The sequence below is a fragment of the Molothrus aeneus genome, chromosome 3 (genome assembly GCF_037042795.1).
Source record: "Molothrus aeneus isolate 106 chromosome 3, BPBGC_Maene_1.0, whole genome shotgun sequence".
NCBI lineage: Eukaryota > Metazoa > Chordata > Aves > Passeriformes > Icteridae > Molothrus > Molothrus aeneus.
In genome coordinates this window covers 58,489,906-58,778,263 of record NC_089648.1, presented here as the reverse complement: position 1 = coordinate 58,778,263, position 288,358 = coordinate 58,489,906, and the positions used below count along the sequence as shown (strand labels likewise).

The 288,358-nt window shown below is 38.1% G+C and overlaps 3 protein-coding genes across 18 annotated transcripts; 1 reads left to right on the top strand and 2 right to left on the bottom strand.

Annotated features, from left to right (window-relative positions):
- Window positions 1-69,344: 69,344 nt before the first annotated feature.
- EPB41L2 (erythrocyte membrane protein band 4.1 like 2) lies at window positions 69,345-178,307 on the bottom strand. 16 transcript variants are annotated; one of them, XM_066547007.1, is made up of 25 exons: window positions 178,250-178,307; window positions 174,509-174,590; window positions 130,332-130,807; window positions 129,105-129,317; window positions 116,053-116,157; window positions 111,565-111,607; window positions 105,645-105,720; window positions 103,967-104,185; window positions 103,438-103,525; window positions 102,037-102,189; window positions 101,548-101,645; window positions 96,949-97,121; window positions 95,293-95,474; window positions 93,109-93,756; window positions 91,152-91,184; window positions 87,978-88,124; window positions 86,555-86,659; window positions 83,691-83,834; window positions 82,670-82,723; window positions 81,900-82,460; window positions 79,944-80,066; window positions 79,362-79,460; window positions 77,212-77,292; window positions 74,573-74,711; window positions 69,345-70,581 (listed from the first exon to the last, which is right to left on the bottom strand). In XM_066547007.1, the coding sequence occupies exons 3-24, from the start codon at window positions 130,791-130,793 to the stop codon at window positions 74,604-74,606; spliced, it is 3,915 nt and encodes a 1,304-aa protein (XP_066403104.1). In that variant the 5' UTR covers window positions 130,794-130,807; window positions 174,509-174,590; window positions 178,250-178,307; the 3' UTR covers window positions 69,345-70,581; window positions 74,573-74,603. The 16 variants fall into 16 exon arrangements, with proteins under 16 accessions (XP_066403104.1, XP_066403105.1, XP_066403110.1 ...); XM_066547008.1 differs by having other exon boundaries at window positions 95,293-95,456; XM_066547013.1 differs by lacking the exon at window positions 81,900-82,460.
- Window positions 178,308-206,199: 27,892 nt separating this feature from the next.
- Window positions 206,200-287,589, top strand: AKAP7 (A-kinase anchoring protein 7). Its single transcript, XM_066547006.1, has 8 exons — window positions 206,200-206,365; window positions 211,800-211,949; window positions 213,006-213,151; window positions 217,782-217,918; window positions 222,107-222,267; window positions 228,842-228,954; window positions 239,095-239,239; window positions 286,514-287,589. The coding sequence occupies exons 1-8, from the start codon at window positions 206,215-206,217 to the stop codon at window positions 286,714-286,716; spliced, it is 1,206 nt and encodes a 401-aa protein (XP_066403103.1). The 5' UTR covers window positions 206,200-206,214; the 3' UTR covers window positions 286,717-287,589.
- Window positions 233,310-235,745, bottom strand: MSH5 (mutS homolog 5). Its single transcript, XM_066545756.1, has one exon. It carries the CDS (start codon window positions 235,743-235,745, stop codon window positions 233,310-233,312), a length of 2,436 nt encoding a protein of 811 aa, XP_066401853.1.
- Window positions 287,590-288,358: the final 769 nt, after the last annotated feature.

The following is a 288,358-nucleotide window of genomic DNA, read 5'->3' as shown; positions in this document are numbered from 1 at the left end:
GAATCCCTAGCTTGTGAATTTTGTTCTTAAGTTCACTTGGGATTCTGTACTTAAGAAATTGTAGAAGTCTGGTTGGAAGGAAATTATGCTTTTTCTCTCCCTTGAAAGAATTAGAGAATCTATCTTGTCAGGAGAGAATCCAACACTACAGCAATCATCTCTTGAAAGCTTCAAATGCTAATCTTGTTTTCATTAACAGTACTTCAGTGATATGAGAATTCAACCAAAATTATATGTGATGTGATGGTTTCATGTTAATAGGTATTTAAGTGAAAGGTAAATCTTTAATCAAAGATTAGAGAAATGTATGCTAAATTATTGTGATACATGTATAATTGAAAAGATGTGTTGAAAGGGCAAGAGACTTCCCATTTGAAAGAACAAAAATTAAAACATAGAACAAGGTGGAGTCAAGGTAAAATATTTTGAAGATTCGCTGAATGACTGCTTTTATTTTCTCTCTCTGCATTTTTTTTTCCCTGTGGGAAAGAAGCAATTTGTCTGGAACAAGTGCTTGGAATTCATAACTTGATTCTATAAATGGAGGATCCAAAGGAAAGTTAGTCAGGGTTGTCTTGGTAGCTGCTAGGGCAAAAATTATCATCCAGGTTAGAACTAGTTACCAGTCCTTCATAATAAGGTCCCAAACACAGCAAATGTAGCTGTGATGGACAGTAACATTGAAACCTGAAGTTCAGTTTATATAGAAGTGGGGTTTTTTAGGAGCTGTGAATAAAGAAATCAGCTGATGCAACTTAAGGAGTAATTTTGGACATATCCTGTTGTGCCTTCGGCTGTTTTTGTACTGGGAGAACTCTGAATTAAATTATTATTCTGTGGAGTCAAGTCCTTTTGCTGAAAAGGAGATGAGTGGCACCCACAGCCCCGTGTCCCATTAATCCCTGCAGAGCAGTGTGGGCTACTGAGGGCTGCAAAAGTACCCCAAAGGAAAACAGAACAGCTTGAAACTTGTTCTCTCTTGTATAAGACAAAGATTTTCTTTGGATCGCAGAGCTTTAAAAATAGTTTCAACCCACTTCTGCCTTTCTTAGCTCTCTGGTCTTATGACACAAGCTGCTGTGACCCAGAGCTATGTTGCTCTGGAAAGGAAAGACTCTTGTCTGAAAGTTCCCTGTAGGCTGGGAAGTGCTGGGCCTTAAGAAAGGGGATGAGCTGGACAGAGGCAAAGCAAAAGCCCTTGTCTTGCAGCCAGCCCATGTTCCCCAGTACCAGCACCTAAAGCAACCTCCCTTTTCAAAACTGGTGTTTTCCTTGAAAACACATGGTCCATCCCCAGTTCTCCATCAGGTTCTTTCCTAACAAAACTGTTGCCTGAGTAGAAACCATCTGGTCACCTGCTTATCCCTGTGAGGGAACTGTCTGAGTCTGAAGCCACCTTAGCAAGCTCACTGCTAAAACTGAGTCCCTACTTCCACATCCAGGAAATACCTCAAAACCCTGAAGATTCAGTGTCACTGCTAAATGCGTGAGGTATTTTGAATGCTTTCTAAATTGCATTGTTAAATTCATGAATCCACTTCAAGCAAATGCGTAGCTGCTATTCTGTTTACCAGGCTTGGGAGGACTGAGAGCCTGCAGTGACACACTGGGTTATGTCGATCTCATTAGCATTTCATTAGTCCTCTACTTCTTCTCATTAAAATCTCAACCTCATGTAATTTCTCTCCTCTCTCCACAGATACAAAAGAAGGCTCAGATGCAGAGAGTTAATGGTGTCAGGCTTTTCCCCTGTTTCTGAAGTACACTTGCTGAGCCCTGTCAAGCTGATATTTTTAATAATACAGTATGTTCTATTAGTCCTCATGCCTGTGCATCGCATTGAGCTGAAAGAAATTTCCAGCAGTTGTAGGCTCCATGCACAGCATGGTGTAACTTCCCTAGCAACAGGGATCTGATGTGGCATGGCTTTGTGCAAAATGTAAGCCTTAAAAACCTTCACTGACCTTTTGAAACTTTTGTGTCTTGTGGGATGACAACTATAAGGCTGTGTTGGCTCTTAAGGGTCCTGTCCTGCTCATGCACATCAAGGGGAGGTCTGGCCTCTGATTCAGCTGGCAGGGAGGTCAGGCACTGCCTACCAGGAGATGACTCTTGTTCTGATTTCTGGAAGGATACAAGAATCCCTCATTCTCCTGGTGCCCATCACATCCCCAGAGAAAGATATTCAAATGTGAAACACCAGTCTCAGAGAGGCAATGCAATTCATCTGCTGGCTGTCGCAGTGTGAGAAATAACTACAGCCCCCCTTAAAAAAAGGCGCTTCAAAAAAGGGAAGAATAACTTTTCCAGAAAGAGAAGGGTGCCATAAGGAAAATAATATTCTTGTCTTCTGTACGATGCTTTCTGAATATCTGGAAGTTCCAGGCAAAATTTGTGAAAGCAAGAAAATTTTAGATTCCTTTGGGAGAAATGCATAACATATGCTAAGACTAGTCTTAGATTTGTGGGAGAAAATTAAAAGGATTTTGCTGGGCCTGGTTAGGAGATAATAAATTTTCTTCATAGTAGCTCATATACTGCACTTAAGATTTTTCACCAAGACAGTGCTGATAACACACTAATGTTACAGCTTTTGTTGAACAGTGTTTGCACAGCGTCAAGGCCCTCTCTGCCCCCTCAGTGAACAGGTGAGGGGTGTGCAATGAGGCAAGAGGCGACCCAAACTAACAGACATGAGCTAACTAAAGAATATTCCAGTCCTGAGTCCTGATTTCAATGTCATGCACAGCAATAATAGAAGGAAAAAAGAGGAGTGTTTTAGCAGTGTTACTCACCTTTTATTTGGGGACTGGCTGAGCATCAGTCTGCCCACAGGAGGCGGTGATTGATTCCCTCTGCATGACTTGCTTTGGGTTTTTTTTGTCTCTTCTTCCACTTATTCTTCACTTGCTAAACTTTTGTTTCCTTGGTTTTTTTTTTATCTTGACACCCAAATTTTCTTGCTTTTCTTCTTCTTTTTCTCTTCCCCTCTTTCACTGAGGAAGGGGGGAAATGAGCTGAGGGCTCTGTGGTGTTTAGCTGACCACTAAAGTTAACCAACAACAAAGACTCAGGAGCACTTTGCAGGTTTTCTACTGTTGGTAAACATTTCTTAGGGCTTAGAACCTGCCTGACATCTTTACTGTTTTTTCTGTAAGGAAGGATGCTAGGCTATTTTCTGAGCATTTTAACACACTGCAGTTTTGTTAGTACTGAACAGCAGGTTTTGTGAAGAAAGATGCCTTCAGACTTGTTCTCTGTGTAAGAGTCTATATATTCCACACCAGGAATAATTTGTGGCGTTAGAAGAACACAATTTCCTGTTGAAGCTCTCAGAGGTATATACTTTTTAGCCTTTGAGAAGCCATTTACAAATAACCAGTGAATGCTTGATTACAAATTATTTGTCTTACCTCTTATTTTGATGATCACATGCTTGCAACCTCCACAGTGAATATTTCAAATGGGAATTATCTGGAATAGAAACTGCTTACGTGTTGTGAGGACAGATTTTGGTACAAAAAGTTACTGATCTTTAATAAGGCCTTAAAGTGCTTCCAGAATAACATTAAAGGGGCAAAAAAAGGGCAATTTCCCCTGCTTATGATTGTAAATAATTGTAAAAAGGTAGTTATTTATATTACTCGGTAGGGAGTCATATCATAAATGTGTACAATTTTAACAGACAGGAAATTACAAGAGAATAATGACAACATCAAACAATTAAACATCTATCTCCACTTGTGTTTGTTTCTTTGGTCTGCTACAAATGAGTTGGAGGTTGATGAGGAATACAGAAGGATCAAAATTGGTTCAATATGTTATCATTTAGAAAGTGGTAAACATAATTTCTCTAAGTTTCTGGTGGTTGTTCCATTAATCTTTATTAGAAGGTCATTCTCCCCCTAGTGAGTAATATTTTAGTTTGCAGACTGCTGCTGATTACATATTCCTCTATAAATAAAAGGCACTTTGCACTAAGAGGCAGAGGTGAAAATACCCACATGACAGCATCTGACAAAGGAGTATGAGAAGCCATGAGCATAACAAATTTCTATTTGCTGATTGTGGTAATTGAAGGGTAGTTGGAACTTTTCTATATAAATATTTCAGTGTATGTATGTGTAAGTATAGACATTTAAAATACGAGCTCTTTGTGGACTCCTAATTATACAAAAGCAGTCCTGTGACCTCAAGTACAACAGTGCAGACATTGATAAACTGCTATTCTCTAGAGCTAACCACACTGCCATTTCTTTTGTTAAAAAATAGCTTGTCAAAATAATGTTGGCTGATTTTTAATTCCATAATATGTACAACATTAATAACTATTATGGCTCTTTCTATTTGTTGGATGACACAGTCAAATGCCTTCTTGTGCAAGATGCTAGTTCCTTACATGGACTTCTCTCATCTGCTCCTCTCAATCTATCTGCCTAGTCCCAAACCCACTGAAGTAATTGAAAAGAATCCTTTTAACTTCAGTGGGATTCAAAACAAGCCTTGAGCAAGTAATTGTCTGCAAATGGTTTATCATCTGATCCACAAAATTTGTTCAGTATTCAGCTTAATGGAGTATTTAATTTAAAAAACCCACACTATTAAGATGCAAAATAAGGAATATTTATTGTTAACTGACTTTCATCTGAAAAAAAAAGCAAAATCAAGATTTAAAAAGTGTTGTCTCTTCTGGTTGATAATGAAGCTTAAAAATCATTTCCTTCTCAGATCTATGCCAAAAGTATAGTAAGCTTCATCAGAAAATCCAGAAATACTCATTGACATAAATCTTTTAATGTGGTATAATTTTCATGACTCTCTTCAATGATCTATTAAGGTGCATTGCCTAAAGAACTTATGTGCTAGAAAAAGCCTGAAATATGATGCTTAGACACCTTCTATTCCATTTGCAAGGTTTCTGTATTAGGTTTCCTATCAACAGAAGCAAGTTTGCTCCATGTGCAGGGCACATCAGGCTGTAGGTCCTGGTGCCCTGTGCTCCCAGGCGCATTCCAGGCCAGAAGCACCCCTATGGGGTTGTCATCTGCTTTCTGCTAGCCACAAGCCTTTGATAAATGAAGCATTTGATGTAGATATCATTCTTGCTGGCTAAAAATGTAGGAAGTTCTGTCTCCAGAGGCAATTCTGGGCAGCATTCTGAAGCTCTGGGCACTTGCAAGGCTTAGTGGGGAGGCATGAGTTATGGGCACTGTGTGCCTCTGTGCTGTTTTCCAGCCTCTGCCTGCATCCCACTTGTAGCAGTAATATCCAAATTAGTCCCTAAAGTTGAAGAATGAGTCCTGATTTCAAATAACTGGACTTTGCTATGTTTGATGCTATTCTTTCTCTCTGTCTGCTCTGTTTGATAAGTGTAATTGTTCTTTAGTGAAGCTGCTGCAAATCACAAAAGGCAGAAAACTGTGTCTAAGCCTGACCATTAATGAAACCAGCTCATTGATTTCTGGTGGTACACAGCGTTCCTGAATGCAATTAATTTACATGAACATTACAAGGGATTTTGTTCTTTAATTTTATTCTGTTGTGTTTTATGAAAAGCTAATGTGATAAAATAGATGAGACTAGTTCTAGCTCAAGGAAGAATACTTCAATTTCTGAGTATTTTACTTACAGGTCATCTGCACAGACATGATGTAGGTTTTAATAAATGGAAGAAGCTGGGGTCCATTTAAAATGCTTTGTCAGTTCCCACATCTAAAATAGTTGCTCAATTTAAAACTAGCTGCTTGCTTCTGTTAGGATATAGGAGTTAATAATACTCACCAATGCTCATGTTCTAGCCATATTGAACAGGAAAGATTGTTCATTTCACTGGAGCTCACATACTTAACTGGGGCTGCTCCTGGGAATTGTTTTCCATCTAAGTGCAGCAACATGAAAGTGATAATTAAGATGTAGCACAGAGTACACTTAAGTACACTTAAGCAGAGTATCTACTCAGATAGTGTTACCACCACAACTGATGTTTCACCATGTGTGAACACTAAGCTTCAGTCTAGGCTGTCCAGTAAGGTTTTGCATTTGCCCAGAATAATAAGAATTTGCTAAACAAAGGATGATTTAATTTTTTCCCCTGATTTTAATTTTTTTTAAGTCCTCATTTTTGCTATATTAAGCCTTTACAGATTCTAGTTAAACAATCTCCTTCTTAGGAGATTTGGCACAATTACAGGTTTTAGAACAATAAAGCTTTGGCTAAAATGGCAACAGTGCAACGTTTATATCATTATAGTAAATTAAGGCAGCTGATTTTGGTGTTAAGGGCAGGACAGAGAACTCTGTAAATTGGAATAAAAAAAGAGATTTTATAACCTTTGAAAGAGGGGGCAGACAATTCGGGAGAAGCGCAAGGATGTCGTGAGGCTATTAATGAAGAGAATTGTAAGGGCCTAAGCCCAACTAGAACTTAATCTGGACACTGCTGTGTAGATAAAGTGCTGAGAGATAAGGTTCAGTGCTGGAACCAGCAGTGCTAACAGCAGGGCTCAGTGATCTTGAAGGTCATTTCCAACCTAAACAATTTTATGAATCTATGATTTCACTGCAATTGAGGATGAAGGACACTTGCTTGTGTGAGATTTGTTTTTGTTTTGTTAATGTTCTTCACATGAACACATCTAAGGAAACTACAGCAAATGCTGCTGTGAGGCATTGCACACTTCACTGCACAGGGAATGCAGCTGCCTTGTTGCCACTGCAGGAACTTCTACTCTGTGAACAGAATTGCTCTGTAGTGCTCCCTCCAAGCAGGCACTGACAGATGTCTCATTAAAATGGGAGGGGTTTTTTCTGCCACTTCACTTGGGCATGCCCACACAATCCCTGTAGCTCTGGGGTCTAGATGGAGGCTTTTTTCTCATCTGCTCAGTACCATCATGGCTGGCATGGGAATCTTCCTGCTGGGAGCCCTGCTCCAAATTGTGCAAGTCCACCTGCAGGCACAGGTGGACTGCTCCTGTGGGGGCTGAACCTGCATGAAAAATACCTCATCAAAAGCAACCTCTGTGAAAACCTCCTTGGGCCTGAAAAAGAGGGATGAAATAATTTTCCTGCATCTCTTCCCTGTGGAAGTCTCCAGCATGACCCCAGACCAACAGAGATTTCAGAAAAGCATTGCAGCAAATGTAGCTGCCTTCTACTTTCCCTCAATACTCATAAATCCCAGGCTGCAAACTCACCTGGACAGCTTTCAGTGCAATAAATATTTTACTTGGAGAATTCATGTAGGGAGTTCTTCTTTTCTTGACATATTTATTTCACAACAGACTAAAATAATTCTGTAGAAAATTCCAATTTTTTTTTCTTTCTTCAGGCATTTCTTCAGAGATTTGAAGTCTAACAAGCTTCATTTCATTGAGCAATTTTTCAGCTAAGGTGGGCAAAAGAGTGGAAAGCAACAAAAGGTGAACTATGCTGACTTATAATGTGCCTACCAGATAATTTCAACTAGAATTTAGAAGATAATGCTGATTCTTGACTTTTCTGACAGATAGAGTGAGTGAACTAATTTAAAAGGCATAGAAAAACAAATATATGCCCAAAAGAAAGAGCGACTGTAAGGGAGATGGAAGGTTCATAAAACAGATGGAATTATCTTTTATGTTGGTGGTTTTCAAAAGTTTTTCTTACTACATTTTCTTACTAATGGAATACAAAATTCTTCACTAAACAACTTAAGGATGAAAAATTATTATAAAAATAACACCTACATGTTTATATAGCAAAACCTCTATTTTATTATTGTTAAAGAATACAATGTACATGTGGCAAAAAGACATTTGACAGCTTCTCTCTCTCTTAAATATATTGCAGAATTGCAAATTTCTCAACTCCCAATACTATATTTGTTCAAAAATTTATTTATTCTAAGATTTATTCCTATTTAATCAATATTCATTTGCCCATGAGCTTCAACATGAGAAGATGAGATCCTAGGAAGAGCATATCAAGTGAAAGCATTGAGCATATCAAGTTAAATAGTCAGGTAAATTTCTGTTAGGTGGGAGGATAAAATCTATTGGCGTTGCACAATCATCTTTGCAAGCCTTATGTGTATCTTCTACCTCCTGTTTTTCTCAGGATGATCACAGGGCTTTAATTCGCAGCGGGAGACTGCCATCTCAAAAATCAAATCATGAGTACCACACAGTCTAAGAGACATTGTCAGCAGAGTCTTTACTCAAAATGAACCACTTTAGGACATTTAAGAGAGTCCCTCTTTGGGATTAACAACTTTGGATTCTAGTGCTTATCTGTGATGAAATAAATTGCAATTTGAAAATAAAAGTGGTAGAGAAGCCTTGGCAGAAGAAGGGGAGTTAGAGCAGTACCCATGCACAGCTCAGACAGAAGGCAGCATCAGTGCCAGGGGCAGTATGAAGAGAGTAGGCAGAGGAGATGTAAAACCAGCTATGAAGAACTTCATATATTTTTAAAACTTGGATGAAAAAAATTTTTTTCTTAGAATAAAATGTCTTTGGAAAAAAGGTTATTAGGAATGGGAAATAGTTACTGAAGTAGCTCCAGTTAGAGCCGTAAAGTACTAAGAGAAAAAGAGCATCCTTCCTGTCCTGCTCAGCCCAACACTTCCCTGGGCACCAAGGTTTACCAGTGGGGTCCCCTCTCCTCACCATTTGATATTTTTACCTATATTTTTACCACTGAGTTTTAGCAATAATTTTCATCTTTTTTTTTTTTCCAGTGACAGCACAGTCACACCTCTTTTAAGCCTTCAGAAAAATGAGGAATGAAAATTCCAGTAATGTAGCTGCACTTATTACTTAATAAGTGTTTTTGCCCTTCTTAATTTATGGTACTTACCATTAAGGACTTTTTAATAGCCACTATTATCTTTATGTACACAGTTAATGTTATTAGCTACAGAGAATCACTTTGCAGGCAAAAATAAGCAACGAATAAATGATGGCATTTTCATTACAAGCACTGCATTGTTTTGGAGATTATAAAGTGTGGATCCTGATGGATTTTTTTCTAAAAGAATATCACCTTTTTTTGCCTTTCCCATTCTGCAAACCATTCTGTCTCTGTAGATTATCTAGGAGCCAGAAGCATACTGTTAAATACATTGCTTTCCTTAACAAGGAAAACAGGCTGCTTTGATTTTTTTTTACCAGCTTTAGAAAGAAAAAGCAGAAAAAACTTATCCACTATATTCCATCTACAATACAATTTTCATGCATTTACTCATATAGGAGATGGCTACAAAGACAGTTTGGTGCTCTTCTGCAGGTATCTTGCTCTGCCAGAGATCCGTGGGTTGTAGCATGTGCCAAAGGGAACAATGAGGAGAGGATTCTCCACCTCTCTCTGACACCTGTGCATGCTTACAGGTGGGAAGGGGTGAGTCAGCAGTAAGGAAACATCAAGGAGGAGCCCAGGAGCAGTGCCTCTGGCACATGGTGGCATCCTGTCAGTCATTTCGCCTGATTTCACATGGGAACATTTTCTTATGATTTTCCTCTGTTGAAAGCTATGTATAAATTAACCTAAAAATGGGTGACATGATTACTGAAGAAAATGGGTCTTGTAATAAGTGCTGGATTTAAATTATTTTATATCTCTAAAGAGCTAAGCTTGAGTCAGCAACACCAGCTGTGATACAAGTCACAAGAAGCAATGAGAATTCTAAAATGGATCATTTGGTATAGTCAAGGGCATAGGCTGAGTGTAGATATTACCCTCCTCCCATTCCTTGGCCCACCCTTTGTTAGAATATCTGGTGTCTGGTTTTGAGAGGCTTGACTAAATATGATGAAGAATGAAAAATCAATATTAGAATAGCAGATACTATTTATTTCCTGGGGAACACTGATCATAAGCTCTTGGAGAACATTGCCATTCTGCTGCAGACTGCTCAAGCATACTTTTCATTTTATTTTGTAATATTTGCAGGCTTAAATTAATGTTTGACATCTTTGTCTCTTGGCACATATATGAGAAACAGATCACCTACCTGAATGAGGTCAGTTGGTTCTTCCACTCAAATATGTAAAATATAGAAGAACTGCAGATGCAGAGCAGACAGAATACCTATAAATCAGTGTGAACTCACTAGCACAGTGCCCTTATATTAACTGATAAAAATTATCTTCACTCAGCAGATGTCACTCCTTGGCCCCATTTAATATTTTCCCAGTCTGCCAGTACTCCAGCTTCCATGCTGGGGAAAGCTCTGCTGGTTGCTACTTTTCCATGCTGGCTCCTCTGAGCTGGGGAACACAGACTCAAATGGAGGCAAGCACACTGTACTTGTTACCACACACAGTTGCCTGATTAAATGGGTTACTGAAATGGCTACAAGCACAGACTCTTTGCACTTGTTTAGACTGGAAGAGCTTTTTTGCCTTTGCACGTTGGAGGCCTACAGCAATCCCATGTGCTCAGCCAGAGAAGCCATACTGAAGTGCAGCTCAGGGAGGCTGCTGATTTCCCTGGAGTTCTGATCCCTGCCCAGTGCTCCCATGGAGACTTGCCAATCTGGTGACCCAAGTGGGCAGTCTTATCAAAGTCAGAAGAAAGAAAATTGGACCAGGCACAATAAGAATCCAAATAAAGCTGGAATAAAACCATTGAGGACAGTATAGTTTACAAACAAATATTTAGATGGAAAGCAACATTCTGTGTTGTGTGATTCTACTATAAAAGAGGATTGAGATGTGACAGTGACTCTAGAGGGTTAAGGAAACATGATTAGATGCTATGGAAAATGTGTTGTCACAGGATCATGAGCCTCAATTCCTGACATGATACTTATTAGGCTAAATGTACCAATCTGAGTCCATAACCCCAGTTAAAACTTCACCACAGAACAAAGCCTGTGGACATCTAGAGCAGCGTAAATATTGAGATTGCTTCAATATAAACTTTCTAATGCTGTTGTTCTTGACACCCCTAGAGTAGCACCAGACAAGGATGACACCAACAGTGACAGGGCCCACAGCATCCTCTGTCCTTGGTGACACCGTGACTATTATAGGTTCTCTGGTATGTGGCATGGCACAGTAGCCTGCATGCATATAGCTGTGGATCTATTTGAAGGAAATCATGATCCTGTCACTGATACAACAGACAAGGAGAATAAATGTTGCAAATAATTTGTCCACCATTATTGTAGAGCCACAAAACAGCAATGAATTTTTTTTGCTGACGTAAACCCCTTATACTTTGCCTCAGCAATTCTCACAGTATTATTTAAGACAAGAAGGTATTTCCTTTATTTCAAGCATGTAATATGGTGGCCATATTTTCATTTTTAAATGAAAATTTGTCATCCCTGAGACAAATATCTCCTTGTGTCATCCCCTAAGAAAAATTCCTGACTGGATGGCCTATACACCCCAGTAAGCCAAGCATTCTACACAGTATTTTAGCTATGCATGTCTCCTTCTGGTCTAGCTGTATGTGTTATCAGCTAAATTGAAACCTTTGGCAACATGCCCATTTAATCATAATGGCCGGTGCTCTACGGAAAGGTATGTGCAACTCAAAAGCAGCCCAAAATTTAGGTGAGGAAATGCCTGAACCTGCTTCTTCCAAAACATTTTACAGTGTAAGTATGCTCACCAGCACTGCAAAGTTAAAATCAGAAGCCAGAGCTACAAAAGAAACATATAGTCTAAAGGGCTATCATTTTGATCTTGCTCTCAAAAAAATTATAGACCAAAATAACTTCTCATAGGTATGCTCATTTTGTGCTCTATTACACTTCCCTCTTCATTCTGATTTGTTTTAATAATTATGCTTTGTTTTGACATTTTGAATCATTTCCATGACATTCAGCATATTATCTCATCCGTGTTACAAGCTGTCACTGAAAATGTGCTGTGCAGTGAAGTTGGATCTGAGGTGACAAGCAAATGAGCTTTTTTTTTTTTACCTATAAACTTCAGTTTCACGAAAACCTAATTTCTCACTGCATAAAGCTCTTGACAACAGATTGCTGCAGTGAATATCTGGCAAATCTTTGAATTTTCCCATGACCTGTAATGGTTACATAAGAATGTGTTAGTCAGACCCAGTTTTTACTTTCCACTAAATATCCAAGATCACCACTGGTTTTTCCTATCAGTTTTCAATTTGGAAATGTAAAGTGCAGAAGTGTTTGCCCATCTTTTTCTCATGTAATGAGCACCCAGATGCCTTCCTGGGGTTTTAGCATTAACAGTGTATATACTTTTTCTCTCGAGATACAAGGCTTGATGGAAGGCTTGTTCAAATGAATGGAGACTCACTACTTCCAAAGGGCTTTAGATCAGACTGTGGAAAAGCATTTCGGTAGCTGTGAGACAGCTATCATGACAGCTCTTTGATCCTGAATCTGTCACTTAAGGGGTTTTATTTTCATATTTGGCTAGCACATATAATTGCTACAAGATAGTGTATTCACTTTTACTGTTCTTTTGGGATTTCTTGGAGGGATCTATTGTCCATACTGCATTGTGTGGATGTTGTACAGAAAGAAATCCTGAAAGCCACCAGCACATGGGCTTTATTCCATGCCCCTCATCACTTTTATCTCAGGTACCTTCTTGAAAGGTCAGTTTAAATTTGAAATGGTGAAGCTTAATAGAAAAAGAATATGGATGGAGAGGAGTTTTCACAGCTGTAAAATTTGCATTTACAGCCTGTCAGTTTGATTATTCCTATCTCATTTTTATAACTCTCATCTGTTCTGTTAACAATATAATGTGTCTCTGTCTGGGAGTTCTGCATCTTGTTGACATATCCTTTTTCACTTACCAAAAAAAAAAACAAAAACAAAACCTCAATGTTTCCTTGAATCAATTCATTAAATTTATTCATTTACCTTTATGATTGAGCAAACAAAATGGGGTCCATTTTCTATGTAATTACTGTCGCTGAAGTCTATTCCTTCTCAATTTTCCTGTTGAGATTCCAAGATGAGCCTTTCCCAGTACAGCTGTCTTTCCTTCAGACTAAGAGATTTGACTATCCAAATTTTTTATCACATGTGTCATTCTTCTATCAACCTGTCAACTTGTCATTCTTCAATCTACCTGTCATTTTATAAAAGCAGACACAAGGTTTTGGGCAGCTTATAATGAAAGAGCTGATTAAAAAAATACAATGACCTCAGACAGAAAACTCTTCTTCTGCTCTTTTCAAGATTAAAGCAGAAGAGGGAAAACCTGTCATGAATCCAAAAGAAAGCAAGGCCAAATAAAATCCTAGGGAAAAGAGTTTGTTTGATATCCAACGGACTTTGGAGGAATGTGAGTGACCTATATTGATGCATCTGTCTCTCAGATAAAGGCTTTCTTAAGTAATTTCCACAAACCCAGACTGCCAGTGTTTTGTCAGAATTTTATTAATTAAAAAAAAAAATCAGATACATTTTTGTAAAACATCTTGATCCTTTAGTACTAAAATATGAGCAATAACAAGAGATGTAGAATGCCTATAATGTTAATTTTCAGGTTATTTCTCTGAAATGTCTACGGATCTAATTCAAACAAAGATGATTAAAAGAAAAGAAATGATAACTTGCAATGAAATTCCTTTTTGTAAAACACAACATCTGCCCTCATTTCCCAATTTGCAAGAGATTTAAGATGCTAGAAGGGTCAGCATGCCTTGTTTTGTTGCAGTGCTGCAGACAAGATGAAATTCAGCTGTACAGAAGCAGATTTTACTAACAAGCTCAAAGCACCATATTTTGGCTCCTAGAGCTCAACAGCTGGCTGCATCTGGCATGAGGGAGCTGGAGGGTTGCAGACAGGATGTCCTCCCTCCTCTTTTCCCCTGTTCCTGCCACAAGCAGCAGGAGCAGCTCCGCAGTCGGTGTCAGAAGGGCACAGTCAGTGAGGTCTGGGCTGCCACAGGGGTGAACACATTCCCCACATCCAGCTAATGCTGACGCTGAGCCAAACAGTTGGACCTTAGGGTTTTGTGTACAGGTTTCTGCAATGAAGTGAATATCACCATTTATAGATTCTGATAAGATTTTTCTTTTCAGTGTCCAGATCCCTGCATCTGTTTCCTTTTTGATCTGTTCTTCATAGGATAAGGAGACTTCTTAGTGGAAGTGTTTGCAGATCAAATTGTTCTCCTACTGAAGACATACAATCTCACAGTGATTTGGTGAAGAAAAGCACTTATTATAACAAAAGTCTCTTGACTGAGTCTTTTATTTCATGACAGTTAAATTAAAAATCCAAAATGTCAATCTGGCAGGAGCAAAATCACAGGAGGGAAATATGAGAGACCTTTATAAAGAGACTGTGGAGCATCACACCACCCTGCAGAGGTAACTCATGAAACACAAGCAGCATAGTTACCCAAGCAATGCCATAATTTTGGTCTTTCCTAAATGGGAAAAAGATTTGCCCATTGTTCATCAGGCATTCTCCTGAAATTGATACAGCCAAGCATCTCACTAGCAATGCCTACTAGAGGTACAGCAGGTGGGTGGTAAAGGAGACCACATCCATCACCCATAGGATAGCTGGAAGCTGGGGGGCTCCTATGCTCATTATAATCCCTGTTGTCCTCACTTTGCCCCTCCTATATGTCAGTTGCTTCCTCTCATGGCCTTTGACTCTAAGTGTAAGAATATGTGCAAGTATTATATGAAACCTCTCTCCTTATATTTTTTTAAACCAGCACAACCAGCTTGGTATGATACTTGGATAAATGTGGTATGTGAATGTCACCCTTGTGAAATAAAAAGGAAAAAATAAATGAGTAATTTCCATAAAATATATACCCAAAAGATTATCATGGAAACTGAGTTTATTTTAAGAACAGAACTTGCTTGTGATCTTCCTGAGTTATTATTAGGTCTAGCCACAGAGAGAAAATGCAGTTCAGAAGTGGTGTAATTGGGTACATATGAGTAGTTACACAGTCAATAGCTGCAAACCTACATCAGTTTTCTTAGTAAGCCAAAGTAATTAGGGCAATTAAGTATGAAATTTATTTATGAAAATGGGACCCAAATGGTTTTTCCTAGCAGATATTGAGAGAGAGAGATTGTAAATGAGAAGGAAAAGTCTCAGGCTAGATTCACATCTTATTGTAATGTGGTATGTTAATTTTTTTTTTTTTAATTTCTTTTACCTGGGAAAAGTTATTTTGGGCATGAAAGAGATAGCTAATGCTTTCCATAATCAAAAGAAATGCAATCAATCTAAAGAATATATTAATCATTCAGAAAAAATCACAAAATCTGGTCCTAGTCTTTCACACAGTTTACTTTATATCCCCAAGTTTATGTCAAGGCTGGACAAAAGCTGTACGCTGGAAAGTTTTCAGTCAGGAAACTCGTATTGATATTCAATTAATACAACACATGATACAGCTCTTTCTGGTGCACAGTACTGACTCATTACAAATGTTCTTCTTTTTTCTATGTCTTGAAGAATTTTAATTTCCATTCAATAATCTCTTTCATAATTGGCAAGATCTGAGATTTCCACAGATTTTCTCTCAGTACATCCATTTGCCCCACACTAGGAGAACAAACATAATTATGAGAGTAAGCTTCCAAGAAAAAATATTCTTATGAGCACAGGAGGACAAAGTAAAAATGAATAAAGCATTCTTCTTCTAACACATTATGGCCAGTAGATTGCATTAATTAGATTTTGAGAAGTCAGTATACATGGTAGACACATCAGTCTCTGAGGCTCTTACAGGCTCCTTTTCTCTAGATGTAAAATTAATTAGATAATAGAAAAAATAGAAAATTTTAAATGTTTATCTGTCTGTAGCAATATTGTGCAACTTCAGAAATAGTCATCAACAGTGGATGATTGATCATTCCTGGTCACTGAGGATTGTTTTTACTGCTGGTGAACCATCCCTCAGTCTATCATCTCCAAGGTTTCCATGAGCCTTTTGTAGTTTGTTTCTTTGGTCACCAGCAAGGTCCAGTCCAGTCTCCCTAAGGAGGCCTGTAAGTTTCTTTCTCACACATCCATTGGCAGGGTTGAAATCAGTTGAATTAAAATGTTTGCATTTTTTGGTTTTGAATCTGCTTCTTGCCTGGATTTGCATGATATCACCAAATTCTACCGGAAAAGACAAGGAATTTGTCATTTCCCGTCATTCTTGTTCATGGCACTCATAACTTCACTTCTGTCATGTCATCCTCAAATTCGTACTCCTTTGTTTCCCAAAGAACTCAAACATTTCTCACGTGGAAAATGTTTATTTCCTGACTGTGCCTGTGGCCTTTCTTCAAAACTCATCTTGTTCTTCCATATCTTTTCAGGGGTAAGGTGACCAGAACTGAAAATTTTACCTATGATGTGAGAGAACCATTGATCTGTGCAAGGACAGAATTCTTCTTCATTCTCTACTTCCTTCCCAGTACTTCCTAATACTTGGGTAATTTTCCAGGTGGCTGCTGGGCACCAACCCAATGTCTGCAGTGATCAGCTGATCCTGATTACCAGGGTTTTCAGTTCAGAGTCCTTTTGATCCCCTATGAAGTTAGACCCAGGTGTACAAGGCTGTTCTAACTGCTTCTTTCCTCTCTGGTACAGGCTACCTGAACTCTGTTGCACTGGAGCAAGAGACATGGAGATTTTGCAGTCATGTCAATGTGAGTGGAAGCTTTTGTATGGAATGGACAGTTCTGCCAGAAACATTTATCTTCACTCTAATACAGAGAAGGAAATTCCATGGCTTTTTCACTATTCTTTGTAATATTTTTTCTTTTTTCTTACCCCCTACAGAATCAGTTTTAATTATGCAACTTCTATTCTCATTCCACTTTTACCTGCAATTTAAAGAAATGCCAAAGGAGCTGAGGAAATATCTTATCATTTGTCTTGTACTACTAAGCCATCAGGACATGGAGACCCAAATTCCTTTAAAAATGTCAGTTTTCCCTCTAAGATATACAAGTCCTCATGAATACATCAATACATCCTAGAGCAGAATGAGCTCAAAGTATCTATATTGCCAGTTGTAGAAAGGGGAGGTAGTGCTCTACTTGGCAGTCAATTTTAGTTTCACCTTCCAAGCTACTTTGAGGCATCTCTTCACTTTGAAGAAATTTCATATTATTTAATGCAACTAAAAAGTCTATTCCTCAGCTGTAGTTGTTAATAAATATATGGAAGCTGATTCAGTGATGGCATTTCTACTTCATAAGTTCTGTAAAATTCCCTTGCAGCACTTCATGTGAATAGTTCCCTTTTAGAAAGATGCAATGATCACTTTTATTCCTTAAAGAAATAAGGCAAGATTAAACCCTCTCAATTTAAATGACTATTTTATACTAAAATAATGTCCTGGCATGTTTCTCAGAAAAAGAAAAAGAACTGATCTATGTGGGTGGTGTTTTCTAAACAGAATGCAATAAGGATATTTCAAATTATGCAAAGCTAAAGATCTTTAACCCAAATCTTCACTGTTCATGGAAGCTAGTTATGATAGTTAAAACCAAAGGAAGATCCAGAAAGTTTAAAACATCCTCTACCGGCTGTGGCTACTTCAGATGTCCACCTTCAGGTGAAACATGAAGCAGGTGGTGTACTTGTTTTTGTTCCTATAGTGAGATCCATTCAAAACAAGCATTACCTCCTGTATCTCTTCAGGCCAACAAATTACAGCTATTGGTCAAAAGAAAAAAGTAAATCAAGCTCTAAGGAGCTTTAGAGGTCAACAGAAATGCCCTGAAATTGAATTCCTCCTTTCAAATGAAACTCAGTGCATTGTTGTGGGCAAACTGGGTCATTTAGTACCAAAGCTCTCACTTAGTCTAATCCTCTCAGCCTGTTTGAAGCCCTGTGAGGAGATGAACTGCCAGAATCCTGGTTCTGGTATTTTCACTGTCAGTGGAGCCCTACAGCTTCATTGTATCAAATATAAACAGCATGATCTTTCAGATTACCCAAAATTAAGCAATGATTCATATGAAGGAACAGTACATCTAAGCAAAGCTTTAAACAGGCAAAATAGGAGAAATTCTGATAAGAAGGAAAACCTGTATAAAAATTTGCCTCTTTCATTATATCCCTTGCTATCAAAACTGTCTGCCTGCACAGACAAAACCTGTTTCAAAATTATCAAAGTTTATATCTTTGATCAATTTCTATGAGTTATATAATGAATAATTTAAATAAAAATCTCACTGACTTTGTTAGTATTTTGAGATTTAGTCCTTCAGAAAGAAAAAACTGGTTATCTCAGTTATCTGGTTATCTGTGCAAGTTAAAAGAAATAAACAATATTTTGCAACAAGGCTTACAAATCTTCAGCTGCCAGATGCTGACACGCTGTTGCAAATGGCCAAAGCTACAGGAGATTAGAATGCAAATTTTCACAGAGCCTAGGAAACCAGAGGAAACCATTGTGTCATCCACTCTGGACACCTCAGCATCAGGAGGAAACCATTGTGTCATCCACTCTGGACACCTCAGCATCAGATCTCATTCCATTGCACATGGCCATTATTTTCCCAAGCCTCATAATCAGTGTTTATCTCAGACTCTCTGCCTGAGAGGCACTGAAACACCAATGTAACTTCAGCTTCAGACAAGAGGTTCTTATTAAGCTTCTCAACATTAAATAATGTAAACCTCTGGCACCCACAATGCTCTCATGAGGGTAAACACTGCTTTATCCTACTTGAAATACTGGAGCTCTGTGCATTTAATATTTCAATTCTTTTTCTCAAGATAGCCTTGCACACCATTATAGGATCCTGTAGCATGCTCGCTATGTCCTTAAATTTCCTGTCCTACAGCTAATACAAAGCCAAGAGCTAAAAGTATGTCCTACAGCAACCAGTCCATCCTGGGCCTTTTCCCATGCATTATATAACTTTGCCATCTCAGCCAGTGAAGGCAAAGGGACTGATCCATGTGGGTGCTTGTCCTGTATCCATAGAGTCAGTGGAGCCACGGGTGAAGCTCAGGGGAAGAAACCCTGCCACAGTGTTGTACACAGAAGCTTGTAAATCACATAAAGTCATGTTTTCCACTGCAGCTAACTTGTTATAAAACAGAATGGCAACTTTTCTTTGCAGTGAGGCTCCCTCTCTGCCCGTGTCACAGACAATGTCACCTTCTAGCAAGAGAACTGTCTCCAACAATAAGATTCAGGAAAAAAAAACAGCTTTCAAGCACATTCCAGAATTAATGTGAGGCAAAAATGTCCCCTTCCACATGGGTTTTCAGAGTGATATGCTGATTAGCTGAGCATGGATTTCTTTTAAGTTAGTAAGCCTGATGTTTCCCTCATTCCCAGAATTTGCATTAAATAGATGTGTCCAACAGGAGATAAAAAGGGGGGAAACAGTCAGCTTAAGACATCTTCAAATTATGAAATAAATACTTCACAGACCCATTTGAAGGACAAAGACTGAAAAAGCAACTTTAAAGATAAATTTCTTTGGGTGTTATTTTTAAATGGTATAGAAGGAAATACTATCATCAGTAATTTATATCATTTCATTATGAAATATTTCTGACTGCATAATAAGTATCTGTCAGGCATAAATATGCTCTGGGTGTCACTCCACAGTCCTCCCACACATACCATTTCAATTCAAGGCAATAGCTTGGCAAAATTCCTATCAGCTCCATTAGGAAAGTAGCTTGCATAAAGATACAGGATTCAATCACTGGAGTATATTGTGGAAACTCAAATAGTCTCTCTCATATTCCTGAACAGTGAAAGTAGACTGTAAGGACAAATTCCTATTATTTGCACCAAGTCCATTATGAAAGTGAACAAAGAAAATGCTAGAGATTATTTTATCCCATGAGTTTCATTTTTAATTTAGACACTGACATGAATTTTATTACAAGAGTCTAGTTTTGAACTCTTTTGTCTATTTTGCAGAAGGGCCTAATATTTTGATGGGATACAGGATTTTTTTTTTTTTGTCTCCTTCTGTCAACACATACTGCAGGGAAGGGCCTATACACAAATTATTGTGTAGAAAATGCACTCTTTAGGCACCACTGGAGATGGTAAACAAAAGGAAGATGAGGGAAAACAGGAGATGAGAGATATAAAAATGAGCCTATTTTTTCCCAAAGTAGGGTTGACAGAAAATCAATATCATGACTTTGATTTTTTTTTCCTTGTTTCTTCATCTGCAGAGACTGGGGAAATCATAGAATCATGGAACCATTAAGATTGGAAGAGACCTTTGAAATCAGATAAAAGAAGGAAAAGGAAAATCCAGGCTTCAGACCTCTTTGCTTGTTTTTGCATAATTTGAGATTATTTGGATTAAATAATTTAATCTGTTCTGCCACCAGGTAAATTAAAAATAGCCAGAAAGTCAGTACTTGTAGCACTGCTGGTTTGGGTTTTGTTCCTATCCAACAGACACACTGAACACTAAAAATCAGAGAGTTAAATTATTGGTTTTGGCAATGTCCAGAGATAAAGTTCTGCATGTCAGCTGTAATGATTCATCAGTATGATACACACATACACACAGATAAGTGTGTCTCATGCTAATAATTACCCTCAAACAACATATTTAGCATAATACAAGGCACAAGTAAATAGTTTGATATAAACAGTCTGAAAAATAATATACAATGTGAATGTTATACATAGTTAGAGGGGAAAACCCTTACATAAATGGGGGGCAAATACTAAATTATCCAGTTGTCTAAAACACATGCTCCTTTAAGTATCTTAATCTCAATGCTGAAATCAACCATGCCCTGTCTCTTCAGCGACAGATACACTAGTTACAATGTAGTAGTAGTATAGTAGTAGTAGTAGTAGTTGCCACTACAAAAAGTGGCAAAGAATAAAAATTTGAACAGGTTTAGCCCCATTCTAAAACAACAGCAAGATTGTCTTGGGCACTGTAAAAGAGATATGTAACTCTCAACTGGAATTTCAAGGTTTTAACAGCAGAAAGTATTGAAGACCACAGTAAATAAAATGTTTTTACAAATATATTAATGCAAAAGGAAGGGTAAGACCAGCCTTTGTTCTCTACTGGATGTGGGAGGGAACTGCAGGTGAGGAGGAGGCAGAAGGGATTAATGCCTTCTTTGCCTCAGTCTTTAGTGGGAATATGGAATATGGGAAAGACAGCTGTCCTTCTGGGCTGGTAGATGGTGTCAGGGAGCAGAATGGTCCCCCTGTTATCCAGGAAGAGGCAGTCAGAGCTGCTGAGCTGCTGGGATGTTCATAAAGCTATGGGACCAGATAGGATCCATCCCAGGGTGATGAGGGAGCTGGCAGATGAGCTTGCAAAGCCACTCTCCATCATTTACCAACAGAAATTCACTGAGTAGTTTCTGGATGGCTGGAAGCTGGCCAATGTGACACCCATTCACAAAAAGGGTGGGAAAGAGGATCCTGATAATTACAGACCAGTTAGCTTGACCTGAGTACCTGGTAAGGTTATGGAGCAGTATATACTGACTGTCATCATACAGCACTTACAGGATGGCCATGGTATCAGACCCAGCCAGCAGGGGTTTAGGAAGGGTAGGTTGTATTTGACCAGCCTGGTTTCCTTCTATGACCAGGTGACCTTCCTGGTGGATGCAGGAAAGGCTGTGGATGCTGTCTGTTTGGACTTCAGCAATGCCTTTGACACTGTCTCCCACAGCACACCCCTGGAAGAGCTGACAGCCGTGGCTTGGACAGGAGCACTCTGTGCTGGGTTAGGAGCTGGCTGGATGGCTGGGCCCAGAGAGTGGTGGTGAATGGTGCTGCATCCAGCTGGGGCAGTCACCAGTGGTGTCCTCAGGGGTCTGTGCTGGGGCCAGTTCTGTTCAATATTTTTATTGTTGACATGGATGAAGGGACTGAGTCTTTCATCAGTAAATTTGCACATGACACCAAGCTGGGAGCGTGTGTCAATCTGATGGAAGGTAGGAGGGCTCTGTGGAGAGACCTGGAATGGTTGGATGGATGGGTAAGTAAGATGTCCAGTAAGATGAAGTTTAATAAATACAAATGCCGAGTCCTGCATTTTGGCCACAATAACCCCCTCCAGCGTTATAGGCTGGGGATGGTGTGGCTGGACAGTGCCCAGGCAGAAAGGGACCTGGGGGTGCTGGTGACAGCCAGCTGAACATGACCCAGCAGTGTGCCCTGAGGGCCAAGAAGGCCAAGGGCATCCTGGCCTGTGTCAGGAACAGTGTGGCCAGCAGGAGCAGGGAGGTCATTCTTCCCCTGTACTCAGCACTGGTGCGGCCACACCTTGAGTGCTGTGTCCAGTTCTGGCCCCTCAGTTTGGGAAGGATGTTGAGATGCTTGAGCGCGTCCAGAGGAGGGCAACGAGGCTGGTGAGGGGCTTGGAACACAAACCCTGTGAGGAACACTGAGGGAGCTGGGGGTGTTTAGCCTGGAGAAAAGGAGACTCAGGGTTACCTTATCACTCTCTACAACTCCCTGAAAGGTGGCTGTGGTCAAATGGGGTTGGTCTCTTTCACCAGGCAACAACTGACAGAATGAGAGGACACAGCCTTAAACTGTGCCAAGGGAAATATAGGTTGGATATCAGGAAAAAGTTTTTTATGGAAAGAGTGATAAAATACTGGAATGGTCTGCCTGGGGAGGTGGTGGAGTCATCATCCAAGGATGTCTTTAAAAAAAAGATTGGATGCAGCACTCAGTGCCATGGTTTAGTTGAGGTGTCAGGGAACAGGTTGGACTTGATGATCTTAGAGGTCTCTTCCAACCTAGTGATTCTGTGATTCTACTGGAAATGGCAGATATCTGAGGACTAAGGTGATAATTACATTCCATGGGGTACATTCCATTCCTGAAAACCCTAGGTGAAAGGCATCCTATTTAACACAGATTGCCATTAAAGGAGATATAAACAAATAAGGCTGTTTGTTTTACTAACTAGATGCATAAAATTATTTACACCAACCTAACAAAATGAAAAGAAATGCAAATCCACTGAGAAATACCAACACAAATTTTGTTATCAGCTACTCACCCTCCAGTGAGTGGAAATGACCTCAGTGGTCAGGACTCTTGGCTACTTTCAGCTCTTCAAAAAATTGGCATGTTCTTGGCTAAAATATGGATTCAGGACCCTGTGAGTGTTCATTTAAGGGTCTGTCTACAGCCTGTTGCCAAAGGGAGGTTACTGAAGGAAGCAGCATATGATTAGACAGATGACAAGTAGAGGCTGACAACACAGTAATGTATCCACTTCTAGCCCCTTGCTAGCCCCTGCTCAGAGGCTTCTGGACAGGGAGCAGAACTCCAGTCCTTGTTGTGGCTGAGTTTAACAGCCTTTGACAAACTTCCTTCCATCACTTCATCTAATCACTTTTCTGAGCCCATTTAATCTCTTGGTCTCCAAAATCTCCTGCACCAATGGATTATTTCATCAATTCACTAACAAGGTATGAAAATATTTCCTCCTCTTTTTTTCAAATTTGCTTCCAAACTATTTTGCTTAGTATCTCTCTAACTTTGTATTGTGATGAAATGTGCATAGTTTCTTTATCACATTTTTCATACTAATCTCATATAGTAAGTCTCTGAGTCTCTCAGAGAGAATCTTTCTAAGATGAAGAGACTAAACCTTTGCATCCACAGAAGAAATTCCTTACCTCTAATCACCATTATACCCCTTATATTTTTTCTCTATCTGCTCAGGAATGGAAACAATAGAAATGTGTACAATACTGAAGGTGTGAGAAATACTTGAGACTTCTGTACTTGCATTGAGGTATTTTCTATTTCTGCCTCTCTTCCTAACAATTAATTGGACAGTGTTTGTCATTTTGGCTACTGCTAAGTGATGATCTGATGCTTTCAGAAACTTCTACAATGACGACAAGATCTCTTTCCTGACTGATAACAGCTAATGAAGTCTGTTATCACAAATGCATCATCTTCCCTTCCATCTGTATCACTTTATGTTTCAAATAGATTTTTTTTTTCCTATCCAGTCATTCAGTATTGCATGACTTTTCTGAGGCAATTTCAGTCATTTTCAGCTGGGATTACTCCAATTTTTGCATAGTAAAAAATGTCATTGTGTCTCTATTTGCATTCTTTTTAAGAACATTTGGAACACTGGTTGCAACATATTTCCACAGTGAACTCTTGAAGTTATTATATTATTTTCTCTGTCCCTGCAAAAATCTTTGTATTATTATGGTTTAATGAAGATTTGCTAGTATGAAAGTCATACTTAATGATCTCTGCTTTGGAACAGTGGTTAGTTTAAAGTTTTGTCATACTTGTCACCCTCCATTCCTTTCATATTGAAGCTTCTGGTACCTTGGAATCAGTGACATTGTGATACAGTTTTAGGTATGAGCAGGATGAGGATGTTACTCTCCTAATCTTTCATCTGTTAATTGGATGCTCTGTAGAGAACGATGTGAGATGTAATTAACGTTTTCAACTTCACAGCAATTACCTATAGCTTTTGCTGAGAGTTGATTTTAGCATTAACCTTTACATGGTTGTCAATTAGCTGGAAAAAATGTATCTTATCTTACTGGGTTTCCTATAACAATTCTGTCTGGAGACTGCTCCATCATTTCTGGTGGCCATTATAAAGATGGGCTGTGCTTATTCCCACCTCCTCTTCAAACAGCTGTGATGGAGCAAGGATGACAATCCATAGTTTCTGGTGCTGATGTAATCCATAATTTGGTGCTGATATTTGTTGAGGTTAATGATGGGTCTGAGTTACAGCAGAGTGACTGTAACCTTGCTATCTTTTAGTAATTCTTTTAGTTTTTAGGAGGCAGTTTCCATTAACAAAAAGGAGGAAGTTTGTACAGCAAGCATTTTTTTTCTGGTGGTCTACTTGCTATTTTTGTATGATCACACAGTAACATGAACCCTTCCAACACATAAAACTGCCTGTTTTGAAGTTTACACAAAGGCAGTTCACACATTTGATTTCCCATGTAAATGAGATGTAAATCAAATGTAAACAAGAAGCAAGTCACTGGAGAAAGTCACGGCCCAAGTATGTCAGATGAAATTTCATGCTCAGTAAACATCAAATGTTAGAAAGTTTTATAATTTTTTTAAAGATAACTGCCAAATAACTATTGCCTTGGATGGCTGTTGGCTTTAAAGAGGAATGTGCCATTTTAATGAGAGCCCTCCTGCTGTTTCACTGCTTTTGTCTATTAAAGACAGTTTGCCCCATTGACAGGTTGCTTAGAAAGTGATTGCCTTAACCTTTGTTTATGAGCAAGTACACCTGCTACTGCATGAGTGTTGTACAGGAATACCTTTCAGCAATTTTGATTTTGCTGAGTGAATAATCCAAATGGATATTTTTGCCCGCATTTTGTTTTTAAAGCATTATTTTTACAATATGCTGGTTATTTTTCATAGTGTCAGCGGTATGCAGTAAACTTAACCTCTGAAAGGACTTTTTATAAAGGTAATTTTTTCTTAGCTGAGCTTTGCTGCTGACTGAGATATAGCCCATTGTGGTAAAACTCAAAAACTGAGGGTCTGATAACATTTAGGAGCCAAACACTGACACACCAGAAATGCACCCAGGAGTCATAATTTCATGGCTTTATTTCAGACTGTCTTTCTGACATGATATTTTTTATTGGTATTGTCAGTCATAGTGGCCTATGTAAAAGCCACAGGAGAATAAATTAATAAAGTGAATAACTACACTAAATCTTATCTTGAAAGAATGTTTTTCACTCATACATTTCTGAGATTTGGACCTCTACTTGGAGAGCTTCAATCTCTTTGGATCACCTCTATTTTGAGCTTAAGCGGTTCTGTGCAGATACAGCTTTTCCTGATCATGCATTTGTCTATCAGGGTACAGGTTCCCTCAGTTTACAAGCTGAGGGTGAAAGAAAATCCCAGATTTCTCTGGTTTAACTTCCCATACAGCTTCTCAGCATCTCCTTAGCTCTTTTTACCCATCACTGTGGTATCTGTCCCTGCCGCTCCTTGAGTCTATCAAGTCTATAGTTGTGGGGGATAGAATATAAGAAAATAAAGATAGAATAGAAAGTAATCTTACCCCTAAGGAGTTGCAGCTGGGCCAATTATCAAAGATTAGGAACAGGCCTGACTTTAAGAGGCCACAGCTGTAACCAATGAGAAGAAGAGTGCTATAAAAGAGTGGGGTGGCTGGTTGAGATGGGGACTGGAGTCAGTTGCCTGCTTTGTGAAGAAGAGTCAGTGCTCTGAGGAGATGCCCACAAGAGACACCAAGAAGGTATGGAACTTTTGTGATAAGGAGACAACAGTATGGAACCCCGGCAATAAGATGACAACATATAGTTTCATCTTTGGCTCTTCCAATTTCCAAATAATTTTCCAGGACACTTGAAATAATAACCTGCTCCCTAGCATGGGCTGGGTCACTGCCAGCAGCACTTGGTATGCATTATATGGGCATCATTCTCCTGGACTGGTTATGGTAACCCAGCAAGACACTCAGATGCTGGTAATAACTTCTAATTATCCATGTTTAAATCATTAATGAAGAATATTTTTTTCAGTAATATACTTGCATGGCAGCCTATTTCATTTTCCTTGCTGATATATTGGGATAACAGTAATTTAGGATTCTATTGCATCTCCTACAGCCTGGGAATTTGGCTCTTGTCTCAGAAAAGAGAAGCAGTTTTGTTCTGCTTGGGAGGCCACATCTGTAGTGAGTGTCCCAGGGATGTTCATGTGCCAGCCTCCGTTCACACTGCTGAGCAACACAGGAGGGCAGGCAATAGATGATTCCACCTGTGAGGTGTGGTCCTTCCATGGGCAGTCCCAAGCCTGAGCGAACACCCTCCATAAAGCTGTGTGGAGTGCACAGCAAATCCTCAGTACCAGCTCCTTTGCTCTGTAAAAGTAATCCTATTTGACCATAGTATTTAATAGTGTAGACATAGCTGTGACTCTAGAAATACAGGGAAATTAAATAACGGCACTGCTTTTCAGATGGCTGTTTCCTTTCTGTCCCAAGAGTCTTTTCATTCTGAAAACTTCTCCCAGTTGAGAAGGCTGGGAATAATGATTACAATTTGACTTTCTTTAATAGGAACTTTAATAGGACTCCATTGTGGTTTAACCTCAGTCAACTACCAAGCACCACACAGCTGCTTGCTCACTTCCTGCTGGCGGTTTGAGGGAGAGAATCAGAAGAGTAAAAATGAGAAAATTCCTAGGCTGAGATAAAGACAGTTTAATTAGTAAAGCAAAAGCCATGCAAAGCAAGCAAAGAAAAACAAGTAATTCATTCACCACTTCCCATAGGCTGGGAGGTGTTCAGCCATCTCCAGAAAAGCAGGGCTTCACCACGAATAAGTGACTTGGGAAGACAAACAGCATCATTCTGAATTCCTTCCCTCCCTCCCCAGCTCTACACACGACACCAGATATTATGGAATATCCCTGTGGTCAGTAGGAGTCAGCCTGTCATGGATGTGTCCCCTCACAACTGCTTGCTGAAGGGGTGAGCTGAGAAGCAGAAAAGGCCTCGGCTCTGTGCTAGTGCTGCTCAGCAACAGATAGAACACCCCAGTGGTGTCAGCATTGTTTTCAGCACAATCCGAACCACAGCCTCATAACAGCTACTATGGGAAAAAATGCACTCTATTCCAGTCCAAATGAGCACAGACTCAAACGTGCATACAAGGAGTAATGACAGAAGAAGAAAAGATCAGACAGAAAAACAGCTCTTAGTTCATAGAATCACAGAATTGTTTATGTTGGAAGGGACTTTAAAGATCATTTAGTTCCAACCCCCTCACCATGGGCAGGACACCTTCCCTTTGGTCAGGTTGCTCAAAGTCTCATCCAACTTGGCCTGGAACACTTTCAGGGATGGGGAAACCGCTACTTCTGTGGGCAGCCTGTTTTAGTGCTTCACCACCATCACAGTGAAGAGTCTCTTTGTAATACATAATCTAAATCTACCCTCTTTCAGTTTAAAGCCCTTCCCCCTTTTCCTATCCCTACACGTTCTTGTAAAAATTTCTGGATAAATAGCACCAGCAAGAAAAACTTTATACAGGAGGAAAGAGAAAAAATAAATCTTTAGTTCTCATCTGAAAAAAGAGCTGCACAAGGGAGATGGAAGGCAACCACAAATGAAATCAGTTTCTAGGGCACTTGACCTTTACTGGGTTTTATCAACCAAGATGAGAAAAAACCTGAATAAATTCTGGGTCCAGTTCTTTTATTTTCTTTACTAGAAGTGGTGGTAAGTCAGTCAAATCCTACACACTCACACACACAAACCCCCACATCCATACACACACTCTGGATTGAGTTTATTCCTTACATGGCTTTGCTGTCTCTTCTAACCAAGCGGGCAATAATATTTACATTGGAGGGGGGGGCTCCCCAGGGCGATCCAGGCAAATCTCCTGGTCCAAGAGAAACTCTCTGACACCGCCTGAACTAAGGCACTGGAAATTAAGGCTTTGCAACTTCTCAACTACCAGCAAAACCCCTCCTAGGTAGGTAGAGCTGATTCTAAAGTAGCAAATGTAAGAGGTGTACAGAACATCTGCCAGCAGAGCGAAGGCACTGGCTGTGCATGCCCGGGTGCAGAAGCAGCATTCCCGCGGCCACGGGCTGTGCTGGAAACCGGCTGACATCTACAGCCAGCAAAACGGCCCTGGGATTTCTGCCGGCACAAATCCTTTCCTGATGTCTTCCTTTCCCAGGGCCACTGGGCCCGGTTACCACCGGCGCTTGGCCATGTTTTACAGCAGCATTTGTAAGGGCAGTTGTGTTATTTCTTAGTGCCACCAAGTGGCAGAATTTAATTTTACCATTTTCGATTGTTGCTTCTGACCAGTGAAGAAACCAGAATAGATATCTCGTTGCCAGTAGGAGAACAAAAAAAAAGCCCCCCAACAACGTAAGGCAACAAGATTTTGGGAGCGAAAATGATAACGGGTGTTTTCTGTTTCAAATGTTAAGTAATCCAAGTTGGGTAGAAGTTCACAACTGGTTCAAAACTTTAAATGTATGTAAAATCCGTAAGGGTCTATTCAGTGTAATGCTAAAAATGGAGGAGAAATATGGCTTAAGCATATATTTAATTTTAAGATCATTTGCTGGCCTATCTTGCTCAACAGGTGTGACTTGCAGAGATGGAATCAATGATAGTGATAATGAACTCAGAGTGGGTTCCACCCCCTCGGTGGGTGGAAGGTGAAGTCTCCAGTAGGCTGAAGCAACATTCCATTATAACTTAATGGGAGCAAAAATATTCACCTCTTCCCAGTACAATATAATCATAAACATTTAAAAATCAAAACAAAGACAAAAAGTCTTAAACCATACTAAACTGTGTCTGGAGTTTCATAAAACACTGAATAATTTCTGTAAGCATATGAACTTTACCAGGAGGTCACCATGGCAAGCATCAGCATGATGGAACCATTTGAAACAAGTATTTTCCCAACTTTTTTCAGGTTTCTTTTGAATTTACCTGTAAATAAAGGGAAAGTGGTACAGATCTCAGTGCTACATACAATAATATCTGGGCTGATTTTCTGGACGGATTTTCCTTATGTTTTCCTCTAGAACTATGGAGAAATAAACACAGATACATTTCTGGAACATGAATTTATATTTGGAACATTCTCCAGATGGAATTATGTATAGTATAAAATAGCTGTTTGCAATTAAAAAAAAAAATATTGCTAGTGTTTTAGTGCAAATGCGTCCATCAAGCTAACTGCAAATGTTGGTAATATCAGAGAAGGAATCTCCTAGTATAAATATTGCAGTGAAGTTTTTATTCATTGGAAGTGCCTAAGCAACCTTTGGGAACAGAAGGGCTTCCATGCAATCTGTTTTGGGAAAAAAGAGCAATACAGCTAGGTGATCTGTAGCTGCAGTAAGGGCTGGGAATGTGGGTGCAAACAGATAGTCTGTTCTCTAGAGGAGAAAAGCTTTTTGCTCATTTCATAAGGCTCTGACTAATACATTTTTTTCTCAAAAGCTATTATTTATGTGAAAGCATTGGAAAACTGCACACTCAGTCCACCTGTTTATTCAGAGAGCTTGGGGGCAGCTCACTTGTTATAAAGGGCAGCTTGTTGTAAAATGAAAGCTGAATATAGTGTAACTATTTTCCTGTTTACAAACATAACAATAAAATATATCACCATAAGTACCATGTAAGGACAGGTCGCTGCTGAGAGCAGCTCAAGCACTTGCATCACATGGCTCCTGATGCTACTCAACATCTCAGGCTCTGAGTGGGATGCCTGTGGCTAATGGGTCCAGCGAGAGGGCACAGTCACCCCATCCTCTTCAAAGGTCAGCAGCAAACACTTTGGCCTTCCTCTGCCTCCCCAAGCTGCTTTCCTTCTCCCATTCCTGAAACACTACACCAATGTGTTCCAAGTGGATACCCCAGCTGCACTGCCTAGCTGGGGCGTGGATGCCATGGGACAGAGAGAGAGAAACTGCAAGCGTTTCTCACAGCGGCTTGTGAGAAGTTTTAGGGAGTTGGAAAGATGTGATGACTTGTTGAGTATAAACAATTTGCAGGGGGTGTTTTTCTACTTTATTTTTCTGTTCGTCTCTAGGACAGTGCGTGAGAAAGATGTTTCTGTTAGTTAGCCAATAGAATAGAGCCTATCATACCACTCTATAAAAACCGCGCAGATCTTTTGAATAAAGCCTTCTTTGCCTTTGCTACGATCCTGCCTCTTGCCTGGTCCTGCCTCAATCTCGGCACAAGAGCGACGCTGGGGCACTGCACAGGCAGTGACAGATCCCTGTGCTAGATACAGCCTGTATCCCATCGGAGATCAGTGACAGCTGACACTTCTCAGACTGAAGGTTTGCACCAATGCCACCAGTTTTACAAGGTTAGGCTTGAAAAGTGTTTAGATACCTGCTACTAAAAGGTTTAACCATATGGCTATTTGGAAAACATGCTAAAGACATGTTTTGGAGGACAAGTTTGAGTTTAATTTAAATAAGGGCCTATTAGCATTCGGAGCTGTTCATTATCTTTTCTGGGAATTTCATCAAGAGTTGAAATACTTACCCTGTGTTTACACACTCAGTCTAACATTAGATATTCTTTCAGTAAGTTGATGGTAGAAACAAGCCTTCCCAGCTCTGCAGCCACAGCAGCGAGACACAACAGGTGGAGAATGTGTCATCTCTTGTCTGTCATGCCTTTGTTACTTCAGTGGGGACACAAGAAATGAACCAGCTCCCTTATCTAGAGTGCAGAGGGGCTAAAGAGGATCTGAAATAAGATGAAAATGAAACTGTGAAAGCCTCAGTAACCTTCAGGGAACTCATCTATTTAGTATTTTATCCATTCTAGATTAAAAGGCCCATTACAATTACTTAGCAACCTCACATATTTCCCAAACAGGTATCTTCCTACCCTCTTCCTAATGCATCCATAACAAGCCCTCAGAAATGGTGGGAAATGATCCTGAGGAAAATTTTCAACTGAAGTGCAAGATATCCAACTAAATCTCTGTTAACCTGACAGCTTCTTCTAATTAGTCTTTCTCATTTAAGCACATGCCCTCTCAGCAACTGCAGACACATTCAATTAAGATGAAGAAAAAAGTGTAGTAGACAAGCTTGACATTAATATAAATAAATTAGTGTCTTTTCTTCATGCACAAAGAGATCACAGTTCAGCCTTCTGTTGTGCTATCACCTCAAGGGGATTTAAATACAGATAAACTGCATCACTACAATATCTGCTTGCAGTAACTAGAAGAAAGGTGACATTAACAAAAAAGCCAAAATGTCTTTGAACATCACATACCTTTACATGGATCTCTGGATAATAAAATTAAGAGTGATTTCAGCGTCTTCTAATGGCAGTGATTTTTTTAATACTGACAACATTGGAAAAAGTGACAGGCAATTTGATAACAAGTATGGATTTCCTTCTTGCTCAGGGAAACACAAATCTGTCATGAGCTTGGTCTTTTGCAAGATCAGAGAGGTGCAGCTTGTTCTCCTTCCTGCCAAGAAAGCACCATGCACCATCAGTCAGGCTGTGTGTAAAACAATAAAACCAGTTTTATACATAAAATTCTATTAGGATACATTCTTCTCAGCCATCTACCATGAGCACCTCTGCCATTTATTTCTCTCCATGCCAACCTCTCACTCTGGTCCATAGTATTAACTGGTTTTTGTTTCAGGTAGCCCAAGGGACAATGTACTCAAGCTGAACCTGCAGCAGTTTGTCCTCAAATAATATTTAAGAAACCACCACCTTAATTTCTCATCTGTGAAAGGACTTCTCTCACTAGCAACTTTTCTAGTCTTTTCATTGCTGAAATGATGGGATAAAAAATCCAAATTTTTCTCTCACAATGATGTCTGAAATATGAGAGGCTATTAGAGTAGACTATCTTTGAAAATATTACAATGATTTGTGTGTAGAAAAGCATGGATTTCCTAATTTAAAGGAGTGCTGCCCAGTGTGAAGCATTTGCTAAATGTCAAAATCCTTGGCTGAATAGCGTAGAGTTCAGCTGAGGGGCCATCCCCTTCAGGAACAGTAATTATAACCATTTCTAAGAAGGCTAATTATGATCCCTATTAATCAGGATCTAATCAGTGAGACATGTTCATAGGTGTTCCTCAAGGATGAGACACATAACATGAAGCATTTTTATGGTTTCAACAGGTGTCTGCTAGATTGTTAGAAGTGTGGTTGTTCAGACCTCAGTTGAGGAAAGTATTTTTACCTGAGCATTCAGAATATTAAAAGCTGGCCATGTACTTCCATGCTTCACCATACCTGAACAAGACAGGAAAATATTTGCTTTACACAAGCAAAAAAAAGCCTCCAACTTTCTTTCCATCTTACAACATACCAAACCCTGGAAAAAATTGAAGACACATGTAAGAGGCATTATGAGACTTATAAATATAGGAGCCAAAGTCAGTTAGTTGGGAGTGTCCAAAAAAGTAATTTAATAGTTTCAGAGCAAATCATGTATGTTCTGATTTAAATCAAGCATTGACCTGCTTTTACAAACGTTCATATCAGCTATGCTTTTTGCCATATGCTTACTTAGCTAATTACATCAAAATCTATTTCTCCATGTATAAGGATATGGACTGTGGACTGTTCCACAATAACACAGATGACATGTGGTAAATCCTCTTCTGTTTGTCCACAATAATAATATAAAACATCTTGAAAATGACAAAGCCAGAATAAAATTTATTGGAGCAAGAGAAAAAGTCCGGAAAACCAAGGACACAGAAAGGCTTACAAGCTACCATGGCTTGAAATACACTAACTTGTGGTTTGGAAGAATTTCCACCACACTGAAGAAGAAAAAGATATGTGAGAAACAACTGCTTGGATGTTTGAGAGCAGAGAAGGGAGAACTGCATTCATGCCTGCAAGTCATGTTTTGAGTAATTTGCCCTGATGTCAGAAATAATGGGAATTCAGCCAAGAACCTTTGTTTGATCTCACTGCTAAGCACGTAAACAATCTGATTATCACCAGGATTGTGTCTTAAAAGGTCTCAAGCACACTTTGAGCATTAGTGGTGCCTGAAACAGCACTGCCTATATGAACAGCAGTGGTCCCTGCAACAACCAGGCCAGAAGATGGATAGCTAGAGCTAAGCATGCCTCCCTGCTTTATCAAACTTTCATCATCTGGTGCCTCTCTTCACTCTGAGATGCCTCGGAATTTCAGAGATAAACCTGACCACTTTGAAAGCTTCCTGAAAAAAACAAACACCACACCAACAACTACAATTGCCATCTCTTGATATCTTGGTATCCAGTAATCTGGTTTTGTTCAGAAGTTTAGTACAGACCAACTGTATTGGACTTCTTAAAAGGAGAGATCGTGCTAAAATCCAAGAAAATTTGCTAGATTGTCATCTCAACATTTTTCTTTGCTCTCTAGGTAAACATAGTCTGAAGTGCATCAAGGGAGGCATGGTTTTAAAATAGAATAAATACATTAACAATTTGAATTATTTTTTTGGGAGGAAACTGTTGAGCATCTCTTGGTTTGTGCAATGTTTGCTTTAAAATTTGAGGCTTATTCAAAACCGACGCACTGTGGGTGTGATTCACATCTTGACAGAAAAGCCAGTGCCTTAGGTGATTTCAGCTGACCCATTTCATGGCTGAAGCATACACAGTTTGATATTACAGCTCAGCTGATATTGTGGAGGCAATTTTAACTCAGATGTTAATGACTCTGAGAAAGCACTTGCCTCTTGCAATGGCTCAGGCACAGTGACATCTGGACCTAAGCACAGTCTGAGCTGTGCTGCAGGTCCCCTGGGGGCAGAAGGCCACAAATCACTGCAGATCTAATTCAAAGCATAATGCTAATCTCTGGAAAGGAAAGTAGTCAGGTTGTCTTCTTGGGAAGCTGCATGATTTCTAGTTGAATCACAGCCTGGACATTTTAACTACCATGAAAATCTGAGCTTAGGAGGGTTTGGTCTGAGCATTTACAACCTGTAGCTGGTTTCATGTGTGGATCAGGGCTGAAATTGGGGGGACATGTCACATTGCCTCACCCGCCATGCAGGGTTTTAAGTAGGGTAATAATTGGAGGAGTTAAAACTTTTTTGCGTGGCTGTGCTTGCTTAGCTGCCTTCCCACCATGGCCACCATGTTCATCAGCATAAAGACCCAAAACTTGAGGTTGCCCTGGGACCATTTTAGGCAGTTCTAAAAATGGATTGGAAAATACAAATTTTCTTGTATGTCTTTTTCTCTGGCTGAGCTCCTGTCCTGACACCTGCCAGCACAGGGGTGGCTTAAATTGCATTTTTCCTCAGGTCATTTAAATAATTTAGAAATGCTGAGCAGAGGGAGTGAATATTTTGTATTTTAAAGGTCTGTCAAAGGTCCCTGAGAGAGAATTAAGGGATACTGCTTGCAGTCAAGTGGAGATGGCATTATCTTTTCTCAAAACTCAGAACAGGTAGCACTTGAGACCAAATGTTCCAGTAACAAAATATTTAAAATAACTTCATGCTTCACTGAAAATGTATTTCCCATTTTCCAGAAGCACAAAAAGAAAGACCATGTGTTCTTGATCTTTTATAACAAAATGTTTTCCTGCATTTCTTCATGTATACCATTCACATATAAGACACTCCATGCCATAGAGGTTTCCATAGCAACAGAACAGAATCTTTAACAATAGTAGCTGTTCTTTCCCCAGGTATAATTATCAGCTGGTCATAGCTTAGCCTTTGAAATTAATCTTCTTGTCTTTATGGAGCTGCACATCTAGAGTGAGCAACTATTTCCCACTCAGCTTGCATGAGTGATGCCTTAAGTCCAATTAGCTCATTTAGAAATAAGTACAGGAATTTTAGCAGCAGAGAATACATTACTGTGTCTGAGTTCTTCAGAAGCTTTGAAGCTTGTATCCACATCTTCCTTTCCTACTCTTAAGAATTTATTAGCTTTGCCACAGGAAACAGGGAGAAGGCAGAAGCATGTAGAGAATGAGAATCTTTCCAGAATCATACAAAAGTGCTCTGGCAGAGCAGACACTGAGATGAAGGTTTACATTTAGAGGCTTTTGCCCTGTCTGGCACACCATCTTGTGGAGCACCAATGAGATGCAAATGATTGTTCCTGCTCAGTTTAATCTCCCATCCAAACTATGGTAAAGTCAAAATTTATTTTGTTTCCTCCTCCTTCATTTGACGGCTACTTGGGTATTTTTTCTGAAGGTCAAACCTTTCCTTGTATCCACTGTAAAGAATCTGTCATTCCATCCTCGCTGCTGTTAGCACCGCAGTTGGTTTCTGAGTCCTTTGACTTTGTACTTTCTTGGACTCATTTCTTTGCCCTCTGCAGGAAGGACAGTGCTATCCATGCTGTGACCAATTTCCATCTTCCAAAGTCTTTTTCAAGCAGTTACTTTGGCCTAAGATTCTACTCATCAACAAAGCGTCTTTCTTATCTTTTGTCTCAAGCTATTCTTTTGTCCTGATTCACGTAGCATTTATTCAGGATGTAGAGTATTTCATATTGCATTTCTTAACTGCAGTGTACATTTATGCTTCTGAAATAGTAAAAAAGGCATAAAGGATACAGATGTCATTCTTGCTTTGGAAAATGAATGCAAAAAGACAGATGGATGTTGGTTTTCCAAGGTCTGGAAGGAGTGCAGACAGGCTCCACAATCTGGCACACATCAAGCAGAGATGGTCCAAGAGGAGGGAGATCTTCCTCCCTCCAGAGAGCTGTGGCACTCTGTTTCCCCAGTAGACTATCCTAAAGAAGGCACTGCTAAGACCTACCCAGCCGGACCCAAATAATTTAAACCAACATTTTGTTCCACTCTTAACTGCCTTCTCTGCTTGAAAGTACCTAGTCCAAAGTTGCTGAGGTAACACTGAGAGGAGGAGGTTTCAAATCAGCCCACTCTGTGCCAGTGCCCTGCAACATATTGGATCTCTGAGCTGTCCAGGTCAGAGTTTCCCAGTCTCAGCCAGTGGCTGAGCTGCAGCCTTTGTTTTCTGGAAAACCACAGCAAAATCAACCACAGACCCAGGAGGGACGTGATGAATCTGAAAGTATATTGATTTTATTTTATGGGCTATCACAGCAGATGCTTTCAAGTTAACATTTTCACCACAGATATTCATTTTAATGTAACTCAGTTGCTCTTTGGTAATTCAAAAGATGATCTGTCATTTGACAGGACAAGGCACTGAAGCAGCAAGTAAATAAAGGAGACAGGTTCTGCTGCTGCCATGTTACCTCTGTTTTGTCACACTGCATGTGTCACCAGGGAGTGAGGATTACTTTAATTACCAACTGCTTTAATGTCAAATAGTTATTATGGAAAATAGCGGGTTGTGCTCATTTATTTTGTCAGCATGACAAGGGGATCACTTTTAATACTTGGTAGTGGCTTGGGGAGGCTGATGGAGAGGGAGGCAGGAGTGGAAGGAAAGCATATCCACACATCTCAGTTTCAGAGGGGTTGTTGTCATTCAAAAGAAAGTATGAGATGGCTTTCAAATTGCTGGGTCCCCTCACTTAGTCTATCAGAATTTCTACACTGATAATGACCTGCCCTGAAATGCAGCTGGAAAAGTTTATTCCTTTGACTTCTGTTTTTCCAAAAGCTCCTGTAAACTTTCAAATATCTCTGATAAATTAACATGGAAAGCAAATGCTCTCCTAGCCTTGGAAGTACCATGGAGAGATATAACTAAACATATTTAGTGATTAAAATATTTTTGAAACTTCTGAGTTTGATAGCCCTGGTGGACAAGATATTGAGCTTAGTTTAAAAGGGGAGAGTCAGCACTGTGGTACTATGCTGTGTTGTGTGCCTCTCTGCCCCTCCACCCCAGTGTCTCTCCTTAAGGGCCAAGGGAAGGTCTAAATTCAGTACTAAATTTATGTACTTTTGCTCTGCCTGTGAAACTTCCTGCCTTCTCTCTGGTCCCTGCTGTCAAAGCTAAACATGATTTGTTCCATCTCCACCATACAGAAAAACAAAATAAAACTTGTTTTGACTTATTTGTCGGTTTGTTTGTTTTGTGTGTTTTTTTTTAAACTCAGATGATCTCAGCAATTCACTTTCCAGTTCAGTCTCATAGAGGGCTGATTCAGCCCAAGTGAGGAAACTCTGAATAAATGATTAGGACACAGATTTAACTGTGCTCCTATGATATACAGAGAGCTGTACAATAGCCTATAAATCGCAAACTAATATCTCATGAGATTACAGAGAATTCAATGCCTTTCTTGATTCAGACAAGAGCATCTTTCCAGGCTAAAAAAAAATCTCAAACAAGAGATGCAGCTAATTAGGATTTTTCTTATCTTTGTACCTTAAAGAAATAAGGAAAGTCCTAAGTTCATCCCCTTTAACTACTCTGAGTTAATGGATACTTACCACTAAATCAAATATAGAGTGAAACTGCTGGAAAAGGGGGGAAGGTCAGACACTAATGCTCTCTCTATCTTTTTTATTCCTGACTGGAAATGAGAATACATGAGGGCACACGTTCATGGCTGTTCCAGGACATGGTTGTCACAATCTCTTGTTAAAGCTTGAAAATTTTCTGGTCTTTTTGGAACTTTCACAGCACTGGGAGACCCTGGCAATCACAATGCAAAGCACTGCCAACCCCTCCTAGGCCTCCTAGGAATCCAATGCCTTCAAGACAATTACATCAGCAATATGTACTGCTGCCTTCTTAGCCCTCAGCAGGTATCTTCACTCCAGTACTTCAGCACGGCAAAGCTCCCAGTCTCAGACTCTCTCAGTCTCCTGTCTCCCTGGCTGGAATTTGCAGGCACTTCACAGGATGGTGCCATGGTAGCGTGATAAAGACTAGGCAGGGGCTACTGGCTTTGGAGATCCAGTGTGTTCCTGAAAAGGAGGTGCAGTGCTGGTGTGCTGATCTGGCCCACACACCCAGTCCCTGTCAGCTGGCCCTATTTCTGACATGGTTTTACAGCATATTTCAAACCCATCCATCTCTCTTAAAGGCCTCCAAAATTTGTCATTTCTCAAAAGCTACTATGACAACTACTTCAACTCCAAAGTCATAAAAAGGTTTCTTGATTGGCTGGTTTCTTTCTTTCCTCAACTGTCACTGTAAGGGCAATGAATGTGTTTGTTTTCTGTAGGTTTTTTGGTTTTGCAAAGGAGAAATTAAAAAAAAGATCAAAAGTATTTCAGAAACAATAACAAAATGCATTTCAGAAAACACATTTACATTTTGGGGCACACTTTGCAGAGTAAATGTTCCCCTGAGACTTCAAAATCAGGGGTAATGTAAGCTTGATAATGACAAACTACACAAGTGCAAGCCACAAGTATGCTTAACATTTTCTGTGTCATTTCTGAGACAGCTTTGAAGGCTAGCTATACTTTTATTTGGATTTCTCAAAATAGCCTCAGGCAGTCATAAATGTAAATTGAACTCTGTCTTCCAAGAAAACTAGTTGGAATCAGTAATTTAAACTATTGCTTCAAGCAAGGGCGGACTACAAGGAGATGTTGTGCCACATCAGTTGTCTTTGTTCTTCACACCTATTGTCTTCTGAAGACTCTTCAAGATTATATTAACCAGAAATACATCCCTGGAAAGCATTTATCTTTTAATAAGGACTGCAATGTCTGAGTTATGTTTGTTTTCCCTTTTTTTTTTTAAGTTCCAAGTATCCAGATGCTTTTGTGTATGAAAGTCCTAGAAAAAAAAATAATTTTAAGAATGCCTTTTATGCTCTGACTGCCAGATACCTCAGAGAAAACTGGATTACAAACAGGCTAAGCAGCTGTGTATATTTAATCCCAGAGCAGCTTTTTTTTAGCTCTGAGATTTATGCTAATTTAATAATTTATTTTTCAAAACATGTTTATGAGGTTGACATCTTAGGTTTGCTGATTTGCTGTGGTTGCACTTTGATATCTTGAAAACAAGTCTTGAGAAGAAGAAAAATGGTTTCATACAGAGTTGTTCTGTGATTCTACCTGGCATTGTTCCACTAGGGATAAGTTCAGGGGGCTGGGCAGGTGTCTTAGACCCTTTAATGGCTACAGGAGATTCTCTCTCCCCTGGGACTGAGCTTTGACTCAAATTTAGGGACCATCATTAGGGATTGTACATTCAAACACACATTTCGTCCTCGTTGAATCAACACATGAGACTACAGGTACGTGTCTGCTTCACAGTAGTTTTTGTAACAAAGAATAGAGCCAGAGAGGCCCTCTGTGGAAAAGCTCTCTTACAGATATTGTCACTATCACTCCCTGGATCCAAGAATAGTTTTGTATTACTCCAGGACCTCATTTGATTGCGTATCACATGGTAAATTTCCTAAATCAACTTGAACCAAGATGTCAATGTACTAATGTTGCTCTGAGAATTTATTTAAAGCAAAAGAGCAACTATTACAGCTTTCTAAATTTATTTAGACATTATGACCTGTTTGCCCAGAAGTACTAAAAGAAAATTTGCAATATGATCATTGCAAGGAAATTATAACAGCATTTAATCCCCTTAGTATTTTCTATACTACTTAACGATGACAAATCACATATTCCCTTGAAGTCACCGTGCCCAACAGCATGCCTGGAAGACACACCAGGCACTCTTACGCATGGCAGAACTTGGCAAGTCAGAGCAGAAACACACTGGAAATACACAGCAGTCTTTTCAGGGACAGACAGAGCCCTCAATTCTCGGTAGAAAAAGTTATTGTCACCAGTTCATGCATCCATTGCTATTTTTGGCACTTAGCAGTGACAGCAGCAGAATGAATTCCCCTCCCTCAGTTGCCAGACCACAGCGTGACACTCATCTCCTCACTAAACCTGATGGATTTGTGAGGTCACTTGGACTCCTCCTGGGGTCTGATCCTTCTGAGCAGGAGTTTTTGAAAGAGAGCAGAGTTATTGCTCCTGTATTGCCCCACATACACCTTGTGCCATGCAGCATCTCTGGTTCATCAAGAGATCGCAGAGACTGCAGAGACGAGCTATCCCATTTTTGGGGCAGTAAACACATCAGGATCTCCTGTCCCCACGCACAGAGCACAGCTGGGAGCTGCTGGGTGAGCTAAAGTGAAACAAATGGGTAAATTAGGAGCAGCTTTTCCCCCAGGCAATTGAGATACCAAGAAGAGGAGAGCCAAAGAAGGGGACTTGAGAGAATGCCCAGGACTGCTGCTGCTGTTGATGTGGCAAGGGTTCATTTGCATGGAGCTGTGTTGGATATGTTGACTTTTGCTTTCAGTTTTCAGCTTGAGCCTAGAAACAGCCAAGGAAACATCGTCTCAGGGATCTCCCTGTGAGGTGAGCAAGTATGAAGTTAGGGCAGAGTGAAAGGAAAATTTTGCCATAAGAGTCAGGGACTCAGAGCAGGGTCAAGCATGGGCAGTGGAGGACCAGAGCTCTCTTTGCATCCAGCTTCCAGGCACTTCCTTCTCAGGCTGAAAGTATTTCCTCTGGCTGCTCTCAAGGGCTGATTTTCCAGACCCTATAGCACATTTTCCCTGTACACTGTCACATTAAGATGCAGACTGGGTGGGCATAGGCACAAAGAGGGGTACACAAATCAAGCAAGGTCTTGGGCAATAGTGAGAAAGATAGAATTAATGGCTGGTAATCATATTTCCTGCACAAAAAACCCTCCTTGCTTCAGTGCTCTATTTCTCAGTACATATAGGAGGATAAGTAAGAACATTCAAGACCATTTTGAGTTTTGGTAGATACCCAAAACACATTCAGAGACAACATCAACATACTTCACTACTGTGATCTAAATATAAAATTTTGTGCAGCATTCCCAGGTTGTAACTTGTTAAGGGACCTCCATGATAGTATTTCAACGTTTTGTTAAGTTGAAATTTCACATAATTATGCTGCCTTTTTGTTAGCCTACCTTTCTATTACCAATGTAAATCCCCCAAAAAATAACTAGAAGCTGGAGCAACATTTAATAAGCAATTATTGCTGCTGATAAAGACATAATAAACTCCTCGACAGCAATAAAAATAGTCTCATAGTTCATACAGGACATGTGATTCATAGTTCGTGCCAAGACATGATTTCAAAGACCAGCCTTCTGTGTCATCTGACAACTCTTAGATCAGAGGCCAGAGGAAGGAGCTTCTTCTTAGGATAACACATAACTGTGGGCAGAGCTGCTCTTAGGAAGCTCACACTATAGTTGCAGACTTTTTAGTAGAGCAGATCTCTGTGGGTCTACAATTTATTAAGGGATGATGAGCTTCAGCTTTCACTGCAGTCATGAAAAAATCAAAGGGATTATTCACTGATTCAGGAAGCATCTGTCTAACAGCAACTTATTAAGCAAAATAAATATCTTTTTTAAGTCAAACTTTAGTCCTAGACTGCTTAATTGTCTGTGAATAACCTTGCTTGCTCTTCAGGATATACATCAGAAGAATGAGATATGCTAATTGCTAACACCTGTCTGAAGCAAAGGATATTATTTAGACACAGAAATGCTATGGATTTTTTTAAATGTAAAAAATGGAAAGGTGATAGAGGGGAGAGAGGTTCTGCTGCTGTTACGTCATTGCCAAAGAGTGTTGTTATTTCCCTTAAAACATTCACCAGAAGGTGAGGGTAACTCAGGCTCTGGTTAATAGAGCCCTTGGGGCAGATTAGAGTGAAAGGACTCTAAATGATTTGTGGGTTTTCTAAAAAAAATCTTTAAAAATAATATATATATATCTGTAAGGCTTATTTTAGAATAATTTGGTTGCAATGGAAAGCAAGTATGTAACCATTTTGGTTATTATTATGTATAGCAATATTGCAATATGAAAGCATAAAAATATCCCTTAAGAAAATGTATAAGAGGGGAGGAAGGAAGGAAGGAAGGAAGGAAGGAAGGAAGGAAGGAAGGAAGGAAGGAAGGAAGGAAGGAAGGAAGGAAGGAAGGAAGGAAGGAAGGAAGGAAGGAAGGAAGGAAGGAAGGAAGGAAGGAAGGAAGGAAGGAAGGAAGGAAGGAAGGAAGGAAGGATCCCATCTTGCAGAATCTGCCTCTTATCAGCTTCAAAGCCCAATTGCAGAGCCCCATCTGTCTTACGCAAGTGCAAACCTGGCCTCAGCAAAGCACCCTGGAGCCTTCACACAAATAGGTGATTGGTTTGAACCATTAACCATTACCAGACCAGTCTCTCACAACCTGTAAACAGCATTTATACAGTGTCGTGGCATGAAATTTATGGTTTTATTCATTTAAATGTCCTTGTGTTACAATAAACCATGGGGCCTTGATCACAGAGAAGGAGCATTTAACATCCTGTAAGTCTGTACCCAGAAATACAACTATCAAGTAAATAAGATATTTCAGAGATAATCAAAGGAGATCTTGGCATTCAAATGACAGAAAAGGCAAGGAAGCATTTTAAGGTTATTTTTAAGGCCAGTGCTCAGTAAGGGTAGTAAAGAAAAAGCAATCATTAGAGCACATCTCAGTTCAATATCCCCAAAGGCTTTGTGGAGGAAGATTCTTTTTCTGCACGTATAGAAACCATACCTGACCAAAACATTTCCCCTAAGAGAGATTTGCAGACAAAAAATCCCTCAGAGTCCCATCCCTACCCAAGAAAACTCACAGCCTTCCACTAGCTATCACTAAATATGAGGCAAATGGTAATGAGCGGGTGAGGAGGAAGAGGTCTATAAGAACTGGACAACTGGACTGAGCTAATGTTACCCAAAAATCAGAGAGTGATTCCCAGTTCTTCCTGTAGTTTAACTCGGAGAGAAGTAATGCAGTGCAGTCATGCTACATCCCTTAGGGATGTCCTGCCAGGAGCAGTTCAGCTGAAAATGAACAACAGCAATGGAAAATGAATGGCTCATGTTGGACAGCCTCTTTCAGCAGATGCTGCACTCAAACACACCAACTCATCTCTGCATCTCTCTCATAAGTGTTTTTTTGTCTTGTCTCTCCATAGCAGTCTGCCTTAGAACTATGTTCCAGACCTTGTTATGGCATTTCTGATGCCTAACAAGAGGGCTGAGGGGTTTTTGAGACAAGGTAAGAAAGTTAAGTTTAAACTCACCAATGAGCAGGATGTGAGCTTTTGCTTTTTGCTGGAACAGCACAGAACAGTTCAGCACATCACAGTTTCTGGTTGCTGCATCCTGCAGTAGGATCTGATCCCTAGTGCATGCTGGCCTTTATTGGGTGAAAGAACCTTTCCTCCCACATTCCATCAAGATACCTTGGACAGTACTTTATAAGCCAAGGAGGATACAGCTCACCAAAGAGGGGCAGGGGAAGGGCTCAATTTCTTTCCAGTGTAAGGGGGGAAGTAAAGAAAATGAAACCACAGTGACTTTCATCAAAATATGACAGATCAAATCATATTGGGATTTGAAATTTAGTTTATCCACTTCACATTATCTTTAATTTTCATCCCTGTTAGCTTGCTCTCTCATTTGCTTCCAACTGGACTTTAAAATACAGAAACATATTTTTTAAAAAGTTCTTGCAAGACACCCCCTTTGCAGGCTCAGAGGAGTCAAAGAGTTTGAGTTAGGCTGAGATAAGCTCTCAGAGGAATGAATTCTTATCTGAACCAACTTTTCTGAGGTTTCTCATGTAACAAACAAGCACCTTAGCTGCAATCAGGGTTGTAAGGGAACACAGATGGCCTTGAGACTTGATGGTCTAGCCATCATGCTTCTATTTCTGGCTCTGAATAAAGTCCACCCATCTGACCTTTGGCCAGCCATGTAGCCTCTCTCCCCCAGCCCATTGCACTTAAAAGGAGATAGCAGTGCTTCCTTTTCCTTCAGAGATTGGTGTCTGCTCTCTGTCCTTCATGCAGCTGGAATGGGACGGCTGTTAACTGCTTAATATGGAGAATTCCCCAACTCTGTTGGACCCTCCCCAAGACATTTTTGTAATATTAAAACCACAGTTAATTAGCAGTGTGGAAAATTGCAAAACCATTCCCTTCCTTGGGGAGTTCCTTAATTTCCTTCACAAGTTTGTTTACAAAATGCCTTTTTTTTTTTTTTAAGTGACAAAGCTTGCTTGATAAGGCCATTCAGCAGAGACTTTAGAATTATATATTTAATTAGAAATATATTCTTGAGAGTTTTGGGCACTGATTTTTTCAAAGGAAAACATCAAACATGCTCAGGAAAGTGGTACTAAATAGTGTAGTGCTTTTCATGGCATCTGATCATTTCATATATGCAAGCTCATGTCTCAAAGTGGTGGTTTCCAGAAATTTAGAAAAGTCCAAAGATATGTTTGAATGCCTGACTTGTGAGAGCATCAGTTAGAAGAGACATGTGCTGAATTTCCCTCTGTTGAATTCCTACCAAGTTTTACTGTTTTTTCTTTTTTCTTTTTTTTTTTTTTGTTCCTGTTCCAAACATTTTAAGTGCTTTGGAAACCTATGCAAAGTAACTAGTGGTTGAAGCTAAACTGAGCTTAACATTAGGCTTTCATACTGCCTCTTGATTTGACACATGTTCTGATAGTCATAGGAAGACTGACTGATGTGACAATGATGGGAGTAATTTTTGTTCCAATACATATAGTCAAAATTTTGGCATAGGGATACCATGAAGTAAAGTCTTAACTTTCAGCTTCTCACACCTGTTTTATATTTTATCCAGGTCAATAATCTGAGACAGGACATGTATCCATTCAAAAATGCATCACTGGAAATATTAGGTCAATGCAGATTTTCAGACAGGTGTTTGTTTTAAAGCTAAGACCTTAGAAGAGCATAAAAGCTGCAAAAGCAGCTTTTTTTTTACCAGTTGTATGTATGAATATGAAATTCTCTATTAACTGTGGTGCATTTTTGACTTTAGAGGTAGTAAAGTAGGTTGGTGCCACTGGGATAAAGAAAAAAAAGCACATTGTCAGAGTTCTATAAATTACTGCCAACTTCTTTGCATGGCAATGAAAAGCTCTGCTGGTGGCTGAAAGCAATATGCACATCATGTGGGAGCTGACAAAATTACCCAAATAAAAGCATGAAAACAGGATTTTAATCAGAAATTGTACTTAATAGCAAACTTTCTTTCATTCTTGGTTTTTTATTCCCAAAGCTTTTTTTTTTTTTTTTTCACAGATTGTGCAGCTTCAAAGAGCGGACAGAGGGAGGGATCTTTTCCTTCCTACCATACGTGCTGCCTTTCAGCACAGCAGTTGGTGAACTTTTATGGGGAAAGTGCAATGTGAAATTAGCTCCTCTCATTCTAGGGGAGCCCCCAAATCCACTTTGTTACTAGTACTTAGTTCAGAAAAAATTGTATCTTCTGGGGAAAACAAAGTATATAATACAGAAAGCTAGCATAAACTTTGCAATTTGCTTTGCAGAAGAATGTAGATATTGAGCATAATTTACATTTTTCAAGAGATATTTTCTTTGTGAATCTCTTAAGGGTAAAGTCCAAAATATCCCACTATGCAATCTCAACTTGTTTATGATTTAACAGTAAAGTGTGAATCCAACATTGTGAGCTCGTCTTGGCGTTAATTGCCTCTCTGGTGACAGTGGTTTAATCCATGAAAGATTACTGACACAGCTGAAGTCTGCACCTTAAGCCATGAAAATCTAACTGGGCATTTGTAAGTGTGTGTTCAGGACTGGAGGGAGAGGTTTTCATTTCCATGCCTCTGTTTCTGCAACTTCCTCCTCCCTGGCTCAGAGAGGCACAGCCATGCCCTCTTCTCCATCTGCTCGTGTCCATGCAGAGCACACCTGCAAAATCTGCTTTTCTAGGCCATCAGTTTGGAATCTCATCTTTCAATCTATCCATGCCGCTGCTTCTGTATGCTATAGAGCATCCAGTCTTGACTACTTCTTTTCTCTTCCAGGACTTCCCATATTCTGACCCACCTGACTGGCCTATTTTTCTGAACAGCACCAAGAGACTGAGAGGCTCACACTGCCAGTTTGTATCACGTACCCACTGAGTTTCAAATTACTGCACTTTTATGTCTGGGAGGTGACCAGAAAGTAGCAACTTAAAACGGCCTCAATGACTGAGTCCAGATTACTTCTGAAAACTTTCCTTGATACAACTACCTTGATACAACAACTACCACAAGCCATGGTCTCTGAGCTAAGTTTGTTGATTATTACATTAACTGTTGTGGTCTACTCGAGTTTTTTTCCTCTTGCTGGGTTATGCAGTCCCCAAGGCTGCTTTTTTATTGAGCTCTATTTAAAGCTTCCAGAGCTATGTATATATAGCCTATGATGGGCAGTATATTAATGCAATGCAGTAGAATGTTTTTAACTAACATTGGGAGCTGTGTTATTTGTGTTGGTGTAAAAAGGCAAGATGATCCACCTATGAAGATTTTTAAAAGTAAAGCTCTGCTATTTTTGAGTAAGAACATTTTTCTTTACAATATTGGAGAGCAAAACTAAAACACTCAATTTCCCATAGCACATATTTCAAGAAGAGATGAAAATAAGAATTGAAAAGGGGATCGCTATGAAACTAAGAACTGAGAAGGGAATCAATCCATGCATAGAAAACAACCCAAAAAAGAAAATTAAGCAATAAAATATTCCTACATTACTGCTCACTATTTTACCAGATGTTGGATATCATGGCAATGTTTCAGCTCACAATTGTCTCATGCTTGGCTTTTAAGAGAAGGTGACCATCTGCCTATATGGAAATACCTAATCAATTTTTTTTTTTTTAGGGGAAGGCACATTTCCATTCCAAGTTTGAAATTCACTGAACTTTGCAAGCTACATCACATATTTCTATTATTATACTTTCAAGTTCTTTTTTTTATTATTCCTAGTGTATTACGAAAAAACCTTCCAGTTTTCCGATGAAGGGATGAATAAAGGGAGACAATGGGGATAGCTGGAGGCCTAGAAACTAGAGTACACTCTATGTTCTTGCAAATACTAACACTTAATTTAAGTGATTTATAGCTGTGAAATATGTTGTTGGCAGGCCAATGTCCCTCCTAACAACTGTGATTGCAGACAAAGGGTAAATATTATGCAGGACAGCATAACAGTAACACAACCCATTGGGAAAGGAGAAACAAGAGGCACTACAAGCAGCAGTGTGCTCTTTGGCAGCAATATAGGCTTGCTCTGCAATTCAGCCTTGCCTAGAAAAGTTCACAAGCTACCTGAGCTTCACCCCTTAGGCCTATCTTGAAAATAGACATTGTTGCCTTCCAAAGCACACACACTGCAGATTTAATATTTCACCTCAAAGTGAGGTTGAATGGATGTGCAATTAACTTTCAGTGCTAATGACCTATACCATATAATTCCAGTCCATTCACACCCCCTGGAAGCACAGATAGTGACCAGATGGTACCTACACCCGTGAGTGATGAGAAAGCCCTGAAAGCCCCTGAGAAGCCAAAAGTCAACTCCTGCACCAGAAGGCCAGAAGAAGTTGCAGCATGAACTCACCAGCTTTTGAGAGCAGTCCACACCCCAACATGCACTAGAACATTTGGGCTCTTCCACCCTCCACTGGCTGTAGGATAAACCCTGAAACCTTACTGCCAGCTGAGCCATTCCTCCAGCTCCTGGTACTTCCTTTCCTGCCACCGTGCCAGACCAGGAGCAGACCACAGCCAATGCACTTAATTGAAAAACAAGAGGATGAGAAGACAGTAGAAGGGAAAAGAAAAGAAATCAAAGCAACCCCTAAACAACAACAATGAAAAGGTGAATGGAAAATATATGAGAAAGTTTTTTATATTTAAAAACTGCCTGGGCTTTGATGTTGCATCCTGCCATACAAACTGGACAGCCAATGCTATCACATGGGCAAATGGAGAACAGGAAAAGCATGTAAAGTTACTTTAATTCTTTGCTTACTTGCTTTTATTGCTAGAATATCTCTAATATAAAAATATTAATTTTCAGCTCATCTGTATTATTTATATGGTTTAATATCAAGGCCAAATAGCCTTAAAGCCACCTTAGTTACCTCAAGATAAAATAACTATTAACTGGACCCATATAGGCTAAAATAGAGTTGAGCTACAGGGTTCAGCTGCAGCTGCCAGGATGTAATATTTGCTGAGTGCAATTATTGTTTGTGCTGGCATGGAAACTGCTTTCAGCTGTAGCCAGCTAGGCCTCTGGCCAATTATGGCAACAGAAAATCCCCTGTTAATGTCAACGGGCTAGCTAACTTATTCACAAAATGGTTGTAGTTCAGCTAGCATATGTGTTTGACAAGAAATTAAATGGAAAGAGCATGTCAAAACTGCATCTGTCTAAAGATATGAGTGAAGAAAAAAACCCACTATCTTTTTATCAAGGGAGCTGATGCTCTACAATTTTGACTGATGTCACTGCAGAGTTTCCAACCCCGAAAGCAGGTCCTTCCTCAACAGCACTGCATTTGTCAGGAACAAGCTGTAAGAAACCTTTTCATCTTTTTCTCTAAAAAAAAGAGAACATGGTCTCATGTAGGGAAAGAGACTATTGATGCAGTATGTCTTGATGTTAGCATGCCTTTGATGCAGTCCCTTTCTGTTCTCAGAAAAGAGCTTGAAATAAAGCCTATAAATTAAATGCACATTTATATGTTAGACTATCTGCTTTAAATGAGAGGGTCATTCAAGTCAGGTCACACAGTCTGTCCCAAGACAAATCTATTTCATACCTTTATCAATGACTTGGGTGATGAGTTGGCATGTAGGTCATGCTAAGATGAAAAGATTAGGATGATTTAAAACATTTAAAATGAATGTGAGCAATTGGAGCAATAGTCTGAAAATTATAAAATTCAAAGTACAAAGGACCATGCCACAAGTAAAACTGAATGATACACAGGTACCATGGAAAATAGCCAAGATATGTTCCAGTCCTGGTGGCTTTTGTGACTCAAAACCTGAAAGTAAAGAGACACAGTTGGAAAAAAATGAACAGTTCTGTCCTGGGTAAGACCTATATGAGAAAAAAACTTTGCCAGACAGAAGAAAAGCATTACAGTCTGGAGGATACTTGGGACCTCCACCTGGAGTTTGAGTGAGTTATTCTCAAAAGGTTGGGCATAATTTAGAGAAAAACAGACACAACTATAAATCTTTCAAAAACAAGGTAGGGAAATAACAACAAAAAATGGTGGGGGGGGCGGGGGGGGGATGGAGAATGGCTTTTCCCATAAATGGAATGAAAGAACACATAAACTGGAGGACAAAGTTACAGAAGGTGTCAAAAAAGGGGATAGGAGCAGACTGCTGTTGAAAGATAGAACAATAAATCACTTAATTTGCAGTAAGGGCCACTTAGGCTAGACAGCAGTCTAGAAGTCTCAGCACAGCACTCATTACATGGTGCCCCAGAGAAGCAGCATCTCAGGGGGTTACTGGAACCTCGGCCTCAAGGGGTTTTAAGCATTTAAGGATAGGTTATTTTGACATTTTCAAGAGACACAACTGCTCCTGACCCTGTCTCAGAGGAGGGGTATTGGCTAGACAGCTTCCTGAAAAACTTTTCCAGTTATATTTCTTTGATTTCTTGTCTTACTTTCAAATGCTGGAAAATACTTACAGCGAGAATTATAGCTGTCCAGAGATTGTTATCTATGTGATCATAGCAGAGGGACAGTGAATGACAAAGACCATCTAGGCTGTTTGTGAAGGAGTTAAAAGAAGAAATATTCTTAGGCAGCACAAAATAATTCAGCAAGTAAAAAGAGCAGATTTCCAAATGGTTACTAGAAAAACTGAATGTCCATCTCAGCCTCCCTTCAGCAGTTACCTCCATAAAACTGTTAATGCAATAGGGGGAAGAGTATTTGATCTTTATTTCAGCACCATCAGTAAATTTATAAGGAGAGAAGAGTATTTCATACAAGCCAGTGAGAAGGTAACAATACCACCTTTTAAGAGTGTTTTCAAAATAAGCCTAATGTTTCTGAGTAAATTTTTTCTCTAAGATACTCTTGTAGCCTGCAAATGTTTCAATACTCTGTGAACTTTTCTAATGGTACAGAAAATTACTTCAATTATATATATATATATAATTATATATCATTCAATTATATATATATTTTATATATATATATATATATATATATATATATATATATATAATATATTCAATTATTCAAAGTCTTTTTTTAGCCTGACGATGCTAACTTAGTTTTGTTAAACACAATCAACAGTCACAGTAGACTTGGCATTTAGGTGAACTTCCCTAAGTTATACTGGAATATTGCTAATATCTGGAAGAGAGTAATCCCCCCACATTTTTGGTATTAGTTCTCCCAGTAACTCCAAATAATGGCTAGAGCAGTAAACTGAGTGATTTGCTTTCACTTTTTCTGCTTTTTTTCCCTTGTTATTTTGGCTATTAGGGTTTAAACTCTGTTTTCTTACTCCCAGCAAGCAGAGTTAACAGGAGCAGCATATGAGCTCCTTATCCTCTTTTACCAAATAGGTTATAGGAGACATTGTCCCTGTCTCTTTACACTTCAGCTGGTAGTGAACACTTCCAAGCTACATTATTATTTAGAGAAGTGAAGTAGGGATAGAAATGTTTGTTTATTTATTTTTGAGAAATATGACTCTTTTTAGTAATCAAAAGATAAGTGGGCTTTGCTTTTCCAAATTCTTGGTAGCCAACAGTGCCATTAACACAGTTTCTCTCAGGCTTAAGACACCAAAATTTGTTCTAATTCATCTCCCTAGTTTGCCTACTGCCTTTTGCTTTTGTTCTTCCTTGCTCAGGCAGAGGAAGAACAAAACTGCCCAAGACAGAACATTCACAATAATTATTTAAAATCATCAAACCCAGTAAGCTGCAGCCATAACCTTCCCTTGTGTTCAGAGCCCAGAGAAAGTCACAGCTCTTTGCTGTCAGTGTGCCATCCCACCTTTTCCCCACGGAATTGTGATACGGAAGATGTTTCTTAGTTCTTTGGGTATGACTAAAGGTACACTAAATTACTCTGCTACTGATTAAATGAGATGATTCTCTGCCTCCATCCAGCTCAGGGAAATCTGCCAAATACAGCTGCCCTGTGCATCTTCCATCAAGGCGAACTCAGGAAATGCTTAGAAGATAAAGCAATTGCTTTCTTACTAAAAATTTGTGAAGATGGGGTAAAAATCTTAACTTCTGTTGCTGCAAAATTAGAATTGTGAGTTCCAGCAACCCCAGGAGGTGCTGAAGTCCCAGCACATTTAAGGGAGTGAATCCATCAGTGCTTTGCACAATGCCTGGGGACCCTTAGATAGAAAGCCCTATTAGAACTTCAAATGTCGGTATCATGGCTCTGCCCTACGTGCAAATAAGCACTACAGAAAGACAGGAGAACGCAGCTCTCTAACGCTGTTTGATTGTAACCCATTATCTGAGTATCCCTGAGTGCACTGTACTTCTGCAATCCACTGATTGAAGAAGAGTGCTAGATAATAAGTGCTGTTGGAAGCCATTGAAAAATCAGCAGGTCGCTGTCACACGACTGTAAGTGAAAACAGATAATGCCACCAAGATAAAAACAGCATGAATGGAAGAAACAGTGTGTGGGTGATTGGAAAAGAAAATTAATCAAATTTTTTTTTTAAAAAGTGTATATTCACTAATTTCTCTCCAGCCTTTCAACCTACCAAAGAAGAAGCATGCTGCAAAAATAATTACAGATGATTGCAGCTCTGCAGATGCCATGTTGTTTCTGTTTTTGTAAACAATAAAACTGCCCAGATATTCAAGACTGATAAATCATAGCCTTCAGATGCAGGCATGCACACACCATAACACAAAAATATATCACCAGGCAGAGTAGGCTATGAGTTCACAGCTACTCCCTGGTTACTGCCCAGGCAGGAACAAGCTCACAAACTCTTCTGTTATTAGCCACCACATGTTGGCAGGGCAGGTAAAAATCTGCTTGGGGACACATACCCACTGAGTAGTCAAAGTGCTACTCTGTGTTCATACAGTTTTCAGTCCATACAAACTAAAGTTTTCTTGATAGCACACTGCAAGGTAGAGTCCTCACTGTGTTTAATACATTAAACATATCTGCAGCTCTTCCTGCCCATCTGTTTTATTTGATTCTCTTGACATTTGTGACTTCTATTTTTTCAAGGAGTCAAAGTACTAAATGTATTTTTTGAATAAGGATCAGAAATCTGTACAAGGGCAACCCCTGGCAAAGCCATTGAAAGGAAGCTAAAGGAATTCCTTTAGTAAATCTTCACTTTGGAATAAACTGGGGAGATTCCCATGCTGGAATTTCTGGGTGGAGAATTAGGGGGAGCAAATATCTGAAATTTTAAGTGGCTGTAAACAAAGTTACTGAACTAACTGTGAAAATGCACAGTAATGTATTCCTATTATTTCCTGAGGACTTCTAAGAGAAATCAAGGATGAAGTAGGTGAGGTATCAACAGTAGTGGATAACTGTTTAAAACTGTCTTGCTATCTCAGGGTTTGAGGATGTAAAAAACACAGTGAGTTTTACAAGAAACATTGGGAACCCCAGTGTAAAAGGCAAATTAGTAAAATTGCTATTTTAAGCAAAAGATATTTCATTTTCTCTCACTTCAGGATCAATTATGCAATCAATGTCTTGAGGTACCTGTACAAAATCAGCTTAAGAGTCTTACAGACATACTGGCCATCATATCAGTCAAATCTTACAGGGTCTATCAGCATTGTCAATACAATGTGAAAAGTCAGAAAGTTGGGGCAGCAGATGCTCAGAGCAGCCATACCTTTTTCAAACAGGAATTATTGTCTCTCCCCTTCTTTCTGTTTTACTGGTTTGAAGCTCCATTTTTCTGCTTCCATGGCTCTGCATGGTTTAACATTCATGACAGAGAAGCTGCTGCCTATGGAGCAGTTTTCTGATGAGGATGGATTATCTTTGCCTTATCATTTTCATAAGTAAAAGACCTTAGAATGCATTCCTCATTCAGGGAAAAAACACAGTTGCTGCTCTCTTAAAACACTACATAAAATTCCCCAAGACAGAACATCCACAATAATTATTTTAAATCATCAAACAAGGCAGGATTAAAAGCTCTTCCCTTGGTTTTACATGGTTCCATGTGTAAATTAGCATTTGTTGATGCCAATGTCAGTATTAAGCATAAGGTTTTCTGGATATGTTAGAATATAAGGAAAAACATGAAAGGTGGTCTGTCTATCTCCTTTCTGGGTAGAGGAGGAAAAAAAAAGATCATTTCATGCCAGCAGATGGCTACAACTCATTACTGTGTAAATGTACAGTGTGGAAAGTGGAATGACAATTAGCACTCACCAGAAATACATAACAGAGAATGATATGTGCTCATGCCATTTCATTTCATGTCACATTAATTGAGTACTAGATAGCTGACAAAATGTGTTAAACTAACCATAGCTTTCGCTGGCAGCAGCTGAAAATTTGTCTCACACAGAGATTTCATTTCCTCCCAGATGCTGTGACAGAGGAGGCAGCTTTGCACACACACTCACTTCCCCAGCGCTGCTGATGAACTCGCTGCTCTGCTCATTTCACTGTCAGGTATTTTCACCCAGGTTACATCAGGCCTTACCCCAGCAAGTTTTTGATTGTCCCTATCCAACCAGCAGCTCAGATCCCTCCATGGAGGAACCCTTTTTCTCCAGAGAAGGAGCCTGTGCTACAGGAGGCAGTCCCAGCTCAGTTTCCTGTGAGGGAATCTCGCAGGGAAAACCCACATAAAATGTCTGCCAAACCTGTAATGAGCAACTTGAAACAACTTGACTTACTGGCAACAGTGGTACAGACACTTTTAACGTGGATCTTGAGTTGTCTACAGCTCTATCTACTCTATGAAACTTGGGCTGTTTCTTAAGTATGTCTAATAAGGTCACACAGAGATACTGTAAAATCCTCAGGTGTCCTGCAAAGTAGCTGAAGTGCTGTGGCTCAAGTGACTAAGGGCACACAAGTAGGCACAAATAAGCCAAGATGCCCTAGAAATCACTCTGATCTGGAAGACACCACTTTTATACTCTGCAGAGCCGTGCTTCAAATTCAATACAGCTACACATCTGTGCATGTTTAGCTACCAAATAAAATGCTTCTGCATTAGCCTCAGTCCATAGCTTGCTCAACAGGGTTCAAAACCTATCTGTGGTGCTAAGCAGGCTCCTTCACTATCCACACTGCAGCTGCCCCAGCCCTATGCTGGGTCATGGAACCATAGAATATCCTGAGCTCCTAGCCCTGCATAGGACAACCCCAAAAATCAGCTGGGGCTGGGCTCAGGCTGCCCAAGAAGCAGAATCTGGGGCATTTCCAATTCAGCCTCTTGAGCTGGCTGGGCACATCTGTAAATCTTGCCACTGTAGCCTGCAATCCATCATCATTTCCTATGGGGAAGTGGGAAAAAAACCAGTGCATTACTCCACAGCTACATGGTGACTCAAAACTCCCTGAGGTATGGTAGGGTAGCAACACTAGGGCAGCAGACACGTTGGAAAGTAATATCACGAGGTATTAGGTAACCAAGAGGCAACAAATGGCATAATTCAATTGAAACGTAACAAACAGCATATCACATTGGAAATCAAGCCAGCTAAAAAAAAGTCAGCTTAGATTTTACAACTGCTGTGATAAGTTTTCTAGACCTTTACCTAGTGGTTTCAGGATCAGTTACACATCAGGACACCAAATGAAAGTTGAGACTCTTCTAGTTTCTTGCTTTGTTCCTGCGTGAAAAGCAAGCTGGCACTGAGCAGTCATACAGCAAAATGCCATCACAGCTGGGGCCATGGGATATGGGTAAGACAAAAAGACAGCTGTGGTACCACTGTACAACCATTCCCAGGTCAGCCTGGCTCTGTCTTTCCAGCATATCAGAGCAGCACCATTTTTCATCACTCACTCACTCACTCACTCACTCACTCACTCACTCACTCACTCACTCACTCACTCAATCTACGCTGCCTAAAGGTTACATTGATTTTATCTTTACTAGTCAAGGAGAAAAGCACACTGACAGGCAGCCATGAGCTGTCTGAGAGATGAGACAGAAAGAGATTCAATTTCTTTTGCAGTGTTTAATTAAAAAGAAAAAGATACCCCTCAATTAAATACACTACTTGAAGTCTCACGCAGAGACCATTCATCATATGGCTCCTAAAGATCCATGGTCTTCCAACAGAAAGGGATTCAGCTGTCAGGAGGGGTGCTGCAGGACTAGGTTATGCCAGGTACAGCTGAAATAGTCCCTGTGCTGGAACTGGTGAGGAGCAGCTGGTTACAGAGAGTCATTGGGAACCAGACTCCTTAGATACAGGTGATCAGTGGGCAGCTCGGACAAGAAACTGTACACACACACACACACTCTAAAGTGGGTAATAGAAATCAACTCATTTCCAAAATTTTTAGAAAATTGTTCAATGAAGAGAGTAAATATTTATTAACTTACAATATCCAACACACTTTAAAATTTGTATTTAACAGAAACACAAATAATTCCAAAAGAGAAATTTACTGGCTCTCTGCCAAGTCATATTTTAAGTCAAGGACAAGCATGACAAGCCTTGGTCAAATGAAATGCCATGGTCAGAGGATTAGGAACAATCAGATTTTTATTCTTTCAGAATTGTGCAGGAAGCAAGAGAGATGTTGACAGCAGCTCATATCAGGGTGGTTTAAGAAATTGTATGGGATATATCACTCTCAATAAATATTTTGGTTTGTACTCAAAGAAAAGGCTCATCCATTTGTACCACTGCCAGATGTTTGGGCACAGGTAGATTACTATTCACCTGTACAGGTGATTAACTACAAAGCTGAAATTTAAATAACCTGTACTGAACTTTGAAAATCAAGAAGCCTGAAAGAGACCTGGAAGTTGGCCAAGAAGGTTTTGGCATTTTTTCCACTTCAGCTAATTTTTCATAAATCTTAATCATAATATTGAGAAGCCTAGAAAGCCATTATTTTCGTGCCAATGCTAAAATGATCTGGCCTAGTTATAGGTAAAAAAAAAATAAATGCAAGCCATGAAGAATGCAAAGTTTGTTCAAAGAGATAGAAAATCAGAATATAAATAAGCTCCTTAGCATAGTTTATGCAAAATAGATGTTACTTTGTTAATGAGATTACAAATCTCTTTGATAAAGTCAACCACAGCTTCAATACACCTAGAAGTCCTAAGGCACTTCAATCAATAGCACAATATGTGCTCATTAAAAAGTAATCACTTTTCTATATGAATAGAGCACACAAGTAATGAATTAGGAATTGCTGCAGGGATCTTAAAAGTCATATCCACAGGGTAGCTACTGCAGTGCTTCTGGTGGGGCGGTGGTTACACATCTGGCAGCACAGCCATCTCCAAACTCAACCAGAAAATGGATCTAGTTTCACAATTATCTCATTAACCCTTTCCCTCAAAGTCCAGAAACAGCTTATGCAGCTTTTCAGCTGGATCAATAACTTGAAGCAGTTGACACCATTCAGACACAAATACTTGTATTAGAAAAGCAACAAAGTAGAAAATCAGCAAAGTAAGAGAGGGGAAAAAAATCTCTCAGGTAGAAATTTGTATAGAATCAGCACTTCTAAAAGGTGCAGATAATCAAAGGCTTGATGCTAAGCAGTAAGGAGAAGTGACAAACAGTGAGGCTGTGTGATCTGGATCCTTTGTTTGGTTTATCATGACACAAGCCATTATAACATTTCCAAACAAAAATTTTCCATTTAGAAACAAGCTTAAAAGGTCATCTCTAAAACTTGCCCTGGGCAACAACAATCCTGAAGAGGAGTGAGACAGCAAGCAGGTATGTAATTCAAGTGCCTCCAAATGCTCTACTAATCAGGGCCTCACAAGCCCACCCAATGAGTGAAAAACTGATTAGCAAATGGGAATAGAGACATAAATTTACCTCTACGACTGTCTCAGGTGACACTGTTATGAGATTGCAACTGTCAGGATGCCCACATTTCAAAAGATACCTTTAAAAATTAGACAAAGCACAGAAAACATGCAAGAAAGTGTCAAGGATGGGCAAAACCCTCATATTTCCTGCTGTAAGGAATTAAGATACCAGAATGGGTAGCTTAACAGAAAAGAGATTGAGACATGACATTTCCAGGCATAAGTGCTTCCACAGGGGAAAAAGAACAGATCTCCCAAAACTCCCTGATGCCCTGATGAAGGTGCAGGCAGAATAAGTGGCTGAAAGCAGAACTACATCAAGCTCTAAACCAGACGTGAAGTGGGTGTTTTTACATCATGAACAAGGCAAGGAAAGGGACAGATGATTCTCTGTCTCCTGATGTTTTCAAACAAAGGCTAAGTGCTTTTTGGGAAAACAAGCCTCAATCAATTTATTGGATTCTGCAAAGGACATGGAAGGAAATGAAATTGCCTGTAATAATAAAGATATCAAACTACCCGATCTAATAACCTTTATTGAATTTATGTTGGAAAGGAGACAGACAGTTTTGGTGTTCTAGCAGAACACCCAGGATAAAGATAGCTCTAAATGCTCATGTAGCATTTAAATTTAATAATCTTAATATACATTTCAGGAAACCTTGTGCCTTGATAGCCCCAGGAACTAAAGCCTTTTTCATCCAAAATGTGTTTTCTGAGCAGTGTAAACTTACTAATTTACCAATAGCCTTATCCAGCTTACCAACACTCATCCTGGGCTAGGGACACTTCTGGGAATATCCAGTCCTCTGGGGCCAGTTCCAGCCCTGGCTCAGGGAGGAATAAGAGTTTTGACCCACTGGTGTGTGCTGGAAGGCTCTGTCCTTACTGAGCCAGGACCGAACTCCTGCTTCCTCTTTCCACCATTATGACAGAAATATTGATTGACAAAAAGTTTCAGTCTTACAGCAAATTTTTCAGTGTCTTCTCTAAGAAAGAGCAACCTCAGTTCTGCCAGATCATCTGCTGTGCACGTTGGCAATTTGCCTGTACAAAACTTGAGCACCTTGGCTTCTGCCACAGCTCTTGAGCACTTGCAATAACCAGGTTTTCTTTATTTATTGTAGTTCAGTCTTCACAGGCACATCTTCCTCTTTCCCCTCAGCACCAATAGGTACTTCTTTGCCTTTTTATATCCCCTACTAAAGCCATATAGAAATTTTAAGAGAACATTTTCCTTTGGAAACTGTGATTGAAACAAAATATTCAACAAGAATGTGTGTGAAAATATGTGTCCTTAACACACACACACGCACACAGAGATCAGGAGTAAAAGTAATTCCTTCCAACAAGGCAGGTGTGATGTTCATAATTTCTGGTGTTAGTTGGCAAGTTTGGAAAATAGAAAGTCATTTGAAGTTTGAATTAATTCATTCGTGTTCACATTTCTTGCAAATAATCAAAATGACACAGCTGAAGTAATTTGAGTTTTATTGGCTGTAAAATTAATGTTCCTGAAATTCCTTCTCACAGGAAATTAGGTTTCTGATTCAAGCCAAAATGAAAACTTTGAAATGGCTGAAATCGCTGTTAACCATAAAGCAAACTTTGGGCAGGCCCACCCTGCAGTGCCTTAGGGGTAACAAGCAATCAGTTCTGTTTTTCCAGTGGGTGAACAGTCAGTGACAAGTTCACAAAGCCTGTGAATCCATCTATTTCCCAAACACACCCAAGCTCCACAGATCAGCCAGCAAACCATATGTTCCTGTGTCAGTAATCCACGCCTGGCCCACATTTCCCAGTTTTCCTCTGGCTGTGGCAGACGACATGCGAGGCATTGCTGCTGCAAACAACCCTGCCTGCCTAGCAGCAGAGCTCCCCTTGGCTTCACACACACCATCCCAGCCAGCCCAGCTGGGAAATCAACTGCCTTCATGGCAAAAATGCGTTTGACCTCGTTTCCACTGCATTTATCCTGCTTCAATACAGAAATTTTTATTACATATCTGCCACCCTGAGCAGCCACAAGCCAAGTTTTGTTCCTCACTGCTGAGACCAGAGCTGGCAGCTGCCATTTCACAAGGAGGTTGTACAAATGTGGAGAGTTGAGAATTTTCTTATTCTTCCCCAGCAAAAATTAACCACTTTGAATCCATCAGGTGCCTGAAACCACCAGAGGCAGGTGTGACAAGCAAGTCAAGCTACTTACTTCACCTCACTGGACTCACATTTGACAGAAATAAATTGTATCACAGGCACACAGAGTAACCCAATTTTAAAAATCCAAGTATTTTGCCCTTGTATGCCGGTATTTAGTGCCCATAAATGTCATTATGGTCCATATCAGGCGTATCAAAGAGAAGTATCCCTGGGCTCATTTTGTAATGTCACAGTGCTCAGAATTCAGTCACAGACTTCACTCTCAAAGACCAAGCTCTCTAACTACTCATGGTATTTTCATATAAGAACATCAGTTAGGAAGGAATTTAAAAAAATGTGCCAGTAGAGTGTTCATCAAACACTGCAACTGTTTTGCAAACCTGAACAGCAACAATCACAATCATCTAAAAAAAAGGGAATTAACTTTTCATGCACAAAGAAAAAAAGTCTAAGGAATTTATTGATCAGAGCTGACAGGTATCTGTTCAAGGAAGGAATTATCTGGCAACAGATGGGCCTATAATAATATTAATATCTTCACCATCTGGCTTTTAATCCATGCTTTTCATCAGTAGTTCATAAAGCACTTTACGAATGAGGTCAAACATCTTGTAGAAAAAGGCAGAATAAAATACAACAAAGCTGAAGCTGAACAAGGATAAGCAAGAAATAAGACACACTCCATTTGCTCTTTTATCAGTTACAACAGCAGGTAATTCACAAAACAAGGAATTCGCCTATAAACATTATATTGTCCATACCTTGTTAAAAAGACAGGACCTCAAATATCTTACAGTTCAAAAAACTTCAAAAGTTTTTAGCTGAGGTTTTTTGCCTCTTGAAAACAATAGGTGAAGAAAACAAGGTGAACACAGAAATACCTCTTTCTCTTGAAAGTCTAAAAATTTACTGCATTTCCCCTTGGTTCCAGCCTACCCACCTACCCAATAAGTGAACCTTGTACAGTCTTTCTGGATGCTTGGATAGAACTGCTTACAATATGGTTGCAAATCTGAAGGTGTAGAGGGCTATAAAATGACCAATCATCTTTAAAAAAATTGATTAAGAAGATCAATGCATGTAAGGCACAGTTTTGCCAGAGGCTGGTGACCAGATGGGAAAAATGGAACTACTTGAACATATAAAAGGTTCTTTAACTCTCTGGCACATCTGCCCTCCCAAAATCATACATTTTCAGCTTCACTAAGAAAGAAACCTTCCTGAGTTTCATTGTTCCACAGCTGCTCTTTGGAAAGAATGCTGTTGGTACCACATAACCACAGCTTCTTGCCTCAGTGGTTTGGTCTGAAAACTCTTCAGAGCTGAGACCACATGTGCCTGTGTGGAATGTACAATAGGGTCCTCACCCTAAGTGAGAATTTGAGATCTACTGTAAAATTAATAATATATCTAGGAAGAAGGAGCTTATTATTCAGAATGGCCTGTACAGTGTTAGCTGATGACAGAACCCACACTGCTCAAAAAGCAGGAGCAGCCTCACATATTAAGCCCTGCCCAGCCCAACATCCAAAGGTTTCAAAGCCCTGCATTACTTCAGCACACAGTTTTAAACTTTGTTGTTGAGTAACTTTGTGAGTGAACTCCAGTACTTCTGGGATCACAGACCTAGACAAACAAACCAAAGTCCAAAAATAGATAATGGCCTGAGCAAAGGGCAGAATGTCCATCAGGGGAAAAAGGAAGAAAGCAGAATAAATAAGGTCCAGACTTGGACACCTTAAGGATCTGGCTTGGCACAGTTTCCAGAGAGGAAAATGAGCGTAGGTTACGTACTGTCAGTGTTTGTGAGGGAGCTGCCTGGTTCTGTTCTCTTTGCTGGGATCTTTATGCCTGTGACTTTACTCCTGCTGCTGCTAATTGTCTACTTCAGGATCAAACTAAGAGAAGGTGAGTCAGGACTTGGGGACAAAGACTGGGAGGGAGACAAACCTTCTCATTCAACAGGCAACTTAGGCTTGTACCATTAACTAAACTGAAGACAGCTATGATCAGAAATAATTTTATAAAGTTGTACTGTATTTTAGACCATTTCCTTCTTGAAAAACACAAAGTATTTGTTTACACGTATTTGTTTACAACTTGAATTGACCCTCATTTAAAATGGCATAGTTTAATATACTATACTAGAGGAGATTTTACTGTTTTACACTATAGAAGGGGCAACCAGAACAACAAAAAAAGGCAGTTGAAGTACAGATCATTTTCTTCTGTGCTTACACTGTGCAAGTCTTCAGTGAGACAGGGGGCAGCAGTTACACCCTATAAGCAATTGGGCTTTGAGAATGTGTCTATGTTCTTTTAAAAGTATGAATTTGCTCTTACTTTGTACCTAAGTGCGCATTTGCCACGTTGCCTTTTCTATTTTTAAATCAGCTTAAACTCACTTCAAAAATCCATCTTCTGAGTAAAACAAAACCAAACCCTGATCCCAATGCAAATGTGCAGTGATTGTAACACATCTGTGTACTGAGAATTAAGGCTGCTCACCGGGCCCAACTGGGCTACGCTTGTAGCAGGCAGGGAGTTTCTTTTAGACAGGAACACCCTGTACCTCAGACCATCCAGTCTTGATGGGATGATCTTCATGCCCTCCAGATTCGGGTCGCAGCTGCAGCAGCAGATCCACACATGCTCTTGCTCTAGCTGCCAAAGCCAGCCTTGGGGCACATTCAAATCCGAGGCCTCAACCATTCTTTCCTGCAGCTCTTTGAAAGCACTCCTGCTGACACTGGCCTAAGCTTGTTCCTCAGATTCTCTGTCTTTTGATCATTTTATCCATACAAAGTGTCAGGAGAGCTAAGAGGACAGCCCAGGTTTTCTCTGTAAACTGCAGATGCTTCTTGATACAGCTTGGTGAGAACCCTGCCTGGGACAAAAAGTTTCACAATATTTCTCCCTCTACAGGTTTCAGCTCTAGCAGAGCAGGCTGGGGCAGACAGGCCAGTCCTGTCCACAGGGCTCTGCAGATCAGCTGAGGCCTCACACTGAGCTGGCCTGGGGTGCACCAGCCCAGCAGGAGAAGGATTTACCCATCAGTGCAAGGCCAGGAAAGAAATCTCACTTAAAAATCTCACAAGCCAAACACTGTAATATGTGCACTCAGATTTTACTCTATCATGAAAATTTGGCCACTTAATATAAGACAGGTCATATACAGCCAGAAATGTAAAATAAACAAACTTCCTGTTTTGTGTAATGTCTCCAGGCATTTAGATGCAAGGCTTTAACAGAGGAAAGGTGTTTGCATATGAGCACAGACCTCAAGTTACCTTCAGGCTGCTAAAACTCAAACATTTCCTGTTCAAGATGTGCTTTCAGATGCTGAATTAATCTGCAAGGGAAGCCTGCTCCACATGCCTAACCCAGCCCTGCCTTGGGTTATAGATTATTCTTAGAGCAAGGTGCTGGTGGTTTTTCACACGTTAATAAAACAACAACAATAAACAGTGCAATGCCAAAACATTGTGCAATTCAGTATCTGTGAGGAAATAGGATGGCTAAGTAACAGGAGCTTAGTTTTCTTACTTGAAAGTGGTTGAAATGAAAGGTAGTGACATTATTGCATTTGACTTCAGATAAAAGCAGATAAAATATTTTCCCTTTCAGTAAATTATCAGTAAATTATATGAGCTCTGTGCTCATATAAAGTCAGACATTAGTTATTATGAAATAATACTGAGTGGCAACTGAACTCCCTGTTACCTGGTGATGCTCTCACTTTTCTATTCCAGCTAGGATGAAGCAAGCCAGGAAAAGCAGGTGGGCTACTGATCCCATCACTTCAGGTATTTTGCTGGAGCTCAGACAACACTTTCATTAAGCCAGATGAACCCATCTAAAAAAACCCACAGACATTTGCATTCGTGATGCATGATCAACTGCTGAAACAGACTGTCCTGCCTTTTTCCACAGCACTCATATCCTCCTTAGACACACTTTCTGCAGGTCTGTAAATAATCTACAGCACCAGATGTTAAATTCTGCTTCTCTTACAGCACAGAAAATTTAGCCTTGGATTTGTAATGGGTTTAAGCAAGCAATGGTTTTGTAAATTTTCTGAGATTAGTAATCAAGGGTATAAGAGAGAGGTGAATGAGGTAGCTGGCAGACTAATTTGCCAAAGGAATATTGCTGCTGTGCTTCTCTCTTTCAAAACCCAGAAGGATGCTTGAAGGGAATCATCTGGCTTTTCAATGCCTCAGGAAAGGAGACACTTTAGTTTGCAGATCACAGGTGTTCTGGCTGGGATTCTCAAGAGGATGTGAGATGAATTCCTGTCTATGTAATACTTCAGGCATTGCATTCCCAGCTCTGTCTCCAAGATCTTCTTTTTCTTGAGCTGAGACTGTCAGAACCAACCTACTGTTTTGGCCTCCAGCCAACTTACACAAAAAATCCTGAGCAGCTCTCCCTGTACAAGCAAGTGGAGCCAGCTTTAGCTTAAGACCATCAGGTGAGAAAAATAGATAAGCCTGAGAACAGATTCCTTCAAATGCTATCTCTCCTACAAAACAACAGAAATTCTGCAGGTTTCAGCTGCCCATTTTCCTAGATCTCTTCTATTGAAAAAAAAATAAAAAGGAAAAAAAAGAAAAAATGAGAGAATTTTTTATTACTAAAATCAAGGCTGCCTTGCTTCATTATTAAATAAGCATTTAATTTTTCTCTGTGCAGCGAGAAGTTCTGCATAAATATATCAATATATAAATACCTTATAAATAAAACCAAATCATCTAACAAAAACAGCCTACATTTCTTCTGAACAATTAGCAATGACAAGTATTTTATGTGGTTTTATTTTTTTTATTTTCTGTTTCTCCATCCTTCTTCAAATAATCTCCAAACCTCCAACAGCACAGTCATGTTCTGAAGATGTCCAGTTATGTGGGCAGCAAGCATTTTTCTGCTCTGTCTGTACCACAGGCAGCATCAGGAGGATCAGGCCAGATCAAGGTTCCCACAGCACAGTTCTGTAAAGCAGAACATGAATTGCCAGTGTAAACTAACTATGCTCTTTGCTCTTGTTTAAGGGTTTTATCCTGATTGAAAGCTGTGGAGGCAAATGAAAACAGAGCATTTCTGCTGATCACAATAGTTCCTGCTAGTGCTTCACTGGGCATAGTAACAGCCCCAGACTCACACTCAGATTTTCCTCTGGGATCATGGACCAACTAATAACAGTGTGCACTTTAGACACCTTCACCTTAGCAAGATTAGTTCTTATTAATATAAGCCAGCTCTTTTTCTTTATAAAAACTCACCATAAGAAATCAGCATATTCTTATGGAATTTTTGTGTTGTTTGGATTATTTTTCAGTTGAGGAGGAAATTGTCATGGCACAAGATTCTAGGAATGCCTTCATGAATCACCGTGGCCAGTGGAAGAAACCCAGGAGATCCGGACAAAAAGAGAACAGATACAAGAACTCAAGGACATTTAAGGGAGCTTCACGTCTCAGGAAGCAAGCTTAAACCCAGTATTCAGCCCTGCAGGCTTAACAATGACCAGCTGTAAATGAATACCACACATGAAAACAAAACTGGAGAGGAGAAGCCAGTGCTGTGCCATCCTAATGAAAAAGCTGCTGCCATTCAGAGTTCTTGCAAGCAGCACTTTGAGCAGCCCAGCAAAGAGCAGAGGCCTCCTGCAATGAACTGCCTTGGTTCCCTTGTGTGACCTGGGATTTGGGGGAAGGGACAGTGTCCTCCCCACCAGCCCCTCCCTGGCCTACCAAGGAGAAAGGACATAACGAGCTCCTGAGAGAGCTGAGCTGGCACATCCAAGGCAGGCAGCCTTATGAAATCAAGATGCTTAAGTAACAAGCTGATATCAAGCACTGACATCTGGGAAATTGAAAAGGGTTTTGAAGGGGAACTGACATTTATTAGCTTGTACACTTCAGGAAAGATTGTAGGTTTTGTAAAATATTCTTTCCACAGAATTTGGAAGCAAAATGTAACAGCAGCGGGAAACAAAAGGGTTTCTCTCTGCTGACCAAAACTGCTGAATTTTGAAACCATGGAAAGATTTAGTTAGCATTCTGTAAAACAGCTATTACTCTCCTTTAAGGACAAATCAAATGGATGACTTTTGCAAATAAACTGCAGAACCATGGAGTTATGTTTCTTGTGTGTAAAATTGACACGCATTTAAAAAAAAAAAAAATCTTCCTTCCTGCTCCCCTGTAGCTGTACAGTTTTAAGTGCATCTCAGATTGCCTGTTGCAGATGGCCCACAGCAATGCAAGTCAAATAGTTTGCAAGTACTACTGGCTGTTAGCTTCTCTGATTCTGACTCTCAAGTTTAAACCCAAACTGGCAAGGAATGAGAAGTGACTATCATTACTGTCCTCAGTGTTTACTGTCTCTGTCTTCTAATGATTGCTGTCTGCAATTACCTTTCAATAAAGCTATTTATCATTACTCATCCTGTGAGAGTGGATAATGCCTTTTCTGAGATTATATGTGGTTTGCACAGTTTCAGTTCTCATAGACTTTTAAGAACTCCTTGGAATAATTTTATAGACATACTTAATAGGACCATGACCACAGGTTTAAAAAAACACTGGAATTTATCAAAGTCTGTGGAGAAAAAAGGAATTTAAACAGCAGGTACCTTTACACACTCTCCCCCATTTTAATACTACCCAAATTAAAAAAGACATAATTCATCACACTGGTTTATATCTGTGCAAATAACACAGAATACAGGTGAAGAGGGAATTGATTGGAAATGGAAACAATCTTTTGCAAGGAACTTGAGACAGCTGCTGCAAAGAATTTACTTTCTACACTTAAGAAGGACACTGCCTTCTTAAAGCAGTGACCTGGGATATTGATCAGATGCTAAAGGAATTCTAACACACAGAATCCCAAATACTCACTCTCTCACTGCCCAAGAAAAGATTGGACAGGACCACATGTAAAAAATACAGAATGAAATTGATTTTGTTAATTCCACAGTGTGCCTGAGAATGGGGAGATTTGAAATGTCAAGAAGTGGTAACACTCTTAAATGGCACTTCATTGTAAAATAGTGGTATGGATACCAAAAATAATACTATATACATAGACTCTGTGCCTCTGACAGAACTGCTTAGTGAGCTGTAACTGCTAACATGTAGGAGGATCTGACATTCACAATTTAGTAACATGCAATGAAAATTCTCAGGCCTTGTTGTTTTCAGTTCCATTACTGAAAAGCGTCAAGAAATATGTTTTCATGCTACCAGCATAAAACACACCATACAACTCCTTCAAAAAGGGAAAATACATATTTAAGCAACACCACAGAACAACATCTTTGTGTAGATAAACTGTACAAGCACTCTCTAAACATATATGGAGAGTAATTGCAAGGAAATAACTTATCTTCAATTACTGCTGTCACTGAAGAGTCCTCTCTCCTCCTGTCTCTAGCAATAATGTGAAGTTAGACTCTACTCCACCTACAACCAGTAAGCATGTTTAAAACCTTCCTGCCTGTGACTGCTCCCCTTTCACTTCCCAGAACAGAATTTCAGGTCTCAACATTTAAGCTGGAAAGGTACTGAGAGAGATGGTAAAGTGACAAAGAACTGAGAAAGCACTTTTGGCTGGGGAATGACTGAAGAGAGTGATTGATAGGTGTCTGTTCCAAAGTCTGCAGTGATGCTGTCCAAGGATGCTAGAGCAGGGGCGGGTTGAAAAGACACAAAAAGTGCTTTTGGTTCTTTTTTTCCTTAAGACACACAGAAGGGTTAAAATGCCTGCCAGAGGAAATTTTTTAAAAGTAATTAGGTAAAAATCCAGAGGCAGAGAAATACTGATAAAGACTGAAACACCAGCACATATTTGAAAATCGCTCAAGGCTGGAAGAATATTTTGGAAAGTGCTACTTTCTAATATAGCAATCATAGTTACACATACCCCAAGGCAAATACCAGTAGCCTCAGAGACAGAGATCTGGGACAGCTAGTCACTTAGCCTGGCCCAGCAGAGACATTCATATAGACTTACCTTCAAAAACTCTGGTAGGATTTGCCTCAAACCAAACAGAATATTTTAACACTACAGGAATTATCACAACATTTCCAATGCTTGTAATTTGTATTAATATTACTGCTCTATCTTTTTCCAAATGCAGTATGAAAGCCCCAAACAACTGAGCAGCCTGAAAATCAAAAGTTTCAAATCTTCCAGAGGTGTAGTCAATATTTTATTCCATCTGTTTAATGTCTTCTGTGGCCCAATTAAAAGTTACTATTCAGCTGGACTGTCAAATAGAAGAATACTTCAAGAAACACTTTGTACTATAGTTCCTCATTGCTTTGAGCAATAAACCTTTTTTTAAAGTTTTTCATTGGAGTTGCATATCTGCCATTTACAAAAGCTTTATCTGAGAAATGATCTGTAGAACGAGTCCAACATTTATTATGAACCCTGAGGTTATCATTATTAAAAATGAAGATGCATTAAGTGTTTTTTTTGTAAGACCCATATGACTCAATTTTCAAAGTATTTAAGCAGAATTAATTGCTGTAATTGTATTTGAAATTGCCCATGTATTATAAAGCTGGTTTGTGAAGTGCCTTGAGAACAATTTCTTTTTTTGCATGTTGTAATTTTTGCTGTAGGTATATTATATATAAAAAGGTAACAATGAGACTTCAGAATTGCACAATATTCTAGATAATTTGAATAATTACATACAACCGAATCTGTAAACCTTGACTATTTTTGTGACACTTAGGGCTTAGATTTTTCTGTATGACAATGGCTGTTTAATTAGTACATATTTAATCAATGCAAGTGACAGCTATGCTGACCTGAAAATACTACTAATTTTTCACTGACAAAAGGTTCTATTAGTATTTGAAGAAAGACATATCTCAGTGAAAATAATATTGTTGCAAGAATATTATATTTGCAGTTTTAAGGATTAAATACAAGTGCAATTAAACGAATATTGATCTACTGTCTAACTAATCAGACCAATCCAAAATCAATGAATTCAAGCAACGTGCTGTCCACCCACCAAATGAGATCGGCAACTAATACTACACCATATCAAAAATACCTTAAAGATTTTTACACAGCTTTTTCTTACACTTTTGTAGGAAAAATCCACTGAGAAATCCTTCTAAGTGCATGTGTATTCATGTTGACCTACATTTACATATCCCAAACTTGCCACTTCTTTGACAACCACCCTACTCACGCAGCGTTGTGGCAGTGTTATCAAGCTGGATGGGGTTCTCCTCCCCTTTTTGAAAAGCAGAATATCTCTGGTTTTGAAGGAAAGCAGGTAAGACTGTTACCTGCAAATTCCCCAGGTAATGTGAACGCAGTTTAGAATGACTACATACGTACAGAAATTAACATCTCTGTTACTGTTGTCATACGTTATCCAAACGACGCGGAGCCAAAGCCAAGGAGAACTTCTGCTACACAAGTGTGCTGACAGATGGCAGCCGTCTAAACTGAGAATAGCACCAAAAATACACTGCTCAGAAGTGAAGGAGAATGCAGTGAGAAGTTTTATGATTTGTTTTGTTATCTGAAAACCACAGTAGACCCTATCTCAATGAACTCAGCAGAACCACTTGTGGACTCGGAGGCATTTCAACTTCCAGTGTGATGTTCAAATCTCCTCTGTTTTGGCAGCAGAGGATTTCTTCTTTTAATACAGAAATCAGGAGTTTATGGGAAGATGTTAAAAAAACACTGGTACTTACCAGGTAATTGTGCCACCCTTCTGGCAGCCCTGCAGACCACTTGCACTAATCCCTGTTTTTTAAGGTTCTGTGACCTCTAGAATTGCAGTTCTCAGAAGTAATCTGCTCACTTCAAATATCCTCCAAGCTTATGTCTGAGACCCAAAAGTCATACAGAGAATAAACAACTTTATTTTATAACAGAATTACAGAAAGCAAAATATCACTTAATACAACTTTAAGCTACTATAAATCTAATTTGGCATTTTAACTATACACAGAGTCAACAGCAAAAAAAACCCCAAACAAACAACCCCCAGCAAGAACAAATTAAAAATAAACTCCCATATAATTAACAGGTTTTTGCCATGGCAGTCTCAACTGATGGTACTCTCGTACTACTTTATGAGTGGAGTTCATCTTACATCTTTTATTCAGTAGCCTAAAAACCTGCATTAACCATTAGAGGAAGCATGTGAAACATATACCTTCTCTGTAACAGAAATGTCAGTTCTAACATGGAGACACAGTGAGGTTTAATAGCAAGCGAGCATTCTACACATGTATCCAAACAATGGAAGTACTGAAATTGGGACACAGTAAGAAAAGAAAGCACTACGGTTTTAAGCTGCCTAGATCATCTCTTGTTGGAAAAAGAGAAAGATATTTTGTTCTTCCTTCTTTCCTTATCTGGAATGCTGCAGACAGCAAAAAGTCTGCAAAAAAGTTGAGCATTGGCACCAAAGTGCAAAAAGAACACAGTGCTCAGTCAGAAGAAATCTGTCTGCAACTCCTTCTCCTCTACAGACTGCCACACCATCTCTGCTCCGCAGAGAGGAGAACCTTGGAAAAGAAAGAGTTACAGAGATACCAGTATAAAATTTATCCAAAGAAATATATTTTTTCAAATTTTAGCAAATGTTTTATTTTTATAAAAAACTTCATTATGTGATATCATATATTTACCTGAATAATCTGAAAAAAATTCTGTAAATTACTCCAGTAAGAGATTTCACTTGAGATATCTGAAAAAAACTATATCTAAATTAGTAAAGATCCTCCTTCCTGCACAATTATCACCTACTCCAGTGAACAATGATTTCCAGACTTCTTTTGTTCACTTTCATATAATTAAGAATCCGTTTCAAAAATACAAGTATTTGTGCAAAAGAAGATCATACCCTCTAGAACTTCATTAAAAAAACCCAAAACTCTAAGATTGTTAAGAAGTGGTTATAAAAATAAACAAGAAAGACTGTAAGGGAATATAGACCAAAGATGTTAAAAGGAGTTTGGTATTGGCATTAAGTCGTGAACATCTGGTCATTGTTGCTAGGCCTGGTGGATTCAGTGGAGTCATGATGACTTGGAATGACTACAGTTCTTCGTGGTCAGTGACATTTATATTTCTGGAAGAAAAAATGATATGGAAGGTTACATAAGCAGTTCTAACAGATATTATGTCAGTGTCACATCAGAATCAGAAAGTAACTTTCTCAATGCAGGGTTCTTTGGTTTTTTTTTACAAGAAGGGAAGGTTATTTAATTTAAAAAATGTTGCATTGACCAAAACCCCCTTCAGTCATTAGGCATACAGTACTACACTTTTTCAAAGTACTCATCCTGCTTTAGAGCATTTCTTCTCTTCCCAAAATTCTCATGTTATTTTAATTGCAACCCCTTTTCAGTTTACTGAAAATTTTAATCCACAACCTGAACATAAAAAAAAAGGAAGGTACTTGTTCAATTCAGTAATCCTTCAGAATCAGAATGCAGTATCTTTTATTAGAGAAAACAAGTCTACACAAAGAATACTGCTGTAGTCGTCAGAGCTTTCATTGCCTCAGAAACAACTATGCAAAATTCATTGCATGACTCCACTGCCTTAGCACAGGAGAGCAAAAGGCTCTTGACAGATAGTCAAGGCACTTCAGGTGGCTTTCTTTTGTTTAGATGACTAAATTTTCCCCCTAAAGTTTAACTGAAAGGCATCAGTCAAACAAGTCTCCAGGTCTGACACAAAAGTAGCATGGAGAAATGTCCTCTTTTATTCTCTCACAAGCATTGAAGACCAGGAACCTGTAAAGCAATTGACAAACTCAGACAAGAACAACTGACACACTCCAGTCCTTTGCAAACAACCATTCCACAATGTCTATATTTCTCAAAAATGAAAAAAAAAAAAAAAAGCCCCTCAGACAATGGAAGGAATTAATTCTTTGGATGCTTTTTTCCCCGAATAAAATTTTTACAAAGTAGTTAAATATTTGATGAAGGAACAGAATCAACTTTGCAGCTGGTCACTAATGTAGAAACGTGGTGCAAACCTGCCAAAATAATTTTTTCCTCCCATGATCCAGTCCCCTCTAAAAAGATGCAATTACTTCTATGGGATATATTGTGTTGAACACTGATTCAAGATTAAGGTAGCATGAAGAACCTGGCACATTCTACACACATGTAAGAGAAGAGGCAATCCCTGCCTGCAAGACCTTTAAATTCACACTGATTAATAATGAATTCAAAATGTGATGGTAGCACACACAGACTAGTAAAACCCTGCAAATCCAAACCATCTGTTCTGCTGTCTCAGTGTATCTTTCTACCTTAGATCCTGCGATGGAAGTGCTGAAAATATGCAAGGGCTGGTTTGAGTGTGCATGTTTAATGTTGCTGTGTACCAAGGGACCAATGAAATCACCCAAAGCACAGGCATTCTCCTTACTGCAAACAGCTCTCACAAAACTGATGTGCATTTTTCCAAGCCTTCTAGAACATTTAGGTGATGTGGGGACTCATCAACACCCCCCTATCTCACAGTTCAGTACAGTTCCCTGTCCTCCCCTCTGCTTTTAAACCCAAACTGGAGCATACTTGTTATACTAATTTTCAGTGTCACTAAGCAACAAAGGCATGAAACAAACCCAACTGAATGCTGAAATAAAGGTACAATGAAAAAACAGACATTTGTGCAGTGTTTCTTATTTTTGGTGCTTTTCCCCAACTCTCCCTCACAAGCAACCCCACCTCCAGTGTTATTTTTAGTTTCTAGCATTATTTAATGTGAAAATAATTTTTAAAAGTATTAATGCTACAACATGAATATCCAGTGAGTCCTCATCTAGCACTTCAGAACGTGACCCATGTTTTCTCCTGGTTTGTACATTTATGAAAAAAAATATTAATTTCTTTTTCTAACACAGAATAATCTGACCAAATGTGAAGAAATTTTCTGGAGGCAGCCCAAACTCAGTTCTACTGTGTTTTACATCCTGAAAAGTTATGTAAATTTACATGCTGAGAAGCTCAGAGGAAAAACTAGCCAGAAAATACTGTCTGAACACACATGACCAAAACAAACATTGCAGTTCTAGCACAACGTGTATGAGGTCAGGAAGGGAATTGGAACCATTTTGACAGAGAAGCTGGATAAACTTCCTGTCTGCAGGCAGAGGGCAGGCCATCCTACTCATCCTCATGTTCTCAACATTGCTGCTCTCTACTGCACACAGCAGGAGTTCAGGACAAACTCTCAGGACGGTTATGTGTACAGTGATGAGACCCAAGAGTTCTGCAAGCAGATGTGAAAAGCTCTTGCCCCAACACTCCCCCCACCACGGGCAGTCTCTTAACTGACCATATCCCTGTCAACATCTGGCAATGGATATTAGTTCTCCCCTTCCTCATCCACACACAGGCACTCTCACTACCACCCAGTTGTTAAGAAAAGAGACACTTGTAGGTAGATTAAATAAACTAAAGCTTTAGTCTATGTCTTTCAGCTGAAAATACGCATCTGTGATCAGACTAGCTCAGGAAGAGTCCAATTCCTTGATAACAGCCATGCTCCATGGAACAGCATTCAATAGATGCACTTCATATCCTCTCAACTGATACTTGAATCTTTTCTCTTCTGGATCCCAGAAGTGATACTCAACAGTTATATCGTCAGCTTTTAGGAAATTCAGGCACAGCAATAAATTTGATCTTTTTAACATGACAGATTATCAGGATTATGTGAAAAACACCCTCCCCTCTAGTAGCTTACACCAAATTTGGAATCAAGTCAGTGTCTCATTTTTCATATATTCCTGGCACTTCCTGGCTCCAAGTCTGCTACAGCTGCAGGCTGAAATTTATAATGGCTACTTTCCTTGGGTAAAGAATTTTGTTCAATACTAAGGGAATGCCTGCCTGCATAGGACATAGAAGTCTCTTGTCCATGGGCCACAACCACCATTGTATAAAATACTGAACCAGGGAAATAAGAATCATGATTACTCTCATTTCTTTAAAATATATAAAATGTATTTCTTTTACCTTGTCTGCCCCTACATCAACATTGATCAAAGTGCATATTAAAAGCTTGAAGTTGTACTAAGACAATTTTCCTTGAGATGCTCCAATAACACCATTGCTCTTCTAGCCAAATACAGAGGCTGGTCAGTAAAAAATCAGAGGTCTCCTAATGAAGGTTTAAACCACTGGTTTTTACATTTCTTTATAAATCTCTCCCACTGATATACCCATTTATCCATTAACAAAATCTTTTTCTTGAATCTGAATCTACCATTAACAAAATCATCAATTTTGAAAACACCTGAAGCTCTAGTCTCATACCAACAGCGTGACAAGCACAGGAAACCTGAAGCTTTACACCCCCAAATGGTTACAGAGCTTTAAGACTTTAGTCTATAATAAGTGCAAGAGCAGATTTATTCAGTGTTCATCCTGCTCTTTCTATTGAATACATGAAGGAGAACCATATTGTGGTTATTTTCCTTCTTTTTTTCTCAACCTAGAAAGGAGAGCCTAACAAACTAACATGACTTCAAACAGCTTTTTCAACTGATAAAAGGCTTTAAAACTTGAGCTTCCAATACATTTACCTTCTTGCCTGGGAAAATGATAAAAGGCCAAAAATTTCAGTGTGTTTAGGATTAAGGATTATCTGACTAAACTGAAACGTCCAAGTGTGTCCTTTCACTACTGAAATCTACACAGAGTTCCCACTTAACAAGCAAGATGTTAGGCAAGAACTATAACTGTGCAGGTAAACAGAAAAGTGTGACACATCCTTCATATTTTGCATAAATAGCCCAAACCCACTTCAATATAAACTGTAACAACTTGACCAGACAACGCAGAAAATGCTGTGAGAGTATGGTTACAAAACTGGGAGACATGTATAGAAACATTTGCAACTGAAATTAATGCCATAGTAGACCTGATAAAGATAAAAATTCTTATACTAATAGTCTTCTATTAGCACCTGTTTCAACTCACCCTTCTGGGAATCCCTATCTTAAAATGCCCCATATTTTTCAGCTGAAAAGACACGAATGGAACAGCAAACTGATGCCACATTTTCCTGTGTTAATTGTCTACATTAAAGCTTACCTGAAGTATTTGCTCAAGAGCATTTTTGATTTTAGTCTTCATCTTCCTCAGCAAGTTCAGTTTCTTTGTGCACCACCACTCTCGTCACAGACATGTCAGGGTGCTGTTCTTTGGCTTCTTTGATTGCCTGTGCCAGGGCCTGCAAATGTATTTGAAACATGGAACTTAACAAAATCAAGAGGACATGCACGTGGGGCCAGAGAATGGGAGAGTACCTTTGGAAAATCTGGTTATAATTTCTCAGAACTGTAAATCCCTGAACTTGAGATCAAAGGTAAAAAAACCAACCCCCAAACCAAACCAATTCCCAAAACAGAAAACCCAAAATAAAGAAAAAAACACCCCACCATATTAAAAATTTACCAAGATTTCCAGGAAGTAACAAGTAACCAAGTAACCATAAAGTTATAAGATAATTTTCTAGCTCATCTTATGTAAAAAAAAAGTATTTCTATATCCCAGAACTTTTTGAATTTCTGCAAAGGATCTAAAAAATACCCCTTAACAAGAGTTTAAGATAGTAAAGAAAAACAAGAGTGCCCTTCGGTTTCCTGAACAAAACAGAAAGATACTTTGAAATGTACACTAAGTGTGGTACTGAAATTCCAGAATAAGATCATAACAAATGATCTCAGCACAAGAATCCCATTTTTCTCCTTGTATTAGTTTAAGAGAAATTTCTCTAGCTTAATTCAGGGAAGTGTAAATGCAAATATCATTCAGTTGCTTAAATTCCCTCCCCATTTTAAAAAATTTTATCACTTAAGAGATGTACCAATATACCCAGTTGGATCAGATGGCCATCATAAGTCCCTTCCAACTGAAACGTAATATTTCATTCTACATCATAGTCAACCACATAAGAGCACGCTCTGAATCATCACAGGTGAAATAGCACCTGGGGCTTTCTCTTTCTTGCCCACATCTTACTACACATCTTATTTCAGTGAGCTGTACTACTGATGGAACCTAACACAAGAAAAAAACCAGACGACACGGGAAGGTATTCAGAAGCAACAGTTCACCTGTTCACCTTAGTACCAAATGCAACTAAACCCCCTCAAAATACTAGAAGGAGCAAGAAAAATATAATGCAACAAAAAGGTTTATCATAATTTAGAAAAGTGACTATTATTTCCTGAGCTAGCTACATGTATTAAGTGAGAGAAGACATAACTAACTCTGAAGAGAGATTGAAAATACCAGCATTAGGCACCCTAACTATTATGTGACACTGAATTTGAAATCCTTCTAAGGGAATATGTACAGGACACATGATGTGTATTGGTACAATATTGATGTTTGCTCAACACTGAAATATTGTTTTCCTATTGAAAACTATTATAGTAATATAGGGAGCTAATAGACAAAATAAAACACATCCAGCATGTCATTTGGGCATTTAAGAAGCTTCATATTCACTTAAGAAAAGTGGTAGCTATTTCTTAAATCTCTTAAAAGCTGCTCACTGCTGTTTTAAACTTCAGTAATTAAAATTGAATTTTGTACTTCCTTTTTTTATAATTTCATTTTTTACTTCATTATTCACTTCTCACAAATTAAAGAAGGGCTTTGAGAATTGTCTGGTATATTAAAGCTGTTTTGTGACCTTTCCAGACATTTGAAGTGCACTGAATGGGTGTCAAGGCAAACAAGCTCCATTCTTGCTCGATGCTAAGCAGCCCTGTCATTTAATTATGAGTTTCAAGAAGAGATTCAACTTGCCAAAAGACACTTCCTGGACACAAATAAAAATATGAAAATAAATTCCTTGAAAATTCTCACTATATTACAATTCAAAAGTTAAACTGTTACGTTGATTTGAGAAGCCTTCATGAAGTTAGAAATATATTCACTGCAAGGTAGGCTTTTCCATTTGCATTAACCAATGACTGTTGGTTGCCTTTGTTACTATAGTTTCTTAGATTAAAAAAAACCCTGTGTAATCATCACTACAAAGACTAGATAATTGACTTTTCTCAATTATTTTCCTGTGTAGTGCTCAAATTCAGCCTTATTAATTTGGCATGTAGAAGGTGATCTTAACCTTAGTTACTAAGATATTGTAAAATATTGCTTTAGTACTGATGGAGATAAACGGTACAGACAAAACAGCAGATCAACAATTACTTTTGTTACACATAATTGTACAAATATTGGCCAAACCTTAATATTTAAATTCAAGCCGTTAATGTTCTAATGTATTTCAAAGCTTTCAATCAAAATGAGTGCTGCATTCAGATGTTGCTGAAACAATGCAGTAGATACTCCCCTCTATCCAGATCAGCGTATCAAAATAAGATTATTTCAGTAATGTTTTTCCTCCCAGTACAAAAGCTGCACTAAATAAACTGGGTCTTTGCCAAAAAAAGTAATCCCTCTAAAAATAGCAAAAACCCATTCACATGATCTATGATACAAATTTACAAATGCTGTTTTTCTTTCACATATATTTAAAAGGTTTCTTAATAGCAAAACATAACTATTTAATAACTATACCACAATGAACAGTCTCAGGGTCTTTCTCTATAGTTTTGTTCAATTTTTCTACCTTTCTCTTACTTCAGATTTCTGAAACATCATCTAGATCTCACCAGACTACAAAACCCACATTTTAAGTGTTAAGTTTGCATACTCACCTCATCATGGTCAATATCTGCATCTCCAGTAATGACAATGCGCTTCTCAATTCTTGTTTCTGATACACCACCTTTTACCATCTACAGATGTCGGAAAAATAAAATAAAAAAAAAAACAAACAGAAAAACACCCCTGTAATTATTCTGTATTTTCACAAAGCACAGCCTTCTTTTCCATTGAAGCAAATAGATTTCTGTGTCTGAGTTGCAATTAATAGTAAATGTGTTCAGTGCTAAATCATCCTCTCCTTTTTCAGCTATGCAGTTGGTCACCTTCTAGTAATTGTTAACTTGATAAAAATCAAGCAATGAGAATTACTCCTGTTACTAGAGCCCATGTTTGGCAAATTGTAATTTCAGCTTCTTCTGCCATATAAATCTGGCAACATGGAAATTCCAAAAATCTTCTTTTATTTCAACCCATCTATCATGGGCCTTTCCACAGTCATAATCCTATACCATTAAATACAAAGATGATCTGGTTTTCAGTTCTGTCATTCAAGGACCTTCATCAGATATTTTCAACATATTTCACACTACTGAGTTTTGTGCTTTTATTCTTCACTTCTTATTCTGAAGAAGTGATTATATGATTCAAACACCTCAGCTTATAAAAACATTCTCATAGAAATAACATTATTTGCCTTTTAAATCAGCCTGAGTATGAGAAAAGAATAAACTACATTGACCAGGGAAGAGCCAAGATGACTCTGTTAGGAACACCATTAGAATATTAAAACTATTTTGGAAGGTCCCTTTGTCAATAATGCACAGTTTGCAATATAAAATAAAGTCAGCTTAGAAAATTCAAACAATCTTGTTACTGACTGTTTATCATCAATTCAAAAAACATAAGGATCTGCTGCATCATGGTAATTCCAGTAATTTTTCAGTAGAAGACAAGACAGAAACCATTTTCTTTAATTGTTCCTTCCAAGAAGCAAGACTATTTGACAACTGAACTTGACAAGAAAATGTACACTTCCAGTCAAAACTGTGATTCAATTCATTGAAGAAAGATTTTTTCCTAAAATGGTAATGCCTTAATGATTCCCAAAAGGAGCAGGAGTCTGAAAAGGATCTTTTGGCTAGTCTTTATACCAATGTATTTTTAACATATGTATTTTTAATTCCAAGCTTACTTTATTTCATGTGACTCACTTTCCAACATTATTCTTCACTATCATTTTGTGCATATGACTTTCAATCTTCAGAATATTTAAATCTTTAGAAAATATATCCAGTGAGAAGTGAATTATTATTCAATTCTGTCATGTTGTAAAACTTCTGTATCTTGGGGGGGGGGGGGGGGAGAGAATCCTGAATTCACACTTTGTTTCCCTCTTCCATTTTTCTTTACCCTAAATAATGCTTTCTATAATTTCCTTAGTAAATATGCTAAGAGTTCAAATAGGAGTTGAAAAATGTGTTATTTAGGCATGCCTAAAATTTGACAAATATTTACATAAATTAGCAATAACAACAATCATCATCATGCTTTGGTAGTTCTAACACGCTCTGGCACGAAACAATCCATGTTTCATGTTTTCATGAAAGAGATGGGATGTCCTGTTAAGACTGAGTTTTCCCTTCCTTTTCAAGCATGGAATGCAGAGGAAATAATTCAGCATCCAAACAGGCTTGCAAAGTAATCTGACAGAACAATCTGTTTTTAAGTATACCCTAAACCTAGAAGCACAAGGATGATTAACACAAAGTCTGCGAAACATTGTTTCAGTTCATCACAGTGCCATTACCAGGTCTCCTGTGGACTCAGACAAGTTAGTTACACTAGCAAAGACTCTGTAGGATATCAGTGGGTGAGGACAGGGCTGAACCTGTAAAACTTTTGTTACATACTCATTTGTCCAATACTAAAATAAAGCCTATATGAACTACTGAAAAGCCACTAATCATATTTTTCCCCCTCTACATGTCCTATTCCCAGCAATATCCTGCTTATTGATTAGGACTTCTGTCTTCAAAACCTGTAGAGAAAGACTTAATTCTCACACATGCCTGGAATGAATCCCTTCCATTTCAGGTCAGTTCTCCTCAATTAATTAGCAGATATACAAGAAACTTCATGCAAAATTGTATTTTGAGGGTCTGGTGTCTTTTTTTTAATTAAGACATGAAATATAATTTACCTTTGTGATGTGTGTAGTTGTGGTAGTAGAAATGGACTCTGATGTAATTGTCTGGGCACTCACGAGCACACCACTGTCACCAGCAGCATTTCCATCAAGCTATACAAAAAAAAATGTATAATTGTATATTGGCATTTAAAAAACTTTGTTTTCACAGGAAAAAAGACCAGTTTTCCCACTAAACACATTCTTTAATTCAGCTAGAACTGAAATCTAAATAGAAGCCAGCCAAGTTCACAGAGTCGGGTAAGGCTATTATTATGGCCATTCCTGTGGAGAATTCATGCTCACAGTTATGTGTTCCTTTCAGGAGAAATGAGATATTTTAATCAAATTTCCAAAACTGGATTAAAGTGAGTTATACTTTTGTAGTCAGCAACTAACTCTTTATACAGAAAAAGGAAATTAAAACTTCTTAAGTAATATGGTTTTGTAACATTGCACTTATCTAATTCATAGCCAAAGTATAATCTTATCTGCTAGGAAAAACTATACGTTTTTGAAAAGCATTTCTGGACATTATCTATGTTGATCTACATAACCATAATAAAAAGAGGATTGCAAACAAACCCATCACCATACCTGTGAAGATTCATATGTGATAGTTTTAGTTTCTGTTTGAACAATTGGAATTTCTTTAGTGGAGATTTCAGTTCTCTGCGTGGCATCTGAAATGGTTACCATCTCTGTTTTCACTACTGGAGGCTGTGATGCAAGAAATAAACAATCAATTCAAAAGACAGAAGAAGATTTGTAAAGTGGACCAAGAAAACACAAAAAGCTCAAGAAAAGCATAACAGAAAGATAAATATTTGACTGACTTCCCATACAAAAGCATGCAATAAATAAGCAAAATGAAATGAAGATTAATACATCAGCCCTCTGGGATATCCATAACATTCTAGGAAAATCTAATCTTCTAATAACCTTGTCAAAGTTCAGTGTTTCAGCCAACAGTAAGTACCAAAGAGCAATTGCTAAAACAAAGCTGCAACACATGTACTAAAAATGTGTAAAAGCATCACTAAGAAAAAAATAAAAATCTTAGTTTGCATAAAGAAATTGACAGCTAGATCAGACAGATAAACTTTGTATTAGAACTAATCTGGGAAAATACCTATCACTCCTCAGTCTGCAAATCAGGACTAGAAATTCCATAAAAGTTTAACTTTTTAACATGTATTACTTCTGGAAAAGAAAAGCTTTTGCAAACTGGATTTTAAGCAGTCTAAGTTTTTCTCTAAGTCAATGACTTTTTTTGACAAAGATTCTAAAATGCTACTTCAACAATTTAAACTAGTGGTGTTCTCTGCAATATCACAAACAAAGCAATTAACTGGGGTCTGTAAGCTAGTGAACTCATTACTTATCTTATTGAAGCAGATTTTCATTAGATTTAAGAACTAAAGCCTTTTGATATTTTTCTAGATGCATCAGCAGCTTCTATCTTATATTGATTTTGAACACACATAGGGTAAAATCCCAGGAAAAAAACCCAAACACCCTTTCATGCTTGCATACACAGCAGCCCTTCCTCCCCTTTCTCCAAACTATCTATGCTTTTAGGAAGTGTGGGAATTTGTAAATTTTAAAAGTCTGATAAACTAATTCTTTCACATCATTAATCAGAACAGCTATGTATGCAAAAGACAACAAAAGAAAGAATGTGAGTTGTTTCAATTAAAAAAGTGAAGAAAAAAAAATTTGCCACCATTACAAGAACAAGCAGGTAGAGAACTACAAAAAAACTCACCGAACTGGTGAAAAACTCAGCAGAAGATCATGACAAATTTGTAAAGACATACATGCCTGACTTTCATTTTTTCCCTTTCTGCTTCTTTATCACTTGCCCAGTAATGAACTCTTCAACCTTGTTTGGCTTAAAACAAGTGGTTGTGACAGGAACTCATGCATGCTTCCTAAGTATCTACTGCACTAGAAGACTTCACAGAAACATTGTGATACAAGCCTCCTCACTTAAAAGTGGAGTGCTCTCACCTCTGCAATTTCTAGCCATACACATTCTAACCTACAAATCCATACTCTTTTATTGAAGGAGGGGAAAAAAAGGCAAGAAAAGTAGTCAGAGAATACGCGGAAAAAAGAAACAAAAATTTCTGACAGGTGCTTTCTAATTTCAATTTGCAATAGTTTTCCAATCACAATTATATGTCATGGACTTTTCAAAAACAGTTGACAAATAGACAAGACAAGACTTAAAACACTGGAAACACATAAATAATAAATACACATTATGTATGTGCATATAAAATACGGAGGAGATTAAAAAAAGAGATCTCAGTCTTCGGAAGGTTTGCCTTTACTGGTGATTTTCACTCAGTTCTAGCAAAAAGTCAGAAACCATAACTGAGGGAGACAGAATTTCACTGCTCATCAATGGTTTCCCCTTCCAAATGATCTGAATCTTGTTGGATGCCAGAAGACGTGGAGGAATAGGAGAAGAAGAAAGGCAGGTATATTTTCACCCCAAGAAATATCTCTGCTTAAATCTAGTTGTCATACTGTTCTACCATTTACCTCAGAACAACAAATTAATTGTGGTGCAACATCAATGTCAACATGAGACACATCTCCATTGAGTTTCAGCTGTTCCTCCTCTTTTTCTTCACCTACATCTTGCTTAATTTGCTCTGACAAATTCTTCTCTTCTGTAGCTACAGTAACTGTATTTTCCTGGACCAAATCTTCAGCTGTAACTTGTGTGTGCTCAACTGGTACATTTAGTTTACTGCCTTCTGGTATGGCTTCCACATGCTGCGTATTTTCTTCGTGTTCTTTCCTTTTCATGTCTTCTTCTTCTTCCTGTTCTTCCCTGATGACTTCCTCAATTGCCCTATGATGTGGATGGTATTCTCCCACCTCTTCATCCTCACTCTCACTACTACTGCTGCTGCTGCTACTATCTGATGGCAATGATGAAGAGTCCTTTTTTGACACGTGCTCCACCTTACATGTCTCCCCAGCATCAGAGGCAACTTGCATTTTCCCTTTGTTGGTTTCGTCTACGACTAGTGTTTCTTCTATCCCAAACTCTGCCTGCTTCTTCTCCTCCACTATGTCCAGAGTCTCATGTGAACTCTGCACAAAAAACATGGATGAGGATAAACAAAAGAAGAGTATATGAATAAATTAAAACGATGAAAATAAAATTAGCCAATAGCTGGTTCATGTCATATGGAAGACAAAAGATGATTGTGATGGTTAACTGAAAAAAAGAAGGAAGGAAAGAATGAAGATGGATTGGAAGAGTTAGAGCCAAATTTAGTCATGGAAAAAACCTGCAGAACCTTATCAGCATCGCTGACTCCAGTACAAGGCCCTTCTGCTCTGGAAGCATGTCTCTGTGAAACAAAAAGCAATCAGAGGACAAGAATCAATGCATAACCCTTTTCAACAGTGCAACATCCTCCAAGCAAGCTTTTAAGAATGCGTACACGTGATACTAGAGAGATGCTACATATTCACTGCAAGATGCTAGTTGCCCACTTCATCTAAATATTCAATCAAAAGTAGGTAAGAATTATGGAAATTATTATGGGTGTAAGAATTGAATTATGAAAGCCTGAAAATAAAAAGCATGAATGTACTAGCCAGTGATGCTACCGAGGCAGTTATTTCTCAGTTAAATCAGGAATTAAGAATAAATAATATTAAACAAAAGTAATCAGAAAAAATAATGCTCTACTACCAGTTTGCCATAATTTAAAAAACAGTAAAAGGGCATTACTGCGAGGTTTTATTAGTTGTTTGTCTTTGGTCTATTACTTTATGCAACTTAATAGATAATGAGAGGAAGACTGTTTAGGTTAATATGTTGTCAGAATAGCAAGATATGATTACAAAAGAAGGTCCTATAAGAATTCAGTTTGGAGCCAAAAGGATGATATTAAAGCAGCTTTACTTATTTGTTCCATAACAAAATAATGACAGCTATCTGAAAGCCCGCATTAAATGATGTATTAGAGTGTCAGGTTTTTTTAATTGAACATACATTTAGCGAACAGTCTGCAGCAAAATTAAGAGCTCAAATGAAAGGAATACAAAAATCAACACACCATCTGTGACTTAATGCCAGCTTTTATGGCTGTTTACCTAGCGCAGCACCTACGGAGCGTAAGCTTAGCCAAGCACTGATTCCTCCCTGCTTCTGGCGCGCTGCAGATGCAGAGCTACGCTCTGAGGCAGGCACGCCGCTCTAAGGCAGGCCGGGACGGTCGGGAGCAGCCCGGACCTGTCCCTGTGCCTGTCCCTGTCCCGGCGGGATCCGTCCCGTCCCCGGCGGGCCCCGGCCCCGCGCCCGAGCAGCACCTGGGGCCCCGGCGCGGCGGCGCCCGTCTGCTCCCCCGCAGCGCCCTCTGCTGGCCCCGGGCTGGCGGCGGCGAAGGGCCCGCTGGTGCCGGCGCCGAAGCGCTCCTTACTAAACAAAATGGAGGTTATCTCCTCTTCCAGGCTCTAGACGGGTCAGAGAAGGGAAAGGAAAGAATTAGACAGCGGCGGACGGAGCGGCAGCCACCTACAGAGGGAGAGGGTTTGGCAAGAGAGAGACGTGACACAGGCACGGCAGGAGCAGGGGCACGGACAGCGGGGACACAGCGCAGCTGGGGCTGCGCCTCCAGCGCGCACAACACACCGTGCGAACGGAACACATCGACATTTACATACCGACACTTACACGGACTTCCCAAACAGCGCAGTTTACTTAGCTGGTAACTCCGTATTTACTACTGGGAGTTTTTTCCCTTTTAAAATCCATTTCTGATACCTTCTAAAGCCCAGCTGGATCAGAGCTCTAGGGCTGTCAGACATATTTGCTTAGAATACATACCCACAGCGCTGAAATGTTAAAATATTTCTTACTTCATTATAATAAATTATATATATATATATTTTAAAAATACTTAAATATCCTAAGCGAATTCATGTTGATTAAAAATCTGTTTTCAAAAAGCCTTTCCCATTTCAGTGGGAAAACTTGTATGTCTCAAACATACATGAAAGGTGACACATTGCTTTAAAGCATATGTTCATAATCTGGTCTATTTTCTGTAGGGCTAGAAATCTGTATCGTTAAGCAGACTTTCAAAGTTCATGTGGGTACATGAGTCTGAAAAAGCTACAATTCTTTATTCCAGATTTCATTCCACAAGCTCTGGTAAGAAGTTAGAAGTAAAAGTGGTTAAAATAAAAAGCCAACAACGTACAAATACATAACACGGACATAACACACATGTTGACAACATTTCATGAGATACATTTCAGCGTTCCCGAAGGGCACTGCAGAGAATCATGCCAGAAGCAGGCGCCAGAGGAAAGCCGAGGTGCCACGCACACAACCTGGGGACTCCCCGTGCGAGCAGCGATGGGGAGCGCGAACTGACAGAGGTTACACCGTGCTACTCTACGGACACCACAACGTGAATGGCATGCAGAAGAGCAGAGAAAGGAAAAGAAAAAGAACCCCTAACTCGGTTTTTAATTTTCCTACACTAAAATTCAAAGTTTATTTCAATGGTGGCTAAGAAGAGTTAAAAGGAATGCAAGTTTTTAAATCTGCCTTCATGCAACATTGAATATCCAATAGGGGGATGTATTCCTTATTCCTACTTTCTTTCCCTAGATTACTCCACCCAAGAAACATTCGTCTATTAACAGATTGCATCAAAAAGCAAAAATGTTCATGATCCTCTTTTCATTGCACTCTGGTACCTTGTTTTTTGATTCCTCAAAGCAGTAAAAAATACCAAAAAAACCAAAAAACCCGCAGGGGAAAACCAAAATCTTTGTGTGGTAGGTGGTCTGTGTGCATCTCTCTCTCTGCTCCCCCTTACATATATATATATATATATAAATAAAAAATTAAAGACAGGCACATATCACCATCCATCTTTTAGCATTTTCCCACCTTCAACTTTTTGGGTCTTCCAGTCTTTTAAAACAAAAATCGTAGTCACACAATTTGTTTGATAATGTAACCCCTGTTCCCTGGAGCATTTAATAAAAAGGATTAAATTTATAGATAGAATTCATCAGTTTTGTATCAGCCTGTGTTTAAATTCCTGGCAAATTCTTCTTGTAAACAGTCATACAGTCTAACATGAAATACTGTTTACAAGCTGTGGGGGATGGATTAAAGAAAAAAAATATTCTGGGTATCCATAAAATAGAAATATTTCTTCTATTTGCAATACATATCAATGTGTCAGTTTTTGTTTAATTAAGTCACAGATGCTGTGCACTTGCATGAGTATGGTGGATCTAGAAGTATAGTCACACAAATGAGATGTACCCAAAATAACATTTCTAGGACACAGACAATTACTTGTAAGCATTTTCGCTGAAGCAAAAGAAGAAAAAGAATATTAGCAGTGGTATCCCTGCATAATTCTCATCTATTATTCAGCTATCCTAAAGGACAGGCAAGGATTAACAGGCATCCATCAACAAATAATTCAGGATGGAAACACGGTTCCCCAAATGTCATATTTATACATGTTAGTGAAATATGTGCCAGCTTCACATTAACCTAATAGACCAAAAGTGATGTAAAAAAGTAACATCACAATTGCTACTCATCATCACTATCACACTGCTACTAGTCCCACTGGTTAGAGAGCTTTTCATTGCATAGATGTTATCAGGGACAAAGCCTTCCTCTTTTCCTAAATGAAAAGAGAGGTACAGAAGTGCAGACGTTTTCAGAACAGGTTGCTTTTGAAATGAAGCTGCTTATACAGCATTACTGATTTGAATAATCATTACACAGTGAACATACAAAGCAAAAGTTCTTGTGTGAAGTGTCAAATAACTGCAAGCAATTATTTCCATATAGAATGAAAATACATGTTTTGCTGTCATCCTAGACACATCAAATACAGCAATTTTCCAGTATTGAACAGTAGTGAAACACTGGGTTTCTTTTTCAGTGGCCATTCAGAACTTCGTGATTAGTTTGATGTTTAAGTAAAACATTGCTGGCATTCATATATATGTGTATCTATGCACATATGCAGAGAGATCCTGGTTTACAACTCAACATTCTCCTTTCAGTATTGGCTTTAAAAATTATTTCCTTCAAGGGGAAAAAAAAAAAAGAAGAAAAAGAAAGAATGCCCAAGCCACCAAGCTAGCCCACAGCAGATACAGTGAAAAGCAGCAGGTTTCAGGGCAGCCACCTTATGGGTTTCCTCTGGTTTTGCTCCAGCAGTCCATGGCATTGTAATCCATTGTTTTTCCTTCCCAGGCAGTGTTTTCACTTGGAAAATGTGGTCTCCTTTTTTCTATTTGGTTTTCATTTTATAAAGCCAGTGTAAATCAACAAGCAATGAGACAGACATACACTATACATAAACATAAAATCAAATCATCTGGAAGTGACAGAACATACTAGATGAGCAAAAAAAAAAAACCAACCAAACCACCAGATATAAAGTAACTTGCCGGGGCCTCAACTTCAAGAAAAAGAAATCATCACAGAAAATACACACAACCATATAATAAAAGTTAATTTAAACACTTTTATATAAATGCCTGTTTCAACCTATGACCAACATTTGTACCTGTGCATATACCACTATAGGTAGAAACATTAAGGTACTACTCAGCAATTTGAGGAATTTCTTGTCAGTAACCACAAATTAACGAACTAAAGAAGTGATGCATAGTTAGTTTTTGTTGTTCTCTGTATGCACATACTCACAGTTCAGATAGCTTATAGATCTTACTGAAATAATGACATATTATCAAAAATTTTGTAGCATCAGGCCTGCTTAATTGAAAGCTCACCTTTCTGTGGACTAAAAGAAAGCTGAAGAATTTAAGGGGATAGGACAACAATACATTTAAGGAAGGAAAGGTGGGAATCATGGTGATAGACAAGGACAACAGCACAACAAACTGATTTCTTTGAAAGACTGATGTACTCATCTACTGTATGAAAGAAACAGTTAATAACCCAACAGAACTAAAAGTTTCACAACAGCATAAGAATTTTGGCTAGGTTTCTTGCTACAGGCATTGAGAGCGATATTTGTAGAAAACTGTATTCCATACTGCTGTTTCAAGGTTCAGTCAGAAAGGAGAGGTAGAGAGAAGTAGATAAATTCATTTTACAGACTTTTAAAGACTAAGATAGGTAAATATTAACAACTACATTAAATGTGTCCTGAAGTCAACACTGTAAACTAACTGATCACATCAAGTCCTTCTGAAACAAAACACTAACTGTGTGTGCATTTATTGCCAAGATGTCTATGAAGAGATAAAGATACAGAAAAGGAAGGAAAAGTTCTACTGTCACTGAAAAATTATTTCTATCAATCTGTGCAAATCAGCATGAATTTTAAAATATCCTTAACATACAGGAAAATGCTGCCATCACTACTGTTTTCTTCTAATTCAGTTGTTCATGTAGAAGAATAAAATTCCACCCACTCTTTAAAGTCAGGTCCAACAGTAATGGTAAAAAAGTTAATGTATACTTAGTATAAACAAATATTACATCAGACAAAGTGTTAACCTGAAGGACAAACTGCATTTGCTGTATGACACAGAGGGTTGTATGGGAAGGCATGCAGACAGGTGTGTGCAGTGACATACCCCTTGTGTCTGTAGGGACAGAGGTGTGATACGCCGCTTTTCCCACTCATTTGGGCGTGGTTCAGGTGTGGATTCCATGAAATTGCGCTTGAGCTCACTAATGCTAGCCTGGTGTTTCAGTAAGTCGTCCTGGGTCTTATCCAGGTCCTAGCAACCCGCAACATAAAACAAAGTAGGACAAAACACGACAACAAAAGCAAACTTAACTGGAAAAAAAAAAGAAATAGAAGCAGCCAAACCAAGAAAAGTGCCTTGTGTCTGAAATGGTGATCTCCTTTGTAGTGCCTCAAAATAAAAATGTTTAAGACTATAAGGGACCAAGTTTTACTGGTTTTGTTTTTGTAGTGAAGGTCTTACTCATGCACTGTTTCTTCCATATTTTAAAGCAAAGGAAAATAATGCTGTACATGGTTTTAGCAAAGATCTACTTTCATCCAAAACATGACACTACTAATTATTGAAACAATTTCCAGGAGCTGTTTGTTTTCACCTAAAATTTGTAAGACCAGACGCAAACATTTCAGGGTACTGCACAGCTCTAAGAATCCTTTAACCCAAGGAGCACAAAAATGCATCTTTTTTGATATTACAAGCTCCATGAAAAATACTTACATCTGTGAACACAATACTACAAGGCCAAATATGCAAGCAGCTAACACCTGCTTAGCTTCAGAGAGACAACATCATCATGCCTCTCATGCAGGCTTAAACTTACTGGAAGAATCAGATTTAAAGACTTAAAACCTGTTACCTGCCACTTCTACTTTTAAGAACCTGACAGTAGACAGACAAGTAGGAATAGTTCTTGTGCATGCCAGTACCAAGAAAATTATCTAAATGGCACCTCCATTGACCAGTGCCAAAGGGGACACCACAGTGGGAACTGGATTTTCTCATGACCATTGAGGCCAAACTGCAGCACCTTGGATCAAATAACTACAAGGTATTCTTTTACTTTGTACCAGCTACAGGGCAGAAGTAAAGTTCAAGAGCTATGCCAAAATGTAACTGCTCTAGTAACCAGACAAAAATATATATGCTTAGCTTTCTTATGAATTCATTGTCTTCTAAATACAATGGCTGGGATTTGGTGAGAGAAGCAGATTTCACCCTGCTTTCACATTTGTCCTCCTCCTAGCATTCCAGGTCTCAAGAAAAGCCTATGTTGCTTATGCTCACTAACACAAGAATATTTTTTCAGTAGTATTCTATAGTTATATTCCAGTTTAAGTCTCAGATCCATTTTTAGTAAAGAACTGAAAGACTGAAGATTGAAATGAAATGTTATCAATGCAGACATAATTATTAAGGAAGTTTTGTCAAAAGAATGTAATCAGAAATAATTATGTAGGTAAAGAATCTGGATTTTTTACAAGGATTTTAAATGCTTTTTAGTAGAATGTTCTAAAATCTACCATTTAGGTTAAGATTTTTATTGTCAGTGATTGCAATGCAAAGACACTTCACATTAAATCATGAAAAACCCACACCCCGAACTCCTTAGTTTCTCATTTCTTTTCACTTGCATGTTCAGCCCCAGTAAGGGTTTGGTGCTGCACATCTATTTCCTAACCTTGTGGATAAACCTGCATGCATTTTGAACATTTGAACCTCTCCCCTTCTGGCAACTCTGTAGGTTTGTATTGTCACAGGACCACTTTTCATCCTGGACTAACAAATGAGACTTTAAAATATGTCCCCCTAAAGTTTGTATTTTCTGAGTGAAGTAAAATTTTATGCCAAAGGCATTCTATTATACAACTGAAACTCGTAACAATCCCGCCATTATTTTGAGACCTGTCTTGGCTTGACACAAGGCACATTTCTTGGACTTGATCAAAGCACAGTTATGCAATGCACACTTTCAGTGCTTCAGTAAGTTATACACAAGCAAAGTTTCAATAGTTATCAAAAAGCTGCAAAAAGCCATAAAACATTAGTTGGGTTACTGCAATCCACGCATCTTCTTATTACTGAACAAAACAAATGATTTTTTTAAAAACTGTTTTTGTGACAAAGGGAATTATTTATAGCCCCATCTGGATGAATGAAATAAAGACAGCAGTAGGATTTTTTAAAATACCTTCAGTTACTAGCTAAAGTTATTAACCACAAGTTAAATGATACTAATAATAAGTACAGTGACGGAAAAAATAATTGAGATCAGCAATCTATACCAAAGCTCTTATAATAAAAAAAAAATCTCTACTTCAGTGACAATGCACTACACATGAACATACTGTTCAAAGCTCTTTGCTGTTGCTCATCTGCAATGAAAACCAACCTTCAAGAAGCAAGATTTACTTCATTTGAAAAGGGAAAAAACCCAGCAAATATTTCCAAAGATATCCAAACATTCCCTTTGAATATCTAATCCTTGCATCATTTTTCAATGCTCCTAAAACCAGAACCAGAATCAACTTTCTATACTTCTACTGCTTGCCCCTTACTAACTCTATTTATTCAGCTAATGTATTTGAGGAAGGTTGATTAAACTGGCAAAAGCTGGAAACTCTACTCATCTGAATATGCAAACATTGAGGTACAATGTACAAAAACCCATTTAGAATTATGAATTGCACCCATGTGTCTGATGTATCTAAATAGGGCTATTATTCCCAGTTGCCACCTTGAAAACATTTGTTAGCAAAAATACACAAATTTACATTCAGTGTTCTAGCTGAGGGTTGGTTGTGGGTATTCTGCATTTGTTTGGGTTTTGTTTAAACTCAGAAACTAGAATGGCAACATGCAACATTTCCAAGCCAATTTTCCCCATGCACTTCATGCAGTGTGACCGTAACAGCCTGCAGGTGACCTCCCATCCCATGCAGCCTGGCAGCCCGTGAGAATGGAGAGTATTTTTTGTATTACATACAAACCTCCAACATTAAATTGCTATGTCTGACATAAATATTTTCCCCGTCTACTCTCAAGGAACTGATCTGTGAAATTGAGCCACATAAACAAAAAGAAAACAAAAAGAAAACAAAACATAAAGAACATAAAATGGACCAGCAAATAAAAAAGGACCCTTACAATCAGACAGTTAAATAAAGGAAATAAAATGGTGAGGTGAAAAGGCACTATTCAGACAAAACCCACAGCAAATGTAGGGTGCTAACAAGGCAGGCAGCCACAGCCAGGTTCAATTGTACAAGAGCAACCAAGCACCTTCTGCTGTGCTTCCTCCTCTTCGTATTCCACCTGTGTGAGCGCGTGACAAATTATCAAGAAAAGGAAGTGTTAACACTGGCTTACAGACTAACACAGAGGCTTCATCTCTTTGTAAATGCTGCAAAGCGTGCTGGATTTTACAGACCTTTACTTTTTCGGCCCCAGATGTTGAAATTAAGCGACTTGGGTCTTCTTGCACCTACATTGTTGTAGAATGGCTGAAGTAATTTTTGGCATAAGTGGCATGAAAAATGGAAGTTTCACACTGTGTTCCTTTCTTGCTGCACTTTTTATTGTTTCCCAGGTGAAAATTTAAGAATGAGTAACAAACAAAAATGATATGCATAATTTCTATGATAAGTGACTTTAATTCTCTAACAAACTGATGGGAAAATGGAATCTAATCCAGGAGTTCTTTTGGGAAAAGAGTTAAGGGTTCAAGTCAAACACTTAAACACTGTATTTATGAACTGTCTTAAATTTTAGGAATGTTGTTGTCTTGGGATGAATTATTTGCACACACACACACCCCTTGTTAAGTGAATATATTTATTCTTAAACTGCAATTCATTCTGTGAGCAATTTTCTGTAGCTAACCTTCATATCTTATCTCCAAGTATTCTGAATGCCTTAAGGAACAGCATTCTTTAAAAGGTGAACCACTTCCCAGTTATCTTTCCACAAGTACAAATATCAACTGGTAATCTTGGGAAAAGATGCATTTACAAGTCAACACTGTGCAAATCTATACATTTGAAGATGGATTTACTGCTCATACTGTTGCATTTTGGATTCTGTGTGAATGATATGGTACATATAACATTTTTATTAATTTCTGACTTATCTGGGGTTCTGTTTTCTGTAACTACACTAAAAATTATTGATTGGATTAGGCTATGGAAAATGGAGAAAATCCTAAAGTCGCATTTTTCATTATTTTATACTTAGACTGGTATTATAATGGCATTGTGTCATATTTAGCAAGTCTTTAATATGTACATTTATTTAGCAAACTTTGTTAAATTCAACATTAAACAGATCTGCCTCTATTTTGATTCTATAATAATTGGTTTAGTATTTTCTTTGAGGATCAAAATAGAAGACCTTTTTCTAGTGGCATTGCTGTAACAGGTGCAGCAGACATAAGGAAAGGAGGCAGTTTGTCAGCCACTCCAGATGATCAGAGCAACATACTGGTGTGACTGAGGCTTCTGTACACTTTATAGCAGTGTATTCCAAAGAATGCTCAGATTTCAGTGGCATAGTCTAACATAACCTGCAATCCCAGCTAATGAACGAAATCAGTCTCAACTGCTGCTAGAGATTAATCAAAGCATGTAACAAAAGAAAAGTGCCTTGGACAGACTCAGCTTTGCACACACCCTTGTAGAGCTGAAACATCTGAAATCAAAACACTGATTTTAAAGTATTCACAGTTTTCTGAATTCAGCTTTTAGGAATTTCATTTTTCAGATCTAAACAGAACTTCAGAGATGTGCATTCCAGTCAATGCATGCAGGAGACAGGCATTTTAAAACCAATTGACAGTGCAAACAGAACTTGCAAATAGTACCAAATTACATCTCTGTTGTTACACCGAGCACTTTCAGTATTCAGTTTTATGTGCTCATTAACATTTTGAACTACAATGCAAGTCCAGCTGCAGCTCAGTATCTGTGAAATTCAATGAGATTATGCATGCTGTAGGAAATTAGGCAGAAAAACCATGAGCTATCTATTGAGTAAAAATCCTACAATGGCAATTTTTCACAAAAGAGAAATGCTAAAAAGATACAGATATACACAAGTGCATTTGTGTATTTATATATGTATGTACAGGCATGTACACAGACACACCTCTAAACTAGGAAGTGTGCAAAACTGAGCAAGCCTCTTGAGAACAAGCATAAATGCAATGTGCAAGTGTCAACATTTAAGCAGCAAAATTACACACCTCCTCTTCCTCTGCTTTGTCATTCAGGTCATTGCCATTAGAGCTACTAAAGGAAGTCACCTTAGGCTCCAGGTAGCAGAGGGACAGAGCGAGAGGAAGGGAAAATGTGAGTGAAAAAGGAATAGACTGGAAAGCAGACAGAAGCAGGACAAAGACAAGGAGAAAAGAAGGTATGAAGGAAGGAGAGGTAATAGGAATATAGTGCTGAAGGCCAGGTGGGAGGAAAGAAATGCAAACATCAGGAAGGCTAGGAAAAGTAATATAGCCATCCTCATCAAGCAGCGAACGGACACTAAAAGAAAGGCATCTGAAGAAGCTGAATGAGACGCACAGCTCAGTGCTTTTGTAGTCATTGGCATGGATTCTTCCCTCAACAGCTGGGGAGCCTCGACTAGCTAGGGGTCTCACAGATTCAAAGGTATTAATTGGTGAAGCTGTTCTGGTTTTATAATGATCTGATGTTTGTTCCATGGAATTGCACTCTGAAATGTCTGGAATGGTAAGGAGGGGCTCTTCAAAGGGATCCTCCTCTGAAATATCTGAAAGCATGTCGATCTCAGGGACAGGTGACAAGTTTGTGAGATGGGATGACACAGAATGGATGGGCAGTGGTGATGGGTGTACGTGAGTGAGCTGAAGAAAAAAATTCTGTGCACAGTGGAAAATGAAAGCACAACAAAAATGCAAGTTTGAAGGCACATGAAGAGGGGAAAAAAGAGAAATTATTAGTTAGTGAAAACTTTTACACAGAAGAAGGGATAGCTTTACTAATGCAATAGAAATAAAAATAAAAATCCCGCTGTGTTTTACAAGCATCCAACTTGTTTACTTCTGTGGATTATGAAAGGAACCCATTACAAATGTTTTGTTCTGAGGCTGTAAAGAACTGTGCACTTTTGAACTGTAATAGTCACTTAAAACAGATGGAAGCAGACAGACATTCAGAGCTTTGGCAGAAAGGTCAGAGGACAGTGCAGTACATGAAAGACAAGCTGGCACTTGGGTTTATAACAGTTTTCTCTAAGATTTAAAGAGAAGCAGAAAGGAAAAGAAGCATCTGCACCAGGGGAAAGAGGAAAAGCTGTTCACAGAATAAGCATGTGTAACAAAACTGTACTGAACAGCTTCCTGGAACAACGTCCTGAAATACTGCCTTCCCCTCCACTGCTGTTCTGGTTAAAATACTGAAAGATACACCATTCTGAACACAAGGGGGAATCACCAATTTTAACAAGCCCAAAGGCAAAACATAGTAATTCATTTTATCATTTTTCTCCCATAAAGAAACTGCATTTGCCTTTTTTCTCATCTATTTCAAAATTATTTCAACTTGCCAGCAAACAAAAAAAATAAAATGCAGCTATGGTGTTTGTTCTCTTCCTACACTTGAATGCAGTGGGAACATATGAACTGCACAGACAAACTCAGCAGCTTCACCAAGAATAAAATGGGTAGCTAACTTGCAAAAATGTTTGAGGACAAAATTACTCTTTAAATATTAAACTAAGTTCTGGAGAGTTGCTGAAAAAGAAATGATCTCCAAGAGAGAAAGAGCAGCAGATTTTACCTGGCCCTTTGGGAGGAAACTTTTACTTTAAATCATACAAAATATAAATTAAATTTTTTGACCTATTCCCCCAGTAGCTCAAACAAACAAGACAAGCAAACATTTGCAACAGGAACAGATCACAGTACTCAACTTTTCACAGAAATCTATACCTCAGCATAAGTTTTTAAAGGATTAAATAATTCAGCAATGGCTACTAAAACAAAATTGTTACCTATGGTAATTAAATTCAATCATAATATACCAAACTTTGTAGAGTGTACACAACCATGGTATATTAACATTTTTATTCAAGTCTAAACAAACTAAGAGAGTGAATAAAATATGATTTACCCTTTGAAACATTTTTTTGAGAACTCATGCAAGCTTATTGAACATTTAAATTAGATTTACAGCAATAAAAGATACTCTAGGTCAGTGCCATTTAGAAGTTTGTATTCTCTTTTGCTTACATACACTTACATTAAGTTAAACACACAGAAAGCACTTGACAATTTTCCTTTAATATTTTAATATAGTGTTCTGTATGATACTCAGAACTGATAGACACTAAATAACCTTACATGGATGCACACATTCACATGAATAAATAATTTTGGTGTGAAAGTCAGACATACCTTTCCATCCTGAGTTAATTCTAATTGTGGAGTTTTGAGTGGACTTTCATCTTCTTCTCTGCCACCATCTTTTAACTTGGCCTGACCAGCAGCTTCAAGATCAATGATTTTATCTCCAGCAGCCTGCCCTCCAGTAGCAGAGAAGTCTCTTAGAAGACTTTGGTCTGAAATACCCATGGGAGCTATTATAGAACAAAATAATTTTGGCTAATTTGGATAAGCTGAAACATTTTGGTTTTAAATCTTCTTAGGAAAAGCACTTTATGATTATATCATCAATGATCAATACAGGCTAGTATTGATACATTGTGAGTGATACAGTATTTTTCAGCTTCTTGGCTTGCACTGATATGAACAGCAGTGCAGCCTGTCATAAAACTTGCACTTATTATGTATGGAAAAGACCCTCACTGTATCAGACAAGTATTTATCAACTTCTTGATTAGTCTTGGAAGGTAAATTGAAGGTATTGTTCTTTTGGGTGTATGAATCACCATTAAAAAAGAGAGAGAAATATGAAAAGAGTATTTTGTGGAAATTCACTATTTGAGAGGACTGCTTTAATGCAATCTAGAAATAACTATGCATATAATTGTCACAGTATTTTTCATTGGAACCTTAGCAAAACTGCACCAACAGCTCAGTGAAAGTAAGAACTTTCCTCCCTGTATGCTTGCAGAATTGGAAGGGGGAAGTACTAAGCATGTATACTTGAATGTAGTCAAAGCACAAGAGAGTGAAAGGCCTTAAATTATCTTCCTCTTATTTGACTCAGCATAGCATGGATGGCTCTCTTTTTAAATCCTGATGACTGTCTTAATCAAAATAGTAGTAATCAAAAAGAGAATTCATTAAATGAAGGAGTTTTAATAAATAAAACTTGGATAAAAACTTAATTCATTTAGTAATGTTCTGTAATATCTCCATATGCCTTGGCTTTACAAAGCCTGGGTGCAGAAAGTTGAGAGGGAGAGGTGTTTCTTGGAGTACATTTGAGGAATACCCTCTTTTCAAAAGTCTAAGCTTCACACCAGAGACTCCCTTAAGATGCTAAGCCAAGCCCAGCTAATGGGAAATGTGGCATTTGGGATGTAAGGCTTTTAGGGAGCCTCTATAAGTTCTGCAACCTAATCTTCTGATCCCTTCATGGATGGCAAATAGAGCATTTCTTGGGTATACATTGCTCAGGTTCCACAAGTAAGTTTTGCTAAGTCAGACTAACTTAGGTTGGAAGTAACATCCAGAGGTCAGCTAGTTCAAACCCCTGCTCAGAGAAGGTCAAACTTGTTCAGCCTTTTCTGTTTAGAGATGCTCAGGCCAACCCAGATCTCAAAAGATGCCACAGACCAAACAGTTTTATAAAGAGTTTGTAGTGTGTGCCTAGGCCTTCAAGAAGGCATGAGTAGTGTATACAGATGCTACATACCCAATATAGTGAGCTCCATGTATCCACAGCATTTAGGCAGTGACTGAACTTAAAGTTTAGGTCACCCTAATACTGACAACTACCTAGAGTAGCTTTAGAAATTGAAATTCATAAATCTGTCAAGTGACCTTCTGGCCATCCATAACGTTAACATTTCCAAACGTTGGTCAGGTCAGAGTGACAACACATAATGCAATCACAACACTGAAAAAATGACTCAAATTCCATACCTCCATCAAGGCTCCTGGAAACACGTTTGCTGGAAGTGCGTTCGAAGTATGGAGCTGGTCTGTCTATGAGGTTGCTGGCCTGCCGGGTCTGCGCCTGCGTACGGCCGCTGTAGCGGAACTTGGAACCCAAGGTCAGAAACTTCGCTTTTGGAGGCTGTTCTGGTGATAGAAGTCTGAAAGGGAAATATGAGGAAAGTCAGTTTAAAAGGCTTTATTTTAAGTATTTAATGAGGTAATTTGAAGCTACTTATTGTACTTCAGCTTCCATTCACAGTGTATAATTTGTGCTCTCCAAGAAAGGATTCTACTGTAAGCTCTTCAAAGACCTTTCAAACAATGCATGTTATTTATTGTTTGCAGTTGGAGTGACGCTGATAACCATCACATTTTTCCACAGTATGACTAAGACTCTGGGACTCCTATCTTTTGGTGTTGTCTTGGTTAAATTTCAATTTTTTGTAGACAGCTGAAGCCATTATAGGTCATGTAGAATACCTCTCAGATCTCTCCTTAGAATGCTATTTATAGTAAAAACTATACATTCCACTTCTACTGCCTTTCCTATATTCTGAGGTACCAATACAGCAGCTCTTCCACAAAGTTAGGGAATGGTATCTCAAAGCTCTATAAAAGGGAGTATCAAGTGAAAAAAGATTGAGAAGACTGGAGAGTTGTTACCGAACAGCAACAAGTTTAACAGTTTACATTCAGACTCTAGTTTCTTTACAGTGTCATTGGTAAAATTATATAGGTGATGTTTGCTGGATATAAGGAGTGGGGCGAAGAAGCATATTGTGAAAGGGTGAGAAAGAGGGTTACATGTACTGTTAATGCTGGGTATGTGTGTTTGTACAGTAAGTGCTGGAGCCCTTATCAGATAGCCCAGAATGGGCTACCCAGGGAGCTAGTGCAGTCACTGTCCCTGGAGGTGTTTAAATAAAAGACTGGATGTGGCACTTAGTGCCATGGTTTAGCTGATAAGATGATGTTAGGTCATAGGTTGGACTTGATGATCTCCAAAGTCTTTTCCAACCTGGCTGATTCTGTACCACCATCACATGAGTTTGAAGACAGGTCCTTTCTACATCCTTGAATTTCCTTCAGTATGAGGACTTCAAGTTTATAACCATCTAACCCTATTGCTTGTACTTTGTTTTTGAAATCTGACCATCAGCTGCAACACTGAGGGTCTAGTGCCATCCTTGCTGAGAAGACAAACAGTCATCACTGCGAGAACTCTTTCCAGTCCCCACTTCTCTGGAAAGGCCTTTGAAGTTTTTTTCCTGGATCAATGTAATGCTGTAAATACATGCTCACCCATCATGGCCTACTCTCTGTATAAAACTATTGCAGATTATTGCAGACAAAGCTTCTTGATTTAAGAATTTGCAAAGAATGAGCAGCTTACTGAACATCAACTTCTTTCAAACAGAACCAGCAATTCACATGCCATTTGTACTGAGAGTGGCACAGATGGGCAAGCAAGAGGTCAAACTTGCTGACTTTGTTCTCCTCTTCTGAGCACCTGCACAGAAGTATCTGTGTCAGTGGAATCTGATCCAATATATGTTAAGGCAGTATCCAGTACTGGGTTCTGAAGACTACAACAATCATTCTAAATCTGTTTCAGCAAAACTGAAGAATTTTCAGATACCTAGCAAACAGAATAATGAGATGACCATGCCTGATAACAGGGCCCCACCAAAGACAGCCCCTTTTCTCAGCTGGACAAAAGAGAGAGATAAATGTAACAAGCAGCTTATGGGTGAGATAAGGACAGGGAGACACCAATTGCCCTCATGAGCAAAACAGACTAGACTTGGGAATAAATTAATTCCTTATCAACCAAATCAGAGTAGGAAATGAGAAGTAAATCTAAATCTTAAAAACACCTTTCCCCCTTTTCCCTAAGAGGGGATGTTTACTGGGCACTAGCCAGAAGCATACAGCTCCCCATGTCTAAGATGCATATGCATGCACCTAAATCTTAATTTGTTCCAACATTTATAAAGAAAACAATTCAAGTCTAGTTCTTCTCCCCATTATTTCCAAGAGGGAGAGCATTATGTACTAAGAGGAAGAAGGCTAAAAGGGTTTTTCCAAGGTTCCTTCAGTTCTTGATTTTCCATTCTTGGCAAGGTTGTAGCACTAACAGCCGTTTTTATCTTGCACCCTGCTGAGATAAACTTTTAATCTCTTAATGTGGAAAAAACAAGAGAACTAATTACGTCCTGATTAAGGGCATTTGAAGGGATTTTTGTATTACAGGTTTAATTACATAAATAACTGAAAACTGTGCTTTTACCACTTTAAGACATTCTGAGGAAAAAAATTATGAAAATGTCAAATAAGATATCATAAAGCAGAAATAAAAGCACATTTCTGCAGACACTGGTTAAGATCCAGAGCTGCCAGCTAAGCTTACTCCAAAATTTTTATGTAGATATATGGTTTGACTGCATTTTTTTATGGAGATTGCTGCTCTTTGAAAATGCTACTGGAATCCTCCAAGTTTGAGCTGATAACAAGTGAATACAATGCCCTTTGGTAGTCATTTTCAATACGGTTCATTACAATTTTTAAAAATAACTTCATATACTAGTGAATTTTCTATACATTATAAGAAAACAGATCTTAATGTGATTTTTTGAGATAAACTGAAACATTACATAAGACAACACAAGGAATCTTACCATGTTATATAGGGCATGCTAAGAGATTTGGGAGCTATAAATATGCATCTAAACTGTATACAATTTACTGCAGCATCATACACAAGCTTTACACATGCTCTGGATGAGCTAAAGTCTCTTGGACTGTAGCAATTGCTTTCTGCTTTTTATCTTTGAAGGGAGATAGAGCTGGCTTTATTTTACTGTTTTTAAATCAGGATGAGAGGTTCTGAGGATTTTCTCCCTGATGACATCAGTGGAGTATATAGATTTACAGAACGGTTCAAGTATTTGTTACATAATTCTTGTTATAATGTCATTCCTGGTTAGGAAAAGCCACTTCTGATTGGAATAAAATCCAATTATTTTTATTATGTCAGTATTTCTTTAGTAAGGTTATTTCATAGCTATTAATGCTTCTGAAAGCTTTCAGACTTGCAAATGGTAGTTGTCAGCTTAGGATTTTTGACTTTCAGAAGATTTGCTTTTTCCTTATTCAGATCTATTTTATTACTATAAAACTAGAAAATACATCTTACCAACAAAACAAATCACTGCATGAGTTATTTGAAAAGTATTAATAAGCTTTTCACTGTGGACAGAACTGCATGCTATTTGTGGTAATAGACATCACCAGCCATAGCAGACTTCAAATTTTCAATAAGGATTGAATGCTGGACTGTGTTAATAAATTAATTCTATCAACATGAAAAAAAAAATCTCTGATCAAGATTTAAAAAATAAGTGCTTCTGAATTAAGCATTTGGACTGATTTATGCTGAGATTTGGCAATTTCAGCATAAGTTCTACCTTTGCATTCAAGAACATGCTACAATCAATGAAAATCTGAATACTGAAAACCATCCAATGAGATAGTTCCAGTAATCATCTGCTTAGGCTTCCTGGTCCCCAAGTTCTCTGAAGTTCTGTCTAGCAATTAGTCAGCAACAGGATTGCATCTACTTTAAAACACAACCATTTTTTTTTAAAAAACAAACAGGCTGCTGAAGGAGAAAGCTCACCATTACATACCCTAGGTACTGTGCTTTGAAGAAAAAACTCAGATTCAATGCCTATCCAGTTCATAGGAGATTCAGCCTAAATCTGTGACTCCTAGGCTCCAGGGGACATATGTACACACTCATGGAATGTGTGTTATAAAAATCAAACAACGTCAAAATCCTTTTCAGTGAAGGAAGTAGACGAGGAACAACTCTTGGCCTCTTGTTAAGGCGCTCATTTACAAATAGATCATAGTTTCAATGACCAATTCAGAATTCTGTGTTCCTCAGTTGCTGGAGAAAAAATGCATAGGATGTTATGGATTATTACATAAACAAATAGTCTGTTTAAAGTGATTTTGTTTTTTGAAGAATGACTGTGAACTCAACCTAGTTCATAAATAAGGAAAAGTTCAGCTAGAAGCATTTACACTCAGCAGAATGTTGAAATTAATTGAATGAAGATTACTGTCAAGCCCTAGGAGCTTCTGTGATGATGTATAAGGGCTTTTTAGATGGTCATTCTGAAAAGTCAGTCTCTCGGGAAATTTTCACACAAATCACAGAATGTATCAGATTGGAAGGGACCACTGAGGGTCATCTGGTCCAACCTCCCTGCTCAAGCAGGGTGATTCCAGAGCACATGGCACAGGACTGAGGCCAGACAGTTCTTGCATACCTCCAGTGCTCCATGACTACTTGTTTAGTTCCATCCTCTTAGCACTCAAAGTTTTGATAAAGCAGTTAATTGTACTTGAGACTTCAGGAATTGGTAATTTGGGGTCAATTATTGTCAGGGTATCTTCTATCTAAAAGGTGATACTGCAAGGGGCAAAGAAGGGGGAAATCTTTACTTTTCTCCACCCTTTAAAAGAAAGATATAAGTGTACCTTGCAAAGTGGGGGAAGGATAGAATTATCACTTACCTGAAGAAAGTATGGTGCTCCACACAAACCTTCCATAACCTTTTAGCAGCCCGATGGTTTGGCAGTTTGAACCCAATAGTGCTCTCAAACTGTTCCACCTGGAAAGAATCCACAAATAAATGAATCCGTTTCCTTAAGCTGGCTATTAATTAAGAGGTAGAGTTCAGATCGTTCCATTACTGTATCAAGCTGTAATACTCCTGCCATAAGACTTCATAAGATTTTTTAAATTTTTTTTTTAAAATATCAGAATTTCCAGCCTTTTAAAAGAATTATACTTAAATAAAATAGATCTTCTTGGTTTGCCTTTGCTAATCAAGACAGGTGTTTAATACAATCATTAGAATCTGAAGAGGAAAAAACACTCATAAGTTCTGTTTGAATATATCATAAGATTATAAGGACAGCTGTGGAAAAAATGAGGATATTTTCTTGTTGCTGGACAGAAATGAACTCACAAAAGAAACAAGACTGAAAGGTGCTACTTACTTCTGCTGGCCTGACTTTGATGTAGAAATTACTTCGCTTGTAGGAAATCTTCAGAATTTTTGGCCAAGCAAAGCGGTTGATCCGGAGTCTGTCTTTGTAAATCAGCAGGCCATTAGCACACACACCCAGCATGATATCCACACCTTCAGAATCCTACCAGGTATGAGACAATTTCATAAAAATCACTTCAATAACACTCCAAACAAGTAATTATTGCTGACATACCTTGAGGGAATATTGTAACTGGGACATGTTTCATATTCAAACCTGACTCTGACAATGAGATTCTAAAAGTAGAAATAGCCAAGTACATTAATTTTATAGGAAAGACTTTGGACTCTAAGTAATGGTTTTGGCATTCATATGCTACAGTTCTGGGAAATTCTTCAATATTCTGGTAATAGGGACTAAGTTAACAACTGAAAAGCAGGAAAGGTATAGCCACTGTGTGTGCTAGCAATAATTTCAATAAATATTAAAAGAAGAAAAATGAAAACCAGGCCTGTCCCACTTAAAGCAGTCAGTGGAAGTCTGAACAAGCTGGTGATCAAGATGATCTTTTACAGTAATGTATTATTCCAGCAAAGATAGAGGAGGTAATGAACAGGTTTCTGAGCATTCTCTTTCACTGACAGCATTTAATGCAAGTTTTACAGGCCACAAAACAAATCACTTACTGATACACTACACCATACAGCAGAATCTCATGTCCTCTCCAACAACTGACCAACTACATCAAATGCCAACACAGTCATCATAGAGTTGCTTCACTGGCAGAACTAACAAAAAATTTAACCATGTTTCTCCAGTACTTAAAATTCTTGGTTTTCTTTTTTAAATGCAAGACTGATACGCTTACAATACCTTAAATTTCCTAATGATTTGAGATTCTGGATTTATGAGAGGGAGTGAGAGGAGGTTATTCGTTTGTCTTCTGAGGTTTTAACAAAAAAAAAAATTCCCACTTGAAACAAAAATGTGATTTGACCTACCCCTGGAAGTGGAAAAAGCACCAAAATCCTCCCCCATGACCTTCCACCATATTTTTTTTTAACTCTCAAGATACTATGAAAATAATTACATTTTCTTTTACACAGGCTTTACTATATTGGCCCTACATCTCCTTGGCATAGAAAATATGACATTCTAAATGTCTTTATTTGCTCTTAGGAGTAAAATGTTATTTCCAAGCTGCACATATTTATGCACTAAATAAACTTATATATAAATTCTACTGATGTTAGAGTTGTAAATTGAGTAATTATTATAACCAAAAGATAAAGGCCTACAGCCAATAATTAAGCATATGACTTTAAAAAAATAATCTATATATATAGTATTTTCTTTAATATTTAGCATGTTTATCCTAAAACAAAACCAAACAAACCCAATCCCCAATACCTTGGCATGATGTAAATCCACTCCATACATGGAAAGTCTCTTAGCATTTTCTAGGAACTGGGAATCCGCCTGTGCTGGAGTCAAGCCCCTAAAACCATTGAACAAGCTGTGAGTTTACTGGCAAAAAACCGAATGTCAAAAGTGAGTGGAATCCTGGAATTCAGACTGATAGAAAAACCTCAGTTTATAAGGCATCAAGAGCATTTTTGCTCTACAGGAAAAGTGTCCTTTCATAGCATATTATTTTACTTGAGTACAGATTTCCACCTTCACTCATTCCAACAGATGTATACTGCTCAAACAAATTCATATGAAAATACTTTCCAAAAGTTCTCTACCAAGACCTTAGTGCAACTACTATTTTCAAACTCAACTTTCTAAATACACCGAAGAGTTTTTAGTTACATAAGAAACTATTTCCAAAGTAACAATAAGTTTACCTCAGCAGATAAACACATACTCTTAGGAGAATTGACATAAATGTGACAAAGCATGATGACTTCTTTTAAACCCACTGTACCTGACATACCTGTGTGTTTTGTGTAGCTCAGCCACTTTCTCTTCCATTTCTTGAGTCTGATTGGGTGCAAACTGGAATTCACTGATATAATCACTGCTGTGCTCCCCTGGGTCATGATCACCCAGCTCAGCCTGCAGGGTATATGAACCAAGGAGGGCGTGAGTCACAAAAGAACATGGCAGTCGGCCAGATACAATATCCTGGCGAAGCTGTAGGCACAAGAAATACCTGCAAGACAAAGGAGAAAAAAACAACCCAAGAGAAAGAAGAACAAAGAAAGGGTTACCTATGGCAGATAATGAGAAATATGGCAGAATTCATCAAGGTGCATGTAAGGTAAGTGTGTTTTAAAGTAGATGAATGCATTAATAATGACCTTATATTATTTGAGTAGTATTACCACACAGAAAATTTCACTTGATTTTTAAGGGTCAATATTGCTTTCATAAAAAAATGTGAAAAGCAGGAAAAATTCTGATTTCCAATATAAATTAATAAAAAGCTAACTAGTTTTAAACAAAAGTTGACTTAGGAACTGTTTAGTTCACATTGTAGCCTGTAGGTATCTATGGTTTAAAAATATAAGCTATGCATTTCTTTGGCATTTTCCTTTGGCTTTGAAACTCCAACTTTTATATCCCTTGCAGTTCACAAGCTAATCGTGTCATGTAATACAGAAAAGAAATCTAGTTTAGTACTGAAACCATAATTAGCTTTCTTAAACCAAGTAGTATTACAATTCAATATTTCAGGTACTGTATACAGCATTCCACCAAATTTAACAAGTTAAACATCAGCAGACATGCCCACCTTAGCAGAGATTTTTTTTAATGTATGTTTAAAAAACTAGTGAAACTTAGATTGAAGATATAACCAAAAAATGTTTTTATGAGTTGAACACGCAATAGAAAAACCAACCAACCCACTGAAAATTTTCAAAGAAAACACACACAAATTCTTGTAAATACACTCTGTACTCAACGTCTTTTAGGATGCTACAAATATCTGTAGCAATATTTTAGCTGCACACTTGCATGGCTATCTTATTTCATGCAGAAGGGTGATCCAATGCAACATGTAGCAGTAACATATATCCTGCCTCAGCAGAGTCAGCTAACTCTGAACCAAAGTATTTAGGTTTCCTGTAGCTTGTGAGAAAAATGAATTAGTTCCCTGCATTCTATCCCCAGTTATCAGCCTTGCAATGCTACTTTTAGGTGCTTAGTATCCACCACATTCCAAGTATTTTCTATCTAAGATGTTTGGAAGATAATTCTTTTCAGGTTATTATGTTTTACGGCTTTATTTAAAGCACATGTGTAAATCTGCATTTTCATCCACTAGTATTACTGAAGTATCTTGGATCCTTTGAGCTTTGCTCAAGATCCCTGTGCCCTCATTTGTTTCATAATAAAGCAGCAGTCTGACAATAAACCACCAGCTTCTTTCACTTACTATCACTCACATCTTACCTGCTGCACAAATCATATCCCCACCTAAAAATTCCTCTTGCTCAGGTTTTTTCTGGAAGTTTTAATTTCACCTTTTCAACCTTGTTCCAAAAAGCAGTTGATATATGTAAGAATATCTATAGTGTACAGTAGCCAGAAACTGAAGAAGAAATTCTCTGTGGCTTTTAAATTAGACTAACAGTAATTTAAAGTTTAAAATTAGGACCTGCGCATACCTAGTGATGTCTTCAGTCAACTGTGATGGATCAGGGGGATAAAACTTCACATTAAAGGTGAATATCCAAGGTAGACCTAAAGATGGGAAATATCTGATTGTTAATCTCAATTAAGTTCAAGTAAGCAAAGAAAAAACTTTATTGAAGCATGTTAGAAAGTAGAATAAATCTTAATTGCTGAAATCATGAAGGAAGTTTTTTTTCTGTTTTTTACTATACATTATTAAGAAGCATAGATTATTTTCATTAGCAGGGAGAGATCCACAGATGTAATGAAAGATTAGCACGTTAAAAATTGTTTTAAAATAATGTTTTACAGTAAGTTACACAAATATCAGAAGACATTTTTAATTTGAAAAAGACCATAATATATTAACAATTCTAAGATATTATGTGTTCAAAGGCACTTGCATTGAATTTGTATTTATTTCCAACTCTTCCAAGGCTAACAGTCTCCTTCTGTTTACACTTAGCTTGAGAGACTGTACAGTAACTGTGAACATGATATCAAAATGAGCTCTGTGTTGTTGTGTATAACAAAGATAATAAATTATTCATTGAGAATGTGTGGAAGACAGAAATATTAGCCATTCCTACTTTAAAATTTGTTTCTGGTAAACACCACATTAAACAATTACAATAACAGTGATATTTAAATTTTCATATGTTAGAATTGTTAATAACATATGCATTTTTTTTAAGCAAAAGCATGCCTAAAACTAGATTAATAATTTGAAAAAGCATAAAATGTTGCTTTTAGTCATAGCTCTGTTTTTGAATAAATTTTTAACATTTGGAAGCTAAGTCACACATCAATAAATAAAATACATTTTCAGAATGTTAGTATTTTGGACAATAAATTATTTAAGAAATCTGTATTACACAGATAAATCATGCTTTGAAAAATGTGTCTTTCTGCAGCAACAAAAAAATACCAAAATGCCACTGTCAACACAATGCTAGAAAAAAGTTCTGATGTTATTTAAGGCTACTTTCATAAAAAAACAAAACTGTTTTGAAACTCCATGAGATATATATATTAAAGGTAAAGAGGTGTGTCAGAATTTCTAATGTCTTCCAACATGTAAAAAATTATTTTGGTTTTTCACACGTGGCTATTCACTGAAGCACTTCAATTTTTGTTTAAGTGTGAACCTCATTCTATACCTAGCTGCTAAGCCACTATTTCTCTTTGAGAGCTCTGGGTTTTAGTGTATCCTAACATTCCCAGTTATCAAGATTTTGTACAATTTTGTGTACAAAATAAGGCAGGACCCTTAAATGAGGTCTCATTTATCATTGCATTGCCTACTGCAACGCAGTGCAAATTAAGACAAAAATACCTTGGAAAAAAAAGTCTAACAATAATGAATACATACAGCATAACAAACACAGTTAGAGATGGAACAGATTAACCTACTTCCATCATCTCACAGGGAGTCAGCATAATTTAATGGAAGGATGCTGATATTGGGTAAACGAAAGTGATCAGTATGAGCAATAGGGCCAAAATGTCTATACAAAAAGCATTCAAGGAGAGCTGTCATGTTAACAGAGCTGTGGAGAAATGGATGAAGGATGTGTCCTTCCACACCAGCACTAAACCTTCAAGTTTTTCCTGGTCTAGAATTGCAGTTACACTAGTCACATATGAATTCCTGTTTAACTATTGCTCTTTCTGGTCAGCATTTCTACAGTTAACTTTCAGAAAGCACTGCAGACAGGAGACTTAGGTATGGTTTGAAGAAAAAAAAAAACTGAAAAAACTATAATCTCTACAAAAAAGTGCATAAATCCTCTGAGTGTGTAGGCTTTGTAAAAAAATCATATCTCTACTTACACTGATTGAATTGCTAATTTATTGAAGAAATATTGAGGTTGATTTTGTACTAAATATTTTCTAGACAGCTGGTGAGCATGTATTTTACCTGATTGCTGAAAGTACATATATCCCCTAAATAAAGAGTAGCAAGTTTATTACAATGTGCACAGCCTATATTTCTACTTCACACTAAAGCAGACTTTTTATAGCTGCACAAACAAGGCATATAATCATAGTTGTCCTCATATAATAATGCACATTATTGCTGGCTCTTCATAGAGTTGGTAGCCAAGACAAAAATATCAACCCCAGAGCTGATTTAAAATTGTATTTAGCATTCTGTCCCTGATAAGGCTCTCTGTTTTGATTTTCAGTAGTATGGGCTACAGAAATGTCAAAAATTTTTCTAGCCAGCTTGTTACATCAAAAAATGCTTCTGTGGCAACTTTAGGCCCATTCTTAGAGTAAAGAATGCAATATAACCAACCAGCTAGCAGCATACAATTACCATGATTCATCCTATTTCAACTGGGAAAAATCAGTGAGGGCTTTTTTCCCAGTAAAGGCTTTTTCTGGCTTTTACTCATGATCTCTTGTATGTCAGCTTTTGCAAGAAAACCCTTCCCTGGGCACACGTACTTAGTTCTCTTGAACAATAACAATCTACACTCTAGTGTAATCAGCTTAGATGAAAATTAGCTACAACTCTTAGAGATATATAGCTAAATACACATAAAGTAGACTGATACAAAATAAAGTGAACCTGCATGAAGTGACCTGCATAAAGAGATATTTTGATGCCTGAGCATACCCATACATTTTTTTAGCATTAAAATCAAACAGCCAGCGTTGTGCACCTAAAATGCAAACGCTCTTTCCTAATTAATTAAAACTTCTCTTAATTCCCCAGCCTATTCTGTTCTCAGAACATCTGAACTCTCTCCATTTCTTACAAGATATAGAACACAGAATATGTGATATGGAAGTATTTTTTGCAGTAAAAATACTAACCATACTGTAGGCTAGAAAAACATTTAACTGACATAATATTATCTTTGGGTTAAACAGATAAATTCTCAAATTGAATTTTGTATAAAGGTGACCCAACTCATCCTCTGTGTAATCTGAGATTTGACCATTTCAAGGTCATTTGCTATTGCTTGTACCATCACAGTATTCTACCTGTGATTCTCAGTTTTGCAAAAGCCTGAATCCACTTGAGATGTACCAATTTTCAAAAAGATAGTGACAGAAATGTAATTACCTACCTGTCCCTGAAAGAAGTAATTAGAGGTTTTAACACATGCCAGTGGATAGCCAAGTACATGAGTTAAAAAAAGTCAAGAATTCATTTTCCTGAAGAGATCAGGCTGGCTGAAAGCAAACAAGATTTTTGTCACCTTTGTAGCCCTGAGAACAGAGACAGTAATTTGTGGATCATGTTCATTAGCTGAAGTAACATCAGTAATTGCTGAGATCCAACATAATTGCCCAGCCAAAGGCCAACCTGTACAAGTAAGAAATCTCACAGAGGGGCTGAGGACTGTGACACAGGAAGAGACAGCCTGCAGAACATGACTTAGGGAAGACTACAGGATTCTTATTTCATCTTTCCCAGTCACAGGTGGTACATACATCCCCAATGTGCAGAGTTTTGGCGTTGCTCACATTTAAGAGAGATAGAGATTGTTGTAAATATTATGTTGCAAACTAATGTGTTGAACTACATTTCTGAAAGTGTCACCTTTATGTGTTCAGATCAATGTATTTATCCAACTACACTTATCCAGCATGCCAGTGCTTCAGTTTGTGCCATACAAGAGAAAAAGAAATCGCCAAATATTCAGAGTTGGAAGGGACCCATGAAGATCAGCAAGCCTGGCTCTTAAGTGAATGGCCCATAGAGGAGACTGAACCCACAACCTTGGCTTTTTTTGATTTTTAGCACCAAGCTCTATCCAACTGAGCTAATCTCAGGTTCAAGAGTTTCGTAATTTCCAAATTTCAAATGCACTAATAGGTTTTACAGGTATCTTAAATTTAATGAGGATTTTTGTACACAGGATTTCCATTCTTGATTAAAGATAAATATATTTAGAATTAAGCCTGAAAAAAGTCTCATTCCTTGATACTTAAATAGCTGGAGGATTAAATGTGCCTGCAGTAAGATTCCAATATCTGGAAATTTTAATAGACTAATGCTGAGGAACACAACTAACACTATACTAATTACTTGCACATAGGTGTAAGCAAGCATCATTTTAAAATCCTTACAATTATGTTTTTCTTACTTTGCTTTTTTTTTAAATTATGCCTATCAACTCTGAAATGCTATAGACCAGAGGAAAAAAACCATCTCATCATGATTCCTCATTCAATAACATTCAATGGACTTCCCCTCCAGTATAAAATGTAGGTCTTCATGCTGTATGGAAAATCAAACCCCCTTAACATATATTTCTGTAGTGCATACAATACAGTATTAAGAAGAACTTTGTCTAGTGCAGCCAAAAAATTTTCAGGTCAGTTCTTACACTTAAAACTTGTAGGCTAGATAGCATGCAAAGTGCTACAGAATACAAAAAGATATCAACATTTGTATCAGCAAAGTTGATACAAAAAGTAGCAACATCCTCCATCTTTTGTTGTTTATTAAAACCAAACCAAACAGCCTTTAGCCTGCATATTTGGACAACTAATAGATTTTCACTGAAGACCTGCAGAAGTTCAAATACCAGTAACTTTTCCTTAATTAAAGGTGTGGGTGCTACTTGCATATTAGTGCATTCACAATTTTAATAGGTCTAGTTTGCTTACACAAGAGCATGTTGGATCAAAAAAACAGCTTCCAAGGACACTTCTATAACTTTCATTTCTATAATGAGAATATAAACCACATCTTCCTATTAAGGGATTTCATCAATGGGCAAAGATGTGAAGAAAAAGGAATTAATACCACTATGACTTCCAGAAAAACTAACTATTGCCCTTAAATGTGGAGTTAATAGCAGTAAAGTAATCATCTGTTTGTCATTATAAATAACACATTGTTGTTCTTAATTACAAGTACAGTCAGTTTCTTAGCTTAAATTCTTGTGTTGTAAGTCTAGGCTTGCAAATATTATCATCAGCCTCTTCTCCCCACTTTCCTATGAGGTACTACCAAAAGGTTTCCATTAAAAAAAAACAACAAAAACCCTAGTTTGGCCACAAATGAGTAAGGCAATGACAATACATTCAGTAAGGGCAGGAGCTATCTAGCATATTTTAGTGGCCACTAATTTTGTGATATGTAGGCTCAGGCAGAGTATCACCTAGATTTACTCTCCATACTTACTCCATATTTTCTCTCCAGCTAGTGAAGAGCTTTGACAGAGCTTTATGCAAACATAGTAAAATAAATTACTCATCAGGTACTGAATATAGGAAATAGAAAGGTATTTCAAGCAGATTCAGTCTGAAAAGTATTGTAGTGAGACATTCCAAGATTATGCCCTCTATGCCATCTCCATTCTGAAAATGATCGATATTATCAAAAAAGTCAATGGTGGACTGATCAGTATTGAAGAATATTCATTTTCTATAAAACATATTAATTCTCTTTTTGTAAATTCATATTCTTCTGGTGATTCTTTAAAGTAAGGAAGTTCTATGACAACAATCATGACCATCTTTGCATGATGGCATTCTCCATCCAATAACCAGCTATCAGCATGAAGTTGAAAAACATCTATGGTTTCAGGATGCAAAAATATCAACTATTACTCACACAACAAGAGAAAATTTTGGGGCAATACTATATTTGATTAGTTTCCAATATAACATTATGATTAATCATTATAATATAAAGATATAATAATAACATAAATTATAGTATAACCATTAACTTCTACAGCATAATTCTGAGTGGCTCCCTCTCCTCTACTTGGACACAGGATGGAAATAGAAGATTTGTTTCCTGTTGAAGATGAATACATCACTATCAGATAGAAATTATTTTAAAGCTGTAAGCAATCAACATCCAGGCTACTAAATTTATGAAGAATATTTCTGTGAGGAAAAAAAGGGAGCATAACATCTGAATACAGAAGTACTTACTTCGAATTTGTCTCTTAATTTCCTTCGAAGAATCTAGCCAGTTCTGAAAAAAAAAAAATGAACAAGCAAACCACAGCCAGCATTTAAAATCCTCAATACCAAAAATACTTTGATATAATCTGTACAACATAATCATTAGCTTTTACATTTCATTTACTAGTGATGTGTGCAAAGAGACTGTTTTGTGACAGATCATCCAAAAATTAACTTTTGGAAGTGAGACTAAGGAATCTGTAACATATATTCATTGGTAACTCAGACAATCCTGTTTACTGTTTTTACCCATACATGTTAATAAAACAGGTTAAGAGACTAGGAACATAAAACTTTTCACTACAATTACTGAGACTTTCCTTCACTGAGTTTGAACCTTTACTTCTCATGGCCACACACACACAAGCACACTCATGGAAGAAACATGCATACTGACAGCAGGTTTTGCAATGTTTCAAAGACAGACATGAAATGCAGGGAAGAGTTAGATACTGCCTTGTGAGGCCAAGGAAAATATCTGCTTTTTCACAGGCCACTGCAGGTACTTGCAGTTTTAAAGTCTGAGGGAATACCTCAGTGCCAGCACAAATGTTGCCAAAGGCTTATTTCTACCAATGTTTCTCACCTAACTCAGCAAAGCAGAGCATCCTGGGTATAATGTGACCCACCTTTTTCAGTCTATAGCAAACAAATTCCAGATGCAACACTCTTTCCCAATACCATATCCCCCAGTCTCCATTAGGGGCTTTTGCACCCAAAGTCCATCTTCTCTCAAGAAGACATAAAAATGCTAGTTTAGTTTTGCAGATCTGTGTGAATGAGGAGGATGTGGAACTTTGTTCCTGCAGTAGTGCAAATCTTTAACATAGATTACCCCTGCTGACAGAGAATGTGCCTCCTATGAATATGGACCAGCACACCAAGTTGTCTGTTGTAAATGAGCTTGGTCCAAGTAGATTTCATCAGCAGTGCACCATGTGCATATTAGATGAATACTATTTACAAATGAAAATCAAATCCCCATTTTTATAATTTATTACAATTGTAATGTTAAAAAAAAGACAATAATTTCACATTTATTGCTTTGTCTGGGATCTCTACATTTCCATAGATATATTTTTTCCAGAGAAGGCAAAGTCCATAACATTTTTACAAAGGAAGGGTTAGAAAGCACTTCTACAAAAGTGGAGTTAGAAAGTACTTCTACAAAATCATGGATACCATTTATAATGCTTAAGTCAGTCTTCTTGTTATAAGAACATAGACATGGAAAGGCCCTGGAAGACAATGTAAGTCTTCAAATAATTTATAAACTGAGATGCACTTCAGCTACAGCTATCATCCTAGGTTTTCAGTTTTGGCAAGGAATCCATTCTGAAATTACCCACAGCCATATTCTTGCAACTACAATAACTAGAAGTATCTTAAATCCTTACATTTTAGACACAGCATCAACTAAATAAATAGAGAATATAGCATGGAATAACTACAACAGAAAAATAGGATTTCTGAGTACATAATACTTTCAGTGCTTCATCTTTTATCACTACAAAGCAGGAGAAAAGAACATACAATACAGACTATGCTGCAAGATGATAAGAATAATCCCTTCTTTACACAAGTTATAAAGTTCATTTTCTGATTTTTCCAAGCCTGAAATAAGCTTATTGGAAGCACACGTAGCCACCACCTTTCATTACTGCTCTGTCAAATAAAATCAGATGCTTATACTCCATTTATAGGCACAATTACAGGGGTGGGGGTTTTTTGCATCTGTGCCTTTTGTCATGGATAAAAACAAACACCACAAAAGAATCTACCCTAAATTAGAGCTCTTAATGAAGAATAGACAGGTCTGTCTTTCAAAACAAAAGACAAAGTGTATACACACTACTTTGCTCCAGTAGGCAGAAATCTATTTGTTTAATTTGTGAATGGTAAGGTTATAGATGAGACAAAGTAATGCATTGTCAAAGAACAAAATGTTCTCTACCAGTACAAAAGTATTTTGTACAAATCCAGAAAAGCAGCGTTTCCAGCTGGCACCCAAAACATAAGAGCAGAAGCTTTCTAACACTTCTGCAGACCAATTACAGTGTGAATGGAGCATTCATGAACTTCTGAGGGTGCAATGCCATGAAATCTCTAAATAAACTTCAGCCTAATAAATTTAACATTTGCAAAAAATGAAAGAAATCATTAATTACTAATTTGGCCTAAATAGTTTTGAAATGTGTATTAAAGCTAACAAAAATTATTCTGATTGGAAGCCATAACCTCTCTCCCAGCTGCACAGAACACCCATGGAGAAGAGTTAATGGGACTGCTCCTCCAATGGTACCCCGATGGGGCATTGGGGAGCAGCTCTAATTCAACAGAGTGCCTGGCATTCAGTTGCCACACGCCACAGCTGCCGCTGCATTCAACAGCTGGCTCATAAATGGGTGGCTCTGATAAGTGCACAAGAATGGGAAAAACACATAATTCAGCATTTAGTCCTGACTGGCCTGGAGGTCAGGGATTTGTGGCATTTTAATCTAAAAAGGCAAAGTCGTAACAGAAAAATAAAAAGATCTGGTACCAAATTAAAAAGTAACTCATACAGAGGTGAACAAAAAAGAGCGCCCTAAATGCAGCAAAAATTCTGAGAAAGTAGGAGATGCGAAATATAAATTTGCTAGGAAAGAGGGTTTTTTTTAAGTTTCTCCAAATAACACTAGGGATGTATTTGTATGAAGAAGACAAAATCCAGCAACTCAGGTTGTTTAGTCTTCATAACAAAAAGAACCAGATTTCTCCAGAAGTTTTTAAATAAAAGCCTGCTGCTGTCCATAACTCAGTGAGAAGTAATCTATTCTACTTCTGAATAAGGACCCCATTATCAGATATTTCTCAATTTTTGTAAATACCTCTTAGTTTATGTAAATACTTATGAGTGTTGCTACAGTATCACCTTCACAGTCAATGGATAAGGAATTCAAGGACTCATTCACACTGAAAGAGACCTCTGGACATAACTGGTACAAGTGTGATTCAAGAGCCAGTTTTGAATTAGGTCAGGTTGCCCAGGTTAATATCCAGTCAAGTTTTTAGTATCTCCAAGGAAAAAAGACAGAAAAAAACAGATGGGGTCTTTTAAAGGGTGGACCTCAGTTTCTCTATTCCAATGACTGAAGAATACCAAGAAAGTCTTAGTCTAACTAGAAGAAAGAAAAAAAAAAAGAGGAGGAAAAAAAATACATAAGTCTACACCAATTCTGACTTTTTTGCTCAACTTTCAAAAACCCTGAAGCTCTGTATTTTATCTCCTAGGATCTACTCAGTGGGCTGTTTTCTGATACAAGTCAAGGATCCCAGGTCTAGTATTAGACCTTTTCTCTCTTGCCAGAGATCAGACTGCTGTTTTATGTTATTTTATAGTGTATATACATTACAGTTTTTCAATAGTGAGAAGCACAAATAAAGCAACAAGTGAAAATAACAGGTAAGATTGTGATATTAGTTAGAAGATCAACAGAGATATTCATCACTACACCAAAGAAGTTCTTACGTCTGGAAGTGGTTTAGAAATCAAGAACAAAAATTAAGTATCTAAGTAATACTATAACAAGCTCATTTTGTATATGGGGAATTTTAATATAGAGGAATTAAGTATTTTGCTCAATACTGCACAGAAAGCTTTGCACCAAAACCACTAACTCTAGAAAAAAGCTTTATCAGAATAGAAGTTGCTAGAAATTCAGACCTATTCAGATCAGAAAATTACACTTATTTTTTTAAAAATACTATTAAGAGGAAGATGACAGAAAAAAAGCAGTAACTTTAAGATGCAGTATGATGTAACGATGCTTTTACTGCAAATACAGATTAATAAGAAATACAATTTTTCCAGCTTCATGTTGTAATTATTCATCTGATTTTTTCTGAAGAAAAAGATGACAACACATAAATCTTTAGTTCATGGAGGAAGCAACAGGCAGCCCAGCCCAAACCTGTAATGTTAAGATGTTAAAAAGATAACTTGGGTTTTGGTAATTAATGGAGCACTCACCACTGACTGATTTAAGATTTTCCTCAGCTGAGCAATCTAGATATGCTCAACCATCCAACAAAAAAGCAAGTGCAAAAGAAGATGGAAGTTACCAAATGGTATTTAAGAAATCCTTCCAAATGCAGTCATCTCAAATGCCATTCATTTGTAAAATTAGCATCCAATACCAGTGATGGACCACCTTCGGCCTCTTTACAAAGGCCAAAAATTTTCTTTAAAACTTAAAATTAATAATAAAGGAACTCAAAGGTCTAGTCATAACAGACTTATGGACTAGATTCCTTTCATGCTCACAAACAAAGCATTCTTACACATCTATGAGAAAAGGCAGCAAAATTTACTCAAGTGTTTGAAATAGTAAACATTTAATAGAATATACCTCACTGAACTATTGAAGTGAGTGGCAGTGATGAATAACAAACAAAACCCTCATACAGGCTTACCTTCTGCTCTGAATTCTCATAAAACAACAGCCCAAAATAGTCCTTTTCCAGTAAATTGAGGTGTTCACATACTTTATCAAACAGCACTTGTCCTTTTGCTCTTTTCTGAGAGGTGGGAGGGTAGGAAAAGAGGGGAAAAAAAAGGAAGAATAAGAAAAAAAAAAAGAAAATTAAGATAAGTAAATCAATAAGGTCCTTAATTACAGGTACTGTTATTTGATGATATTATTCAGGACAATTTAAAATATACATAAAGTGGATTATAAAACTATAAGCTTTTTTACAAAGACTGTTCACCATACTTCAAAGCTATACATATCCTTGACAAAAAAAACAGTGAAATTTTAATGCTTTTTTCAAAACCTGAAACAACAACAATATAAGTACACAAGGAAAATACAATACCTGAAAAATTTAAATATTTTGCACTATTAAGTGTAACTAAATAGTCATGGTTTTTCTGGATCTTCATTTTTTAAATAGCAGAAGGCTTCTTTATCTGAGCCAACTTTTTCTGTATTATCTTCTAAAAATTAATATAGTTTCTACAATGTTAACATTAGCATTTTTTATCATTTTGGTATACATCTCAGTGACTTAGGAATCCCATTATTTGAATGCACTGAAAAATAAAGTGTGTTATTTTCAAAAGACAAAAAGAACAAGCAGACCACTCAGAGCAGCAGAAGCAGCATGCAAGCAGAAGCTGAACATAATGCAACATGTCTAGTTGTCTATATACTGCAGTGGTTTGTTTCAAGAGGCAGAAAATAAGATGGCTGCTTTCTATCCATGTATTTCTGGAATTTCAGTACCCAAAAAATTAATTAGATAAATAATAAGAAGTCTTCAAGAAGTTTATTTTTCCTAAAAATATTATTTTTGGAAGTCAGTAACAAAGGAAAAAAACCTGAAGGTTTTATTTGAGGTTAGCTTACGTATTATAGTCTGTTACTTTATAAATATAGTAACTGAAGACTGATCATCATTTTACCATTTTCTTAAAAAGCATTTTAAAATGGCCACTTTCAAGCTTACTTGGGGAGCCCAGTATTACTAGAGCTTAAGCAAATGGCAGTCACTCCTGAAGTTTGATATGTTCTTCTTGTGACCTTTCCAGCAGCCTTCCAGTCATCTAAAGGGGGCTTAAGAGAGAAGGGAAGGAAAGGGCACGTAGTGACAGGACAGGGGGTAATGGCTTTAAGGAGAGTAGGTGCAGATTAGGTATTAGGAAGAAATCCTTTGCTGTGAGGGTGGTGAGGCACTGGAACAGGTTGCTCAGTAAAGCTGTGGATGTCCCATCCCTGGAAATGTTCAAGGCCAGGTTGAATGGGGCTCTGAGCAACCTGGTCAGGTGGAAGGTGTCCCGGCCTAAGCAGGGGGCTTAAAAACTAGAAGTTCTTTAAGGTACCTCCCAACCCAAACCATTCTATCATTCTGTGATTCTTGTACCTGAAACTGGGAATGTAAACATTCTGTAAGTCTGTAGTGCCAGTAATGAAAACAGGTCCAGGCTCTACTTCTGTGAGCCAGGTTTTAAGGAAAATCTTTGTCTCCTGCTGACAGGAGACAAAGATTTAGAGCAGACGGCTCACACCACATACTCAGGGGTGAGGAGATGAGAAGTTCTTTCCACAGTTAAAATCTGACCATGACTGGCATGCAGCCTCCACTTTGAACCAACTCCTTCATGACAGCTCTGCTGTTTGTGGCATTTATCATAGAAGCCACAACATGGCCTTTTCAAAGGTCTGCCAGCTTATAGGAATTTTTGCATTTGCTTATCCTACAGATTTCAGTAGATGCCACACAGCACTGCCATTCCACAGAAACGCCATCGGCAGCCCCTGTGTAGGCCTGGGTGACACTGTGGCCATTGTCCCCGCAGACAGTGGTGGAGCACTCCAGGGGCCCCATTCTGGCACTCCCGCAGCTCGGCAAAGGCCAAGAGCGGAGGGAGAGGGGAGAAAAGAAGGTATGCACTGAGCAAAGAGTGAAGGCATTGTTGATTTTTTTCCCCAAGAATCCAGAGCTTTATTCAAAATCCAATTGTCCAGCAGCTACTCTACTCAGGAAGATCAGAAAGCTTTCACAGAAGCAAAATTATAAAACGACCACATTTAGTAGCCCAAGTAGGAAGGCTAAATCAAGAAAGTAGAAGTCATGAGTGACTTCTGAAATGGGGAGCAGGGAATTTTAAGTCTGTTTGGTACTTTCAAAAAATCTTACTCCTCAGGAAAGATGACTACTTCCTCTAGGCATCTGAAGTAACCACTTAATTTTCTTGACAGCTTCACCTTCAGTTTAGTAAGAAAAATCACCAATATAGAAAAGTGGTAAATTGAAAGCAGAAAAAAATATAAGCAAGAGAGAGTTCAAAGAATCTTAGATGCATGTAATAGATACAACTTTTTATCCAAAGTTGATGTGCAGGTCAGTGATCATATCTTGCAAATGCAAGTTTCAGTTATAAAAATTTCAGTAAAGGAAATCTATAGATTAGTGCAAAATAATGTACCCCATCACAGCAAGACCACATCTAGAATCAGATGCTTTTTTATAAAGTTTATAAAAACTCACAGTTAATAACAAGTCTTTGACATTTAGAAACACAAGGCAGGCAAATGTACAGGAAATATATTGCAAGTATAACTGTAAAATATTGCATAGCTTCTTATTAGGAAGTCATAATAAACAAAGAACTTAGATACACTAAGCAGTGTCCATTGTATCTTTAAACATCTTTTTGTCAATTCATGGTTCTTCCACATAAGGAAAAACACTACCATGTCACAAAGCCCAAGTGTATGAGTCTACATTCTAGACAGCAGCAAAATGAAAAGACATTATACCATCAGCAACTAGTATTTATAGAGCTCTGTTATGGATTAAAAAGTATAAGAAGCCTCTCACTACTAGCAATGGTTTTCATTAGAAGATCCTACTTGCAGAATTGAAAGACTCTGAGTTATTTCACATATATTTCACACACTTTGAGTTATTTCATATATGTGTGCGTGGGTGTGTATATATAGAGAGAGTGATATAGTGATAAAGCTTTAAAAATCTAAAGGAATATTTAATTTGCAAAACAAAACTTTTCAAGTGCAATTTCTTTGTAAGCCATTTGGGGACAGGCATTACTACACAGTTTCAATGACAGGATAACATAACTTTTCTGGGAAAACTCATGTTCCTAGTAGAATGTCTCTAACTTGAACTGAAGATAACTAGTCAGTTCAGAAGCTAGAAATATTTTAATAGAGTAGGGCACTCTTAAGAAGGCAGCATCATGGTTTGCACAGTTTATTACTTTATAAAATGGATTCCATTAAATTTTCTACCACGTGTTTGAGATGTCAACTGATAGTAACAACCAATGTGTAAATTATAATCACTATTCTTATTATACCTATGCATACATATATATTTATGCATCCATATATACACACATGTGTTTATAGCACAACAAATATTCCTGTTCCAAAATTATAATGCAGAAATATCAGTAAAAATGTAAGTCCATCCTTGCTTCCACAAAAAGGGGAGCACATTCAACCTAGCCATACCAAGAGAGTGAGAAGTGAGGAGATGTTCACAGAGCCTAGCAGTTTAAAACACAAGAGTACTCAGATCAGCAGTATTCTGTATTGCTGCCAAGTTATGCTTTCTTTTAAGTGAGAACATAAAAAGAACACATGTAACCAAGGCTATTCTAGTACCAATTTCAAGCCTGTATTTAGACTCTGCAGATGCCACCTCATAATGCAACCACCTCGTAAAACCAGAGGTAGAATTTTTCCGTCCTTTATGTCCTTTTCAAAAAAAGAGCAAACCAGAGCAAAGCAATTGCAGCTGACATACACAATGGAAATTTCTATGCAATTGGGAATTAGGATATCATGGATCTGTTTGGCTATATATGAGCTGCCAACTACTGATGCAATATAAACATTCACAGCTACCAGTTCTGTTCCATAGATTTATCTATGATAGGGATGCAGGAGTTGAATGCACCATTAGCAAGTTTGCTGGTGATACTCAAGTGGGAGGCGCTACTCACTCCCTTAAGGGATGAGAAACCCTACAGAGCAATGTGGATAGATCAGAGCATTGGGCAGTCAGTGGCAGGAAATTTATCAAATGCCAGAATCTGTATCTGTTAGAGAGTAATGCTGGGCACGAGCATAAACTGGGAGAGGAGTGGCTGGAGACCAGCCCTGCAGAAATGGATCTGGGAGTGCTGGTCAGCAGCAGCTCAGTGTGAGCCAGCAGGGAGAGCCTGGGCAGCCAGGAGGGCAAACCCCATCCTGGGATGCACCAAACCCTGTGTTCAACCATTCAGACAAAAGAGGTGATTATCCTGCTGCACTCAGCTTTGGTACAGCCACACCTGGAGTACTGTAAACAGTTCTGGGGCCCACAGATTAAGAGGGATGTGACGGTCCCTGGATATGTCCAGAAGGCAACAACAAAGCTGGGGAAAGGGCTGGAAGGAATGTCCTAATGAGGACTGGCTTAGGACTTTGGGTTTGTCTATGTTAGAGAAAAGGAGGCTGAGGGGTGGCCTCATTGCTCCCTACAGCTTCCTGAAGAAGGTGAAGAAGCAGGTGCTGAGCTCTTCTCCATGGGAGCAGTGACAGGACACATGGGAACATGTCAAAGCAGTTCAAAGCTGCACCATGGAAGGTTTAGATGTGACATTAGGAAGCATTTCTTTACCACAGGGGTGATCAACCAGTGTAATAGCTTCCTAGGAGGTGACTGATGCCCCAAGCATGTCAGTGTTTAAAAGTCATTTGGACATGACCTTTAGGTCAGCCCTTGTGGCATGGGTGCTTCCTTACCCTTAAAGGGTTGGTCATCAGGCAGCAGAACTCGATGATCATTGGAGGTCCTTTCCACCTGAAACAATCTATCCTATTCTTTTTCCTTCCTTCTTGTTTCTGTAGCAGTACAGGCAGAGGGAAATCTCAACATTTCTTCCCAGCCCTGCACTAGCAGAAAGGATTGAATGGGCAATCATGTCCCAGCCTAGGCATTGAATGTCTCTGTGTGGGGAGGAGGCATGTACCATCTGATGGGTCTGAGAGATGTGGATTATCTCAAACTTATGTAACCATTTGAAGAAATCTGGGGGGAAAAAAGCCAACAAAAACAAGTACAGTTTTCAAGTTTGCTGTGTTCATTCAGTTAATCCGTGTTTCCACAGAATGGCAGAATTCCACAAATCTCTTCAGAGATCAAACCCTTCGCCGAATGCAGGACATGCTTCCAAACCAAGTGACTTTTTGAAGTGTTCAATACCTATTATTTCCCTAGAGTTTTGTTTTCTTCTCATCCTCATTTTTAGAAATGATTGAGCCATTTCCCTTGGAGAAATGTAATAAAACATTTTATTACATTTGAGAACAACAGAACCCCATGAGAGCAAGGGTCCATCTCCCTTGTTAGTGACTAACCACAAGTGTCTACAGGCAAGCACAGGAGCAGTAACCAGAAGCTGACTAACTAAGAGACTGGTATGTGCCTGAAATGCCAGGAGTTTTTCAGCTCCAAAAACATTTTCAAAGACACATATTTACCAGAGGAAAAAAGATTGAATTTAATTTTATTTTTCTGAATTGGTTTAAGAGCCAGTGCTCACAGGCATTAACACAATGCAATTCTGTAGCCAGGCCCAGGCTAAAGCTTTCCCCCAGTTTTGTTTAAAAAAATCAAAACATCCTTTGCAGTTTGGCAAAGGCCAGGCCACAAAAAGGAGAAGCTGGAATATGAACCAGGCAGTCCCTTTTCCCGAGACCTGAAGAATAAGGATTGGTCAAACGAAGAGAGGAGGAGATGTGCAACAGCCTGGGTTTTTTTAAAAGTATGATGCATATCAATGACAAGCATATTTTTTTTGGCTGCAAAAAATTGCTTTGTTGTGCTTCTTGGCCAGTGATGCATGAAAAGTGCTCTCATGCCTGGCCTGCACCTGTATTTCATGCAGGGAGAGCTGAAAAGTGCCAGCTCCTGATGCTGCAGCAAACCAGAGTGCCTTGTACAAACAAGAACCCTGGGGAAAACCAAACCAAGGGAATACAGGAGTTCAGTCCTGCTACAAACTTGGAGTGGCAAAGAAAGGCAGAGAGGAAGAGAATGAGTGGTGCCTTGGAGGCACAAAAGCAGCAGGAGAGAACATAGGCAGAATGGCCCAAAGGAGCCCTTGGCAAGGAGCCATGCTCAATGGTGCAGAGGAAGGCAAAAAATCCCCAGGGACTGAGATGACTTCACTCATAAACATTACTTTTGGTGGTGTCTGTTGAATCTAGACAAATATTTTAAGAATGTGCCAAATTTAACATCATCCCTATTTTCCTTTTTCTAAATAAAAGATGTCATACTTTAAACAGACCACTTAAGTGCTTGAATAAACCTAGACTAGACATCTGAGCAGTCAGAAAAAGATTTGCAAATCAAAACTCAGCTACAATTAAACATCTGTTCCATATCAGCTTCATTCAGAGTTTTCTTAATTCAGGGTTAAAGACTGATCTTAATTGTACATTGAGCAAACATATTTTTACTTGGTATTAGCAAACTGTAAGTAACCATAGAGTCTGTGTCAACCCTGATATATTTCACTTGTTCATACGTGCATAAAATACGGTCAGTGCTGGCATCCTTTAAATGCCTTTTGTCATAAATATTTAATTAGACCACTGACTGAATGCAGTAAACAAACCCAATAGGATCTTCATTTGCTTCTAACTAGCAATCATTATGCACTTAGCACTTCTTTTTGTTTCTTTGAACTGTGTTATTCTCTACTGAAACACAGTTTATATTTCAAACAGAAAGTCTAAACCAGTCTTTACTGCAGATCCCAAATTCAGTGACAGAATTTCTTCACAACTCTCTACAAAACCACAGAATGAGAGGAAAAAAGCAAATTTATTTCCTCCACAAAAGCAGGAGATACATGTAGTTCACAGTAACACATTAGTAATTTACACCTCCCATAGAGATCAATTATCAGGAAAGGAGTAGGTCAAAATTACATCATTTGCACTGTGCTAAAAAAATTAAAATTCCTCCTAAAAATTAAGTCTTAAATATTCCAATAGTCTGCACATTCAAGCTATTAAAACTCAACTGCCATCTCAAATATTACGCTATTGAATCATGAACTAAGGTTATTTTATCCTTTAATATGGTTCTGTCATTTCAAGGAAGCACAAATGTTCAGTCACAGTCTTTGGCAAATACCACTCATTAGCTTTCATCCTCAGTACCTTGAGAACTGTCTGTGATAAACTTACAGGCTGTTATTCCTTTAACTCTCTTTAAAGTAATGAAAGGTAACTGAAAGTTTTTTAACAATTCACAGCCTGTTAAAGTTGTTTTAAGTCATGCTCCCCCAGAACTATTCAACAATAGCTTCTTCCTCTTTCCATCTCTCCAGGTATTCACATATTACTCTGAAGATTCTGAGGCTAAGTAGGTGTTATCTTTAGGAGTTACAATAGTTTTAAGCTTAAAATAATTCAATTAATTGCTCATGCTCTATGAATGCACATATTGCATACATGTAACTCCTGTTGTTTAGTAAAGTACTTGCATGCAATATTATTTTGTGATTTATTTCAGAAGATTCCTTTAAAGCAACAGAGAACTGAAAATCAATCTATTGTATTAATATGGAACCTATGGACTTCAGGAACTAAAATACTAAAGTTAAACGAATTTAACATAACATTGTAATGGAGGATATTTTTGCTGCCTTATAAAACTTCACAGGTTCCAAAATAACAATATAAAGCAAGTTTGAAGAGTGGCTTGTATAAATGTTTGTAACATATTCCCACTCAAATTTTAATTTCCCAGAGCAAGCAGCCGAGATGCAGACCACATTTTATCAACCATGCAAGATTACAATCAGCATCTCTGCACTGGTGAACTGAATGCAGTTCATTTCTGGGAAAGATCAAAAACCACAAAACACTACAGTGAGAATTTCAAATTACAAAGAACCGAAGAACAAGTTTCACCTAGCACAAGGTTTAGCTCTCATGTCATGGACTTCTCCAGGCAACAGTGGAGTACCTTGGGTGTTGTATCTACACTGGCGTTCAGACAAGGATATTTGGAGAAGCTATACTCCAGAAAGATTAAAAACTAGGTCCTTCAAATTTGCATCTTCAAAAGTAATGAAAGTACAAAGACAGGTGAGAAGTAAAAAGAAATAATCACAAAAGAAACCGAAATACCTGTTCAAACAGTTCCACAGATAAAGAATTACTGACTTTAAGTTCAAACTGTCAAGTTCACATTACTCAAAGATCTACTAAGGCAAAATAAAGAGTGCTCAGGGAAAGAATAGATGACTCTCAGAAGTGATAAATTAATTTACAAAGTAACATCAAAAAGACAAATATCTGAGACTTGCTTTATACTGAAATCTAAAGATAACCATGTCAGGCATGCCTGAGGCAATGTGAAAGACATGCAACAACAAGCCAGAAGAAATAACTCCACTGTCAAATAACACTAGGTGGCTGCAAAAAAGAACTTAAAGTAATTACCAATACATAAAACCCAAGTGGCAAAGAAACAAGAAAGGTTCAAATGTACCTGTACTCCTACAGCAATATTTAATGACAAATTCTGAACTATGGAAGAACAGCATCAAATTACAGTCATTTGCAAAGATGTTTTAATATCCTATTAAAAACATGCTAATTCACCAGGAGTGAACTTCCCTTTTTTCCCCACAATTTCATATATAAGTATACTATCTCAACATCTTAAAGCTATAGTCTTTCCAAGTGAGCACCTCCCACCCATTTTTATTCTGTACCAATCACCACGGGACTTCACTTTCAGAATATTTTGTCACAGAAACCAGTTTTTGTTTACTCTGATATATTTCTCAATGCAACTTGTATGTCACATATACTTCTTTTTTCCAAAAGGTGCTTTAACTCAATACAGATTCCAAGAAAATGCCTCATTAGGCAGAAGTTACATCAATTTCATATTAACCAGACTTTAAATTGTAATAAATCCCTTTTTTATTAACATAAGAGATGCTAATTTTGCAGATGTACCTAATCTATCCAAAATAAACCGATCTAGCTCCAGTTAGAAAAAAATGCACATACAATGCAAATTTTTAATGCTATAATTAGGTTTTTAACTGGATTTTTTTAAAAATAGCACATATATATTCCTTTTCTTACGCATATTTGCTCCAAAACCTCTCATCTGAAAATTCCAGAGTACCAAAAAAAAAAAAAAAAAGTGACATGATATACCATTTCTTTATGCAAAACCTACTTCCACCTGTGTCCTTTTCAGCTGACAATAATGCAGCATTAACCTCTTGCTTACAGGGGAACTTGCCATACCAAGACAAGAAGATCCTTGAGAATATAAAGATTATTATTACACAAACCAATCTGTGGTAGCCAGGACAGAAAACAAGTATATCAACAGACACAAATTTGTTTCAGCCACATTACAATTACAGGACTTGACCAAATCACATAAATTTATCCCTCTGCCTATCTCAGCTTCATACTATGGAACTGAAATGTTTCAAAATATAGCTGAACTCAAGTTACAGCAAGTTAGGACATCCACTTGTCACTTGGTAAATATTAAATTTCTAGAAATGTCTAGTGAAGCATGGAGAGTCTGGTTCAGAATAACCTCTATAAAGCTTTTGCTGCCTAGTCTAAATCTCAGAGATTATACATTTTTTAAAAAACTAATTCCAGATGAACTGTCATTAAACACCAACCTTAAGCAAAAACTGTAGCCTCTTTTCTAATACAACTGTTACACATATTTTGTAAAAGCTCACCAATATTTTCCTGAATTGAAATATCAATTTTTTAAGCTTGAAAAAAAAATCTATTTCAGTCATCTTTGAGAAATCATTCTAATTTATTATGTACCAAATGTTACTTTGCAAAATAAGAAATAAAATCAGCTTCAGTGTTGGAGGGGAATGAAAACTGGGGGAGGGGGTGGTTGGATATGTGTAAAAATTGGGTTTTGTACAAAACATTATATGAAACAATGTTTCCTTCTTTTCCTATTCAAAATTGAAAATCGTGTTATAAAAAATTAAGTATGTTGAAATGTTTTAAATCACTGGAGCTGAAGAAACATAACCACAAATATGTCTAAAACTAAATTAAGCTCACAAAGCAAAAGGGAATATAAAGCAGGATAGAAATCTAACTATCACATGGACAGGAGTTTAGAGAGCAGTTTCTGGTCTACTGAAATGGCATTTCTTCCTAAGCACACAGACTATTGTCAGTGGATATTCTGTTCTCTCAGGAAAAATTATGAACAGGATGGACAGAAAACAGAATGAAAATTAAAAAAACCCTGTCAGAACTCTTCATCTAGCATCTCAATCTATATTGAGTGCTTCTTATAATACAGAAAAATAGAAGAAAATTAAGAGAGAGGTGCCAGACTAAACAACTGGCATATGTCATGGAATTCAATGAGCAGTAACAAAAGAGCTGCTATTTTAGAAGCTGTTAATAGGAAATGCTAGGGATATTATACCTGAACCCATCTGCCCTTCCAGACAGTATGAAGTCTTAAAGTGCAGGCTTGTAACTGTACAAGTGCAGAAAAAGCCTAAGCATTCTCAATTACTTAGGGATTAATCTTACTTAAAAAAAAAAAAAAAAACACAAAAAAATAGAGAAAAACAGGTACTTGGACAGCCATGATGAACAGGTGAAATTTCATGCAACCTCTTTTTCCTGAGAGCAAAAATAAGTGAGATCTAACCGTATTTCTAAAAGGGCCATACACAAAATGATGAATTTTAAGAACCTAAGATGGCATTTAAAAAAAGATTCTTGAAAATAGGAATGACATTTGCTTCCCCCCCCCAAAAAAAAAATCCCAGGAAGTTCCCCTAACTGCTGGGACAGTTCCAATATGGTCAAGTTAGGCCTTGAAGGAACATCAGCCAACTCACTGAGTACTGCTGGGTGTATTCTATAAGGTCCCATGTGACTTGTCTCTCCATCTCAAATGTTCTCACACGTAACCATAAGCCTCCCTTTTTCCATTAGTTTCCAAATCACATCTCCAAGCTTTTGCCATTAACCATTTACTGATTAGAACATACTCAAGCTGGAAGAGTAAAGTTTTTCTGACTGAAATAGCTTATGTTCTAAGAATAATGCATCAACACTTATTTTTTAAGAAACAAAACATTACTATTAATTCAAGATTTTCTTTTTAGATTTTAGTGAATCTAAGGTATACAATAGCTGAACTCAAGTATTAAGTCCTCATATCATGATTCATCACTGTTACTAATTAATTGTATAATATTATATCTACTAATTGGCCACAAAATGCTCAGTATTTAGTTACTGGTGAGAATCCTGATCAGCCTTGATCTGTGTGCTGACACTGAAGCTACTGCATCATGGCTTTCTTTCCTTTTATGCTTGCACCCAGCTATTGCCTTATATAAAGACATATAGTAGGAATGAACAACTGGCAAAATTTAACAGAGACCAAATTAATGAGGTTTTTTCTTCATATTTTGTTTTCTTTCACAGTCCTTTTAGTTTATGTGAATACAAATTGATGCAGTTCTAAAAGGAAAAAGGAATAGGATTGCAAGTCAAACAGAAAAATCCCCAATAGTGCATTAGGTCAGAATTTATTACTGATTATCATGAAGGTTTAGAATGAGTATTAGAAAAAGACAGGATTCTACCAAAAGCTATTATATAACAGTAATGAAAACAAGGTATTTTTCAGTTTTACTTTGCCATTAGCAAGTATAATATTTTAAATATAAAGAAGCTGGTTTACAGTCCATAGTATACTGGAAAAGGCATCAGGAATGTGAAAATCATGACAATTGCCCAAACTAAAACCTGATGTACTAGGAAGTCAAACAAAGTAAACTGGGCTTTGACTGCAAAAATTTTGTTTCTTTGCTTTTTAATTCTTATATCATTTCAGTAACTTTGAAAAAGCAGAAATAAACCAACATTTACCCAAACACTAAATATTGGAGGAAGACTAAAAAAGAGTATCAGAAATATACTAGGATCTTTTGCAGAAAGCACAAACTGAAATTTTAGTTATCAGTTGATATAGCTTTCTGAGACTTTAAATATTTTGATATGGTAGTAGAGCATAAAAAACTCTATATGTATTTAAGAACAGGAATTCATCCATAAAATTGCAGTCAGCACTGCTCATGTCCTATAAATAATTCAAATTAACATATAAAACAAATTGTTTCTTCATGACTTTTTCCTCTCTTTAATTACTTTTACTATTGTTCTTACAGGAAACTTTTACTGCAAATAATGAGAAAATTTATTTCTTGGCAAATGACTTAACTGGATCATGACAGACTTAAAATACTGAGTTATAAATACAAAATGGTATATTCTTAGATCTATGGTAAGCCACCACTTCATTTAAGTCTCATTTTAGGTTGGGGAAAAAGCCCAGGATGATAAAACTCACATAGCCTTTAATTAAAACAGAGATGCCATTCAGATTTAAAAATCCTGATTTATGTGGAAAAAAAAATCCCAAACCAACAACTATTCCAGGGTTACTACTCTGCAGTCAATTTTTGTGAAAATGTGGAACTAGAACAGAATTTCAAATATGTGTTTTATAGCCGTAATGGAATTTTGCTTTCTGAAGAAAAATTTAAACTTTTTAAACTTCAAAGGATAAAAGAAATTATCTCCAGCTGAGATAACTTTAAAAAAAAATGATGAACTCTTTTTGAAGAAAACTTTATCAGCACATGTCCCACTATCTCCAGTAAAGACTTAATGTTTTAGAAAAATAATCAAGTTTGAGCTGTCAAATAATCAGCAGGTGTACTGCAGAGGGCATTTTTAGGAACAAACTGATATGGTTTTAAAGATAGAATCTTAAACTGAAACGTTAAATTAGTCCTAGCGATAGTGTTAAACACTAGGTACAAAGAAAGCAAGTTTTCTTTTCCCTACAGAAAAAGCTCTTTATATAATTTGATGCCTTACCTCTAGGTCACAGCTGTATTCCGTGCCATCCAGAAGCATCACCTTACACTGCACAGTTTTGATTTTCTTTGGAGACTTCTTAGGAAGGTTATCTATTTTAATTTCAGCTGTCTGCACTTCTTTTGTCTCCCTTTTTTCTTTTTCTTCTTGTGTTTCTTCCTTTTTCTCTGCAACTTCCTCTACTTCTTTTTCTTTACCATCTTCTTTGGAAGGCTATATAAAATACAGTTAAACTCAGGAAGGAGAATTTTTTACACTTGTCCATTCCTTTTATAAGCTACTAATAACTAAGTCAGTAACCATTCATTCATTAAAGTTATGCACATACTGGAAACACAATAACCAGCATAAGCACTAAGGTCTTCTTTTAGGGACCAGATATTCTTGCTGTAAAACCAGAGGAGGTGCCTTTTTTCCCCTTTCCTTGAAATAAGATTTCCATTTTTTTAAATATGAGTTATTGGCTTTCTTCCAAAGAGAAACAAATTTATTAAGAAGCTCCAGGAGTTATACTAAACAAAACCCCAGTGCTTATGAAAGCCAAGTGATACAGAATCACAGAATGGTTGAGGTTTGAAGGGATCTCTTGAGATCTAGTCCAATGCCACTAGGGTCACAGAGGACAATTTGCCCAGGACCATATCTGGTTGGGTTTTGGATATTTTCATAGGGGAAGACTCCACAGTATCTCTGGCTGATCTGTTTCAATGTCTGACCCACCCTTTTACCACCCTTAGGGGGCCTATAATCTGCACCACCACCACCTGGCCATGTCCCTTGCCAAGGAAAGGTCCTGTCCCCATCAGAGTAAAAAAGATTTCCTGTGATTTGAGATGTAATTTCATGGGTTTAATTTGGGTCCCTTGCCTTTGGTCATGTAACTGCATACCACTGAGAAGGGTCTGGCTACTCAGCACTGCTTCCATTCAGGTATTAACACATACTGATAAGATTCCCCTTCCTCCTTCTCTTCCTCAGGCTGACCAGTGTCAACTGTGCCAGCACCTCCTCATACATAACATTCTCTATCTGCCTTTGCCACCCTAGAATATGAATGTTAAGAGCTGACATGCAATTTCACAGAAAGCAGGACTGGAACCTAGCAAGTGGAATAGCTGTCATTTTTCCCCAATATGATCCTAACAAAGCTTTACAAGAATTACATAATTCATTAATCAGGTTTCATTAAAATTACTCCAAAGTACCCGTGAGCCTTCCCACACGTACCTGTATTTCAGCACTGCTAATGGAGTGTTTTTCTTTGTCATCTGCTTTAGCATTCTGCCGGTTTTCAGTTGCTTCTTCCAAGCTCTTTCTCGGCTGAGCCACCCCTCCTAGTGCCTGGCTTTCACTTTCTTCAACTACTTGCTCTTCCCCTGTGGCCTTCTTCTTGGGCTCATCTTTGGGCTCTGCCAAGGTGTATGACTTCTGTTTCTTAAGCCAAGGGGGAAGGAAACGAGAAATACCCTTGCTTTCAGGTGAAGATTTTTCCTTCTTCTGGCTACCTGGACTACTTTGGCTGGTTGGTGCTGGGACAGAAGAATCTTGAGCTTCTCCAGAGGATGTTTCCCTGGACTTTTGATCTCCTGGAGTCTCTGATGTTTCTTCAGGCTTGTCCTTGGCTTTGTCTGGTCCCAGCTGCTCAGAATCCTTCTTTACTTCAGTCTCTGAACCAACTTCAGTTGTCATTATCACAACTGACACTAAAAGAAGCAACAATAAAAATAGTTTTGATATGCAGCATCACAACCTTTACTAACTAATTATTTGCAGTAATTTGTAGCAGTTCATAAACTCTTGTAGATTATTAAACTTAGTAAAGAAATACTTTTTTTTCAAATTTTGAGTTTACAAGTAAGACCAGTAAGCTAAAACTTAGTGCTCTACAGATAAAAGATCTACAGCTTCCTTCTCCTTGAAAAAATTTCAAGTGTGCTCACTGAAAGGCATTTGTTTTATTATAAGGTATTAATGTTATTGACCAAGATTATTTCAGAGGTAACTTCAGTTTTCTTTTTACTGAGCTCCTTAGCAGACCCAGAAAATGAATCTTCAGAAGAGCAACCACCTTCTCTAGTAGAAATGGTAGGTACAACCCCCCTACTATTCAGTGACATTTACGAACTTAAAATAAATTCTTGGAAGAAATGAAAAGAGCAAGATTACCAAAGAACAGGTACAAAAGGAAGGTGAGCATGATAGTGAGTATGAAAAATTGTGAAATTGTAAGTTAGTGATATTGTTGCAATTACTAATAATGCTGGGGAGCATACATTTTTAATTAAGGTAAGATTGGGTTCTTAATAAGAATTTCATACCAATCAACATAAAATCATATGTAACTCTTATATTCTCATCACTTCTGCTTACTCTTCCTTCAGTGAAATTAAAGATAAATCACAATACTGTAACAACAGGATATGCAATAATAACCTTTCAACTTAACATTATTGGTATTTGTTGAAAAAAAAATTAACTAGAATAAACAAATGTTGTTATCTGTGTGGCACTATACTGTGCTGCACTGCTCTAAAATGTAGTATAAGTACTTTTTTCCAATTTATTGAAGTGAGCCAACAAAAATAAGCATACAAGGGTCCAACAAAAGTTTATAATGGTTAGACTTCATTATCCATCATGGGTATTTACTTACAATCTTCTGAAAACAATTAATTTTAAATTGATGGTCTGTTTTTCTGGCCTAAAATTTAGCGAGCGATTTACAATCACATTTATATCTTTATAGCATGGGAACCCTCTCCATTATGATTATCTTCACTGCATGCCATTAGAGGCAGGAGGCTCTTAGGCTGAGGACTCCTGCTGATCTCCACTGCTCCCACCCGTGCCCAAAAAGAGTCAAGAAGGTTATCAAGCTCAGGCTTGATGCAATTAACTTGCACAACACTTTAAGCTGCATTTGAAGCCAAGTGAGAACTTGTTTAGATCACAAGGCAGCAGTAACACTTTGCCTCCAGGTTTCCAAAGCACATCCATAGGCAGTCAGAAACAGTTAAACTAAACCAATCCCTAATATGAAAGAAAGAAAAAAGGAAGCTAATAGAGACTTAAATATACAAGAGAGGCCATTCTGGTCAAAGAGATGAGCAATACTGAGCCAAAGGAAACACCATCTTGACAGTTATCTTACTAAGAAGCCTAGACGTAGGAGCCTTGAAGTATCTACAAATTCACATTAAGCATCTTGAGACCAAAGTAGCTACAATGGTGTGTGAGGGTTTTTTGTTCATCACTTAGCATTTCACTATCTAAAATCAAAGCATTCCCCAATGAGGAATTAAAAGTTAGTACCTTTACTGCTACTCTAGAGACTTCTGAACACATGTCAAGCTTAAATATTACAGTTATGTAATAACTGTAATATTACATTACATTACTATGTAATAATTTCTACCACTTTTTATAAAACCCTTAAAGTTTCAATACTATTATTAAAGCTTGTGATAGAGTATTACACATTATGTAAGTACTATTTATCTCAGAGGTAACAGGCCTCTGAAAGGCAGGTTTCCATTTGACTGTTGAGATTAAAGAATTTGCTATTTAAAGCCATATATTAGTATGCTAGTTTTCAAGCTCCTACTAATCAAATTACATCTTGCTATTACGTTTGTGTCTCATACAGAAATGCTCCTGTTCTTTCCAAATGGTAGGCATCTTATTAACATAATAGTGTGAAGCTTTATAATCAAAATGAAAAATTAACAATATCTAGAAACCAAACTAAACTTTCCCTGAGAAAAACTGAAACTTCTGCTGATCAGAGAATAACAATACACACAGCTTTATGAATTCATAAGGGAGGTTTCATAAGTAACAGAGATAGTGGTGATTTTTTTTTCCTACATCGTTAAGAAAGAACCAATTTTTTCTCAGAAAGTAGCTTAAAACAATTTTATAATACTTGATATACAAATCTTCAAAGAAGTTCTAGGGAAGCCACTATATTTCCTGCACTTTTTTGTTTTACTTTTCAAAATATGCAGAAATGCATGAAATATGTGAACAAACTAATAAAAAATCATTATATGCCACTCTCAAAATTAATACCACAATTTGATTATACAGCCAAAAAGGAGACATCTCCAGAAAATTCCTTAGAGCTAAGCAAAATCAGTCACCCTAGAAACACATCCCTATGATATTGTTCTAACAATAAAAGAAACAGAGAATATCAAGTCACACATCTTAACTGATTAAATTTAGACAGAACAGCAGTGGGTGGCACAAACTCGCTCGATGGAAAACAAGAAAGATTTTGCATCTTCAAGGGTCCAGGTTTTCATAATCAAAGTTATACAGAGAACTTGGTTTTATACTGCAGAAGCAAGGGAAACTTGTTACAGCCCCGGTCTGAAGAGGTCTGTCCATGTTCACTTAATGCCTTTATTTGATGCCCACAGCAGGAGAGATTTCTTTCATGAGCTCAATTTCCTATAAGCTTGTAACTCTAGTGCTTTTCGGGGCAGGGAGGGGAGAGGAAGAGAAGAGGAATGGAAAGGAGAACCTGACAAAAGGAAGCACACCTCTCTGCTGAGCCTGTATATTTCTTTATACCCCCAGTAGTCTCTGAATTAACTGTGAAGAGGTGGAAGAGTTAACTACACAAGGGCACTGACCAAGAGTGTAAGTTACAGTCTTCCCAAAACACCTACCTTCTCTACCACATTTGCTTGATAGATTTCTTTTTTCCAGGGTGGCATGCTAGTATAAGAACTAGCTATCCCTTGAGAAAAACAAAATTGGGTCTCACATTCCCTATCTCAATGCTCTGTCAGATCCTCCAGTTTTGTAGTTCACAGAAAAAACAGAAATAGGGAGAGACAAAACACTGGAGTTCTGTATTACTGCAGTTTGTAAAGCCTCTGATGTTACCTTCACTACAGTCAAGCAATCAAGAAACCAGGTTTTCTGAAAGTGTCTTTTTCCTGATTCCCTCCTGCCCTGATAGGGAAGACCTCACACAGCTCTGGCGTAACAGCCAACAGTGCACCAGAAAGCAAATGGAAACAAACAGCAGACAGCATTTGTCTCAGAAGTGATACAGGGAAGAAATAAATCAAATCAGATTGCAAATTTGAAATTCTCAACTTCAACTGCATGTTTCCTTGCTTTCTTGTCTTCAAGTAAACTCTCATTTATTCTTACTACGTAGTGTGAGCACACTAAATATTTTTGCCCCTATAATCTTTTGTAAGCTCTGTAACAACTGCAGCAGGACAGGGTTGATAGGGTTCTCCTTATCTCACATTTTTGTATTGCAAGGTAACATTAATCCTGTGTTTCATTTGGAACTGAGAAAGGAGAAAAACAATCTTGCAGCAAGAGTAGACTAAAGAGAAGGAACCTTATGGCGATGCTCAAATAAAGGATTACCAATGTCTGAACAGGGAAAAGAACAGTCTTGGTAGATTTTGCAATTGACATTAAACCTATAAACATTATACCACAAGTGATAACAGCTGTATCTTTTGTAATCCTCCTGAAAACGTGGCTCAGGCCAACTAAATGACTACCTAAACTGCAAGGATGAAGGTTGGGGTGGGATGGCAAAAAATACTGCAAAGCACTTTGCACTTTCTGAAGAGAAGGTGAGTTTGTTAAAACCGGTCCCACTTTTACAGGAAGCAAATGATCTGCCCCATTTATAACTCTACCAACTTCCCCAAGCAAGGGTGCTGATCAGGAAGCAACTGAAGACAACAGATATTCTCACTCCTCTCCATTCATCCCTTCCTCTCTCTGAGGAGAAGAAACTTAGTTCTGGCCCAAGTTCGCAGCTGAAAGCAGAATATAACATGAAGTTTAAGACAAATAAAAGGGAAAAAAGAGAGGGAAAGAAAAAAGTAGCGTAGCTCAAATATCACAGACAATATTAAAACCAACTGCAATAAAATGAAGTTTTCTTTGATGATGCTTTAATCCACTGCTTCTGTTACAGTATTTCTTATTTATCAGCACAGATGAACAAATCCAGATCCTTTTTCAATACATTTCTGGATCTCATTTTACTTATTTTCTGACTACATAAAAGTAGAAAAAGCAGCCCTAAACTTGTTTCTTCCTTTTTCAGTTTGTCACTGAAATTCATAGCAAACTCAAGAAATAAAAATCGCTTTGATAGTTTTATCTCCATCAGTCTACTAGGATTCACAGAGAAACCATCATGTCATAGAAACAAAAGGAAAAAAAACATCAACCTACTTCTACAGAAATAAATTACAGCTCAGTGCACTAAAAGCCAATGTGTGTCTGTGCAAGTCAGGTAATTTTCTGGATCACCATAGTATTAATAATTTATTTTTTAAATCACTACCTTCATAAATATTCCAAATATTTATCTCACATGGGCTACACACAAAAAATTCCAAAAATATATCAAAGAAAATTTCTATCATCTGAAAAAATATACACAAAAACCTGAAACTAGGTCATGTGTATTTCAACTGCCTAAAACAAAGCAAAAATGCTCCTAAATAAAGTTGTTTATTTCTTGTCATATTATTGATCTGAAGCTCAGCAGAAGCCTGATCTGTATTTCACAGTTGGTTAGGAAACATCATTCATGCTTGCTGCTTTCAACATGTAAGATTTGTTGATATAAAAGTTATAAAGAAGTAAAATCCTAGCTGGAACAGTTATTCGTATTTGAGAGTGTAGAAGAATCTGGTTTAAACAGTAGGTAATATCTGATTGGTACTACAACTATATTTTTTCAAAAACAAAAATCAGTTCTTTTCCATAGAGTACAATAATTTATATTTTAAATTTGGCTGAAAGTAGTAACCAAATAATTTTATTTTACATTTCTGCTAATTTTAAGACTTGCATTTTATCACAGGTATATAAATAACATAACTCATGGTATACCATGATTCCGTGTAGCATCATTTTGCTGAAGGTGCCAATATAACCTACACGCATTCTAAAAGCAGACAAAGTAAAAAAGTAAATAAAATTTCTCCTTTTAGTCATTATTTAAATGTATTACTATAATTGAAAAGACATGGAGTGCTCTAAACACCAAGGAATAAATTCTACTAAAGAATGAAGTTTTTAATTTTGAGATCCTTAAGAAAGCAAAAATATCTCTACAATTGGCTTAGATCAATTTGCAACATTCACATCATAGAGTTCCCAATTAAATATTGTTCTGCAGTCAAATATCAACCCAACACCACCCTAGTTCTCCCACGGGAACTTGCATCCTTCTCTGTATGTATAAATACACAGAAGTGTTTATACCTACAAACATACTTTGAAAGCTGAATCTAATAATTTGGATTACATTCATTTTTAAGCACATTCCCGAAACAAAATAGATCATACAAAGGTCAAAGACCATATAAAATTATATATATATATATATATATATATATATATATATATATAATCCAATACCTTTATGGACCTAAAATCCAATCACCTATTTTTAAATGATTAATCAATGACGATATCTAGCAATTTTACCCAAACCTAGGCATTTACACACACTGAACATCAAGCACTGCTCCAGTCTGCTCCTTCCCTGATGATCACTGTGCACAAAAATCAAGGTTAACTGCAGAGGCTGAAGAGACAGACTGCAGACTCGGCTTTTTTGTGAGTCTCTGCAGTAGCCACAGGGCAGAAGCCTGTCACAGTCCATTGGCTTCCCAGGCTGTGACAAGACCACCAGAGCTGGGCCCTGGACAGATCTCCTGCTGTTGTCATGGCTCTTCATTGCAGGCTCAGAAGGCAACACATTGAAAAACCGATTACCAAGAACAATCCTGTGCCATATATAGCCAAAAAAAAACCCCCCAAATTCCTTCTTTTAAAGCTTCACAGTTCATGGAGGAAGCTTAAGCAATAAGTCAGGTGAGTAGACAATGAAATCTGTATTGATTCTGACTTAGCCTTTGTAATAATATCTCCTAGTAAAAGTTTTTCCCAAATGTAAACCCATAAAAAATTTGCCCTTTCTCCTCTTGATTCTACTTTGGCTTCCTCCTAAACTGGGAGCTCATTCTCCAGGAGGTAACCAGGTGAGCAAACTGACATTGCCACTCTGTGTATTGGTCAGCAGATGGTGCCATAATAGCTCTGAAAGTCAGCAGCACATTTCAAAGGCCAAACTTTAAACAGCAACAATACTCCAATTTCAAGTGTAATTCTCAGATTATGACAAGTGGTGGAATGTTTTACAGAAGTATTAGCATAACATATTTTAATAAATCTAACTTCAGAGCCAGACAGTGAATCATGACTCCATGACAATATAAATTAGTTACATGCGTACATGAACACGTGTGCGTCTAAATACTTTCACATATTCACATAATGTCTATGCTTATCTCCAGGAGTAGAAATGGCACACAGTGGTCTTCTTCCAAAGAATATTATGTCTAGCAAATCTAGTTTCCAGGGAATTACAGGCATGTCATAGTGGCTAGCAGCCCTAAGCTAATAGAAGCTATACACATAAGCATCCCTCTATCTAGATAATGACATCACTACTGAAAATAATAGGTTTTTTATGAGCTTTCATGTTTGTATCCATGCCATCATACACTTGATGACTTGCAAACATGCAATATTTCCCTCCCAAACATTCTTGTCCTTATTTAAATATTGAAGTTCCTAGAACTCATTTTTATACTATGATAAAATTATTGTAGCTGTGTAACCATTCCTTGCAATGCACAGAAAACCGAAAACACATCATAAAACACTGGCAAGTTCCTACATAGGAAGGTGAGAATTTATAAGGTAGCTCTGAAACAACAGTGTAAGACAAATACTAGTGTAATTCTGAAGATTGCTGTGAAAGCAAAGAAAAAAATCAAGGATATAGACAGCAAATTGAATGTGACAGAAAAAACTACTTCTGTCTAAAATTGCAAAGTGAGTATCTGTAGTTTAGATAGAATATTTTCACAATAAAACTATTATGCTGACAAATTTCTGTAAAGCAACTCTGGGGAAGTCACCTCTACTCTCTGTAAACTCAAATTACATCCTGGAGCATTACATTTCTCAAAATCCATTTTCCTGTTAAAGCAGCACAACACATACTTATCACCCAAGTGCCTCAACTTTCCATAGAACACCTGCCACAGGCCATCTCTATTTTGCCTGGTGAATAACTTGGTTACTGAAATCCATATATAATTTTAAGGTTTAGTTTTAATGGATAAGTCAATTGAAGGAAAACTCCAGAAAGGAAACAATACTACAAGACATGAAAACCCATAAGAATTCTTTAAAAGCTATTTTTGTTAAAATTTATCTCCTGACACTGTGCAGCAGTCTAAAAATGTGTAATAAAACTAAGAAAATGTTGCAAAATGCTGTTTTCCAAAGCAAATGAAATTCAGTGAAAACTGCATCATGCTTGTAACAGCACCTATGGAACATGTAAAACTCAACCCCAAGGCCTTCAAGAAAATCAGAACATAAATACTACACGTAGCCAAGTTGCAATGCCCACACTGGAAATTGAGATCACATTTAAGCAAATACACATCCTGCAGTTCTCTTTGTGCCATCTCTGCCATACCCAGAGATAACAGAAATCTATTCCTTCTGTATTTTCAATCCACAAACACACTGCTATATTAAGGCAAAGAGTAAGTCTCAAATAGCAAATTAATTTAAATCAAGAAATTTGTCTTTCCCAGAGTACCTAAGCACAAATATAATCTGTTTATCAAGATAGCTTTGTGCTCTTCCCCAGCACTGAAAAAAGTGCTGCAATCTGATGAGAATCCAACATTTTGAAAAGCTGTATTGAACAAGTGACCCCACCCAGGCCCTGACACTGCTAGAGAAGGACAGGCTCAAGTGGAAAAACGGGATTTATTTCCAAATTCATTCCAGCAGACAGAAAATGAACATGGGTCAAGAGACAGCTCTGTTTTCCTGTCATCTGTCCAACAAACTAAGATCAACACAGATTTTGAGAAAAATCTCTGCCCTGTTTTTAAAATCAACTCTGCAAGTTCACAGTGGGTTTTGGCTGTTCACATTAAACCCTCATGATAACCACAATTTTAGAGATTAAAACCAGCAGTGAGTATTCGTTCGTTCCGAGCAATGCTGTCCCTCCGATCTCCATTCTTATCCTTCCACTCTATCCCACCTTGCCAAATGGCTGGTTCTATGACAGTCACACAATTTCACTGAAGCACAGGCAAACATTTATATTTTTCCAATTCTTAATGAAGAAGCTGTGGAGGGTGGGGGTGGACAATGAACACCCCGTTTGAGTTCTGTAAATTATTTGCATTATTCTGATTTGGAGGTGATTGAGTTTTAGATGGCACAATAAAGAATTCAATTTCCAACTATCATTCTTTCTATTTATAATGTATTGGGCAAGATTAAAACCAGCTTCTTTTTATACTGACAACATTATGTTCACTCTTGCATGCATTATGCTTACAAGGCACTTACAATAACATAGTTAATCAAAACACTTGCCAACTTGGTGAAAAATAATGTACTAGTACCTGAGAAATTTTTGTACTGCAAACTGGAACGCCCCAGTGTAATAAAGTTCCTGAATGGTGGAATTCCAGATGCACATCATTGTTTTGACAAGTATCCATTTCCTCTTCAGTGGAAGTCATATAGAGAATTATTACCCTCTCACATGTTCAGGAAGTGCACAACAGCATGCAAAAAGAGAAATCTCTGCGATACGAGGATTCGATGTCAGGGAAAAAAGAGAAGCAACTAGTCTGTGCTTTCAGTAGAGACAGAGACCAGTACACACACATTTAAAAGTAATTTTCATAAGCAGATGTAACCATTCAATTTTTTTCACAAGCACATTGAGGCTGAATGTCATACAGATGTGGATGCTACTGAGATCACATTCAAAATGCCTGCTAGCTTTTTCTTTCAGCTCATCCAACTTAGGAACCATAGCCAAAACACAACTGACAAATGCATTAAGACAGTTTGCTCTGGCATGTGCAAGACCAGAGTTCAATCAACAAATGTTTACAAAGCTTTAGGGTCTAAACATAACCACAAAAGTGACTTCTTTGGCAGCCACATCAGTTCTATATTTCCACTTTAAAGGGCATTTCATTTTTGCTATTGCCAAATGTAAGCACCACAGAGGGCACAGTTCTCTTAGGCAAGACACTTGAACAATACTGGTAGATGTTTATCCTTATTGAGGGAAACAGTTGGAAAAAGTGACAATAAAATTATAAAGCCTTTTATGCAAATGTCAGGAGAATCATCTCCTGCCACAATTCTTTTTTAGTGTCTGTTTTCCTGAATCAGGATTCAAGTAATAATACAGAAATTGATACTGCCACACTTTCCACCAATAATAAATTCAGTTTCAAATACTTGATTAAATGACATCCCTGGCTTAGTCCAAATTCCAAATAAGTGCAATGTCTCAAGGTATATGGATAAGTATTTTTGGAAAGTTGCAGCTGTGTCTTTGCTGGGTAGGTTGTTACCAGTATGTGAACCATCTGTTGAAGAACCTGTGGAGAGCTTAATGCACATGCAAGTGAGCACCAGGTCATTAATTGTATAACATAATTTATGAAAAAAATCCCAAACCAAACCAAAAACAACTACCGCAAATTAAAAGTACAACAGTTAAAACAAGGATAATTCTCACCTCCTGCTGCAATAAATAAAAGCTATCCAATATTCCCTGACTGTTCTCCCACATTCCCCAAACCTCAGAGGTTAGCCACCTGAGAGGTCGTGTTTTGGTACTTTAGTTTTTATGTTTGCAGCTAGCACAAGCTGAGTCTTTCATGTGCTGCTGGAACAGAAGTAGTCCCTTGAAAAAGCAGAACCAATTTGCTGAGTATTTCCCACCTACTCAAAATAATTATAATACACGTCAAATAATATATGTAAAGCGCAACACTGCAAACTATTTCCTACATACTTATGTACTGAATATATAAGAAGTACTGAAACTAGAGATAACACTGCTCTTCTAAAAAGTATGCATCTATTGCTCCTGTGGGAGTTAGCTCTGCCAATCCCAAGCAACAAAAAGCAGTGGAGATGCCTCTTAGCTGAGCAAATAAAACTGGCAGCCAAAACATCATCACTCCCATGGGCTCTTCTGAATGCTGGTATTTAAATAGAAGAGTGAAAACATGAGCCACTTTCTGAAAGTTTCCTACTTTTCATGGCAGTGGCTTCACAGCTAACAACACTGCAACCACTGCAACATCTCTAGGTGAGACAAAGTGAAAGGAGCCTAGTTCATGTCTGAATCTAGAGGTCAGAAACAAGTTTAATGGAAAAAAAAAGGCAAAACCCAATGCTAATAATGCTGGGTTGGTGCCTAGACTTCAGCACTTAACATGTTTATTAGTCATGTAAGTGCTTTAGCTGTTCTGTGCTTTTTGGAAGGACATTCCCAGCATGAAAGATTGTAATATAAAGCAGATAACAGGATATGCATGAAAGTCCCAAGGGAGTAACTATTTAAACAAACTTTTCTTTGGAGAGTTAGGGAATGACAATAGATAAAGATTTAAAAGAATAATTCATTTGTGAACCCCAAGAACAAGGTGGGGAGGAGTATTTAGAACTGTCCTGTAGACAAGGAAAAAGAATGTTGTTCTGCCAAACCACAAATTTAATTACATTCCCATATAAACATAAGAATATACATCACAAACTGCAGTTTACCAAAGCAGCCTCACCCATTGCAGAAAAGCCTTTTAATGACCACATACAAATGGGGATGGTGTGTTGTCACAGTAAGCTTCCAGGCCAAGCAGAGGCTTTATTCTGCCTTCTTGGGCTGTACTTTCAGTTCTCTTTCTGTACATGCTGAGAAGTCTGAAAGCTTTGAAAGAGTCCTAAGCAAACACAGCTCCAAGATGACAGTAATTTATCATCTTATAATTTTATTATCACAAACACATACAGTACAATACTATGAACTCCGCACTGAAAAGCCTTTGAGTGACACTCCCAGTTTGCATTGGCTGAGGGGTTTCTTGTTTCCTTTTGGGCTCATCATTTTATGTGCTGACTGAAGAAATGCTTGAAAGCATATTTACCCAGCTGTTCTCTACAGGTATGATTCTTATGCATTTAATGTTAAATCCAAAATCATGTTTGAACTCACAGTCGTTGATTTCCCTTGTCCTGTCTAGATTTTTAAAATCTGAAGTACTTCCCTTGTCCTGTCTAGATTTTTAAAATCTGAAGTACTTTTAAAATCTGAAGTACTTTAATATATGAAGCAATGAGAAAATTAAAATTGATGAAGTGTACAGACAAAATTTAATTCTAAATTATTTTTGATCATGGTATACTGGTTAACAACTCGAGTTTTTTGCAAGACCATACTCCTGTGCGTGGAAGCAATAGACAGCATGTGTCAACACAAAGTACAAGAGTCACAGTCCTAAGACCCTTTAAAATGACATCATGTTCTTTCACAAATCAGGAGTACCTGATTATTTCTCAAAGTGAGATGTCAGAGGTGAAGAACTGGAGCTCTGGTCTGGATGAAGTCTGAGGCATGCTACTCTCAGAGTTCTGCAAAAACATAAGAACCTCAACAAAACTGTGTGAAAGCTTCTAGGACTTAGAAAATGTGTCTATCTGGCTGGGAGAAATACATCCATGTGACAGACTTGAGTTTTGGGAGACAGTATGAATACCATGCAAATTAACATTTAATAAATTCACTAAAAAGTGGATACAAAAACTGACTAAAAGGGAAGGACTGAAGCTATAGCTTTCAACTTTTTCTTGCTCTCTTTCTTTTATAAAGACAGAACTTGGAAAAATCAAGCTAGCAATGAAACAAAGTAGACCCGACTGGACAAAGTCAGGAGTAAAAAAAAAATGGGGTGAGGGAGGGAAGGAAAAAACAGGAAACAGACGCTGAAGACAAAACAGGAAAGAAGGTCACGATATGTCTAATAGCCAAAAAGCTGCAGTGAGGCCAGAGAGGGGGGCAGGGTGGGAAGACACCAGAATTCCAGTACAGGCTATGTTATATCACAGATGCTACTGGTCAGCCCACAAGATCTCCAAAGTGTTGGTCCTTCAAGTGCTAGGCTGTAGGAGATCCAACATCTATACACACATCACTTTTAAGGCTCTTCCAGAGGAGGGGCTTCTTCACTTTTTTACATCAATTTTGTGACAAGTATCAAGACTTGCTCCTCTGTTGGAAGCTTTAAACAAGAATACTTCTTCCTTTGCACTTGTAATTATTTCATGTATTTATTTTAAGTAGGAAATGCTTGCTTTTGCCTAATGAACTAAGTGAAAAGTTGCACTTCCTGGAAAAACCATGTTACTGTTTCTCCAAATCCATCAAATGACAGAATTCTGATTAGTTCACATCTGGTTTTTCTGGCTTATCTACATGTCCTTGTTCCATTTAACATCAAGATTAGAGGCACACTACCTCAACAATTCAACTATATCTTTGGCTCACCAGTTCCTACAGATTAAGCTTTGTTCTGGTTTAAAACAGATCATGAATTATATCTCATTTACTTTCTGTTGAAGAGCTCCAAGACCATATGTGTAAAATATCTACCTGAACATGAGCTAAGTGCTTTGCAGCACTTATAAAACTGACCCATCTAAAGCATTATTTCTGATTTTAGCCAAAGAATTTTAGAGCTAGACAAACTTGAGCTCTACGAGGAGAAAGCAATAGTTGAGGCATGCTCACTACGACAGTAGTAAAACCAAAACAGTTCTCAAGACCTCTGTTCTCAAACACTGACATGAAGTACTTCTAATTGTTCCATTAAAGGAGACAAAATGATAGCCTTTCACTTATTTTCAGCTGAAACTCAGAGGTCACGTCTCTCCTAAAATATAAGGGTGATAGTCCACAGGGGAAGCTTAGTTTTCTTTAGACAAAAGCAATCTTCCTAACTTCACATAGAAGAGAAAAAGTGGAGACAAGTCTTTTTGACCTGTTTACACATTGTGAGGTCATCTAAACGTGCTCAAAAATTGCATTACCTGTATACAGTGGCAGAATGGTTTATGTGGGAGTTATGAAAGCTACAACAAGTTATGAAATGAGCTTTTTTACTTGTAAAACTAAAAACAAGAACAGAAGTATTCCCAACTTAATTTCTACTGAAAACTATCAGACAAGCTAAAATTTTGTGCACATCAAGAAATACATTTTCATGTTGAATATTTCAAGCTAATTCATGCTGTAGGACATCATTGAAAATCTGAAGTCCAGTTCAAGGTCTGAAGGAAACAGACAATATTAACTATACATTCTAATTCAACAGAATTAAATTTCACCATGTTTATGTACTAAATGAACCAAATGCTCATCAGGTGAAGAATTCTGTGTTGGTTGATTCCTCCTATGAGGAGTACTGCTGTCATCACATGATTCCCAGCAACTTCATTAATCACCATGACCACATTTGCACAGAAACAATTCAATTACTTGAAGCAAAATGAACATGCAGTCTTCTTTCCTCACAGAGTAACTGCAGCATTTCTCATGCCAATTAAAACAATGTTTCATTGTCTTCTTTAACAAAGGAGAATGAATTTTACACTGCACATGTCTACAGAATATACTGTAACGCTCGAGATAAAAATTTAAAATATTAAACTTACTGGAAAAGGGAAACACACACATTTCACAGAATGAAACTGAAGGCATTTCTTTTAATATATACAGATAAGTAATACGGCATATCTGGTGTGACTTCCAAGTAAAAGTTTTAAATTTTTAAAGAAAAAAAATATTTTTTGTCCCACAAAATTATGTGAAATACACAAAATATTATGTGAAGTACAGTACTTCACATAAAATGGAAAATACGCTAAACTATCCAAAAAGGTTTCAAGTTATTTATATAATTCTTATTCTGAAAATGTATTACCAGGTTATGTTACTCAACACTAAAATGAATATTTAGGCCTTTTAAATATATTTATAATCATATGATCAAGCAATATTTAAATTAAAAAACAGTAAAGAAAGAACCATGTTGGAGCACACATTTCCATAATCCTGTAATGGGAAACTGGTCCCCTAAAATTCCCAAGACATAGAAACAAGGCTGTTTTCAGATATGTGTGGGTTTCACCATTAGTAACATGCTGAAACCCTTCTTATTTCATATTAGTTTCATGTATAAGCATCTCTTTCATCCTCTTTTCTTCTCCCTCCCCTCTAGTACCTTCACTTAATCTTACTTGCTTTTTTTAGAATCTTCCTGATTATCAATTAAGTACTATGTCTTCCACTCTTAATTCCATCACCATTGCTAGAAAGTCAGGGTGCCAAACTGTGTCAAGAGCCTGGCTTACATCCAGACAGTTTAGGACCTCACCTGAACAAAAATAATACAAACAATTTAATATGCAAGCTGGATTTTTCTTTCAAATCTTATCCACAGAAGAACAAGCAAAAATAAGCTGTTCAAAATTATGTCAATCTCCTTATTTGCCAACTGATCAAAACAAAAAAAAATTCAAATGTAGTACTTAAAGGCCATTCAAGTAATGACAAATTAAGCCACAGGCAAATACATAATATGAATGAAATAGCTTCAGAAATAAAGAATGCTTTCTGCAGCTAATTTTTTAATGAGACCTATACTACAATCTAATATTGGGATTTTCTTTCTTCCTGAAGCAACTGGAAACCAGTTCAGCCAACATATCACAAAGATACTCTGGGAAGCTGAAGAGATTCAGTTTTTCTTCTTCTGAGCAACACAACATACATTCCAGTGAGCGTTTTCACCACCCCAAATAATTGAGGCAGTGACAGAAATACTCTTTAAACAAAGTGATAACATCTGAGAATGTTATAAATCACCAGATTTTTCTGCTCACATCTCCCGAAGTATCTTGTTTTGAAAAGCATGGATTGATTATGTTCTTGATCCATAGCCTATGAAGACCTTCGTGTTCCCTAACTGAAGGGATTACAGGTATCAAAAATGAACACCAAACTTCCTTTCATATGGAATCTCTTCCAGAACAGCCCCTGAGTAATGGAGATGAGAGTGGCAGACTTAAATAGCTCTGATTCTGCCTGACAAAAACCACAAGGCAAAGCCCATGTAGAAGAAAAGGATTGCATGCTCTGTTGACGTTGTCAGCGACCTCCTTTAAACTGTCATGGCTGGGATGAATAGCCTAAGTCACCAATCCATTTTGTGACTGCTCAATCTGAGCCAGGGTTTAAGCGCATGCTGTGCTGCACAGCCTACGTTAATCTCAGTACACGTTAAGATACATGGAGAGCTGCAATCTGCGCGGCAGACAAAGAATAGCCCTCATCTTTGCTCTAAAGGAGGACTGGGTTTATTTGAGGAGTAGATTTTCCAGGTCAAAGAATAAATATAAAGTTTTAGCAAAAAAATATATTCTTCATTACTCAACTTGGAGGTTTTACTGCTTGCAGACCTCCTGCAGAGGTGGTAGAAACATCACAGTCTTTTTCTTCTCTCAATTTTGACCATGACACTACTTTGAGAATTGGCTCTAACTAATCCGTAGTAATCCTTTGGTATATGAAAATAAATACATGCTTGAGTAAATGAAAATAAACCCAGCAGGAACAAAAATCAATTATCGGAAGAAAAATTGTAAGAGGGAAAGATGCCATTTGTCTTTTCATTAATTTCTAGCATTACGGTCCTGCCGAAAAAGAGAAAATACTGAAGTTTCTTGGAAGCTGTGCAATATTTCTTCTACTTAGTGTTTAATCCCTTCAGGAAACACAGCAAGAATAAAAGGAATGCAAACAAATTTTAACAAGCTCTGTTACAGCAAGTTTTTCTTCTTCTAGCTCTGAGCACTTTGAGAATGATCCAAGAGAAGTTAACATTTAGAAACTAAGTTCATTAAAAAAAGCTAACATTTATAAAAGACTTTTAGAGAAAAAAAATAGGCTGTTTTGTATAGAAATTTGTATTCCTGTGTTTTAAAACTTCTTTTAGTCTGCTTTAATTACAGATGGTCAAACAGATCTGACAACTATTTTGAAAATGTAAAAATCTTCAAGTTCATTAATGAAGTGACTGCAATACTCCATAAAGCCACTTTCTAAAGAGTTTCAAGTTTTAATTTGAGATATCAGTGAAGCCCTTCTAAAGTATTCAGTTTAATCTTTCATAAATAGAGTTTTTTTCTAAAAAGAATAACAAGGAATCCTAAGTTCTGTATAAGGCAAAGCAACAAAAGCCCCCAAGGTTAGATGCTAACTTTTAGGTACGCTCTAAATAGAGCTAAAACTGACCACATACTGAAATAGAGAAGTTGTATTGCTTAAACAACTAGAAGAGGTAACCCACTGTGCTACATATCCTACTCTTATATCAGTTGCCTGTATTCATTGACCAAGTCCATCAAAAAGGGGGTGAAAAACCTTTTATGTCAAAAGGTCAGCACATTCTGCAGAAGGGTATTATTTCTCAGGATTTCTAGACACACAGATTGCACTGATTGGATGACAAAACTATCTTGAAGAATCATCCTCTGATTTCAATTGGTTGGCAGTACTTACTGTTCTGTCAAACTATGAGCATATGCCTGTACATAGGTATTTTCAGGATTTTTCTCAAAAAAACTCTATTTTTGTTCAATAGTTGTTAAAATGGATTTTTTTTTAGCAGTAATGTAATCGTACATTTGGCATTGCTGTTGTGATACTCAATTACACACACGATCAACCCGTAAGGTCACTTACAGTATACAAAGCAGCAAGGTCTTTTCCCCAATCCTACTCCTTAATCTCTTGTATACCTATCAGAAAATTCCAGTGATCTTTTACAGCTCTGCCATGGCACCTAAAGTCTGTCACTGTATTTTGAAGAGTAAGAAGTCGTATCAAATTCTTCCAGGCGTGGTAGAATCTTGCAATTGGTTACTTTAATAATACAAATGTATCCAACTGATGTGTGAGCTATCCCTCTTTTGAATTTAATTGCGGTGTCCAAATATCTATATTTACATCAATTCTTAACATGCAGAATTTAATTCCCAACCAAACTACATACAGGTTAAGGCAGAAGATGCTCTCTCACAATTCACAGTGCTATTCTTGTCACATCCATCAGCACATAAACTTGTTGTTAGATTGGTAACTACTAAAGAACATCAGTTCTTGACATACTTCTGCTTATCTAACCGTATCACAAAATATGGTACTGCTGAAAAACATGGACTTCTTATTCAACATTTCCCTTTTTAAAATCACAAATTTCTAGAAAATAGGTGTTCTTATAGCTGCTTTTCTCCAGTGTCTCAAAGCAGCAAGTATGTGTCTGTATCCACCCAAACTACTTCAGCAACTAACAGCAGTTCAAAAGGAGTAACTGTAATACTCAGTGTATTGGTTTGGCACATACGCGTTACATTTTGGGGCTGGCACCCCAAGCTGCAGCATTTTTGGTACCTCATCCTTAACTACATTAAGAGTAGCTGCAGTCCCATTTCTGACCATAGGATAAACACACTCTGAAAACACATAAAAAGGAGTGTAAACAAAGCCATTGGAAACAAAGTCTGTCGAATTTAATTTCCCTTATTAAACTCCATTCCTTACCTTGGTGAAACTGAAAAAATGTAATCAGCAAGCAGGCAAAGAAACTAATTCTGGGCAGACGTAAGAGTATTTTGACTGAAATCTTGACTCAAAGGTGGTCTTAGTGAGCCAACAGATTTATTTCCAGTATGAGTAAGAAGCATGTCTACTACATAAATAACACACCCTCCCTAGCTTTAACCTAGATATCACCAGTGCCAAAAAAGATACAACAAGTTCTGATCCCCAGAAGATGTATTACCAAATCTCCATATTGTTCTAACCCAAAATTTAACAGAACAAGGCTCTAATATTCATTATTCTATTAATATCTTAGGTAAGTTTAATAAATTGAATAGCACCATAATTTTTTCCCTAAACACATAATTTTTTTCCCTAACACATGCTTCTCATGCTTGAAATCATGTATGCACTCTTGGTGAATGAAACATTAAAGAAAAAATAATTACTAAACTATTATAGAACCAAATTTTCCATTCTTAAAGTGTCTCAATAAACAGGGTTGAGTTTCAAAAGAACATAAACTGATTTCCCTGTTAGGGCCCTTCATGCAAGTGCCACATGAATATCCAATTAATTTTGCTACTTCGGGATCAGGAGCCCTCCAAGGAAACTTTTAATACAAACTCTGCTGCTGAATAGCATAAAACCAAACTGAACAACTTTGTCCACAACCATGTATAGTAGTTCCACCTTGCCAAAAGACTCCAAACAAATTACTCCCTTTAAATTGGAGCTGTATAACTACTCAATGAATTTAAGACCAAACACTAGCAACCCTTTATTTTAAGCTTGCATTTTCTTGACTTCTAACTACCCGTAAAGATTTTTTGATGGTTTTTTGCAAATGAAATAGCTACAGCTAAATTAATCAACAATCTAGCTGGCTTAGTGCTTTGCAAAGTGCAGAGGGACCACCCAGATCAATCCACCCTAACTGGCAATGTGCAATACAATTTGAATTTTTCCCAACATTAATATCTAAACTAGATTTTTAAACCATAAGATCTATCAATAACATTAACCATTTTAGACAAAAAGAGCTAGGTGAGTGTTCCTCTCCTTACTGTAATCCCTTCCTCCATTCATGATACCTCAGTACTGTACGATACTGACTCCAACACAGCCCTACACAAGGCTGGCAGCCTCTCCACTCCAAGCACTTGGCTGGAGTGCCACACAGCCCCCACTTCTCAGGAACATAAAGGCAAGATGCTGGGCTGCACAGATCAAAAGAGCTCAAGAAGTTTAAGGTGATTAGTAGCAATTTCTAATGATGTCTCTAAATATGCTTGACTTACTGAATATGCTGTATCACATTACTTATGCATAAAACTGATATTATGTAAGAGCAAGGAAAGCATGTTGTAAGCACACACATATGCTCATTTGTTTGTTGCAATGCAAAAGCTACAATAGCTTTCAGAGTTCCCTTACCACCGGATGAGGAAATCTGAACTATATAGTAACAGTACTATTGTAAACAAATTTAATTGAGAAAATCTGATCTAAAAATGAATGGTTATAAATTTCTGGACTAACTATATTAAATACAAGTTAAGTGGTTTGGGATTTTTTCATAAAACAAACAAATGAGATTTTGGGACCAGTTTCCCTAAAAGTTAAGAGGATTAACAAGCCAAGTGGTACTTGCGAAGTCTTGAAATAGGTGTTGTTTATTTTCAATTCTTGATGATGCAGGAGACCTATTCTGACTCTTTAGTATCTAACAATTCAAACCTCCTAACACTTACCAAAACTGAAAGTATGACTTTGTCAATTTACATTGCTATCATAGGACTCAGCATCTCCTTTATGCACCACTTTAGTTTTTCAGAATAGGAACACAGAAATCCAATGTCCTTTCTCTGCTGCTTTGAAGAGACAATTCTCTTTTTAGCCATTCAAGGAATGTGTTCTGCACTCTCTCATAATTTAATCACTAACAGACATAACAGCCTATTGAGAAAAATAATCCACTCATTTATTTTATCATCAGTGCACTCAAGCATGGTCAATTTATGAGCAACATAGTCACATGCATCAGCCACGAGAGATCCATTACAGAGCTGCTGAAAAGTTTGTGAACAAACAAATTGCTTTCCTCTGATTATCCATAGGCTAAGTCTAGAAGTCTCACAGTCTTTCATCATCCTAGTCTCACAGGAAAAACAAAAGAAAGTCTTCAAGCAGTAGTACCAGTATTTACCTCAAAACATGCTCACAGAGCAGGCTAATTAAAACTTTAAATTTTAATATTAAGTTACATTTATAATATCTCATCCAAATCAGGCACTTATGGAAGAAAATGTCATTTTAATCCCATCATAGTAGCTCACAGGATATCTGAAAGAAGCAGCTCTTTGTGCTGAGAGACCAAAAGCACAGCTGCCATGGAAAGTGCAAGAGCTGTAGAAGGAAAGGCTTGGGAGCTACCAGTCTGTAGGACAATCAGGAGTTGCCAAATAGCAGTCAGACCAATACACTTGCACGCATTTAACAAGCCCTACTCACAGTGCCAGGTTAATAAAGTCATGCAAGTAACATCTATGAGCTCTAAGAGATCCAGACATTGCTGATCCAAGAATTGTCACTATGCATTAGCAGTTACAACAAGATGGAGGAGTCAGGCATGAGTACACACATTTTTTTAATGCTTGCACACAAATATTTATGTGCCACTCAGCAAGACCAGCTTGAGAGCTGGGCATGGGAGAGCCCAATGAAGCTCAACAAAGGCCAGCAAGGAATAACCCTATGCACCGGTAAAAGTTAGGAGTTGACCTGCAGCAGGTCTGCAGAGAAGGACCTGGGGATCCTGGTGGACAGCAAGCTGTCCATGAACGAGCAGTGTGCCCTTGTGGCCAACAGGCCAATGCTATCCTGGGATGCATTGGAAAGAGCATTGCCAGCAGAGGTGGAGGGAGGTGATCCTGCCCCTCTACTCATCCTTAATGAGGCTGCACCTGGAGTTCTGCATCCAGTTCTGAGCTTCCCAGTCCAAAAGAGACAAGGAACTACTGGAGAGAGTTAAAGTGAGGACTATGAAGGTGATCAGGGGACAGAAGCATCTCTCTCAGAGCTGTGACTGTTTGGCTTACAGACAACTGAAGTGATCTTATCAATGCACACAAATATCTTAAGGACAGGTGTCAAGAAGCTGGGGCCAGACTCTTCAGTGGTTCCCAGTGATATAACCAGGGACACAAACTCAAACACAGGAAGTTCCATCCAAGTATGAGGAAAAACTTCCTTACTGTGAGGGTGACAGAGCACTGAACAGGCTACCCAGAAAGGCTGTGAAGTCTCCAGATCTGGAGATATTCAAAACCTGTCTGTCCATGATCCTGTACAACCTGCTGTATGTGAACCTGCTTTAGCAGGGGGGTAGGACTACGTGATCACCAGGGGTCCCTTTCAACCCCAGCCATTTTTTAATTCTGTATACTACAGTCTAATATGCCATCCAGCCAAGAATTCCTCAGGAAATACCCTCCTACATGTGACATCAGGTAATTTCTATTATAATAAAGATTGGTCAGAAAATCATTCAGATTATCATAAATGCTAAAGCCTTTTAAGAAATATTAATTGGCAATTGCTGAAACTAAATATGTAATTTTTTTTAACCATAGAAACTCATTGAATCCTACCTTTTTGTGTGCCATGTGCAGAACACTTGCACAATATCCATCCTTACAGTTCTCTCATCTCTTTAACTTTAAAAGCAGGCTATAATTTAAAATGTAGTGGTTAAAAAAGCCCAGATTTCCAGTGTTAACATTTTCAGTCAGGATGTGCAGATAAACCTAGAAAAGATCTACAGCTAAGTTTAAAAAGAGACCCAACTAAAGAAGCCTTGCTTCAAGCAATCAGCCATTAAGTTTCTTGGCAAGGCACAGAAGCCTCACCCACCCATCCTTTTGGCAGCAGTAGGATGCTACAGGGCAACCTATGTGGGAGACATGGCAGACATCACTGTACAGTCTGCCAAAGCCTCACACATTTATCTGTAGAAAAATTGAGGAAGTACTGCATATGCTGACAATTTGGAATGCTCTGATTTGCATTATGTTGTGTTTTGCAATTCACCTGACCAAGCTGGCATTGCAATTCTCACAACATACAGAGATTAAGTATTTCTTTAACTCTGACAGAAAAGATTTCCAGACAAACCACAGATAATTTTTTTTTTTCATTACAGCAAGATTTGCTTACGAGTCAGAGTATATTTAATTCTCCACATGGACACTCAATCATGTAATACAAGGCACTCCAGCTAATTAACAGAGCCAAAGTATTAGGCAGTTACTAAAGTATTCCTTGTCTTTAAGTGAATTTTTGGCTGCCAGAAGCAAATGTGCTTTGAATGCAACTACTTTTACAATTGAAGTTAATAAGTGACTTCCATAAGAAACCCACAGTATATCAGAGTTGTCTAAGAAAGTATGTATACACATAAAAACTGGTGTGAAGAGCATCATGCCTATTCTCACATTTACAGAAATTTAACTCAGCCTCTAGATATATTTTGTATAATGAAATATGACTTTTTCCAGTTAAATGAAAATTACAAATTTCGAGCTATTTCTTTATAAGCACAAAAATATTAGTATTGCAAAATTTCTGGTTACTTTCCCACTAAGCTACAAATCACTATACCATTCAACTTGTAGGTGTCGAAATAGTAAAGCAATAGAGCAGCACTGCAACTACCAAAAAAAAAAAATGAAGTAACTAAAGCCAATACCTTCCAAGATCTTTTTAAGCTCCAAAGGTTACCATTCTTGACTTTTCCAGAGTATTTGGTGAGAAGCAATTTTTCATGCAGCGATCAGTATTAAAGTCTGATGAGCCCTCAAAAAAAGGCTGAGAACAAAAGCTGGAATTTATGACCCAATTAGGTCAGACACACCAGTGCCTCAATAAGCAAATACACCAAGCCTGCCACAGTTAAAACCTCTAACTCAGCAATGTTCACATTTAGGACTCATGCACTGAAAATGTAATTCTGCCACTTTTCAATTAATAGATGTAAATTCTATACAAAACAAAGCAAGACAAAAGTCCACTCCAGCAATCTCACCCACAAAATTAGGCTATCAGGCTTCTCTTCAAAAAAAAGGTGGTTTGATCATTGGTTTGTTAGCTGTTTAACTTTGTGCCCCTGCTAGCTCCCCAACTACAAGCTGTTTCCTATCAGAAAGCAGTGACTGCAATGTCCCTCACTATATATACCCTTATACAGATATTTAATACAGGCTATCTATAAACTCCCAGAAACTGCCAGTTATCACTTTCATAGAAATCTTCCATTTCAGAATTAAGTCTGAACAGTAATGTGTTTTTCAAATATTCTCTATGGACATAAGCATAAGAAAAATGTATTTATATAAATAAAACTTACAGAAGCTAACTAACTTTTACCTTTGAGCAACAGCATGGTCCCAGACAGTCCACAACTACAGTAAATGTACCTTCTGACAGCCTAGAAGAGAGTCCCCTTCCAAATTATCAATATCAAGCTATCACAATGGCAGACAGGGTCACCTAAGTCACCACTAGCCACAGGGACATCACAGGACCATCCTGAGGTAACAGTGAATCCATGTGGACACACTGCTCTCAGCAGTCCCACTAATGAATTACTGCCAATGCTTCCCTCTCTAGAAAGAGTCTACAACTCCTGAATTCTCAGCAAACAGAAATCTTGGTGTGAAATCATGGAGCAATGAAGTTTACTGACACTTTAACAGCAGTGCTGCTTTAGGATGGCACTAAGCAACTACAAACAATTTCGTTTCCTACTGACTGTTAAACCACATCTCTTTCAATGTCCATTTAAAATTATGGCTATTTCTGAAAATTTCAATACAATAGAAAGAATACTTGCTATAAGGAAAAAAATGAAGTGACTAAATCCACACCCGAAAGAGATTCTTCTAATCTCCTTTCCAAAATTTGCATAGACTGACATAATACAATGGTTTCCATCTGACTATGCAACACAACAATGAGAGAGTTATTCTACAGAAATAAAAGTTTCAAGGAAAACTTGTTTCATCAGAGGACACACAGCACATTACTTTGCAATGACTGACTTGTCAATATCTCTAACTCATGGCTGCCTTTGGAATACAATATAAATATATAATCAGTTCCAGTTTGAAGTATATTGTATTGCAGAAACTGAGAAATATCCTTCTATGGCACTACATGCATTAGAAGTTATAGGAGATACATTTGATCATCTCAGAACTCATTGTCAGGGCAACTCCAAGACTGGCATCCAAATAAATATTACAGGTACAATAAATATTAATGATTTTTAAATGGTTGTACTGTAAGTAGAAAACAGTCTTAAAGGTGAACATTTCATAACTCCAGAAATATTAGAAAGAAGCAAATTTGAGAAGTGAAATCTTCAGTAGTAAAAAATTTTCTATTGCCATGACACAACCATATTTATTCCAGTATAAGACTGGTTACTCTGCACTGACCCTTTATAGAGAAACTGAAGACTTTCACAGTTGGTAACATATTTATTTGATTTATAAAGGATTTGTTGAAGGTTTTTTCCAGAATACTGTTTTCTACACAGTGGATTTACTGGTTTGGCTAGTTCCTCCAATTCTAACAGCAAACTAGAGCAGTATCATAGGTCAAGCACCACGTTTCTCAAATTACCTTAGCTTTAAGTTTTGTACACATTATTGAGACACTAAAGCTTTTCAAGGTTCCTTCAACCCTTTATCCTGACATCCTGATAAGCCAAAGAATAAAAAGGAAGCTTATTTTAGAAAAAGCTATCAGAGAGATGCATGATATCACTTATTATGAATGCATTTTCAAAAGCAAATCACAAAGATACTTTTAAGCATAGCTGATATTTAGTTTTTGTCTATTCTGTTAAGAGGCACCAGTCACATGACTGAGTAACACCATTCCTTTGAAAGTTTGGGGACAAGGCAGCGCAAATTAAAGGCTTCCCAAGAGTAACAAGAAAATTAGGTTTTTCCAGTTAAATTCATTTTTGCTGCAGCACCAGTACCAGCTCCAACTTCCATCCTTTCTTCCATAGTTTAGTGACAACCCCACCTTCACTCCTGTTATTGTGCTCCTGACTTCTCTATCCAAATTACCAACCTTTGACAGCTTCCCAGGAACCTGACCACCTTCAAGCAGAAAAGAAACAGAGCTAAGGATACTGCAGGAATTAAGCTTTGCTCTAGCTTGCCTCTGCCTTTCGCAACAGAGAGCTATTGCAACAACACGCAGTTGTCTTACCCTGCCTCACCATCACAGATCCAGGGACAGGGCAGGATGCAGAGGCACAGAGGGCTGCAGACCACACTCAGCATTAGCACCCTCAGCCAGCCCTGCAGCCTTTGTGCCAAAGCAGACAAAACAGAGCCTCCACCCAGAGAATCTTATCCTTTAGTTTTAGACTGAGGTTTTGCTGCCCTTATCAGCCCCACCTACAGATAATTCAGTGACAAAAACTGTTAAGCAAAGCATATAACAAAGGCAAATTTTGTTTATACCTCCTCCTTCCAAAAACATTAAAACTATGACTTTGCCCTCAACATTAACTTTTGGTTATAAAACCCCAGCTGTTTGGCAAACTTTTGCATAATCATTCCTATGAGCCCTCACAGGGGTTTAAACGAAGCATTTCAGTTAAACTTCATTATTTGGGGGGGTGAGGGTGGGTATAGAAGGAAAGCAGGCTGCTACTACTACTACTACTATTACTACTGAAACAAAACAAGAAGTTAGTTTGTTTCCAGCTACTGCTAAATTCACTGTGAATTATTTCACTTGAACCTCCTGAAGCGCCTCAGGAGACATTCTTCTGCATTAAGCTTGCAATTATTCTACAAAGCTATACTCTAAATTCTTCATACCTTTACAGCTGTCCCTCTGCTTAGAGCTATACTTAACTGAACTGCTGCCATCAGCTACCTGCATTTTACAGAGACTCAGACTTATATAAATTATAAAAACTATTGTAATAACATCTGCATTTCCCTTCAACACTCTTCTTCATATCTGCAGTATCTACAGCTTGCCAGTACTTCTCAGCCATAGGCTCATTCTTTAAGTGCTTAAAAATTGTACTCCACTATTCTCCACAATCTGTCAGTCATTAAGAGCTTTGCAGGTTGGCCAGAATTATGTCATAGGCATAAAGTATTTTCAGTAATAATTTCAAAGAGTTATTTCTGTGCATTATTATAGCGGTAAGTATTGTTGCTTCATTCAGGAATACTTAAATTCATGATTGAATAGGTAGAAAGGATAACATCATTTTTTAAATTATAGTATCCATCCAGTTAAATCTAGCCCCGTTTGGTGCCCCTCCCCCCCCAAAAATAATCTACCATGCTCTTTCATTAAATTTTTCATTGCAGTGCACATCAAGTGAGCCCATTCCTAACCAAGCTAATTTTTAACTGACTGAATGAACAGCAATTCCCTACCTGGAAGAAGGATGTTCCCTCTTCTCCTACTAGGTACCACCTGGTAAGGCTACAACTGCTGATCACAATTTAGATTTAATATGTGACTCCCCAGCTGATATCTAGAATGAACTACTTCAGGTATGTTTTTTAAGGAGAAGGCACCTAAATAGCAAATGGAAATAAACAAGAGACAATCTTTCTGTAGGATGTGTGAAGAAAGTTGAAGCAGCAGTCTGTTAATGTGGTAAGGAAAAGAGAGTACAGAACTGGTTACAGTGGCAGAAGCTTCCTAAATGAAGAACTGCTGCCAAAGGAATTATAACAAGTAATCAATCAAACCTTTCTGTTTGTTTTCATGCTATACACACAGTAGAGACTTAGTCTAGGAAATCACAATAACACTTTTCTGCTAATTTAACACCAACTCATTGAATGATCTATATGATACAACTAAGACAAATAGTAACAATTAAGTAATTTGCTTTCCTTGGCTATGGTTACACTCTCTTGTGAAATACCAAGTCCTCAGAAATGAGATTCAGAATTCACGATTCAAGATAGATACCTGGAGTTAAAGACCAATCTCGACAAGTTGTGGTACTGCCTTTGGGAATCCACTTCTTGAATCTCTGTACAGAGAAATCTAGTCTTGTAAAATATCTTCAGGAAACAGCTTTGACATGTTTGCAAGGTTATGAACTCAATTACAGATTCCATGCTAGATTAAAAAAAATCAACCCTCCTTTATCTTCATGACAAAGTCTCCTTCAATACCTTGATTCTAAAAAGGTACAAAACACTTCACATGTGGCAGATACAAGGAAACTGTGGAAGACTGCAGTTATTTCAAGAGTCCTTTTACTGGCAGCACTTCAGTTTGCCCTTGAGGAAAAAGGAATAATTTGTTTTGTTAAACCAATTTCTTTGCGTTACAAAGAATAGCTTCTACATGCATGGTAACCAAAGTTTTCACTCTTTGTAACTTCAGCTTTCCTTGTTCCAGACGTAAAAAGCTACATCTGGGATCAAACCACAGACCAACAGATATAATAAAACTAAGCTAAGAGCACCAACAATTTGTGTCAGGCATTTCACACAACCAAATAGGTAGACAGGAAATCTACATGCCATAAAAACAGACCCCAATATATTGCTTACATGAGGTTAAAAAGAATGTCAGTAGATAAGCTTCCATTTTTTGTTTTTAAGATATTAACTTTAAATGTCCTTAGTGTTAGAAGAAACTGGCTGGCTTAAAAAAAATATTTCAAAAAACATCCCATCTTAACCAAAATCCAAATATGTAATTTAATTGCATCATAAAACCAGTTTACAATCCAAAAATTACTCAAAATATTCCTTATACATTTCTCTCCTATCCACTAAAAACATTAACTTCAATATTGAAGGGAATATCCTAGATTTTAATATGTAAGCTTTACTCACTTTAAAACAAGTTTTAAATGCAGTAAAAGTTGCTTGAAGGCATAAGTTGGAAAGACACAAAATTCCATGATTTGCTACTCTCCATATGCATTCCACAGAATGATGATAAAATGGATTCATAGATGGAAGGTTCCCATAAAATTTCAGAACTGTATTCTAGTTAAATGACTTGGAAGAACAAGAAGTTAACATAACACTCAAACTGTATTCACATAACACTTTAGCTACCTTATTAAGCATGCTTATGTAATCACTTTGAGTATCTGAAATAAACAAGCACTAAAGGTACTGAATTCTTCTTGAAAAACCAAAGGATAGTTGGATATCCAGCCTTTTCCTCAGAATCTTTCCCATACAAGGACATCTACTCTTCCTCATTTGCCTCCCTTCACAATTCAGTTTTATTTATTTAAAAAACGCAAGTTATTTCAGCAGCACAGCCATCACTCTCCTAGAAAATCTTCACAGCAAACATAACGATGCTCAGCTATTTTTTCCTCATTCTTGTGTAAATGGGGAAGCCACTGCCACCTCAAATGGCACAATTAGCAATACAGGTCTGAGCACTGACAGAGGATTAAAGTTCACAACATTATGTTTGGTCCCAACAGAACTTTAAAAGATATTTACCCTTTAACCTTTCACTTGACAACCAAGAAAAGACTGTGTCCACAATTTCTGGAATGCCTGTGTGGGCAATGCCATTTGTAATTCTGGGGGTTGGTGCACTTAAACAATGGCTTATTGGAGATCTTTCAGATACAATTAGATTGCAGACCATCAGTTCCATCACAACAAGCCTGGACTCTCTTCAAATTTACACAGGATATTTATTCACAGGATACTTAACTAGGATGCAGAGGGGAGTTACCAGAAGCATGACCATCATCCTGCCTTCGCCATCTATCCCCCACCCTCTCTTTCCCCAGTGCACTTGGGAAGGAAAAGGAGCCAAGGAGACCAAACAGTGCCCATCCCCATAGAGCTTTCTGCCCCGCTGCAGAGACTGGGATTTATAATCAAAACTGTCTGGGACACAGACTGCTGCTAGTGCTGCCTGCAATGCTGGCAGGCTGTTCAAGTTACAAAGAGAAAAATGTGCCAAAATATGTACTCTTGCTTGCCAAGCATATAATCCTGATGCATACTTCCTGATAGGAAAAGGATTTAATAAATATGAGACAATTTCCTTTTCCCTTTGCTTAGAAATGATCTTCTTTCCCACATGCTTAAGGCCAGAGAAAAAGAAACAGCACACCTTTCACATTTAAAAGAAGCTCAGTTAATTGTCTGACTAGAATACTCAGGTTTATTTGATTGAGCATTTCTGTATTTTCTTAGTAACTCAGATAACAATCACCCAGACAAGTTTTGGAATCTAAGAGAGTCTCTGCCTCATATTACCCATGATACACTTCAAAGCATGTGAGAGGGCTGGATTTGTTGGTGGACATGATCCCAGTTGTTGCCAGGCTCACTCCACAGCATCCTGTACTAGTAGCTTCTCTCCTGGGTGGAAACAACAAGGAACACCTGAGAAGGATTAGGGGGGTTTTACCCTTGAATCATGGCATACCCATGGTTAAAATGAGGAGTAGGGAAATTTGCTACAAACTTCTCAGCCAGAAAGTTTAATTAGAAACCTGGATACATATAGAAGTTGAGGGATAGCTTCTGTTGCTTAAAAAGGCAAAAGTAGTAGAAAAGCAAATTTGTGTATCAGGGAATCAAATAACAGACAACAGTACAGGGCTGAGACTCTCAGGCTTACTTCATTACTGTAGCATGGTAATTGGTAAATGTTCAATAATTTATTTAGTATACTACTATGAATGATACTTGTAAACCAAGGCTAGAATTTCAAAAGACTCCTCATTAAGGAAAAATTAGAGGTAGCTAACAATACATCTCAAAAACAATGTGAAGGAGATACTGATAATACTGATACAGCATTATGATACACTATGTCAAGAATAATCATAATACACTTAAGAAAACTCTTGCTTTCATAATAAGGATTTCAAAGAAGAAACAGTGGTCATTTAGGTCTAACAGAGTTGAGTTTCCAAGTACTGAAAGATACCCAGCAAATAACTTAAGTGTTACTAAGGTAACAATCACAACTGTATTTTCCCTAACTTGTAACATCCTTCTGCTAGTTAACATCTTTTCCTACTCGCAAAAAAGGAGGAAATAAGACCTTTCACTCGTAACAAGCTGTCAGAGACTTCAGTTGCTAAATTATATTCAGCAGCCTGAACATAAAAATTTAGAGAGGATATAGGAAAGCAGTTGACGTGGTTTTTGGAACAGAGGTTGCAAGCAAGATGAGTGTCTGCCTCCTGAGTAACAACAAATAAAATAGGTTGCACCAGGGGAGGTTTAGATTGGATAGAAAGGATAATCTCTTTGCTGAAAGGATGGCCAGGCACTGAAACAGGCTGCCCAGGGATGTAGTTGTCACCATCTCTGGAAATATTTAGAAGACTTGGAGATGTGGTGCTTGGGACATGGTTTAGTGGTGGATTTGGCAGTGTTAACCTAACAGTTGGATTTAATAATCTGAAAGGTGTTTTTCAACCTGAATTATATGATCCAATGAACAACAGAGCTTATATAGCAGCAAAACTCTGCCTGACAGTAAAAGGCAGTCTACAAACACTCACTTTTACCAGAAGTATTAAGCATTCTTAAAAGTAAAAAAGCAGGGAAAAGGGCTAAAGATTTCAGAAAACCAGCTATTAACCTAATCAACCTGAGAACAAGAAATATCAACCATCACCACATGTTAGGAAAAGGCTGGAAAAGATTATATTGAACTCCAACAAGAATGCTGTTTGAAACATTACAGTTGTTAGCCTGGTTTCCTACAGAAATAAGATCTATGCAATCATACTGCCTGTTCATCTGTTTGTTATTCTTCTTGTAATGTTTAAGTTCAATGGTCAATTTGAACTAAATTTAGCAACAGTCCAGAGGTCTCAATAATACTTAATTTATACAGGACATGCAAAGCCAGTTTGGTAGGAAAGAAATCCCAATTAGTGAAGAGAGTCTAGTATAAACCCATAAGTAAACCTATTTTATTTGCCTTACCAGTTTTACTGTCAGAACCTACCAGCCACACAAAACAAATACATACCTAGTGTTAATTTGGATGGTTCAGCATCAAGTATACTCAGGGAATAATACAACAAAACAAAGAGAAGAGGTACTGACAGAACAAACATTTATAAGTGGCAGGGGGGAAAAGCTGATATTTTGTTATAAAGGAGAGCATGAAAAAGTCATGGAAGATTGTGCCTCATAAGTTCTTGCACTGCAACTCAGTTTTAAATACTGAAAGATCTGACGCTTTCAAGGAAAACCTGAAATGAATGCTGAGGAGGATTACAAGAAGGTCAACAACATATTTGTTATCACTAGCTTTGAGAGGCTAGTATTCCAGTATTCACAGAATTACTTGGGTTGGAAGGGACCTAAAAGGTAGCTTCAAACCCCTTCCACAGGCAGGGACACCTCCCACTAGACCAGGTCACTCAGGGCCCCATCCAACCTGGCCCTGAACACTTGTAGGGATGGGACATGCATAACATCCTTGGGCAACAGCCACCAGTTCCAGTGCCTCATCATACTCACAGTAAAAACTTCTTCCTAACATCTAAGCTATGCCTATCCTCTTTAAATTTAAAGCCATTATTCCCATATTACTACTTCTAACTATTACTGAATATTGTATAGTGAAGCATAAGAGCATGAAAAGAGGAAAAATGAGAAAGTACATGAGTGGAACAATATTTGAAATTCATGAAAAAATTATTATTATTATTATTATCTCAAAAGTCTACTGCTCATCTCTTGCTTTTACCACAGTATTATCATTATTAAAATTCTTTTGAAATAAGGTAGGAGAAGAAAATCTAGCAATGTAAGACAATTTCAGCGGATATTAGATAGATGGGATCTCTAAATCCAGTTTATTCATCTTGCAGGACTTATGAGTTTGCATTCTGGGTTTCTTCCACCTCCTCCCCATCCACCACCATTACATGTTCAGAAAGTAAACTAATTTGTGCTTTTAACCCAAAGAATCTGCAACTCAAACATGTCAATAGTTAGCTGACCATAAAAGCAGATAGAGCTGCAAAGCTGTGCCTGCTGCAGGTGTATGAACTAACAACGCAAAGAGGATGATGTAGATTGAAAAAACCCAACCCTCTCTCCTGAATTGCTAGTTTGACAATTTTGGTCAAATATTCATGCTGGTTTTGCAAGTATTCAAACTGATTCTGCTTACACTGGTTATGAAATGTACTCTAACACAAAACTTAAGAGAGTCACCCTGAAATTTGGGCTGCAACAATTCCTCAGATTACAAATAACTCATGACATCATTTCTGTAGTCCCATCACAAAGACAGAGAATTTGTGGCAGTTTTGGGGGCATAGTCACCTCTTAAGCCTGGAAGCAAAGAACACATCAGTTGTGCATGGAACAGAAGTATCATGTCCTAAATCAAAAGATAACCTTTACTCACAGCTGGGTAGTCCATCACCTTCCATTCTGCACACTAATGGACAGTTTCAAAATGCAATGATGGCTTAGACAGAAATACCTTCAGACGTAAACAGTATATAAAACACTATGGTGTCACCCAGAGAACTGACTATGCCAAATTCCATATATTCTTTTGAAAAACCTACCAAGTTCAGTAGGCTACGTTAGAAGTATCTAACACAAAATACATCAGACAAGTTCACTTGCCGGCTTTGTAGAACTTAAGCCACTTAATTTTCTTAACTTGGTAGAAAATAAAAATAAAAATCAAGTTACGATTTTTTCAGACTCTATGGGGAAGAGAAAAAAAGTCAAGGGTCTGTGACATCTTATTACAAGAATTAGCCAGATCTGATTTAGAACTCAATGGCATCTCAAACTCTTCTGAAAGGTCAGGACATACCTCACTTAACAACACCCTGGTCTCCTGAGCTTATGTAAGCTACAGAGCAAACATAGATAATACAGTCACACGACCACCAAAAAGAAAATAATTATAAACATTCAGAAAACTCTTAATGCATCCATCTCTACATTTTGATGATAAAGGAATCATAATTTTCATCACATTATATTCCTCTCAAAAAGTTATTTTCCAGATGTCTACCTACTGCTTTATTTCAGCATCCTCCCTTGTGTGAACTGCTAATGATGATTCTAGAAAATCACTATAACTAACCATTTTGATGCAAGAACTTACTTAACTGAGAGGTCAGTTAAAAAATATGGTATTACTGTAGGCAATGACAGTATCAATCAGAAGAGATTAATTCCTCTAATTAAATACCATATAAGAAAAACAGGAGTATTAAGTCAACATCAACAACAATCAGTGAAGATGTTTTAGAAATATTTTAGCTTCATAGATCAAGTTAAATGCTTAAGTCAAAATATTAAGAGGAAATAAAAACCATTTACAGGAAACAAATCAATATTTTACTGATCACACATTGCTAGGCTGCCTCAAAAGTCTTGCAAGCACAAACCTGCAGCAATGCTTTTACTTCAGACTGCAAGTCTGATTACTTCTCACTTTCTCCACTTTATGCTATTCGGTAACTAGCTCCGAGTCAGACCTGTAAGTATCACCACCTGCTCTAGGAAGCTGGAAAAACAGCCACAAAGAACCACCAGCGCTGAGAGAAAAAGACTACAGGCATTGCTCCATTAGGCAAAATAGTACAGCTTATCCTACCAGGGTACAAAAGGCTGCAGAACAAAAAACATAGGTGACCCAAAGGAAAAAAAAAGGCTACTTTAGATTCCTCCTTTTCTTGTAGGCCTCACCACAAAAGTTAAGCCCTCTTTAACAGTCAGAAATGGAAAGTTGGTAGAAGTCAAAGCCCAGGATCCCTGTAACTATGCACTCTACATGCAGTGACTTTTCCCTTGTTACCACTTCTCCCTGTGTAACAGCAAGCTAAGAGTTTGAAGAATTTGATCTTTCTGTTCAGTTCTTCAAAACTTCCATGCTAAAATTTGCAAGTGTGTTTTGAAGAAGAGCAGCAATACAACAAAGCGTAAAAATAATTCCAAACAGTAACTACAAACAAATCAGTGGAAAAAACTTCAAAACTAAATATAGTAGTAACACACTCTCTTGGCTGAAAAGCACTGAATTACTGGTAAAACTCTTGCAGACTATTCAAGCCCTTTGCAGAATTACCAGCCTTCAGGGTATCAGCAAAGACAGTTCTGTCATGTGAATTGATGCGTACTATTGATAAGTAAGTGTCGCCTATGGCAGTGCTTTTCAAGTACAAAGACAGGTCAGAAAACTGAAAGTTTTTCATGCAGAGGAAGATATACCTTAATAGCCTACCAGGCATCTCCTCTAGTGTAGGGGGGTGAAAGAAGCAACAGCTGTTTTCAGAAGAAAAGGTCAGAAGCACTGGCTGAATATGGGAACATATTAAACTCAGCTTGATTCTACATAGGAGTCTTTATGTTACAATCATGTTGATGTAAGGTCTGTATTAGATTATCTCATTGTAGCAACAGTTATGTTGCCTATTTTAATTAAAGTATTCTGAGGTAAATGCTTCAATTCCAGTTAAAGCCCTGAATGTGATCAGGTTCACAAAAAGCAACAAGAAGCCTTCCATACTAAAATAGTGTTGCATTTTAAAAATACAGCTGTGGATCAAGTAACATATTACTGCTCACATCAGAGACAAAAAGTTTTGCATAACTTCGCAGCATGTAAGCATGAGACCACTCTCAACTCACTAGAAATGTTTCTTTAGCGATGACTAGCAGAGTGAAAGCCATCTTCAATTCTTCAGCAGCACAGAGCTTTGTAAACAACAGCAGTGTTTACTTTAATTCAAGGGGAAAACAAAAAAGAGCAGAAGAAAATCAAGTGGGGAGAAGAGGTTGAAAAGGGCTTGTTTGGAGCTGAAAGGATGAAGGGGAGAAAATACAGTGAACCACACTTTTAGAGCATAAACTGAAGGAGAGGGAAAAAACCATGCAACAGTACATCTACTGTTGAAAATGAAAACCCAACTTCTGTTGCTTAACACTACCTCCATACAGACTAGAGATACTCAGCCTACTAAGTGCATTCTTCTTTTTAAAGTTTCCACAATAGGAGCAAATAGTTCAAAAGTATGATCCACGGACACAGAGCTGCCCACTGACATCACTACTTCAATTAGCTCAAAATTAGTATTGAAGAAAAAAGAATTACTATCTATTTAGTGACTGAATTTGCTGTTCAAATGTTTGCACATATAAGATAGACATGATCAAAGGTACAGAAGCCACACTCAAAGCTCTCCAAACCAGACAAAGAAATAATGAATCATAGAAACATCCCAAGTATCCCCAATTCCAACTCACTCCTACACAGTGGTACATTTTCCCTCTATGCTATCATAATTTACATATAATTTCAGGCTAATAATGCTCTGCAAACATATATTAAAGAAAAAATTCTGTAATTTTAATTTATGTCACTGAAAAATGGAAATAACTGTAACTTTAGTCTTGCAAAAAATCTAACAGCAGAATTGTCTTTTATAAAAAACTGTTAATACCCTAGTAAAAGCAAACATCTAGGAAAATGGTACAGGTGGAATTCCCATTATAGCAGAATCTTGCTGTTCTAATAAGAATGTTTAAAATTCATGAAGCTTTGCTTTGACAGATGCCAAATCTCCTATTCCATGATTTTGTTTCTCTGTAGTTTTATTAAAGATATATACACTGCAAAACTTTCCAGCTTTGTTTCTGATTTTAAACAAGGCTAACTGCTCTGTCATGAAAGAGAGCCTTTGCAACACCCAAAAACCTCAGTAAGAGAATTTCCACACAGCTTTTTCCAGTTACCAGTTAGGTACTTGAACTAATACTTTACCTAAAATAATATTATACCTGAAGCATCTGAGAAAGTAGTTTTTAAGAGTAAAACAGCAAGATGGACATTGTCAGATTCCAGTGGACGTGGTCAACAAAACAGTAGCCATGTCCCCACCAAGCAGTAAGAAGGAAACGCAAGCTTTCCCAGGCACTGTGGGTTTTTGGAGGATATATATTCCAGATTACCGTCAGATCGTAAATCCTCTCAATCAAGTGACCCAGAAAAAGAATGATTTCAAGTGGGGTCCTGAACAACAACAAGCTTTTGAACAAATTAAACAAGAGATTGTTCATGCAGTAGCCCTTGGGTCAGTCAGGAAAGGACAAGATGTGAAAAATGTGCTTTACACTGCAGCCAGGAAGAAAGGTCCTTCCTGAAGTCTTTGGCAAAAAGCACCCAGGGAGACTCAAAGCCTGTGATTTCTGCAGTCAGGGATGCAAGGGATCCCAGGCCTGTTACACCCCAACTGAGATACCATCAACTTATGAAGGAGCTTGAGCTGTCTCAGAAGTGACTGGCACTGAATCACAGCTTCTCCTGCAACCCCAACTGCCAATACTGGGCTGGATGTTCAAAGGGAAAGTCCCAGCCACACATCACATCACTGACACCACATGGAGTAGGCAGCTTGTGTTGATCACACAGCAAGCTTAAATAGAAAACCCCAATCACCCAGGGATCTTGGAAGTCAGCAAGAACTGGCATGAAGGTAAAAATTTCAGACTACTATAATCAAAGGAGAAAGGTACCACATGTTGAAGAGGCCCTATTATATAATCAACCACCAGAAAATGAAAAGCGATACACTCTTTACTGACAGTTCCTGCCACATACTGAAGATGGAAAGTTGCCATATGAAATCCTACACAACAAGCTGTAGAAGCTATTGAGGGACAAGGTGAATCAAGCCAGAGAGCAGAGCTGAAAGCCATCCAGCAGGCTTTAGATATTGCTGAAAGAGAAATGGCCAGTGCTCAACCTCTACACTGACTCATGGATGGCAGCAAATAATGGGAAAAGGTCAACTGGCAGCACAGAGGGAAACCCATCTGGGCTGCTGAAATGTGGCAAGACATCACTGCCTAGGTGAAGAAGTTGGCCATAAAAGTATGCCACAAAAATGCACATGTACCCAAGAGCTGGGCTACCAAAGAACACTGCCAACAATGCACAGGTAGACCAAGCTGCCAAGATTAAAGTCTCTCAGGTGGATGTGGACAGGTAGCATAAAGGTGAGTAATTTCTGGCTCAGTGGGCCCATCATGCCTCACGTCATCAGGGAAGCAATGCAACACACAGGTGGGCTTGTGACTGAGGGAGGGACTTAACCATGGACACTATGTCCCAAGTTATCCATAACTGTGAAACATGGGCTGCAATCCAGCAGGCAAGGCCTCTATGGACTGTGGCTGAAATACAAACATGGGGCGGCCCTGCATATGGACTAGATCACACTGCTGAAAACACACCAGGCAAGTGCTACATGCTTACTATGGTGGAAACATCCAGCCTGGATGGCTGGATACAGACCCTGTGCCTGGTGCTGCTGCCCAGAACACCATCTTGGGCCTTGGCCTGTGGCAACATGGCACCCCTGAGAGAACTGAGTCGGACAACAGGACTCATTTCAGAACTAGTCTCACAGACACCTGGCCAGAGAGCACAGGACTGAGTGGTGTACCCTATTCCCAATCATGTGCCAGCCTCTGGGAAAACTGAACAGAACAATGGACTGTTAGAAACCACATTGAAAGCAGCAGATAATGGGGCCTTCAAACACTGGAATCTGCACTTAGCAAAGGCTACCTGGTTTAGTTAACTCCAGAGGCTCCAGCAATCAAGCTGGTCCTGCCCAATCAAAACCCCCACCTACCGTAGAAGGGGATGAAGTCTCCGTGGTGCATTTGAGGAATATCACTTTGGACTGGTCCTGCCTAAAGCAAAGGCAAACCTGTCTGTGTGACTGCTTTTGCTCGAGTAGTTGCTGCGTAATGCAGAGGGATGGGGAAACACAATGCGTACCTCAAAGGGATTTGATTTTTGGGTGAGAACAGTCTGTAATGTTAACTTTTATAACACTAGCTGCTGAATGGCACTGCCACTGTATGCCATAACTACCATGGGCAATGAATATGGTCTGCTCCAGATACATGAGGCTCCTGATGTAGCTCACAACTACCTGGGAGCACTCTTGCCCTGGAAGACATCTAGGATGTCTTCCAGGTACAGACACCAAATTAACTCAATGGACATCTTGGAGGGACAGCCATGGACTATTGAAATTATACCTATGCTTATGTGCATTTATATATGTACATATATAGCTAGTAGGTGTAGGATTTGTGCATGACATGAATGGTATAGACTAAGGGGAGGATAATGTTCTGGCTTAAGCAAGGACAAGGTTAATTTTACAGTAGCCAAAAGGGGGCCTGGCCAGGAGTCAAAGGTTATTCTATATCACCTCACAGCATTTTCTGGGGACAGAGGAAGGAGTCCCTTCTACATCATTTAGTGTGGTAGTAGAGTCAGGTATTCACCAGGCCCTGTGTGGGGAGCACTCATGTGACTCATTCACCTCCCTCATACACTGTTATTAATACTCTTGCTCTTACTGCTCCTTTTCTTATTTCATTGCTATTTCCAGTAAATTGCTCTTATCTCAACCCACTATCTCTACCTTTTGTGTTTCCAATTCTCCTCTCTATCCAACTGAAGGGGAAAGGGTGGGGGGCGGGGGGGGAAGTAAGTGAGCAGCACATAGTTTGGAGCTTTCTAATGGGAACACTAAATTGGGGAATTTCCTCCCTAGACTTTCTTTAGGATGCCTCACTGCTATACCAGAGTCTGTCCACAATCACATAGAGTGCAAACAGAGATAACAGGAGATAAGTGACTGGTTACAACAAACTGGTGGGAGGCATAACCTGAAGCTAGTCAGCAGAAGCTGCTCTTCTCTGAAAGAAATCAAAAATTCCACACCCAGAAAAAAACCCCACACAAACTAACTTGGTTTCTCAAAAACAGAGGGATCATCTTTATTCCATTTTATACTGAAAAATGGAAGTATGATGAAAGAACAAGCATAATTTGACAAGCTACAGAAACCACTTTAATTTTAATTAACCAATTAAAGTTACATTAAATAAGATCTGATAATATTAGCTTTATTTTCCTTGAATTTGAGTTGCTACCTTCATGAGCAGTTTACCAGTGCTCACATACAAACATACTGCCTGAGTTACCTGAAACAAAGCATTAGATAGGCAAGTAAAAAAGAAAATAAATAAAAAACCACCAAACACCCAAATGAACTAGCAGAGAAAAAACACATTTTCCCTGAAATTAGCGCTTATCCTTTCACCTTGATATAACCAGAGATCTAAAAATAGTCATAGAACATAAAATCACTTGTTGTGTCTTGAGCTGTTAGTTTAACTGCTTACATACTGAGCCTTCTAGCAAGAGTACGTACTGTTGTTAACCTTGGGAGTAACACAACATGAAAACCCACTCAGGATTGTAAAAATAACACTTGAGGAAAAATCTCTGTAGCATAACTACTTCAAGTCTTAAAACATTTAACCAAAACCATTAAAGAAAATCTGAGCTGTTTTAAATATGAGTAAAACAAGAAGACCCTTGTGAGCTTCTGAACAGGAAAGATCCACAGACTTTTTTCTAAATGAGTATCCTTTACGAGCAAGCAAAGGTCATTCAGAGTAAAAGAATGAAGCAGGTTGATTTTGATTTCAACAGGCTTAACATGAGGACCGCAACACACTAGCCTTTTTGCCTCTCTTCTTTTGCAAGTGACTCCACCAGGCAAATTAATCTTCCCACATAATTCAACAGTTTATGGAGACAAGATGTTTCAAGACAGAAAATCAGGGCTCATGACAGTGACTAAACAGTTCACCCAATAAAAACTGTTTTCATCTAGTCCCATTCCAAAGTCTTAATGTGCTATGTACAGCACATGTCTTGCCCTTTATCCAAGGCACGATGTACCACCACTGAGTAATTTTATGGTAAGCCAACCAGTTTCATACTAGTTGTTGCCCTGGAATACAACTGAAGAAAATGTTGTGGTATTTTTTTTCCTTAAAAAAAAATCAGGGAAACTGAGCAGAAGGTCTGAAAAAGGCAAAGAAGCTGCACTTTTACCTAGGCAAAAAAATGGTTGAAGCAAACTTGCTCCCAATATTGTGGGGACATGTTTTGCCTCTCTCACACTAGCCTTTAAAAATTCAATTGCAAGCAGTAAATAAAACCCTTAATTCTTAGTCCAGTATATCAAGTCTCATGATTCCTCAAGATACAGAGTTGGATTTCTGAGATTTTTCAAACAAATCAGCTCAGGCAAAATATACTGCAGCTAATGTGTAGGTGTTTTTATAGAGCTTCATTATGCTTTTTGAAACAAAAGGAACAGAAGTCCAGAATTCATGAGAAACAAGAACTAAAGCAGTTTCTAGTCATCCTACCATATCAGGGCTAAAATTGTACAAACTCCTCATTCAGTGGTAACTGTCTCAGATGTAATACCTGGTCTCTAGTTAAGACTGCAAATATTCTCTTTGGATTCCTGACCTTGTAATGGTCTAAAGATGAAAGTAGAATGTAGGGTCATTTGCCTTTTACTAAATTTGCTAAAACCAGTGGGCATATGAGGGAATATGAAAGGGCCAGCAATGTTATATGTGTGTTTTTCTAAAACTAGATTGACGACATGACCCTGCCACTCTCCCCAAGTCAGAACATTGTCATTTATTACTGTGTTCTGTAGCATAATTTCATTTTTGCTTTGGATTAAGTTTTTAAACATAGAAATCTCACAACAGAACTTATTTTACATAGCATTTCTATGGAAAAGGCACTTTCCTCCAAGAATCTTCTCACCTACAACACAGGGCTGCAGTATTCCTAACTTCACTTTTACATAGTTTAATTTCTTCTACAGTACAAGAAAAATGTGCTGGTGACAGTGTAAATTTTTCCCCAAAAAACCTCAACTATTCAGCCTCAACACTAAGTGATTATTCTGCAGCTATGCCATGACACTTAAACAGCATCCTTACTTTCTGAAATGTCACTGGGACTGAATCCAGAAGTGAGAAAAACCTATAGTGTTCTAATCTGCTACATATTTCACCTTACCACTTCAACACAGTAAAAAAATCTGGAGATTATGAAATTTCAGCCTTCAGAAACATGCCTTACCCTTCAAAACAAAAAAAAAAAAATTCAACATGCTTGGAAATACAATGGTCTCGGCATAAGCAAACGCAAGGGAGGGGTGGGGAACAAAAAAAAAGTCTGTAAGTGCACAAATTTCATTAAGCATTACTTACTCTCTGTAATATATTCTTAAGCACACACACAGAGTCAAGAAAGCACACTGGGAAAGTGAGGCCAAATACAACAGCTTAAGTTATCTAATGAGATAATTAGAGGTCCAAAACAGGTTTAATACTAAAATCGCTTACAATCGGGGTTTGTAAAGAAGGAGCAGTAACACTGATATGTAGCAATCCCAGCCTTGTTTCAAGCAGCTGCCTCTAACCATAATATAAGATACTCTTTGACAAATGTTGTCTACAGAGGAGACAAGGCAGCCATAAGACAAAACACAGACTTAAAAATTAATTTAATGCTACAGCATTCTTTGGTTCTGGTTATATATGTTCCCCACTCTGTCCACCCTCCCTCCACCTCCTTCCCTCCCAGACACTGGGTTTATTTCAGACTTGTGGTCAAATAATGAAATGCCCTACCAGGAAAAGTACCAAAAAAGCCATACAAGAAAAAAGGATTCAGTCCTCTAAGAGAAGATCAATGATACATAGGGCATATTTCTTTAGTTGCTTGATGATGAAACAGCAGCAGTTACAGTATTATTTAAACACAGCTTTTAAGTGCAACTTCAAAGGGAGAAACCAAATGGGATAAAACAGCTTCTTTCAGCTGAGCAAACAGCAAATCAACTGTTTACAAATAATGTCTACAAAGTACAAAACACTGTGTTTGGAAATTGAAAGTTTCAGATCCAAAACTGAAACCTTCAAAGAAGTTTGCAGGATATACTTGGTATATTCTGACATATTTTAATTGATGAATCCCTGCTTTTGTGAGTAACTGGAAACAATAAAAGTGTTTCAACAAATGTGAAACCCAAGGACATTTTTATCACCAGATTTTAATTTTGGTTTGATTTTCCAAAGTAGGAGAATTTGTGCTGAATCAGTTAGAATTCAAAGGTCTGCCTAGTATGAATTCAAACACTTGAATTAAGAATATGTATTTCAAATCCCATATACAGGAAAACTGAGTATTTCAAATTAGAAAAAGCTGTTCCAATTTTCCATTGCGGTAAGAGAGCACATCATGCATTTTAAATATATACTGAAGCTTCTCATACTCTTAATAACATTCTGTGCTCTTAAAATGTTGTAGTCAAATTCTTATCCAGGCCACTATAAAGAATACCACAGTTATAGTGTATACTTCTCTACCCACAGTAAGGGGATAGCAGCAAATTACAGTAAAATCTGGTGTTACATTTAGCTGTACAACACTACTAATTAGAGAGTAATTTCAACAATAAATATTTGGTTAAACTCTGCTTTGTCATCAGTGCAAGCAATTTAAGATGAAACTGATCTTTCAGAGAGTTCATAGGGTTGGTTTTTTTTTGAGTCTATTTTTATTTTCTGGTTACTGAGCATCTTTTCCTATGAAACAGTTTTCCAGAGCTACTGCTTAGCAAACAGAAAACCACACACAATGTTAAAAGTAAAAGGGAAGATTCAAGCCTAGAAGACCATGGCAATCCACAGTTCTCTTTAAACTGTCCTTAGATAACCCTATTTTACTACTCAATGGCAAGATCTTCTAACAATGACCTTACAGAGCACACATGCTGCATGACTCAGTAAGAGCAAGGTAAGCTAAAAGACAGGCTTTATCACACCCTTCATAAAGAGTACAGGGAAGAAAAACCAAGATACAGACAAATATGAGCCCCATGGTAGATACAATATCAAGTAAAACACCCAGTTAACCCCCTAGACACTGACAAGTCACCAGTTTTAAGAGAGGCTCTTCTTGCAATTCATCACAAGAGCTCTCTGATGAGCCATGCTGTTATTAATAAAAGCACTACAGAGATGAACAGTAGTAGTACCTTATCTCCTTTAGAAAAAAAAAATCCAATCAAAGAAACACATAAGCAAAATACTACTACCTGCTTTTGAGAATCCACAGAGACAATCAGTTTTTACACAAGAGGCCAACTTCACTGAAGTCAGGCCTTGAAAGCATCCCATACTTTAGCGCAGTCATGAAACATTATACCATCAAAGGCAGCTGTGATGTGCACAGCAAAGGGTTGGCATCTGACATGTTACAACACCAACTCACAGAGTTGTTGTAATGCAGTGTTTGCGCATTACAACAACTCTAAGACATCAGACACTACAGCAAAAAAACCCTTTTTTTCCCCCCTAAGTCTATTAAAATAAATAAACCTGCATTCTTGCTGAGCTGTCCCACCTGCAGTACACACAGGTCAATAATCTCATACTATACATGGAACATACTTTCCTCATTTCACTAGCCAAACAACAGCTATTTTTGGATTACCCAGTAGCAATTAATCAATATTCTGTTGATAAGGCCTTCACTTAGTCTGCAAATCTTTAGGAACTTCTCAAAGACAAGGTGAAGTCTATAGAGGAAATAAGTTACCAGTAAAATTTACCTTCACAGAAGAGTGCGCACTACAAAGCTCTTAAGTAGAAGTCAAAATATTTACGGTATCATCTAGATGGTTTTTTCTATATAATATCACAAAACTGACGACTCAAGCCATGTAAATTTATCCCATCAATAGCTAAAGTAAGTGAGAAGTTGAAACAGAACACAAAATGTTGCCTATTTAGTAAATTCACACAATGAATCTTCTGACCTAAAAAAATAAAGCACAAATTACCTTTCACTCCAGTAGGAATCTCGAAGATTTGTAGAGTGAAATCAACTATGACAACTGGATATCAGCACAATATCTTGCTTGCCTGTAAGGGAATAATTCAGAGTCACATTACATCAAAAAATTAACCCACCAAATAAATTAGAAAACCAGATAAGTGAACAATGCTGAAATGATAAACATTTTGAAAATGTGAACACCCTGACAAAGAGGAAGAGAAAGAAACCCCACACCTAATCATTTAACTTGCACTTTGATTTTTGTCTCTTAACAAAATAGAAGTGTGGCAGTTTATTTTAAAGTCTAACTCTCTTAAAGCTTAAAGTAGTCTGCTTTCAAAACAGATGGCCAGAAATAACCCCTTACAATGCAGTTTGGCTTCTTGTATAGTCCAGACTACAACAATCAGATGCTTCCACATCCCCTTTTCTTGCTCCCATCCTCTTTCTTGTGTTCACTCATTGTGTGATTACACAATGAACAGTTTTCCAACACTGCTTTTCTTGGGTTAATTTTGCTTGCAATGAGGAATACAGCCACCTCCCCTCTTCTCACTCCCCCCTACTTAAGACCAATTCCAGAATGTCCCCCCTACTTAAGACCAATTCCAGAATGAAACCACAGTTTGACTTAGTACATCTTCTCCAGGAAAGCATTCAACCACTACAAATATCTAGTGGCAAATATGGTACACATTACAATCTTCAGTAAAATGACTTTTAACCTACTGAAACTTACACACAGTAAACTAAAATGTGGAAAACTTCCTCTTTCAAAAATTAGAATAGAGCTACACATTACAGACAACTATTAAAAACATAAACCATTTAGATCCTTTTTCTACCAGTAAATACTTTCATAGCTGTCATCCATGTAACAGGTATACCCAATATAATTTTATTTTGTTCCCTCCCTTTTAATCCTAAAATAGATCAATTTTTTGCACTAAAACATGCTTCCCAGATTAACACCAAAAGGAAATGCCAGTTTCAAAAAGAAACCCCACAACCACCAACTACAGATTTTTTTTTTACTTTGTCATATATTTTAAACATTGCTTATAAACCTAGTTTGATTTTTTTGAGCACCAGCTTAAAGAGAACATGTGTCCAAGTTACTTATCACAACCCACAATGCCTTCTTTACATGTCTGTACTTCCCAGAACACTTTTCCATTCTCCACCTATGACCCACATTCTTCATCTTTAAAGACATGACTTGGGACCTGGTCCCATGAAAAATGAATATTCTGCCTATATCCACACTCACAAACTGATTCAGATCATGCTGGCTACTAGAAGTAATACAGTTATTCTTCAGGTTACCTTCCCTAAGTGAGAGCTCTTCAGTGCTGCCACTGAACCCCCAGTAAGACATCAGAAAGCCAAACTAGCTTCAGAATGTTACCTGTTTTGGCCCTTGAATCTAAAAAAAAATTTATGAATTGACTGCAGTTACTGGAAAATTATCCAAGTAGAAGTGGAACAAAAGGTCTATTTCCAGATGAATGAAGCCTGGAAGTTTATTCCACACAGCCCTGGATGTTAAGAAGTTGAAATTCCCCCTCTTCTCCACTATCAACAAAGGTGCAGAGAGAACACATTTTTGCAAGTCTTGTCTAGGCCATTTAAATTATATTTTTACAATGCAAGCTCATCTGCCACAGGTACAAACTGTTGATAGAAATTTTCGAGATCAGAAAACACTGAAGGGAAGGTTATTTTCTAAGCCCAAAGGTAACGAAACTCAGCAGAATGTTGCAATTTAGGCAAAAGCAGCTCAACTTCCCACCCAAGAGGTCAACAGCACACAGAAAGCAGCATGACCAGCAGAAATGGAAACTTGGAAGGGAGGAGAGCAGCAGCTGAAGCTGAGTGCTTCTGCTGAATGCCCTTCCAGGGCCACTGCTGCCTAACCCAGGGTGCCACCAAACTGCTCCTATTCTGTAACTGGCTGGCTCCGTAGCTTAGCGGCTTCATTTTCCTGCTGTTCAAAACATGATGCTAAAGGACACAGCTTTTCTTTTAGATAGTCTCTCAAAGAAGCATTTTCTCATTTCAACCTCTGCAGGACTGGATACACACGAGTTGATGAGAATTTGCTGAAGGCTAAGTTCTGTAGAACTGTGCTTGCTGCATTTCACTAATACTCTGAAAGCACCCATGACGGCAGACAGAAAAGAAGGCTATGAAGCTAAGAAAATGCACTTTAAAGCAAATATAGAATATATAATTTACATTAAAATTATGGTCTTGGAGAGCTTTACAAGAAGTAAAACACACACCAAACCAACTGCTTGCCAGTTACTACTGGTATCAAAGCACCTTAAGTTTACTTTAGCTGGCTATTACTTGCTCTCTGGCAGCAATTTTTTTTGGAAGGTGGAAATCATAATCATTAAGCTGACAAACCCTCAAAACAACTCCCTTCATATCAATCAGCAATCCTTCTAGCCATACACATGTGTGGACAACACTATTAACATCAAAAGGGATTAAGTTCAACTCAGTGGAATCTTTACCTGTGAAAAATTCTGCACACTAAAAAAATGTTACCACAGTGTTAAAAGCTCTTTTGAGTGTACTCAGACTTCAGAGTACTGTAATCAAAGCTTTACAAAAGAACAATAATAGGAAAAGAACTTTTAGACCTAAATTTATAAATAATAATTTTTTTTTAAGATCTTAGTGCATAATGCTCAGAGGCTAGGTCACCACATCTTGAAAGGGGGCCTTATTTTAAAACAGTAGACACAAACCATATAAGAGGATCCTACACTTATTTTTGCCCTAATCCTGAAGGGAAGGGAAATTAGCGATGTGAAGTCTTCCTCGATTTCACCCCCTATCTGATTCTTGGCAAACAGCCTCAATGCGGGGGCCTATTTAGCTCATTTTTCTGCAGTTGCTAACTTAGAGACGAAAGAAAGGAACAGCCCAAGATGCAAACAGATGAAGTTATCAGGAGGAGAGGAGTGGTGCTCTGGGAGGAAGGAAATTAGGAAACCAACTGCTTCACTTCACGCAGCATTCACGCGACGGGTGCGGGAAAGGCACCAACAGCCAGCAGGACAGATTTTTATCGGGGAAAAACACCCCTTTTCTTCTGGCCCCAGAGCAGAGGCGGGCGAGCCAAGACCGCGGTACATGCAGGCACGGAGCGACCGCGGGAGCCCGCGCAGCGCCGGCCGGGGTGCCCCGAGCTGCGGCCGGAGGCGGCGGGCGCGGCACTGCCCGCGCCGGCGGCCCCGCCAGGGAGGCTTGGAAGCGAGCGGCGAGGAGCGGCCCCGCACGGCTCGTCTCGCCGGGACCAGCGCCCAAGGCTGCGGGAAAAGGAGGAAGGGAGGAGCCAGCCCCGCCGGCCGCTGCGCTGCCCGCCCGGGGCGGAGGGGCTGCGGCTCGGAGCCGCTCGCCCCCGCCGCCCCCGGACGCGCGTCCTCGGGGCCGCTGCCGCCCCCTGCCGGCCGCGGCACTGACAGCCCCCATCCGCCCGCCGCGCCGCAGCTCGGGGCCAGCACAGAAGGAGGGAAGGAAGAAGGCAGCTCTACCCGATCAGCCCGGCCGGCCCCGCCCGCAGCCTCCGCATCCCGCGGCAAGCGGAGCGGACCCGCGAAAACGGCGACGGATACGCGGCAAAGCCGCACCCAGCGCAGCGCAATGGTGGCCCGACCCCCTCCTCCCTGCCATCCCGCGCTCCCCACTGCCGGCGTAAGTGGCGCTCCCTCGGGAGCGCTCCCGCTGGTACCTGCCGCTCGAACGACGGCTGGCGCCCGCACGCTCCCGAAGTTCCCGGCCGCGGCCGTCAGCCCAGCCCGGGAGAAAACCCCGCCGGCCCCGCCCCCCGACCAATCCGCGCCCCGCCCGCCCCCGCGCCCCGCCTCCGTCCCTTCCCGGCCTGGCGGCGCTGGCCACGCCCCCGCACTCTCCGCGTCGCCATTGGTTAGCGCAGTTGTCAATCTCCGCGGGCAGCGCTTCGCCCCCGCCCGCTCTTCCTGGGCCGTTTTCAGCGGTCACTGCCCGTCGGGGGTGCGGTTCCAGCCCGGGGCTGGGACGGGTTTCGGGAGCGTCGTCGCAGCGTGGGTATCTCACCGGAGAGACACAGTCCGGCAGCGCCGCTGGCGAGCTATGGTCCCGGGCGGGTCCGGGCAGGGCGCCGGCCGTGCGCGCGGTGCGGTGCCGCTGTCCCGCGGTGTCTCCAAGTGGAATGAGCTCCCGCGGCACCGCGGGCTGCGCGGGTACGGAGGGGAGGCGGTGACCCCTCCCGGCTCCCCGCAGCCCTCGGCAGTTGCCGCCTCCAGCAGGGCCCCCGCGCGCGGGTGGAATGGACACGCCACTGGGAACCCGCGGGATCCCCGCGGTGGCCGGGCCGGAGCGACCCTCCCGTGCGGGGAAGTTGAGGGTCGGGACTGCCGCAGCCTGCCGATAGGATCAGCAGGTCGAGAAGGGGCAGCCAGGGGCTTCAGTGTCCTGCTGAGGGACAACGGGAGTGAGGTGAAAGGAGAGCGTCAGGCAGGGTGTAAGGAAAAAGTTACTCATGCTGCGGACAGCTGAGCCGTGGGAGTGGGTTCCTCAGGGATTTCCACTCCCAAGCAGATGCAGTCCTGAGCAACCTGGACTGACCACGCAGCTGGCCATGCTGTTGAGCTGGAGGTCAAGTGAGAGGCCTCCTTACAACCTGCGTTTTCTAATGGGGGTTGACTTTCACTTGCCTGAGGTGTTTGGATATGCGTGTGGATTCTGAGTGCTAAAAGGCCTTGGATATGAAAAACTCATGGCAACCGCTGTGCTGCACAGGCTGCAGGCCCTGGGAGTGCTATGGAAACAGAAAATTATTTACATTGTGTGCAGTCATACTGATTTTGCAAAATCCAGCACATAATATATGTTGTCTGTACAAGTTCATCCCTTTTGTGCATTATAACCTAAAGTTAAGCACAGATTTCTTGCCTAGCCTTCACGTGTACCAGACCGTGCCTTTTTTTGTAGTACACAGAATAGATTTTTCTACTTTAGAGCAGAGCTGTATAGTAAAATGAGGCATTTCATATGTAATCCCTGGAAATTTCTAGGAAAATTAGAAGGCAGGGAACAGGATCATGACTGAGGTTGCTGACTGTTCTTTACAGAATTCTGAAAAAATTGTAAGACACAAAGTTTTCTTTCTCAAAAATCTCTGTGTGATGCCATGTAACACATAGGTTTAACCTGATTTTTTGTGAAGAGGTTGAGGGACGTGTTTTCACAATGCCAATCTTAAGATGCTGGGGTTTCATTTAGGGTAGCCTGCTAGTGAAAATTAAGTCAACAGGCAATACACCATATATTCTACATGTTTCATAATGAGCAACGTCAAGAAATCAAGTCCTATTTGATACCAATTAATATTTTTTTCTTAAATCTTAGTGCTTCAGAAGCAAAAGCAACCATGCAGCTCATAGGAGAGCTTTTAAAGGAAATTAATGTAAGCAGAGAGAAGCAATGAGTTGGCAATAAATAGAGAGCAGGCACTATTAGGTATCTGTGCTTAATTCCACATGTTCATTCTGCATCCACTGAAAGAGGTTAGGGACCAGTAATTAAAGAAGGAATTATAATGCATATGCAGAAGCAGTTTTAATTTGTTCCAGCTATATTGCTTGATGTTGTAATCTTCATGTTTTATGTATTACACTGCATAATTTAAATAAAGCTGATGAATTATTTTTAGTATCTCTTGCTCCACATTCAAAAACAGCATTTTAAAAAGCCTTTTGACTCTTTCAAAGAGGAGATGGAGTATCATTTTTCTTTTTCAGGAAAACCAGTCACTGCATTTTTTAATTTGATACAGCAGATGCTACAATTACCACAGCACTACTGGGTTAGGGTTTTACCTCTAGATGCTTTCTATATGCAGAACAGACTCTAAAACTCTGATCTTTTCTGGTTCATTCCTCAGATGGTTTAATATCACTAAGCATGAAGAATGATAGTAGAATATGTGCCAGTTTCTCAAGAAAATAACACAGCAGCTTCCCATGCATGCCTAAAACCAGTAACTACTGTTGTAAAAGACTTAGCTTATGGGTGCAACAGGAGACCCTTGGTCTCTGCTGCTTTCAGAGGCTTCCTAAGTTTGCACCATCCCAGCTGCTGTCTGTCATTGCCAGTACTTGTGTGGCTGCCAGTCTTTAATACCATTGGCCTGAGCAAATGTAATTGACACAGTACTAAAACCAACTGCCCCTGCAACAATCTTGTCTTTATTAAGGTTTCCAATGTTGCTAAAACCGCTGCAAAGGCCTGCAATGAACTTTCCCTAGATTAGAAAATTCAGGAAGACTTCAAAGGAACTCTTTTTTTTCCTCTTTCCTCAGTAAGACTTGGACACTTCTGCCTAGAATCCCAGTTAGAGGTACCTCCCAGAGCTTTATTACACTCATATTTCTTCTCACATTGGTTTTAGGCCATTTGTTTCTGGAAAAATCTGCCGTATGACAAATATTGCTTCTCTGATCTACAGTTTTGGAAGACTAAATAGCCTGGCAGTTTCATTGAATTAAAAATCTGTGTTGTTTTTCTGTAAACAACATAAAATGTAATACATTTTTTGGTGTGTGCTTTTCCTGAACTTTTATTGTGGGACACATACATCCTAAAGAGGAGAAGGATGTAGAGAATTTCTTAAGCAGAGTAATGGAACATCTGGGTGGCCAAATAAAGTCTGTGTCATTCTGTATGAGCATGTCAGATGGTGATTTTCATAGTCCTCTGATTTTCACAGAATGGGTGAAGTTCAACACAGTGTCTGATCCAACCTCTCTGATCAAGCAGGGTCATCCTAGAGCAATTTGCCCAGGATATTTTTTGAATATCCATTGAGGGAGATTCCGCAACCACCCTCACAGTAAAGAAGTTTTTCCTCATATTCAAGTGGAACACACAACATTTTTGGGACATGTACTCTGCTGTACTAGCACTAGGGAAAAGCCATTAATTTAGTTTCAGATATTTTTCTCGATCCCCTTTCCACTTCTCTGAGCCTACATCTAAATTTTGTGTAGGTGCCACAGTGACAAGAGCTATTACCAATCTGTTGTTGCACTCAATATGCAAAATTTCTTTAAAGTGCTGATACAACCTACATGCTGTTTAAGAGACTGAAAGGCTGCAGCGTAGGAGCTGCTGCCTATGGACTATAAATCTGTAGTCAAAATGGCTGTTTGCACAACTCTTGCACCACTTTGCTTCTTGGCTTTACCTAAATGACACTTTTATAATATTCATCCTGTAGTCTCCACATTTATCTGTTGGCACAACCATGAGCAGTGTCTGTTACAAAAGAAAATAAGAGGAAAATATCCATTTCTAATTATAAACTGTGTGATGTTAACAGAAAACAAGACATAAGGAAAAATACTTATACTGCCTTCTTGTATGTAAAGATGTCTCATTTTCAGAGATTTCAAAGGAAAAATGAATGAGAAAAAGATCTCAGAAATGGCTGAAGTAAACACAAGAAAACTGCCTAATCTATTCCTGGTAAAATAATATAACTGCTTTAGTTAGACTTAGTTATATTTAGTGACTAACTTTAGTTACTCAGCAACATCATTGTGGTTTCTAAGTAGATTTCTGAGTGGTTCCTAAGATGAGTAGATTCCTGAGTGGTCTGGAAGCTGATCCTGAAAGTTGTCTCTTCTTCCAGGAAGTTTTCTTATAGATGGGAACAAGCTTCTAGGAGGCTGCTTTCTGGAAAGGAAATGTATTTTTTGCCCAGATGTTAGTTTGCTGGCAAGTCTACTGGCATTCAGCAAGGTTCCAAGGCACTGAATAAATGGCTGAAAATATCTTCCATAATGAATAGGAAATATGCTACTGCATAAAAATGCACAGTAGGAGAAGATCATTTTACCTGCAATTTTACTGTGATAAAAATGCATAATTGATGAAGACACTTATCATGGAAAATATTTTCAACCTGTTGGCACAGGAGACTTCATGTCCCCAGTAATATCATTTGTATGCAGTGTCTGGAGCTCAAAGTTACACACTTTATGCACATGAATGATGTGAAAGGTACCCTTTGGCATCCCAGGAGTGGATGCTGCCACTACATTTGATAGCTGGTCAAGGAATGCCCCTTCCAACTGGGTACTTTTTTAATGTGTGATTCTGCTTTGTGCTTCTGGCAGTAGACCAGTGCAGTGGATTCTCTCTGGCCCCAGATTTGACACATAAGATACAGCCCAAAACAAGAGACAAGTTATATTGCTGCAGTGGGAAGGCATGAGTTTTCTCACACCCCAGATGTGGTGCTGACAGGGAGGACAAATGCAGCAATCCCACTCTGACAGCTCTTGTATGGTAATTATAAGCTGATAAATGTAATTGTGGGTGTTTGGAGTTAGTAAGATTCTGATCTTGCAGACACTACTGGTTAAAGGAGTCATTTCTATGACTGAATCTTCTGAATTGCTAAGATTTTTCTTGGTTAGTGCTATACTGGCTTAAGGGCTGGCCTCAAGTTAGGACATGTCTCTGTAGATGTGCATTGTTGGACCATCCATTAAAGAAAAGAAGCCTGTTTTTATCTCTGAAAAAAGGCACACCTTAAGGGCCTTTGCACCTTTTATAGCAATAGAAGTTCTGGAATCTGGAGTATTTTAAGGAAAACCATAAAATAATAAAAAATCCTGAAGATGAGCAGTTTATGTAAGATAAAAACAATGAATTTAAACTTCTCATTCAACTAGAGAGAAGGGGTGGGGGGTGAGGCTGGGGGAAGAGGGGAAAGGGAGGAGAGAATGACATGGGAAGTACCCCACGTTGGTCATGAAATTAATACCCATAGGTTATACTTTTCTTTTGTCTTTGTAAATTGCCCATTTGTTTGATTCTGTAGTATTGTTAAGTGTCAAAATCAAAGCCACAACATAAATTCCACTGAACAGCAAAAAACAACTAGTAGTTCAAAGTGACTGCTGATGTGAAAAGCCTGTGTTCCCTTGATGTTGCTGCTTGGCATCATTACCGACTGGGTAGTGAAGCGGATAACAAATATTGGCATGGGTAAGTGGCAAGTGTTGCTGAAGACCTAGATTTTGTTTGTAGAGCAAACATCCACAACAGATGGAAAGATCCAACCTGGCAGGCCAAGTAGGGTTCAAAATCAGTTATGCCTAAAGAAATGTAGTTGAAACATGATTGTGTAGTAATAAAGTAGAGGAGGAAAGCCATTAAGAAAGAAAATAAGTTACTTATTTCATAGCTGCACCAAACCAACCAACAGAGACTCCAGAGGCATCTTAAGTGAAGCAAAGGAGGTGTATCTTCTCAATTTGTATACAATCTCTGTTAACATGCCTAAAACATTTCTGATTCTAATATACTAAGCAGTGATGAAAGCTTCTGGACTTCGGTTGGAGAGAACTTGTGTCATCATCAAGTTTTGTGAGAGAGGGTTCTCACTTAGCTGAAAAAAGCTGTAGATAACTATCCTATTTGAAAGGAATTTTTATGGGACTTATAAATAGAATTGTCAAAATGTAAGCTGGGAGAGATGTTTTTTATTTTTATTGGAGTCTCATGACAGCTGTGCTAAATAGGTTAAGGTCCAACCCTGGTCCCATTGTCCTCAATGGTAAAATGGATATTTACATCACCATCGTAGTGTCCATTGTACATATTCCTAGAATCATCTATCTTAAAATCCTGAGATCAAGATGTGGGAAACCTTGCCACTTAGCATGAAGAAACTGGGGATCATTGTAACTCAGTATAAATCACTAAACACCTTGCAGGAACAGATTCACCAGGATATTTAAATAAAGTTTTTGTATCGCAGTGTCCTGTGGTAGGAAGCCAAACGCTTTGGAAAGTGCATATCACATTGTGACAGACCACACAATGAGAAAAGAGGACATTGGTTAATTAGATGAGTTCCATGCTAACCTCACGACTGAGTGGGAGCATTGGCACCACTACTTCAATAAAGACAAAAGTTCTACAACTCCCTGACTATTTTCTGGCTAAGTTTTGAAACTTTCCAATGGCAAAAAGATAGGAATTCACAACATAGGTACAAAATCAAATCAGCAACTCCCTCCCCCCCCCCCAAAAAAAAAACCCACATGTTTGATATCATAACCAACCACTTACCTGTTTTCTGAAATGATAACTTCTTCAAAATAAAAAACATATCCAGCATCCACTGTGCTTCTCTTCTTGAGGATATGTGCTGAGGATGTTCTAAAGCAAGCTTTCCCAGGCCAGTGTCCTGGTGGCATGGATCACCTCTGGTTTCATCTGTGGAACAAACAGGGCCAACCACAGAAACTGCTCCAATGGAAAAGTAATATTAAGAAAATATTCAGTCTTTCCTAACTGTTCCAGCTGTGGTTCTGGCCTTCACTTTCTCTGTGAGGACAGTGCATACAAGAGGCAGTTAAGATACTTATATCTGTCCCATTCCAAGTCCTTAAATAAGATTCCTGACTTTTCCTGGCTACTCCTCCAAGTATCTGGAAGCAAGAAAGCAGCACTATGCATCCTATCAATTATCTACAGACCATTAGAAAATTGCCTGCTGACTTCATCTTTGAGATTGCTGCTAGGGAAAACACAAAAGTTGTGTGTCTGTAAATGTAATAATAAATCCACTTCACTTGATTGTGACATAAAATTTCTCCAATAGTTCATGCTTATCAATAGCTCACTCTACTGATATGAAGATCCAGATATTTACAGAAGCATCTTTTTCTCATACATATTTTTAATAGGGAATGCATTTGTAGCAGCTAAAGAAGATAGGAATATTAAGGTTGGTGTTAATATGTAAAAATAGTTTAAAGTTTCCTGATTGGGAGGAAGGGAGCAAGGGAGGGGGAGGAATTTCTCTTCATAAAAACGTGTCATTGAAAGGGTAGCAATTATGTGTGTTTTTGTGACACTTCATCACAACTAAGAGATAATTTTTTTCTTCCAAATAACTGTGGGGTTTTTTTCCACAGTCTCAGTGTTTCTCTCTTAGTTTGTCCACATATTTTTCTACAATTATGTGTGTTTTTGTAAGCACACATTTCCAGTATCTCTGAACTTGCTTCCCAGGGTATGACCCAATCATTAAGGCTGAACTAGTCAAGTGATTTAACATACAAGGATTTCAGGTAGGGTGTAACCGGAGGAGGGAATGCAGCCCACCCAAGTCTGAGACTGTGAATGCCAAGTTCAAGTAAATTTACTAGCAGGCTTTTTCCTTTTAACCCCCCAACCAAAACATATAATCAAAAGGTGAAGAGTTCAGTTATGGAACAAACAGGACCTCTTTAAAAATATGTAGCTGGCTGTAGCCAAAGACAAACTATGATGTCATTGGGTGGGAACTTCCCCTCACTGTATGTGAGCAACATTGGAGTGATGCAATGCAAGATGTGAATAAAATCACAGGAGTGATTTTAGTATATCTTGGGGTACAATTGTTGCAACTAATCTTCAATATCAGTGATTTTCTGTTTCATACCTTTGAATGTTGTGCATCTTCCACAAATTGGTGCCCACACAATTTTCCATTCCTAGCCACACTATACTCATAGGCAGACTGAAAGCTAATCTGATTTGCAAAGTTGTCAATCACAGCATCGATTAGATAGTAGATAATGGTGTTAATGCAATCATTAAATGGCAAGCAGCTTTTGCAATGTTTTCTTTGAATAGCTTGTGGGGCCCCATATCTATGTTACAAACGCAGTTGATTCGGGGAACCTGGCTACAGACAAGTTACCCTATACTGGATGTTAACATTTATATTGATTGGTCCTGCAGACAGTTTGGTACCTAGTTCATATTTATGTCTGTTTGCAAAACTGGAAACTAGCTTTGCCCTCAAGAGATTTCCCATGCAGCCAGTTAGGCTTAGAACCTTTACAGCAAACTGCTTGAGAAAAGGCCTTATAAGCTGCTGTCAGAAAATATGTCAGAAAAACGTGTTTTACATAAAAACTGGTACTTATGTTGATGTTTCTAATTCTCAGTATTCCATGTAATACTCTTAATGGTGACAAAAGAAACCAAGGTCTAACCCTGGCTTCACCCCATCACTATAAATCAACCTCCGCTGACAGCACAGGGGGCCTCTATTTTATCCTGTATGTTTTACACTGTAATACAGCCAACAGTATGAATCAACTGTTTTACTTTTGTGAGCATAGGCCAAAATAAGTTAAAGAAGCAAATTAGCTTGATTTTTTTTCCTACTATAATATGGGCATAGAATTCCACACAATCTTTTCTCAGGATTAACTATTAGAAATTTAATTGGTCTGTGGTGAACTACATTATTATACATGTAGTTCAGATATGTAGATCCAGATAAAATATCCATCTCTTCTTCATTTTTGCTTTTCCAAAGGAGAATGGAATGAATGTTTCCTTTTTAATTAATTTGACTTTTCAATTTCACTGATGTATTTTTCTTTTTATTAATCACACTCAAGAAAGAATACTGGGTAGATAACAAACAGCTTCACAACTGGCATTGATTTTCAAAGAAATTTGTCAGCAGTTTTCAAGTACTCATTCACAAAGGTCAATAAACTTTAAATGGACAAACTCATTGTCTGAGCCTATAGACTGCTGAGGGGGAAATGTGCTTCAAGAAGAGCTGATCTCTTTAAAATCATCTCTCTCAAGTCTTTGCCTCAGGTAACTTTTTAGCATTGCAAAAGTATACCATGTATAGCCATGACATTGCCAAGACATCTGTGATGTCCTATATAAAAAATAATGAACATCCTGATTTTCAGATAATGTAAAATTTGTCTGACCCACAGCCAAACACTTCACACTCTTCTTTTTTTAAATATAGATTATTAATTTTGTTTTTTGAAAGGAAGAAATTGCAATGAATATCAATATTGGGCCAAAATATCCAATTTCAATTTTTTTTAATACTGCATGATTGCTTTATTAAACATTAAATGTTTAATCAGCATGATTGCTTTACTGATATTTTATCATGACACTAACTTTGACTATTATCCATATGACATTTAGCAGCATTTCAGTTTTATATGAGCAAAAGCATCTTTGACAGTTAAAAGTGTATGTGACTGGTTGTACTGTTAGTAAGGCAAATTATTTTACTGGATGCAATTCTAGATGATTGTGAATTAGGGAGTGATATTGTCTTTTGGATGAGTGGAACAGCCATTATATGTATAAAATCAGAAACAATTTATTGGTTGACATCACTACTGTTTAGCCTAGAAACTCTCAGAAACTAATTTTTGAATTGTACATACAGAGTAACATCTGTCCATGCAAGTTGTGCTCAGAGCAGGTTAGAATTCCTTGCAAAATCCATATGCATTACATAATTTCACGTTAATTTGATTTGAAGTGTCTGCACAGCTGGTGTGTGCTAAGTGTTTAAAGTGATTCAAGGGACACTAGGAGTGCAATTCCCTGTTTGGAGCAGGCCTATTACAGCATTTGAAAAAGAAGCAATAGCAGCATCAGCAATGCTCATAATGTCCTTTGGAGCCAAGCAGAGTGGAGGTGCCCCTGGCAGCTCCTTCCAGTGACAAGAGTTCCACTGCGCTGCTGAGAGGAGCGGGGAGTTTGCCCTGAGACATGGCTGACTTCCCCTCAAATGCCCTCTCGGCCCGTAATCCACAAACCCCACTAATCTGCACCGGGGCTTCCCTGCATTACCGTGGATTAGTGACGTGCTGCTGTATCATATAGCATATTTACGCACTGTTTACAAACCCTGTGCAGTTTAACCCATGACAAGCATGGCTCTGTAATCTCATGTGCTGTCAACCTTGTTTGGTACCAGTATAAAAATATAGATATAAATAGTGTTATGCTTGCTTCACAGGAGTTTTATACAACATTCTGCATGTATATTTTATGGCCAGCTCTTCACATTCTTGGAAAGGGAGGTTGAGTATCACTCGGCGCATTCAGCCGTTCCTTTGCACAACAGGCCTCTCACAAATCTGTCAGGAGGCAGTGGTGTTCAGGGACTTCGCCTGGATTCCCCTTTACTCCACAACTCTTTTCTAGTGGCTTGGCTTCCAGCCTAGCAGTGTTACTTATTCTTTCTCTCTCAAATAAAATCTCTAAGCCTCTATCCTGCAGGAAGCCTGACAGCCTAAGACTCCCTGCTCCTGAAGGCTTCTATCACCCCGTTTTTAAGGTCTTCTAGTAGTCTTCTGCCAAGCATGGCTCAGTTCAAAAGTAGTTGTGACTAATTCAAAAGGAGAAGCAGTTTAAAGGATGCACTGAGTTCCTTTAATCTGACCATTTGTTTGCTCTTTTCGCTGTGCATCACCATTATATTGTCTCTTTTCCTTCACTTTTCTGTGGTGAGCCAGCGGATAAGTGACTGTAGCAAGATCAGGAAAACTGGAAAAGTTCTTTGCTAGGCTTTTCAAACAACTTCTGGTCTTTCTGTGCCAGGTGTCTGGCACCTAAGGCTGTGGCAGCCCCCTCCTCCCCCTTCCACTCCATCAGTCCACAGTCTCTCCATGCATAGCTCCCAGACACAGTTGCCATCACCAACGCAAAAACTTACCCACAGGCCCTGCAGAAGGACTGGCAGCACTGAACTGTTTTCTCTTATTTGATAAGAAGGGCTGGAGCCAAGCAGTGGCGTGCAAAGTGCAAGATCCAGCAAAGCATAATAGGGTGCTGTGGGAAAGACAGTGGGGCAGCCATGCCAGGAGAAAGAGTAACCAAATGCCTCCCTAAAAGTCTGCTTACAGCATGTGAGTAGACACACAAACAGCTCTGCATCTCTGCACCTTACAAACACACTACAAATTCCCTAAGTTGTCCTTCTTTAAGAAGAGAAAATACTATACCTGGAGTTTCTGGGAAAGTCATGTCTATCCATTCCTTCAGGGCCCAATTGGGGCAACCCTTTTTCTTTTAAAATTTGCACCTCACTTGACATCACCTCTCTCCTCTGCAACCTCCTCCTTCTCTTCCTTTTCCTGTCTGACTGCTGCAAGACCCTGTATTCAGCCCCTATTCTGCTAAAGCTTCAACAAAGTTATAAAATGTGGCAAGGGTAAGTGTAGGGGAGATTCTGACACTAGTAAGATGTGCAAGCCTGACTTGCATGGATGATTAGTTTTTGTGGCAACAAACTACTGACTACTGCTGTAGTCTTTAGTTCTAACACTAATTTCTTTATGAACAAATTGCTGCTTTTTCTATAGAATAGATTCCTTCTTTAGGTACTCTGGTGGCTTGATGTGCTGTATGTACCATTTTTCATTAACAGACTTTAAATAGAACCAAAAGACATGCATATTTCTTCTCTTCTAATGTGGATATAATTTTACAATTCTTCTTCGGTACATCTTTCTTTTTTACCAGGATTGTAACTACAGTGAAGGCAGGAGAATTTAAGTCAAATAAGATTTGTGGTCTGTGAATCTCTGGACTACTTCATCAGAGTCTTTGGTGCTATTACCTCTTTCTTCTTCCCTTCTCACTCCAACAATTGGGGTATTATTATTGTGCTCAATTGTCATGGGAAGCTGGCCTCAGAAACAAGAAGTACATCCAGGACCACTCACGTGCAGTAATGACAGGACAGAACTGTATTCTCTACTCTTTGAAAATTGTAAAGGGATGTACAGGGATGCTGCATCTGTGGAATCACAACCATTAATGCCTGTTGAAGTTACCACCCTTACTGAAGCTTTTTTTTTTTGGTTGACTTTGCGCAGGAATCTTGGAGAGGCTTCTGTAACTTGCATCTCTGTTGAATTTTATGCTAGATGCAGCATTTACCAGCATTTCTGAGGAAATTTCTAGGCAAACTGAACGGCAAATTTGCTTTATGTGTGACTGGCATACACTAAGAAACCACCTACTTTAGAGAAGTAGTGGGAACACTCTTCACACAACATGCACAAACCCTCTTATGATTTAAATGTGAACAGACTATGTATCTTTGCCATGTTAGCTCAATAATCCAAACTTCCCTCGGGCAAGTTGCCTGTGTGTCTAAACAGCACACATCTGTTCTTTTCCACCACTTGTTTACATGTTCTTCCTCTCTGTGTGCCTGCTCCATCCTCATTTTAAAGACATTCTTTAATGCTTTGTTTATTTCCCATGTACATTTCACAACTGCATGCTGTAACAGTAGTATGTGTTGAGTGCTGGTTTTATATAACTTATGATCCAGTGTTTGTTTTTTAATGTATTAGTGTGTATGAAGAATAACTCCATGAAGTCATTCAAGGTTAAAATCAAGCTTTCTGGCTTCAGGCTGACTCGGCAGCATTGCAAAATGCCACATTGCATGGTAATGTAACTAATGAATCTATAGTGATACATGCTGTAATACAGAGTAGAGAGGATTTAGAATAGGAGAGGAAAATCTAATTAAAATTAGCAATTTATTAGTGTTATCCAAAACATGAATACATCCTTTTACTAAGCATAGTAAGAGGAAAAATGCACACTGAATTAAGAAGAAACATAAATATTTTTAAAATAATGATATCTTCGGTCTTCTGTTCTCAGGTATTAAAGAGTCTGATTTTCAGAAATGCTGAGTAAATATTTTTCAGTGCACTAAAAAAATAATGCTGGATAGGTGGGAGGGAACTTCTATAAAGTCCACCATTTTTGCAATGTTAGTACAACGTTGAACAAATATCAGGATGACAAAGATGCTTATTTCACCCTAGGGCTGGAGTAAAACATTGCTGCCGTTTGAAAATTTTTACTAGAGCAGCCCAGTTCTGAGAAGTTTCTTACAAACCTTTTTGTTTAACATTATTTTGTGTTTTCATTTTACTATTTAAAGTGTTCTACAATTAATAAACCAGATAGTCTGAAGTGGGTTGTTTGTTCCTCTACTGAAATGACAATTGGTGCTACCAAAACAAAGCAAACAGCACAGGACTTGTTTACATGTGTAGTCTACTTGCTAATCATATTTAAGAGCTGATCAGTGCTGCCTCAGTCTCTTTTTCCAGAGTCTCTGGTTGCCAGCCTGGAGTAGAGCCTGCAGTGTGGGTTTTTTATGAAATGCTTAACAATAAAAGTTAAATTCACAAAGAAGTATTTTCCCTTTATAATGTAGAAATCTCAGCAAGCATATAAAAAAGTCTATGACATTAGGAATGGGCACATCTGACATTTCATTACTGTAAAATGCGCCCACAGACTAACAATGCATCATTCAGAAAAGAAACGAAGTATTTTCAAGGTAGAAACATAAGCAAAAAGGTATTCCTGTACATAAATGAATATTACTGTAGGAAAAAAGGTTTTTGCTGATTGATCTGTTGGAATTACAAAACCCTACAACTGGCAGAACAGATTCAGTGTGGAATTAAAAATCAAACACTAAGGAACTTATTGAGATAATTATTTCTGCTCCCAAGCTTTTTGCTTTTTTTGGGGGGAAGTAACTTAGCAATGCAAGTCTCTTCTATTTGTCATAGCTATAAAAAAACCTGCAAAAATACTTCTTTAGATGTGTATAAATACTATTGCATAATGCCATGTTGGTCTCTGATCCTTGTGAATGCAATTATTTCCTTTGGACAAAACCCTCTCTTCATTAGCACTGAATGGTATTTGTCAGTCTTTTTCCTGTTTAGATAATTTGTTCAGTGTTGATATATTTGAAAACATTCAATTGGTTGGAATAGTATCTGCGGCTTTCCATCAAAGGAGTGATGGCAGTGGCTGTGGGTCTAAATCTCAAAGCACCACTCTGTAGACTTCCTAAGTGATTAGTACAGAGTATTATCGCTCTCCACCATCTGGCTATCTAATATGGAAACGATATTAAAGGAATCAGAAGACCTATACAGGGCTTTGTCACTTTGGATGTACACAATGTCACAGTAAAAATGTGGAAGCTACATTTAAAATAACAAGAGATATGCTTAAACATGAAAGAATTGTTTCTATTTGCAGAGACGACGTACGTCTGTCCTCCCTCTTTTTAATTACTTGCAAGTATATAAAGCCATACATATGTATACTGAGATAATGCAGCTTAGCACATATAGGCAGGCCACATGTTTAGCATGCTAGGACTGGAACCTGTTTAAATTAAGAGTCTCATTTTGGTTTTGATGTCACTTCAATTAGTTGATATGTTTCTGAGGCTTTGATTCATCTATGCTTTAAAGGTTTTGAAGTTAAATGCTTTGGGTAAGGCAGAATTAAAGAATCATCAGAAATTTCTGTGCTAAACCCTCACAATCCAATACATAAAAACTCTTGTAATTCAGTGTACTGTATATCTTTGTGTATAAAAATATCCCTTTATAAGGAAGAACAAAAGATACGCTTCTCCACTCCAGGAACATTACATGGAATAAAGAGCCTCTGAAAACCTCTGAAGCACAGAATGCAAGCTTGTGCTGCCAGACAAAAGTGAAAGCCTATCCTGTTTTCTCTCTCCCTGATGTAGTTGCTGTGTCAGATGAGGGCATCAGGGCAGATTCAAAAGTCAGAATAAAGAAAAGAGAAACAGTGCAGAGAGAAGTGTGGTGAATTCAGTCCTATGAACACCTAGGTTTTCCCTGTGCAAGGCCAGCTTTAGGCTTTTTAATTGGTTTGTTTTACAGAAGTGCAGATAAAGGCAGTAATTAAAAATGAGTTATTAAATTCCACTCATTTGTAGGTGTTGTGCTCCAGGGGATTGTAAGCCCTGTATCCGGCAAAGAGGAAAGAAGAAAAAAGGGAGGTCTTTTCTCCTGTTTCCTTCAAGCTGTTTAGGAAGTTATTTCTTTACTTCTTTTTAAACAGTTTTATTTTTATCTCACAATGAAAATCAGCTTTGCCTTGCCGGAGAATCCTGAGCTAGTAGGCTTTCTACTCATGTTACAAAAGTGTTGTAGCTGCTTATGAGGAAACAACATGTTTGGCTGAGCAGCACAACTATTAGAGTCTGGTTTGGTAAAGATTTATGTCTTTTGGTCCTGAAATCTCCTTCCCTACTGCAGTGATCTCAGGTCCTCCTCTGTGGCACCTGCCTCAGACAAAAGACAGGATGAACTGCAGCTAACTGGGAGGAAGCATAGTAGCAGAGCTGAAAACCTTTCCCTCTGCTAAAGAATTATTTTCCTTTCTCTTCTTGCTAACTGTAGGGGTTTTTTTACAAAGCTTGTAAGGCATTCATTGTCTTTAAGATGACTATCCTATTGCACATATGGCTGAAATTGGTCACTGACTTCAAATGATAAAGGGCAATGGCTGACAGCAGTGCATGGGCCTAAGGAAACCAGGCTATCAAATCACTTCTAATATGTGATTTTATATTTGATATTCTCATTACTTTTGACCACAGTTATCTGACCTTTGGTTATGTTCTTCATGACATCCAAGGACTGTAGTAAGTAAGAAAACCCAACAAACACATCTTCTTGTCCAAAACTTCACTTCTCTTTCTTCTCCATGTATCATGAAAAGAACACAGCATCTTTTCCCTTTGTGTACAAGCTACTTATTATACACATGAAGGCTGTGGAACTGCGTAGCACTGCTTTTGGCCGCAAAGCCAGCTCAGGTCAGGTTGATGAGCTTGGTTTACTGCTCCCAGTCTGATCCAATGTACGTTGTACTTTGCATCCAAAGAAGTTGTGTGGACAGAGCTGTCTCTGGACTCTAGGATAAGGTGGATCGCTAAAATTACACACATTAAAAACCCCACAGGTTTAATTTTTTTAGGGTATTGTTAATCCAAATTTTTTTCAACATTCTCATTTCTTCTGCTTCAGTAGTGCAGGGGCAAATGTGCACTGCTGGAGTGGGGAAAGGAGCTGGGAGATGAGTCTTAAAGCAGATCTGCTACCAAAGTGGAATAATTTTGAGTTATTCCTGAAGTGTGAAATTCTGTTCTGACTGAAGATACCGCAAGTTTGTCTTTTACTGCAGGGTGGATAGAATTCCATCTTGGGCAGCCACAGCACCAGGGCAATAATCCAGGCCCTACTGACATCAGAAGTAAAATATCCCATGAATTCAACATTGTGGCACTGAATAAACTCCAATAGTTGCTACTCTGTTCTAGGAGAGCTGTAAAATCTGTGAAACGTTATCTGTCAGTTGAATCAACCCTGCCATTACAAATTCCAATCATAACTATGGGAAAAGAATTATTAAAGGACCAAAAGATAAAATTAAAATTGCTCCATACTTAACTGTCCCAATCTTTTGAGAAATTATTTAGGATACAAATAACTTTCAATTCTACTGTACCTACATTTACATGCATAGTTTAGGCACATATTATAAGAGAGGATTTAAATTTTTCTGGTACAATTTTTTTTTAGAAGCCAGTGTCAATTAGTACAGACTCTGACCCATTTTCCATAAAATTGGCACTAACAAGGCAGACCAGGGCACACAGTTTGGCAGTACTAAAGACAAAAGTTTCACATACCTAAAAATAATCAGGTGCTGGTAGAATACACAAGGAGAGAGAATAACTGTCAGCCTCTGTGCAGGGTTCAGCCAGTTCCTAATAAACTTCCATGTCTGGTTGGTAATGTAAAGGACCTTCTCATGAAGTCCTAATTCTGGCAAAGATTCCTTTCCCCCGAGTAAGGAGCACAGAGCAATCCACACAGTGAACACTCAATAACAAGGCCTATGAAAACTAGCACAAGATAGTTTTTGGTACAGAAATATGCGTTTTCCAAACGACTTAGACACTTTATTTTCAGTTTACACCCAGCAGTATCATCGTAGTCAAGACACTGTAATAAGCTATCTCAGTTAAATGTTGTTATTCTCAACTTTAACTCATTGTTAGGCATGTACAGTCTACGGGTGAAAGCAGGAACACAGCAGCAAGAGGGTTCTTTTCTGATCCTAAGAGGACAGTATTTTTGGCAGAAATTGCCTTGGTATTGCAAAAGCTACTGTCTCCTTCCAGGATGCTAGTGGTCTTGTAGTAACTGTAAAATCTTTATACAGCATAATCACAGTAACCATATACCCCCTTTTGTCTGCAAAGCACTTATTAAATATTCTATTGTCCTCGTTGTAGAGAAGCAATATACAGATTCCCTTTTTTATTGTGTAAATTAGAGAAAGAATATGAAAATGCCAGTTTCAAAAAATCAGATTAAAATAAAATGTAAACCACTTTATAATTCTCTAGACTATTCCTTCCAGTATAGCTTTTATTAAGGCTTTACATCCTGAATTTCTACCAACATAGATGTCATCTCATGCAATTAAACTGGACCATTTTCAACAGTGTTGGATTCAACGAATCACTTAGAAATCTTTATAAATATACCTTGGGGACAGTAAACTTTTCAAGTAATAATACTTTAAAAGATTCAGGAATAGGTATTTATAAGAAGACATGTCTTTTATGACATATGATTTACTGGAATTCTTCTGTGTTTTCCTGAAATTATCTACTAGTAATTTAAAATGAGATTTTAAAATAAAGGTTTACAAAGGATACCAGCTTTTTTGTCAAGGCTTGATACTTATCACACAATCAAGAAGTTACCTTGTCCAGTTTTCATTAGACAGATTTTTGTGGTGGCCATTTCCTTAGCTGTAAAGCAGAGAAGCTCCATCTGAGATAGATAGATAGATAGATAGATAGATAGATAGATAGATAGATAGATAGATAGATAGATAGATAGATAGACTGGCGTATACACCAGGGAGCCATATGACAAGCATTAAACGGCTTAGAAGATTGTCTTAGTGCATTATTAGTTCAGCAGTTGTAAGGATTATTGCTGTTGTTGTTTGGGATTTTTTTTCTGGCAATATCATAGTAAACAACAGTTTAAAGGAGAACAACAAAGTATTTTTGCTGGTGCTAACAGCAGTATTTTTCCAAACAGAAGAAGGAGTGCAGGAAAAAGCCATAGATTCCATGTCTGCACAGTACTAACACAGCATTATCCACAGATATCAGAGCTGCTTCTGAATGACTTAAATTCACACTGGGAGCAGAACAAATTAATTAGTGCAGTATTCTCTTTGGGCTGTTTGCTTGGCTATGAAGCCCAGTACAGCCTATCCAGATGTACAGCCACATCAAACACAGCCATCCAGGTCCCAGTACCCAAGGCCCGTTGTTAAGATCTGGACTCTGCTTCTCTTGAGCTATGCAGGCACAAGTAATAGCTCCTGTTTAAGTTACAACCCTTTCAGAGAAAGAAATCAACCTTCTCAGTATTAAGCACAAGATAATTAAGGCAGGCATTAATCATAAAGAATAAAAGCCAAGACATCTAAGTTGAGTGCTAAAATACAGAAGCTGAAGAGGAATTTAAGATAGGTTACATTGCAAAAGTTGAAATTGTAGAAAAAATTACTTTTCCAAAGACATTCTAAATTACTGTACAGGGGAATTAAATTGCATTTTTCAAGACCACAAAAAACCCAAAAATACCTCACCCCAAACAAACAAAAAAAAACCACACACCAAAAAAACAGTTCCAGTACTTGAGACATAAGGTGAAGGTCTGGACAAGAATTTCAATAGTAAGCATTACAGTTTGTTTTGACAAGACTCTATCTTAGGTAAAAAGTTAACTTCTGCCTAACACAAGACAGATTGAGAGAAGAGATTTTAGAGGTTTGAGACAAACATAATGCTTATGTGATAAGAACTCACTGACTGACAGGAGCTGTGCCTCCTGGTGACTGAAGGAATATGGAGAGCAAGGATGAGGACAAACCATGTTTAGTGATGCTGCACATAGGCTGAAAGCCAGATATCCACAAGCAGATGGTCAAAGTCAGGCTGAGATCTTAATTTGAAAAATATGAAGGAGAGAAAAACTTTAAAGTGAATTGATAAAGATGGTAACTTGTTTATTAGATGGAGGACGGTAAGAAATTAAAGGTATACACAAAGGGGTCAAGGAATAAAACAAATCCTCCAAAGGCAATGTGGAAATGTGGGATAATCATGAGCCAATGTTTTCATAAAAATCAAGTGAGACAAGGTTTCAGTGGCAGAAGTTTGACCCTGATTTGAAAGATGTCAACTAACCACAAAGAACAATTAGGGGCCTTAGGTCATTTGAGACTTGAGTGAAAAGAAATTCAGCTGTAAGGCAGACAATGGACTGTAGAATATGCAATTTTAGAAGAACTTACACAGCAAATGTAAATAGAATATTGACTGAGGCTGGAGATGAATGGGTAAGACATAACATTTACAAAAGCAAGTGCATACAGAGTTATTTTCAAAGGCACAAAGGCCCCTTAGTTTGCCAGATCCCGTGAGAAGTCAGTGAACTCTACCTAATCACACTCCCTTCTCTGAAATCCCCCTAATTATTATTCTAATTACATGGGTATGACAAGTCAACTGTCATTAGTGGTACTTCCCATGAATCTCTGGAGTCCTGCAAATACAGTATGTAATTGGTAAAGCCTGCTGTAGATCCACCTGACACAAGTGCAGCTCAACATATCCTTCAGCAATTCAGTTTGCTTTTTTCCCCCTTGTTTTTCTGCTGGTCCTTCTCCTCGTCAGTTAAGGGAACAGATCCTTGCTATAGTGCATCACTTCAGGAATGCATTAGTTCTTTCACTGAATGTACCTCAAGTGAAGGTCCTATTATTGCCTTCCCAACTGTCACAAAAGCATAAAGCAACATTTTTCTGGGTATGATTTCACCCTTTTTGAAAGTCTCCATGCACCTTACCTGTCTAAGAGAGCTGTGTTGTGAGGAAAGTTGTTCTTAGGACTGTAGATACCATTTTGCCAAGACACAGCAGAAAGACAGCTACATGTCCTGTAGTATTGTCTACTATTTTCAATTTGCCTATTATTTTGAATTTTGATGCTTATATGTTTGCTCAAAATCTTGATGATATTTTTAGGAATCGGTGCAAATTAAAAAGAAAGAGAGCAGTTCTGTCACCCCATCATGCTATGTTTCATGGGGAGTTACAGCATTTGGCCAAAACACAATGCAAGTATATCTCACACTGAATATTCCGAACTGAGTATGAGTTATGTGTCAAAAAAAAAATCAATGATTCCCTGGATGCCCACCAAAAATAGTTTCTGATAGAGTACATTTTAATGTTTGCCTGAGCTCCTTCCTTTCAGTGTTTCAAAGCATGTGTAAGCTTTCATGACTTTTAAGCTGTAGATTGATTCTCTTACATATAAGCAAGTCCAGAAAATGAAAACCATCCAGAAAGTAAATAAAAATAACACTAAATAACACCTTTTTTTTTTTCCTACATGGGTACAAGTTCTTGTGGTAAGACCAAATAGCTATTTTGATCAGACTACAGTTCTTGTGAAGCCCTTTGGAGATGTTGTTCCCCTCCATCTCCTTACTTTATACTAGCTATATTAAACAGCTGTTAGTCCACTATCACAGATAGATTATAATAGTCACATATTGGCTTATGGAGACAGACTGGATGCCTGAAAAAATGACCCAAACATGGTTCTTTCAATAGAGATTTTTAAAACATTGTTCTAGCCTGGACTGAGAGTTAGATGTACTACAGGAAATACAAATGTTTTCCTCTCTTTCAGTTATTGCAGTTCATCTAGTGCCAGAGTATGACTGTTAATTGAAAGTGGCTCAACAAAAGTCTTGAATAAGAACCATATGATATAATCTATTAAAGGTATAGCAGTGTGCTAATCTGAAGAATTAAAATGTGTCTCTTTCCCCATAAGTCAGAATATGTTTTTCTTTAATTGTGTTTTTTTTTCATGCTTTGTCATACTAAAATGTGGATATGAATTAATGTATTTGATCTAGGTTAAAATCATGCCTGTAAATAAGGGAGCTTTGAACTGGTTTGTCCTTGTGATTTTATAAATTAAAACCTTGAGTCTCAAGAAGAGGATCAGGAAACTCCACCATCAGCAAATAGGTGGTGAATAGCCTCAGATCCATACATGCAGATGGATCCAATAACTGTAAAGAGATTTCAGTGACAGAAACTGGATGCCACATCAAATTGTTCCAAGTGTGAGTGGTAGCTAAACCAATGTTAGAATTGAGATCTCTCATTTCTGTTGAGGTCAGGGGCGCTTTTTTTCTTCAAACAATAAGTTACTGTTTCCCTGAATATCTCGTAGGAAAGGTATTTTGAGCATCACTGGTTTTTTGTTCTAGACTTTAGGTTAAACATAAACAGACATCTTAAGAGACTGCTGATGTGACAGGTGGATGGGATTTTTTCCATGGTTACACCCAGCAACACCAGGAGTAAATCAATTTCAAAACTCATGTGAAATATAAAACAACACCGCTTAATTATTTCTTCCTAGCTAGGCTCTAACTTGGCAGGATCACAAAACCTACACTGCGTGAAGTTTTCTGAGCACTCGAGCTTTGCAGCATTAGCCATAGTCATAGCAGGTTCTTCCATCGTGATGAGGGTTAGTATAACAATCAAGAAAGGCTGTTTTAACTCAAGTGCTTCCAGTTAGACAGCAGATGTTGAATTTAATTGTCTGGGCTTCAATACTCTGTCAGAGCAAGTATTGGTCTAAAACACGAAGTTATTTTCCTAATTCTAAACCAGGTGATAACAAAAATTATCATAAATGGATCAACAACCAACGTTGATCCATTTCACCCAATATCAGCCTTCTAACCAACATGCAGGTTAGAAGTTGTGTCTAAGCAAGACACAATCCTGGTTGTTCATGGAGGGAGTAAAAAATCCCTAGAACAACTACTTACTTATTATACAAATTACAGTTCACATAAGCCTCTGTCTTTATTGACTGGTGAAGAGTCCCAAAGCAGATACATTCACACCTTGGGCTAAATGAGCAACTGTCAGAAGCTCTGGTAGTGCTTGTGAACTAATGTCTGAGCTCCTCTTAGGAAAAATAGCAGGTACACACCAGAAATGCATGAAGAGAGAATGATGAGCTGAACTTCAGTAAGAATTCTAATGTGTTCTGGCAATAAGGAACATGAATTTGTTTTTTCTTATTTGGACAATGGGCTGTGCAAACGTGCAGGAAAGATACTGCCTTTATTCCACAGACATCCTAACTTGACAGAAAATCCATGGATAAGAGAAGGAAATAGATACAAGGTATCTATATACACACAAAGCCTGCATAGTGGTCACAAATGCAGTGTGTTTGTGCAATACCTGAAGCTTGAGAAGGTAGGGAGCCAGAGCTAACAAATAAGCTTGTGGCTGAAGGGAGAGACAGATAGAAGAACAAGAGCAGAGAGGAGAGTAAGAAACAGAACAGACTGGCAGCACGGAATCAAGATTTTTCAGTTTAGTAAGTAAATACGTATTTCCCCCACCCACATCTGGAATAATATGAATTCTGGATTCAAAACTGCATTCTTTATTTGCTTAAGACTCCCAGTAAAGTGTCTTTTGCTCAAGGAATGCAAGATCTAGTTAGTGTCTCAGCTGCATAACTTCCACATGTAGCTGACCATATTCACTTAAACTTTTTAATTGCAGGCAGTGTCTTCTCTTACTTTCCATCCACTTTTCCCCTGCACATGCTTTTTTCAAATCTCTTTTCAGTCAGGAAAAAAGAACAGCTCCAGGAAACTGGACATTCCAGATCAAACCTAATTTGGCCTCTAGAGCTAAAAAGTGAAGTGGGTTTAGTAAAGTGAAAGTGAAATCTGCTTTTATTTCAGTGTACAGTCCCTCATAATGCAGGTGTGTGAAGGTTTCCTATCAAACTGAATGTTGTCTTCACCCTGCAGACTGGCATACTTAATGATCTCCAGGACAGGCAACTTTTTGCTTAAATCCACATTATATTTGTCAAGAGTTAGAAAAACAAGATTGTGGTAATCAAAATCACTTAGAGTTATTTTCTGTTTTATAGCTTTGTTTGCATGCATATAAATATTTAGTAAACAGAAACCTATCTACTCACATTACAAAATATAAACTACTAGAGATATTCCATTATATTATTTGTATTGTAATTATCTTACATTTTGGAAAATGTAGTGACATATACCACAGTGATGGAATTTGTGCTTCTGAGACAAAAATAGAGAAATTAATATCTTCTTTCAACCTGACAGTGGAGCAACATAGGGAAGAGTGATTTTGTTGACTAGAAAAGGATGATGTAACTCTGCTGCAGAATGAGGATTTACACGATTTCTGGTGGATTTTCTGTGTTGAAAAGTGAAAGGAAGATTAGATGAGGGAAAGCATAGATTGGGAAAGCATATTCTATGTCTGCTGCTCAAAGTATTTAAGAGGAAATATTAAAACTAACCAGTGAGATACAATTTGCAAGGTGAACGGGTAAAGCAATAAATTAGCTTTAATAAATGCTATGTTCAGGGAGCAAATACTGTAGGAGTTCAGGCTAGAGATTACACCTAACAATAACACCAGTGAAGACTCCAAGTTGGTCAAATATTAAGGTAGGGCAGATGTGCGTCCAGCCATTTTTGCCAAAATCCATCAGGTGCTAGATGCAAAGTTTTACAATTGTCTTTGTTGAATTTTACATAGCAATCATCTGCTGTCCCACTTTTCAAGCCTACTGGGGTCCCCCTAAATGCCAGGCAATCTCTGCCATCATGCTATCCTGCACCTGCTTTCCCATTATCTACCACTACCTCCCTGTCTGCACAACAGCTTTTAGCTCTTCCAGTTCTCTTCCAGCTTAGGTCTGATGGGATTGTTTCTCCATCTTTCAACAACCTAGTTTAAAGCCATCCTTATGAGGGTGGCAAGCCAGTTGGCAAAGAAATTATTGACCCATTTTGTTAGGTGAATCCTCTCTCCACCCAACAGATGTCATTCCTCATAAACCCTGGAGGAACCTGGAAGTGTCTGAAATATTACATTGATGTGAACAGCATTTGTTTGTCTATGCTGATCTTTAGCCCACGTCCCTCAGGTCACTATCCAGAGGGTAGGAAGTGAAGAGCTGCTGCTCTTGGTAAGCAGCCTTTGTTCAGCTGCCTTCTGCTGTTCTGTTCCCTCCTCCTGAAATGCAAATGAACTGCCTGTGATCAACAGATCATGAAAATATCCATTTATATTTACATTTCGGATGTCAATCAAATGCAGTTTCTATTTATTAACTACATCTGATAGCATCTTCATGCACTTCTTTTTATACCAGTTATTGTAGAGACTCCAGACTACTTGCTTTTTGACCTTTGCATTAAATTACCTTATCCTAGGCACTCCTCTGCCTCTCATTTTCCATCATCTCTAGTACTGCAGCTCAAAGTTTTCTTTGTTTCTCTGGCAAATCTATTATTATTATCGGGTCATGACTAGTAATTCTTCTTTGCTTGTCAGAAAACAAGATGCTGCAAAGCAGTGACAGTAATGAAAACTTGTTTTGTATCAGTTATGTCCTCCCTTCTTATCACAACCACCCAAGCTTCCCCTACAGCTTCCATGCCCTCTCATTACAATACCTTCAACTCCCTCCCATGTCCTACACAATGTCCCAATGTCTCCTCTAGGCTCCCTGCAACACATCCCGTTCCTGCCTTTTTACTACCTAACTTCCCTCAGTGAGTCATGTCCCAAACACTCCTAGCTCATAGCTCCCCCGTATCTCTTGCTTGACTAAGATAAGACATAATATGTATTGATAATATGTGCCCTGACCTACAGTGTAATGAGCTGGCCAATACTCCTCATGGACAGCCACTCTTGAAAAAACAGACACACAACACTGTTTCTTCTTTCCCTCATTTGGGACCGAAATTGATCTTTCTTTTCTCTCAAAACACTCACTTTCAGGAAAGGTGTGGGAATATCATACCTCTGAACCCTCTAACACTCTACAGAATTTGCCTGAAATTGGTGGGTGGATTAAGAGAAGGAAAGGTAGGTGAGAGGCTAACAGGCATTGGCAGTAGAGTTGTGTAAGCAAATACAACCACAGAGCTGACCCTGCTTCCTCTTTCTGCCAGCATCACTTAGCTGTCATAATGTGATTTTTTTTTTCCTTTGAAGGGACAACTGCACTGCTGAGTGGTTAATCAGAAACTTTAATAAAGGCAAGGCCACAGAAAATTGATAAAGTGCTGGCTTTAGCCCAAACCTAAGCAGTAATGAAAAGCAGTTTCTGCCAGGCACCTGGTCAGTGACCTCTGTGAAACTTGTGCAGTATTTGGGCAGGAAGAAAAATCACAACTTGTTACCTCATCTTTCCAGTCCTCAATCGAACGCTTCCCTCCAACACCACTTCTGTGACTTGAAGGGACAAGTCATGGGAACTGCTACCCATTCTAGCTGAGGTACTTTTGATTTCTCACTTCCTCTCATCCTGGAGGTAGTATATTCAGGCAAGTCATGTGACCAAAAAATACATCTACAGGCATCTATAATTTTAATGCCAGGCTAGCGGGTACTGGTTACAGGCAATTTTAACTCCATAAAATGCACTGCATTTTCATTTGTTAAGAGCACTATTAAATGCTATCTTAATTTAAACATTGCATTGGACTCCCCCATCAATTTTACAAACAGAACTGTTTTTTCCAGAAGTTTTCTCGCTTAAGATTTCTGCAAAAAACTTGAGGAATTAATTTGGAGCAGTTTCAGATCCAAATTGCTTTTTAAATTCATATTTATAAAAAACGCTTAATCCCAAAAATATTTTCTTCCAGTGTTTGATCTATAACTCTCTAGAATCAAAGTGTTATGGAAGTACTGTACTTGACAATAGAAACAGTCTATGAAGATGTGACCACTTATGCATTTAGTCTCCTAATGACAGCTGATATTCAAATTCAAATGAAATGTGAATAAAAACTGCCAGCAGCCTCATCCTAAAGCTTCTCTTGGATCTCACAGAACTTGGACTTCTGCATCACATCCAACCTTTGGCCTCTACAGAACTATGCAAATCAAATAAAAATTCTATGTGAATGGCAAACACAGCTCAAAATGGATCAAAATAATGGTAAAAGGAGGAGCCAAATACAGAAACTGGCCTCATTTTTCACTCTTCTTTCAACCAGTTTCTAGCCTACAGCAGACATGCTGTTTTCTCCAACCATCCTATTTCATTTATTTACTTTTGCCATCTATGGAGAACCAGACATAAGCATTTTTTGTCTCAAACATTGTGACTGTTACAATGGGAAAAGTGTGATCCAAAGATGTAGAGGTGGGGCAGAACTGTTCTGAGCCAACTTCCTGCTTCACCTTGACACTTGTGCTCAGTGTCCCTGTCCCCACTCACCTCCTGTGGGAAGGCTCCAAGGGCTGGCTGTGCACACATCAACAAAACAGGGCAAAAGATCTGGTTTATGCAAGAGGCTTGTACCAGGTAATCTCTAAAAGAAAACAGGTCAGGCCCTCTCACACTTTTCCCTCTCTTTCACTTTCGTTCTCATGATCCCAGCTCCAGACCCTCCAACACAGCAGGACCAGTGCAGGATCTGAGGATCTGTGATATTATCTCTGTGATAAGAGATATGTACTCTCTTTCCATTTGCTTTCTTTAATTCTCTCCCCCCTTGCTTTGCCCGGCAAATTCTACCTCCAGGCAAACTCTACCTCTACGGCCAGGCATATTCTACCTCCCATATTGAACTCTGTTGTGGGTCTAGGGAGCTCATGGAATTGTGTTGCGGCTTCTGGGCCAGCCACCTTTGAGTAGTTTGTTTTTCAAGTTGAGAATATAATGAAGTGTATGGTATAAAATTAAGGACTTGCTAACCACCAGGTTTGTGGAAATGTATTATAAGATTCAAGGGCTTCTTAGCCAACAACTTGAGGCTCAAGAGTGGGCTGGTTGCCAAAGTTAAAAATGCAAGAGTTCAGCCTGATGAGAATTCACAACTAACATCACCCCTCTACTCATGAGTTGTGACACCATCCCTACTGTATTTATAAATGAAAGTAGGAATCTTTCATTTATACACATTCCACCTGCTCCCTCAGATCTGGTTTACATGGATAAGCCAATCAGCAAAAGCAGCAGGTGGCATTTAGCTTGGCTTCTCCCACCCAACGCCCTGACAGGATTTGGCTTCCGAGAGGCACCAAGTCTTTATTTAAGCAGGAAAAGACCGTCTCCCCTTCCTTCCCTCAGACAAGCGGCCTCTCCCATACACAGCCCTTTTTATCTGTTTCTCCACCGGCTCCAGCCACTCTTATAATCCTATGTGATACCTTTACATCCTTTTATCTTTGCCAGCCAGTTTTTAAGGTCTATTCGGTAACTTCAGGTAGACTCAAAATTTCTATTCTTTACGTAATTTATCACCCTTGAGGCCATTCCCAACACGAGACTGTACAGCCAGAGCCGTACAGCTGTACAGAGCTATTAGTGCCAGCGGTCAGAGCGCCCAGGGCTGCGTATGGCAGAGCACATTCAAAGCAAGACTATCCTCCGCTGCTAAATTACTGTTCATTATCGCTTTGCCGCCCTAAACTACAGCCGCTTATTTTGAGGGACGCCATACCCCGCTGGCTGCAGCCCCCCGCGGGGGCGAGCGCTGGAGCAGCCATTCCTCGTTAAGATACCGAGTGAAAGCAGCGCTCGAATCGAGGCACTCCGGTTGCAGGCCCCACCGCACGCCGCCACCGCGGAGCGCACGCCGGGGCAGATGAGGGGCAGGGCCGCCCCATCGCCGCCGCGGAGCGTGCTGGGAGCTGTAGTCCCACGGCCGCACGGCCCCGCTCCCCCGCTGCTTCCCCGAGGAGCGCGGCGGCTCCGCCAGACCCGTTCCGGCCCCGCGGCTTCCCGGCGGGCAGCGCTGCTCGCCCCGGCCGGGTATGCGGCCGCTGCTGCCGCGGCTTCTCCCCGCGCTGTGCTCGGCGGCGGCCCGAGCCCTGCTCGCCCGGCGGGCCGTGCCCATGGCCCTGCGGCCGGCGGAGGGAGCGGCGCGGGCCGGGGGCGATGCCCGGAGCGCGGCCCCGGAGCACGGTGAGAGGCGGCGGGGTGGGGGCGGAGGGCAAGCGCTGGCGAGACCCCGTGCCCGCCTCCCCCGGGGCTGCGGGCGGGCGCTGGGGCGTGCGGGGCGCGCTGGGGCGTGGGGGAAAACTTTTCAACTTCATTATTAAGTTGTTAATGATGAAGCAGGGCTCTTGTTGGTAGGGCTCTGGCGCTTCCCTCCCTGCCCCGCTCAGTCCCTAGGCTTGCCGACAGTGTATGCATCCAACCTGACTGAACACTAAATCTGACTTTCTTTCCCCTAAGTTTACTACTACTCCTTTTCTTTTTAGTTCCCTGTGTATGTGACCTGGCTGAATATTAACCCTACAATTTTTTCCCCACAATAAATTATTATTATTAGTAGTAGTAGTAGTAGTAGTAGTAGTAGTTCCTTAGCTATGGTAACTGTAGTGCCAGCACTGGAGGTTCAAAATGTGTTGACATTAAGACTGTCTATTTCTACAGCAGCTCTCAGTTAAACTGTCTCTAAAGGATTCATTTGTTATTAAAAATATGAATAGAAAGTAGTGGGTGGAAGCTCAGCAAGAGTCAAGGAGCCCCAGCCCTCTTGCCATCAGGCAGATGGGGGGGAATGGAAGAAGGGCCCAGCTCAGAGAGGTGGAAGAATCCACTCCTGGCATCCTTTGCCTTCCCAGGTGCCCTTACAGAATAGGTAGGAGGCCCTGGATCTTGAGAGTCAGGCAGATGACAGTGGAGAAGGCTTATCTGGAGGGTGTTCTGGACTAATGAAGTCAACCAGGTGGATCTCAAATACATGTATTAAGAAAAAAACAATGGTAGTCGTAGTGGGTGACTTGCATCTGAGGGAAATTGAGGGCCCTGTATGCTGGTTGGACCCATTCCACAGGAAAGTCTGATGACTTCCTGTGGCCCAGGTAAGGGTTATTTCTACCCTGAGCTAGTTCTGCCCACTGGTTACTACCCACTGCTGACTGTCCAGGTTGTCAGGGACAAGGTTGATGAGAAAAGTGCCAGGGTAATCAAATAGGACTTTGAGGCACTTAACCACTTAGTTGCTCACAAGTGTATGGATCTGGATGAGATCCATCCTAGGGTGATGAGGAACTGGCAGAAGAGCTCATTACACTGCTGTCCATTATCCATCTGTCATCAGTCATGGCTAACCAGGGGGTCCCAGGAGACTGGAGTGTCGCAGACATCTTTTCATGAAAATCCTTTCCTTAGGATTTTTTCCTCCTGAGAAGCTGAGAGGCCTCAGGAACAAATTGTAAACAATGGTTATCTGCTGCTGTGGAATGCAACAGGTGGATCTTTGATTGGCCCATTTTGGATGTTTATAATTAACGGCCAATCACAGCCTAGGTGGCTCAGACTCTCAGCCCGAGCCACAAATCTTTGTTATTCATTCCATTCTATTCTTAGCTTAGCTAGCCTTCTGAGATGAAACCTTTTCTTCTATTCTTTTAGTATAGTGTTAATGTAATACATATAATAAAATAATAAATCAAGCCTTCTGAGAAATGGAGTCAGATCCTTGTCTCTTCCCTCATCCTGGGACCCCTGTGAACACTGTCACACTGGAGGCTGGCCAGTGTGATGCCCATCTACAAGAAATGCTGGAAGGAGGATCTAGGGAACTACAGGTCTGGCAGCCTGACCACAGTGCCTAGCAAAGTGACAGAGGAGATGATCTTAAGTGTGATCATACAGCACAGGCAGGACAACCAAGGGATCAGACTCAGCCAGCACAAGTTTAGGAAAGGCAGATACTTCCTGACCAACCTGATCTCCTTTTATGACCAGGTGATGCACCTGGTGGATGAGAATAAGGCTGTGGATGTTGTCTACCTGGACTTCAGCAAAGTCTTCAACACCATCTCTCATAGCACACTCCTGGTAAACCTCTCAGCCCATGGCTTGGACAGGTGCACTCTTCTCTCACCTAGAGAGAGGTGGTGAATGGTGCCACATCCAGCAGCTGGTCAGTAGTGGTGTCCCCAGGGATCAGTGTTTGGTCCAGTCCTGTACAAGATCTTTATTGATAATCTGGATGAGGGAATTAAGTATTCCAGTAGCAAATTCACAGACAAGATCAAGTTGGGTTGGAGTGTTGACCTGCAAGAGGGTAGGAAGGCTCTGGACAGGCTGGATCAATGGGCTGATTTCAATGCTATGAGGTTCAGCAAGACCAAGTCTGGGTCCTGCACTTTGGCCACAACAATCCCCTGCAGCACTACAGGCTGGGCACAGAGTGGCTGGAAAGTGGCCCAGTGGAAAAGGACTGGTGATACTGGTTTTGACAGTCAAGGAAACATGAGCCAGCAGTTTGCCCGGGTGGCCAAGAAGGCAAATGGCATCCTGGCCTGGATCTGTGATAGTGTGGCCAGCAGGACCAGGGCAGTGATTGTCCCAGTGTTTCTGGCACTGATGAGGCATGCCTCAATTCCTGTGTCCAGTGCAGGGCCCCTCATTTCAGGAAGGACATTGAGTTGCTGGAGCATGTCCAGAGAAGGGCAGTGGTGCTGGTGAAGGGTCTGGAGCACAAGTCTGATGAGGAGCAGCTGAGGGAGCTGGGAGTGTTTAGCCAGGAGTAAGAGGCTCAAAGGGATCTTATCTCTTTCTACAGCTACCTGGAAAGAGACTGTAGCCTCCACAGGTGGGGATTGGCCTTTTCTCCAGGCAACCAGCAACAGGGCAAGAGGACACAGACTTAAGCTGCACATGGGGAGGTTTATGTTGGACATTCAGAAGAAATTCTTCATGGAAAGAGTGGTTAGATAGTGGAACAGGCTGTCCAGGGAGGTGTTGGATTCATGTCTCTGGTTCTGTTTAAGGAAAGACTGGACATGGCACTTAGTGCCATGGCCTTGTTGACAATGTGGTGTTCAGTCATCAGTTGGACTCAATAATCTCAGAGGTCTTTTCCAACCTAATTGATTCTGTTATAAACCTATTAAACACATTAACATAAACATAGTGAACAGGGAATAGTGCCAGAAGATCAGGTCTCACTGTGATCTGTGATACTTATATGTCAAATAATAGAAGATTGTTCTGTCTGAAACAATAATCTGAATATGTAGAGAAGGCAGCTGGGATCAGGGCACAATCAAATGTGTTTTATTGCTCCTTATTTTTGTGGTCTCTCCTTTATGAGGTATGTGGATCATGATTTTTTTTTTCTGCTAGAACAGATGGCAAATGCTGGTGAAGATCAGCAGTCACTTAAATACAAATAAAGGAATAATGGATGCACCTACTCATATATGAAATTCAGGCAAATATAATTAAGCATGCAATTAAGAAAAAAGAATGTATCGAATAACAACTTGATGGTCAAGGAGTTCCTATGCGAAGCTGGTTTTGTACTCTAGGTTTCAGATTATCAACATTATGTCAAAAAGTTTGAAAAATCTTGTTTTCGAGTTGTATTAGTCACTAGAATGTAACTCTTAAATTTTGTGGCTGATTTCTTTAATTAGTATTTTCAAAAAAGCAAGGGAGTTTTTTTTGATAGAAGCACAACCTGTAGAATTTAGACACAATGCCTGCTCAGTTCAGTTTACTGAAGGTACATTGTTAATTACTTTAGCTGTGCCTTTACTATTGTGAAGGCTGCATTTTGCCAAGTGGCACAAGTATGTTGCTTTTTGAGCAGACAGAGCAAAGGAAACCTGTAATCTGCAATATACACCCCTCAGGTTTATGTGAGTCCTTCTTCTGTAGCTGATGCTACCTTAACAAACCCCTTTTGCTCTCAGCTGATAATTCTGCACTGCTGAATTTTGAGGTTTTCTGCCTCAGTCTGACCCACTTGTTTGTCAGTTTCATGGACCTCTGTCTTGTCCTTCACTTTGAGATCTCTTTGGATCCAGGGTTGCTTTCTGTATGCTCATGGATACCAGAAGCAATCTGTTTTGTGTGAGTTTTAATTTAAATGTTAAGTAATAATTTTATTATTGCTTTAGCATCTGTTTGTTTTGCATAGTTCTTTAGTGTCTTCGAGGGAACAAGTAACAAATCTAAATACTTTGTTTCCTTTGAATAGCCTGGGGGCATAAAGTAAGGTGTCAGACTACAACCACAGAGTGATTTATGCTTCCCTACTTTAGCCTGGAGCGAATTAGCATTTAATCAGGTTGTTCTTTTATTTATCTTCCCTAGAATAAAGTGATATGTGTTAGAAACATTCCAAAGGGTGATAATCACCCACACTGGATCTGTAATATTGATTTCATACATGTGTAGCCTTGCATGCCTTAAGAACATAGTGTACACTTTTGCTGCTGAATTTTCCTCTTAGGCCAGATTTGGGCCATCCACACTGGGCCTGAGAGGAGCTTTGAAAGTGTGTTGTCTGTAGTAATGAGCTGTCCTGGGATAAACTGCAATTCTAACACACAGCTCCTTCCACTACAGTAATCCCATTGTGGAGTTGTCCCAAAAGAGTATTGCTGGCTGCCTGATTATATGTCCATTTTTTGCTGCTAGAGAAAATTTTGCTTCTTCTTCTTTATTTTTTAAGGTATGACTTAAGGTTTAAGGTTCTTTAAGGTTTTTTTTAAGGTATGACTTAATATGCCAATATTAGAGTTTACTGATGCAGAAGCGTGAAGTAGACCTAACGAAATTACTCATGCTCAGTTAGTACTCTTGGGAAAAAGACTTTTTCAAAAACTTGTTAGTGGACATTATTCTGTCCTGTCTAACTTATAATATTCTGTGATTGTGATATTATTCTGAGGTAGAGCTTTATATATATATGAGAACACATCCTGCATGTACAAAGATATATGAAGTTATATCTTTGTACATGCAGGATGTGTTTTCATTTACATTGACTTCCTTCCTTAGCTTAAATACTAAAAGTCAGTTTCTAGAAGGAGAAATTCAGATCATTGCTGTCTAAAACATGCTATACTGAGTGGGAGATGCAGGAATAGAGTCATCATCTCATTCCTGAATGATAGAGTCAGCTGAGAACTCTGTTATATGTGGAATGATAGGATTCCCTTCCTGCTTTTTCATGCTTCATTTTTAGTGTGTTTACAGTGGAATTAATTTACCAGTGTTTGTCTGCACTGAATTTCATATGCCATTACTGTTATCTAAAATGAACTTTATGTGATGTCTGAAGGGTATTCTTTTTTATGCTCAGTTCTAAGTATTTTTGCAGTAATTTCATTTAGTTGGAACCAAACAAGACCCTAGGTTATTAAAATATAGAAAGCAGAACTCTATTTTTTGCTATTTCACATAAAATGTTACAGTATTTTTACTGATCTGTTGACAAAGAAGAACAGGATCCTTGTGGGGTTATGTGTCAATATTTATTTGCTGATAATTAATGAAATGTTTACTTGTTGTGCTGCTTATGTATAATGTCTCTTAGCTGTTTATATAAAAAACTAAGACCCAGTGTGTTATTTTAAATATATTACAGATGGGCTGGAAAATATACAGCAAAAGAAAATCTTTAAAGAGAATAAGGAAGAAACACAACAGAGTGAAGTGCCATGTGCTGCTGATTCAGTAGATTCTCTAATGGCAGAAATGCCATTTGTGGACACAGATATTGAAGATGAACATGCTAGTAAGTACATTAAACAGCAGAAATGTGAAAGTATAGACACATCATGCACTCAGTTCTTGGTCCTGCCTGTTGGCAAGGACACATGGGCCAGGCACATGGAACAGTCTCCCTGAAAACAGGTTACAGTCCAGAGCTTCTCGTTTCGCTATTCACTCCTGCAGTACTTGAGCATATTAAGAGTTCACCCTTTTATTATCCTGTGGAGCAGTGAGTCACAGAATAAAGACATTTTGAATGTCAATTCACATTACTGTATCTGAGCTTCTCAGGTGATGGATTTTGTGAGCTGTCCTTCAATATGTGTATTCCCAGCATGATGCTGGAAGTACACTTTTAGTTGGACAGTGGATGTCTGCAGCCTGGTCAGCTTGTGGGCGTGTGTCAGGCCATGTGGTGAGAGAAGGTCTGTAAAGGCACAGGGAAATGAGCTGAGAGAAACACAATTATGTGTGAAGAAAGAACTGAGGGCACACACATTTCTTTCACTATATCAGAAAGTATCTCTGTGAAAGGAGGAGGTAGAGAGCAGATCTAGCTGGGATGATGTTTTCTTCTGGGCTGGGTTTGGTTCCTATGCTATTGGTTCATTAGTCTTAGTCTACTACAACTTTTAGCTTTAATAATCCTATGTATTGCTGCATTTTATATTTCCAAATGCAGAATGCATGGGATTTCTGAAGTTTAATATTGGCCCTTCTGCTCTACAGTCATGTCCATGATCAAGTATGGATAATTTGCAGTCCTGTTGTCCTGCTGCATACGTTGGCTAAAGGAGGCTCACTGGTTTGGAAGCCATGTGTCTTGTCTGTGTTAGCAGCTTATAAACATGGCTTAGAGGTGTAGGCTGTGAGTTCAGGTGTGGTACTTCAGTTGTATGGCTGCATTAATTCAGGTCAGAGTTGGATCCCAGTGAGACTGTTCAGAGCATGGGCAGAGCAGGTGAGTGGGAAGACATGCTCCAGTCAGTTGACTCAAGTCCAGCTCCTGTTGCTGTGATATTAAGAGAGTCTTTGTTTAAATGTATGTGTGCTGAAAGTGACTTTTTTTTTTTTTTAGTGCATGCAACTTCTGAACTCAGTATTAAGAAGAAAAGAAAGCGGACTACTGGAAGGGATATTGAAGAAGGCACTGAGAGAAAGAAGAAAAAGAACAAACAGTATCAGCCAAATTATTTCATCTCTCTTCCAATTACTAATCCAAAGGTGATATTCTTTATTATACTAATTTGGTATAACCAGAATTACTTCAACAGCTGCATGTGTTTATAAAAACAGTTTTTGATATTGTGCAAAAAAATTTTTTCCAGGTAGTTTTAAAGAAACATTAGCAGTCTATTCAATGAGTAATGCTATGCTATGTAACAGTTTTTGTGAATAAAATTGCTTTTCTAAAAAAGACTGGAGGAAAAATACTTACATTTTTATTCAGTTTGTCAGTCTTATGGATTTCACTGAAGCTGGCTGAAATTTCCCTTCTGCAGTGTTCAGTATTGCCTATTTTGTTGTTCACATAGTATAAAGAAGAGAGACATTCCTATTTAATGAGAAAAATTCTAGCAATATTTTTAGATTTCTTTATAGATACAAATTTATATTTGGATCTGTTACTGTTTTAACTTGGCAGTTTGTAGTTTAGCATTTTACAGTAAAATGGTTCATCTTATTTAAAATTCAAGAAACTGTTGTTTTAGTGAGATGTTGTTCAGATAAATTCAGGAAATGCAATGAGCTCTTTAAGAAAATGTATTTCCTTGCAGTTACATGAGTTGTCTCATTTAGGCAGTAAATGAAAATGATTTCTTACATCCTGCAGGTTGTCTCTGGTACACCTTTGATATCTTTTGTGTCTGAAACAAGGAAAGTAGGTGCCTTATGTTTAAAAAGTTGAACCCACCAGTTTAACAGCATTTGCAAATTTAGTTTGTGGGGTTTTTTAATATCATAAGCTATCTCAGATGAATTTTAACTCATATTAAAAATCATTAACTCACTTTAACTTAAATACATCTGTATTATCAGTTCTCTGAAAAAGAAAAATAAGATTAAGAAAATATGAAATGAGACTAAAATAGGTTTGAAAGTGACACTGCAGTCTCTGAGTCTTCAAAACATATCTGAAGAAGAGATTTTAAAGGCTGGTTTTATAAGATCCAGGATAGCCTGTTACAAATGTTGTAGGATATCTTTTGTGACATTCTATTTTAAAATATCTTCCAGATCTGTTTAACAAGTTCCATGATTTAACAAGTGCAAGAATAATGTAGTGGTTATATAACCTGGTAATTGAGAATTCCTGCTGACGATTGCTATTATGCCCAAGGGTTGGTTAGGAAGATCTTAACTATGCTTGGTTTTTTATATGCCATTATTTAATCATATCGTTTTTTATATGTCATTATTTAGTCATATCATTTACAGAAGTAAAGAAACAACTCTTTAAATTTAATCTCAGAGCATTTGAGAACTCCAGGACTTTGCTAGAAAGTTTTGTTTATACTTGCCTTAGAGGTAGAGTTGTTCTGAAAGTAGAAAATACACTATTGGAATTTTTATAGGCAATATCAGCCAAAATTTAGACACCTGATTTCTTGATAGTCAGAGTGAATCTGGTAATTGCTGGTAGTATTTCAGTTGGTAATGAGAGACCTTTATTTTTTGAAGATCTTATTTTATTCTAGTGGAGTATTTTAAGCATAAATGTTGTTTATTTGTATTTTATGTATTAATTTAAGCTTTACACAGAGGAAATTTTGTAATAAAGGATATTTCTGAAACATTTAATCAGCTGTTCCTCTTGGAAAATGAACAGTTTCCTTGTTTTCATTTTAATTGTTTTGAATCTTTAGAAATGAAAAGTGTTGTTTCATTAATTTTGAATTTATATTGAACTTTGCATTATTACTTGTGCAAAAATAGTTAAATAGATTATTATCATTGTATCTTTTTCTATTTGTTCAGGGGTTTTTTTAAGGTATGACTTTCATGATATGCTATTGCTTGGTATGTTAGCCTTTCAGGGTTCTCCAGTCTTGACTATAATTGCTATTCATCTGTTAGGTCTCTAAAGCTTTACATTTACTTACTAGTAGTATCCTTGTAATAAGCAAAACAGTGTTATTCTATTGCTCCTCAGAATAATGTACTTCAAGTAATGGAGAGGAGATCTTGAAATGAGTAGTTGAGGCCTTTTTTTGAACTTGTTTTTAAAAAAAATTCAGAGGGAGGAATTGTTTAGTGTGATCTGCCTTAAAAAAGGTTTTGGATTAAGTTAGGACATGTTAAGTAAAAACAAATAGCATGATAGCAGTTGAAATGTAAGACAACACGTTTTAAGGTAATGTAAAGAACAGGTTAAATAGCAATTCAAAATTTTTATTTACGTAGTGGGTCAATGCCTGTTACATAGCATTGAGAGAGTCCTAGTTTGCTTCATTAGAATAGTACACTCCAATGTTAATTGCACCTTAGATTTATTGGAGAAAACAGAACAAATCTGAAATTGTGATATGCATTGTGATGGCACACCTGTTTAACAGCTGTTGTGTTACGCTTTGATTGCATAACTTCAGGGAAAACATCTGAAAAACAAGTTTCTAAAATTCAGAAAAACTTAGTTGAAAACTTTTTTTTTTCCTTTCCAATTAATTTTGATTGTGTAGACCATTGTCATTTAGCCAGAGAGAGAGGATGTGCTCAGCCTTCTTTTTATTTTACCTGTATCCAAAGGGCAGGATTTTTCATACTTTCTTGATGGATTCAGCAATAACTTTTCTCTGGAACTGATAAGTGGCTGTCTTTGGACTTAATCTTGTTCCAAAGCCATATTATTTGTTAGGTTTTTTAGCTTGGTTTCCTAATAGAGTTTATACAGCTATGAGCCTGTCCATTGGGGTCTTTTGGGTTTTCAACCTGTTGTCCAGTTTTGGACAGAAAAATTGACATCTCAGAGGTATTAATTTCCTACAGTTTTTGTGTCATTGGTGTTTGCATAAAAGAGTGAGCCTTGAAAGAACATGCTTTTGTAGCAATACTGCTGAAGGGAACTATAGGGGTATGGGGACATGGGATATTGGCTGCTAAACTAAATACTGAGTAATATTGATCCCTTTCAGAGCTAGGATGCTTTTACCTGCTGTGAAAACACAGTTCCACATCTGTCTTCTGTACTCTGAAGGGCTTGTACACTTAAATTTATATTTTTTCTTTTGCCAGGTCATGGGTGCAAATTAAATTTAGAAGCAATAGTTGAAAATTTAATAGAATTGCAATTAGTATGGCACATTTAATTTTTGAGTTTTGTTTCTTTTTTTTTTTTGCTTTAGCTTATAAACTTAAATAATTATTCAGTCAATACATTGTAATTAGCAGGGATCACATTTACCAGTTCTTTGCTTAAATATGCATTAAATTCCTGCTGTATCTGAGACAATGAAACTGTTATTTATCCAGGATAAGATCAGTTCTGACATATGAAGGAAGATGATCTTATTGCAACATGATTTATGATAAAATGTTGGTGGAATTTTCTTCATATGTCCTACACTACTTAAGACACTTGTGGTTTTGTAAATGCCATATCCCCTTTACTGGCTAGTAGCTCTTACCTTCCATCCTTCTCCCTACCCTTGCTACTATCAGTTCATTTGGGTTATGATTTAGTTATATTTATATGACACTACTAGATATCTATGGCTCATTAGGTAAAACTTCTGCATGGCAAAACTCATCTTAAGAAATTCAGTCAAAAAAATACTGAACACTCCCATTAGATTGTGGGTTTTTTTCCCCAGGAAATTTATATGTTCCTTATGATTAACAGAGCTACCAAAATATATCAATGTTTTTTTATACCTAAGAGCTACTTGTGCTTATTTTATAAAAGTCAAGTCTGTACAGTACATTTGTGAAGTGTTCACTACTGATTTTCAAATAAATAAATAACAAAAAAAGTGAGATTGGAGTTTTCAACATCCTTCTTTTAGATTTTATACACCAAAGATGATTTGTCTGTAATGTCTTTGTTCACTGTGCTTTAAGAAGTAATTCATTTTGTCAGATGGTCAGGTTTATTTGACTTGATCTAATTTTCACTAACATACTCAAGAATTATTGCAGGTTTTTGGTGTCTTGTTTTTTAAATTGCTACAATACAAGGAGCATAATATCAAGCACAGTAAACATTTTGTATACAATATATAGAGAATGTATAACCAAATAAATAATTTTAAATTTAAAAAAAGTAATTCCAGTGTTTTTAAAGAGAAGGACTGATGAAGTTAGAACTCTATACCTGTTGCAAGGAAATTTGTCTAAATACATTTGAAGGGAGTAGATACATTATATCTGTCTATTGGACAATATAATCAGAATTGAAAATTAGATATCTCTACAAATTAATTACTGAATATTCTGGTTTTGTATGTGCCCAGTCCTGCAAAGATCGGGTTTTCTTCCGTCACTTACCTGCGCATAGCAAGATAGACATTTAGCAGAGTGGGCAGAGCAATTCCTTGAAGAAGCTTTTTGTTGGTATTACTGGCAGTGTAAAACTGGATGATCTTAACCTGCCTCAGGAGTTTATGATACTTATGGAAGGAGGCTCCTATTAAGATGTGATGGGGCGTGTCCAGTGATTTATTAATCACTCTATTTGTACCCAGTTTGGGTTTGCTCGGGTCAATTAGCACAGCTTTGTCAGCGGGTAAAACTTTCTTCTGCTAGAATGGTTTTTACATGAATGTTTGTTTTTAGTTTGAGTGTTTTCTTGTTCACTTGCATGATGGGATACAGTAATTGTAGTGGCTAACTGTTGTTTCTGTGTCTTTCTTCCCAGATTATTGGCAGTATTCAGGCTGTCCAAGATGCAATAGTACAAAAGGATCAAAGGCTTTCCAAAGCAATGGTTCGCTCTGGCTCATTGCATGTCACCATGTTAGTGATGCATTTATCCAGTGAAGAAGAAATTAGCATGTAGGTATTTAGTGTAAATTAAGTATATACTAGTATTTTTGCTTAATTGAGTATATACTAGTATTAAGTGTTCATAAAGAGACTAGCAGGGTTAACTGACACTTTTTAGTGCCATACACAGCCCTAATTTACTAGGGTTATTGAGCATTTAATTAATTTTGTTTTTAAAATGCTACTCTTAATATTAGCTGTTTTCATAGCTTATATGTCATAAACTCTGAACAAAGTATGTGTTTTTCCACTGTGTTTTTCCTACTGTGTCCTGAACTTGCACACACAGATTTCATGTTTGCTAAAATAATTGTTTAAAAATAATGTTTTGATATAGGGGATAGGGGAATTAAAAATCTGTTGAAGTGCAGATTGCTCATAAGAAAGAGAGAATCCAAGGTAGAATGTAGGAACCATTTGGTAGTTAAGGGCATGCTTCTAATAAGGAGAAGTATTTTGGCTGAAAGCATTTGACACACCTAAAAATAATGAATGATCAGTATATCTAAATCAGTTGCCTTGTTTTTACATGCTTGTTTTCTTTGAATGCTATATCCTTGAGGTCTCTATACTCCTACCTGTCTTCACATCTGTGAAGATGCAAATTTGTCAGCATCAACAGTCTGATCTAAGGCAAGGGAAGCAGCCAGGAAGGAGAATTAAAAGGCAAGCAAAGGATATTAGATTTGGTCAATATCCTCCCCTTTCCATGTGCCTGGTTAATGAGTAAACTGTGATAGCATCTGAAAATTGGTGAGAACAACCACCAGCTGTTTATATGAGATTTTTTTAAGGGTTGAAGCAAACTTTTAATAAAAGGAGCATGGAATAGTACCTCAAACCATGTGTGCCTCTTCATGAGTATTTTTTAAGAGTCCAAAACTGTATACCAAAACAAATGTTCTCCAATTCAGGATATTCTGCTACTCTGTGAGTCCCTTCTCAGCTTTCACTGTCTGAATGCCACTGAAGCACTGACTTACAGAGTTGTTCTCTGCCTCTCCCAGCAGAACTCTACAGTCCAGGTACTCAGAACTGTCCTCTAGTCAGCAGCAGCTTCCTCAGAGATTGATCCCTTCCCTGGCCAGATGCCTCCTATAGGTTTCTAGCTCAGCTATCCTCAGGTATTCTAGATTGCATGTTCTTTTAAATGAGATTTTTTAAAAAAAATCATAACTGATGTTTTTTTGTTTAATCTTTTGGGAGATCTGAAAGAGTAAAATGCTGATTTTGCCCTCTTCTTGCTTCACCAATTTTTGATACCAGGTTAATGGAAAGAAACCAAGATCCAGGCTGGCAAACAAACCTGTGTGTAATGTAGGGGAAAAGTAATCTCTCAAACAAAGTGCAGCTAGTCAACTGGGCATCTGAGAGTTCACAGATCCTTAGGTTTGGATCCATTGAGTTACTTAGATATCTACAGTTTTTCAACTGTGTTTGCACAATAGTGCCTCTGTCTATACAGAAATGAAATGTGTTGAATGCTATTTGAAGTCAAATGCGTGATAAGAATGTGCTAAACATAACATTCAATTCAGCACAAAGCCCTTTGTATGCTATTTTAGTACATACAGCTTTCACCCTGAAAATGGAACATCTGTATTCTAGGCTGCTCTTTCTAAGGGAATCCAGACCTGCAATTCCCATGTGAGTTTCCTAACTGACTGTGGTCTAGCCTTCATGAATACACTATACATCTCTTTTTGTAGGACTGTATGAAATCAAGAGTGTGAAATTTTGAAACTAGAAAGAAAGCAAGCAATCAAGACTCATGACAGCACTCCCTTCAAGTCAGGAAGTTCTACTCTATGCTAACTGTGCATAGTCATGGGATCAGGTGCTAGAAATCAGGATGCCTGCCTTTGCAGTAAATGCCTAATTATGAGATTATAGGGTCAAGGTTTTCTTGCTCATTTTCTGTCAAAGACTCTGTGAATCTCACCTTTGCATTACAAGTAACAGGAATGGCAGAATTGAGTTCAGCTTTTTTTGCGAGATTGCTTTTTCTAACAAGTGATCAAAATTGAAACTCAGAAATTTCTAAAAAGAAACTTTGTGAGTTTTAAGGACTACAATATTTATATTACAACAATACAGAAAGAAAACAGGAATTACTTCTATAATTCTAGCTTGTGTTCACTTAGAATATGCTGGTTTAATTATTTTTTTAATTTCCTTTTTGACTTTAGATCAAAGTGCTTGTAAACTTTTTGGGTATCTCTGTGGATTAGTTGCACTGAGCATAATTACGATTTGGCATTGTAAATACTATTTGGTATGGAATAACAAGAAAATACCACTGTTGTGTTTTTAGCTATTGACTCAGTAGAAATGTTTGTCCTTGGGCATTATTCTTACAAAGCCATTGTTAGATGTTATGAAGTGGTTGATAGAATACAAAGGCAAGATAGCTAGAGTGAGATGACAGCTATTTTTCTACATATTTTAGTGTTTGCAAGATTATAAATAAAAGAAAAAGTAGAACTAGATCTTCAGTGCCACAGTGCTAAACTGAAAGCACAGTGCACTGTGTGGGTTGACCTTACATGGAACTCATTGGGTGGACTTGGCTGGTCAGTGAGTTCTGCAGCAGACCCTACAGTATGGAAATATAAATCTTTGTTCAGCTAAAGAACAGAGCTTTCCATGGACTTTCTTTGGACTAGTTCTCACGTGTAAAAACTCCAGAGATGGATTTTAGATACATTCATGAATCAATACTTAAAAGCCCTCTGCAAGCTTCAAATTAATTTGACTCAGTGTATTTGAAATATCTGTACTTGTTTTGGACCAATTTTTAGGTTCATGTTGGTAAATAAATCTATGCCTGCTTACATATGAAGTAATCTGACAGGTAGAACCAGTATTAGATGGTGTTTTTGAAAGATCTTGAAGTACAGCACATAAGGAAGACACAGGAACAGGCTTGTTTAACAGTGATAGGAGGGTAGGTAAGTGACAGAGACTACACTTACAGTAAAATATCTTTTACAAGGAACAAGGAACGTTGGTGTTTAAAATGGTTATAAAGGAACTAAAGTACTTCTAGCTTATAGATTAAAACCCTCTGAAAAGACTACAAGAGGACTCTATCAGTGAAGGAAATTCTGTCATGTAATCAACCTTCATGTGTTTCTTAACTTATCCTAGGTTCCAGTTATGCACAGTTCACATCGAGTCCACCTTGTTAAACACAATGGAAATGTGTAGAGATTCTTGGAATTGTACAGGCTTCAATGAAATAATTTAACCTACCCTAGAAATCGGTGATTGCTTTCATCCAGCTAGGACGGAAAAAGTAAACATACCTCTTTTGAGCATTTTTAACCTATTACTGCCATCTAGCGTTTATAAAGTCTGCATCGATTTGGGGAAAATATTACATTCAGGTTAATTGAATAGAATTAAAACTGTGAGATGTGAGAAATCTTCTGGAAAACACTAAAATGTTTATGTGGTTTTTGTTTAGAATTTAAATCACTTTTAGTGCAGGTCAAAACAATTATTTCATGTAATTGTACATGCACTTGATGTGGCTAATTAAGATGATTATTAAAAGGTTTCTACCCTGTTATTGCAGTTATAGTGTGCATGTCTCTTAGCTCTTACAGAAAGTAAATGTAAATTGAGATTATACTTCTTTTAATAACAATTCTCCATGAGCTTAATTGTAATTTCCATATAATTTTATCATTATATATATAATGTCAGATATTATATATATAATATCTGTTTATAATTTAAGTAACACTTTTGTAACTTTTACTGAAGAAGAATCTTAGTTCAATTGACATATAAGGACAGGAAAAAAATTAATTTAAGAATGGAAAACAAAATGCTTCTAAGTAATCATCTTTTTTAAATGGGATTCACAAAGTAATAGGGACACTGTCATGTTAATATCTGGATACCTTGAGGACTGAGATAAACCATTTTGAGGAATTGCACCCACTGCTAAGTCTGCCTTTATTATTTGTTTGGTTTTACAGCACAGTGTATGAACCACTTTACCTTTATAAAATGGTGGTAATAATAATAATAACAACAACTGTATTGATAGAAATTAGTGCAAAAGTACCACAGTAGATAATAAATTGGTACTAAAAATATCTTTGTTACATTTATTGATATAATAATTAATAGCAATATTAAAAGCAGAAATGTATTTGACATTGGTCTTTTATTTCCTCTCAACAGAGCAGTTGGTGCTCTTTCAGACAGCAAAGTTTTTGTAGATGATCTCCTGAAAGGAAAAAGAGTGGATTTGTCTTTTCAAGGAATTGATCACTTCAGAAATCAAGTTGGATTTGCAAATTTGGCAGAAAATGATCATACAGCACTACTTAAGGAAATAGCAGGTACAACTTGTCAATCTAGTTTAAGTGTTTTAAAGACTTCTCAACAACCTAAATGAGAATTTAGTCAATATTAATTTACCTTTAACAACTGTAAACGCTACATAATTAATTTCCTAGCCTACTTTGCATATTTCAAAATTATGTTAATGAATTGCAGACAGTACTGTTCTCTGATAGCTTTTTATTCAGTATATGTAAAAAATATAGTGCAAATTTGTAAATGGGATGTAAAGACTCCATGCTACCTTGTTTTGGTCCCATTTTTATCTGCCTATGAGTCTATACTTAAACTATGTTGTTTACAGATATTTAATAAAAATTCTCAAAGAACAGTACTGTCTGTAATTCATTGGTGTCCTTTAAAACTATCCCAGCAATTCCAACTATTCCTTGGAAAGATTCTTTAAAGGAGTTTTTCAGTATTGATGAATTATCTTTTGTGTTCTGAGGAATGTGAGGTCACACCATTTTTTAATAGAGCAATAACCCATTTTGCAGAGTAGCAAGGACTGCTGCTGTCACACTACCTCTTTGCAGTCCAGTACAGAGGGAAAAATTGAAAAAGTCTTTATTAATATAGTGTTTCTCTAGCAATTCATTAGTTTCATTTCGGAAGTGCAGCTGGTTTGACCTTTTACAAAGACCTTAGTTGAATTTATTAAGGAATCACTGTTTTGCTGCTTCCGAGATTATGTATGGCTTCTGCTATGTTCTAAGGTGAAGTTTGATTTAATGTTGTTATTTTGTGTTGTACATTAATGAAGGAGAAATGTTGAAAACATAGTCAATAGAAAATAGATGAAGTTAAATTAGCTTTCAAATGGTAGGAAACCATTTAGTTCCATAAATTATATAAGAGAAATTGTTTGATAATAACATCTGAACGTGGTCATTGCATGTCTGCTAATACCAGTGTAGACATAGGTTTGCCAGAGATGGAAGTCCAGGAAAAACAGAGCTGATGTGAATCTTCTGTTCTAATTTCCTGGTTACTGCCCAAAAATCCATTAAAAGACATTAGCATCATTTAATTATCTACCAGGAATAATGCTAAACAGTTCTGACAGAGGTTTGAGTATTTTAATAACTCTCTGTCCAAGTCTTTTTAGAAATTTTGCGCTTACAGTGACATATACAATTACAGGACATTTTGAAAAACTTTCTATTTTCTGCTTTGCTGCACCACAGAATATTTGAACGACTGTTGAGGTTTAGTCCCAGCTGGCAGCTCAGTCCCTCACAGCCACTCGCTCACTCTTCCCCAGCCATTTTGGGGGAGAGAGTCAGAAGAGTAAAAGTGAGAAGACTTGTGGGTTGACATAAAGACAGTTTAATAGGGAAAGTGAACACCATGCACTCAAGCAGAGCAAAACGAGGAATTCATTCACCATTTCCCATGGGCAGGCACATATTCAGCCCTTCAGCGATTCAACACGGCTCCATCACCAAGAGTGATTTGGGAAGACAAATGCCATCCTCCTTCCTTCTTCTTTCCCCAGCACTATATATGCTAAGGGTGATACCATACAGAATAGAATATCTCTGTGGTCAGTTGGGCTCAGCTGTCCCAGCTGCATCCCCTCCCAGCTCCTTGTGCACCTCCAGCCGCTTGCTGGAGAGGTGGGCTGAGAAACAGGAAAGGTCTTGGCTCTGTGCAAGTGCTGCTCAGTAGTAACCAAGACATCCCTGAACTAACAAACCTCTGTTCACCATAAATCCAAAAAATAACCCTATACTAGGTACTATGAAGAAAAGTACCCAGCCAAAACCAGTGCAAATACTAAGTGAATTTGGAAAGAGTAATGAAGTGCTTGGTTTTTATTTTGATAACTACATTGTAAATGCTGCTTGAAGCTGATGAAAGTGAATAAGTGAATCCTGTTTTTTTACCTACAGGATTTGCAGATGTTGATTTTATGGATTAATGATGCGTGTTATGGTCTGACCATGAGAGGGAGCTTGTATTTCACAAACTGAAAAATTACTCTTCTGTTTATACATACAAATATTTCATTTGCTTTTGGTCCTTTGTTTTTAAGAAATGTTGATTAGTTGTCTTAAGTATTTTAATTCAGTTAGGACTGCACTGTATTACAACAGTCAGTTAGGCTGACATGCAGTACAACTGATTTAGTCATTTTCTTTAACTTTAGTTGTGTATAAATGGCATTTAGGCTAATCTCTTTGAATTGATTTCCTAGCAGTCCACACTAGAGAGTAAGAGAAATGGAAAGTGAGTCATACTGTCCATCTTCTTCTCTAAAAACATTACAGCTTTACTTGAGCATAAACTTACATTGCCACCATACGAAAGCAATCTTACCCCTTTGTGCAGCCACATGGAGAATTTAGCTGTGGAAAAATTAACATTTTAACCTTTGCCAGCTAATTTTTAGCCTATTTAGCTTGCCCATGAAGTTTACTGAATAGCTACATAACTGTTGGCAGGAAAGACAGGAGCAATGGCAGGCATGGGGCTAGAGAGAAACAGTCTATTCTGACAAGGATAATAGTTTAAAGCTCATCAAGGATGAGCTTCTTTAAAAATTGTGAATCCACACATTTAGCATCCATTTGAGGGTGAATTGCATTGCCCTCCCTTCAGGCAGCCAAGGGAAATAGTTTAATTCAGTTAATTTAATTCACTTTAGTTACAGATGGCTGAAGCTATGATAAATGAATTTTGCCTCTTGTCAGTTGTTCTTAGGTCATTTCACATGATGAAAAAATTGGGAACTCAGAGGTATTGTAATTTTCCATTAGAACAACTGATTTGTACAAAGTGAGGAAAAAGGTGACAGTCCAAATTGCTGTTGTTTAGTTAGGTGGGACTGGAAGCATTCTCTGAAATAATGAAATTATTCTCTGAAATCATACTGAAAACGAGGACAGCAAATGCTTTTAGATTTTAATCTACATTCTTTTACATATTGTGCTGCCTAACACTGAATTACAATTGCTCTGAGAAATAGCTCACTAAAATGAAGCAATATGCTTACTGTGATTTAAAAGAAGGTACTATCACTCCCTTCTTTTTGTGGTCATAACAAACTTATAGAAAGTATTAGAATGGCTTGAAGCCAGTATAAGAAAAAAGTTTTATTAGGAAGTTCTACTTATGTTTCTTTTTCAGTTCAGGACTTTACCTTCACATTGTCACTGTCTTGTAAGGCTTAGCTTATGTACTGACATTGCTAGGCCCAGCTGCTCCATGGATACTACTTTATGAATGAGCTCATCTTTCTTATGTATATGTGTGTGGTGATGGAGAGAAACAGAACAACCCATGCATACTCCTGATGAGTGCTTGAAGTAACAGTATAGCTTGCTGATACATGGCAGTGGTCTGGGACAGTGACAGCTCATTGTAGAAAAGTCAAACTAATACACAACCAAGGAGCAGTGGAGGAACTACTGGAAAACTGGCTTGACTCTGGCTTATCTTTTGGCCCATCTCTTAAAAAGCTCTAAGAATTTAATAATTTTAGCAGGGCTTAACATTATAGTTCTAATGGTAAGTTATCTATGGTCAGCTTTTCTTCATTTCCAAGTGTAAAGTCAAAAAAAAATCAATAAAAAGACAGAATACTGTTTCTAAATTATAAACATTTTAGTTGAAGGAACATGGTTTTGAGACAAGCAGAAATTATTAGTCTGGAAGTAAACCTGCATCTGTAGCATGTTTCTGTATCTAATGAAGTCTTTGGAAAGAAGATGGCCATTTGTATTATAGAATATGGCTCAATAAGCAATTTTACTATGAATTGTTCTGTATTGATCTAGCTGTTGGATTTTTGAGCTTTTCCCATGTAAAGTGGCTCTGAGTAAGCTTCATATATCACATTTCCATTCTAATTATAGGGAAAGAGTTGTCTAATGGATTCAGCTGCATCCAGTGTAAGAGGCAGATGACATTCAGTAATTTTGACATTATAAAAATGAGGTACAAAATGATATTACAGAGTACTTCAAACTGTATGAAAGGCAGTCTAAAAGCTGTCCAAAAATTTGTTCCAGGAAGTCATTGAGCTTGTAAAAATAGCTTTAACATTTCTAGGGTATACTTTGAAGCTGCAAACATCAGTCAGCCTGAGGCTAATAAAGGAAAACATAGATTTTGTTTGATTTTTCAGTCTAAGTAGTAATGATAACATCTGGAGGAAAGATGGAGAATACTCATTTGTCAAGATGCCTGGGCATTGTCTGTCTATTTTTCTCATCACTGGCCTCTAATTTTTTTTTAGTTTAGGTAATCTCCATCATTAAAATTAAAGTAAAAACTTTAACTTTTGTGTATTTGCCAGTCAACAAATCCACTTTTATGCTGTCTCACAAGCCTAGAACTTTCTCTTGCCCACAGCATCCATGTGTCCTTTCCAGTTTCTTCTAAATCCCTTTTTGTAGCCACTTCTTCAAAGAGCTTCATGGATATTAATGGCATTACATTATCTTGTAACCTTCCTGTACTCTCAGGAAAACATTTCTCTTTATTTCTTTATTTTTCCCTCCACTTAGTCAGATTTCATTCTATTTTTCATTATTTTTGAAGAAGGAAACCTTGTGTTAATTACGTTCATAAGTTACCTTAACCAGTAAAATGTCGCCCTTCTTGTACGTGTTAAATTCCACAAAACTGGGGCTATCTGTAGTCCCAGCAAGCCCAATGTCTTGAGCCTGTGATGTTTAATATGTCTGTGCCATGACAAACTGTGTGAGAAATATGATGGCCCTGAGAACATGTGTAGACACACACCTACACATACATAAATCTGTTACGTTAAAACTGCAGACTCTCTCTCTTCATGCCTTTCTCTTCTGACCAGGGTTTTCATTGTTTTTTCTTGATTGGAATTGCCAGGTATGGAAGAGGATTTTGGAGATACATTGAACAGCTACCGAACAAAGCTATTTCGCACAGAACAGAGACAGGCAGGCTGGTGGTTCTGTTTAGCAGGGTAAAGTGCAGGTGCCCAGCTGTCCCACCCAATTCCCACACAGTCACAGCACTGTGTGATTGGTCTGCCCTGCTGACATCCCTGGGTTCATACCTGGATCAGAGGCACATTGGCAAACCTCTGCTCTGATACTAAGCTCTTCCCAGAGTTAGGAGGGGACACTTGGAGAGGTGCAAATCTTCATCCGCACAGATCCTCAGTGCAGAGTGTCAGATAAGACTGCATGGCCTAAGATGTGATGGCAGAAAAAAAATTGAGTTTTCAGAGGAGGGAAAAAAAGACTGCTATGCACAAGACTGAGTCAGAACATCACATGGTAATGTAAACCTGGTTCTGATAAGATTTACCTTTGCTGGAACATCAAAGTCAGTGGGTCCCCAAATTGTGCTGTTCAGAGAACAGATACAGGAGCCAGAAAGCTCAGTGGGGATTTAGTGTAAATTTAGAAATGTCTCCGACAGACAAAATTTAAAATCATACAAGTAGGTCAGCTGTACTTGTGTTGTTTGCTTCCCGATGTGATTCTGTTTCTTCCAGGTATCAGAAAAAGGACTGTTGAACTATCAGGCAAAAAAATAATATATTTAAATGAACATACATTGTTTTGTTAGGGGCTGATTAAATCTTTGTGATAAGATTGATAATTTTCCCCCTATTTTGATTTTAGTTTGATTGTATGAGTGAGCTAGACCAACACCTGGTGAAAAATTGGAAGTTGTACTTGCAAAGAAATAAAAAGCTTAAGATTTTGCAGTTTTTCTGTTTTTCAGCAATAGAAATACTCTATTTCCCAGTATTATTTTTACCATAGATTTTTTTCAATTTTATCTAAACCTTTTGTCAACCAGAAATTTTTCATGTTGAAAGTATTTAATCTAAATAAAACCATGGAACATAATTCAGAAGTTGCACTGAAATTTATTTCCAAGACATTAAACATTACATTGGGCAGATGAGTTGAAAAATAGTAAACTAGGTCAGTATTGTTGAGTTGTTTTCGCCTACACTTTAAACAGATAAAAGTAGGAGAAAGTACATTAAAAGAAGGAAATTAGCTCAGAAGGCAACAGCGAAACTTTAAAACCCAAGCAAAAATCATCAGCACACCTAATATGTTCTCTAATGCTGGCATGTAAATCCAGTGCCAAAACTTAGAGCTTTCACTTCCGAATTTCCTTTGGTCTGAGTGGGAGATTACAATAATAGAGATAATAGAATTACCACAGAATACTGGTTTTGAGTTGAGAATTCTGTTACACACTCAGAGTTTTCCCTAAGTTTCCCACACTTCTAGTGAGAGTGACTCCTGAACAGTGCTAATGTTGAGTTTCTATTTTGATAGCAAAATCAGACAGCATGAACAGCTTTCTAATTGCCATTATTTAACTGATAGTAACTGCAGATATTTCACATGAAATATTGTATCCATGTTCACATGAAATAATATAAAGCTCCGAAGAAATAAGATGTACTTTTAAAATTAAGTAGAAGTCTTCCTGCCTACTCATCATCTTGTTTCTTTCACGTAAAGGACCCGTGACTAAAATTACATTTGAAAGCACATTTTAAGCATTATATTATGTAATTTATGTATTTATGCAATTTTCTCCTCCTGTCAGAAACTATGAAAAAGATATTTCAAGAAAAGGGGATCATGACAGGAGAAGAAAGAGCTTTTAAACCACATCTGACCTTCATGAAGTTGTCAAAATCAACAGAGCTACGTAAGCAGGTGAGCTCACATTTCACGTAACTCAGCAGCAATCTAGAAAGTTTAATTTGGAGATGGACAGTGTTCTTAATGCTGTAGCATCATATTTGCTACTTTGTAACCAGCTGAAGAGGTAAGACTTTTATGCTTTATAGAAATAATTAATGTATCTACTGTAGAAGCAGTCCTGTACTTAATTTATTGCTCTTGATATTCTCCGTGCAGTAATATCATGGTCTGTTTTCTGTTGGGAAATTAGGCAAGACCAAAGGATAAAAGTACTTGTTCAGAGTTGCAGAACTCCCATTAGGGGGTAGATTGTATGCAGGCCATGTGTTTGCTGAGTTTTGTTACTGTATAGGAGAAAATGAGCAAATAAACAGTAGAATTTCTGTTTGGATATGCATAGTAGGCAGTTAGTTCCCCACTGAATATGCTTTAGTGAATTTCAGAGTAATGAAAAACTGTATATCATGTAATTTAATGTATCTTCTATATTCTCTCTTGCAGGCAGTTATTTCTTGCCCATTTATTATGGGGTTTTTTTACAAAATACACAAATACATGAAAATAGGATATGACTGTGATTAAAATACATAGAAGTAGTACTAGTGTATCTTTTTTTTAATTTCATATTAATTTAACTATAGTACTGTATTATTTAACAAAAGGTCCGTACTTTTTTTTACTGACATTGTATAGAATGTTTTATGTGATTCTTTAACATTGACTAGGAAAATAATTTTCAGAAAAAATATTTTAAATAAGAATTAAAGTACATAAAACTAATCTTTTAAGTTGATTTTTCGTTAATAGTGGGTTGAAGTTAATTATTAAACTTTAAAGTTTAATTAGAAGTATCTCTAAAAATGCTGAAGGTGCATGTTTTAATTAAGTAGTGTTTTGAAATAAGTAGAAAGAAGGTAGTGAGATTTGAGATACATCAAGAAAATTTGAGGGTATGTGTACTTGTTCTAAAATAGAAATAAAGACTTAGCCACAGGATGCAGGTGGTATATGATAGATACTAAATTTTTAAACTCACAGAAGGCATTTGCTTGAAATGACAGTTGGGTTTTTAAAATGCTAATTTTAAAAATCCACAGATCTTCTAGAATATCAGCTGTTCAGTGATTTAACTGGTTAAAAGATCTGAGACAATCAGGGTGGGATTTTTGCTATTCTGTGTTTTTTCTGTTTTTTGGCTGGTTGGTTGTTTCATTTACATTTATCTACCTTCCATGAAATATTAGCCAGGATACATCCTTTCTGTGTTCTGATATTCACTGCTGCTGACAGAACCAGGTCAATGTCATTCCAAATCATCTTCCTGAGCCCTCCATAATGCTGGATAATGCATATGATCTACTGCATAGAAGGATACTATGTATTAAAAATCTGTACATTTTTCTCTGTCAATTCAGTGTGAGGCATAAGCATCAGTCTTTACTATAATTTTTTCTTTCATTGTATTCTTGCACTTAGTTAGATAGTTTAATGCATTTACAGAAAACAGTAAATAAAAATATGTATCACAAAAGGATTAATTATTTGTCAGTGCATTTAAATCCGATGTCTAATTGCATTTTCAGATCTTAGAACAATATGAAAAAGAAGAAAAGGGAAGTGGATGAAGGTTACATGAGCAAGCTTATAAAAGAGCAAATAGTACTGAAGTGGTTGAGTATAGTTCTCAGCCGTAGCTTTATATAACTATATTAATTTATTTTTTAAATGTAGCTTCCTTATTTGCAACAATATTCTGTTAAGTCACCCTCCTCTCAATGACATCCAAATTCCACCAAAGTTTTATTTTGGGGGGAAAAATATCTGTTTTTTAAACCTTAATATAACTGTAGTAATTTTGAAATGTATGTATTCTGTAAAGATTTTAACTTTTCCAGAGTTAAAAATTGTATTTACAAAGCAAAGAGTTTGAAAATTTAGAACTAGTAAAGATCTCAAGAAATCCAGTTTTCACTTTGAAGGCACATCATTAAGCTAACAATGGTAAATCTAAAAAACTTGGAAACAGATATTAATAAAGGATGGAAGTGTGAAATAAAGTGGATTAGGAAAGAACTATGTGGTTTACTGTATCCCCTTCAGCTTCTCAAATTAAAGGACTTATTTACCTACTCAGAAGCGGGACCAACTTGTTCTTCATGTTGGACATTTCTCAGATTAGATGTGCCACTGAACACTTCCCCAAAAAGAGGAGGTATAGTGTGCTCCTAGGTGTCCTTGTAGAAGGAGACAAAGGGATATAATTTACTTGCTCATGTTCAGCTATTTTCAGAATTATTTGAATGAGAAGAATCCTGGGTTAGTATCGTTATCTTCTATGCAAAGAACCTAATGAAGCACGATAAAAGAAGCAACTGGAGTTTTGTATTTGAAGATAATGTTTCTGTTCCTGCTTCCCTCACTCACCTCCTAAGTTGCCACCAGTCAGTCATAAGCCCTGTGTTTTCCATTTGTCCAGATTCCTATTTATTTCAGGGTGTGTTGTGAGGCACTTCATAAATGCTCTATGATGTTTGAAGGTCCTTTGAGACCCAGTACTGCCAGAACCACAAATGCTGTGAAATGAATTTCATAGGTAGAAGATGACTGACAGCTAAATTGCTCTGATGGCATCTGCTTAATTAGTGGAGAGTATATCTCTAGCCTAGACAATGGTTGACAACAAAAAATGCTGAACTTATAAATCATGAATCTTTTGTATATTATATTCCTTTGTACGGTGTATCTTTACAATGCTGAATGTATAGTCAGTAAAAGAGAATATATTATTGAGAAAAATATTTGTATTTGCAACACTTCTGAGTATTGTTCAAGGCCCGATTCACTGTTGCCATTCACTTCAATGGTAACATCATAATGATACCAGATGTTATGCAGACAGTATTATTATGATTGCACCGGAAATAGCATTAAATGCACAATTCAGTAATTTGTTTTTCTATTTTTTAATGTAAAGTATGTTAAACTTCTGTCACTTTCAAGCTTCATACAGAAATAGCATAAGGTACTTTATTTGGTAATAGTTTCCTTTATCATCAAGGAGGAAATTCCACACTGAAACAAACCCAAAGCAGTGTGTCAAATTTCAGATCTTTTTGATGTACGCTGATATTCATCGTTTTGCTATCTTCAGCCAGATAACCAGATTACATGTTCAATACTGATAATTATGAAGGGATTTAATTTTTTTAAAAGGTAAATTTTCTCTCAGTTTATGTGACATTAATATTTTTGGCTTCTTGAAATGACATATAGATGAGAGATGTAGTATGTCTTTTATTTGCCATAATGTAAGTGGTTAGAGCAAGTTTTGGCAGACAATAAGCTATCTAATGTCTCCTCTGTCTTATTTACATGAGGAATCTCAGGCACTTGCCTGGCTGCAGGAAAGGTTATTGCTTTGATAGTGTTTAGATATGGCTCTTGCATCATTAATTTTTTAATGAATTTTTCTTGCATATGCATACATAAAATACTGTGTTCAGTAAAGATCCTTTACATGACAAGAGAAGTAAAAGGGAATCCTCCCTTTGTGGTATTAATCCTCAAATGTTAGTAATTGAAAATAGAATAGAATATGTGAAGTTCTCTCTTCAATTCCTAGAATTGTAATTTTGCCTTTATACCCATGAGGCACAGACACATAATATGCACGATACAACTGTATCATACAGAACCTTAAAGAAGAGAACAGTTCTCAGTAAAACTAAGGTACTGCTATTTATCAGTCCTCACTGAATCTGACCACCAGCATTCTTTTTATAACTAACTCCTGGGATCTCTGCCATTTGGACAGAAAAGCTGGTATAAGAAAAGCCACAAAGCCATTAAATCCCTCTGCATTGCCACTTATGCCAGCCTCTGTATCAGTGGTTTGTATTGGGACTGCTGTTAATTGTTGGCACAAGAATCTGAGCCCCATATTTATTTGGAATCTTTTATGGTGTTCCTAAAATGGCTGAAACCATCAGTTTGGCACAATATGAAACAATAAACACGTTCCTTTAATAGTCTTCTAAGACCAGTAGAAATGTGTTGTGACTTTTCTGCAGCATATTTTTTTAATCTGAGGTTCCAGTAACAGGGACAGAAAATGCAAACTGAGTGACCCAACAGCTGTAAGAGGTTCTTAAAATTATTCCTCTTCATACACTCATATGATGCACCATATTGCAGGGATATGTAAGTACTTGGTTTAAGCAAGAAGAAGGAGAAGGAAGGACGTAAGTACAGACAGTTTGTTACAAGCTAAATGTCCTGGGAGGTGTCATGTCATAGTGATCATTCTTTAAAGTCCCAGACTCTCCATGGTAGGTATGATGCAGTCTATGTATTTAGACATACTCTGGCTACAGGACTGAGGCTGCAGAAGGCAACACCTCTTTAGACATGAACTCTTCCAAGTCCACCTGGGGATCGTCAAGGTCTATGCAAAGAAACTTTTCCACAACAGACTTGCATTTTTCCATCCTATCACATTTTGAAGGATGATCAAGACGTTTGATAGGTTTTCCGTTGCGTATCAGTTCTGATACTTCCACTCCTCTTTCAATAATTTTGGCTGGCATTCCTGCTAATGCAGCAATATTGGCAGCATGACTAATGGTGGACATGCCCTGTTTGATCTGGTAGAAAAATATCAACTCCTCTCCATCCTGATGGGTCTCCATGGTCAGGTACTCCAGAAGAGGTGTGTCAGGCAGGAGTTCTAGCTGCATTAAACTGTGAAAATTAGTGGAGACAAAGACCTGTGGACACTGTGTTCCTTGTCTGATCCAGTATCTCAGGACAGCAGCCAGAAGGGACAGGCCATCCAGTGTGTTGGTGCCTTTACCAAACTCATCAATAAGTACCAGGGACCTCTCTGTGGCATTGTTTACAGCCTTGGCAACCTGGTTAAGATCAATCATGAATGTGGAGAGCCCTACAGAAACTGATTCCCTACTGTGGATTCTTGTATAAATCCCATCAATTACTCCAATCTCTGCCTCTGCTGCAGGGACATAACTGCCGATGAAAGCCATGTACACTATAAGACCTACCTGCTTTAAGTAAACACTCTTTCCAGAGGAGTTGGGCCCTGTGATGATCTTTATTCGTCTAGTAGCCTCACCGCTGTCCACAGGATTGGCCACAAAAGTCTTTGCACATAGTTCCATGAGTGGATGTCTCCCATCCTTGATGTGGAAGCCGTGGCGGTGAGTAAAGCGGGGTCGGCAATAGCCGTTCTCCCGGGCTGTCGCTGCCAAGGCCAGCAGCACATCCAGGTGTGCAGTGTACTCAATCACGCTGTAAAGTACTTCAGACTTCTCCAGGATCCTTGTCTGCAGATGGTGCATGATGAGTGTTTCCTGGTCTCTGATCTCACAGTGCAAGTCACCCAGCAGGCTGTCTAGCTCCTTGGTCCGGGCACTTCTGTAGTGCAGTTTATCCTCTGACAAGAACATGAAGTCCAAGCCTTCAATTTCGAAGTCAGTCTTATCCACCATATTTGGGAGGCGTGGAATGGAGAGAAGGAACCCAATCAAAGGAATGTAGATGACAGCACAGGAGGGAATCTGATTGTCCAAAGTCTCCAGTTCTTTTCGTGCCACTTCTGTAAGGAAGTCTGACAGTCCCATCAGCTTTCGTTTCTTCTCATCAATCGTGGCATCTACATTGGGTCTAACAGTGAAGCGATTCTCAGAGAGGCTGCCTTCAAAGTCTACCACTTTGCTGATCAGGTTAGCAATGTAGTGCAGATCATCAGTGAAGACACGTGAAATAGTCTGAAAAAGTTCAATAGTGTTGGGCAGAGAACGACATGTGTCTCTAAGGCACACTGCATTGTAAGCTGTCTTATACAGTGCTTGCCAGTCACTAACTTTTGTGTTGGAAAGAGTCATTCTCTTTAAAATAAGAGGCACATTTTTAATATTCTTGAGGCAGTTTTGAAGAGTGAGGACTGTTTCGTGGTTCTGAGCTAGCAGGAAGAAGTTGATAACATCCAGCCGTTTGTTCAGCTCTGTCAGGTTCCGGGTAGGTCGTGTGAGCCACAACCTCAGCAGTTTTTCTCCCCATTTGCATCTGCAACGGTTTAAAATTCCAAATAAGCTAAATCCTTCTTTTAGTCCACTGGATAGCTTGTACACAGAAGGATGGATATCACTTTTAAATATCTGAAGGACACAGTAAGTGTCTTGGTCCATATTCACAGTATCTGACAGCACAAATTTTTTAAAGGCCAAAATAGGAACTGCTGTACTGCTGTCTTCGAGTTCAACTCCAACCCTTCTTCTGTCTAGAAATTTAAGGAGCCCCCCTAAGGCTCGTATCATGAGTGGACTCTCAAAAGGGATGATTGAGGACAAATAGAGAATTTTCTCTGTGGCAGTCATATGAGATGGAATAAATGGAAATTGCCTAGACAGGATCCGTTGCTTGCTGACTTCTAGACCAAAATCTATGTTGGGAAACAGGACAATTTCTGGTTTTCCTATGTCTTTATCACCAGCAGTAGCTGTTAGGTTGGTCAGGAATTTAGCAATATTCTGGTCCTGTTTTGCACTGGTCACTATGCATTGAGGGTTAAGTTCCCCAATCACTTTTTGCAGTAGCTTGAGGTCTTCATTATCAGGTACGTCAGGCATGAAGTAGACTGAGCAATCTTCTGTATCATAGTAAGTAATCGCCAGCTGCCCTGCATACCACAGAACAGACATATGTGTCTCTGAGCTCTCTTGCTCCTCTTGCTCGGGCCCAAGTGCTGGTGGTAAGACACAGCTCGTGGCTGACGTGGCACTCATCTTTTGGCAAGAGGTATTTTTATTCATAACTCATCCAAAAGGTCCTGAGAAGTAACTTTAATTGACAACAGGAAGTTAACAGATAGTCACTCTTCCAACCCTGGAGAATCTAAGATGCTACTAGGAATTAACTATACATGTTCAAGTAACACAGCCAGTAACTACAGCCACTTCCAAGGCTTCCAAGGAAGGAGTAACAGAGCTAACTACCAGCAATAGTTTTACAGTTTTTCTTTGTATCCTTTATTTTTTTTAAGTCTATGTGGACCCAAGTACCCATAAATACAGTAACATGGACAGACACGTATATCCATGCACAAAATCATCCCCCCTCAGAGGTTCGTGACATGCACCTGCACTGACCGTGGCTTCTCTCAGCAGTGCAGCCCCACAGCCTGGCCATCATTTCAGGGTCGCAGCTCCATATTTATGCTGCAGCATCACGCAGCACCAGTTTCTATAGAAGTACATAAGGGATGGGACATACCAATAATCCCTGTCAGCACCTCACTTTCAATCCTCTCCCACTTCTCTGCTCGCTTCTCGCCCTCCTCACCACGGACGGGCAGCTCCTCTCAGCTGCTGCGCCTCCCTGCAGCCCAAAGGTTTTGTACTGCTCCCTTTCCCTTCCTCCCCGGCGGGAGCTCGGCTCTTCGTCGGGAGGGCCTGTCAGGGGCCCGGACCCGCCTCTGCAGCCGGGCCGCGCCCACAGCGGCCCTGTCCCGGCCCTGTCCCGGCCGGCGGGGCGGCCGCGCCGCAGGGAGCGACCCTCGGGCAGCAGGCGGGCCCCGCTTGGAGGAGCACCTGGTGCTGTGCTGGGTTGTGGGCTCTGGCACACGGAGCCCAGAGCTGCTTGCCTCTCTGCTACCCGCGCTGTCACCACTGGAGCCTTCCTGCCCCTGGTCACAAGGCTGACTGCGGCAGTAGCTACCAGGGCTGCATGGGTTCAACTGCTGGGGTAGCTTGCTGTACCTTCCCAGCGACACGGGCAGGAAAACCAGACATTGTAGGGCTGCCAAAAGCATTCTCCTGGTGCTCTGGCGGTCCTGCAAGAGCTCCTCGTGCCGTGCCTCTCCAGGCCCGTGTTACTCGGCTGTGTCCTTCACAGGCATCATCCATTACAGTGCTTCCTCGAGAGGCAGATGTCTTCCTCCTCCCCTTCCAGCACCAAATGCTTCGAGTACTCTTGTTTCTCACCCTCCCCCATAACAGCTTATCTTATTATCAGCATCTGTATTATTCCCATGTGGTAACAACTTTTCACTTGTATCTCTACTGCTCCAGACCCTTTCAGTTAAGAAATGAGCCATGACCTTCCCATGCGCCTGCATTCCTTCATCCTTTCACATCTCACTGCAAGCTGCACTCCAGGAATTGTTCCAGTTACTAAAAATATCATAGTTTTCCCATGGCTGCTTTTCCAAATACCTTTCAGTAGTGCATCACAAGCACGACTCAATTCCTGAGCATTCAACATTTGATTCACACCTTAGCAACTTGTCTTGGACAAGCAACATCCCAATCTCTTGTAAATGTTATTTTTTTATTGGAGCATGAAGTTGTGATTTTTACCTTTTCTTCATTTCATTCCAGAAGAACTCAAGGCTTCACATTTTGACAAGTGTTCTCCTGGCTGAAAGGGTCTTTTTTATTACTAATTGATGTCTAACTGTATTTCCTAGAACTGTCAGCCAAAAAGCAAGGAATGATGATTTAATGTCAGAATAACCTTAGTACATAAGGACTAGTGTAGCCATAGAATAAAAATAGATTAAGTAATTACTGTAAGGATGAAATAAATGTAGACTCCCACAGAGATTTAGACTCTGAAATTTCCATTTCTTGAAATGAAAAGCATCCACCACTAGATGTCATCATTTCAGAGATTTAGGAAATGAAAAGACATTTGACCTTCTCTAAAGTAGATTTTACTTTTCACACTGATGAGCTGCCGAGAAACCACCGGCAAACTGGGACTTTGCAGCCATTGGGGATGTAAAGCCAAGGGTCCAGGATGTTGGCAGGTTGACTGTGCACATGCATGGGGGGGTGCGCAGGGAGAGAGGTTGGGGAAGAACACAAAAGAGGAGTGGACGGTGCAGGCTGCAAAATGGGCCAGTCGAGTTTAGAGTGAGGCTGGTGGGTGCACCTGTCCAACTGATTGCCAGGGGCAGATGTCTGTATCCTCCCCAAACTGCGTGTGGGAGTGCAGGTGCTCACTGCCAAACCTCAAGCTGGGCCAGCAGCAAGTGGGAGACCTGTGGGCTCAGTAAGAGGCTGGCAATCTGGGCAAGGGTGTTGGGGGACAGAGGGGCCATGACAGTGCTTCAGAAATGCACAAACATGAACATGAAGAGAAAGTCCTTCTGTCCCTGCCAGGAACAACCTGCACTTGTGTGTCCTGTGAGCCCCATGTGCAGGTGCTGGTGAAGGCAGTGGTGTTCCATGTAGCCAGCCGTGTCCTTGTCCTTTGAGCATGGGTATGTGTCTCCAGGAGGTGAAAGCAGCAGGTACATCCATCAAAGACTGAGGCTCCCACACGCTGGACTCGTCTCCAGCAGCCAGGCAGTAGGGAACACAACAATAGGGGCTGGAACTGCTAGAGTTGGAACTGCTAATATTCCTTAGCATAGAATAATGATATTTAAATAACAAACAGCATTATTGGGAGGTACATTGAAGGAGAAAATACTGAATTTCTACAGAGACCATATATTTTTATTGATGATGCAATGGAATGAGAACCCCATAACTCTTAAAATAACTACTGAAATAATGTTTTCTGAAAATAGCCTAATAGAATATTATGTTCCACTTCATATATGCAAAACTGCATAATGATTCCAATATTATAAATCCCAACAAGTTTTTAGATATACTGAGATAAAAAGTTCTAGTGCTGGTGAAATACAGCCATTTTTTCCTGTGGGCTGATTTTAATGACTCAGAAAACTGCCCTTGATGACCATTTGAGATTCTTCCTAGTAGCAGCATGCCCAGTAATAACAGCAAGAATAATTTCCAGTTACACATTCCATGAACACTGTTGCAAACCATTGGAAGTTAAAGCAGTTGTAGCCTTGTGTATGCCTATTTGTTTCCTACAAGACTGAAAAGGAAGTGGTGAAAGGAGGACTAATGACACTTTTATTTTATTGTTATTTTCTGCAGTAGACATTGCTTCCCTGTAACAGATTTGGCATATGATTATTTCTGTATTCCTTTTGCATCTTGAAGTACTTTTCCATACTGACTATACTAATGGTTAAAATGCAAACTATAGGAATTAAATATGAAAATTCAGTGTCCGAGTAGAATGCCTAACTGAATTTTATATTGCTTTTTAAAGGTGAAAAAAATTGACTCTAGTCTGTATGAAGATTTCAAAAACCATTATTTTGGAGATGAGATCTTGCACCGCTTTGATCTTTGCTCCATGTTGAAAAAAAAGCAGCCAAATGGTTACTACTACTGTGAGTCCTCCATTGTTTTTGGTAAGTACATCATCATTTTCTTCTGGTCAATTGCGTCTCTGAGTTATATGTGCAGAGAGACATTTTTTCTGGAGTGTGTGTTAGGAAATTCTTGTAAGATCCATGGAGTCTGACAGAAGTCTCTCCCTCAGCCTTGGCTCTGCAGGAATTCTGTGCAGTGGTTTTCACTGACAGCTAAAGTTTATGTTCAATTATCCATCTCCAGAATCCCGTTCCATTTCTCATCCTAAAATGAGTGTTTAAGATAAGTGAGATGTATCACTCCCCAGAGCTGCTCATCTCTCTGTTGACTTTAAAGACAGACTGTGTGACTAAGTCAGATTAGACACAGTACTTATAGATGATTAAAGCTAAGTGAAATGTCTCTGGTATTGCAGAGAGGTGACCTTACTTGGACTACATTCATGTAGAGAGAGAATTGCAGTGGTACCACAGATTTGAAAATAAGTCTTCAGAATACTGTTAGACTTTAAACAACATTTTACTGACACCTTGCTAGATTATTACAATGCTAGAAGTCAGAGTTGTGTCTTCCTGCTTTGTCTGAACAGAAATACCACTGTTAGAAGTTAGTGCTGGTTTCAGGACTACATGTAGGGCTTTGGTGACGATTTGGTTTTTCCCTTGTGGAGACTTCTTTGTGCTGCAGCATTGTATTAAATACTTAAACATGCCAGGCACCTCACAAATTCTAGTTGTTGTTAATGTTTTGTTTGTGCTTAGGGTCACCTTTTTTAGTTTAGCTAAATTGTTGCCAAAAAAATCAAAAGCAGTTCAGAGGAAAAAAGTATAGGATGTGGCAAAACTGTTGCAAAATCCAGATCAGTCAAAATCAAAATTAGATACATTTATACATATTTATTTATCTATAGATTTGTCTTATCATATTTATTACCTTGTGTAATGTATGTCTCATAGTTATGTTTATCTTTGTGTATGTAGCTATATATATAATGTCTTCTGTACGTGTTGGTGCATTTAAATATTATTTATATGCATCCAAATGATTGAGAAGGAGAAATTACGGGATCATTTAACATGGTATAAAATTTTTGATTTGGGTGAAATTGAGGGTCCGCTATTTACAAATATTCAGAGTATTCTGGAATATGATTAAGGAATTTGGTATATAACTCATTACAAAAAAAGAATCTGCTTAGTAGTATATTTGGTAGATATGTTTTTCCCAAACAATTGTTTAAATCTGTCTTCTTGAACTTGTCTTGTTACTGACATCTCAGATTGCTAAAATGAGACAGTCTTTCAGCAGCATTTTGAATGTGAGTCCCATTAAATGGTTTACAACAGCAGTCAATCAACCAGTACTCAAAGCAAGAATCAGATGCTTGTTTGGCTTTAACTCAATCCCATTATGGCCATGCGTAAAGAATTTATGTGTCATTTTCACAGTCCAAACAGAACTCTGCTTTGAATTATTTTTACATGAGCACTACATCTGACTTTCTCTAGCAATAGAGAGAATGGATGTCCTTCACTAATATTAGATTAAGAAAGGGCACTGTTATTATCCCCATTTTTCCCACTTCTATATGGATTTAGATGCATCTTGGTGAAATATGTGCATTTAGTTTCTTGGTTTTGTACATGTTAATATGTATTTATTTAAAACCAACAAATGAAGGACAACACTATATTGGAATGGAGTTAAAATTACTTATTTTTTAATTTCAAAGAAGAAAAAATTTTATTTTAATGAATTTAGAAAAATTCCTTTTGATGTGTTTTGAAATGTGATTTGGATGGGTTTTTTTGTAATTATAGGTAGCTAGAACATTAAAATAAGGGATGTAATGTAGTTCTATTAATACATCAAAAATAGTGAATTTTGAAAACTGCTTAATACAGACAAAACACTGTATCCAGGTCTAGTTCTTCCTACATGTACTCAAGCACTTATCTTTTCCTTGAAGTACACAGAAATTATAGAAACAGAATTTACTTATTACCTAGAGTTTGGTCATGGTTGAGTGTTTTGCATTTAATAAGATGAAAAGACCTGAAAGGGGATCAGAATTAATGTCAGAAATCCATTCACAATGGAGATTTGCTTACTACCACGTTCTGGCAGTCAGGATGGCCAAATGTGTCCTGTGGTGCATCAGGCTCAGCATGGCCAGCCAGGCAAGGGAGGGGATTGTCCCACTCTGCTCTGTACTGGGACAGCCTCATCTCACGTGCTGGAGGCCACAATGTGTGGCCTCCAGCACGTGAGGCCACAATGTAAAAAAGACATTAAAGTATTAGGGAGTGTCCAAAGGAGGGCAACAAAGATGATGAAAGGCCTTGAGGGGCAGCCATCTGAGGAGCAGCTCAGGTCGCTTGGTCTGTTCAGCCTGGAGAAGAGGAGACTGAGGGGAGACCCCACTGCAGTTACAACTTCCTTGTGAGGGGAAGCAGAGGGGCAGCTACTGATCTCTTCTCTCTAGTGACCAGGGACAGGACTTGGGGAAAAGGCAAAAAGCTGAGGTGAGGGAGGTTGGGTACCAGAAAAGGTTCTTCACCCAGAGAGTGGTTGGGCACCGGAACAGGCTCCCAAGGGAAGTGGTCACAGCCTGACAGAGTTCAAGAAGCATTTCGACAATGCTCTCAGGTGCATGGTGTGACTCTTGGGCTGTCCTGTACAGGGCCAGGAGTTGGACTTGATGATCTCGATGGGTCCCTTCCAGTTCAGTGTGTTCTATGGTTCTATGGCTAATGTGTCACAACACATATCAGCTGCACATTTATTTTAAAGTGGGGGAACCAAAAGATATTGATATGAATAAAAGGCAGCAGTACAATACTTGCTGAACTGCAGCAGTGTACACCGCAGGTAATCAGGCTTGGACAGGGTGTTACAGAGCAGCATCATCTAACTTAAGCAGAGCCTACATCTGCACCAGAAGCTTTCTCTGTCTGTGTGCTAGCCCCACAGGGTATGTGTTCAGGAGTTAAAAATTGATGTCATAGTGATGGTAATGTTGAAGCTTCATCTTCAAAGTAGAGTTCAGTTTGATGTTTAAGGCAAACAAAATAGCAGGGCAACAGTGTCCATCTTTGGGCCACCCATCTTATGGCAGCTGTTATATGCCACCTCAAATCCCAAAGAAGGTCAGTGGCTTTCAATCCGACAAGTGAATGCTGGAATGAGTTGAGCTTTTCAATATATACTCCTTCACCTCAACGATTGGTCAGTTTTTGATATTGTGGTAAAGATGTTCAATAGATCTTCTTATTGTCAGGAGGAGCATTATCTAAATCTTATGTCAAATATACCTTTAGCATTAAGTATGTCACTTAAATATTTTCAGGATCCATTAATGAAGATTTTTGTAGACTCATTTCAAAGAAAATTGGTTTGTTGTATTATAATGTAAAATGAGATAATACACATTAAAGAAAGTTATCACATGCCAACCTGTTTTTTGTGATGTTTCTTCTGAGTGGCTTGTAAGAAGTTTATACATCAGCCTTCTCATGTGCTATCTCTGAGGTGGAGGAACTTCAAGAAGTCTGTTGCTGGGTGGAAACCACCCAGCAGGTTACTGTTACTTTCTGCACAGCCAAAATTCATATTTCTGGAATGTGGACCAACCTGGTGGTTAAAGTACTCTTACAGTCCCCCTTAATCCTTGCAATCTACCAGTAGCAATATGGAAAATAAAATATCAGACTACAAACATCTGGTTTATCTGCATAAAATCATAATCATATGGTAAAAGGTAATGCTTCTTTCTGCTCTAGTAATACCTCAAAGAGATGCCTTTTTAAGTAGCAGAACACCAGTGGGTCGATTTTCTTTTCAGTGGATCTATGTACAAGTTTGGTGTCCAGTCTGACCTTGTCACCAAGGTCATTCTGCAGTCTCTCTGAGATGGGAGACACCTGCAGGAATTTGCTCTTCCGATCCTAAATGGAGTGTCTAAGGCAGGATCTAAACAGGGTCTGTGATAGCCAAGCTGTGAGCATAAGATGCACTGCTTGAGCAGTTGTTAATATTTGTTAATTAGCTTCCTTGCTAATTCCATATATGTGTATATAAACAGATGCAAGTTTTCAACTAAATAGCAAAAAGTTGCATTATATTTGTAATCTTTAAGTTGCTGAGGGAGATCAAGAACATTGTGCACAGAACATCTTACAAAAAAAAACCAATTCTGCCAATTGCTGGTGTTAGGTAGGCTATTTAAACCATTTAAGTAACATTTTTGTTCCTTTAATAAACCTGACTAGGCTTTCATGGTGCAGTTTATGCTTCCACCTTACATTGTACAATGCTAGCCAGGCAGTTGCTCAACACCCATGTCTCAAACAAAGATTAAGATACTTCTGATAATAAGTTTCATATGAGCCCCTCCAGACTGAACACGAGTTTGTCAGCAATAGGTTTGGGAATACTCACATGGAAGAAAGAATTATGGAAGAAAGAACAGAAGAAAGACTCATCTGTACCTGAAACAGAAAATAGATATGATAATGTCACTCTATGAATTCTGAATAATACTGTGAAGAAACAGAAGACTGAAAATAAAGGAATTGGAAACCAATTGATAGTTGGATAGATTGTCAACATCCCTCAGTCTGCTCTTGATAAAAATGCACTTACAGTGTCAAGCAAGAAGTACAGTAGCATTTCACCTTCATCATCAAGGACGAAGATGTTTCAAATACAGTATGCAGTATGAAGTTTTGGCAGTTTGTCTGAGAGCTTTTTATAGTGGCACTATCTTAAGTGAAAAAATATTTCCATTTGTCTCCTGTGGATGCTCTTCTGCTTCTCTGTTTACTGCTGGTTTGACCTCAATGTTGTTGATTTTATTTGTATGGTAATTGAGCATTTTCTCACATTGGGAACAGCAATGGTAAGCAGGTAAATGCTGCTTTAATTGTCCAGATTCTACACCCAGCAAGACTACACATATTATGTGTTGGTTTCTTTTCACCTTCCTTCTTAATTGCATGACAGTGAATCCCTGTCTGTAAAATAATGATACATTCTTTAGTTGTACCTGTTACTTGCCCTTCTTTCCTCTTTGTAATTTTAAAATACCCTTAGGCTTTTTTCTTTCACTTCTTAATTTTCTTTTCTTGATAGTATATTTGTAGCCTAGCTTCTACTTTCTCCACCCTATTAGGTTTTGAGTAACTGTTTTTGAGATTCTTGCATATCTGTGGCACTTCTACCGAATTTTAATTAATTATATGGTAGTCATGGTGCTTCTGGATAAAAATATCTTGAGTGGTTTCCCAGGGGCTGTTTCTTAACATTAGAAATTAGTAATTAAATCACTGTTTGTGTTGAGTTTATCCAGAACTGCTGCAATCTTGTGCATGCAGTGTGCTGAATAAGTATTTGCCTAAATAAAAAGCAACAGGTATTACATGCTAATCAGTAAAGTCTTTCCCTAAAGCACTGTTTCTCAGCTGAGTCATGTGGTGGAATATTGACTTATAAAAATGGTTCTTTTAAACATGGCAGAGAAAAATTCATATATTGGTTATTAACCTAGAAGCCAGGCTCTTTATGGACACTAACTAGAAAGTAGCAATCCAGGGGTTTCTTACACACATCAAATATTTTTTTTATTTCCTAATGACAATAGAGTAGTGCCGTATTGATTCCTTTCCACTACTTCTGCATTAAAACTTGATGGATGGGCTCTAGCTATGTATCTCATCTTGTATTGCTACACTGGGCAGTTGCTTCTGGATTTGTTAATTTTCTGCTATTGATCACTAGTATCACATTTTTCATAATGAGATAGTGTTTTTGTATTAGTTTTGTAATAGCAGTTATGACCTAAAAGCTGTACGGTTACTTACTGTGTCTGGAGAAGGAGAAGAAGCTAATTAAGAGGGAGGTACCCAAAATGATTTGAAAACTGAAGTTTTCATTTCAGAATAATATTTAATTGTTCTGAGGAAAATCCTAATATTTGAGCTTTAATGTTGGCAAGTATATGGCAAACTTTTCATGAGACTATGACAGGGAGCTTCAAAGGCAGGAACATGATTAGAATTCAATCATTCATCTCCTAGTACTGAAAACAGGCAAAAAACCTTCTCATCACTTTCTGTGATAATGAGATTTATTTTTTGTATTTGATTATGAGATTTACTTTATTGTACAGGATCATTTTTGCTACACTCTTTTTAAAATATCATAATGCAATTCTGTTCAAAAGACTATTTTCCTTTGTTTTTCAACAAAAGAGTATTTGAAGTAGTGACATGTTTTTATGCCAGAGCTGTTATCTGTTGCAGACATCTTTTCACTAAAAATCCTTCTTTAGGATTTTTCTTTCTGAGAAGCTAAGAGACCTCAGAGACAGAATGTAAACAATGGTTATCTGCTGCTGTAGAATGCAACAGGTCTACCTGTGATTGGCCCATTTTAGATGTTTATAATTAATGGCCAATCAAAGATCGAGCTACCTCAGACAGAGTCTGAGAGAGCTGCCTTTGTTATCATTCTTTTCTTTTCTATTCTTAGCTTAGCTACCTTCTGAGGAAACTTTTCCCTTCCTTTTTTTTTAGTATAGTTGTAATGTAATATATATATATATCATAAAATAATAAATCAAGCCTTCTTATCATGAAGTCAACATTCTCGTCTCTTCCTTCACCTGAAAACCCCTGTGACCATAGTCACAGTAATCAGTAGTTGAAAATAAGTCAAAATAAGTTTTGCCAAAATGGTTTTCAAAAATATGTTCAAACAATGGGATTAAACTGATAAAGTAAATCTAACAGGAGAGCACAAGGTCTTACTTGACGTCAGTAAGATTGTGATTCATAGCTGAAAATTTAGTTGAGTATATGAAAAAGGCAGAATTGACTTTTCACAACAGAACATAGTGTGCTATAAAAAAATAATTTAATAACATCCAGCAGGTTTTTAGTGTCTTAAGTATTAATGCTTTAAAGATATTTTCCTCAGCAGACTTTGGTGTTCAAACAACAAATTTATTTCTAAATTTAATATATTAAAAATACTTTGAAAATGCGTAAAACATTGATTTCAATATTAATTGCAAAAAAGTAAACAGACCACTTTGGTGGTGTGGAGTAAACAAAATATGTAATATTCTTTATTGAACGGATCAGTAAATATATAAAATTCTTTCATTGAATGGATCAGTAGAAGATAATTAATTTATATTCTTAAAATTTTGCTAGCTAGAAAGGTGCTTTTGTTGATACAGATTACTTGTATAGTGTTGGCATCAAATAAAAGGTATGTTTGATTTACCATAATCAAATTACTCTCTTTCTGCAATTTCTGAGTCTTTTTCAGTAGTTTGAAGGTCCTTGAATGAAAGGACAACCAGTTTTCTACTGTTCAAATGTCACCATTTTTTAGTTGTTTCTGGTTAGTGTAGAACTCCAACCCAATGTGAGGCATGGTTCCACAGTCTGTAGGCCTCCTACCTAATCCTTATGAGGTATTCTAAAATAAGATATGGTTGCAGATTGGTAGAGGTCTGTAGCTCAGGGATTATGACAAATGCTGACATAAAAATGCAGGTGTTGGGGAAAAGGGCTTGTTTTGAGTTATACCACAAGTTGAATTTCTCTTTCATGACAGTACTCAGCAATTTATCAAAACAGGTATTTCTAGGATAGAAACAATAGTTTTCTTATTCTGACTGTGCATTAAATATTTTTGAGGCCCCTAGTATTTCCAAACGTAGATTCTTTTAGTGAAAATAATTTCAAGATAAATTGTGACATATTTTAAAGATGCATTGTTAATGTGGCTTGTACTGTCATTTCATTTCCAGCAAGACCACAATGTGCTGTTTCTCATGGAAGCAGTAGAATCTAAGACAAAGATTACATCAACCACAAGCTAAAACATGACATCATTGTTTTAACAGTAGCCTTCCAAGTTACTTGGTTTTGATCTGTTCTTAAACACAACAGAGAGTGTTGTCAGAGTATCTGCTGAATACATAGTATGTGATCTTCTATTTTTCAATGAAGATAAGATATTTAAGGTCTACATTAATATTGTAGATAGACCTGAACCACCCATGGCATAAGTTTTGTGGCATTACTCCAGTGTTTGATCTACCTCGCTCACTTGTGCTGTGGAAGTGACAGTGAGAACTTGGGATCACGTGGAGATGACAATGCTAAATGCAGCTGTTCTTCCTGCTTCTCAAGTGTGGGTGCCACCACTAGGCTGATGCTATAATCTTTAGCTGTGTACTAATTTCTATACCAGCAGCAGCTCAAGAGGTTTACATGGCCAAAGCTGTGGTACCCAGGTGTAGATTGAACATACAAACATACTGATAATTACCAGGTATACTTATAGACATCTGAAGGTAGGGTTCCAATATTTTAACTTTCTAAACATGTGTACTGTTTATTTTCTGAGACAGTGTGGGTTCACGCTGCTTGCATTCTGGGCAAATATTCGGGGATATGTGGCTGCCAGAGTGCTGAGCTTGTCAGTTTCAGTTGGCAGCACAGATTTCTATTCACCTGAATTTGGATCAGCTATTGGTACAGCAAGGATGTCCTCCCTAGACTGCATGGTTTTACTTTAGGTAAATAGTTTACTTTCTGAAGTCCAAAGACATTACAGTCGACCCATACTTTTAAAAACCTCTGCTGTTACTTCATGTTTTGCAAAGAGCAGGTTTGACTTACAGAATTCTGAGTAGCCATCCATAGCCTAGGGATTATACCAGAAAGTAATTGCTGACTGAAGACTGTTTGAAAAACCTTTTGCCTTTTAAATCATTTATTTAGAGAAGCAGTGAAAATGCCACAAATGAATTTTAATACCTAGGCTGTCATAGCTTTTTTTTTAATGTTTAAGATGTTTTGAACCAGAAACCTTAGATACTGAACTTTATTGTTTTAATCAAGAGAACAAACAAAAGCCTTTTTTACACATATAAATGCTCCTAATTAAATGCTTTTGGAAAGTGGGTCAAGCTGAACAGGAACAAAGCACTCTCTTATTCCAAAATAAGAGTGTTCACATATGGAATCATTCAGAAACAGCTCTTAGTACTTTAAAATTCCCAGGCAATGCTAATCTGTCTTATCTTTCAAATGCAGGCAAGCTCTATAGTTTTCCTTCCCCATTCCTATCATATTGCAGATTCAAAACATGTTGGATGTTAAAATTTTTCATCACTTGATTAGGTTGTTACACCATGTCTGGAAGAAGGGCAGATTTGTTAGTGTGTCTTTAATATTAGAAATGTTATTTTCACATGAAAGCAAGTAAAAGCAATCATTATTTTGCATGGGATGTACTCTTTCAGATGATTATGTTGAATTCTTTATCATCTTTCTTATTGGTGAATTCAGCTTTCTATACATTGTAATTTCCTTTCCTGATGTCTGCAATATCTCAAATAGCATATCATCCACAATCCAGATTATAGTTACACTATTTCCTTTTTCCAGTTGTCTTGCAGTTAACTAGTCAGAATCTCTCTTTTTATTTTTTTTATTCCCAGAAATATGCAGAATATCTGGTTTAACTTTATTCATATTTCATTACTTGGGCTGGTTTGAATGTACTTAGTGGTTATCTCTAGTCTTGGGATAGCTTTTCTTAATTTCTGAGAACACAAAAGACATGAAGGTATTCTATGTCTCCAAATGGAGTTTGAAATGTTGTAGTACAACTCTTTCTATATAGGCATAAAACTGTATGCATTTCAGAGCAGACCAAAATCTATGATTTGAAATACAGATGTGTAAACCCTAATGTCCTAATTATTTGAGAACTATTGCAAATATTTCCCAGATAAAGAGTCATCTGTATTTTTACTTCTTCTCTGTATCATGGTGCCTTTTATTGGCTTATATGACCAACTTGAACAATGTTGTCGTGTTAATTCAGGTGCTTATGAGGAACAAGGACTAAGGTTTTAAGATTTAGTCATTTCTTACTGCTCTTTCTGCATGTTCAGTTTTAAACTCTCCACTTACTTTCAATCCTTTTCTTCACTTCTTTATCTGTTTGGAAGTTAAGTAGTACAGGGCCAGTGGTGGTGGGGTTCACCTAATGAGATTCTAAGGAAAAGAAAATTATCTTGGGAGAATATTGGTTTTTGTTAGTAGATTTTAAAGGTGAGAATTATTAAGTAGAATGCAATAGCTGAATACAAAATTTTTTTGATTGTTTGGATATATTTGAACTATTTAGCATCCCTTTGTTTAGAGGAAGGATCTTGTCTAAATAAGTTGTGCTGCACAAATATGTGGAATTAGTCAGCTGCATATACCTGATAAGTTTCTCTTCTGTACCAGTAGCTATTCTGATTGTTCCATTTTTATTTGAATATTTTTGTCTTTATGGTTTATTTATATAGAGGAAGAATCTGTAAGGGTTTGTGTTTTGTCAGATACATACATTTTTTCAATGTCAATTTACATGTGTGCAAATCCAAGTGTGATGGTCTATCAGTGCAGTTATATTAATAACATTGTACTCATAGGGCAAATACAATAAGAAATCTATAGATCTTCAGACTCTCTTTTAAGGGCTGTTTTCCCAAACAAATTTTGGTCTACAGTGCTGGCCCACAATCTCTTGCACTGTGAAGTACAACATGTACTGAATGTATGTTATCTACTAGCTAAAAAGTGCATTTTATAGGTGTATTATGTAGAAAAGTCTTTCTGTTTCTTATTAGAGGAGGGGATTGTTACATATCCTTGTGTATAAATAAAATTTAGAGGTCAAAAAAAGATTTTAGATTAATATCTTTTGTAGGATTTTGTCCCCAAAATGAGATGCCTCCATTTCCAGTTGTGTGGAGTCCAGTATCTCAGAGTAGAGTCAAGAAAGGCTGAACTGAATCCTGCATTAAACAAGGCAGGCATCAACACCTCTTTGTCTTACTTTGATTTCTGAGTTAGGCATCTCACCCAACTGGGATCCAAAACCTCTGCTTATGATACATTGGTACTTAAATCAGGTTTCACATTTATTTTAAAGAGGAAATACATTTTACGTACATAGTTTGCTTGCAAATGAAATTGGACATTTGGATTTTTTCTTCTCTCATCTTGGGAAAATTCAAGCCCCCAAAGACTAGCAAAGCCACAAATGGTAGCTTAGTGTGGAAGCTTAATGATGCAGCAGTGTTCTTCAAGGAGCTTCACCAGAGCAGCAGAGAATTCAGACATCACAGAGTCAAAGAATGAGCCCCACCACTGCCCCAAATCAGACTCTGTAATCCTGTGATTATTTCCTGGAGTGTCTAGTCTTACAGAGGTCACAAGCACAATGCTAAAATGCTCACTGAACTCTTAATCTTTTGACTGATTTAGAAAAGGGAGCGTCCAGTTTCTGGATCCTAAGCTCAGGCTGTTCAATCTGAGCCAGTTCTGAACATGACTATTTCTGCCACTGGACAGCAGGAGAATATGTGGGGTTTATTCAGTTTCTGGATGCAGATGCATCACTGCTGGCAAAATGCTCAGTTTGGTGCTTGTCTTTTTTTGGTTTTCATTAGAAACAAATTATCAATATATAGGATTCATACATACATGCATACATATTATATTTATGTCCCTCTGTGTGTGTTTGCATACTTGCATATAGTGCACATGCATGCATGTTTACAGTTAGGTGATGTAAAACACTGCTTTTAAGCAGCTCTTTTCTTGCTGAAATCCTTGCAATCAATTCTGCCACAGCAGTGGGTGATGTTTGTTCTCATGGAGGAAGTTAAAAAAAGCACAGCAGAAAAGCATTGAATAAATGTGGGTTTGGACAGCCTTTGTCTATGGGACTTGTATGATACCTTGACATATATCCAAGCTGCTTCCTTCCAGTTGCACAGTAGATGAAACATGTACTATTGCTAGTACATGTTTCATTGAAGTGTTCCTTTTCTTTGGAGACAGTTCAGAGAATCTCATACATGAATGTCCAGCATCTTTTCGGACTGTTGCATGTTGTTATCTTTTGTATATGAGCTTATTTTTCAAGCTATGTTAGCTGTTGAATTCTTATGTAAGAGGTTCCTTAGCACTTAAAAAATTAATGTTTAACATCGTAATCAAAATACATAGAAAAGTCCTGTTTTATCAATTAGTATAAAATAGCAATTTTGAAATCAGAACAGATACTGGCAATATTACCAGTGATTTCTCCTCTCTCCAAAAATATTATCATTGCTAAGGATAAAAACAATGTCCTTTTCCCTTCTCAAGGAGTTGTACAGTACACAGAAATTTTATGGAAATAATCAGAAGGAGAACAAACAAAAGAAACTGCTTTACTTCATCTGATGCCTGCTTACATGAGTAAATTTTGTAAAGAAATACTTTTCAATACATTGAGGTAAAGAGAAAGATTTTGTTATTTCACTTATTTGATTTTGTATCCTCTTGTTCACAGAGCAAATGCAGAATCACATTCCCTTTTTTATGACCTTTATAAATACCACTGTGTCCTTGGAGTATAGAAATATGTGGGAATGCCTACTCAGTTAATTACATTTTACTCAGTTAATATAATAAGTATCTCAGTCTCCCAATTCTTAAATTCGTTTTTAAGAATGAAAATATTTTTCTGAAAATGGCACCGTTTTGTACAAATAGGTAATAGGTGTTCATATATGAAACTAAAATTCCAGAACACATTTCCTTCATATTTATAAATCTTAAATACTGAGATTGGAAGGCAATAAACGTATTTCTAGGTGAAGATACAAGAAGGTCTTTGAGCTGTAATCCTAACTCATTTATTTATGAGAACCTTCCAGTAAATCACTTCTAGCTGTTAGATCACTTTGGACTCCATAGTTTTCTAGGACTTTGAGATTATGCACTTTCAGAGTTCCATATCTTATATTACGTAGATATCACTTTTATATCTTTTTATAGAGATATGATGGAAAATCACAATGCATAATCTTTGCTTCACTTGTTCTTACTTTATGTTTTTCTTCTTCCAAGTATGCATAACATTCAGATTAACTGTTGCCAGTAATCTTATGTGACCTACAAAGAAACGTATCAATTTATTTAAAAATGCATATCTTTTAAATCTGTAAGCCTATTCTGTTAATGTCTGAGTCTCTTGGGTAAGTCCTGTAATTACATCTACATTATTTTAGTTAGCTCCAATATTTTATCTCATCTGTAATTAGAGGCCAGTGAAAAACTGGCAGAACTATTTGTTTAAATCAAAATTAGGAGGCAGTTGATCTGTAGCAGAAGAATGGCTGGGTTCTAGATTAAGTCTCTGTTAACTTTAGGACAGGACTTGATTCTCTTGTTACTTAGGGGGTTTAGAGAAGAATGTATGAAAGGAATAACAAGAATCTGTGTATGAGTAACCAAAGTGAGTTCACAGTCATCTGAGAAAGCAAAAGCTGGCTGGCATTCCCAGTTCTCCTTTTCTTTCCATTTAGAATGAGTTTTCTGCTTCGGCCTCAGGAAAATCTTGGAGCAGAATAGCGTAAGGAATGAGTCAGTGTTACTGCCTGTCCTGATCCTTTAGCAGAGTCTCTCTGGCACTTCTCTTTGTGATGATAAATCTGGTAGATTCACACATAGGCAGTCATGGCAGTGTAATGCCTTTTAGTTAAAATTACACCAGCAGTTACCCAGCTTTCAAACTGTTGGTGTGTTTGTGATGTGTTGATAGACCATATGCTAAGGGGTCAACTGGAAGTGATAAATGCAGATTATTCACTGCACTTACTGCAGAGATATATTAATAATGAATGCATTTTTTGTGCCTGTTTTGGGAGATGAACATTTCAAATTCCATGGTCTTTCCCCCTTTCCTTTCATAGTGTAAATTTAAACAGTGATAAGAAAAAGGCAAAAGGAAAGAAGCAGCTTTTTAAAATTACAGTCAGTAAATGATTGCTGGACTAAATGTTCACAATATTCAAGAATATGTGAACTAGATCCTGAAATATTTTCCAATTTCCAATTTTTGTCTTTTTTGGAAGGAGTGAGAGCAAAATTTTCCTGAAATAAGTTTTATTTTAACTTGTATACTCAGAAGAGAGCATTAACAGTTTAGCGCATTTGTTGTTTGCAAAAGATTGGTCTTTATTTATCAGTTTTAGCTGAACATAGATTTGAGCTTCACCTGGCATGTGCTGCTTTAAGTAGCATTGTGCATATCAGATGAAAGCCATGGTGCTGCACATTAATCAGATAAAACAATTCAAACAAGAGGGTGGCATGAAGGATCCATACTTGGTTTCTATTTGAAACTCAAGGTAGAGAGCTCTTTGCTGAGGTGAATGGGTTTAGATAGCCCAAAAAGATTATATTCCTGAGGAATCTTACAGATGTGTGGTGCAAGTGTGGGATGGGAATATTTTGCCTGCTGCCAGTGGCCAAAACATGAGCACTGGGGGAGAATTAACTGCTTGGCAGACTAAGCTGCTTTCTCATCTCATTGGCATGGAGGAAACTAGAATTCTCTGGGCATTGACTTTGGCCTGACTCCTTGCCGATTTTAGGAGGAGTCAATCTCTTAAAATTGAGGATTGATTAGGACTGAACATGATCACTGGTCAGAGCATCCTTCTTCCTCCTCGCTCCTTTTACAGACCTTCTTTCCACTGTGGCTGATCTTTTTGAAGGACTGTTGGCTGTGGAAGAAAAGGCTGTATTTAAGAATTTATTCAAATCTAGAACTTAATTTTCTGAAAGGTTTGGAGGTGAAATATGTGATTTCAAAGGAAATCATTAATCCTTTTCTTTCAGAATATTTATTTTCTTTATAATCTGACCAAAGAGATTGGTTAAGCTGTGTTCCATGTACAATTTACTAATGCAAACAGCCCTTGCCACTGCCACATCTTACTCTTGTTTAATTTTTATACAGCACATGAACAGATTTCAGTGAGCTAATTAAGGTGCAGACTAGCTGATGACATCAAAACCTTCCTTATTAATTGTGGTTTTTAAATACAAGTTGTACATGGATTCCTTTACTGACTTTATGCTACTTTCCTTTACCCCCGCCTCAATCGTTAAAAGCCTTTGATACAGGCTCAAAAACAGATGTAACACAGTAATCAGTATTGGTCCCTATATTTCTGTTCTTTAATTCTAAGCACTTGTTTGCACAGTACCAAATATACCAAATACCTCATTTTCACTGGCATTCAGGAATAATATGGCAAAAAGTTGAAGAATTACATAAAATACAGGGTATTTGTTCTCACTAGAAAGTCAGGGAAAAAACCCCTTTTTCTACTAATTTCCAGAATTTCAAATAGCATCGGGCATCTGTCTATTCAATATTTAATTTTTCCTCAGACTGTAGAAATACATATTTAAGGAGCTTTCTGCGGTTGTACCATCAAGTACTTCTAAAATAAATGAAAACTTTTACAGAAAGGACCGCCTTAAATATTAATTTTTATCTTGACTTGCATTCTTTCCAGAAGTTTAACAAGCAGGGGAAAAGGAACTTTGTAATTTCTCAGAAAATTTACAAATGGGCATCGGAGTACCAGATGTAGGAGATCAGGGAAAAGCTGCAATACTGAGGGGTTGTTGCAACAGGAGTGAGAAGGGGACTGCAATAAGGACCTCCCTGGGCAACCTTATGCCAGCTAAATTTTGGGCACATTCAGTGAGTTATTTATGTATTTAAGTATTCCAAACCCGAGAAGAATTTCAGTAAAGAATGGTAATGAAGAACAATATGTCAGCAATAAAATACGGAGTAGGGTCAGCGGTGGTAGCAGATTGGATACACAGAACTGTGGTACAGTGTCAGTGCATTTCAGTGACTTTCATGACAGTCTTTGATGGGAAAAAATATTAGTAGTCACAATTAATTGTAATTTCTTTTTTTCCTTTTGGAATAAAGTGTATTCAATTTGCTTGTTCTTAGTGAAGAACTCATTTCAGGTTTTTTAACAAGAATTGTTCTTCTAGTCTATGCACAACAGCATTTCAGAAAGAAAATTTTAATGTAATGTGATCAAAAATATATGCTCATTGCAAAAAATATCTTACTGTGCTGTGTGCATAAATGTAAAAATTTGTCATGTTTGAATGAAGAACAAAGAAACGATGTACAAGAATAGATCTGTTAACTTATTTTTCTTGGTAGCAGGGTTTCCCAGATCTTCAAAATAATAATTTAGAAACACTACATGTAATCAGGAAAATAAAATATTCAAAACAACATTTGAAGAAAAAAACGGAAGTCCTCTTAAAACAAGGCAAACTGTATAGTGATAATTTGTTGGAAATTAATATTTAGCAATGTAGATGTCAGAACATAGTCATTAAACCCTTGCTACTGCCACATCGTACTCTTGTTTAATTTTTATACACATAGGGAAAACACCTATCATTATTTTGCTATAGTAAATAATCTGAAAGTTAAATGAATCTTTTATATTCTCCTTAAAACTTTGGTGCTCTAACAGTCAGGTTGACTCTCAGTAAACCATCACTGGGCAATAATAGCTGGCTGTAGCTACTGACCACTGCGTAGAATTGAGAGACAGCATGCTAGGAACAGAGCTCTTGTCAAGCTTATTATCTCAGCTGCTCAGTTTCCTTATTTCAAAAGGAAAAATATGTAAGTACCAAAACTTTTCCCTTGACTTATGTTTCAGTTATTTGCACACATGGCATTTAATAATTCATATTAAGATAAGAGAGTCAGGATTTTAAAGGGTGTTTCCCTCACAATAATGAAAGTATCCTTCAGTTTCTGTTCCTCATATTTATTTATATCCTTAATCTTTCTTTTTCACAGAAACAGCAGGAACTACTTGAATATTGAATGAAATGAATTCTTAGGAGGTCTCAGAGGCTTAGGCTTGTAAAATGAGCCTTGGCAAGACCCTGAAGTATGAGGAGGACCTTGCCCTGGTTTTCCACATTGTCATTGTCATGGGACTTATCTACAAGTTTTTATATGTCAAAGGGGATGCATTCTTGTACTGGCAATCCAGTATGAAAGTCCCTCTCACACACATCCTCTCAGTGAGGCCAAATCACTTCAGGAATAGATGGGCTACCTTGGGAGGTATACACTATAGGTGGTCACTCTGCAAAGAAGGGGCCCATGACATTGTTTGTGGTTTGCACCCAGAAGTGCTGTATGGCTTATTCTAAATGTGGTTCTGAATGCTTTCCTGAGGGTAACAACTAGTACTGTTTGCAGATTTGGTCTTGAGCCTTGCCCTCAGGTTGCACTTAAAATAGAAGGCAGGCTCATTGGTGGCTGGCATCCCAGCCTTTCCTGAAAGGTACAGTGTGTTCCAGAAATGGAACTCACAGGAATAGCGATTTGCAGTGAGTAGGAGCAAGATTCTCTCTCTAGAAGGCAGTGTTGTAAAACACATATTAGTGGTGAGAGTTCCCTGGAGGATTTTAATGTGGTTTTAAAAAGCATAGCTCAAATATGCACTCCTGTTTTATAATGCAAATGCCAACTCATTATCTCCTTTTTTTTTCTTTTTTTTTTTTTTTTATAATGCATATTTCTAGGAATATTCTTAAGATATTGAAAGAAAATAAAATACATTAAATTTAATTTAGGCTCATCATTTAAGCTTTTTCTCCAGAAAAATAGAATTGGAACTGTTTTCAGAAAGACACAATTGAAAAATTGTTAAAATTATACAATGCATTATAAAACAAGTAAGAGTGGGAGCATAGTCTGCACTGTCAAACACAGTAGAAAAATGTTTGCATATTGGCAAGTCCAACAGATCATTTATTTATCCCTGTTATATCTTCTAAATGGGGATTGTAATTCTGATTTGGTAGATGCTCCCAAAACAAAACTTACAGTGATATACTGCCTTCTGCACCTCTGTGTGTGTGTATGTGTGTTTTTATACATAAGCTTGGGAACAGCTTAGGTTCTGAGTGCAGAAATACTTTTAAATTGAAATGCAGATCAGCTTTTCCTCCTCACCCACTTTTTACATAATTTGCACCACAAGCATCATCTAAAAAAAGCTAGGTTCCTTCTGATCAGCTGAACAGTATTCAGGAGCATTAAGAAGGCTGAAATTGCCTCTGCTTAAAATGAATATGTTTTAGTTTCTCTTAGTCCTTATCTGCTGTAAGGAGAGAGACTTTCCAAGATTCAAAACCATAATTTCTGCTCGGGGAGGCTGATAATTCTGTTTGCTGGTGTTGTTTCCACCACTTTGTTTTGGCTAATCTGAACAGCCATCCTTGATAAAGGGTGGTACCTTGCCATTCTTTACCTGGCAAAATTTTACTGCTCTGTTTCAATCCCAAGGTGTCCTTCAGTTTCTCTGCCTCCCAACAAAATATATACCAGTATCTTTTGGGGCCTATTCATTTTTAATTATGCTTTGGCTGTTTAGGCCTTATGTGGCTAGAGTTATTATAATTCTATATCCAGTCACATGTGCCTGATACAGCTGAAAGCTTTGCTGCTCTGCTGTAACTTCTGTCAAAAATGTACTTTGTATATCTCACCAAAATTTCAAGAGATGTCCAAACAGAACAAATGGCAGGCCTTGAGCTAGCAAAGCACTGAAAATGTGATCAGACCCACTTTTGTTACTGAATATCATATTTGAAATATTTAAGATGGACCCTTTCCAGCTCTGGAGGTTTCAATGGACTTGATGGTCCCTACCCTCATTCCAGAAGTTAGAATGCATGTAGAATGATGGGGCCAGTGTTAAAAAGCCGGATCCCTCCTTGAATCCTCTGTTTCTTCTTTGTACCCACAGTCGTGCTTTTTATTTTGTTAGTTTTGGCTTAAAAATGGTTTATAGATGGATGAAAGTGGTCTATCACTGATTGTGACTATTCCAGAATTGCTTAATAGATTATTGTCATCCTGACATCCATGGATTGCCAGGACTGCGTAGAAAGTGATCAGTAAGAACTGTGATTATTGCATGTTTTAACAGAAGGATTCTTGGGTTTAAGTACAAGAGTACTTTGTGCTTCTTGATACTGCTTGGTTAAACATACTTGTGGAAAGATGAGAGCACCAGGAGCTCTGTATTCGTTTAGGTGCTATATAGATGTGATATGTGTATATAGAAGGAGATTTTGCTTACAGAAAACGTAAAGATATATGTTAATGTTTGTTTTATTACTTGAACATTTTTGATTGTTTGGGTTTTTTCTCTTTTTTAAGTTTTTTTGGTTGAGAATATTTGGGGGGTTTGCCTAAACTGTTGTCTGTCTTGTTTTGATCCTGAACTGAATGGAAGATACTTCTCACTCTTAGAAATACTTTCCCCATGCTTAGATAACTGTCTTCACTTATGCCCTCTAGTATTCATGTTTAATTCATTTATGTTGTAGAATATGGGTCATGTTCTTTTCTTTTTGCTCTGGGTTAGGCTGACAGCATCTCCTCAAGTGAGGCAACTACATAGCTCAAAGGAATTTCATTGAATACAGAATGTAAAAATTGTTATAGTTACTTAAAAAACTTGTATACTGTCCTGATTTTTTATTTCTGCTACTGGAAGATAAAATTCTTTAAACAGTAGATGATCTAATCATTGTTAATAACAGAGTAGTACTGGAAAAGAATAAAAATTACCACCTACCAGCCTTATACATTTAGTTTTTTAATATTATGTAGCTTAAAGGCAATTCTAATTTTATGAAAAAACATGCTTTACTAGTATGCTAAATATATTACACTTGTTCTTCTGAGATAAGCTGATTTATCTCTGTAAAAATAAGAAATATTCATAGGATTTTCCTGTCTGAGATTCTTACTTTTGGGAAAACAAGATATAATTTCTTCAATCAAATAGTAGTCTGAATGTGAAGCAGTAGACATTTTTGTGAAGAACTTCTGCCACTGGTTAAATTATTTGCTTTATGGAAAGCATGTAATATGAACTAGAGCATTTAAAAAGAGCATTTAATGAACTAGAGCATTTAATGGTAGCAGAATTCATACCTTCACCTGTGTGGTAACTGGATTCTTTTCTCATGTAAGTATTAGTCTTTATAATGGAAACAAGAATATTAAAAAAGTGATCTGAGTCTTATGATAAGACTCAGATCATCAATGTGATAAGGAGAAACTTGCATGCTTTAGCATCCTTCATATTAATATCAAATGTTAAGAACCACTGCTGTCACAGGCTGTCTGTAATAGTGCTCAAGTGTCAGTGACTGCAGGTATCACCAAAGGAGATAGCAGGTGCAAGCTTAGGGCTTTAAATGGAAGGTAATTGTGGATTTGGTTTCTTCTGATTTATTTTTACTTTCTGAATGTAGAAAAAATTACTTTCAAAAGCAAATTGACTGGAGTCATGAAAGGCTGGTTTTTCAAGTGCACATGGATGATCTCTCAATGAAACACCGTGGTTTTCCTGGATCTCCTGGACAGGAAATTCTGTTGTGGTTTAACCCCAGCCAGCAACTAAGGACCCACACAGCTGCTCACTCACTGCCTGTCCACCCCCACCCATGGTGAGATGGGGAGAAGAAGCAGAAAAAAAATTAAAAGCTGTGGGTTGAGATAGGAACAGTTTAATAACAGAAATAAAGTCATTGTTGATGATGATGATAATAATTAATAATAATAATACAAAAGGAGAATAATAAAACCCACTGACAAATGGGTTGTCAGCCTGTTCCCAAGCAGCTATTGGTGCCTCCCAGCCAACTCCCCCTGCTTCAGATACAGGGCACAACATTCTACAGTCTGCAGTATCTCTATGGCCAGTTCAGGTCAGCTGTCCTGGCTGTGCTCCCTCCCAGCTTCTTGTGCACCTGCTCGCTGGTAGAGCATAGGAAACTGAAAAGTCCTTGACTTAGAGTGAGCACCGCTCAGCAACAACTACAACATCAGTCTGTTACCAACATTGTTCTCATCCTAAATCCAAAACACAGCACTGTACCAGCTACAGGGAAGAAAATGGAACTCTATTCCAGGACAGCGTGCAGACTTTCTACTCTGTAATCCCACAATTTCTATGTACACCTGCATTCCTTCATTATTAGCCAAGTTATAGAAGACCTGTGGGATCATGTTTTGCTTATGTGTATGTATGGGTGTTATCTGCCCATTACAACATTAACTTTAAAAGTTGTTGGCAAATTTCTGGTAAACTAATCAGATGTAGAAATCTTGAAGTATTAAATATCTACATGTTGGCAGAAATACACATCCAGATAGAAGAGAGAGAAATTATATTAATTCCCACAATGAAGCAAAAATTGCAGTATGAGCTTGAGTTTTAAGAGCCACAGGGCATCAGAGAATTTTGCCATTATGAATGGCTGACCATGGGTCAGGCTTCAATACAAGTTTATTGGACACTAGAGAGCTACTTCTCAGCCATGTGTCATGTACATTCCCTGTTGTTTAACAGAACAGCTTGTGCTGACAGCTAATTGCAGCAAAATCTGGGATATTTGCATAGACTTACCCTGCAAAGATACTTTGATAGTCAATAGCATGATCACCCCAATAATGTTTGATTCCTTTAAATTAAAGGAACCACAGGACAAAATAAGTAGAAAGCTGGGTGGTTTTGGTTCTGGTGAGTGGAAGAATACTTAAACAAAATGTATGTCTTTTCATTTGTTTTTACTGACTGACACAGTTTGGCAGAAGAGACTCAGTTTGCCAAAGCTGTACAGGCTGTGCTCATTTACTGTCCTTTCTCACGGTGTATGCCAAACTTTCACTCTTAGGGGTTTTATCATTTATTTACTTTCAAGTTAATAATGACTGTGTTGAGTAATGTTAGGACTAATACTAATCCTTGTAGGACTGCCTTTGATTCTTTTTTATCTTTAATCACTAACTGATTGCATGTTGTTAGCATTTTATTACCTTAGAAAATCCTAGGTTTAACACATCCACCAGGTGACCTTCATCACCCACGCTTGCAGTACACACCGTGTAGAGAAAGGAGGACTAGTAACTTGGAGTGAAGGTGCTCGGCTCTATTCCTTCTGAAGTCGGCGGCAAATCCCCACCACACCCAGAGCCGTGATCCCCGTTGGTTTCTTAGCATCTCAGGCTAGGGCTGCTGTGCCAGCTCCTCCAGCTGCTTGAGCAGCTTTCTTCCTTCCTTCCTTCCTTAATCTTGTAACTTCATTTTTCCTTATGAGGGGAAAGAAAGCGGGCCCATATATTAACTATAAATACTAATATATATAGACACAATATGTCCTTAACTATATTTTCTCCCGTTTCTCGGCACTCGGCTGTGGGGCGGAGGGGAGCAGTGGTGGCAGAGGCACTCAGCCCCGCCGGCCGGTGCCGTATTTAAGTCAGCCAGGCGGCTGCCTGTATTTTCTAGCGCCCATCCCTCCCGTAACGTCAGGACGGGAAATCTGTCTTTAAGCAAATTGGATGTCAGGGAGACAGGTGCAGGATGCCAGTGATCCCCTGGCATCCCCCGCAGGCTGGGCTGGGGCTTGGATTTTGACTGGGGCTGGAGCTGGCGCTGGTGCTGGAATTTGGGCTGGGGCTTGGATTTGGGCTGGGGCTGGGGCTGGGGCTGGGGCTGGTGCTGGTGCTGGGCGGGGGCTGGCGGTGCCGTGCCGGGGGCGGGGCGGGGCGGGGCGGGGCCGCCGCTCGGTCCCCGTCTCCCGCTCGCTTCCAGGGCGGAATAAGCAGTTTCTGCACGGACCGCCGCCCGACTTGCAGGCTTTGCTTAAGGTGCAAGCAGAGAGGACGAGGGAGAGGCTGAGGCGGCCGGTGCCATGGGCCAGCTCTGCTGCTTTCCCTTCTCCAGAGGGGAGGAGAAGATCAGTAAGTGCGCGGCGCTGGCTGCCGCCGCCGCGGGGAGGGAGCTGCGGGAGCATTCCTGCGGGGTTTTGCCTTCTGGAAAATTAACTGATTGCTTTTTAGAGAAGGGGTTGAGAAAAATGAAGCAGTATTTTCACCAAGTAGATGAAGATTTCTTTCTAACGGTGATAAGCGATCAGGTCTAATTTTGTCTATGAGCATTCTGTCAGTCCATTTCTGCAAGCAAATGTAGCCGAAGTGAGTATTTTGATTTTCCTTTTTGGCAAGTGCAGTTTAGAGTGAGGGATGAGAAGGTTTTGATGTTGTAAGCATGTGCATGTTGATGGTAAAGCTCATTAGTGAAAGAATGGAGATTTTGTTGATATCAATGTTGACAGATGACAAAGGATTTCCATTTGGGTGTTGGTTGGATGTGTAGTTTTTAGATGACCAGGTGAAGGAACAGTCACACTTTATGTATGGATCTGGTAGTGTCTGGTTTTGCTTTCAGTTGAGTAAATGTAAGTTGAATCAGAGGGAGCAGTTCTGATCTCTTTATCCTTTGGTGTACTGAGTCAAGCTAGTTAATTTGACTGGAATGTTGTTTCTGTTAAATTCTGTGCTGAAAATGATGTTTGTCCTAAATTTCGTTACACAATAAAATATTTACTCTCGACTTCTTGCTCAGTGAAATACTTTCAACCTTTCTCCTAGAAGATGCAGCCAAATTTCTGTCACATTATGTCTGAAATCAGTTTTAAGTAAATTCACATAATTCATTAGCTGTAGGCTAGAAAATCCAGTTTTCTTATCTGGTTTATATTCCATTCTTTTTTCTCAGGAAGCTGTCTAGGCATAAATAAAGTGGGAGTTTGTACCATCAATTAAACAATAAATGTGTCTACCATTAGTGCAAGAATCTAGAAAACAGCCTCAAGAAGATGAGTTGGCAGTTATTTTAAAATGTTTTTCCTTCCCAGGTCATGGTATGAAGGTAAATGTTACAAATTTTGCACTGGGGAAATGACTAGGAACATTTTATATTTTTAAACTATTTTTTCATCTAGCCAGTACAGAATGTCTTTATATGAAGAGCAATAAGTAGCAGATCTCACTTCTAATATAGATTTGGTGAGGACAGACAACAAATACAAATTGAGTTTTTTTAATTGTTCTGTTGACAGAAAACAAGAGAAAAACACTATATTCTGCATCCTGCTTCTCTCAGTCCCTTCACTTCACTGCTTTTTAACTTTTCTTCTGACATCACCTGTCATGCACCAGCTTTCTTTCTGTGTGCTCTTGTGAGTGACTAGAACATACACTCAATATGATGTTTAGCACAGCATGATCTCAAACTACGTGTAATCAAAAAAATCATTCAGGAGATGTTATTATGTATGTGCAAAGTCACAAAGGCTTTTGAAAGATGTCTGCTTTTGGCTTGTAGCAACTGAAAGGTGTGGCATAGCCCCTTGAGAATGTGGAAAGGAAGAAATAGATAGTTATAGGATGAGGGGAATCTGAAGCAAGGAGATCTGGCTATGGGTGAGGTAAGAAGCTGGTGTCTGAAATGAGGAGAAAAAAGTAGATGTGGCACTGTTTTACCAGTGTTCATGGGGGAGTAACATTACTGAGAGATCTTAAAAAGGGAAAGAGAGAGGAAGTATAGGATAAGCATGGTGAATGTGACTGGTTTTTCCCTTCATTCAGTACTGACTGAAGAAAACAGAGAGAAGGGAAATTGCTTTTCTTTCATCTGGCCTCCCTCCCTCTCTTCTGCCACATCTGTTTCTCCCTCTGTGTGCTGGGAGGAAGCACTGCTGGGCTTCTAGCATGGCCCCAGCCAGAGAGGTGGTTTGAAGCTGGCTACGAGGAACAGGCAGAAGGGAATGTGTCTCACATCCGTTTTTTCTCTTCTTATAATATTATCATGGTGACCTCTAAACTAATTGTGTTTAGAAATTAACCTAGGCTTTTTATTACTAAATTATCCTGGTTAGGAAACATGCAGGTGCAAATCACAATCATGTGGCTGTGGTACATGAGAAACAAAAAGTACTTTATAAAGGTGCAAGCATGTGCCGTAAACAGCAGCTCACTGTGCTACTTGACTCATTTCATTTGCAGTGAAAATGAAAATGTATGAACTTCATTATGGTTTTCCTATAAGTTTTGTTTTAGCTGAGGTGCCTCAAGTGAACTCAGACAGTTATTGAATTGCTGAAGGTTTGTTCCTTATGCAGTAAGGAAATTTTTTCATTTCATGTAAAGCATAATTTCAACAAGTGTTGTAATTGTATTGTCTGGTACTGTTGCATTGTACATCTTTGTGTTGAGTGAAGTGAAAGCTCAGTGCTTTCATGGTGTGCTTTTTAAAATTTGAGCTTAGATCTATTTCACAGCAAGTGTGAATTGAATTTAGCTTCAACTCAATCTACATTGTTAAAAAAAATTAACCTGTTTTACTTTAGAAATTAATAGGTGCTTATGACTGAAACACACCAAAGTGCTGACAAGTGGAAGCTGAGTTGTATCATTAAGTTTTAGCAGCCACTTGCTTACATCTTGTATCCACACATAGTTAGGTATTTCACATCTCTTTCTATTCTATTCAAATTTAGGTATAGCCATGTAAAACATTTTTTGGTTATGGTAAAAACCATAACCAAACAAGTTTTATGGTTATGGTAAGATCATAAGAGTGGTTGTCTGGACCAGATTTAGGATCTGTCTTCCTAACACATGCCTAACATATGTTAAAGCCATTAAAAAAGGGCAGGTGTGTAAGAAGGTGTTTCCTCAAAACTAAGTTCTAATACTGCTGCACTTCAAGATTTGTGGACTTTGTGAAGTAGGGTGACATCCTTGATAATCATGAGTCTTTAATTATTTTTTTCCAGTCTCCTCTTGAATCCATAGAAAATTGTAATATCTGTACTATCTTCTGGCAAGAGGCTTTATGGCTTAAATAGGTTTTTTGTAAAGAATCTTACTAGCCATGCCTACCAATACAATTTCATTTACTGAATATTATCTTAGGAAAAAGTTTTTCTGCTACACTTGGTAGAAAATTCCCAGATCTGAGTAGATCTAAGGTATTCTGCAATGAAGGAAAGGAAAAAAAGTATAGTATCTCTTCTCACCACTGATTGTGGGATAGACACAAGTAAAGCGTGAGTAGAAACTGTTAAAACTTAGACATGTAGGACCTTCACAACCTCTTCTTTCTGTTGTGTTAGTGAATGGTCATATAACCACTGTAAGGCTGAGAAAGCTTTCTACAAGGATAGAGACACGCAATTTATCATGTTGAGTTCCAGTGAAGTTGGTTGGAGTTTCAAAACTTGGCTCACTGTGTTCAAGGAGGAGCTTTTCAAATAAAGATTAGTGTTTGGTCTAACAGTTAATTCTTTATATTTCTGAGATCATGAAGGAATTGCCTGCATGATAAGCCTGTAGTTAGACCTTGTATTGATTTGCTTGTATCAATGCTCAATAAGTGCTTTTTCATTTTGGAAATGGTCTCAAATGATTTTTAACTGCTTTCTGCAATCATCTAATTGTAAGTTCATTTCTGGTCTAAAGTTGTTTGTTTTAACTTCACGGCATGACACTTTTTAATCTGACATAAAAGAAAGCACTTTACAAAATAAACTTTGTTATATGTCATTATAGCTATATACGTGGAAGCCCATTTGCTACTTGATGGGAAACCAAGGAACAGGTTGTATTGGCCAGAAATTGTTTAAAAAGGCTGTTAAATATTGAATGCCTACAAAATTCCCATATTATACAATTATTGATGTGAAATAAGGCTGGTCATAAAATCAAAATAGAATATGAGACTTATTTGCATTCTAAAAAATGTGATTCTCAACTTAAAAGGGCAAAGGATAGCCGTGTGAGGAGTTTTGCATGTTTTAATTTAATGAGATTTAACAATTTGTTGTTTGATGCTATTATAAACAGAACGAGAGCAGCCCTGCTGAGAAGGGTATGCTTGGGTATGCTGGTGGATGAGAGGCTGGACATGACCCAGCAATGTGCACTCAGCCCAGAAATCCAGTTGTATCCTGGGCTGCATCCAAAGCAGTGTGGCCAGCAGGGTGAGGGAGGGGATTCCATCCCTCTGCTCTGGTGAGAGCCCACCTGCAGTGCTGCATCAGCTCTGGGGTCCCAGCACAGGAAGGACATGGACCTGCTGGAATGAGTCCAGAGGAGGCCACCAAGATGATGAGAGGGATGGAACCTGTCCTGTGAGGAAAGGCTGAGAGAATGGGGGTTCAGCCTGGAGAATAGATATCTTTGGTGTGAACTTATTGCAGCCTTCTGGTACCTGAAGGGCCCTGCAAGAAAGATGGAGAGAAATCTTTTACAAGGACATGTAGTGCCAGAACTAGAGGGAATGGATTCATCTGAAAGAACATAGGTTTAGATCAGATATTAAGAAGAAATTCTTTATTGTGGCAGGGGTGGGGCATTGGTACACATTGCCCAGAGTAACTAGGGATGCTCATTCCCTGGAAATGTTCAAGGCCAGTTTGGATGGGACTTTGAACAACCTAGTGTAATGAAAGGTGTCCCTGTCCATGGCAGGAACTAGATGATCTTTAAGGCTTCTTCCAACCCAAACCATTCTATGATTTTATTATTATATGTTAATATTCATAGTGCATATTGAACATAGAGTGGGTAAATAGTTGTGGAAATGAGTAAATAAGCACAGGGTCTGGGGCTCTGTAGCCTGTACAGAGGAACCAAGCAAGCTGGTAAGTTCCTACATACAGCCAGGCCAGTAATATGCAGTCCAGATCTTTAAGGCCTGACCAAAAATTACTCAGCTGTATCAAATTAGAAATTGGTTTTTCAGAGTAAAGCAAAGTTCAATGAACAGAATCAACTACTCTATTGAAGTCTTAAATTGATTTTGAAAATACTGAAAGTTGCATTTGCAAATCGATGACTTGGTCAAATTTGCAGTTTGGTGTAAGTTATGATTTGTTTTGCATTTACATAGCTGTAGTACAAAAGTTGCATTGTCTGGCTTTCTGTCATGAGAGACAGGACAGGTTTGCCTACCACAAATAGTAAGTCAATCCCTGTTGTTAAGCAGGCCTTGTATATTTGCCAGGTTATCCAATACTGATTGCTCCCTGTCCTGCAGGTTGTGTCCTTCTCACTTCTGTTTTGTGAGGTTTTAACTCTTGCTTGCTCATAGTGATACCTGCTGTGGCCCTATAAAGACACTATACTTTTCCCTTCTTCTTTTTGAAATGTGAAAATGCACTCATCAGCTGAGGTTGGTGAGTCCTATTTATACTCATTCTCCAGTGCTTATATTCTGTCTTGCCAATCTCCCTGTGTGATGTTGTTTCTTCACTCCTACACTTTCATTCACACAAGATACACACAAAGAGGTGCATGATGTGGGTGAAAAAAACAAACAATTTGAAGGAAAGGTGCATTCCTCGAAATGACATTTTGAATAACAACTAGGTGTTGTTTGTCTTTTTCCCTCATAGAAATTCACAGTGCCTGTGATTAGATTGCTAAAATTGTCTCCATTCTCTATGGGAAGAAAAGAAAGAAAATTTAACAGTCTAAACCAAAACTAAGTATTCGATACTTACCATGTCAAAGTTGAAAGTTACAGAAGTCTTCATCCTCCTGCAACCAGCATTAGGTTTGATGACCAAGGCAGTAAGCCCAACCAGGGCCTGAAGACTGCCATTAATGTCAGTAGAATCATGAGTATCTTACATGTTTGTCCATTCTTGGGTCTGACAGTGGCTGTCAAATATAATCTCTCAGTAATGCAGCTAGATTGCTAAGAGAACACTTATTATCTTCACACTAGTGAAGATAAAGAGAGATTTTTTAAAAAATCTAGGAGAGAAAATAAGGTGTTAAGTTCACTTTCCCTGCAAAGAGGTATGAAGGGGGTGGATCTATTGAAGGACAGGCTCTTAAATCAGAGGAATGATATTTAAGAAAGCCATCAGAAGTGGATGCCTTTTTGTGGCCTCAAGAATGAAGAATCTAGTCATCTTGAAGTAAAGAGGATAAAAATACTAGTGACTGTGCAATTGGGAAGTTTTGAAAATTGTGTTGGATGTTTCCATATGTCTTAGGCAATCCTCCTCAAAATTAAAATGACTCAACATATTTGGGGTTGTTGGTTGGATTTTTTTTTTTTTTTAATTCATAACTACATTTAGAAAATAGTCCTATGTTATATGAACACATATTTCTGAATTTTCTTCTGTGTCTGATCTATAGTAATTTTAGGTGGCATTTGACTTTAACTGAAAAGTAGAATTTAATTTTTTTTTCCTCCCTTTGTGTTTGATACAAACATATGTAAGCCCAAATTCAAACCCCACCAGCATATGTGGACTGTGGAAAACCATTAAATTATTGAATTTAATTTTTATACGAGTTTTTATTAGGGTATAAGGAATTTTGAAACATAGAATTGCAGTTTTTTTTCAAATAGGCTATGTTTTACTATTTCACAAGTATGCAGAAGACTGTCTTGCTCTATAATCTATCACACTGCAAAAGCTGGGCTCCCTTCCACCTTCCTGACAGGATGTTTTGTGTAAAATAAATTGCAACTAGAAATTCTGGAGATGGATCAAGTCAAATGTGATTGCCTTGTGATTAGATTATGTTACTGATGGTGGGAAAAAGCAGAAGTGTTTATTACATAATTTATTTAGGAACAGGACAGAACTGCTTCTTTTCCTGAAAGGAAACATGAGCAAAGTCAGGGAGTTCTGGGGTTCATAAGCAAAAAATCTCGAGGGTAATTTGTAGCTGTTCTAAAATACTGAACATTGTAAATTCCACTAAAAGTCTAATCCTTGTATAATATACACTTATGTATGAAATGAGGATGTATGTGGGGCTGAAGGCCTTATTTGGAGTGCTGTTGGCCACAGTGATCCTAACTACACTATGCTGAGAAACTTCAGGAAAAGTCTTAACTAAACCTGTTTGTATTAAAGGACTTGACTAATAACTCATGATAAGATAGGAGGAGACTTCATTTCATTTCAGCTGTAGCAAGCAGAAGATCAGGATTAGCTAGATGGGACAGGTACCAACACTTCTCTTGATCCCAGTAAGAGATGAAAAAGGAAAAAAAAAATTACTAGAGTTCAGAAGACCCTAATGAGAGACTTTGAAATGGAGATGAGGTCACTACAATTGGCTCCATGTTGATGGATTTAGAACTTTAATGAACTTTAATGATCACTTTTCATAAAAAGTGTGTCAGGAGAGAACCAGTCTCCAGTGAATTGTGACTGTGTAGCAGGATGAAAACTGCCCAGGTAACTGTGCAGCCATTCTCATTATAATACTCTGTTTCCTGTCTTCCACTGATGCCAGTGGGAGAAAATGTCTGGTTAAGATCTTCTTTCAGCTTCCATCTAGGATGTTTTTGTGGGCAGTGTGCCACTTTGTGTTGTATGTAGACTGTCCGTTAGCTTAGGTGTTCAAGGGCTGTCTTACCTTCAGCTTAATTGCCAAACCATCACTCTGCATAGGTGGAAAAAATAAGTACCTTTTTGGCTATCATGTGACATCATATTGTGCATAAGTATTTACATAGATTCCTCCTATGTTATTGAAATTGTATTTATTTTCTACATTGAGGCCAAGTGCTCTGTCTTCCATTCACATGCTTCTATTACTTTACTGTCAATACCTCTGGAACTGTATTAGGTCCCAAACATATTGGGAGGGAGTGTCTTTGATATCAGTTTAATGACGGGCAGAGGAGGATATACAGAACGTAGCTGGTTTTTGCTTTCACCCTCGCTATGTCTCAGTCCTCCTTACCCTGATGGGGGAGTTGTGTGATCTTTGGATAAGACTACCAAGGTGAAAACTGGCCACACTTTATAACCCTGCCTGTAGTTTGTGGGAGGTTGCTACGAGCTGCCATGTTTCATAGTGAGTTCTAGCAAGAAATATGTGATCACATGCAATCCTGGCTAACCTGGCTTCTTACAGATAGATGTTGATAGAAACAAAGATAAGCAAAACAGTAATGGCTCAATGACCGTAAGACCCTATCCTCTTCTAGATTAAAAAGTACTGACAGAAGAAGTTGCAGACCCCATGGAATCATTGCTGCCACCATCCCTGCTTGTGTGCACTGTGCACTGGTGTTCTGTGCTGTGTAGACTGATCCATTGCAGAGCAGGTTTTATGTGAGCAGTCCTTTAATAAAGGCAAAAACGCCACTGTGAGGTTAAGTGCTTCTCCATTATTAGCTGACTAACCTTGGTAATTTTGTTTTAAGTGAATTAAGGAATTCTTACAAACCCTGGAGCAGCTAATGGTAAGGGCCACATAGCCACAGTAGCTTCTTCCATTGTGTGACTGGATCTAGTGAAGAGTAATACACAAGAGAAATACACAGGTTTAATTTTGCAAAGTGCTAAGCAGCTTTGATACCTTGTGAACATGTGCACACATGGATATGCTTCCTACTGCCAGCAGATCATGCTGGAGTGGCAAGGAGCTGAAGTTTCTGATGCATGTGGAAAGGACTAACAGAGTGAGAAGAGGAGGCATTGACCAGAAAAACTGATTATGATGTCTTTCTCAAACAGAGGATACTGCTCCCTCGGTGTAATGAAAGAGTTTTTACTATGTTTAAAGTAATAAGTTCTGCCTCTGTGCAGATTGATCCATTGGTACATGTGGATCAAATATTAAATTATGTAACCATTAAACCAACATCAAACATTAAACCATGTCAGATGGGTCAGGCTTCCTGCTAAGTGTAGCAGTCTCAGGATAGTGAAATGGTGTCTCTCTACCTACCCTGGACTCAGATGGAGAAAACAAGGAAGCCCTGCCTGGTTGTAGCCGAGTGCTTTTCAGAAACTGCAGCAAAAAAAAACAGTTGGAAGGGCAAAGCTCTGAGAGGTGTATGGACTCTGTATCTCCCTTCTGCCACTCCTCCCAGTTGTATTGCCTCGTATGGCTGCTGTTCTGCAGGGTAAAGTCCTGAACTTCTTATTGGTTGGCCAACTTCCAAGGTCCTGTAGCATTTATCATGCTTGTATTTCACAGGAAGGTTATCTTCATATTTGTGTGCTTTCCTATCCTTTTCTGATCTGCAAAGCTATAATTCAGAAATTAGTTTATTGACAAAGAAATGATTGTTAGTTAATGCTGGTCAGAAAATATTGAGACATGAAACAAAATTTAAAAACTGATGCAAGTTTTTCTGCTGTGAAGGGCATTGTATGAGCCATCTGTGGATTTTTTAGTTCTGTTCATCACTGTTTAGTCCTGTTAGTACTGCAGTGGATAACGCTGTTGTGGGACATTTCATTGAGCGAAGATGAGTGACAGCATTAAAAGTGTTTTGTTTAAAGCTGAAGGCTTCTTTGCTGATATGGGAAGCAAGCCTGTGATCCCAATGAGTCCATACAAAGGTCACCACTGCTGGAACTAGTCAGCACACTTGTCAGGCTGACAGAGGCTGCTGCTTCAGGGGATTGTGGTTGCATTATTAGTTATACTATGGTTATGCAGTTTTCTGAGTGGAAATAAAACACAGTGAGAGGTGATGATGAGTACCATGCAGTATTGCTGCTGTTGCATGTATGGTACTGTAAAGGAAAGAAAAAATAATCCTCTGTCAAGCAAAGGGACCTTCCTTAAAATCTTTATTTTACTGCACATTCATGCAATTAATTATTTCTGTGATTTGTTTTCTTGATTTTGCTCTCTATTTCAAAATTTATGGCCAAATAACATTTTAGTACACTTGGCTACAAGGTCAGACAATCTATGTAGAGAAGTAATCCACTGGAAAGTTGTTTATGTGGAGAAGTTTCTAACCATGACATTAGCCAGACATTTTGTTCATTGTTTCTGGAAAGTATTTCATTCAAAAAAACACATGAATAAAACCAGCAGATTCCAAAGGAACAGTAGTATTTTCTTAAACTTCTTACTGAGCACACTGATGCTACATCAGTTAAATTGATTGACAAAAGTTTGGGTAGACAGAAGGCTTCAACAGGTGCAGAATTGAGTCCTGTATTTCTTAGGATATATAGATATCAGTTAAAATTCCATGCACCATAGGTAATTTAATTTCCTTGCCCTGTAAGGGGAGGCAGGAAAGCACAAAAATATATCCGAACATTCCATTGGCAGTTGGAAAAAAGAAGCTTTATGATGATCTGGAATATGAGCAAATTCTGCTGCAATCACACTCAAATAGCCCTGAGCATTACTGTGGGCCACCAGCTGCAGTGGCAGATTACAGCTGAAAGTTGCATTTAAAATTCCAAACTGTGCTGCTTCTTGGTTCAAAAAGCCAAACAGACCAAAGAGTGGTGAATGCAATTTCTCATGGGGCTAAATCTTTCAAATGCAATTAGTTTGTTTTGTAAATCTCCAGCATAAAGTTAGACAAAAAAGCTGGAATATAAATTAATAACTCTTTTAAATATACTGTTATGATTAATTGCTTTTCGTCTTTTATAAATGGGTAATAACTGACAGTTAACTATTGTCTAACAATTTGCAATTTAACAAATAAGAATACATGTTGCTTTTGCCCAAAACATTTATTTCTGTGTAATAAAAATAACTATGCAGGTAATTTTTCTGGTAGTGGCAAAATCTCAGAAAAATTTCTAATGTCTAGTAACAGAATTGTTAATTTTAATAATTTTATATTAATTTAAAATAATTTCAATAATAATACACCATTTGGTACTGCAATGCTTGAAAGCTGTCTAAAAGGATGCTTCATTTGGAATACTCAATTAGAAACGAGCTAAGAGTGTTCAAGGATTTTTGCTAAACATGGAAGTAAAACCATGAAAGTGAAACATTAACTGGTGCATGAATCAAGTGGTACTGAAAATGTCAAGTGAAACCCTTAGCAGCAGTGAGCAGGAATAGTGCTGATTTATACCAACCAAGGACCTGGCCTGCCAAGTGTCGTGGCTGTGACAGTCCACTGGCAGCCCCTGGAGTCCAGAGCTGCAGCGAGATGGATGAGAGTATCAGCCAGCCCATTTAAAAGCAGACCTTCTATAAATAATATCAGAAAGGTTGGTTCAGATGGCAAGCCAACAAATTGCCTACTCCATCTAGAATCCTCTTTCTAAGTACATATGTAGCTAGGGAAGGAGCCTGGGTAAAATGCTGTTTGTGCATTAAAAATGAGACTGGTAGTCTGTTCTCTTGGCTCTTGCAGGAGATTTCCAACACAAATTCTTTAAAAAGAGTGAGCCTGGAAAGAAATTAAGATCACTTTTAAATTGCACTTACACTAGATTTCCAAGCAATATGTCTGCTGCCATGCCATATTCTTTTTGGGTTTAAAAGGGAAAATAAAGGCCAAAAGGAAAAAGTAAACATACACAAATATGTAATGGGTGAATTGAAAAGTGTCATTTCCCTGGTCCTGTATGCAGATGTTCAACTTAAGAAGAGAAAGTGTAATGGATTTCTCATACTTCTATAAGTATGCAGGTTAAAAATTATTGCTCATTAGTGGAAAATATGTTTGGTATCCACCACATATATACCTGGATATGAGATATTCAGTCTTTTAAGCTGTTAAAATGATTTGAAGGTTATCTTAGTAACACCATTGCTACAGCAAAAGGAAGACTGTATTCTCAGGGGAGCTCTGTTTGCTTTACTCTAAATATATTTGAATAAGCAAAGGCTACAGCATTATGTTTTTATTGATTTTCAGAGGGTAAATTACAGGTCATTGCTATCAGATAATATTAAAGGCTGCCCTGTATTCCCAGTGAACAATATCCAAATACCTTATTCTGCATTATGGAAGTACTGTTTCTCTCATTCATTATTGCATGCTCCTGTCTTAGTTTACTGAGATTTGTGTGTACTCTGGCACAGTGCCTCTGTCTATTCACTATACAGATTGTGCCACTCTTTACACACCAAACAGTAGAAGGAGCTTCTTGGTTTTCTGAAGTGCTGTAAGGCCTGCCCTGGAAAGTAAAAAGCATTGGAAGGTCTAAATGTTTAGATTTATGAATTTTGCTTTTCCATTTCCTTACTTCTGCAGGTAAAATCAGAACTACAGCAGTCAGATTTCATTGTAGTAAAAGAGGAAATGGAAATTCTGTTGTTCCCACAGCTTTACTGGAGTCAGGAGCCAAATCCTGTCCTCTGGCATACATGTTACTCTAGCTACTACTGCATTACTCTCTGAAACTGTTCTTAGTTCATACTTCTGTTTTCATTTGTGCTGGGCTGCTTTGGAGTTACGATTCAAAACCTCTGCCAGGAGAAATCCACAGAAGTAACTGTTCCACAAATGCAGAATTTGGCTCAATGTACTTCCCAGCTTTGCTACCTACAGACACAGCCCAGCTCTGTGACTGCTCTGGGTGCCTTGGACTCCAGTGGCCTGCATGCCAGGTGTCTGGGGCCACACCTGGACATTGGGACTGCCTTGCCCATGCCACCACCCTGGCATAGTTCTGGGCCTGGCAAACATGCTGCAGAAGCTCATGGGCACTGGTTAGGAGTTAACACCAACCCAAGTCCTTTGCCAGCAGGCAGTTTGGATACAGCCACAGCACTTCAGAGGCTTGCAGAGCTGGATGGGATGGACCAGAGTTGCTCTGTGCTAACTGGCCTTAGAGCCAAGTACTGGCATTTTAGAGCTCACCTGTGTAAACATAGGGCAGGTGCCTCTGCATGAAACACCAGGTTTCAGAGAAGCTTTTCATGGTACTGTGAGAACAGGTGTTAGTCTAATGTCAACAGAGAACCCAAGCTGAATTTTCCTTCTCTGTTCGAAAGTGATCCACAAGCAAATCCATATTACAGCCAAATAGAAAGTGCAACATGCTAAAGATGAAGTACCATTCTCTGTTAGTGTGTATGAACAGCTACCCCTTCAATTTAGAAACTCATTTGCTTCCACCTATTGTCTTGCTGGACAAGTCCTACCATTACTTAATCCCTGTGAGCTTACAGTGGAGCCACTCACAATGTAGAAATTGTAGCATATGGATAAAACATGTATTACTGAAATAGAATAGCCACACTTGAGAGTGGGAAAGTGTTTGTTACACGACCAAAACGTGGTAGTTGTCTACTTCTTCCTAAGCTGATATTTTAAATATACTTTTTTCCTTTTGTACTGTCTGATTTGTGATGCTTAATGCTAGGTAATTGAGGGCTTTGTTTGTTAACAGAGAGTGGTATTCCTGGAAGCAGACAGGCATGTTCTAACCTCAATTCTAGAAACCATTAAAAAATGATTTTTTTAAAAAAAATTACAAAATTTTTTTGTGTGCACAGCCTCCATTAAAGATGCCATATAATTAAGAAAGAAAAAAAATGAGTTCCTTTGTTTCATTAAAACTAAAGAAATGTTTTCATTAAAACATTTCTCTAGAAACTAGAATATGGACTAATAAGCAGATTCTCAATTTTGACATTTCTATACTGACTGGGAATAATCAGGAAGCAGTACTTGGTCCTCTTTCAAAAAAGGGGTGAAAATAGATTTCATCTGTGGAAAGGTTCACTTCTGGGAAGAAAAAACAATCCCCAAAATCTACCTCTTTTCCCCTTCAGCAAGGTTGTGTGCCACCAGACCTATAACCTTTTAGCAGAAATGGTATGCATGCAGTGCTAGCTAAATCTGCCCTGGGAAGAGCAGAGTAACTTTTGTCCTAGAAGCTCAAGAAGCTCATGGAACAGAGGAAATAGATGTTTGGAGGAAGTACTGTGTTTCCAAAAGAATATAATGCTTGAAACGTGAAGTAGGAGCCCAGGCTGTGCTTCAGAAAATGCCTGGGAAGCTGTGGAACTACATCTTGGGGAGCTCTGAGAGCAGGAGCTAGCTAATTTTGAAAAAAAAAAAAAAAAAAAAAAAAAAAAGAGCTATAAAGCCAGAAGGCAGGAGGAGGAACTGGTTAACATGATTAAGCAACTGTTAGGATAGCATGGGATTACTTCTATTGCATCATGTGAAATAAGAACAAGAGAGAACATTTTGTATATATTTCAGGGAAAGCTTCCTGTCAGTGACAGATGCTGGGCTGCAGAGAGTCTACATTTTGCAATGTTGTGACCAAGATTTTGAGATTAAGGCAGACAAACAAAGAAGGCAAGACAAACAACAGGTCCTTGGTTGAGTGAGGGGTTGTCCTTTAGATGACATTGGTTTGTTATTATTTGTGAAATTATTATAGGCAAAGTGGAAAATAAGATAACGTGAAAAGTATCATAGCTAGGCATACTGATGCCTTGTTCAGCACCTGATTACTGATGGTTTAATAATGTTTTATGTCAAATCATTTTGCCATTCCTAAAACTTCAGTGGTCCTGTTTCCATAAGTGTTGAGAAGCTGGAGAACTGACAGAAGAGATTGGAATTTAGAGGAATTTGAGGTATATGGTTGTATATGCTATGTAAGTTAGCATGATGACCCTGCCCACGGCAGAAGGCTTAGAACTAGATGATCTTTTAAGGTCTCTTCCAGCCCTAACCATTCTGTAATTCTGTGGCGCATGAGGCTGGATATTTGTCTTATTTAAATTAACTGGGTGCAGGCTGTCCTTGAGCCCTAAAGAGCTAGAAATATGCCATACCAATGGCCAATTTGGCACTGCCACTTGTACAGTAGTCAGTACTTTTAAACTTGTAGTTCTGATGTTAGCATACACAGCTGAACTTTTGTCAGGTTCTTGACCCTGCATGAATTGTTGTCCTAAATTGGTGTAGGGAAAATTCACTTCTTACTAGGTATTCCCTCTGGATCCCCATCCCCAAATCTCAGAATACACCATTAACTTTATATTTTCTGCTGATGGCTTAATCCCTTTGAATATCTGACAATCTCAGATGAATTTGAGCTGGCCACTTGCTAAGTTTCCTGTGAGTTATAATCCTCAGGCATGGATAATTCATTTCCCTCACCAGAGAGATTGTATCCTTTTGCTAAGAGGCAAATTGTCTTACCTTACGGTCTATTATTGTGTTATTCTGTTTTACATCCTAGCAATAATTTTTAAATGACATTTTATTCAATCTTTCATTTTACTACAAAGCAAAAAGATTGAACAAAAACATATTAAGACAGCCATGTTTTCTGTATCACTTACTGTGGCTGAGTAGTCAGCAAATGTAGGTTTTCTCTGTCTTAAAAATCCATTACCATCTCGTATAGCCTAATGCAATCAAAAAGGTTTTCCTTTCTTTCTCTCTCACATCCTCTTTTGCTTTTCACATACACCTCATTAATACAATGTGAGAAGTTTTCCAGCACAAAATGATGAGTTTTCTCTTGCAGTTCTACAAACTGTAACCCCCTGATGAAGTGTTATAGGGATTGAACCCCCTTTTAAAGTCAGAGTTTACCTTTCTCTGTTAAAATGAAATTTGCTGTAGTGTTTTTGTGTTTTGAAGCACAGTTGAGCCTCTGATTTAATAACATAAATGTTAATTTATGTTGACCCCTGACCTATGTGCCCTATTCATACATTGTGTGTGTGTTCTCTGCCACAATTGATCTGAAACATTTGGAAGAAGGGCCATGTGTAATACAGCCTGGATCTTGGAGTCACTGCCTGTAATGCTTGCTTCAGCACAAGTGAATAATAATAACAAGTCCATTTCAAAATAAGTGCATCATTTTACTTTGAAAGATCCATTTTATTCCCTTTGCCTTTTTTTAACCATAACCTTTAAAGAAGGCATTAAATAAGAAAATAGTACAGGATTAGACTTCAAATAAAAACTTTATATGTGTTAAAGTCTGTCCAAGTTTAATCTTCTCCATCAGCAGCAGAATGTGTTTTCATACAGAACTTTTCTGTATAGAAAACATAAAGGCAAAGCAAACTAAAGTACCAGCTCTTCACCACACAGTTGGGTCTGAATAGAGAGAAAAGAAATGCAAAAACTGGTTATGAAGCATGAATATCCACCCTTTATTCTTTTACTCTTGAATTGAGGAAAGGCTGAGAACAATACTGCTTTAAAATAAGAGGACAAAGAAAATATATGAAACTCCAAATTAGAACTGTTTAGCCTGATAGAAATAAAGGCCCAAAAGACCAGCTGGCATGAATAAGCAGTTTTCTACTGATGTTATGGGACAGATTTAGAATTATTGGGATGCTAAAGAGGAAGGTGTGGAAGTCTGTATACAATGTAGGTAGAGAGAAAATTTGCAAATGGAAAAAGGAATATAAAGAGATGAGAACCATCAGTTTTAAGGCATGGTAATGAGCAATCCATTATGGTACAGAGTAAATTGGTAAAAATTATGATGATTAGTTCAGTTTTTGGCATAACAGACATATTTTTCTGGATTGATTTCACTGAAGTGTTGCTAGAACAGTTTTTGACTCACTGAGTTTGAGGAAGTAGAAATATGGGGGAAGAAAGGGAGGGGGAGTTATTATTTTCGTAGAATGCAGTGTTAGAGCTGTAGGGATTTACTCTCATCAAAGAAGTGTTGTATTAGGTAGGGAAGTGGGGTTTTTAAGGAGTTTTATGTTGTTTCAGAAAGAAAATGCTTTTATAACTGTTTGACATTTAACATCGGAAGGATATGGAAGTAAGGTCCAGTGGTTTAAAAACAGTAATTAGGACTCAGTCTTGATTTTTAATGGTGAAACAGACTCAAGAATAATGTTAATTTTGATTATTAGGTGCATGTTCAGTAAATGAAGTTATTTGCTCTATTCATAAAGAACATAGGATGGGAAAAAATTAGTACTGTTCTCTCATATTCTTTCAATTTTTTCTTGCCCTAGATTATAAAGTCTGTTTTTTCATGTGAAGGATTGATTGCCTTCAATTTAGTTCTGTGGCATGGTAGTGTTTCAGGATTTTTTTCACCCACAGATTTTGTTCTGCCATTCTCTAGCAACAATTTTTAAATTTCTGTGAATTAGATTAAGCGAGCTGTAATCATACCTTCAGCATTCTTAACTCTTTATCTACAGCTAGAAATTCCAATTTCATGTCTGAGGTCATCAAAATTCCCATGACACGGAGCAATTTGTTATGACTAAGCACATGCCTGAATTTGTTGCTTATCTTTACTTTGGAATATTTTTCTTTAAAATCAAGAGGAACTTTTTTCAAGGTCATGTGGTGAAAGGACAATGGATGGTTAAACTGAAAGAGGGTGGTGATTTCAGAGAAGTTGTGGATGCCCAATCAGTGGAAGTGTTCAATGCCAAGTTGGATGGGGTTCTGAGCAACCTGGTCTAGTAAAAGCTGTTCCTTTCAGGGGTAGGACTAGAGGAGTTTTAAGGTTCCTTCCAAACTAAATCATTCTGTGATTCGGTGTTCTTGAAAGTGGGTATATTTGGGCTTTTAGAGAGCAATAAAAGTCGAGGAAGAGCTTGTCCTGAAGAAGATCCCAAACACTGGTTTTATGGGTTCAAGACCAGAGCATTTAAAGAGAGGCCTAAACTTCTATGTACTAGTACTCTCCAAGTATCAAAAGTCAGCTTCATGTTTACAGACTTTTGTGTGGTAGAGCAGTGAACATTTATACAGCTACATTTCACAATATCAGTTTAAAAACTTGATATCAAATTCCAGCTCTTCCATTTAAAGTGGAAGTTAGGTGGCAAACAAAAGGGAGGGAAGAAGGAACAAAACTAAATACATTATTTAAGGCAAAATCTATGATAGATAAAGGAGATTCAGATAGGAAAGCTCATGATAAGTATAAAATGGAAGGTGGTGTTTTTAAATGCAATTCAAATTGATTTAAGGGTGTCTTGCTAGTTTTCCCAAGGCTGTTAGCAAATTTGGTCAGATTCTATAAACTTGATCCATGAAAGGAAAAACAGCAACAATCCTACTCATATGTTCAAAAACACATAACTTCATGGTTTGCATAAGAAGCTTATGAAGTGAGCTCAGTTCCTTCAAGAGGAAGATTCTGGAGGAAAAGGATTAGACCCATCTATTTTGTTTGCCTTTGGATGCAGTTTTGCTACCAGTTCAAACCTATCTAAGATGCTCATACCAAGAGAGGGGACTCTAACCTTCTTCCATTAGATTCAGAATCTAATTAAGCATGGTTACAGAGATGTTAAAAGCACCTTGCAGATAACATTTTTTTTCATTATAATTATATAGTATTTAAAATTAGTAAATAAAATTAAAATTTTATGGACACTGGACATACTCTCAAATTGCAATTATATCTTTTTTTTTGCAAGATTTCATCTTCCTTTTGCAATTCAAACAGTATGCAGCTGTGTTTGACAACTCATGCTTCTGCAACTTAAATAATTAAATGAAAATGGATGTTGATTAAAATTTGACTTTTCTGTCCATAACTTACAAGTACATTCATAATTGCTTTCCCCAGGGAAAGAGATGTACTATGTGAGAGACTGTGATAACATGAGTTTGTATGGAGCCTTTTTCTGAGCTCAGGAGGAGCAACAACGCAGGTTCAGCTTGTTAAGATTCACTTATTAACACTTGTTTAACAATCTGTCTTAGGCCAAAAAAGATTCCTTTTTTTAGTATACTTGACAGCAGCATGGAAAAGTCACAGCCAAAATAGCATCCCTTTGGAAGCTGTATAGTAACAAATGAATCCTAAAGACATGACAGTGAAGTTCCCATGACTATGGCAAGGATAAGGAAACAGTAACAAGAAGTGAATGTTTATTAAATGTTTTGCCTTGGCATGCTGGTGAGTAAACGTTTGATTTTCATGGCTGACAGGTCCATGTCCAGGTTTTGCCAAAATATTTGGACTGTGGCAATTAAAATCCTTGTATGCACCATTTTTGTTAGCTGCTGTGTTTTTTGGGCCTACACCTCCCTCAGCTTGGTGACCTAGCAGGGTCTAGGTCTTTGTGCCTTCAAGACCATCCAGCTCTGTCTGTGGTCACTGGTGATTGAGGTTGATGGGGAAGCAGCCTACATGTCACCCATAGTGTATTACATTCTCAGCATTATTTCTGGAAGACCACTGAAGGTAAGGCACTGACGTGTCTGTCCTGTTCCAGAGTTCAGCTTTTCCCTGGGAAAACTGGGAAGCCTGATCTCTCTCTCTCTCTTAGGCTCTGAAAACAGCAGGAGGCTTCCCCCTTGGCACCATCCTAGAGAGCAGAGCAACTCTTCTGCTCTCCTTGATCAGCCTGCTGACCTAAGCTGCCCTATTCCCTGTTCCTGAGAGCTGCTGGCACCAGGCAGCACAAAAGGGAGTGAATAATGTTGCCTGGATATTTGCTATCACAATCTGCCTCAACCCTTTGGTTCTCCCATTGCCATCTTGCACAGCGGATGTTACTGTGGCTATGTAAAACCACTTCTGTAACTTGCCCTGGTTTTCCCTACTGGAGTGTTGGTAGGAAAAATCAAGTAAAACTCACAGCTTTTTAAGCCATCTTGTTTCCTTCGGCCACTTTGCTATCTTTCCTGCCTGTTGCACTAGACTTCTTATAAATTAGTTCAATTTAAACATGAAACTACATTAAAGGAGCTGGGGAATTTCTCTGTCAACAAGTCTCTTTTAATAGAAAAATAAACCCAAGATATTTAGCAGAACTCCCTGTATGCACAGGAGTATACATACAGAACTCCATGTATGCACAGGAGTCTTAAGTAACTTTTTAAATTTTGTTTGTTCTGGAGGCATCATATGCCTTAGTGCTTGCAGAGGGATGAGAAGGTTTAGCAGATCACATCCTATTTCTTCATTTAGAGGTGGTCAGAAAATTTATATCAGAGCTTCACAGGGGTTTGTGTGAAACCAAACAAACTTCTGCCATGTTTGCCAAGTCTGCAGCTCAAAGGGACCTGCAGGTATTCCTGTTGTCTTTACTGAATCTGGCAAGAGCACCACTTTCCCTGAATAGCTGCAATACCCTTAATTTCCTCTTTAGTAGAAATTCCTACTTTATCAGGCTTGTTCCATGGTGTGCCAAATTAAATTAAAAAACCTTTCCAGTAAACTAGAAACCATGTATTCAGCATGAAGGACAGATTGGTATTGCTTTGTAAGACGGTCCTGTATTTACAGAGCAATATATGTAAACCTAAAGAAGTTTGTTAGATGTCCCACATCAGGTGGGAACATCCAGCAACAGAAATGCAGAAATGTCATCACCCTCCTGTCCTAATGAGATTATAATTTCATCTTCCTCCCAGTGCCTTATTTGTGTCAATTTCATAAGTGACCACTTAAGAGGCTTTTCATGCAAGTCCTTCCTAATTAACAAGGAAATGTTCTGAGTTGTGACTTTCCTGTCTCTACTTACTGTGTTGATTAGATATGGGCACGTGCTCATATTTGTGTTCATAGAGTTTGTAAAAACTGTATTAGAATTAATTATTAGAATAACCCAAAAGGTAGATAGAGGCATGTCTGTTACCACAGCCCTCCCTAGGTCCCAGAGCAGAACCTCTGCCACCAAATTTCTCAGTGGGTCTCAGTCACCTATTCAAAATACCAAGGGTCTCTTTTATAACGCTCCCCATGTTATCATTGTTTTGTTGCCAAGAAAGGTTGTTGGAAGGAAGAACAAAGCCCAGTGTGTTGAGGCCACAAGGGAAGGATTGCAGAACATTGTCTTGGAGCATAGCTGGTAAAAGGATGTAAAACTGGCTTTTCCTATAAAAGGGATCCCCCGTTGCTTCCTTCAATTAAATCTGTTACAAAAAAATTACAATCCATGGGCTAATCATATGAACAATAGAGAGATTCAAACTGTCCTGCCTCTCTCCAAATCTGAGATACATACATGCCCTCTAAACAGGCTGTGTCAGGGCCGTGAAAATGCTGTACCAGGACCATGATATCTGATTTGTTCCAATACAGTATTTCAAAATTCAGCTCACAATCTTGTAATGTGTAGGGGGGTGTAAACTTGGAGAGTAAACCTAGTCCAGTAGAAAGATACAGCAGTGAATTTGAATCCAAACTTGGCTGTGGTTGCAGGCATCTGGTTCATGTCCATAACTGCTAGCAGTGGGATGTAGGATCATAAAGCCTCTTTTGAATAATTCTGTGGAGCTGATAGTTCCCTTTGTAAAAAATTATGGTCATTTGAGGACAACTTGTATGCTTCAGTTTTAGTGATAAAAAACACTGCTCAGCATGAATGCATTGAGGTACATTCACAAAGTATGAATTGGTTTTCATGTCTTGAAAATTATAGAAGAGAATTCTGGGATAAACAAAATGAAAGATTTTTTCATTTTTATTCTGAACAACATTGAGGAGAAGACAGTGGAATTTTTTTATTCACAGGCACAGAAATAAAGTAGTGTCACAATATCAATGCAAATACAGTGCTGTGGTGTATCTGCTCTGTTTTCAGAACAGAGATTACAAACAGAGCAAGTGTAAATTTTTAAACCACCTTTTTGAATCTAAAACATTCATATCTGCAATGACTTCTACAGATATTCCAATAATTCCAATAATGTTAGACAGTGCACTCAAAGAAGCATTTGCCTGCTGCAAAGAAATTGTATTCATCAAAGAAGCAAGCAAGCAGCAGCTGCAGCATGGGAGGAAGGATGTAAACAGGACAGATGTGTGTTAAATTGTCAAGTAGATACAGATGCTCAATACTCGTTTCTATTACATGACCTGTTTCATTTTATCAACAGTCATGAATAGGAGCTATACAATGGTACCAAGCTACCTTGCCAGCCAGCTGTTGGCATTGCAGACACTCCCTCAACTGCTATTTTGGGAGTATGAGAATAGAAACAGAGCATCAGGGAATCATACAGGTCCATGTGCCTGTTCACCAAGGTGGCTGCATTGATAAATCCAAGCACAATCTTCATGCAAGGATGTGCATGTATTTGCATTCACATGTCAGTCAGATGTCTTTCCAGTGGGAGTGCAGAGCTCTCTTAGGAGGTGCTACAGTCTTCACCCCAGACTTTTGATAAGCCTCAAATATCTCAAAAATATTAAAAATAAACAAACACCACAAATCCATTCTTCTGTAGCTATATAAACTGTACTTATAAAAGTACAGTTTTATAAAAATCTAATGTTTTTAATGCTTGAGAAAGTACTGATAAGTGAGCTACCTGTTTATTTTGAAATAATAAACACAATAGTAGCTATATGGATTTTATACATACATCTGTAAATGAAAACTGTTCTGCAGAAAGTATTCATGGGAGAAGAGCTCTGCCCTTTCTCAGACCATAATGCATGATGTACTACAACTAAAATTACACTGTGAGTAAACTAAGCAGTACTGTTGTGTGGTATATGGAGCCCTCTGTGACTGATTAGTCATATTCTGCATATTAAGCACTGCAGGGTCAAGTGTGAGAGTGGCTGAGCACCATATTTCCCAGATTTCATTTTGTTTATCCCAGAATTGATTTTTTTTTTAGTTGCATGGATAGATCATTAGCACTGTGTGAGTAACGATTTCTGTGACCTATGAGCAATTCTGAAAAACAAGAAATTCTGCAACTGGAAAGCAGTTTTATTTTAAATAATCATTAAGTATTTTAATTAATTTTTCTAGTGACTAAATAGACCAGGGCAACCAACACATTTTTGAGCATCCTTACTAGAAGCAAAGGAAATCAGCAATCTAAGGGCTTCGTTCAAAGGAGTGTGTGGGATCAATTCAGAAAAGCTGTGAGGAGATGCTGCTCATAAATACCTTGGGTGCCCTGAGAGAGAAGAGTGTGAATTAAGTCCCTCCTTCCTGTAAGTTAAAGGATAAACTTAGACCCAGGATTTAGAGATAGTGATATATAAGCAGTGATTCAGAGAATGTGGAGTATGTAGCTGTTTGGTTTTGGGAATAGTGCCTCCGCCTCTGTTGCATGGTAGCCTGAAATATTTCTCCTTGGAAATCATAATTGTTTTTAATATATTCTTATATTTACATTCTTATAATACATTCTTATGATGTATTCTTATATTTGATTTTAACCAAAACTATTCCCCTAGATATTCTTTTTAATATCTTTAGAGTATTTATCTATGCTTTCTCCAAAATGTAAAGAAGTGCTTTCCCAAGATATAGTCTGATTATTCTTCAGGGGGAGAGCACAGTTCTTCCTTGTCCATACTAACAGTGCTGTGGAGGCCCAGAACTGGAAGAGCTACTGTTCCAGAGCAGAATGTTCAGATTAACAGCTAATAAAAGCGCTACCTCTGAATATGAAGAGCTTTGTTTGCTTCTCTCTCTCCTCCTTGAATCCCCATATGAATTATGCTTTATCAGTGAAATCACTCCCAGGTTGTGCAGTAGGCTAGGAAGACTAATAAAAGTCTTTCATAACTGTTATCTAAATGTGCTGGAATACTTTAATAAATTTACATGTATGAAAAATGACAAATTTAGGTAATTGAACAGTACAAAGCTTTGTGCTGAGAGCATACAATAATATCTCTTTCACCAGATGTGTGTGACTAAGCAGCCTCTTATTATTGGTCACAGAATGCAAATGCCTGAAGAGGACATGAAATGTATGACCTTTAAATACAGATGGAGGGAAACAGTTATTTACCTAGTGCAGGGGACTGTGAAATAGCAAATGGCATGACCAATGAGAATTGGACAATAAAATTTGCTTTTCCTGCAACAAATACTTCATGAAAGGAGGATTCTGCAGTAGGGTTTATAGTTTATTAGGAAAATGTTTCATGGAAAAGTACCATTTCAAATTACATGTAATGATGTATGAGAATCCTTACTATGCATATAGTTGTTTGTTGTATATGTTATTCATATTAAGTTTTAGCAAAACAGGGAAATTTCAGCTTCTTGTTTTTATTTGCAGATATTTAAGAATGGACTGCTGGAACTTGAAATCCTTTGATGTTAGAGCTTTAAGATAGAAGACAGAAGAGAGGCAGGGAGGGACTATATGTTTTTTGTTAGTTTTGTGCTTTGTTTAGAAAAATATTTGTAACCTGTGCTTTGAGTGTTTTAGTAAATTTTCCTGTGAGAAACTCCTGAATTACAAGCAATGAATAAATAGATTTAGATTTATTAAGCAAAATCAGAAAATGGTGGCACCTAAATTTAGGAATGCTGCTGAAGTGTAAATATGCCTTATGCTATATTTGACCCTGAGATTGGCTCTGTTGGTCAGAGCATGGGGCTCATAATGCCAAGGTTGCGAGTTTGATTGCCTTAATGGCCATTTACTCAAGAGTTGGATTTGATGATTCTTATGGGCCCCTTCCAACTCAGACTATTCTGTGATCTTTGCTCAGATGTCACTGGTGATCATTGGCCAGAAAAAAATTAAATTTGTACACTTAGTCTTCTATGCTGAATGAGGGCTTATAACGTTAGCCAGTGGCTTTTGCTGGAGTGTTATAAGAAACGCGAGCAGTGAAATATCTTTGATCTAATACGCTGTACACATCTTTATGGAACACTTTGATTTAGAGCTTGAGGTGGGGAAAAATTACTTTGTACAATCAGGAAGAGGCTAATAACTTAGAATCTAGCTCAAATCAGAAGCTTCTGATACAATCACAGCTACTGTCTTTGCATGGCAATGAATTCCTTCTCTTGTCTGTTGTGATGCATAGGTGAAAAGCAAGCAGCAGAGCCAGACGATGCAGAGCTGGTGAGCCTTAGCAAAAGGCTGGTGGAGAATGCAGTGCTGAAGGCTGTGCAGCAATATTTAGAAGAAACACAAAACAAAAGCAGGCAGACTGATGGGAGCCCTGCAAAAACTGAGGAAGCAGCGAGCGGCAGCAAGAATGAGAGCGACAATGATAACAGCAAGTGAGCACTGTGCAAAAAGCCTGGGAGCAAATATCCCACCAAGAATAACTACAAAAACATGTTCCGCTCCCTGCTGAAATTTGCAAAGTGGTGCTGGGTGTTAGGCACTCTGCTTTGTGAGTCTCTTATCAAAAGTTTGTTCTGAACTGAAGGACACTGTCTACTGGTTTAATAAGTGCTTGCACTGCTGAAAATCTGCTGAATGCTGGGAGGGATGCACGGTGGAAAAAAGACAAGAGTGGTGAAGCAGGCGGCTCCAGTCTTCACTTGCTCTTGATACCAAGAGTCCCTTTCTTGCTTTTGAGGAGAAACTGAACATTTTGCATTTGTCATTTGAATTGTCGTGGATGACTGTGGATGAAGCCTTGCCATAAGTGGAAGCGGTGCCCTGCACCCGAGGGTTTGGCAGCGCTGCAGGGCTGCTTGCTCCATGTGAGAGCACGTGCTGTTTCCTAGTCAACAGCAGTCAATACCAAGCTAAAAATTACCACTGCAGATACTCATCGCAGATACTATTACACAGTATGTAATAAGGCAGGAGTTCCCCTTAAATGTGATGCTGTACTGTTCTTTACATTTTGGTAGCATTTGTTGATGTAAATTATATTTTTTGATGAAATACCTTTTTATAAAAAATGAGTATGGGCAAAACACTGAGCACTTACTACTGTCCAAGCCAGACATGATCTCTTTATCTCTGAACATTAATGATTCTAAATCACATTCATTGTTATAAAATGTATTATATTGTTGTTTTCCTCTAGGAAAGAGCCATGAAGCAGACTTAGTAAAGGAAGCTTTACGCAGAGAAACGCAGGCCCTGTTACCCAGACTGAATCAGATAAAGGAGCTGTTAACGAGTCCTGAGATCCGCACAAAAATTAGCAAAGAACTCTTTGAAGACAGGCACAACTCTAACAGTAAATGGAAAAGTTGTATTGACTCTGAGTCTCCAAATGCATGACTGTAAATTGCCATTGTGGAATATCTCATCAGGTTGTTTAAAGACAAAATATTGTGGCAAGAAATTTTTCAGGTTGGTTTGTTTGGGTTTTTTTAACTGAAAATGTGAATGGGTATAAATGGCTCATGAGGAATCATGCTGAAATACTTGCACAGAAGGGTTGTATTTCATAATAATGAAGTATAGCCACTTCTCAACACTGCATTGAAACCTGTTTGAGTTTGCAGGTATATGTCATGACTCCAAAGTAGAAAATACCGGTTTCAAATAGATCTGAGCAAACACTGTGCCCTTCCTTTATAATTGTAAATAATTCAGTTTTTTTCTCATATACTCCTTCCCTAACAATGATGTACAAGTAATAAAAAATTGGTGGTTTTAAATACTTCAAAATGTATATTTGGGGAAAAAATCCTCTTTTAATTATCTGTCTTTTGTATATGTACTGGCATTTTGGGTTAGCATTGTATGTTTTTTATTGTTTTTTTAAACAGCACTTGAATACTTGTATAGATGCTGACATTTAGTTTCTGCTGATGTTTACACTAAAGCAAGAATGTTTTAAATTTCAGTATGAAATTCAGGCTCCACTGATCTCAATGGCATACTCTCATTGGCTTTAATGGAGTCAGGATGCTGCAATTAAGATTTCTCGTGCAAATAATAATATTCCTTGGGATAA

Excerpts from the sequence above, each read along its gene's own strand:
- EPB41L2 (XM_066547007.1), bottom strand. The coding sequence starts at position 130,793 with ATGACAACTGAAGTTGGTTCAGAGACTGAAGTAAAGAAGGATTCTGAG. Across the intron at positions 102,190-103,437 it reads TGGATTTACATCATGCCAAG|GATTCTGAAGGTGTGGATAT; the intron begins GTATTGGGGATT and ends CATACCTGGTAG. Across the intron at positions 77,293-79,361 it reads CAACTACACACATCACAAAG|ATGGTAAAAGGTGGTGTATC; the intron begins GTAAATTATATT and ends CGACATCTGTAG.
- MSH5 (XM_066545756.1), bottom strand. The coding sequence starts at position 235,745 with ATGAGTGCCACGTCAGCCACGAGCTGTGTCTTACCACCAGCACTTGGG.
- AKAP7 (XM_066547006.1), top strand. The coding sequence starts at position 206,215 with ATGCGGCCGCTGCTGCCGCGGCTTCTCCCCGCGCTGTGCTCGGCGGCG. Across the intron at positions 213,152-217,781 it reads TTCCAATTACTAATCCAAAG|ATTATTGGCAGTATTCAGGC; the intron begins GTGATATTCTTT and ends CTTTCTTCCCAG. Across the intron at positions 239,240-286,513 it reads TGAGTCCTCCATTGTTTTTG|GTGAAAAGCAAGCAGCAGAG; the intron begins GTAAGTACATCA and ends TGTGATGCATAG.